Source organism: Parasteatoda tepidariorum, chromosome 8 (genome assembly GCF_982258835.1).
Source record: "Parasteatoda tepidariorum strain Cologne lab strain chromosome 8, Ptep-v5.0, whole genome shotgun sequence".
Lineage (NCBI taxonomy): Eukaryota > Metazoa > Arthropoda > Arachnida > Araneae > Theridiidae > Parasteatoda > Parasteatoda tepidariorum.
Window position 1 is genome coordinate 63044273 of NC_141762.1, and position 249420 is coordinate 63293692.

Consider the following 249420-nt stretch of genomic DNA (forward strand, 5'->3'; position numbering starts at 1 on the left):
AACCAAAATATATGGTTTTTAAACCATTCATTTGGTAATTTTTCCGTTCGCATTGAAACAGTTTATCGAAAATTCTGGTTTTAAAAACTATAGCTCTTATTATCACACATTTGATAAAAGTGCAAAACAAAAAAAACAAAAAAAAATTAGCTGAATTAGTGATTATTATGCCATACTCTGAAGCAGCGATTCCCAATTATTATTTAGGCTATCCTTTACGGAACCCTAAATAATCAGCCTTCTATCGACGAAAACCCGTCATTACGATTAAAAGTTATTAATGTAATTGTGAACGTTATAACCTTAAAAAAAAAAGACTATTTTTAAAATATTTTAGTAGAGGAATGAAGATTTTTCATCGTTTTACCATTGACAATCTTAAGTAAGGCTTGATATCCGACACTAAAATTTGCAGTCCTTGTGAATTATAATTTATTAAAAATATCTATTTCGTAATAAATATAATTATCTTTTTTAATTTCAATGGCATTTATTTGTTAGTTTAAGATTTGTATATAAAAAAAATAGTACTGTTTTTTTCCCTTTTCTATTGTATATTTGTTAATGACGTAAGGTTTTTTTCTTGTATTTTAAAAAAATTATTGCGTATAATTTAGACATAATGTATCTTTACTTTTACTAATTCTGGTTACTTTTTTTAAAAAAAATATAAAATCTAGATTTAGTAGGATTTTGCTTTGCATAAAAAAACACCATTTACTTTGCTATTAATTTGTTTAAACAACATCAAAATTTATATTATAATGTTTAAATATTGGAAAAAAAGTATTATGTATTCAGCATTAATAATTATTTTTTTAGAACTCTATAACCATAAATTGAAGTTTAACTTGAAATTTCTGAGGGAAACTCTAATACCATTCATTAATTCATACTTTGTTTTTTAAAATAAAATTATTTTAGTAATTTTTTATTTATTAAGAATGCTGCCTTAAAAGTATAGTATATAATATGCAATAAATGTAAAATTATTACGATTGCCGAACTTTCTATTTCAAATTAACATTTGAAACTTAACATTTTCAGCATAGCACACTCGAATAGATTCCGTGAGTAAGTGTTTATTTATGTTTTGTTTTTATTTTCTATTTCGTTTTTCTTGTTTCTTTAAAATCTTGATTTACTATTACTGTATCTGTTGATTCCTATTATAACATTTTGTCTGTGATTATTTTTTTTTCTATCCTCCGTGCCTGTAAAAATTGAAGAAAGACATAAAGCAGGTGTATCTGAGGGGATTTAATCTTAGACTATGTCAAAGTAGAATCAAGTTAACGTGTCTTATATACTAGTTAATAGGTATTCAATATTTACAGTAGTAGTTAAGCCACATATCCACCAATTCTGAGAACGATAAAAATTTTATGTTGATTGTTAAAGCGAAATTTCTTTTATAAAGTAAATGTGTGATATTTTTGAAGGGATTTTTATCATAGATTTCGTGCAAACATGGGTTTCATGCTACCGAAAAATTATTTCGCAACGCTCTTCCGATTATCAGGTAAGTTAAAAATTCATAGGTAAAAGCATAAATCTGTTTTTTTCTCATTTAAATAATAGTTACATTTTTATCATATTATTATAAAAAATGCTTAGAAATGAGTGTTATTGCAAAATTCCAAGTTAATAAATATGGCCTATAAACTGCCCATAAATAATTTGTAGAAATGATTAATAGCAAAAACTGTCTAATCATTATCAATTTCAAGACACTTGATATTGATAAACAGAAGCTAAAATAAGTTTAGAGAAATTAAAGCCTAGAAAAGTGCAGCATTAATTGCTAAGACCAATAATCAGTGTTATTTGTTTGTTTTAATTATTCATTTATTTGTGCTTAAATTAAATATGATTATGTTTAAATTTCCAAAATTAAATTGTTAATTAATAATTAAATTATGTTAAATATGTTTTGTTTATGTGCCTATTTCAAAATAACATATATATTGTGTCACAACACTTTGTCTGCAAGTTTGATTAATTTTATGAGCATAATAAAATGCCTTCAGTGCAAATTTCTAGAAAGGACTTAATGTGTTTCTATTTGAGCTTTTGAATAAACTTCTTTAAGTTTGAATAACAGTATGATAACAAATTACTTAAATTCATCAAAATAAAATACGTAATAGGAATTATTAAAAAAATGATGGAAAACTAATGGAACAAAGTAAAGGTGTCTGAGTTTCTTTTAATTTCTCTGATTTTTTATTTTTATTTACTTATTCTTTTTTAGTAACAATGTCAATTGCTGTGTTAATGAACACTGCAAATTATGTTGGGGAAGGATTACTTTTGAATTTTATAGATTTTTTATGATCAATTTGAAAACCGAAAAACTAAAAAAAGTAAGCAAACATTAAATATGGAGTTCATCGAGAATTCTTTTAAGGAGTAAATATGAAGTGAGCATTTAAAGCGTGTTAAACTTCTATTGAAAATATTTTTTGGATGATTTTTATATTGATGTACTCACTCGCCGAAATTACTGTCAAATTTTGGCATTTTCAGGGCCTGCGAGAATATTTCTTATTGACTTTTTACTGGCACTTGGCTAACTGAAAGACAGCGATCTCTTAGTGGGAGATTTCTGGATCGTTAGAGCAAATTTAATTGCCAAGTGATTAGAGCTAATTTAATTGGTGATTTCCAGAAATCGGCTAGGCGAAACTATAATTCCTCAATTAAACCTGTTAACCAATCCCCTTGCAACCCAATATGTATTTTTTTATTTTAATTTTAATCCAAGTTAAACTACTGAGCAATTTCTTTTGGTGCCTTGGCAATTTCAGTTGGCATGAACGGGTTCCAATATGGAAATATCCCTTTTTTCAATGTTATTCGTTTCAGGGGTCTTAAAAAAATTATTTTTCTGAAATCTCTTTAGTAATATATTAGCAGCCTATTATACACAATACCAGTAATAACTATTTCCACCATCAATTAAGCATCACTGGTGTCAATTCCATTTGTTAGGCAATATTGTTATGGCTGCCCAAAATAAACAAGTACAGATATTTCTATAACCCATTGGCAAAATGGGTGTTTTTTGGGGTTTGATGGCGTGCGCAACTTATTTGGACGTTATCACACTATTCAACTGCATTGAAGACTAGGCCACCAGAATAAATAGTTTTTGTCTAGTTTATAGTTAATCTGGTTTTTGTATACCAAGGTTCAAGAGTAATAGTAAGCACTGTTAATGCGTCGTCATTGCCTGAGTTGCTATGGTGACTACTGCTGTTTTTATTTTTATTTTCACTAGCTGGTATTTTTAATGTAAATACATAATAATAACTTAAAGTATTTTTATATTATTTTATTATTGACTTATAATTACTGGCTTGGCGGTGATTTCAATATAAATATGAATACTAAAGAAGGAAAAGTATTTTGTGACATCGTGAAACACGTTCATATAGGCAGGATTTGAAAACCAATACGACGACAAACATCAATTGAGACAGTTTTTGGAACCCATGATTTGAAATGTTGTGGCGTTTCAATCTAGAAAGAAAAAGCATTTGACCAATGGGTAAGCAGTGATCGTAATAACGCAATTACAACTTTGACCTTTTTTTATTTATTGTTTAACTTTTTCTTTTTGTAGTTGTTTTGTAAAATTTAATACTAAGCAACTTTCATTTCTAATGTAATTTGTTTTTTCAATTTAAATTACACTTATGTTTGTGAAAATAGCAGCATCATGTAAGGAATTGTAATTAATTACTGAAATTTCGTAACATACTGATAGTAGTACAAATAAATATGCACAATAGTGGTACATTCATAATTGCTTTGTAATTATAATAATTAGCATGTCTTAGCTCTATTTACACTTCATATAAGTTTGATTATTTCCTCATAGCGAAAAAAAAATTCCAAGCATGAGTGTGCACGAAATTTAGATTATATAGAATTCTGGAAAAGTATATAATTAATAAACAATTCGTATTAAATTAAAACTTATTTTGCACTATTTTATTGACTGAAAGTGCTTAAATTTGCTATGTTTTTGTACGCAAATGAAGAGCTTTTTTATTTTCTTCTTATCATTAAGAATAAAAGAAATCTAAAAATTTTAAGATGTAACTTCTTTATTAATGCAACAAAGGGAAGCAAAATGACTAAATTCTGCTTATCATATAACTCTTCGGTAAGAAATATCCATCGCTATATTAAATGGAGAAGTTAAAAAATTAGAAATTAAATATATCTCTGAAGAGCGGTTTCTATTTTTCCAGCTTTTTCTATTTGTTACTATTTTTATTTGTATTAAAAATTTTCTTTTGCTAAATAAATTCCTTCAGGGCGACCATTACTGAAAAAAACAGTAGGCATCAGGTCAATCGCAAATGCATGCCTTTTGTCCGATACTCACAAAATGCTTCAGAAGACTTCTCGAGAATTTGCTGAAAAAGAACTGCAGCCTGTAGCAGCTATGATTGATGAGAAAAAGATATTTCCTAAAGATCAAGTAATTAGAATCTTAGATTAATTTGTTTCCCCTTGTATCATTCATTCCCTTTTGATATATGCATTAATCGAGACAAAATGATCTTTATAATGTTTTATAATTTTGCATTTTATAAAATTTTGTGTTATGTAGATATCTTCACATATCATTAACTCAAATTCAACTCAATCAACTCAATTCACTCAAATCAACTAAATATTGCAATATATACCTGAAACATATCATCATTACCGTCTTAAAATAATTTTTAAATGCAAAAAGTATAAAATTTAAAAATATTCACTTTAAGTATTTGTAATTACAAGAAAAATTTATACTATCAAAAGCATTAGAACTAAAAAAACACTTTTATCAATTTTGTTTTGCTTTAGAGTTAATGTTATGTATAGTTAATGCTGTGTATAGATGATTTTAGTTTATAGAATTGCATTATATAGATCTTAGGAATACAATTATTTTGAGTTTAAATATAATTTTTATTTTGCTTTGAATTCTAATTTTTCTCAAGAAGTTTGTAGTGTTGCGGTATAATTAGAATCCCTTTATTCATTTATTGTATATCTAAATTTATATTTGAATACCCAATACAAAAATTTTAAAATGCAATGTCTATTCTATATTTACGCAGGATGTTCTGTAATAATATTTTTGTCTTTAATGGTCTTTAACATATGTTTTTAAAATTCTGTTTTAAAAAAAATTGAAGCAAACACATGCTCATAAGTGACTCAAAATTAATAATAAAGTGAAAGAAAAAAATACTTCGACTAAAAAGTTCCGTGACCAACTTTTCCAGATGATTTTAATCCTTTCTTCACTTGATACCAATAGTTGAGGATCAAAAATTTTAAATTATTCTTTCGTTCTTAATCTTCTTTTAATATGTGGCTACAAATGTGTACAGTTTTTTACTTCACTTTTTATGAGGTTACCAAAAATATGTGCTAAAACTGTAGCCTGAAATATTTTTTTGTTATTTTTTGTAGTGTAATTAGGAACAAATTAGAGCAGCAACTTTTCACTTCTGAAGCAATTTGGAGCAACAACTTAAACCTGTGAAGCTTTAAGAACTATAATTTTAAACTATTTGAAGCTAGAATTAGAAATCAACTTTTTTAATGTGACATAGGTGTATGCTATATGAATAAAGCAAAATCAACTTATAATTATCAGTTGTCCGATATTTTTACCAAAATATATTAATTATTTCGAATAAATCATGAACAGTCTTTTAGAAAATGCCTAATTTACAGATTTAGCACAATTTAAAAAATAATAAATAATCAATTATTGCACAGTTAGGATATAACATGATTGAAATAGGTTTAGAGCAATTTCCGACAAATTTGTCTGATTTTGAAAGCAAATATGGAGCAGGAATTTCATCATTCAATATAATAACATGAAGTACTTAAATCATATTATTCAATTGAACAGTCCTAAATAAATAAATTCAAAATAATAATTTGAATTTAAATTAAATAAATTTGAAATACAACCTTTTTCTGAAACCTTTTTTTTCCACCTTGAAGTAAATATCTAAACTATTCTGTGTCTGTGTTAAAGATTTATGATTCCGTATGGCATGATATTTTATATGCATGGCATGATAAATATATATATATATATATATATATATATATATATATATATATATATATATATATATATATATATATATATATATATATATATATAGTTCAAAATGAAGAATAAAACAAAGAAAAATTATAGACATATGAAAAAAAGGGGTGGGAAATAATAAGTAAAAAAATAACAAACAACATATTATTTAAAATAAAAAAAAAAAAAAAATATGAAATTTTAATTAAAAAACCGGAAAAAAAATATATAATCTTTTCTTCAGCCCACACGATTATATCCGCAAAAAGGGATGGTTTCTAATATTGTATCAATAAAGCCAAAGCAAAATATATTAATACAATAGTGTGAGGAGCACTCAAAAAATTTTTTTGTAAAAATAACTACAAATAAAATAGATCACAAAAATTAAAAATAAATAAAAATAACATGTAAAAACAGATAATAAAATAAATAAAAAGAAAAAACATTAAAAAGGGAGGACTATAAAGCGAGTAGCAAAATCAGAACAACTTACATGGACGGATAGTTTTCAAGAATGATTTAAAAATGTTTTCGCAGAAAGATTGCCAGATTACAAAATATGAAAACAAAAGCGCAAATTGAGTGTAACAAGAGGGTTTTAAAGTGTCGTTCTTACTGCACTGCTGAAGTGATTTGTTATTCTGAATTTTGATTTGTTAGTTAGCAAGGATGGGCCCGAAATGGATGTGCGCAAGGTAATATTATACTGGATAATTTTAAATATTGATCATAAATAGTTTTAGAAGATAGATGCTTATTTAAGAAAAATATAAAATAGAAAAGAGAAACATAAATTGCCTGTTTTGCAAATAATTTTAGCCGCGGATTTGCACGATATGGATTAGCACATACAAGAATTATTTAAATTATCAAAGAAAAAAATTTTAATAGATAATTTTAACACGGATTTGCCCGAAATGGATTTGCACATGGAAAATTGTATAAATTAATAAAGAAGTTTTTAGCAAACAATTTTATCCACGGATTTGCCCGAAATGGATTTGCACATGGAAAAACTGTATAGATTAACAAAGGAAATTATTTAGTAAAGGAATTTTTAGTAAATAATTCTAACCACGGATTTGCCTGAAATGGATTTGCACATAGAAAAATTATATAAATTAACAAAGAAATTATTTAGTAAATAATTTTGGCAATGGATTTACCTGAAATGGATTTACACATGGGAAAATCATAAAAATTAACAAAAACAATGTTTAGTAAATATATCCACCAAAATATACGATTAATTCAATGATTTTATATAAAATTTTATTACATTAGTTGGGTATCCATTGTTTTTTATCAGATTTTGAAAGAGTTTATCGATTTGTTTTTTGGATAAATAAATATTACTACATATACTTTTAATTCTGTTCATTTCATTAAAAGTGGTATTTAAATAGATGCTCCCAGAAACATTAGAATTTCAAGTAACTAGTTTATTAATATTAAAATTAAAATCATTTCTTTTATCGTATAAATCAACAAAGCAGATATTTTCAACTTTCATAATACCCAAATCCAAAAAATTTAAATTAATATTATCATCATGATTACGAGTAAGATTAATTCCTCAGGGTATATATCACTCAATAAAACAGTAAAATCTTGGAAATTAAAGATAATTAAGTCATCAATATATCTAAAAACAAATTTAATACTAAGAGTATAATTTTTTTCATAATAATGCAAAAATAAGTTAGCTAAGAGAGATGAATAATTAGATCCCTGTGGTTTTCCATTAATTTGAAGAAAAATATCCCTTCCATTGTAAAGATAATTACTAAAAAGACAAAAATTAATCAGAATTTCCCAATAATCAAAATCGCAACAAAGGATATTTTTAAAATCATGGTAATAATTCAAAAGGACATCTTTTAGTTTAGAAAGGGGAATGCTATTGAAAAGATCCTGGAAATCAAAAGTCGCAATAGAATTAATTTTATTATGTTTAATGAAATCTAAAATCGGTTGATTATTAGTGATAATCCAAGAGAAACCTTCTTTAGTAATATAGTTAATAATCTTATTTAAGTAGTTAGAGAAAATGGTGCCAGGTTTAGTTAAATAAGTATTAGACCCACATGTGATAGTTCTAAATTTTACTGCAATTTTATGAAATTTAGGACTGATAATTAAGTAAGGAAATTGTATATTGCTAATTTTAATTTTTAATCTCTTGTAAAAAGCTATATAAACTGTATAATAAACTGTTGTTTGTTATTTTTTTAGTTATTGTTTCCCACCCCCCCCCCCTTTTTTTTCATATGTCTATAATTTTTCTTTGTTTCATTCTTCATTTTGAACTTATCTAATGAGTGCTGTTTACTTGCAGCGCAATAAATGCAGCGCAATAAGCGCAATAAATGAAACTTGTTGTTTTTCTTAACTTTCTTAGTGTTTTCTTGTATTTATTTATTTATTATATATATATATATATATATATATATATATATATATATATATATATATATATATATATATATATATATATATATATATATATATATATATATATAATATTACCATACATTACATTATGACCACCCTCCATCTATAACAATGGGCTCGCCCAGGTTTTCACGGTTTCTCGCCCAGGAACAATGTTTTCATGGGGCACATTAGGACCCATAATCCTCATAGAACAATCCCTGACGTCTGTAAGTTAGTTGCAGACCTGGTTCACCCATTCATGGCAACAGTTTTTCCTGCGGGGTATGGTGTTTACCAGCAAGATAATGCACCACGTCATAAGGGTCGAATCATCATGGTTCGAGGAAACTGACTTTCCAGTGACTTTCAAGTCATGTCTTGGCCCCCACATTCACCTGACCTTAATCCAATAGAGAATTTGTGGTCCTTCTTGGAAAACCAAATTCCTGCTTCCACGCTAACCCCCCCCCGCAATGTGAGGGAATTGCAGGACCAGTTGGTGAGTGCTTGGTACCAGTTACTTCAGGCTACCTATCAGCACCTTGAGGAATCAATGCCACTGCGGGTGCTAGCAGCTTTGAGGGCTAAGGGTGGACCTTTATGTTATTAGCAGGGTGGTCATAATGTGTAATGGCTTTTCGGTGTATGTATATATATATATATATATATATATATATATATATATATATATATATATATATATATATATATATATATATATATATATATATATATATATATATATATATATATATATATATATATATATATATATATATATATATATATATACAGTCCAGTCACATTAATGTGACCACTACCTACTTTCGACGTCAACGTGAAATAACCAATCACAGAAGGTAGGTGGCAGCACATTACACTGGATTGTATATACAGGATGTCTTAAGGCATCTGAAAGCATTTCAATCGTTGGCGTAATGCAGAAACGTAGCGATTTATCCGACGTCCAAAAGGGCATGATTATTGGCTTTCTGGTCAAGGGTGGAAGCATTTCGAAAACGGCTGAATTTGTGAACTGTTCGCGTACCGCCGTGGAAAAAGTATACCGTGCATGGCAAAATGGCACTATACAAAACAAGCGGCGTGGCACACGTAGTGCTCCACGGGCCATAGATGACAGAGGCGAACGAAGGCTACGGAGATGCGTTCAGGCGAATAGACGTGCAACTGTTGAGCAACTGACCACCCAGATGAATCAAGGGGCTACCAAGAGTGTATCCTCAACCACTGTTCAGCTATCGTTGCTGCGCATGGGCCTCCGCAGCAGACGCGTGGTTAATGCACCTATGCTGACTGCTGTTCATCGGCGACGAAGGCTGGAATTTGCAAGCCAGAACCGCAACTGGACGCCCACAGAGTGGCAACAGGTGGTTTTTTCCGATGAATCACGTTTCATGCTCCATCGCACAGATGGACGTTGGCGTATACGGCGTAAAACGTCTGAAAGCAAACATCCTGCAACAATTGCCGGAAGGCTGCAGGCTGAAGGAGGGAGCATTATGGTTTGGGGAATGTTTTCCTGGCATTCACTGGGTGCATTCATCATTGTGGCAGGCACGATGGATCAGCTCAAGTACGCATCTGTTCTTGCGGACCATGTCCACCTCTACATGCGAATGATTTTTCCTCAGAATGATGGCCTCTACCAGCAGGACAATGCGACGTGTCATACAGCTCGCAGTGTATGTGCGTGGTTCGAAGAGCACCAGGATGAATTTACCGTACTCCCCTGGCCAGCAAACTCACCGGATTTAAACCCAATCGAGAATCTGTGGGACCACCTCGATCGAGTTGTTCGCGCCATGGATCCTCAACCGCGTAATCTAGCGAAGCTGGCCACGGCACTGGAGTCGGCATGGCTCAACATCCCAGTGAACACCTTCAGAAACCTAATTGACTCTCTTCCTGCACGTCTCGCAGCGGTTCGCTCAGCCAAAAGTGGTTATTCTGGATTTTGACAGGTGGTCACATTAATGTGACTGGATTGTGTATATATATATATATATATATATATATATATATATATATAAAATTTTATGAAAAAGTAGTCAACCTGCTTTTTCCCTTCTTCTTTCATGCATTCATTAAAACATATTTTTCTCTTTAAAGATAAAAATGTTAGGAGAACTTGGAATGCTTGCTGTATATACGCCTGAAAAATATGGAGGTGCAGGTTTAGATTATTTAGCCTATGCAATAGCTGTGGAAGAAGTATCTAGAGGCTGTGCATCTTGTGGTGGGATCATGAGTGCCCATAATGTAAGTAGTATTCACATTTATTGTGGTTTTAAGTATTATTTTGAAAAATTGTTGAATTTGGTTTTAGTATGCACTAAGAAGTCTTCCATGAAGGCCAGTTCGTCCCCATGCTTGATCCTGAAGTTCATTTGTTTTCTTGGTTCGGTTCAGTATTCCATGGCTGCGGAGTAGAACAATGATATTCGTAAACTCAGAATTGGGCCGGCTGTTCAACACCAGTTATAAAATAAAATAGAACCAGTTTTTTAAATTAAATATTCAATGCACCGAAAGTATATAGTTTGGTATAGATTGTCCATATAAAAATAAGGAAAAAAAATAGGGAAATATGGAGGTGCTGGTTTAGATTTTAGCTTATGCAATAGCTATGAAAAAAGTATCTAGAGGCTATGCATCTTGTGGTGTGATCCTGAGTGGCGTCATTAGTGTAAATTTTCACATTTATTGTGGTTTTAAATATTGTCTTGCAATATTTTTGAATTTGGTTTTAATTTGCACCAAAAAGTCATCCACAAAGTATAGTTTGTTGATTCAGAAGTTCCCTTGTCTTCTGGGTTAGGTTCAACTTTCCAAGGTTGCGGAGTAGAACAGAATTGGGTTGGGTGTTCCACACCAGTTATAAAATAAAATGGTATTTCCGAATGAAATATTCATTGTGACAAAAATATATAGTTAAGTATAGTCTGTCTATATAAAGCTTCTGGCAGCCAAGTCTAAAGCCATTTGCTGCTATGGAAACAAGAAATAGCTAATTTGAAAGAGAGGGGAAACTACATTGAATTTTATTTCTTATTTTCGTCTTCCCTTTCGCGACGGGAATGCACGAAAGTGCACTTACCGCTGAGGCAGCCAGTCTCACCCGCGTTTGGGCCAGAGGGTTTTTTGCTGTTAAGCCTAATTCCATGAAATTACCGAAATATCAACGCGTTGTTTAATATTGTTCTGTAGAGTATTTAAATGACATATGCTTTATATATATTTCTATGGATACTTTATTTACTTAATTATTTCTTGCACAAATATATATTTTACACATTTTCCTTTCCTTATGTACTTATCATTTAATAACATTTAACATTACATATCTGAAAACTAAATATATGACTTAAAGTTCATCTTTCTTATGAAAAATTCTAAAACAGGGGTCTACAAGACCTTACTATTCACTAAAAACTAAACCGAAAATCGAAAGCAGCGAGAAAAAAAACCCTCCCCTGCTTACTGTAAACAAATACCACGTGCGAATTTAAAGAGCCGTCATAAGACATTCCTTTCCCCACCATTCCTTCCCCCTAAAAACCACGCGAATGTACTCTCATCTTGAGTAGAAGATCAAATCTACATGTATCTGAAACCATATGGAGATACAACGCCATCTTGTGGAAGAAATTAAGTTTTTTAAAACGTTCCGAAACGCTGGCACAAATGAGTGACGGCCAGGAAGTGAGCGCGTTTCTTGCTGGCACTTATATGTGACAGTCGGCGCGAAAGGGTTAAGAGTGGTGACCACTCAAAACGCAATCTATGGGATATTTAAGGGTGATATTTCAGCTATTTCATTTACTATAGCATTATTTGTTATAAGTATGCAAAGTTGTTCTTTATTTCTTTAAGTTTTTCCATCTATTAAAACTAGTATACTTAGTCTAATATAGATCATTCAACAGCGCAGTGATTGCGTCTTTCCTCTTAATATATTGTGCATAATATGTATGGGGAAAACACAGGGAATTTTCTTTTCCAGATTTGAGTGCTAACCCTGAAATAAGACTTATATGTTACTGTGTAGGAATCCATTAGAATTGTAATGGCAAAATTCATTTAGAAATAGCCAACTATTATCAGATGTAATCTTTTGTTTAAAATTTGTGTACTTTTATTGTGTTGTATTATATTTTTCTAATTCATTTTATTTAGTCCTTGTATCTTGGTGGTCTTCTGAAATTTGGAACTGAAGATCAAATAAAAAAATATGCTACACCCTTTACAAATGGAGACAGAGTTGACTGCTTTGCTTTAAGTGAACCAGGTAAACATATGTTTATATGTTTGAGATCCTAAAAGGAATTTTCATTTTCCAAGCATTGATTAATGTAATCTGTGAACCTATATGAAAAGAGACTACCCTGTAGTGTATAGTGTATGTAGTGTTCTTAAAAGTGAATATTAAACTGTTTGCATCCATTTATAGCGCAGAAATAAAATTCAATTTTAAACTGAAAAAGTAAATTCTGTCTATCCTAATGTATAAGTCAATTTCTTATTTTGTTTTATAAAATAGCAAATTTTTAGTATCACGGGCGTATAAAAGATGATGGCGGGGGAAAAAATGAAAATTTCGATTTTGTTGAAACTTTTTTTAAATTTGGGAATTTAATTCTTTTAATAGAATGAAGGAATAGTTTTTGTGAAACTCAGTAGATTAAGCAGAATCCATTGCAGAATAAAATCTGTGTAACGACGCTGCAAATTGCTAATAAATCCGTCATTTTACATTTTTAAATTTGTTGTTTTATGGTACGTTTTGAAAGGTTTTATTATGTTATATTTTTGAAATACTCTTGAATAAATTCTTATTCTTAATTTCTTTTTCCGAATGTAAGTTAAAGTATTGCTTCTAAAAAAGAACCTTTGCACGTAACGAAGATATGATGAGAGAAAATACAAAATCAATTGTTTATAACATATTCAAAATACTTTTTAACGTGCTAAACTGATACAGAATTATTTATATAAACTTCATTGTTTATAAGAAGTAGATATTTCATGATCAAAAAATCTCCAAGTTCATTACTGGTGTATAAAGTCGACCCCTTGGTTTTCATGAAATTTTGTTTTCTGAAAAATCAACTTATATGCTAGGATCTACAGTATTTCTGTTATTATTACTAATAATTTTAAATTTTCAAACCATATTAATCAGTGGTATTAAAAAATTGATATTAAACTTATAAGTTTTATAGGTAATGGTAGTGATGCAGGTGCTGCATCAACAACAGCTAGATTGGATGGAGATTCTTGGATTTTGAATGGAACTAAAGCCTGGATAACAAATGGTTATGAGGCTGAAGCAGCTCTAGTTAGTATCTTTTTTGCCATAGGCTTATCATCGGAAATTAATATTTTTTTCATTGATAATATTCAGATAATACAAGAAGAACATGACATATAAAATCATAAGTTGTAAGAAACTTCTAGGGTAGCCAGGACACATTATCAGATTAAAATTGCAAAGAAACCTATGTCTGAAAATGCGTCTTTTGTAGATATTATGAACTATTTCTTCATGTTCTTGTATCTAGATCATAATAGGAAAGTGACGACTATGACGACCATATAGGGCATGGGTTTCTATGTAATTGTAATTCTGAGGATGTACCCTGTCTTCCCTAGAAGTTTTTCTTAATATTTATGTGTCCCTTTTTATCTATACCGTTTTTAAACTTGTAAATTTTGACAAGAAATGGACTAAAAATTGCCGTCTTTTAAAAAAATTTAGCCTCAGGGCAAAACTAATTTCAGATTTAAAATTCCTTTGTCCCAACTAGGCAATACCAAATATTTGCATAAATGCAACAAAAAATTTATTTGTCCCCCCTCCCCGTGTTATTTGTGAACATAAAAAAATACTAAAAGCTTATTTCTTTTTAATGACACTAATTTAATCCACATTTATATCAATTTGCTTTGTTTTAAAGTCAATTAGTAAATTTTAGTAATAAGTTTCAAACTCTACTTCTTATTATGCTATTATTCATAATAAAATTTATGCATGAAATAATTATTTCGCAAAACTTGTTAATTTTTAAGAAGGTTAAAAAAACTTTTTACGTTACATGTTTTTTTCTAGTTTAAGTGTCTTATTTATATTTCTCTCTTTTTAAAAATTTATTATTCTTAATGGCATCTGACAAAGATGGTGCAAGTTTTAATAATATGCAATAAATTGTAGCTATCGAAATTCAATTTGTATTAGCAGTATTCAGTTTACTACATTTTTGATGTAATAAAATATTGTTATATTACATCTTTTTTTTCTATTTCTTGAATGTATTAAAACTAATATTTTTTACTTTAGGAATCTGTTTAGCACTAATATATATATCTTCATATATTTTTGCATTAATACCTGACACTCAGGTTGGAGGTCACGGGAAGTTGCTGTGACCTCCCAAGCATTTGCACTATTCGACAAATTTTCTTTGGCCATTTGGTATATTTGCGAAAAATCATTTTCTCTTATTTTATTAGGTAAACACAAATCTAGCTATGCAAACCGCATTTTACTTTGTTTAAATTTCTTATTTATTTGGAATGATTTAATTGTAAATCTCCGAGGATTGGGGAGCAGTAAAAAGCAGAAGCAGTAGCCTTTAATGCAATTAAAATAAAATATTTTTAAAAAAAATATATTAGGAGATAAAAAAAGTTCCCTTCTGATGGCAAAAGAAATTATTTAGAACTTAGCCACAATGGAAATTACATTAAATTGGTAAGATAATTTTACAAAATCTCTTTTATACTAAGCGAAAAAAAGTAAAATCTTATTCAAACTGCTAATTATCAATAAAAATTTTAAAATTATCATTTTTATTTCATCTGTTTATATGCTGGTTTTATTTCATTTATTGAATTATTATGCATATTAAATGAAAAATTAGGCATAAAGTGGCGTTTGCTATATTAGTATCTATTTTATTATTGTTCACTTTTTAAATTTAACAAATAATTAGATATCCTGGTTCGTACATCGCTGCGCCTTTGTCCAAAAGGTTGTGAGTTCAGTTCTCGCTGGCAGGAGACTCCCTTCTTAGTAAATGGTGACTAGTGTACACTAACTCTGTCATGGTCAGAAAGTCCTCCAGGTTCCCGTAACAAATTAATACCCCTGTTGGTACTGGATTAGAGATTGATCGTGCTCTGGCTTAGGTCAAATTTACGACCTGTGGATGGATGGCGTATGAATGCGTTTTGAATTTTAAGCCAAAAATGGCGTCACTGAAAAACAAGAAGAAGCTCACCCCTCTGTCTTTAAACAGGCTTGTCAGTATTGGGAAGTGTCATAAAACAACAACAAATAAATATATTTCAAATAAGTTCAGCAAACTTTTTATTTATAATAATTTTTTTTTTTTTATTTTTAGCTACTGCAACTATATTTTCATTTTAAACCAAGATTCTCAAAACATTTCTATTGGGTATTCTTGAGATTTGATTACTAAATTATTTGTTATTCGATTCGTGGAATAACGTAAAATAATGTTTGCAATTTAGATGAAAATAAATGTCTTTCCTTTTTTTCTTCTACATTTCTTTATCAAATTGTTCATTATTTATTGAATAGAATTAAAGTAAAACATTTCTGAAACAGCGCTGTTTCAGAAATCAAGGGAGTCCTTTATGTGCCACAAAGTCGTAATTGCTGACTTTGGCAATGTGGTCAGCATTGCGCACAGAAATTGTCAGCAGCCTTTACTTCCCGGACAAACTTACCAAGCGATCTGAAGCTGAGGAAGGCTTCAAGCCATCACTGAGAATCGTACCCTAGTTCTTGACTACAGTTTAATACTTTACCCATTGGCCACTCGCAGCTAATCAACTATAGAATAATTAAGTATAAAATCAATAAATCAGTAATTTATTGATGAAAGAAATTAACATATTGAGAAAATATTAGCAACAGAAGAATTTTCTTATCGAATTTCATGCAACAGAAGAATTTTTTATTGAATCTCATGCAACAGAAGAATTTTTTATTGAATTTCATACAACAGAAGAGTTTTTTCTTGAAGCGATTATACACTTATAAATGATTCCGTCAAATTCGAAATTTCTTTCGTCAAAGCGGGAATTTCCCCTCCTCCTTCTTTATGAAACATTTAACTTTACTGCGCCTTTGCTGACACCAGTTACACACCCTAAGGTGTGTTTAAGATGTGCTGCGTATGTATTTAATAGAATTGGTAAGAGGATAGAAAATGATATTCTTTACATTCGCATACGAGGCGCATCCAGAAAGTAAGTTTCCTTGTTTTTTTTTTTAAAAAAATAGAACTCATACTTTCAGGAACATGCTTATTGGCAACAAGTACAGCAATGTTTCAGCCATTTTTCAACATAGCCACCACCAGAATTGAGACACTTGTCGTATCGTGGGATCAACTTTTGTATCCCTCTGTCGTAGAACTCTGCTGTCTGTAAATGGAACCAGCGTGTGACAGACGTCTTCAGCTCTTCGTCGTTGCCAAAACGCTCACCAGAGGACAGGAAATTTTTGAGGTGCAAGAAAACATGAAAATTGCTGGGAGCAAGATCAGCGCTGTAAGGTGGATGATCAAACAACTCCGAGCCAAAATTTGTCAAAACAGCTGCTGTGCGTCGAGCCGTATGTGGACGAGCATTGTCATGGAGGAGCACAACACCTGCAGTAAGCATTCCTCACCTCTTGTTTTGAATGGCACGTCGCAATTTCCACAGTGTTTCACAGTAACGCTCAGTGTTTACTGTTTCACCACGTGGCTCCATTCATTGGCGGCATAGTTCTACGACAGAGGGATACAAAAGTTGATCCCGTGATACGACAAGTGTGGTGGTGGCTATGTTGAAAAATACCTGAAACATTGCTGTACTTGTTGCAAATAAATATGTTCCTGAAAGTATGAGTTCTTTTTTTAAAAAAAATAGGGAAACTTACTTTCTGGATGAACCTCGTACAATTTAAAAAAGTTTATTGTTCTAAAATTTATTGTAAATGTATTGCTGTGTCCAGTGGTCGGAAGAAACATGCTACAAAGAGAAATTAGTGTAGTCACACTTTTTTGGTAGTTTGTAATAGTGTACTACATTTTAAGAAAAGTAGTGTAGTGAATAGTGGAATTAAAAACAAAAGTTTCTGTAGCTATTCCTGACAACTACTTTTTACGTTTGTTTAGTAAAGAAACAATTTTTACGTTTGTTTAGTAAAGAAACAACAAATCTTCATATGTCCAACAGGGGACACTATAAAAAGGCCTTTACAGCTGAAGCGTTAAAAAGAATTATGCATTCGGAATAATAAATAAGGTTATGCAATCAAAAATCTACACTCTGAAATTTAAAATTTTAATTAATTAATATTTAGTAATCGTGATTGTTAGTTATGCATAGATATTGTACTATATATTTTAAATGATTTACAGTTGGCATTAGTTTAAATAGAATTTTAGAGTAGCTGGTGGTATAATGACAGGTTTTTTATTTCATTTCGTTAAGTTAAATCATGCAGTTGGGTGTCTTAAATTTTAATGCAGAAATGTAGTTCGAAATATACTGTAATGATTTATTTTTAATGCTATTTAAAATTCAAATTATAATTCTAAAATTTAGCTATTCATAATCTGAGAGTCTGGAATTATCTTTTAAGAAAATCTGATTTAAAGCAATTTATTTATTTTTTTAACAGAATCTTAAAATTATGAATCTTGTTAAATCTAGAAAGGGAATCTAATTATTATAAAACAGAAATGTTCAAGAATTTCGGACTGTTGTATTTTAGAGTTTTGACATTTATCTCACATGTTACATTTCACGTTACATTTTAAATTTCAGGTGCATGTTTAATGTACTTTGCATGTCAAATTTCAGGCAATCTTAATCTTAAAAAAAAAATTTTTGATTTCAGGTTTGAATCATCTTAGACCTTTAAAACAGAAACAACTCATCTCTTTCTCGCAGCCTTTTAATATCTCTGGCACCATTAAATATGTGCACTAAAGTTACTATTTTATTGTTCACAGGTGCTTGCTACTACTGATAAAGCTCTGAAGCACAAAGGAATAAGTTGTTTCATTGTTCCTAAACCAATCAATGGTCTCACATTAGGCAAAAATGAAAACAAATTGGGAATTAATGGAACATCAATTTGTAACATAATTTTTGAAGAATGCAAAATTCCGAAAGAAAACCTCTTAGGCAAGCTAGGAGAGGGATTTAAAATTGCAATGGTAATTTCTTCTAGCTTATCATAGTTGAATTTTCAGTTTAATACAAACATAAAATTGTGTTTATTAATACAACAAAATTATTTCAGATCCTCCTTGATGCTGGAAGAATCGGTGTAGCTGGGCAAGCATTGGGAATTGCGCAGGTGAGTGTAATAATAAACAAAAAAAAATTCTTTCTTTTTTTTTAAATTGTCTTACCCTTTCGAAGCAATGTAGAACAAAACTTATATTCATAATTTATTTGCAAAGAAAAAGCTTCTTAATTTCCAAATGCATAAATATATATATATATATATATATATATTATAATTATCCAGCGCACCTTGCGCACGTCCATTTCGGGCCCATCCTTGGTAACTAACAAATCAATGCACAGCATAACAAATCACTTCAATGCAGTAAGAACGGCACTTTCAATTTCTCTAGTTACACTCAATTTGCGCTTTTGTTTTCATATTTTGTAATCTTGTTGCGAAAATATTTTTAAATCATTCTTGAAAAATTTCCCGTTCATGTAAGTACATCTGATTTCGCTACTCGCTTTAGAGATTTTGCTTTATACTGTTTTTTCTTTTTATTTTATTTTATGTTTTTACGTGTTACTTATTTTGTTCTATTTTATTTGTAATTTTTGCAAAAAAAATTTTTTGAGTGCTCCTCACACTATTGTATTAATATATTTTGCTTTGGCTATATTGATAAAATATCAGAAAGCACTCTTTTTTGCGGATATAATCGTGTGGGCTGATGAAAAGATTATATCTTTTATTTTCCGGTTTTTTTAAAAAAATTTCATCCTTTTTTGTTTTTTTATTTCTTTTAATCAGTTGTTAGTTATTTTTTTTCTCATTATTATCCCCCCCCCCCCTTTTTTTTTCATATGTTTATAATTTTCCTTTGTTTTATCTTCATTCTGATATATATATATATATATATATATATATATATATATATATATATATATATATATATATATATATATAAGCTTTGAATTTATCAAGTAAAATACAAAATTAACTTAGGAAGAATGTGTATTAAAAGTGCTAAACTAGTATTTAATAATGTTTTCTCTACAAAATTGATTAATTAGTTTAGAACTCAATGTATAGATTTTAATATACTTGCTTTACTGACATATATTATAAATCAGATTTAACAGATTAAATAGTTTTTCTCTCTGAAATTAATCAATTGAGCTATAACTCAATGTATTACTTTTTAACTACTTGAGATACATTATAAATCCGAGTTAAAAATTTAAACAATCTTTCTCTGTAAAATCGGTTAACTGTTCTAGTGTATTTATTTTAATTTATTTAATTATTTTATTGACACATAGTATCATTTTTCTCAATTTTTCTTTCTTAATTTTTTTTACTGTATGTATAAATAATTTTTCTGTTTTAGAAGATTCTTATATTCCCCGATCCGAATGCTAGATAAATTGATAAAATGCATGCGTCGTAATATGTTTCTTTAAGAAAAAAAAATCATGAAAGTATCAAAAGTATTAACTGAGCAATGAAAGACATCCAGATTTTTTTTGTGAAAAAAAAAAAATTAATAAATAAATAAAAATTCGTAGCATTATTTTCCAAAAATGATCAAAACACTATATATATTTCTGATGCAATTACTGTAAGCGATTTAATAAAGGTCAAAAATATAGAATACATTTTATTTTAACTAAATAAAAAAAAGGAAGGACAAATATACCACTATGATTTATTATTTCTTTTACTACAAATCTGAGTTCGTAACAAAATTCCTACTCACAGTCATGCCAGATTTGATTTTATTTGTAAAGGGGAAAATCATAAGTATTTCTTCCACCTCCAAAATACGAGAAATGCATCGTTTGAAAATAATTCTGCAGAAAAGAAAAAAAAACTTACAAAAAATTGTGCAGGGAATAAAACCAAATTTTTTTGTTTCTCAAAAGAAAAATTCTTTCTGCAGGAATTATGTTATGTTCTCCACTGGGATATTAACAAATAAAAACAATTAGACTTTCATTCATTCATTTTGTTCATTATGTATTTAAAGTGCCTTTTTTTTTTACTTTCTGACTGCTGATTTACTTTAATAGTCTCTATTTCATATTGTTCATATACTTTAGGCTGCTCTTGATTGTTCTATTCTTTACGCTTCAAATAGATTAGTATTTGGAGACCCGTTGCTTAGCAAACAAGCAATACAGGTAATAGTATTTATTGTTTGAATTAAATTTTATTTTTAATGTTACAAACCTTCCGTGCCACATGTCTTTGGTTAAGTCCTCGGGCCGGGCAGAGTTGACTCAGCCTTTCATCCCTTCAGTGGGTCGATAAATGAGTACCAACCATGCTTGGGAGCTAAACACTGGGGGTTCCGCGTTCGGTTGACCACCTGACCGGAACATCTGCTCCTGCACCCCAGAGGCCAAGGTCAAGCAAATTGAGATGGTCACAGTAGGCCTTGGCCCACTATGGGCTGTCGTGCCGCTGAGTTTAGTTTAGTTTTTTTTACTTAATAAACAAGCAATACAGGTAATAGTTTCTACTGTTTGAATTAAATTATATTTTTAAAGATGTTGCGATTTACATGAGAATTATTATTTAATGCAAAAAAAAATATTATTATACGAGTGCGCCGAAATAAAACGAATCACTCTAAATACTTTTTAATCTAATGATTAGATCTTCACGTTCTAGGACTTAAACTTAATGATTCAAGATGGTGACCTAACATCAAACATATGCTAATGAATTTGTCAGGCACATCAAACTTATATTTTTAGGGGAGAAATCAGCATTTTGCCGAATGAAATTCCTGATTTGGCAGTGTCATAAATAGGCATTTTATTCATTTGTTTCAATGAAAAATAATTTTGTTGCTAATATTTTCAGTATATGCTATGTTCCACCACATATTTAAAGGTTTTATATATTTTTTTTCTAGTAAATGATCCGCATTTAGTCAGTGAGTAAACCACTAAACTGTTGTGAAGAACTGGGATTCGATATCCAGTGGCGGCTTGAAGCTCTTCAGATTGATAGATACCAGCTTGTCTAAGAAGTAAAGGCGGTTTGCGCACAATGTTGACTTCATTGCCTCAATCAGACTGTTGGGGACGAAATTAAGGAGCCTTAACCTCCATGAACTCCTTGACAAAAATGAGCTATTGATTTCCTTTTAGTTTTAGTCAATAAGTAAAGAATAATTTAATACAGAAATATAAAAAAAGACAAATAAATTAATTCTATCAAGAGGAAGATTTTTCATTGTCCAACAAATCGAACGACAAAGAATTTGGTAATCTGCCAACCTTTTCGAATACTGAATCAAATGATAGCCTGTTGTCACACACGTCACATGAGCACCAGAGTTGAAGGCAAACAAGGAATTAAAAAACTCTCGATATTGGTTTATAAAAATATTAACATCGAGTCTGCATATATTAAAACATTCCCAATTATTTTTTCCTTAAAATTGTTCTGTATGAGAGGCTGAAAAAAATACTGATTTTTTTATTAAACTTGTGGATTATACAAAAAATAATCAGGCACATAAAAATGTCAGGGACTTATTACTCAGTTACAAACATAAAAGTACGTGGCTGCAAAAAAAAAAAAAATCCGAATTACCCTGCTAATTGTCGGTGAGATTTTAAATCTGGCACAGCTCAATATGGGTGTTGACAAAAATGGATACTTCTAAATGCGCTTTTTCAGTTTTTCAACCAAACTTTAAATGGCTAAAGGAGGAATTATATGCCTATTTTTCCTTATTTATTTATACACTAAGCATTATCATTTAAGGTGCTAAGTAATGACTTCGGATTCGAGGTGGCTAAGTAGTACCGTCTTTACGCAGGGACACACCCGGGCGGGCCCCAGGCACTCAGGGGACCCTTGAGAATCTTACTTTTTATAAATTGTATTAAAATGAATTAAGACTAAACAAAATTACCTTATATATTTTTTGAAATAAATATATTATATTGTATAAAGTGTGTATTTTGTTTTTCTTTCTACGAGTAGTGATTGATTACCTTGCAAACAACAATAATTTGAATAGTTTATCACCAGGGAAACTTAAAAAGGCAACCGAAATCTATTTTTCTACGTTCCAATGAAATTTTTATGTTAATTCAGTTTTTTTGGGACTACTAAAAGCAAATTTAAATACATTTAAATCAAGATGTATTTAAATTTGTTCAAATTATTGCATATGTTAAAAATGGTTTATTTTATATGTGAAGTTTTTTATATGTTATAAGGGCCCAAAACATTTCTTGCCCTGGGGCTCTGCATGCTGTTAAGACGGCCCTGTGGCTAGGTATCTTACAGATGTAATTTTTCAGGCGATATCTTTGGATTTAGAACTCTAACGAGTTTTAAAAGCGAGTTTTAAAATTCATAATTCTGCAATATTATTATACCACTATAAACTTAGAACAGCCATGTCTATCTTGTAAAAACTTTTTATTTTTAAAGTCTTGTTTTTTAAAAAAAAAACTCATATAATAAAAAGTGAATTACGCAAATAGACGAACGATGTCACATTACTGATTTGCATTATCTTTAAAAAAGAACAAAACTCATTGAAAAACTAAGTTTAAAGATTTTCGTAAACACACATTTTAAACGAGCATTTTCATGAATATGCAGGTTCAGACTTGTCCAATATCATAAGCACGCATATCGAGCTGTAGCCAGATTATGCCGAACAGTCAAGCAAATTTCTCCAGAAAGCGAAAATCTTCGGGAGATCCTGAGTACAGATGATACTTTAAGTTACAAAATTAGGCACAAAAATGTACTTTTTCTAAATAAACATGTTTTTTTTTTCAATGGATTCAGAATAGAAGCCGCAATCTGAGAAATACAGTCCCTATGGTTTGAACACTTTAATGTTAATTTTACTTTTTGCGTATTTTGTCATATCTGGAGAAATTTTTAAGCGAATTTAAACATTTTTGCACACAATTATTAAATTTGTTTATCCAAAGATAATTTTAAGAAAAAAATAAATTTTAGTAAGCATTTATTATTTTTAATTCTTTTATTAAATAATGGTCGAAAAAAAAGTTGAATTGTAAAGAAAAACCACTTTTTATATCGCATAAGTATGTAATTTTACATGGCAAGATACATAATTACTTGTACTCGAATAATACTTGAGAAATCAAATTTTGAAAAAGTCTAATATTTAAAATTCGATTTTTCAGAAACTATTCAACAGATTTCGCTCAAATTTCATATTTTGCCATACAAAATTACGCATTTTAAAATGATGTAAAAAAATGTATCCTTTATAATTCAAATTTTTTTTGATGATTAATTATTTAAAAAATTATGAATATTTAAAAAAAAAAATTTTTTTGCATGAAATTATCTTTGTAAAAACAAATTTTATAATTGTGTGCAAATTTTTTTTTCGATTTCCTTAAAAATTGCTCGAGGTAGGGCAAAATACACAAAAAGTAAAATTTACATTTATAGGGTTCAAACTTCACATTACTTTCCTGACCAAACGATAGGGACTGTATTTCCCTTTGATTGCGGCTACCCCTTTATATTTTGAGGATTAGAAATCCGAATCCGTTGAAAAAAAGGTATGCTAATTCAGAGAAAATACGTTTTTGTGTCTGATTTCATAACTTAAAATATTGCCTGCACTGATTAAGTAGCATATTTGAGATAATTCCCTCGAACCATTAAAAATGAGTCGCATGTAAAGATCTGATCATTAGATCAAAAATAAAATTATTCAGGTTGGTTCTTTTTTGTGCGCACTGTTCAAATATTTTTAATATCATTTGAATATTTGCTGTTCTCTATTTTAAGATGAAATTAGCTGATATGGAAACAAGATTAGAAGCTGCTCGTTTGCTAACATGGAAAGCTGCCATGTTGAAAGATGCTGGACAAAAATTCACAAAGGCATGAAATTAAATAATTTTTATTGAATTATCCCGTATTACTTATACACCAAAACCTACGATGCGGAAATTGAATTCTAAATCGATGTGAAACATATAATTTTCAACCAAATATGTACTGTTTTAAAGTAAAAGTTTAATTTAAAATACAGATACAGATTTAATGGGAGTAAGGATTTTTTTTTGGTTTTAAAATTTAAGAATCAAATTTAATTTAAAACAGAATGTGTCCCGCAGTGGACTGATCGTTAAGACACGGTTCCCAGCAGATCACAAGAAGTCAAGCCTCACTGGCTGCGGTCAGTGTGCGGGCGGGTGACCACTTGGATTAGTCTGCGTAGGGACCGAGGGTGTGCGGTATTGGTCCTCGTTAAACTGTTCTACCGTAAAGTGCTCGACTTCACGTGCAGGTCGTCGGGCTACCGAAGCGGGAGTGCCATCCCCTCTGCAGAGGATCAAAATTGTGATGGCATGTCTTCGGATCATCCTCAGGGATGTTTCCCAGACAGTCGCCAATAGCCTATTGTACAGTTCTGGTGCGACGTAAATTAACTACAACTACTTAAAACAGAATGTATTAAAAAATAATTCTTAATTTAATGTTCAAAGTAAAGGAGAATGCCATAAAGGTTTGCTTCCAACTGAGACTACACAATTTTAAATCTCGATAGCAATTGGTTTAGTCATATACTGCTATAGGTGCATAAACTTCTATCGAAAAATATCAACAGCGTATAACGAATCACTACATATAAACATCGCAATTCTGTAATTTAGTGTAAGGATAAGTTTTGTAAAAGTTGTCAATCTGGTAGAAACTTTATTAGCAACCAAATATATATTCTGGAATTCATATTGATAATTGATAATTTTTTTAATTCATTTTTCTTTTAGGATCTTTCTGTTTGGGCTCTTTTTTTATGGTATTTATTCAATAAAGGTGTAAAAATGTTAATTTAAAAAATATGAGAACAAAATTTAAATATACATTCAAATTTGGTTAATGGAAATCTTAACTTATTGAAATCCCGTGTGAAACAAGAAAATATTTTACCACATGTTTGTTAAATTCATCTTTTAAAATAGATTTATACTCGAAGTTCTGTTCAAATTTAACGAATTTTGTTTCAAAAGCTTGTTAACTTAAACTTTTAAATATTTAATCATTAACATCATAATAGATTTCGAAATTCGTAAGTTGTGTAAAATTTAATACAAAGTATAATATGCTTCCTTAAAGAAATGTGAAATAAAAAATTGTAAAAGAATTAATGAGATAGAAATTAAAGTGACTAATTTAATCAACTTTTTCAAAGCCTTTTATATATATATATTTTACATAATGAAATGACTAGTTAATTCATTGAAGTCAAAATATATGTTAGAAAAACTGTGTTAATTTAGGAAAGGGATGAAAGTTTTTGCTGTTAGAAATATCATAGCTGTTTTTCCTATTTTTTTATAGAAATAATTTATTTTGTATGAGATTTCATGCCCAAAAATTATGTTCATCATACAATTTTCGATGATTTTCATTGAACATACTTCACTTGATTCAATATTATGTTATACTTTTTTACTATTTGTTACATTAAATGCAGAATATTGATGACTCGGTTTGAATCTCCGGAAAATTTACTTATTGAGTATATTCTTTTGACTCAATAATGTTCAGCATTTATTTTGTTTTATCAATAGAAACATTTATAAGTGAAATATTATATTACAGGAAACTTCCACAGAAAACTTTCTGCTTTTGGGACTTTTGTAACTTTCCTAAATACTGATTTTGATTCAGTAGTGTTCAGTATTTGTATCGTATTTACCAGTACTAAATGTAACATTCATAAAAAGCTGTCTATCTGTCATACTACCTTTGAAACAGCAACATTTACTACTTTCTTATGATCCAGTAGTGTTAATTTATTTATTTTAATTGTTAAAGAAATATTATTTTTCAGGAAGCTGCAATGGCTAAACTTACAGCTTCTGAGACTGCAACATTTGTGTCACATCAGGTAATATGTTCAAGACATATATATATATATATATATATATATATATATATATATATATATATATATATATATATATATATATGATATTTTCAAGTACCTAGTTTTATGCAAAAGACTTGGAGTAAATTTATTTCGGAATTATGCTGTATTTTGTACAAAATACAAATGTGCTAATTCACTTTTTTTTAAGCTGTTGAATAGCTGTGAAGAGTTGCTCTAAAGTTAAATTCCTGTTTTTTTAAAAATGACCTTATTCTAAGAGTTGTTTTTTTTGCAATGCATGCAATAAAAATACTAATAACGATCAAAATACCAAAGTGTGATTTTTTTTTTCTTCTGAAAAATGTCTTGCTTATTTATTTATTTTTTGGCCCTTAATGCAGCTTGGTTTTATAGACTATATTAATGCAGTTGACCTAAACGAAAAATACAGTATTCATAATTTGCAAATTAAACTTTAATGGAGTAAATTTAGTACAATGTAATTTATCCCTTTCTTATTAAAAGTAGAAAGTATTATTCCAAACTTTTAAAGAATTTCATCAAAATATATTGCTCACTTTCCTCAGTCCTATTGTATTCTAAAGCAGAGGAATAAGAATTACTCTTATAATTAAACAAACTTAGTTAATTTAAACAAAAATGAAACTTGTGCAGTTCAGTAGTGTTATCAGATTTTTAGCATATCTCATTTCAATGCATTAAGTTATTTAGTTTATGTAAGAGTATATACAGTTCTGTTATATTGCAACATAGCACCTTTGTCGCACAGATGCAAATACTTTTATCAATTTGTTCTTGATAATCAGCCAAATAATACAATTACTCATAAAAAAAAATTCCAAACAAATTAATTGCAGTTGTTTTAAGAGCATTTGTTTATTTTAGGCTATTCAAATATTAGGTGGTATGGGCTGTGTAACTGACATGCCTGCTGAAAGGCATTACAGAGATGCAAGACTAACAGAAATTTATGAAGGTACAAGTGAAATTCAAAGGATTGTTATTGCAGGGAATCTTACTAAAGAATATGGGCTCAACTAATACTTTCCAAATCATAGAAATGTATTAATTGAAATTAATATTGTTCTAGATGTGCCTAAATTTTTATTGTTTTAAATGAAACTGATATACCCAAATGTCTTAAATATACTTTGCCTTTATAGATTTGACTAAAGCTCTGATCAATTTATACACTATTTTTATAACAATAAAATATGTTTTTTGCACAATAGTTTCTATTTTATATTTATTAGGATAAACAAAATATTTACAAATTATAATATATTAATAAAATATTTATAATCATAACACTTCAGAATTTGTAGTTGCATCACTGTCAACTTCCACTTCTATGGAGACTATATGATGTCCAGGAACCATGGCCAAACCAAGCACACGAGGTTCTTCAACTGTACTATCATCACCTAATATAAAATTATATGAATATAAGTTCTTAATAAATAAAATTAGATTAAGACAAATTGATTATTTTAAGTCAATCTTATTGGCAGTTGGTTAAATGTAATTCATTATAAGAGCATCAGCTTTGCCCAATCAAAGGATCTGATTTATTTAAGTTCAGTAATGAGATAAGATAATACAGATTTTACATGACAACATGTATGAGTTTTTTTTTTAACTCTCCAAATGTTAAGCCCATAGACAAATATATGTACAAGAAAAAAATCTTGCAACATAGAACTTGCAGCGTTGAATAACATGGAAGCCACTTGTTGCAAGGAATCCCACCAGTTGATAGTTTAAAACAGAAGTAGTATTTAAAAAAATGATAAAATAATTTGATTATGTTTTATGGGAAGACACCACAGACAGGGTTCATATAGGTTTCTAAAATTATTAAAACTGTTTTAAAGATAATTTAAAAGCAATAATGTTAGGGTTTGAAGATATATTGAACTATGGATAGACAGGTTTCAACAATCCTTATTTATAAGGTAATAAATCGTGAAAATGTTTTTAAACTCCCTAGAAAGTGCCTCAGAAACACCTTAGTCCAAAAAATTGATAATATTTGAGTAAAAATTGTTTTTTTATATATATCTATAACAAGATAAACCTTGACAAGAAAGCACTGCCATTACCAATTAATGATTTTAAAAAAGCGAATTATCAATTATTATTGAATTTTGATGATCCCAGCTAATTGGGGTCATGTTCAATTACTAAAGACTCTGATAATGCAGATGTTTATTTCATAAATGAAATGCATTCGGAAAAAAAATAATTTCTGTTTAGCTAATGTCGCACGTGTTATTGTTTAGAAAAATGCTGTTTTTTTAATTTTTATTTTGCATTTGATTTTCACAGTTTTCAATGCAAAATTTTATTTACACTATGCAATGAATTTAATTTTGCTCAGTTGTTAGAATATAGCAAATTCATTTAAAAGTTTTAATTCTCTTATGCAAAGGCAATAGTGCTATATCACAATTGATCATTTGTCTATCATTTGTCTTATTTGATTTAAAATTAGTGGCAATTCCAGAATTTTAAAAATTTGATACGTTGGACTAAGGAATCAAACTCAAATTGTTCAAAGCATTTAAGATATCTATTCTAAATGTTTTGTTATTTCAATAATTTTAGGACTCTTGAATAAGTTAAAAAAAAAAAATCCTATTATGAAATTTTAAAAGAATGAATAGAAATTAGCAGCTTGAAAAAATTGTCAAATTTATTTGAAATTTTTCTTAAAATTGTGAACTGAAATCCTGTTCACAATTTTCATTAAAAAAAACATAAATTTCAATTTTTTTACAAAAATATTAAATTTTTAGTTTGGTTCTTAGAATATTAAATAAAAAATTTTAATAAGCAATTAAATTTTTAAACAACTAACAAAGAAACATTAGACTTAGGTTGGGCTGCTCCGAAGAGCAGGGCACATCAACAAGATGTCTATTGTACTCAAACCCTAAATCATGATTAGGGGAAAAGGTTTATACCAAAAACAAAGTTCAGGAAACGCCTGACAGAAATTTCAAAGAAAGCTAAGTTCAGCCTTTTACCCCACAAAGTTACTGCACAAAAATTACTACAAAGTATGTGTTATTGTATGGGTCTCATACCTTAAAAGCAGGGTTGGGTTTTTGACGTCAAAAAGTGGTTTTTGACATGACAAGGGTATAATACTGGTTTAAACCGTCAAAAACCCGTCAAAAATGTCAAAAACTGAAGTTTGCCAAGAAAATATATAAACTTCAAAACTACCAACAGTTGCCATGCATTATATTGAAATTTAATTATACTATAGGTAATCAGCAGGTTTTAAAATATTTTTTAATTGGTAAAATAACAGATTTAAAATCTCAGAAATTTATATTCAAATGCATGTGCAGAAAAATTTTGCACAAAAATTGTTTAAATATTTATATTTAAAAAAATTTTTTTTTTCTTTTTGATACTTAAGAAAATTAAAAGTTTATTACTATGCATTTTTGACATATAAGGAACATATAACTAATATTTATAAGGAACTTTCAAGTTATGTTGTATAAATACAAACTTGATATAAAATACAAGTGTATAAAAATTTTTTTTAAATGTTATACCGAATATCTTTATTATCCAGTATGTTAATTTGAATTTAAAAGTAGTTATATTTATGAATAATGATAAATATAATTCATATTGTCTATTATATTTATTTATAATTATTACACTTATCATTTTAAAGCAATTTTTATCTCTTAATTTTTTTTTCTCCACTTATATTAAGAATACAAATAATGCATATCTTGAAAGCAAGAAGTAATTATTCAACAGCTGAATATTTAGATATTCAACAAAACTATATCGTATTCAGCAAAATGAAATTCACAAGTATTTGGATAAACTAAATTTTCAGCATAGTAAATGAATAGGCTGAATATACTGTAAATCGACACTAACTACTCTGTGTATTTAACAGAAAGCACTTAAATTTGTATTGTCTTATGTTAAAAAGATTATTAAGAAGATTTAAAAGAATATTAAAAAGATTTTTCTTTAAAAGAAGATGCCTAATTTACAAAACTGCTAATGTTTATCTTTAAAAATGTCTTAATTTTTAGTATAATCTATACTATACACTAAATTTGGTTATAAATAAATTTCTTGATAATATCACTGCAGATTTTCAATAACACATGAAAATGAATACATAATATTACAAAAGATGTGAGTTTTAATAACACATGAAAATGAATACATAATATTACAAAAGATGTGAGTTTTCAAAAGTACAAGATTTTGGTTACTATTCAAAATATAAGTGTTTCTTCAAAATTTTAAATTTATTTTTTCTAGAACATATTTAGAATCACTATCCTTTAAAAAATATGTAAATTTTATGTATTAATTAAATTTCACATATGAATATAGGTTTTTGACATTTTCGACATTTTTGACAGTGAGGTTTTTGACGTGACGGTTTAAACCATGGTTTAAACTGTCAAAAACTGTCACATGTCAAAAACCTGCCAACCCTGCTTAAAAGATAATACACATATTCCAAAACTAATTTTTAACAATACTGAATTAATATGGAAAATAAAATGCTACTATAAATTTCCAAAATATGAGTTAGAATATGACGACTAAACTAAATGTGTCAAACCAATAAACAATGAGAGAAAAAAATTTAAAATAAAACATTTTTTTTTAAAATATAAATCATTGATATGAATTTAAAATTATAGATTACACTATCATTGTATTTTCAGTACACAAATTATATTGGTAAATATTTAACACACAAAAATCTTATTGCAATCTCTATTGATGCACTGAAGAACCGGATGAGTAATAAATTCGAAATTTATGAAGTATATGGAACCGGCCAGGTAAAAGATACAGGGTACTTGCACCATGTATAATTTTAAGAACCCCTGCAACTCTATCTAAAATATTGCTTACTTTCTGCTGGTAAACATTCAAATTTATGAAGTATATGGAACCGGCCAGGTAAAATATACAGGGTACTTGCACCATGCATAATTTAACGCCTTAACTGCCGAGTAAAATTAATGTGATTCACTCTCCAGTGCCACTGTTTTTCGCTCAAGTGCACTTTGTTACACGGTGTTTTGAGTGGGAAAAATGATGCACGCTTTGCAATTTAAAAACAGTTTAATTTTAAGAGAAAAAGGAAAGAAAGAAAATAAAAAATTTAAATTAAATAATAAAATTACAATATAAAAGATGTTAAAACTTAGCTGTTGTATGATAAATCCTGAAACATGGTTGGTCACATAAACCAACATCACTTTCATCGCACTGATAGCGGGATTCACGAAGAATTTTTTTTCTTGAACAAACAGCACATTTTCGCGATGCATTTTTCTTTGAAAATGTTGATGGAAAGAATAAAAAGCAACAAATACATACAGGAAACAAAAGCGAAAAAAGAATAATCCTGACCTTACTCAAATAAATACACACAAGCGATTAATACGATATCACTTTTCCATAACATCCTTTTCCCATACCCCCTCCTCCGAAATTAGTAATACATTCACAAATCAAACACTTTCAAGGCCATTTTACTGCAGTCTGAAGTAGGGGGTGTAGTTCTATTTTATAGCAGCGCAATGCAAAGCATCGTACTTCGGGAAAGCGTATATATACCCCTGCGGCAGTTAACGCATCGTCTGGCCGAAACGTGTATATACGCCCGCGGCAGTTAAGGGGTTAAGAACCCCTGCAACTCTATCTAAAATATTGCTTACTTTCTGATGGTAAACATTCGAATTGATGAAGTATATGAAACCGGCCAGGTAAAAGATGATACAGGGTGCTTGCATCATGCATAAGTTTAAGAATCCCTGCAACTCTATCTAAAAGATTGCTTACTTTCTGATGGTAAACATTCGAATTGATGAAGTATATGAAACCGGCCAGGTAAAAGATGCAGGGTACTTGCACCATGCTTAATTTTAAGAATCCCTGCAACTCTATCTAAAAGATTGCTTACTTTCTGATGGTAAACATTCGAATTGATGAAGTATATGAAACCGGCCAGGTAAAAGATACAGGGTACTTGCACCATGTTTAATTTTAAGAATCCCTGCAACTCTATCTAAAATATTGCTTACTTTCTGCAGGTAAGCATTCAGCACAAGAACCAAGAATCACATTGCGATCTCTGTCAGTGCACAAGAATATTCCATAAAGAATTCTTCCATCTGTCATTTCAATCCGCATATTTTTATTCAACCAACTTCTTAAACGCTGTCGTAGTGGCGAAATATCCTTTAGCTGTGAGAAAAGACATTTTGCAGTTATTGAGTTTTAATGAAATATTTTAATAAAATAAAACACATGTTTAACACAGCATGGGTGATTGTGAGCCCAACTAAAAAAATCCTGAAAATTTCTTGAGTAAAATCATTAATGATGCATTTCAAAAAATTATTGTCCTTATGAATTTAATATCATTGATATTTTCACAACATGAAATTCTAAATAAATTATATGTAGCATAAATTAAATTAATAATTACCGTATATTCCGGCGCATAACGTGCCTCGGCGTATAACGAGCACCCGTAATTTCAAATAACTTTTTTTAAATTTTAAGATATACTCTTCGTATAACGCGCAGGAAAATTTCGATTGTACATGTGCAATATCTCAGCTAGTATCTATAGAAAACCAGAAAGCCTTTTAGTGTGGGACATGTTTTGGTCCCACCTTAGAGATAACTGTTGAAAGAATGTAACACCGATATGGCAGCTACTCCGGGCGGATTGACACCATTTTTTCAGCTATTGGACGTCTGCTTAAACAAACCATTTGAAGCCAATTTAAAAAAACAGTGGAACACTTGGATGTTGGAGGGCGAGAAAATCTTTACGAAAGGAGGACATATGCGCCATGCAAGTTTGGAAACATTGTGCGAATGGATATTAAAAGCATGGGATGAAATTAAGCCTGAGATGGTTAGAAAATCATTCAAAAAATGCAGCATTTCAAATAATCTGGACGGATCAGAAGATGACTGTTTATTTATGGATGAGGGCAACACAAATGATGAAGACGAAACAGATTGTGATGACGTGCCTGAAGAAATAACGGAAGACGAATATAATGAACTATTTATGTAATAACGAAAATCAATAAAGTGTATAGTTTAAGGTAGGTTATTTCTTTAAAATAAAAGTATTTTTCTATATTTAAATTTTTTTAATTCATAATTTTTATATTCGGCATATACTGCGCACCCGTACATTCCAATGTTATTTTTTGTATTAAAAGTGCGCGTTATACGCCGGAATATATGGTATGTATAAGTTCACTTTTATCTCTAATCACATTTATTATTCTACCAGAAAAAAATATTTACAAATGAAAGAAATGCCAAGTATATATTCCAGTTTTAATGTTTTTAAATAAAATAAACAAGAATTTTCATACATAAATGCGATCGATGATTTCTTGAAACTTCTGCACCTTTGGATTTCCGGATCACAGATAGAGAAAAATTCGGATTTTTCTGGAGCATAATCATCTCTGAACGCAAGAAAGACAAAAACTTTGATAGAATTCTCATTATTATCTGATTTATTTAATGTTGCTTTATTTATTGAAGTTTAATTCAATAGATATATAAGTTAATACAGGGCCGTCTTTAAACTATTTGAGGCCCTGGGCACATTAGGATCATGGGGCCCCTATGACCTTGAGAAAACACTATTTAGTTACAATAGATAAAGAAAGACAAACAAGGTTCTAAATTTATTTTTATTTAGTTACTAGCTATAAAAAAATAGGAAATATAAAAAATAATCTACAAAAGTAACTCGCTTAACTTAAAATCCTTAGATTAATTCTATGTTGATTGCAAAGGTACCCTTCTAGATTTAAGATGAGCAAAATCGTTAATCACTTCTTCAAAATCTATGGTATTGAGAATATCACATTCTATGGACATCAGCGACAAACTATTTAATCTCTCTTGAAGCATTGTACTTCTTAATTCATTTTTTATTCGTTTCAATTTGGAGAAGGAGCGTTCTCCGCTGCAGTTAGTTACCATCATGCTTAAAAATATTCTCAATGCAATTTCTACGTTAGGAAATGTGTCTTCAATTTTGTTTTGCTTTAATAGATTATATACTTCCTGTACACTGTTAGATGCTTCATTTTCACTCTGAACATTTATTAAGTATTCTTTTAAATGTTGACATTCTATTTCTAACTCTTTTTCATTTACATCTTCGTGATAGATTTGAGAAAATTCTTTGCATCCTTGTCGTATCTCTTCGGAATTCAGAGTTTTTAAGTGAAAAAATAAACTAAAACGTTGACTGACGATCTCATATGAACTTTGTCGCTGTTTTAGATGAACACTCAAGGTATCGATTATTGGGAGAAAGGTTTCTACGTTGAATCGCTCTTTTCCATTCAATTGGACTGATGGCGCAGAGCCATCAAAAAAACTCTGCCGTGAGCTTCTATGTCTTGTTCTTTGAGATAGATCCTTGTAGTCAGATTCTGGGTTATTTTCTTTGGCAGATGATTCGAAGTTATCAAATTTATCCCTGAGGTTAGTAATAAAATCATAAAGTGAAGTCAACAAATTGGTTGCAACGTCCAGTGTTATTGTTTCTTTCTGAAGATAATTACTTGTTTTGTCTATTCTTTCCAATATAGTGCTCCAGATTTCCGTCAGTATAATAAATTCTAGATTTCCCATTTTTCTAGACAGACTAAGGGCTTCGTCTCTTGTTTCTCGTGCCTGTTCAGTATCGTTTGCGATGGTGATTAAAGCTTCTAATATTCTTTTATAACCCCCATGCAAAGCACTTACTGCATCAGCTCGGGCTGACCATCTGGTTTGTGAAAGACTCTTAACAACTTTTTTTGAACCTAAATGTTCTGTTAACATATTCCATCTGTGGGTAGAGCCCGAAAAAAAGTTGTACACTTTCTGAACTATTTCAAAAAACTGTGATGCCTCCGGTACACACCCAGCAGCATGGACACCTACCAAGTTTAGTGAATGTCCTGCACATGGTATAAAGGTGGCAAATTCACATTTTTCCTTGATTCTTGTTTGTAGACCACTATACTTTCCCGACATATTTGAAGCATTGTCGTAGCTTTGTCCTCTGCAATCTTTTATGGGAATATCATGTATCTCTAAAAAATTTAAGATGGTCTCCGCTAAATACTTAGATTTATGTTCTTTAATAGGTATAAATTTCAAAAACCTTTCAACAGGAACACAGTCTTTTACGTATCGAATGATGAAAGTTAGCTGGTCAATATGAGACAGATCGGGCGTACTGTCAACGCTTATGGAAAAATATTTTGCTGATTCATTTATAATTTTTTTTAGAACCTGTTTTCCCATTACTTCAATAAACTCATTACAGATATTTGCTGATAAATAAGAAATGTTACCCTTTCCAGGATTCCCAAATTTTTTTAAGTGATCTGCAAGAAATGGATCAAATTCACTCAATAATTCCACACAACCCAAATAATTTCCATTGTTTGGAGATCCTAGGATTTCATTGTCGCCGCGAAATGGAAGCCCTCTCGATGCCAAAAAATTTTACAACAGCTACAATCCGTTTAAGTACGTTTCTCCAGTAATCCACTTCCTTTTGATGTTGAGATAATAAGTCTATATCTACTCTACCAACCGCTTTACTTCGTGCCAGATAAGTCATCATAGATTGCTTATGCGCTGGGCTATTTTCATGTGTTAAAATTATGTGATTAATATGCTTCCAATCATTACATCCATTCCGAGAGCAAAGATTAACATCAGTTCGGTTAAATAAGCAGCATGAAAAACAAAATACAGAGCATTTGGAAGGCGAATACAGCAACCATTTTCTTTCAACGCTTTCATTGTTCTTTAATTTGCGAATAAATAATGCTTTGTTGAAATATCTCGTTACTAATTTATTACCATCTTTGTATGTTCTGGATGCCTCGGAAACGTCAGAATCTTTATTTTGAAAATATACTGGTCCCTTACGAATTAAAATTTCGCGATTTATTTCAACAAACTTTTCGTGAAAATAATCGGCGGGATCGTGCGATATTAATTCTTCTGTGTTGGAAAACTGCTGTTCAATTGACACAGTTGGAGTTGTCGGTTTTAGTGAAGTCACTGAAGTCGTTGCACTTTCGTCGTAGGAATAGTCGCTTTCTGATTCAATCTCTTTTTCAAAATTGGAACATGAAGGTTTAGAAATTCCCGCAATTTGTAATTGAGCTGAGTCATCATGTGGAACATTTATGAGTTGATTGCTACTTACAGAAGTTTCTCCAGTAGTAGTAGTAAAATATGATGTTAATTTTGGTAACTTTTCAATTACTTCTTTCTCATGTAGAGCTTTTTTCCTTTTTTCAGATCCACTAGGATATGACCGTTTCGACATTTTATATTATAATTCACTATTTAATTAATTTTATAACGAAAATATTCGCTAACACAAAACAGACAAAACGACGATTTAATCAAACAATACTATTTTTTTTATCAGAGCTCGAGCACAGTCAGTAACAAACTAACAACTACAAACAAAACAAACTCCACAACATCGCAGACAAATACTTGAAGGGAATTCCCGTTCGTCAAGTCAAACGACGATCGGGAATCGGGAATTCCCCTTTTTTGTCTTTGGTATTACGAATGACGTTCGAATAGGTTTCTTTAAGACATAAACCACACCGCATCAAATAATTCTTTTTTTAATTTAATAATTTTTTTTAAAATTGTATTCTTATACTTACATATAGGTATTTAAATTAACCTAAACATACTAATATCAGAAAAACTCATTTTTGAGAGAGAGTGGAGTATTATACCCTGTTTATTTATTAGTTTGATCTTTCTTTTTGACAAATGTCAAATCTGAAATCGATATAACTTTGCAACGACGAACAATATCTTCTTATTTTAATAATATTAAAAATTGATAATAATCATAAGAATAGACACACAACATAAAAGTACCTGTTAAGGACTCAAGCATTTTCCGAAAGTCTTAAGTGGTTTTTATTGCTTCGAGGTAAAATTTAAATAGAAAAACTGAAAACAATGGTTTCTTACCTACCCAATGTTTTTATGTCTAGTGCAATAAAATTGATTGACGAATGAATTTATTTATTTTGAATAGTTTAAAACATACATACAGCCACATATTTAGCCAACACATTTTTTACACCAATAGATATTTTCTGTTTCCCATCACTGACCCATCTGTCAAAAAGTTCAAGCTATGTTGTACAAGGTATAGCTATCCGCATGCGGCAAACTAAAGCTAATATAATAAGCGTAGGTATTGTAGTAAGTCATTATCATCAGATTTTTCAAAATTAATGTTTTTCGGTAATAATGTATCGGTTATCATTTGGTAATCTGGCAGGAACTAGGGGGCCCCATTCGATCGCGGGGCCCTGGGCACGTGCCCATAGTGCCCAGTGGGGAAGAGGGGCCTGAGTTAATACATTACATATAATAAAAAATTATCAAAAGTTAAATTCTAAACCTATAGAAAGATCATGGCAAAGTATATTTATGGTTACTATGAAAACACGATCCTAAACAATCACAGTGAAACTCGTGACAGAAAAATAAAATTTCATATGCACATGAAATAAGAAAAATTTAGAAGAATGAGAAATTTAACTAAATAAGATATTTCCACTTCAATCTTAACTTTTACCTTGCATGAAGTATCACTTGCATCTTTTTTCTCATCATTTGCATTTTCAATTCGAACAGCCATATGCAATTATTCAAATTAACTCTTATTTAAAATAGGAATTTTTCTTTCTAAATTGAATAAATAGGGGAAAATGATTAATTATTGAACTCAATCATTATGATTTGTTTATATTTTGTCGAAAGAAAAATATCGTAAATTGAACGTTTTCAGTAAATTTTTTCTGCTTCGTTTAAAGATTGCTTAATTAAATAGTTGAAGGATAGTGCATAAGTGCTCCATCTTATTAAAAATTTTAATTCAGAAAACGAAAAATTTGTCACGCTTTTACTTTATTATGAAATTTCGTTTAACTATCGACATAAAATTTTTATCGTCTTTTTTTTTTGTTTTTTTTGAGAATTGGTGGATGCACCTGCGTTATGTCTTTCTTCATTTTTTCACATCAGATTTCATAATGAAATAAAATTTCATGTGTTAATAACTTAAAAAGTGAATTTTCATTTCATAATAATTTTTTTAGAGTGAGCAATAATAATATTTTTAATTATTTTCTCAAATGAATGACACTTTATTACAGTTTTCTTAAATCCTTCAATACAGAAAGAATCTTGAGGAAATCTAAGAATAGATAATATATTTATCATAATTTGTAGTTTTCATTTAATTCTTTAAAAAATTGTTCTTTAGCGTCATACATCAACATTTTGGTAACGTTTTATGAGTAGTTGTCATTGATACTACTCTACAAATCCTACGATACTACGAAACCAAAAGTGGACCAGTCCGAGCTTTTTCGTGCTTATTAATGGCGGATATTGATGTACTGATCCGAGCGTTAGTTGACTTGATTTGTAAATAAGAAACTCTGAAAATGACAACAATTTACAGCTTCATTGATTTTTATCAGAATTTCTTCTAATCAGGTATCATTTTTTGTTGTCATTAATTACCTTAAACTCCCCAAAGCTTTCAGTCTAAGCTATCTAATGTACGTGAATATGGAAAATTAGATGAAAACATACAATGAATTGTCCCAATTTTCTAAGTTATTGATTTTTAAAGGCAAAACCTAATTAAAATCTTTTGGATATATTTCTTTATAAATTTTAAACAGCAGTTTCGAATAGATATCAAAAGAATTGATATTGCGGAAATTAATTGTTTCCGATTTATTTTAACTTACAGTTTTGCCCCTTTTAGATTATGTCATGTTATGTTTGAAAATATTTATCCCCGTTAATTTGACTTCATTATTATGAAGAAAAAAATTATTTTGTCTACATTTTCTAATTTAAAATAATGAAATTTTGTAATAATTAGTTTCATCACTATTGAACCGATATCCGATACTTACATTTCCCAATCAATAATAAAGACTTCTTTTTGATTATTTATCTTAAAAATATTTATAAACTTATTCAAATTAACTTCTACCCGTGTTCATAACATCTGAAAGTGAAATGTTATACGTATTTACCGAATAATTATGTGCCCAACTACACTTAAACTTCTAGTTGTAAAGAATTTTTAATAAAGCTCTAATTTTATTTGAATGTGCAAACATATCAACTGTAAAAAATTCCTGAAAAATGTCATACGTCTTGGAGCTTCTTTTAGTTCATTTTATTTGTTTAATATTAGATTAATGTCAATGATTTTAGTATATAATTAATGGTTATAGGTAGTGGTTTTAATGTCTTGAATTATTGCTTTTAATCTGGTTTTGAAAAATTGAACATATTCTCCTTAAACTGTGATCCTTAAGTTATTTTACTTCTTTATTGTATCTGATAACAAAAAAAAAGTAATTTTGATAATGATACTTCTGAGTAAATTATAGCAAATAATAGTAACAGTTTAATTTGCTAGCAAGTTTCCATTCGATGCAAGTTTTACATTCTATACTCCAAAATGTCTTAGAACATTTTTTGGCAAAAACAAAACTTTTTTTGATTAATTGAAATTTCAAAGGAGTTTCCAAATAACCATGAACTCTATTGAAACATAGAAAACAAATTTCTTTTTGCAGGTTAACAGGGAAAATAATTTACTTTTCCGCCATTTATTCCATATAAATTTCAAAGAAAAAATAGATTATTAATGTCAATGATTTTAGTATAATATAATCAATGTTCATAGGTAGTAATTTTATTTATTTTATCTTGAATTATTGCTTGTATTTCAAGATTGAACAGTTCCTCCTTAAACTGTGATCCTTGAATTTATTTTGCTTCTTAATTACGTCTGGTAGCAAAAAAAAAATCTTTATGATGATATAATAATAGCTTTAGATATTATAATATGTAATAATATATGGCAAATAATAATAGCTACTAGCAAGTACTATAATCTACTAGCAAGTACTATAATTTTAAGTTTTACATTTTATACTATGTATTCCAAATTGCCTTAAAAGAATATTTTTTGGCCAAACCATAAATATTTTGTTTTGTTGAAATTTTGAAGGAGTTTTCAAATAACCAAGAACTCTTATTTATTCATATATCCTTGTCATTGAAACAAATTTCTTTTTACAGTTTAACTGGGAAAATAATTTACTTATCTGAAATTTGTTTCTTATTAATTTCAAAGTTAAAAAAAAAGGTGGTATCGAAGAAATGGACTATGTTATTATAAGGCAAAGGAATTAGATTTTAATATTTTTTGAAAAGAATCAGAAAGAAGTTCAATTATCCCAAGTGCCTTTTTTTGTTTTACAAATTAAGAAAATTAATGTTACAAATAGAAAATAATAATATATGATGTAATTGCAAATTAAATATATTATTTATAAATAATATAATAAGGAATGAGATATAAATGATGATAGATTAAATTAACTATGTGATTTGTAGTAGTATCTATACATTTCTTATATGATTTCTAAATTTAATTGTATCAGTCTACAAATTTTTAATAATTCTATATGAAATAGAGTTTTAATATTCATTTACGTAAAATATAAGAGGACTTTATTTATTTTAATTTCTTCAGAAATTCATTTAGTTTTTAATTATTTAATTACTAGTGATATATTAAGTAGTATTTTAATTTTATACTATTTTATTTTGATTGTAATTATAAATTTTTCTAAAATTTTTTTTAATATTTTGTATTAATATGTTATTTGTTATAATTTGTTTAAATATTTATGCTACTTTTTGATAGAGTTTTCCATTTCTTCCACTGGGGTAGGAAGAAACCAGTTTCTTTTTAGACCGATTTTTCTGTGTCTTGTTTCACACTTTTTTTCTGTTATGGAAGAAACTTGCCATCCATGAATGCAATTCCTGCAATTATGCTTTTTCTGCTTTAAATTGCTTAACTCAGCCTCTTAAGTTCTATTTGTTCAAAAGGATCATGGCACAAATATCTTCTATTAAGTTTTAATTTGACTCCTGTTCATAGAAGCTTGCTTCAAAATAAACATTTTTTTCAAAACAAAAATGTGCAGTATGTTCCAACCTGCTTGAATAGGTACATTAAAAAAAGTATACATAACTGTTTTAAAAGAATTTTTATTGCAAAAGAGATAGTTTTATATTTAGTAAGATTGTATATCAATCAATAAATTATTTTAGTTTTATTATGTGAATTAACTGATAATTACATTTTCAGGTAGAATAAAGTTTTTTGAGTTTTAAATTAAATTACCTGAAAAAAGCTCATATTGTTACTTCTAACTTCAAAAAAACCAATGAAAATTGCCTATCTGGAATTAGCAGAACATATTACACCAATTATATTGCTGTTTTAAATTTTTGCTCTTAAAATTAGCAGCTTAATTATATATTTTGATGCATTTCATACTGATGATTAAATTTATTACGAAAACCATTTTGAAAATTGATGTACTGAGAACTGATTTTTCTTTCAGGTCTTCCGCAGTTTCATTATGAAGAGGTTTTTTTGACAGGGCAATGAACAAGTTGATAAAATGTCCAGCGGCTTATTGTTTTTCAAGGTTAGGAAAAAAATAGATATTCATGCTGAAACTACAATTCATCTCACGAAAAGGACTAACATGCTGCTTTTATACTTTATTACTTCTTCTGAGCACCTTTTCCCTCATAGCGAAAGTATAACTTTCAGACTTCACCAAAATGAAAGTTAGTACTGTTAGCTGTTGCCCATGTTCATGGCCTTACTTTTTAACTTTATCTTACATATCTGGAAGGGAGAATAATAACATGGAAGAAACTGTAAAGCCGGCCTCTTTATCTCTAAAACCACATAACCAATCACTATGCCCTTCTCAAGCTCCACCTGTTTCAATAAACACCCCATCCGACTCCACAGATTCCTCTGTCAAATCACCGAATATGAGCACAGACAGTGGCTTTGAAGGAGAAAATAATAGACCTTCACTTCTTCAAACCTCGTTACCCTCACCAAATAAAGAACTAATTTTAAATTCTTGGAGAAGTAAAATGTATACTGATGGGACCACAACTCTGAACTTTGATGGATCTGAATCTACGAGCCCTAAATCTCCCAAAAAGTCTACTGATGATTCAGATTTCAATGAGTCTCCGTTTGACAAAAAGTCAGTCCCAAGTGTGGGAGATGTTCATTCGGAGAGTGAAACTGAGTCTGGACCTGAGCATGCTTGTACTTTTTTCTCTACTGATTCTTCATGGGTAAAAGAAAGCAAAAAACCTCGTGACGATAAGAAATTAGACAGTTTCAAAGGTCAAATCTCTGCCTTTAGTATTTGTTTGTCCAGAAACAGTAACAGCCTTGATGAAGAATGCAGTGATAAAAATAGTCGAAGTCACGTTGAATTTGGTGAATGTTTGACTTGTCATAAAATGCATTATATCCGTTGTAGAGATTGTGTGGACTGTGCACATTGTACTCAGGATATCAAATGGAATGGAACATTGTCATCTATTCGTGAATGCAAAGATCATGTTATTTATGCTGAAGGAGAGGTTAATAGTGAAGATGATTATGATATTCATTGTAAACCAGATACAGAAACGGATACATCTGATGAAAAAATATTTGATGGTACTTACAGTGACGAAACACTAAGTGCATATTATGTTCCTTCAAATGTTTCGGTGGCAGCCGAAGAATATCATCTTTCTGTGAGGTTACCAGATGAGAAAAAATCGCCAATTTGTGAGGATGAAGAATCTTCCTCCGAAGATCAAAGAGACAGTCCTTGTTTGTGTCATATTGGTATGTGCAAATCTGAACGATGTCATAGTGAGAGATCTAAATACACTACAGTATTAAAACCAAAAGCTGTAAGACCACCTATTAATCCTGTTCGAGATTACCATAGTAGTATTGAATCTTTGCATAGTCAGCATGTTGTTGCAGTAATTGGACAACATCATGACAGATTATCTGCTTTTCACGAACGTCCGTCTAGTAGTCTTTCTCAAAATGAGGGAATGCATTATTTTTTTAGCAGATCTCTAGATATGCCGCCATCTGAACCATTATCTAGGCATGCAACTTCTCAATTATCTGTTGTAACAGCATCTAATTTTCCTACTTCAAATTCTTGTCTTTTTAGTGAGAGATCTGGCCATAGATCAAGTTTGTCAGATGTAAATACTTTAACGCGCAGGGATAGGAGTCTCAAAAAGCGTGGTGCTGAATCGGAAGATATACAGGTACGCTGTAAGTCTTCTGAAAGCAAATCTTCTCATCAGACTAGCTCTACCCCTGAAACAGAAAGCCCAAAGACTATAGCTAAACGCTTTAGTATGCCTTGGGAGATATTCAGCAAAAGTGAGGCATCTCGTTGTAGTCATTACGATCCTAACAGTGAGCCTATTCACATGACTTTGGAAGAAGTGCATACATCTTTGCAGACTTTAAATCCTCACGAGAAACGAGCTATCTACGCTCGTTCTTCTAAGAGTGTTCAGTCCAGTGAGAGCAGTAAGTCATCAGGATTTTTCTCCTCTTATCTTCGGCAGAAAAAAGGCAAAAAGGAGTCTCAAACCAAAGTGGGTAGTGACCATAAATACCAAAGAAAAAGTTTTCCAGTTTTCATTAAAAGTGCATTTAACAACTTTTTTGGACTGAAAAAGAGTCCTGTACCTATTTCCAAATCTGATGAGGAATTACCTGCCGCTTCAAATTGCACAAGCAATAAAAAATCTAGTCCTAATACTAGCCCTTTTACTAACCGTGCCCTACCTCCACTGCCTGTCAGAATGCCAATGTGGGATGGTTCTGATGAAGATGGCCAGTGGACATTAAATGAATCACAATCTATTTATGATAGAGAATCGCCCGACGACTTTTTTAGAAGAAAAATGGATTATGCTGCAAGCATTGAAAGAGTCAAGGATGTAAGTATGAAAGGTTTAAAAATTAACATTATGGAGTGTTTTAACACTTTAATCACAAAAGTTTCATAGAAATAGCAACATATATAAAATTCAAGAGATTATAAATAGTTTTTGTATTTTTATAAAGAGCATGAGAATTGGAGCATTTGTAATTTTTTTCCCCTGATGCTAAAACTCATTAGGTGATTTAACTTCAAAATTTACTTGGTTGTTGATGGAAAAGTAATTTAAGTTTTCGTTCCATAATTCTTCATTTTAGTTCAAATAATATTTAATAGTAAATTCTTAATTTTAGTTCAAATAATATTTAACGGTAAATTCTTAATTTTAGTTCAAATAATATTTAATGGATAATTCTGAATTTTAGTTCAAGTAATATTTAAATGATAATTCTTAATTTTAGTTCAAATAATATTTAATGGTTAATTTTTAATTTTAGTTCAAATAATATTTAATGGTTAATTTTAGTTCAAATAATATTTAATGGTTAATTCTTAATTTTAGTTCAAATAATATAATAAATGTTACTTTTAATAAGGGCAAGGGATGAATAGTTTTGTTTTGATCTTGGCATAGGTTGGTATGATGCCTTCATTCCTCCATTGCACCCGCATCATAAAAGTGATTGCAGTTGTTGCCATAGCAATAGACAGCTACAGACAGGGTGCGTAACGTTTTTAACCCCTTAACTGCCGCTGGCGTATATATACGTCTCGGCCATACGATGCGTTAACTGCCGCAGGCGTATATATACACTTTCCCGAAGTACGATGCTTTGCATTACGCTGCTATAAATAGAGCTATACCCCCGACTTGAGCATGCAGTAAAATGACTCTGAAAGTGTTCGCCAATGGAAGTGTTTGCAATGAAGTGTTTTAGTGTGGTCCCAAATCATTCCTATTCATTTTAATGTAAAAATATATTGTTTTTACGATGCACAGAATCGGTTATACGTCGGTTTTTAGATTTTGTTCACGTTTATTTAATTTTTTATTTTTTCTTGTGTATTTTAAAAAAGGGCGGAATTTGCCAACATGAATGCTTGGATGACGACCGTAATTTTTACTAGATGACTGCAAAAACTAGACAATGTTATGAAGAGGCAATAACGAAAAATTTTGCTATTCATCGACCAATGTCCAGCGCACCCATATATACTAATTATTTTGGAAAATGAAAAAGCTCTCTTTCTTCCTGCAAATTGCACAATTGAGCTTCAGCCATTAGATTTGGCCGTCATTAGAAATCTAAAATTGCATCATAGAAAGCAGTAAGTTCACCTCGCTATTCAAAGCATTGTAGAGACTAATAGCAAGAGAATATAATTAAAGGTAACATACATTCAAATTGCTCACTGCAATTTTTCTTCTTCGGTTATTTGTTTTGCTTTGTCTTATTTAGAAATTTATGTAAATCAACACATTAAACATTAAAATTAACTGAAAACAGAGTTGGTTTAAGTTTTAGAAGTAAAAATCGATTATACGACGTTTTTCGGTGGTCCCTTCGGCGTCGTATAAACAAAGCTCCACTATATTACCAATTTCAGAGGATTGGAAGGGGGAATGATAAAAGGATGTGCTGGAAAAGTTATATCATAATATTTATTGCTTGTGTGTTTCTTTTTTAGTAAGGTCGGGTTTATTCTTCTTTCGCTTTCGTTTCCCGTATATATTCGTCAAGAATCCCGCTATCAGTACAATAAATACGATGTTGGTTTATGTGTCCAACCATGTTTCAGGATTTATCATACAACAGCTAAGTTTCAACACCTTTTAGATAGTATTTTTATTCTTTAACTTAAGTTTTGTATTTTCTTTTTTTCCTTCCTCTCTTGTGAAAGTAAACTGTTTTTTAATTGCAACTGTTTTTAATTAATAAATAGAGCTACACCCCCGACTTGAGCATGCAGTAAAATGACCTTGAAAGTGTTCGCCAATGGAAGTGTTTGCAATGAATGTATGTATTACCAATTTCAGAGGAGGGGAAGGGGGAATGATGAAGGGATGTGCTGGAAAAGTTATATCATAATATTTATTGCTTGTGTGTTTCTATTTGAGTAAGGTCGGGTTTATTCTTCTTTAACTTTCGTTTCCCGTGTATATTCGTCAAGAATCCCTCTATCAGTACAATGAATGCGATGCTGGTTTATGTGTCCAACCATGTTTCACGATTTATCATACAACAGCTAAGTTTCAACACCTTTTAGATAGTATTTTTATTCTTTAACTTAAGTTTTGTATTTTCTTTTTTTCCTTTTTCTTCTCTTGTGAAAGTAAACTGTTTTTAAATTGCAAAGCATGCATCTTTTCCCCCCACCAAAACACCGCATAACAAAGCGCACTTGAACGAAAAACGGTGGCACTGGGAAGTGAATCACGTAAATTTTACTCGGCAGGTAAAGGGTTAAAAAGTGCTTAAAGGTGCTTATTTTTGATTTTCGTTTTTTAAAAGCCCTTAAGGGTGCTTTTCATTGGATGTTTTCAAAATGTGCTTGATATTCCCTCTTTCAAAATGAGATTTTTTCTTTATCATGTTGATTTTCACTTCAAATTATACAAAAAGACACAGTTCACATTGTTCTATTCAACGTTTTCACAATTCACTAAATCCCTATCTATTTCGGCGTATTGTCAGTCTGTAGCATATGAAAATGCCATTCGTTTTGCATGAGTCATAATTTCATGTTTTTGACAATTGTCAAAAACAATGCCAAAATGTTTTTTTTTTTTTTTTTTGACATGACTGTTAAAGAAGATAAAACCGTCAATTGTCAAAAACTTTTCAACCCTGCCAAATTATGATATATTTTTTTAAAGTGCTTAAAAATGTTTTTTGAGTGCTTGAAAGGTGCTTTTTTTTAATAATTTGACTACGCACCCTGTACAGACTAAAAGTCTGTAACAGTTCTCTTCAAAGCTGCTATGTTATACAGTAATGACATGGAGGCTTTCAGTAATATACAGTGGTGGCCAAAAGTGTGGACACTTTTTGAAGGTTTCATGTTTTTCAACTTCGTGTGCTTGTAGAATATATTACTTTTCACTTAAATATAAACGTTTATAAGTCAAATTGAAGGTAATTTAATGTAGAATTTAATAATAAATACAGTATTACAATATCTGTATTACAAAAAAAGTTATGCAAATATAAGTAAGATCTATCTTAGATTTGCATTTTTTAAAGTGATACTTACACAATCAATACTTAGTAGGATAACCCTTATTTTTTAAGACAGCTTCACAGCGTCTTTTCATCGAGTGAACGAGTGTTTGGAGTTCATCTTTCGTAGACACATGGTGCCAAGAATCAATTATAGCTTCACTTAGTTGTCTTTTATTGGATGGACGTTTTTTTCGTACAAGAATTTTCAAACGTCGCCACAAATTTTCAATTGGATTGAGATCAGGGCTGTTTCCTGGCCATGGTAATATATCTATGCCTTTATTTTGAAAGCATGCTTTGCATACTTTTGCTGTGTGGCATGGAGCTGAATCCTGCTGAAAAATAAATGGTGCGCTGTTGGGGAAGAGATCTCTGATGGAAGGTATCAATTTTGGTTTCAGGACAGTTTCGATGTATTTTTTGGCACTCAGGATGCCAAATCAGGCCGAAAAAAATGCACCAGTGCTACTACCGATAGAAAAATTAAATGGATATGCCTTCAAGATAGAAAAATGTCATCAGAAGCCATTAGATGTGAAATGAATGCAGCTGGTATTGCAGTAAGTTCAAGAACAATAAGAAGAAGGTTATCAGGATTTGGACTACAAGCTAGAATTCAAAGAAAAAAACCATATTTAAATCAAAAGCAATGCGAAAAACGAGTTAAGTTGGCAAAAGAACACATTAAATGGTCAAAAAATCAATGGAAGCAAGTAATCTGGAGTGATGAGAGTAAAATATCGCTCTTTGGAAGAAATGGTAGAAAATACGTGAGACGTAGAGTAGGTGAAGCGCTTCATCCTGATTGCATTGAAGCAACTGCAAAAAATCCAACAATTGTCATGATTTGGGCATGTATGTCTGCAGATGGTGTGGGCCGAATTCAAGTGATTGATGGCATCCTAATGCCAAAAAAATACATCAAAACTGCCCTGAAACCAAAATTGATACCTTCAATCAGGGGTCTCTTCTCCAACAACTCACCATTTATTTTCTAGCAGGATTCAGCTCCATGCCACACAGCAAAAGTATGCAAAGCATAGTTTCAAAATAAAGGCATAGATATATTACCACGGCCAGGAAACAGCCCTGATCTCAATCCAATTGAAAATTTGTGGCGACGTTTGAAAATTCTTGTACGAAAAAAACGTCTATCCAATAAAAGACAACTTATTGAAGCTATAATTGATTCTTGGCACTATGTGATTACGAAAGATGAACTCCAAACACTCGTTCACCTGATGAAAAGACGCTGTGAAGCTATCTTAAGAGATAAGGGTTATCCTACTAAGTATTGATTGTGTAACTATCACTTTAAAAAAATGCAAATCTAAGATAGATCTGACTATTTGTTGCATAACTTTTTTTGTGATACAGATATTGTAATACTGTATTTATTATTAAATTCTACATTAAATTACCTTCAATTTGATATATAAACGTTTGTATTTAAGTAAAAATTAATATATTCTACAAGCACACAAAGTTGAAAAACATGAAACTTTCAAAAAGTGTCCACACTTTTGGCCACCACTGTATAGTAAATCTTGTTTTTAATTTAATATTTTAATTATCAGTATAATACACTTAATACTTAAAATTATTCTTAAATATAGAATTAAGTTTTATTTTAGGTTGTCAACAGGAAAGTAATTAAGATTATATTTAGATTGATAACATTCATAAATGTTATCTTCAATTAATCATTGATTAACTGTGCACAATATATCTATAAATGTTTTTTTTTTCAGTGTGGTTGGTACTGGGGACCTATTAGTGGTGAAACTGCTGAAAAGTTACTTGCTGGTGAACCAGATGGATCATTTGTAGTCCGAGACAGTTCAGATGAACACTATATTTTCAGTTTAACTTTTAAATTAAATGGATTAGTGAGACATGTACGAATAGAGCATGACCATGGTAAATATTTTAATGATTGCATGTTAAATCAAATTTGAACTTAATTTATCTCTCTGAATATTTAAATATTACTTGTAATTTAACATTTTAAAGTTTCATAGAATCTGGTGATATACTAATTGCACGTTTTGACTTAAACTCCTCCAATATATTTCACAAAATTGGAACATTTAACTTTTTATATAAATTTGTATGATAAATAATTTATACCCCTTTAAAGACACCTCTATTTCTAATTTTTATAAAAGGCAGAGTAAAATAAATGCTTCAAGAACTATTTCTTGTTTCAAGACTTTCAACTTGGCCTTTAAAATTTTGTTCCAATTTGTATAGATTAACTTTAAAAAATAAATACCTAGCAAATTTTGAAAGCTTTGTTGCCACAGTCTTATTTACAAATTAGCTGTATATTGCAATTTTCTAGATAGCTAACTTCCATTAATATTTCTTATTGACTATTTTGCCTTCGTCTTATTTAAAATGTTCAAAACCACAATATTTTATATTAATCTTCAAATGTGCTCCAAATTATATTATTTAACATTGACTTAGTTTACAATCTAAACAATTTAATTCATTAGTGATTGAATTTTTTGTATTTAATTTTTTTCAGCAGAAATGTTAATGGGTAGTTTGCTGTTATTTTGTTTGGAGTTAGAAGGCTTGTATTTATGCTGGATTAACCCACTGGCGGTTTAGCAAATGGGCAAAATGTTTTTCCCCAATACACCACTTTTCTATCTAATAACGTGGGAAATCCGGTTTTGCTGTGCGGAGAAGACTGCAGGTTAAAATACGACTTTTTACGTGCAGAAACGTCAATGGGTTAAATTGTTTTACTAAAAATAAATAAATAAATAAGAAATCAATATTAATAATTGAAAGTGTACATTTGTGGAAGGTTTTCAGTAATATTTTTGAAAAATTTGAGATTTCTCAGAAAAGTTATTATTCTATTCTTATTTAATTACAATATTAGTTTATTTTTTCAAGTCTTTTAATTTCACTGAGTTCAGTAGATAGAGGTAAAGTTCAATCTTAGCGAATCATCAGAGAAAATAAAATGTTCCAATTACTTTTAGCAACAAATTACCAATGAGTAGCCTCTATTTTGGCAGAAAATTAAAATGTCACAAGTGTGATTTTTGTTGATTTTTATTTTCTTGATTAAGTCTAGAACATAATTCTAAAGTTGTGTTAAACTGTGTTATATAAACATAAAAATAAAGTATACAGTACTTTCTGCTTTTAATGTAATGCATTCAGCTGCATTTTTTTTTATTTTGTTAAATTTTATTTATTTTTCTGTTTTGTTTTTAGTTGTAATCTTCGAAGCATTGTGACTGGTTTAATTTGTTTTAGATTTAAAATCACTTTTTTTTGTCTACATAAATCGTAGACTATATATATATATATTTTTTTGCATAAATTTTGCAAAAAGGAACATTTAAGGAACAAAAATGATAGGAAAAGAAAAGTAACACTCCTTTTTTTTGTATTATTTAATTATTATAAACTATGTTATATTGTTTTGAAAATATAGCTATATATAAAAAACTACACTTTTTTTGCATACAATATATTTTATTATAATCAAAAACTTCATTAATATAATCTTAACTATAATATCATCTTTACATACTCATTTAATTACAAAGATCATTTAATTGCATTTATAACAGGAACTTCTTTGTGATCGCACTTTCTTCAATATATATTAAATAAAGTTTATTATTCATTAAATTAAACATTAATTTACTTTTTTTTTTCATTGTAATATTTTAAAAATTTTCGGAACCATATATTCTCAAAATTATTGAAATTCTCTTTAGTTACTAACATTACATTAAAAATGTCAAAGTTAAATAATTCCTAATTTTATTTTAATAAGTATTTTATTGCCAGATTGCAAGTGTAATATAAAAAAATTACTTTCCTTTTTTCAAGAATTATTTAAAATTACTTCCCAATGAAGGTGTTAGTTCAAATTTAATATATTTTTTTTCTTGTAATTTTTTTATTGACAGTGTGCTTATGGGTATGCACCTGAACATACAATTAACACAAAATTTAAAACCTAATTTTCATCATAAATTTGCAAAAAGGACACCTTACAGTTAAAAAAAATTTTTGATATGATTTAAATGATACAATGCAAATTATCTCTAGTAAGGAGCCACAGAACAAAAAGTACACACTTTAATCTTCTTCAAATAAATAAATAAACTGTACATCTCCTGTACAAATGTAACAATAAATTTATTCATTAAAAACTTTATTTAATTTCTATTTTGAACTAAAAGTATTTAAAAATAATATTAATTAGTTGTTAAACTTTTTATAAAATTTTTTTTATAAAAAAAAGTTTCTAACTTATTTAAACTGTATATTTAGGACAGTATAATTAAAAAAGTACTTTTATTGAATTTTATAGCAAGGAGCAGGAAACATCAGAAAAAATGTTTGATTTAACCAAGTTGAGTTTAAGTGATTCAACTCAATACTTGTTTCTTATAGGAGTATTCTTAAATTTATTTCTTGAACATGATTATTGGTATAATTATTGTGTGTTATAAATGTTATTTATATGATATTTTGCTCAATGAGAATATAATTAACATGTTGAATGCCATGATACATGGCTTGTAAATAAAGCCATGTAGCGTGTTACATGGCTTGCCCATCTGGCCAAAATGATTTTCTCAGTATGTATTGCATTAATTTCTTCAAACCATTTTCGTAATGATAATATAAAAAATAAAAAGTATTAAAAATTTATTTGAATTATGTGGAGGGTATCCGCGTACCTGGAAAGTCATGAATTTCAGTATTGAACAAAATTTGTCATGATTTTAACTATTTTTTTAAGAAAATCATTGAAAGTCATGGATTTAGGTCTCTGAAAAATCTAATTTTTAAAATGGAATTTAAAAATATCCGCCCCCCCCCCCCCCATTTCATGGTGTTCCGAATATCTGAATTTGTAATAAAATCTCCACTCACCATCATATTTTATTAAAATATAAATTGTTTTTATCATGTTCTTTAAAAGTTATGGTGTTCTTTCAAAAAAAGAAGCGAATTATCTTCTAAACTATCTATCTAGAGCGAATTATCTTTTAAACTTCTGTGATTTCAGAATTTTTGTTATTATTTATTTTCTATTTTATCAATTTAAAATTCTAGCTGAATCAAACCAGTCATTGGCGAATTTTTTTTATTCGGAAATGGGATCAGAAAAATCAGGAATATTTCTTTCCTTTGGGATGAACAAGAAAAGTATCTAGAATATAACTCTTCTGTAAAAATTCTTTTGCTTTTGCATTTTTTTCCACTATTTTATTGCTCCAACTCTTTCTTTACTCTGTTTTTTTAAATTTAAAATCTTTAAAAATGACGATGCAGAGTATAACAGTTTTGGTTATACCTATCATTTCATTGAATGTTATAATGCGTTTTTTAAATTTATTGTTGTGTTTTTGTCGGAGAAAATAGTAACTTTGTAAAGTCATGAAAATTTCTAGAAATTAGTCATGAATTTGAAAATCTAAAATGTAGCAGATACCCTGTATGTGTTTCTAATAATCTTGGCTTCGCTGGTCACCGCTGACCCCCATGGCGCTACGAACAAACTTAGTGCCGGTCACCGCTGACCCCCATAGCATTCAACGTGTTAAATTTACAAAATGAAAAATTTAATCTTTATTAGAAAAATTATCAAATGAAAGCGAATTCAAATTTTGTAATTCTAAGGTGATGTAATTAGAAAGCTTTACAAATGTGATTTATTAATTGTGCTTGTATTATAGGTAACTTTAGCTTTGGCTGTCTGCAGAAATTTCGTAGCAACACCATTGTAGACTTCATTGACAGTGCTGTGGCTCATTCTCGAAGTGGTCGTTATCTCTTTTTCTTACATCGAAGACCTATATTAGGACCTATGAGGGTTCAGCTCTTACATCCAGTTTCTCGCTTTAAGCAAGTTCAATCATTACAGCACATGTGTAGGTAAGTAATAGCTGTTCAATACAGTGAGAGGTTTAGAAATTGTTTATTTGACTATTTTTGCTTAATATTGTTTTGTAATTTCATAACATGTTATTTATTATTATTTTCGTATGTTATTTATATTTTTAGTAAAAATTTGAAATTTAAAAACAAAGAAAAAAAGATATTTCTTTTACCTTTTTGCTGGCGATCCAGAAATATTTACATTGTTGTTACTTGAATTTGTGATTTTTATGCTCATATATTTCTTTTGGTACTATTTATTTTTCATCTTAAAGCAAAGAGGAAAAGTGGAACATGAAATGAAATATCTGTACTTTTATATCTTAATTTTTGCCATTAAAAATAGTTTAAATGATTTAATGTTGTAGATAGAATTTAAACTGGGGTTTTAAATTAAACAAATTATTTTTAATGAGAGTGTGTGTAACTGGTTTAGATGTTTTTTAGTGTTATTTGTAAATGTATTTAGTTCAGTTTGTAGAAATTCTTAACTTTGTAGAGGAGACCCAATTTTGAATTTTTTTTTTATTTCTAATGGCAAAAGAAAATGACAAACTCTTACAAAAACAGTGAACAAAAAAGGTGAACGACAAGTAAGAGAAAAAAGTCACTATTTCATTAACAGATGTTGGGCACTCCAATAGCGCTTCACCTCAGAGTCCCCATCGCAGAGCTGGGCATCTCAATAGATGGTTCCTGTCCATAAGTTCATTATTCGAGCATAACGGGCAATTTGGGTCAGCGAAAATGCCGATACGGCAGAGGTGGTTTGCCAGACAATTGTGGCCACCGCAAGTCTGAATTCTGCAACAGCTTTATTGCGGGGCTTATCTGCAATACCCTGTTCTAAGCTGTTCCTCCAACTTCTTGAAGAGATAGGAGAAGTGAGAAACGCTTTCCAGTTTTTTCTCATAAAATGTTTGATATAGAGTTTTGTCGAATGAAAGGATTTAAGAGTGCTTGGCTGTTGAATTATTTTAGCGCCTTTCATAGCCAGCATATCGGCTTGTTCATTGCCGTAGATATCGCAATGTTCTGGGATCCATTGGAGTGTTATTTATCGCCCTTCTATCCTCAAACTCTCCAGGAGAACCTGGCAATCCTGGATAGTCCTAGAGATAGGTATTTCACCAGATCTAATAGCTTGAGTGGCAGCTTTGGAGTCAGACAGTATAACTATCCTATTGTTAGATCTGGGGGCAATTTGTTCCAGTGCCACATAAATAGCATTTTGAAAAATAAGTGGGGGAAAAAAAATTTCTCTTCAAGTTTGGTAATCTATAAAAATTTAATGGGTATTGAAGCCCTAATAAGCATCTTTCCAACTTCTAGTTACAGGCATATAATGGTAATTTTGAAAAATTTGTCACTCTTCTTAATTTCAAATTGGGAAACAAAAGGTAAAACTCTTTCCTAGCCTCCATTTTTTCAATACTTCTATTTAAAAAAAGAAAAATGCATGTAACAACCTTGACTCATCTCAAATGAGATTCATTTGGCAATTTGTCAAAAATTAGTCCAGTTACTGTGAAAAAGGTTTGACCTATTTAGAATTATTTTGCAAAAATAAAACTCAACAGATCTTACAAATTATGATAAACTCTAGCCCTCGTCGGAAGAATATTTATATAAGTGTATAACAATATTCTGGTCATGATGATCGATTAAAATAATTTGTGCAATTCCGTAGAATTCTACAGGGACTGATAATTAAATTCTAATCTTGATAATTAAATTTCAGAAATGTGAGACAATTTCTAAGAGATTTTAAAGTCTAGCATGAAAAGCTAAGCTAGTCACATACTTTGTATTTTTGAAAATTTTCGAGTGCAGTAAAACAGTACGTTGTAGCCAAATACTTCTAAAAAGAAAATGCATGAAGATTCTACCAAATTGTGGATAGTAAAATTTGTATACAATAATTGTGGATAATAAATTGTGAATTATAACCTATTTACAGCTTTGTTAGAATTAATACAACGTTGGAAATGTCTGACATAATGTACCATAATTTGCATATAATATACCATTCCATAATAAATCTATATTAAAGTTTCCATTCCTTCATATGCTTTTTTTTTTTTTTTTTTTTTGAAAATTGAAATTGCATCAGTCAATATTAAACATATTGACTATGCCACTTTTTTTTTCATTCCCCTATACATTTTCTAAATTTCCTTTTTTATTGTATATTTGCATTTTGATGTTGTGTATGCATTATAGTATCAAAAAGCAATTTAAAGTATGATATCGATTTTCGGCAATCTCTGTCAATTTTTAAAAAAATGTGTAAATGAAAATAATCATTGACATGGAGCTACCATTGGAAACTAAAACTATTAATATGAAGAAATAGCTTCTAAGGTGACTATTTTCACCAAAATATAAACAAAAAGTTATTTTGTTATCAGTTGTAAAAAATGGCTACTAAAAATAATTTGCGAATTTGTTTTTTGTTGATTTGTTGGATGCTGATAAAAAATAGCTGTTCTTTTTTGTAAAACAAAGGTCACAGGTGCATAAATAGAAGGAGATTGGTGGAACATCAAATAACAAATATGACTGTGATGTGAAAATAAATAGATAAAAAAAAAAAAAAATTCAACTAGTTAAATATTGACCAAAAAATTTCAACAACTCTTGGCAAAAAAATAAATATTCAGATAAGGCAAGCCAGTGTCTGAAGAAAATTAAGCTCATAAATTCTAATATGCTCAGTTTTTCCGTTTATAATTCTTGACAAAATTCTAATTCAACATTTCATTATTTTTGCATTGGTAAATTAAACAGAGTTTGTAAAATATTTGTATTATATTTGTGAATTTTCTGCGTTGAGTTAGGTATTTTTATTTTTTATATATTTTAAGTTATTACAATTGGAAAACTGTTTATGTAGCGCAGCATATAACATGTCATGCAAATTTTTTTCTTTGCATACATTTCCTATTTGTTTATCATCTATATAACTTGACATCTATGCTTCTTTAACAGATTGAGTCTATTTAAAATTAAATTATTGTTGTATATAATTTATTAAATGTAAATATCTCAACAAAAAAATAGTTTATTTTGTGGATTTTTTTATATTGTTTAAGTATAAAGATTGTAAAAGTATGTTAGAGAAAGGAAACTATTTAGGATATTATTTTTCATATATAAAGCAAATGAGGCGACTATTATTGGAATCTCATCCCAGCACTGTTGCAACCATAGAGTTAAATCCATTAATTGTAACACTCTCTTGTAAGAAATCTTTAGTGGACAAAAACATTTTTAATTGCATTCATATATAAGAGGACAATTTTAGTAATATGACATATTAAAATTTTTCAAAACTAAAAAGATGTAATATTTTATGCATATTTTAACAGAAATAGATGCATAAGTTTTATTTATGGCATGTTTGTTGTAACAGTATCTGACATTAAATAAAGCTTTCACTGAATTAAACTTCCCTAAGATAATCCAAAATTTAGTACAGTAAGATTAAGCCTTAAAATTAATGCAATATTTAGAATGCAAATTTATTATTATCCATCATTTAATCTTTTGAACTACCGTATTATGTAATATATAAATTAAAAAAATAGTGCATTTTGCTTTATGTGGATCTTTATTTTTTTTTTTTAAGAAAAAAGCTTTAAAATAAGTGTAATAATAACCTGGAAAAGGCTAGAAAAATTCTAAAGAACTAACAAACAAAAATTAAACGTGTAATTTAATTTTTATTTCAAAAAATTTTAAAATTCCTGAGGAACAAGTGAAATTTTTCATAATTCAATTTTTTATTTTTTATTTACAGGAAAAAAATATGTTTTACTTTTTTGTTCAATTTTTTCTGTTCATTGAAATCCTTCTTTGTAACCAGAGAATACTTTCTTACTGTTTTATAAGAAAAACGCATTTAGCCATTTTTTCCTGTAATTTGCAAATAGTCAGTAAAAGGAATATTGCTGAGTGTTAGTAATTGTATGTGCTGAAAATAAAAATAAAAAATATATAAGAAAAGCACTACATAACTTGTGAAACTGGAAAGGAATAAGCAAAAATTGAATAGATATTTTTTTAAAAATTTATTTCTGTCCATTCAAATCCTTTGTAGTGTCCAGGAAATATTTCTTAATTTACTGTTTAATAAGAAAAACACCTTTACTCCCCCTTTAATTTGTATATATTCTGTAAAATTAATTTTAATTACATTATGTATTGAAAAATACTATTTAATTACAAAGGAATAGGGATGCAGAAATATATATATACAGAGTGTGTAGCGTTTTTAAAAAGTGCTTAAAGGTGCTTATTTTTTAAAAGCTCTTAAAGGTGCTTTTTTCATTGGATGTTTTTAAAAAGTGCTATATTTTCCCTCTTTCAAAATAATATTTTTCCTTTACTATATTGATTTTCACTTTAAATTATGCTAAAATACACAGTTCACATTATTCTATTCAGCGGTTTCAGAATTAATTCAACCCCAATCTATTTCAGCGTATTGTCAGTCCGCAGCATATGAAAACGCCATTCGTTTTACAAGATTTGAAATTTCATGATTTTTTGACAATTTTCAAAAACAATGCTGAAGGTTCTTTGACATGACAGTTAAAACAAGATAAAACAGTCAATTGTGGAAAACATTCCAACCCTGCGTAATTGTATTTTTTTAAAGTGCTTAAAAATATTTTTTTAGTGCTTGAAAAGGGCTTAAAAGGTTCTTATTTTTTGTTGAATAATTTGGCTAGACGCTCTGATATATGAATTATCAAAAATAGAATGGATTCCTCTTCAAGGCTTATGGAATTTTCTGCCAAATGTTGGAACTTAGTGTGTGTCAAGTCTAATTGAGAACTGGTTCAATCTATGGTTAGCCCTGTTTATTTTAAAATATGATCTATTTATGAAGTTAAACATTTTTTTTTTTTTGTTTTAGATTCAAATTTATTTATTTAGAACTTTGCATTTAAATGCTTAAAATTCAATTTTGTCACACAATATGACACAATTCTATTTCTATTTGTTTTGGGATTTTTAAAAATTAGTATTTAATTTGCTTTATGCCCAGTTTAAATTTTTGATTGTAGCAAGTAATAATAGTAAATAAAATATAAAGAATTAAATAAGCAGGAGCGTTTTCACTTTCTTCTATTTGTTTACATTAGAGGCTTTAACTTATAATTAAAATTATTTTAAATGAAATAGATTTTTGAAGTATTATTTGTCTTTAAAACAGTAAACTGTTAAGATTATATCAATTCTATTTCAGTATTTAGTTTGTTTTTTTTATTATTATTATTAAATATTGCTAAAATTGCTTGTCTCACATCTAAAGAATTTTATACTTTTTGAAGCAATTAAAAGTAGTTCTTTAGTGTAAAGTAAATTTTCTATTACATAGGTTCTTAGTTCGGATGTTATCACATAAATTCTAAATTAAGTAAATGATTACAGAACTTTTGATGCAGAAATTATTGCCTTTAACAATATTTTAATTTCACGCATCCTTCTTCATGTGTTTGGAACTTTTAATTAATTCAGATTATAATCTTCCTTTAAAAATACATGAAATTTAATTAAAATTCTCAATATTTGTACATGATTTAAAGTATTGCTGCAAACTTTACATAATTAGACTAATTTGAATTTAAAAGCATTCAGTATGTTTGTATTTTTATCTTGTTTTATTATTTTTTAATTTTAGTTTAATTTTTAATTATTATAAATTATATTTTGAAAGAATAATATTTTGAATTATAATATAAGTTATGTTTTGAATTCAGAATTGTGCAAGTAATTGAAAAATTGAATGTAGTACCAAAATGTTTTGAATTCAGAATCATTGTAGCTTCTCATATTCTAATTCTGTATTTATTTATTAACATTTGTGTTACTTAAACCTTGATAATTTTCACCTATCTCAAATTATATAAGTTATTATTAGATGAAAATAGAGAATATCTAAGTAATAATTGTTCTTTCTAAATTGAAAAGAAAATAAACAAACATGGTGTATGTTAACATTTATTATTTTACATCAGTTATAATAATTCTTCTGTTATCAGTAACTTATAAATTATTTTTCAACAGCAATTAAATTATGATGTAAGCATATGATTCCAAAAAATTTTGTTACCTATACAACGCAACTTATAATTCTATTTATTTTTGAAAATTAAACATAAATGAGGGTAGAATTTTATATGATGAAAATCTTAAATACAATTTTAACTTTAATTCTTTTCTCATTAGTCCTTTGAAAGAAATGCTTTCAAAGCTAACTTGATGTATTTTTGCAAAGTTTACAACAGAGAAATGAAAAGGGGGAAAAAAACTTATCTATTCAAGTATTTGAATTAATTTTTTTTTCTTTGTTGAAAGAATTAAGAATAAGCATAGTTTTTAATTTTTGACAAACATTTTAGTTTTTTTCTGAATTGAAAAGACATTCTGGAATGGACTGGTTTTGCTATCTTTCACAAGTTAAACGGTTTCTCTTAATTTTGATAGCTGAAATAAAATCTTATTTTGTGGCTGAGTAGTATTTATTAAGAAGGGGAAAAAATAGCTAAGAAATGTAGGTAAGGAGTCATAGATTTGTTGAGCAGAATTTAATCAAGAGAATAAAAAACAAGCAGAAAGTAAATTAATAACTTTTAGAAAGCAAACATTGAATTGATAAATTTGAATTCAAATGCATAAGATGTAAGAAAGAGATATCAGAATTTTTATGTAATTGAAATATGTTGTAAACTTGATCTCTACTTGTTTTTGAGTGCTAATGATTTTTTTTTTTAATATTTTAATTTCCTAAAAATGTAATAATATACTGTCTTTAATCGAACTATGTTAATACTTCATTTTTTAATGTAAACTTTATAAGCTTTGAACATTAAAGTTACAAGTTATTTAAAGTTAAAAATGACTAAATATTGTATTAATCATAAATTTGTATAAGAGATTTTACCAAAGAATGCATGTTATTGTATACCAAAAAATGAAATTAAACAAGCAATGTTACTTTTTATTAATCTCTTAATTTAATGTTGACATTATTTTTGTGCATTCATTATATAGTGATAATCAATCTAATGTCTTACGCTCATATACCAGGGGTCATTATATTGAGCACTGATTCTATTATCTGTATATATATTTTTAAAATTTACATTACCAGCCTTGTCAAATTGCAGGTCTATTGTGTCGGTGGATCAAATATAAATAACTATTTTAATAGCAGCAGACTATTTTCTTTGTCATGACAATAATAGACTTATCTAGAGTCTAAGTAATTCTTTAACGGTGTTAGTAGCTTGAATCATGAGTGAGCCTAATGTTCATAATGCAGTTGCACAACACATAATAATTAAACAGGAGAAAATATCAAACCTTTTAAAATTTTGCGGACATTACAGTTCGGCAATGATACCTTGTCAAGGGCTTAAGTATGCAAACTTGTGATGAATCTTAAATGTGTCCCTACACCCCTGAAACAAAGCATTCCAATATAGAATGGCGTAGGAAAAATGAATCTGCTCAATTCAAAGCAAAAATCTCTGTTTATGGAGTACTCACTAGTGTTTGTAGATCATCTTCATGTATGATGAACAATCGACGCAGATTATTATTATGAACTTATATAGAAAGTCAAAGCAGCCTATTAATCCAAGAGACATGGCATGCCGATCTGTGAAGTTATCTTGCAACAGAAGTACACAACGCCTCATAAAGCCTCAGTAATACATCAAAAGTTACTCGCATTACTCTGGGAAACATTTGAACATCCTCCATATGGACTTGGGAACACTTAAAGAAGCCTTGGGTCAAGAGATTTTCATCCAATGTAAAAGATAGATGATGTGTGCAGTTGGTTCACTACATGACATACTTCTTTCTATTCCACCGGAATTAAAAAAAACTTTTGAAAACGTAGGCAGGCCTGATTGTGCTCCGGAAAAAATCCGGATTTCCGGATTTTTCGCTAACAGTGATCCGGAAGTTTCCGGAGATTGAAGGTCCAGACGTTTCAAAAAATCATTGATCACAGAAGTTTCTGGAAATCAAATTTTCAAAAGTGGAACTTAAAAACACAGTTTATTTTGTTTGTAAGGGAGAGCCAGATGCATTTTTTATCAGTAAATAGTTATAATCATAAACTCAAGAAAGTAAGACATTTGTAAATTTTTATTACTTCTCCTAAAAAAACCTAGTTTAAATTTTTTTCTTAATTTTTCAATTTAATATTTTTTTTTTTTTAAACTCGGGGAAATTTTCCGGAATTTTGACTTGGGCTCACAATCACCCCTGTGTAGGGAAAGAAGTGTAAAAATTCAGAAAATATGTAGGAAAATAACTGTTTATATTTTTTTGTTAGTAATATTTTAATATTTAGTTATTAAAGAAGTCTCATTTATATTTGATCCATCTTTGTATGTTGCTGTAATATTGTTTTATTTCCAACAAATTTTAAAATCTTTCTAATATTGAAAATTTGTTTGCATCTTTCAGGTTTATTATTTTGAAGACTCTGCGAAGGGATCTAATAGACCACCTGCCTCTGCCACGCAGACTTAAAGACTACCTCAACACCCCACATTATTACTCAGAGGAGTTAGCCACGCAGTCGCTTCTCACTAAAAGATGTACCGACAGCCGTTCTTTGAGCAGCCGATCTAGTCACTCCGGTACAACCAGGGCAGAAAGTGTCTCATCAAATACTCAGTCCAATCCTGGATGATGTTTGCAGCTTTTAGGGAACGATCCTTATTCTACATATGTTTGGCTCGATGTGTTATCATTACCCACAGTTTCCAATCAGTGAAACATAAAAAAAAAAAATTATATATATGACTTTAACCAAGAGTCAAGATCTTTTTTAAAAAGTTAATTTATTATTAAAACACATAGTGATTAGTATATATTAAAGGAATGAATGGGACGTCTGTTTGGATTATCATTATTTGCTTAATTGTGTGATTGTGTAATACGTGGATATACATATTTTTGTATGTATGCCACCAGTAAATGTTACATGTTCATACATGCACAAGCATTAGAAGTGTACTGAAAGGTAAAACATTCCAGGAAAAAAAATAGAAAGAAGCTTGAGGCTTTGTTTGAAAAAATGTGCTGTTTATTTATTGCCAGATTCTTTTTACAGATTAAAAAAAGTGACAGTTGAAGATATTTTTTATGAAAAGATATTGATTGTAATTTTATTTTCATGTTTTTAAAATTTTTTAGCTGCTGAAAAAAAAAAAATAGTAAATGAATACTGCAAAAAGTTTCATTTTAGATTCGATGTACAGTTGACTTGTATTATATACATGTTGTTGTCATTCTCAACTTTAACCCTCTTAGCGTTTACCTCTGAATTTTTTGACATCTGTTTTTCTGTAGAACCAGCTGAAGGACACTTTCATTCAATTTTGCCCAATTCTTTATTTTCAAATTTTTAAGTTTTATGTAATGTTTTTTTTCACTAGTAACTTCTTAGTTGCATACCAGCTTCTCTCTATAATTTCCTTCTCTAACACATAGGAGGAAATTTTTATGCAGTTTTACCTAAGGGCTTTGTGTTCAGATTCTTATTAGTTTGTTTAGCTTTTCTTCTTGCTGCTTTATTGTAATACAAACTGTTCCTTTCTTCTCATATTATTCTATGAGAAAATAGTACTTAGAGGAAAATTTTTTTTAGAAAGTTTTCCAAATTCTTAACGTGTAGAGGGTTAAGGCAGTGTTTGTTTGTAATATTTCACTTTTTAAGAAGTATAAAAATTAATGGGGAGTTGTGAAAATAGATAAAATTTGGCCTAATTTTATTCTGTAAGATAGACAGATAGGGATTTGAAGTTACAAAAAAAGTGACATATTACTAACTTATATCAAGTTAAGTTTAATTTTTCCTACCTTGGACATAGAAGAACATAAGCTGAAATCGCTCTCTGGATTGAGATAATGTTGGAATTTTAAAACGAGTGTTGCATGTCTAAAAATGTTAAAAAGACAACTTGATAAATAGTCTGTTAGTTAATGTTTTGATAATGATGCACACCAGAAATGTATACATTTGTACCTAGATGCTGTTATATTGCATTTCATTAAACTGAACTTCACTTTTCATCTTTTTGTATAAACGTGGAATTGTCATAGATATTAATATTTGAAATAACTGACTTTTTCTTATTTTTATAGCTTAAACGAAATGTTATGACATTTTCTCTTGAAATTTACTTTCTACGATATTTTGTGAACATTATCTTCTTTGAAAGTTACTGGAATTCAATATTAGATTTATATGAATTGTTGTTCTTGAAGAACTTTGTCAATATAAATAGAGTGTGTGAATACATTTTTGTTGGTTAGCATGAATTTTTTTTTGTGTCTGCATTAACTGTAAATTTTGTACTTCATATATCTTAAATCAAAAAAAATTTTCTGTAATTAGTTTGAGAATGGTATATAATTTATTATATTTTTTGGTAAGCATCATGAATAGAGTTCGAAGTAAATTTATAAACTATGTATTTTTTAAATTCTGAAACTGACATTTCTATGGGATTTAATTATATTTGATCTTATTTTAGCTCCATAGCTTTGTAACTTTTAACCAAACCTTTGAAGACAAGGGAATTTCTTTCATTTCTGGTGAGTGTGAGTTCTGGACAATAGACAAGTTGGCTTCTAATGCAATGAATTCTGGTTAATAGATCTTTCTTTTTGACATTAATTGGCAATTAATGGTAAAAATTTGATGTAAACTAATTAAGGTACTGTGGAGATACTATTAAAAATTTTGATTGTTATGGATTAATTAAGATAATGTGGATTGAAGCTTTATAAACTTGAGACAGATAAAAATACTGCATGGTAAAAAGGTTCTTTTTTTGCAAGTAAAGATTTTTTTAAAATTGAATTGACTATTTAGTTTAATAATTTAATAGTTTAGTTTTACAATTAGAATGGTCAATTGTTTTAAATTCTAGAATGGAAATAATTAATTTTGATTAAATATTCAGCCTTATAGATTTAAGTAATTTTTTTTTTATTATAATTTAATATTTGTTAAGAACTGTACATATTTATGATATATTTGTCAAAAGGTAATTATTGTGGGCAATTATGTTTCTGTCAGCATAAAGAACTACTCCACTTACCCATTTAATGCATAGTTTACCTTTCTACAGTTTAATAAATTTCTTTCAACTCTTTACTAATTGAAAAATTTCATTTATGAAAACTGTCTCTATAAGTTTTGTTAGCATTAAGGATATGCAGACTAAACTGTTTATAAATTGAATAATTATAGCATCTCGCATATTGAATTTTTTATTTTATTTATTTACTTTTTGAGGTTGTATCAGTAACTTAAGACAGACAGCATAGGCTGTATATAAATTTGAAAGATTATTTCATTAATGATTAAAACTTTAAGAACCTTATTTATTGTTGTAGAGTCAGCATTAAGAAAAACTAACTATAATCAAATTATTGAATTAAAAAAATTACCTTATTACATTTTAGGAAATTTTCTTTTGCCCTATTATTTGTTGGTTGAAAATATTAAGTTGAATTTTGGTTCCTTCTACATTGAGAAAAACAAGGAAACTAATCTGGCTTCAAATAAAAAGATTATTTTATCCCAATTGAATATTATAGAAACTTTTGAGGGCTGATACTTAATAGGTAAAAAAAGCAATAATTCTAGTTGTGCCAAGAAGAACTGTGATCATGTCAATATGAGTAATGGCAACTTGATCATATCAAAATAATAAATAAATAATATAGTAACTGTAGTTGCATCAATAAAATCCATAATATCTTTTAACTCTTTAAAAAAGAAAGAAAATTAGAGTAAAATCAGGAAGAATCTTTGTTTATAGTTGCGGCAGCATTGGGCGATTAAAAAAAAGATCATTTCTCTAGTACTTTGGAAACTAGTGAAGTACTTTTTGTATTCAACTCCTATAGAAATGTCAGTATTCTGTCCTAAATTATATTCAAAAGCTATGCTTTTTTTTTAATTGTAGACAAATTTAAAATGCTATTAAGCATAAAAAATATTAGCTTTTAGATTATAGAATTGTAAAGATATCTAAATCAATGCAATATCTTTGAGTACTGGTTTACTTAAGAATTTATTGTTTTAAAATTCTTTATTTTTAAGTGTGTGTGGCTGGCCCCACAAAAGCATTTAATGTTTTATTTTAAATCTAAATAATACTTAAAATATACAGGGTGACCAGAGAATAATTTAAGTTCAACTGCTTTTTCTATAATTATTGTTGTACTGTAGTACTGTCACGTTCAAAATTTAAAAATCGTGAAAACGATTAACTTATTTATATTTTATATTGAAGTTTTTGTCTGAAATTTTGTAATAAAAAATTAATATAGCTTGTGGGACAGGATATTTGGCCGATTAGGAGAAAAATAGTATTGTTAATTTAATTTTTGAGCTTCATTTTTTTCATTTCAGTATCCTCTAGATTCTACTTTGTTCCCCACTTTTCTCAGTTTTCCTATTTATTACATACTTATTGAAATTTTGTTGCTTGTTATGCATTGAAATGTATTTTATGATAATTATTTTGATTTTTATGTACTTTTAAAATTTTTTGAAGCTTTTTAAAAGCTTTGAATATATTGGAACTCAGAAAAGTTGAAATTTAACAACAATTAAATAACATACCTTTCAATGAATAAAATTATTCAAAATATTGATTAGTGACTCGTTATGTAGGGAAACTGTGTTCAAATATTTTTTTCCTTCTCAGTTAAGATGATTTTATTGCTGTTTATTTGAAGGAATTAATTTAAATTTATTTTAAGGAATTTATTTAAAGAATTTTCTTATAAAATTAAATAATTATTTATTTTTTAATTTCAAATTTCCAATATTTTTCTTTCTACTAGTTGAATTTATTTAACGTAGCAAATTGCGCTTTTTTTTTCTTTTTTTTAAATTTTTTTTATAAAGGGCTTTCAATTGTATATATTAAAAATGCTTGTTAATTAGCGACTAATTTGTATTATACTATATTGCCAACAAAAATTTTAAACACATTTTTTTAATTTAGTAGGGCAATAATCAATATGTTCTAATCAATATGTTTGATAGTTAATACTCTTAAGTTTTTCTAAAGGCTCTGTCACATATTTCATAGTACTATAACCAAATTTGCTCCATTAGAGTTTCCAATATTGTATTATAGTCACCCTGTCTATTTTATTCATTTGAAAACAATGACAAAAAATTTTAAAAAAAAAATTAAAAAAAGCTGAAACAAACAATTTTATTTTTAAACTTTTATAGTACTATTGCTATTTCAATTAAGTAAAAAATTTGTTTTGTTTGAGTTGAATGTTTGTTATGCAATAGTTATGTGATTTTTGAAGAATTGTTGATTTTGTTAATCAAAATTTACACGTGTATAAATAAATGAAAATAAAATGTTGTGATGCTTGCATTGGAAAAAGAGGAAGAAACCTTTCAAGTACACTCGTAGGTATCCTCATCTTCTAAAGCACAACTCTCTTTCCCAGTGTAATGCAAGACTTTAAAAAAGCATTTATAAAACGTTAAACTGACTCCCTGTGAACACATGTGATAAAATCACCTATTATGATGTTTGTTTAGTTCTTTTTTACATAATAAAGTCAAAGTATATGTTGCTTTCATTTATTGGCCTCTTTCTTATGATGATTACATTTAAATATCCATGGAGTTAACCCTTTGGCGCTAATGGGTCACCAATGTTCCTTTTAAAAAAAAATCTTAGATTATCAGAATTAAATTTGCACTAAAATCTTAAATACAAAGAAAAGAAAGTTTTAAATTCTTTCAAAAATTTATTAAAATTTATTTTGTAATTTAAAGAAATTTCAATGAGGAATAACTGTTTCTCTTAGTTCTAAATAACTGCTAGTTTGAAAAATTATTGTTTAGAAAATTTTCCTTTAACACAGACAGAAAACGCGTAGTTTCAAGCTGTATTTCATAATCATAAATTATTAAAATGTTAAATATATTTTGACCTGCGTTAATGAAAAATATGTTAAATAAAAATTCTGCATCAAAGGGTTAAAAATGGACAGAATAAATCTAGAAACAATAGTTAACAATAACTTAGAAAAAAAATTTAACTTGGAAACAATAGATGATTACATTTTAATATCCATAGAGTTAACCCTTTGATGCAGATGGGTCACCAATGCTCTTTTTATATATATTTTTTCTTCTGGCCCTCTTATCACAAGCAAACATTTGTTTCGGTATTTTTAATTATAAAAAACAGTCTGATAATTTCTGGAGGAAAAAAAATTTTTTAGATTATAGGATTAAATTTGTACTAAAAAAGTAAATTCCAAGGAAATATTTTTTTTATTTTCTTTCATATTCGAAAATTTATCAATAATTGATTTTATTCTACATTCGTATACCTTTCAAAAGAAATTTCAATGATGAATAACTTTCTCTTTGATCTAAGCTGCAAATTTGAAAAATAGTTTGGAAATTAATCATGTATGGAAAATTTACCTTTAACACAGGAAAAAATAATAAAAATAAGTGCTGTAGTTTCATGCAGTATTTCGTAATCATAATTTTTTAAAATGCTGAATATATTTCTTGCTTATTTTGACCTAAATTAATGAAAAATATGTTTAATACAAATTCTGCGTCGAAGGGTTAAAAGTTGAGCAGAATAAATCATTCATCATGATAAAAAATGATATGCATGAACTGATTTTTATCTTTCGAATAGTTGATTCAAATCAGTAAACTAATTTATGGAAATCTGGATCAGTGCTAAAACGTTAATTCAAATAAACGTTACAAGTTAGTGATTCAAGTCATTTAATTGATTCAATAATCAATTTTAGTTTATACATGATGATTAATAATTTCCTCTGAATAAAACTAATTCCAATCAAATCTGTAAATGAGTTCATGCTTTGAATTGGTGATTCAGTAATCAATCCTAGTTTTAACATCGTGATTAATAATTTTCCTTGGAGTTCTTCAGGTTGTTGTAAAAATAATTTTAATAGATACTAAAGAAACACTGGAGAAGTCTGCGTTCATTTTAAGGTCAAAACCCCACGCCGAAAGGAAGTTTCGTAGTAGGTTTCTCTTATATAACATTCGTCCCGCAGTGGACTGATCGTTAAGACACGGTTCCCAGCAGATCACCGAAGTCAAGCGTCAGTGTGCGGGTGGGTGACCACTTGGATCAGTCTGCGTAGGGACCGAGGGTGTGCGGTATTGGTCCTTGTTAAACTGTGCTACCGTAAAGTGCTCGACTTCGCGCGCAGGTCGTCGGGCTACCGAAGCGGGGGTGCCATCCCCTCCGCAGAGGATCAAAATTGTGATGGCATGTCTTCGGATCATCCTCCGAGATGCTTCCCAGACCGTCGCCCATTGTGCAGCTCTAGTGCGACGTAAAATTAACAACAACAACTTATATAACATTCAATCTAGCTGTATTTCAGAGTATTTGTTGCCAACAACCTTAACTATTTTGCAAACAATAACCAACCATACATTTTGTTTTAATGGCACACGATCTATAATTGAAATAAAATTGATAGAAAAAAAAAAACGTTAATGTCTTATTTGGGTAAGGCTTGATATATAATAGGATTGATTATACGCCATGAATCAAATGACACTATATTTGAATTTTTTTTTAAACCATACTTATATAAAGTATTGCATGGTGTAGATTTACTTTATCTAAACAATTTTTATTTGACTAACTTTAAAACAACTGAGATCGGGAAGAACTACTAAGAAATATTTATTCGCGTATGCATGAGTTATTCGAAACCATATTTTACGAATTTGTTCTTTTAACCAACTTTTTATGACTTTCTCGTCAGCGAATATTTATTTTGAGAAATTCTAGGAAAGCATCAAATTTTTAAATTTTTTTTTTAAGTATATAATACTTTTCTATTTCCTATAAGAAATAAAGTACATCGAAAATATGTTTCCTTCCATTCAAATAACATCAATGTTTCGTGAGAATAAATTTGCATTTAAAGATATGATCGTGCAAATTGATAAATTAGCTATTATTCGTAATGGTTAGTTTAAATATTAGTAATACGTAATTCTTATTAACGGTGGTTATATTTACTGGGCATTCTCATCTCGTTCATTGACGGATCTGTGAAGCCAATCAGAATCGAGAAATATTTGCGTTTGAACTTTGTCTCTTAAATAAACTCGTTAAAAATAGTTGCCAAAAATAGCTACGAACTACTGTTTTTTTTTATCACAGTACAAATTACACTACTTTTTTTAAGGAAAAAAAATGACACACTACGAAAAAATGCATCGAAAATTGTCGAACTACTATTAATAGCAGTTTCGCTACTCATGGCTTGACCACTGATTACAGTCTCTTCGTAAAAAAATGCAAATGCTTTAGTGAAACTAACTGCTGAAAAGGCATGTTTACAGAACAGATCACAGTGTAAATAATTACGATTTGTTATGATAATTACAGATAAAATAGTTACAATCAAATTATATATTTTGGTAGGTTTATTTACTGTTCAATAAAAAAAACGAGGCTCTTAATATAAATAGGTTTTACACACACAAACATTATATAATAACGCATAATAAGAAAAAATATACACATAATTGCATACAAAACACTAGACTTAATAGCGACAATAATGCATTCTTTAATGAGAAATAAATTAGAGGAAGTTGATATTTTAGTTTAAGTATATCTAGAAATAATTCATTTGCTAACAGTTAAAAAAAAAGGCAAAAAGTAAAGAAATAGACTAGAATACATTCTGCTATATTTAATAAAATAAAAAAAATTACGAAAAATTCTCTCCGCAACTTGAACAAATTAAAGATAAAGCAAAAAATTAAGCATGTTTGAATTATAAATTTTTAGACGTTCAGCTCGCAATAATTAAATAAACGGACCATCCTGATACCTTTTGATCAATTGATCAGATCTTCACTTTCTTCTCATCTTAATGGTTCAAGGGGTGACTTAAAATAAAATAATTAATAGGTGCATGGACGATATTTTAAGTTACGAAATCACATACTAAGGCGTACTTTCTCTGAACTTTCTGTTTATATATGCCATTTTTTCGACCGATTTGGATTTCTGAACTCCAAAATATAGGGGGTAGTCGCAAATAATTCGAGAGCTTTTCAAGGAAATTGAAAAAAAAATTTTTTCACAGTTATAAAGGTCGTTTATAATTGTGTAAATTGTTAAAAAATAACTTTTAGCAAATATTTATTATTTTATTTCTTAATATTCCTAAAAAAATTTGAATTGTAAGGTAAAAATTTTTAAATCATTTTAAAAGAAAGTATTTTAACATGGGAAAATACAATATTTCAGCAAAATTGATCGAACAGTTAATGAGAAATCAAATTTTAAATATCCGACTTTTTAAAAATCAATTTCTCAGGAATTCGAACTGTATGAATTTAGACCAACTTGCCGAACAGTTTTTTTTAATAAATTTTTTTTTTAATTAATCAAAATTAATAAGATTTAAAAACTTTTTTTAAGGAAAAAGAGAAATATAAATCATTGAAATATTTGAAGAGAAGGTGGCTTTTTGCATCGTTATGAAAATACATTATAAGAATGCGTATGCTTCATAACTAAACAGGCTCTAATTTTTCAATACATTAGATGCTTACTGTTTTTTTTTTATATTCTTAAAATAAAGATAATTATTTAATGAAAAAATATTATTGTGATTGTCACTTTATTGATAACTTTTTTTCGAGTTACCTAAACTGTTGTAATGGTTGGTTATAAACTACATATTATAACCTTAATATTATTTCGTTACCATTTTAATTTGATTATAAGAAATAAATATTATGCATAAATAGAGGACGCTTTATGAACACTTTTAAAAACAGTATAATAATTTTTTAACAAGCAATATGAAATGGAGTGACATAAATATAATGTATGTGATATATAGTGTAAAAGACTTACAAAATTAAAAAAAAATATAGTATTTATTTAATCTATTTTCTTTTATAAAAGAAGGAAGAAAATGGCAATCTGAAATAAAAGAAAAGATATAGGAGAAATATGTACAAAATTTTGTACCCGAGAAATATGGAAGCGTTTTCCATAACTCGAAGACAGTGTGATAAATAGTAAATAAATATGTTTTAAAAATTCAAAACAAACATGTCTTTAAAAATTACGGAATTCTTTTTTTTTTTCAATTTGTAAGTAGAAGGATTATTGAAATTTGCACTTAAAGCACTAAAATATAATAAAAATTGCGAGTGAATAATACTTCTGTGACTTGAAGTACAAAAAAAACTATCAACAACTGAGGATATGTTCCGTAATCTAACCATTCAAAGGAAAGAAAAAAAGTCGAACTTTTACAAGTGGTTAAATTCAAAATTTATCTGTTAATGAATAAAAAGAAAAACAGTATTAGGAAGTTGGCAGCTATTTGCTGACGAAACATTTAATATGCACATTGACTTTTTGGTATTAATAATTATATATTGTATAATTAAATACTCGTTAATGCATTATTATTAAAATTAATATGTAATTAAAAACAACATATGTTAAAATTTCAAGTGTTATTGGGGACATAGTTTTTTAAATTTCCCGAAAATTAATAGCTATAAGTAAATAATTTTGTGCATATTAGGTAAGTAACATTCATTACGCTCAGCAAATAGTTGCCAACTACCTAAAAAAAAAAATTCTTTTTATTAGTTATATACATATCTTTTATTACATTAATAGATTATTTTGAGTTTAACCACTTCTAAAAGTTCGATTTTTTTCTTTCCTTTAAATGGTTGTCATCGTCAGTTACTGGCATTTTTTTCTTTCTTTTTTTTTTTTTTTTGTACTTTAAGTCACAGAAGTATTATTCACTCACAACTTTTATTATATTTGAATGCTTTATGTATAAATTTCAATAATCCTTCTACTTACAAATTGAAAAAAAAAAAGATTTTTTTCTAATTTTTAAAGACATGTTTGTTTTGAATTCTTAAATTATGTTCATTTAATATTTATCAAACTGTTTTTGAGTTATGGAACTCGCTTCCATATTTCTCGGGCACAAAATTTTTTAAATCTTTCTCCTATATCTTTCATTTGATTTCACATTACCATTTTTCTTTCTTTAAAAAATAAGTAAATAAATAAACTAAATAAATAAAAAAAAATTTAATTTTATAAGTCTTTTACAATATATATCACTTACATTATATTTATGTCACTCCATAAACATATTGCTTGTAAAAAATTATTATACTGTTTTTTAAAGGGTTCATAAAGTGTCCTCTACTTATATATAATATTTATTTCTTACGAGTATAATCAAACTAAAATGGTAACAAAATAATACTAAGGTTACAATATGTAGTTTATAACCAATCATTACAACAGTTTAGTAACTCGAAAAAAAAGTTATCAATAAAGTGACAATCACAATAATATTTTTTCATTAAATAATTATCTTTATTTTAAGAATATGGAAAAAAACAATAAGCATCTAATGTATTGAAAAATTAGAGCCTGTTTAGTTATGAAGCATACGAATTCTTATAATGTATGTTTATAAAGATGCAAAAAGACACCTTCTCAAATATTTCAATGATTTATATTTCTCTTTTTCCTTAGAAACAACTTTAAAATCTAATTAATTTTGATTGGTTTTAAAAAGTTTTTTTTTTTAATTAGAACAAAACCTGTTCTGCAGGTTGGTCTAAATTCATATAGTTCAAATATGGAGTTCGAATTCCTGAGAAATCAAATTTTAAAAAAGTCGAATATTTAAAATTTAATTTCTCATTAACTGTACGATCAATTTTGCTGAAATATTGTATTTTCTCATGTTAAATGACCTTCTTTTAAAACGATGTAAAAAATTTTTACTTTTAAATTAATTTTTTTTCCGACTATTATTAAATAAAATAATAAATATTTACTGAAAGTTATTTTTTAACAATTTACACAATTATAAACGACCTTTATAACTGTGCGTGAAAAAAATTTCAATTTGTTTGAAAAGCTCTCGAAATACTTTTCAGATTGCGACTACCGTCGCAAAAATGGATTGTATAAAAATTCGTCGAAAAAATGGATTGTATAAACAGAAAGTTCAGAGAAAATACGTTTTAGTATCTGATTTCGTAATTTAAAATATCGTCCCGGCACCTATTAATTTTCACATTTTAAGTCACCCCCTTGAACTATTGAGATGAGAAGAAAGTGAAGATCTGATCATTAGATTAAAAGTTATCAGGGTGGTCCGTTTATTTATTTTTTTGTGCACTGAACGCCTAAAAATGCATAATTCAAATATGATTAATTTTTTGTTTTATCTTTAATTTGTTCCAATGTTATGCGAAGAGAATTTTTCATAATTTTTTTTTTTTTTATTAAATATACCAGAATGTATTCTGGTCTATTTCTTTACTTTTCGCCTTTTTTTATACTGTTAGCAGATTAATTATTTCTAGATATTCTTAAACTGAAACGTCAACTTCCCCTAATTTATTTCTCATTAAAGAATGTATTATTATCGCTATTAAGTCTAGTGTTTTCTAATTATGTGTATATTTTTTCTTATTATCTGTTATTATATATTGTTTGTAAAACTTAATTATATTAAGAACATTGGTATTTTCTATTGAACAGTAAATAAACTAACCAAAATATATCATTTGATTTTAGCTATATAATTTGTAATTATCATAACAAATCGTAATTATTTACGCTGTGATCTTTAACGAAGTTATTATATCGCAATGATTTTATTGTTTTGATGTTAGCAAAGCGTGATTATTTTAAAATAATCAACTTCCTTCAGTTTTAAATTTGAAAATGTTGGGTAAACATCCGGATATGTTATAGTTCTTCTTTAACTCAGTGCTACATTTGTTTCGTGTGCGTATTTTTGTTACCAAATTATAATTGTGAAACTTTAAAATATAAGCGTGCTTAATTAAACAACTTGTTAGCATTTTTATTTACAATTGACAAAATGCAATAGAATCTTCTATAAATATAATAAAACAGGTCTTTTTATTTCTAACCAATGATGATTTCGAATACACGTGAATGCATCACAATTAAAAAGAGATAATTTTATTGTTATATTTTATATTTATTTATTGATCAATCTAATTAAAAAAAATACGAAGCAATCTTTTTTCAATATTGCCAAAAGAGTTAAGTACTTCAAACAATGCTTTTATTTCGTATTGCATAAAAAAAAAAGAAAGAGAATATTAATATTTTAGGAAGGGCGCCCGTAAGAGATTTGCCATAGATGCTTCTTTCTATATATACGCATTTGGTGATCACCATATTATTATTAACGCCAATGATAATTAATTAATTTTGTGATTAGGTACTGCTTGGAACAAAAAAAAAAATAGGTATCACAGTACTGTGTTAATATGTTTTTCACGGTCCATCGAAGGGGATAAGTATTAGAAAAAATTGCTTGTGGCTATCATGAGGTGGTTTTGAGCAACAGCAATGATACTGATTACAGTTAACGTTTATTATAATGAGATAAACTTCTAAAAAAATCTTATGCTTAATTTAATAACGTAAAGTCATCGGCAAGGGTAATGAATTAAAAAAATGGCAACATTTTATCATTAACTGTGTCAGTATATGTCTTTAAGTTTTGTGCGTGATTTCGTAGCTTCGATTAAAGCTGTGCAGTCTGTTGTTCAAATGTTCGAATCGAGTAACTCCGACTTCGGACTTTCCCGAGAACTTGATTCCGAATCCGATCTATACTCACTAAAATTTTATTTATCTAATTCCAGGACAGTATTAATTGTTACGGTATCATTTTTTTCTTCTTTTTTGTAGATTTATATGTAAGAAGATTTGTATGTAAGATTTTATAAGATTTACATAAGTTTTTTTTTCCAGTTATGTGCAATAAAAATTTCCTGATCTCATATCGAGTTTCTTAAGATGAAAAAGTATGAAATTAAATAGTTCTAAAAATTTTAAGAAGCAACTTTTCTCTGGTTTTACTCAAAAAAATTGAAAAATAAATGAAATAAATTATCGATTAACATTAATATCAAATAACTTCCGACTTTTCATCTGCTTTCTTAAAAAAATTTTAAGAAATTCTTACTACTCATTTTAAAATAAAATTCATACAAAATGAATAATATCTGGAAAATTAACTGAGAGTATATAAATTCGATTTTTATAAGTTACTCTCAATAATTTATTATTTACTTTTTCAAGCAAAATCACAGAAATTTTTTTTATCATACTTTTTTAAACTAATTAATTGATTATTTGTCATTTAGAGTTTGTCTTTAAGTGCCTTATTTAGAGCAAAAAAAATTTTTTGAAGTGTTTTTTTTTTTTTGAACGAATCTTTAAAATATGGTTTAGCGAAATCATTTTCTAAGTCACAATTTTAAATTGATATATTTATTTGAGTTTTTTTAAAATAATAAACAAGTCGTATCAAGACTGTTTTTAGTTTGTTCTTATTTTGAAAATTTGTTATTTAAAATTTCATTTGAAGTACGATATTAATTAAGTTTAAATAATTTTTTTTGAAAGATTCTACAAACGTTAATTTTTCAGACTCATTTTCTAATTCTCAATTTTAGTTTTTAGAAATTTATTTAGAAATTTTTCAAAATAAAATGAGGCATATCACAGCAAAACACTTTTAGAATGTTTATTATTTTATTTTTACACATTGTTACGAATTGCTTTATTTGATGCAAAAAGTAATTCTTTAAAATTGAAATAGAAAATTTTCTTTTGATAAAATTATTTTAAAAATGTTTTTTTTATTTTTTTTTAGGAATCATTTCGTAACTTTAAGTTTTAATTTTCATACTCGGAGAAAAAATTTCTGTCAAACCATACAGTATGGTAATGATGACATTTCTGGTAAAAATAATTAATCCTTAATTCTGGATAATAAAACCAAAATATACGGTATTTAAAGCATTCATTTGGTAATTTTTCCTTTCACATGGTTGCGGTTTACCGGAAATTTTGGTTTTCGAAATTATAGTTTTTATTACCACACAGTAATAAAAACTGAGAAGTAAATTTTACTGAATAAAAAGGTTTTATGCCATGTTTTAAGGTATCATGATAAAAATTCCCAAGTGCTATTACAGATTATAAAGCCACACTTTATTATTAATTTTACTAAACTAATTACCAAAGAGCTTCGGTAAAAATTACCTATCTTTTTGGTGTTCCCATAGATCCAGAAAATCGGTGAATTTTACTACATTCTGGTGGCTTTGACTATATTGTTTTCTCAGTGTATATGTTTTCAACAATCCTTTTAAAGTAAAATAACACATATCAAATTCTATATATAAATTTTTAGGGAACAAATACTACAACAATAGATTTTATGTTTTGAAAAACTTGAAAATTAACTTAAACTTGTTGAAAATAAAAAACATAGTTTTTCTATACATTAAGACCATCAGACAAAACAGCCTTTAACCACAGACTGAGGTCGATTTTTTCAAGTGACAGTGAGTGTATATTTAAATCGACCTGGAAATACTTTCCACTTGACCCTTACTAATACAGCAGTACAAAGAATTATCTGTTGGTGCCTAACACGGTATCTTAGAGATCATTGTTCTCAATTTGACAGCTCTCAGCAATTTATGTCAGTCGTTACTTAAAGAAGTTCCGGAGACGATTGGTAGAAGTAAGGAAATCCGGCTGGTAAGGCTCAATGACCAAAAATATTATTGGTCATAAATATGAACAGGGCACGCTGCAATGCAATGCTGCAATACTTACTCATCCGGCAGCCCAAAATAATAGCAATACCCAAAAAAGAAAGGCAAAAAACGATAAAAAAAAAATTCTTCAGAATACATTTTTGGAAAATAAATAGATATACCTATAAAAGTAGATTTTGGCAGAGTTGATTTATGATTTTTGTTGAAAAATGGATTATTATATATCTTTCACAAGTACAAAATTTTTTTAAATAAAAAGATTTTCTTGAAAATAAATATGTGTTCTAAGAAACTCTTACAATGCAAATTTTTTGAAGAAAAAAAAATTAAAAGACGTTTTTGGACGTAGCAGTTTTTGATGGTTATTATACACTGAAATAAAAGGTATTGTCAAAACTACGGGTATATATGATAAAATTTAACGTGTTTCTGGTTCTATGGGAACACCAAAAACTGCTTTGGTAATGATCTTAGTAAGATTAACAATAGGATATGGTTTCATAATGTGTGAAAAATTTGGTAAATGCGGTAAAATTTGGTAATTTTAACGTGATATCTTAGAGCATGGCATAAAAGCCATTTATTTGGATAAATTTACTTTTCAGTTTTATATTTTTCATACAAAAAATGCGGTAATAAGAACTATAATTTGGAAAACTCGAATTCCCGCTAAACTGTTATATGAACACAAAAATTACCAATTGAATGTAATTTCATTTACCAAATTTTTCTTTCTCTTTATAAATTAGAAAATTTATTACTATACAGTACGGTAATTTTACCAGAATTCTATTCTTCGTGTAGAATAATCAGTTTCGTAATTACAAAATTTTTGAAATTAAAGGATTTATTTATTTAATTTTATCAAAAACTATACGTTCCAAAAAAGCTTTTAAAATCTATATTTTTTTAAAGAAAAAACTTAAAGAAGCTTTTTAACGAGTCAGTTTTTGCTAATTGTTAAAGAAAAATGGTTTATTATGAATATTTCAATTATACACTTTTTTTTAAAAAATAAAAAGATTTATTTATTTATTTTTCTAAAAAAAAAACGTGCTGAGTTAACTCTTAGAAATATTCATTTAAAAAAAATTAAAGGAAGCTTCTACAGACATTAGTTGCTAACTATTATTATTGAATCATACATTTTTATACATACTTCACAAATACACAATTTTTAAAATGAAAAAAAAGTGTTTTTTTTTTTTTTTTGCTTTTTTTCCTTTTTTCTTTTTTTTTTTTAAGTATGTATTAAGGCATCTGATATACTCTGATATACTCTTGAGACTCAGTTTTTGGTAATCATTCTTAAAGAACAGATAATTATTCAACCATTTTTGAAATACAATATAATAGACAAATAATAAATAATTGTTCTAAAATTTTTTAAAACCGAATTTTTTTTTTTTAAGAAACATACATTTTTTTAAATGTTCGGATATCTAAAATAAAGTTCCTTTTCGTGATTTTTTCAAACAAAAGTTGTAATTAAAAAATTTTTAAAATAATAAATCTAACCGTGTGACATGGTATAACAAATCTATACGTGAGATAAAACGCAACAAAGCATTTTTTTTAATTTTTTATTCTTTTTTTGGGCATTAGGTTCGCTGCGCACATGGTCAACCGACAGAAAGGATCGAAAATTCATTCCTACTTAATGTTATTTTAACTTTTAACATTTTTACTTAAAACCCTTCAAATAAACATTCTATTTAAAACGCTTTTGCATTGTAAATTTGCAGAAAAATAACTTTTAAAAGTCATTGTTATTTATAATTCTAAACAATGAGCAAAGTTTTTTCTTCTTTTTTTTTAAAGATATAAGACACGCGATAATTATAAAGTTAAACTATGCTCTATGCCAAATGTTTCTATGTTAAACAATTCTGGTGTTAAAAATTTAATTGAAATCAGTTGAATAATTAATCGAGAAATAAATACTTAAAAATACTTTTATTGAATATAAAATTATTATTCATTGGGAATTGGGTACTTGCACTTCAAGAAGACGAAAACCTCCCACACCCACCCATGTGACCTATGACGTCAGGGACAGCTAATCTTTATCATCAAAATGCCTTATTAAAGTTGAGCTAAGTTTCTCTATATAATTAGAATTTTAATTAACGATAAGTTAATTAAATATAGAGACGTATCACAAATTAAATTAATTAAAAAATAATTCTTTCTCGTCAACTTCTTTTACTTACTTTGCTAGATTTGTTTATTTATTTTATTGTAACCGTGATATGTTTTTTTGTTTTGTGTACCTGGCAACTGCAATGCATAATTAGTTACCGTAAACCGGGGCGAGTCTAACCATTTTTTCAGTTTGTCAACTTTCAAGTGGTCAAACTTTTGTAAATATTAAAGAAAAAAGGCTTTTAATAGGTGTTTCGGAATCTCTATTTATCCATCTTTAAAGCTGTGAAATCGATTTTAGAAAATATTAACAGTTACGCTGTTACTGTATATTTTTATAGAACTGCTGACAAATCTCTCGTATGGGGCGAGTCTACCCATTCTACTAAAATGAATGTTAACATTGTAAATAATCAAACTTTTCTATTAAATTGTTATTTTAGTTACTATATAGGATATTTATGAAGTAAAATTCATAACTTTATTATATATTCCATTTTTTTATTCATAAAATAACACAAATAGAATATTTGATCGATTATCACATTTTGATCGCAGTTTTGTTTTTATAATCATTAACATTATAAAATAACATTTTTTTCTGATTATTGTTGATAAAAATAAATTAAAATTAATATAAATTTACAATTAAATAATTAATAAATAATAATAATTAAAGATTATTAACAAAATCGAAATTCTAACATTGGGAATCATGAAAAATCCTTTTCCCATTCTTTTGGGAGGTAATAATAATTTATAAATAATAATTTATTTAACTTGCATTTAATAAAAAAAGTTAATTTTGTAATATAAAAATTGAAAAAATAGGAAAATAAACATATTTTATATTTACATTTACATTTAACCTATACATTTTCTTATTAATGATAAATTTAACAATGCGGAATTAAAATAATATACTCAAATTCATTTAAAATGACTTAATTTTAATATAAACAAAGTTCTAAATTATCTTATTATGCTTTATTAAAACTAAATACGAATGGGTAGACTCGCCCCGCGAATTCTGGCTTTTTGTTTACAACAGCAAAACTTACATTCTTTTTGCTTTTTTTCATATAAAATTAATGTAATATTAGTCTTAGATAAGTTTATCACTTAACCAAAGTGAAAATAGTAATAATAATAATATACTTACGGAGCACCAACTAAAAGTTTGCTGATTTTCAATACAAATCTCTCAAAAGACGTTTGAACAGGTCGGTTAAAAAGACACCAAATAAATAAAAACGGATCAAACTACTACAGTGCCATCTTCCTTAGAGTCTGAACTAAGTCCTCCGTCGGTAAAATTTTTTTTTATTTGCAATTTAAAATAGTGAAAATTAAATAAAACTAAAATGGGTAGACTCGCCCCTGGATGGGTAGACTCGCCCCGGTTTACGGTAGCTTATGTTTCTCATAGCTTCGTGCCTGTTTTTCAGTTAAGCTCTGCGTAAATATATAGTGAAAGAATCGAAATATTTGAGAAAGAATTATTGTGAAAGAATATAGAATGTGTCACTTACGGGAATTGATACATATGACTCGTTTAAACAACATAACATATGACTCGTTTAAACAACCAATCAGGATCGAGATACCCATACTACGTCACTTGCAAGTATCCCATTAAATAACCGATGTTTTCAACTCAATTTTAAATACGAACTGAAAGACGGGCGAATCAGATTTAACGTTCACTCAAAGAATCCAATTCAGATAAATTAAATGTAATGTCTTAAATTTGTATAATTTAAACAATCTTTTCACTTTAATTCTGATTTTTATAATGGACATGAAATTAATGTTTGAATTTCAAAGACAAACAAAGTGAATTCGATGTTTTTTGTTTTTCCCTAACATGAATTAAAATACAACTTAAATTAAGTTGATGAATTTCTTTCACAATTTACCTTTTTTTAAATATTTTTATTTTCATATACTTATAGGTTTTAATCACGATCTTCATAACAAACCTTCTACATACGTATATTAAAAAAGGTATTTTATGAATACTCAGTACTATATCAATCGACATTTTATCCCGAAAATTTGCTGCAACTTTAATTAATAAGGTGTTAAATTGCACCATGTTTTCGGCTAAGTTGAACCGTATTGTATCGTGTAATCACTTTTAACACGGTTTATTATACACAATAATACATGATTTGAAATGCGTGTTCAACTTAGGCACCATATTAAAGTTACAAAAAAGTTTTGAGTGATAATGTGGCTAAAAGCGCACCGAAATTTGTAACAATGTAGAGTTAATATATACTTTCAAGAAATAAATCTTATACTGTATGAATTTTTTAAATAAGCGAGTAAGAATGAAATTAAACATACTAAAATTTGAGATAATGCACACACCTAAAATTTAAGATAGCTACTAAATTAGTTTTAAAGCGTCCTAATTAAATATTCAAGCCACCTATAATTTTTGATAAATTTTGGAAACCAAATTTTTAAAATTCGTATGCAGTCCCAGTTCTAAATAAAAACGCTAAGAATTATGCAACGTGTTCAACTGAATTATCATAATAATATCAATAGGGCATTACCTACATACGCTTCCAGTCTTAAATATTTTTTCTCCAAGAATTCATGAACTATAAATGACTTTCATTTTTTTTTTTTTTTTTTTTTTTTGTTCTTATCATATTTAACCGCAGTGGAAAATTTCACGGAGTTATTTTATCAAACAATTGTGCTATTAATCACGAATTCGATGCCTAGAACAAAAATTGACCGAAAAATCACGGCACTTGGACTATTGACCCAATGTACGCGACCTCCGCTCAGATCATTCGTGACTTGCGATCTTGAAATTTAAGAAGGCGCCCGAGAAGAATGGGGTTTTTTTTTCTGACACTTCCCAAAAACTCGAGTGATTCCATTGTTCCTGGACAAATCTTGTGGAACACCCAGTGAGAACAAGAAGACAATCTAAGGAACGTGATGATGATTTGTTTGTTTTTCCTGAACATCGATTTGAAGCGTAGTAGTCTTGGGCATGTTTTAATGACAATAATCTGGTATTACATCCGATATAGAAGAAGTTTTTGTTTAAATAAAAATAATGGAAATCAAAAAAGATCAATCAACATTTTTTGCAGAAAAATTTCTTTTTGCCATATAGTTACATTTGAATTTTCGAGATCGATGAATGTTTACGGAATAGACGGATGAATCGCACGTGGAAGATTTATTAAATGCAAGGCAGCTAAGAATAATGAATTTTTTTCTGAAACTTCCATAAAATAGAAGCATGGCCCCTTGAAGAATGTTCTTTTCCTGACAATTCCAAAAACTAAAGCATGTTTTTTTTCCTGACATTTTCGAAAATTGAAGCATGGCGCTCTAGAAGGATGGCTTTTTCCTGACACTTCCAAAAACTGAAGCATGCTTTTTTTCTGACATTTTCAAAAATTGAAGCATTTCACTCAAAAAGGATGGCTTTTTCTGGCACTTTCAAAAACTGAAGAATGGCCCCTAGAGTTGTCTCTTCTGACTCTTTAAAAACTGAAGACTAGCAACCTAAGAAAAGGTTTTTTTTCTGACACTTTCAAAAATTGAAGCTTGGCACTCTATAAGAATGGCTTTTTTCTGACATTTCTAAAAATTGGATAATGGCCCTTAGGGTGTTTTTTGTTTCTGACACTTTCAAAAATTGAAGTATGGAAACCTAGAAGATTAGGTTTCTATTTTCTTGATACTTTCAAAAATTGAAGCATGGCACTCAAGAATAATCGGCTTTCTTTCTGACACTTCCAAAAACTAGAGTAATTCGTTGGTGAAGCAGAAATTTTACTTAACTAATGACAGCCATAGAAAATTGCCATTTAGTCAATTAATTGTCATTCTAGCTAAAACGGAAGAATTTAGGCAGTTGTCTTATTGTTAAAAACATGGGTGATTCATGTTGCACAAAGTTGATCCTTATTTTTCAACTTCTAAAATTTTAAATGCTTGTCTCTTAATTTGGTTCTATTTATTTTAAAACCATTTATATAAAAGTTTGGAGTTCAAAAATCTATTTTAACCTGTGCGAACTTTAAAAAAATGAGGACATAAAACACAGCGTAATTTTTTGGCATTTTCGTTTGGTAAAGATGCATTTCTGTTTCTTGGTTTGCGGCTATTTTTAACTAGGTAAAAGCTACAACGAGTCTAAGTCATTTTAGGAAAAAACGAAAATCCCACAAGTCTTCGCAATGCTACGTAAAAAATTAATTCGGGTAAATTTATTTCGGAGGATTCTCTAAGAAATCCAAAAAAAGAAAAATGTACTGATTTGAAGCAGAAAGAAAATCAGAAAATCATTAATCCCAATTAATGAAGAAATGGTTAAAAGTAGTAATTTAATAACAAAAAACGTATCTGACAACAAACTCAGCTTGTAATGGTCTGGAAAATAATGAAACACTTGTATTGTATTCGGACGCAAAGCTTTAATGGAAATTTGAGTATTCCAGCTACTCAGAAAGTCTTTCCAACTTTGATTGCAGGTAATTCTCTTTGATGATACAATGTATAATATAAATTCTGCTTGTAGAGAGGTCATTAAATTTTGAATCGTCATCTGTCACAGAGCTCGTAATGAGATTTAATATCTATAGTTAACAGAAAAAATGTCTGAACTTTGACGAAAAAAACTTAACTGCTAGATAGGCAATAAATTCTGCTTATAGTAGTTAGGAAACGATTGAAACCTAAACTGTGATCATATACACACAGTTTCAATAGAAAACTGAATGCTTTAGCTAGTGGGAAAGTAGTCAACATTTCGATTGCAAGATATCACCCTCACAGACACGAAGGTGAGTTAATGAAAGAAAAAGAAGGAAAAAGAAGAAAGAAAATGCACATATAACACAGTACAATGCTACAAATGATTAAAAGGAATTCTCTTTCCGATTTTAGAAAGTTTCCTAGTTACATGTTCGGTTTATCATTTAGAATTATTCAAATTTCATTTAGAGTATTCAACAATAGCGGCATGACTTCAATAGAATCTTTTTAATTGGTTGCTACCTCAAATCTAGGATGACCAGCATCCCGACAAAACTTAAATACTGGGTGTAAAGTGATTCTAAACATACTGGAAAACTTTCCAATTTTACGTTCTGAGTACAGATACCTAGATAAAGATTCTCTAACAATTTTTCTTTTAAATAATTTGAAAGGTAATGCTGTGAGTTTTCTAAATGTTCTTTTAGAAACTTTACTACCAGTTTCTCTTTTTAGTTTAGTTGGGACGCCGAACAGCTTACTCAAATCTTCAAATTGAAAAAATATAATTATTATTTTTTCCCCTCCTCATTTTGCGCGGCAAAATGAAGGATGGTCGCACTGTCTAGCGTTTTGAAAAACAAAACTATATAGGCGTTATCATTTCCCAAGCCATGAAAAAAAAAGAAAGAAAAAAAAAGATTTGGGAGGAATAAGTAATGATTGGTGCTATTCTTTGTATTATGAGTTTTTTTTCTTCTTCTATTATTTTCTTTCTTTTTAGAAGATAGTTTTGACTGTAATAAAATACGCCTTCATACTTATTCTCCCCAGGGGAGCAGAATTCAAATTAACATGAACACAAGTCGTAACATCTGCATAAAAGATAACCATGAGACTGTTGCCACAATTTTAGGATAATAATTTGCGCCGCTTGCGTTATAAACCTCGGCATAAAAAAAATAATCTGACTTCTTTTTCATCTCGCTGAATGGCCTTACATCCAAAGAGATCCGAGAAAGGCAATAAAACTCAAATTGCATAACATGGCAAGCGATTCATCAAAATTTAGAAGGGTGAGCGCAATTTTATGATTGTTCTGGCTCACCTATCTAATGATAGCACCTCAATTAGTCAATGGTGAGCTTTTATGGGCGAACATTCTGGGGGAATGAAAACAGAGGGTGGCTTAGGGAAATGGAAAATTTTAAAGAAACGTAATTTTAACAACTTCACAGAGAAAAAACTTCTTTTTTTAACTGAAGAAAGTACATGCATACAGTATTTCATTTATGTTTTCATAACAAAATGTTGCTGTTCACTTCTTAGCAATAGCATTGAAAAGATGTGATACTATAGGACAGGGGTGGCCAAGCTCCTACATAGTCGAGCCATTTTTCAAAATTTGAAATTTTTCGTGAGTCGCATTTAAATACATATTTAAAAGGTATGCAAAAAAGGTATTAAATTTTTTTCTTACATAAATTATATTTATTGAAAACATATAAATAAAAGTACAAAATATGTGTATCGAATTTAAAATTAAACATACTCATTTTACTTCTCCTGAGAATTCTTTAAAATTTGGTGAATAATCGGTGACAATACTTCTCGGTGATTCTTTGAGATGATGGTTAGTTAATACTGATCGGTGTTTGGATTTCTCGAATTTTAAAGTGGAATAAAATGATTCACATAAGTACGTTGTTCCGAATATTAAAATAATTCGACAAGCAGCTTTTTTTAATTCAGGATATTTCGATTCTGGTACAAATTTCCCAAATTCGGTATTCGAAGCCAACTTAAATTTTAATTGTAGAGCTTGATCTTCTTGTATCTCTATTAATTCTAATTCTCCAGATGCTTTTTGTGTCATAATTATATTGGAAATTGAAAACTCACCTTGAATCGAACAACGTTGCACTTAGTCATTCATATTTGTTCTCAGTAATTTAAAAGACAGTTTGAAACACATACGAAACGATAATAATATTTTAAAATATAATAGCGCAATAATGAAAAGAGAACTCGGGTACATTTATCGAGAGCCACAAATAATCCTTCAAAGAGCCGCATGTGGCTCGCGAGCAGTAGGTTGGCCACCCCTGCTATAGGACAACGGTTTCCAAAAGGTGTTCCTCGGAATCTTGAAGTTCGGCGGAAAGATCACAGGGTTCCAAAAATAATACTTTTTTTCAAAACCAGTAATGATTTTTGAATTCCGTTATGATATTTGCGTCCAATCACTATTTATTCAATATTTTGTTGTTTTTTATTAAATTATTCAATATTAGTGAAAAATATAGAATATACTGACTATAATTGTAACACGTATTGAACTATGATTGTAACAGCTTTTTCCATCACAATTTTCAATTAAAAAAAAAAAACTAATTTCAACATTAAAGAAATTTGTTTCTCTGGCGACCATTCTCGATTTTAATGACAGTTCTTTTTGTTTTCATTTGAGGGAAAACCATAATTTAGTTAATTTCTTTCATTTTTCAGCTCATGCATGCCCTGAAAACGAATGCAGAATTAGAGGCTCCAGACATAACACCCAATTTTAAGACCATTGCTTAAACGATGAAAACATTAATTAAATTATTCACTTTATTTCAAAAGGATTAGCAATGTTTCTTCTTTCAATATGTTTACGACTGCAAATGAATTTTGATTAAATAGGGGTTCGGCCAAAAGAAAGTTGATCAATAAGGGTTCTGTAAATTGGGAACTACTGCAATAGGATATCAGAATTTGAACACTGATATCTAACTGATGTCACCATAAAAAAGTAAACATGTGTGGCATTTTGGTATGACAATTGATGGCGATTACTACGATTTTACGAAAGCTGCTTTAGTAAAATAATAGGTTTTCTTGTGGGTAAATGCTAATAAGATAGTGTTATACAAAGGGTTTCATAACGATTCAATTCACATATTTCTTCTCAAAAAAGTTCACAATAAGCCAGTAAGAAAAACGCTATTGAAATCTTATAAAGCACTACTGAGGAAGGTAGGGTTCAAAACATAAAAAGCTGATTATCAGGGGAATAAGAGAGTAATTGAGCATCTTACTAAAACACAGCTGCTTCATTAGTCAATCAAGCTGATTTTTATGTGTCGTATTCCGCCTTCTTCACTAATGATTTGATTGATATTTTATAATAGTTTTCTCTTTTAATCATGTAAATACTAATTTGCAACCACTAGTGTATTATGTCTTCATTTTTTACAAGGGTTACTGAAAATATACTTTACAAAAGGTGATTATGAACGGTTTGTACATTTGTGGAAAGAATTGTAATTTCAACGCGCACACATGATTAAGATAGACTTTTTTTCAATAATAATGTTTTTGTAATGTTTAATCGAGTAAATGATTGATAACAATTTACCCCACTTCGCAATTTTTTTTTTTGTTAGTTTTTGTTTTCTGTCTATTCAACTTTATTATTTACAATATTTCTGGGAAGTATAAAAAATACTATTACCAACACAGATTAAGAATATTACATCTGGAAATTGGAAAAAAATCTGAAAAAATATAACTAGAAAATTGTGGGGTTCATAATGAACCATTTCAAGTTATTTTCGATCAAAAAATATTCTATTAAATAATTATCATCATATACCAAAGGAAAATATCAGTTTCCTAATATTTTGGAAAAAGAAAAATGGTGACAGTAATGAACCCCACTTCTCTCTTGGTGTTAACATGGTTTTTCGAAGCTCTTTCACCAAGGAAAATAAAAAAGTCACAACTTAGTTGTTTTACACTGGTAGTAAAGCTCTAATTTCGAACTATTTAGACCTTTTTGCCGTGAAGAATTATCTAAGCTTAAGAACGGACAAACTACTTAAATATTTAAAAAGCTACCAATTTGTTTTTTAATAAATCGCCAATTTGGCTACATTTTTCGACCTTGACGAAAATTATCAAAATCACTGCCTTATTCTCAAATTTTGCAAATTTTCGTGGCCTCAGATTGAAGGTTTTAATTATTAAAAAATTAGACCACACATGTTTTTCATTTTTATTAAACTGGGGCTTTTCGCCATATTGACGTTTTGCTCCATTTTCAGAGTAAGCATAGAGAGGGCTTGTTATAAATAGGCTAAACTAGATCCAACAGTTATGACTAACTGTAGCAAACTCACAGCATTTATGAAAGTAGCATATATTATTCGCAAAATGAGAAAAGAGGTAAAGGGTCCATTCAAAGTCGAGCAATAATTCTAAGACTCTAACGAATGTATTTTTCATATTTCTTTTTAATGATCTGATTTAACTTTCGTTAAAGGTAAACTTCAACAACAAATATTTTTTGTAAATGATAAATAATTTACGAAACGTTTTCGAGTTTTTTTCATTTTTAGAATGAAGGAATGTTTTGCATAGTTTAAAAGTAGAGAATAGAATTTAAAAAGATCTTGTTATATCATTAAAAAATACTGAATAAAATTTGATTTAAAATGAACATTAATACACGTTGTTTTCAGCATCAATCATTTAATATTAATATCCCTGTACACGAAGGGATATTAACTTATTAAATATTCGTAATAACTTACTTTTGAGATATTAAAACACCCATAAAATGTTTTGAAACAATAAAATGTCATTATAATAAATGATAATGTGTCTAAACCGGAATGCATTCTGGTAATCTTCTTCGCAATATCTCCAATGAATATTAAATAAAAGATGTTCATTAACACTTGCTTTCAAGAAAAACTCTCGATAATAAATATCGAATTCGCTACAGCTTTCACAAGTAATTAGGAAGAAGATCCCAAACTGTTCCATAAAGATAATTATCAAACCTTCCAAACAAGCTCTAAAACATAAATAAAGAAAGCCCTAATGAATTATTAATAAACCAATTAAAAATCGAATCACATCACTTTTTTAACCCATTCAGGTGATATTGAAAACAAAAGGATGAAAATGTTCTCTTATCATAGAAGGTGAACTCATTAAAAACTCTGGCCGATGACGGAAGTTCGAGTTTAGGGAAAATGCAACAAACAAACAAAAACGCAAACTATAATCTAGAAGAGAGTTGGGTTGAGTTAAAGGGCCGCTGGTTCTTTTTGCGGATAAGAATAAAGACAATACAACCGCTACTCAGTCACGCGAGTTCTATTTCGTGAAGTGTACGGTTTTAGTCATGCTTATCCTAGAACTTGCTTGTTATCAAAAAAGTTCAATCTGTGGGAGAAAACGTAAGCCACATACCTCTTGGACATATATTGGCATCCGAAATTCTTTCATTTTTCATCTCCAGGCGATGATTTAAATAGCCGCCAGAAAACGCTTTTACTTACTTTGTTTTTTCTTCACTTCTTTTTTATTTTTAGCCTCGCATTATCGTCTGCTTATTTTTTACGACCATTTAAAGCTTTATTGCTCTTAATTATCAAATATGTGATCTTTATAATCAGATTATTAAAGGTTTGGAATGTCAATACACTAATTTCAATTTCAAATGGTTATTATTCAGTCTTTTATTATCGTTTGAATTTTTTATAATTTATAGTTGTAGAATAGTTAAGTACATAATAACATGCCTGTTAATTCAAAAACTTTGAATGCAATCTAAAATATTTTTTTTTAGTAAATGGTAAAATAATTATGTTATTAACTTAATTATCTTTAAGTATGGCTAACATTATTGAAAGTTCATTCTAGAGTTTAGTGAAATACTAATTTAAAAGTAATAAATTTTTATAATTGTCATTAATTCCTGAGACTTCGTAGATTTCACAAACACATTTCGTAATTGCAGTACATTTTTAGAAGAGATATAAAATATCTAATGAAATATTTCATGGAAAAATTCCTTGAGCAATAACGTTATCGTAACTCTGATGTTTTACTAATATTATGTATATATATCGTAATGACTGACTCAAAATTTTCATTGGAGAAAATTTGTGTTTTAGGTTTTATTCAAATACATAACAAATAAATATAAATTGATAAACTAATTAAATTTCAAACATAAAGAAACGTTTCAATTGTTATTTAAAATGAAAAACAAGAAACAATTTAAAAAATTAAATAGTGGTCAGATTTATTTCTACAAGTTTAAAAGTTCTTTTATGCAGACGCTTAACTAGAGATTCTACCATATTTCTTAAAATATCAGGAATAATTTTTTAAAAACTGTTTCGAAATTTTCTTACAGTTTTTTTTAATCCGAACAAATATAATTATTGATTATTTGATGTATTTTATTTCAAGTAAACTGGCACAGTTGCAGAAGTTAGAGAGTTTAATATGAAATACCGTCAGTCAATGAGAAATTATAAATATGCGAATCAGGAGATTAAAGAATTATTAACAATCGAATTAGAAATAGTTCTTTTAGGGGAGCAAATATTTTGAACAATTTGAATTCGAGATTCATGCGTTTATTTTTACAATGGGAATAGTTTTTAAATTTAAAAAGAACATATTTTTTATAATGTTAAGGGCAAATAAAAATATTCACATATAAGGGCCAAATTCATAAAATGTTTGTAATGAAGCCATCCAATTTTCTTCTTCGCAAATTTTTTTCTAAATCTTGAAAACTTCCCCAATATTTTTTTTCAAGCTTGAGGATTTGTAAAAATTAAATCTGATTATTAGTAGAAATAATTTTTTTTCATAAAGCCTTGGAACTTAATGAAAATGATGGTTTTTAAAGGCAAAACAGACGCAGAAAATTTTAATACAACTCATTATAATGGAGCCAGATGCCTACTTTATTTTTTTATTGGATAAAGACACAAATTTAAAAAAAAATTCCCTTATTTTCAAAAACATCCATTATATTATCAAATAGTTTAATGCAAAAGAATTTTGTAATAATGTGAAAAATAAAATTTCTTTTCACGATGGTAAAATAGGAGTATATACATTATTTGTTAGATATTGATATATACTTTTGACTTTTTTTATTGGGTCACCCTTTTTCACATTAGTTTGTTGAAATCATAAAATTTTAGAACATAAATTTTTGCCTTTCAATTTATGTTTGACCAAATTCTGAGAAATAGTACTAAAAATATGGCAATTTTAATCGAAGCTGGAATAAAGCATTCAATTAACCTTAAAAAATAACTTAAATCACTTTTCATTAAATTTTTCTCTAAGTCATTAATATTTGTCATTAAATTGAGAAAAAATTTTAAAAAATGAATCGAAACACATTTTGTAATCGAAAAAAAAAAAGAATTACTTTACCTAATTTTAATATACCTTTTATCAAAAATATAAATGTAAATTTTTGATAGCTAGTTTTAACATATTTTTAACAGAACATATGAACGAGAAGTTTGTGTCTATATTTATATTTACTTGATATGGGAAATATAAAGTCAAAGTTTAAAAATTAATCTTAACAAATTTATGTAAAATATGAGTACGAAGCTTGAAAGTAAATTTTAGCATATTGCTTATAGAAACTATGAACATTAAATTTCACACATTGTAAAATTAGGGAGGAATGATATACAATAATGTTCATTCTGTTATGTATATACTGCTAAAAATTACTCGGTAAAAATGGTTAAAAAGCAATTTATTTAATTGTTATTTTACCATATTTAACCAAAACATTCAAATAACCATACAAAAGACAATATTCAAACCGTCAAGAGTGAGATAAAACGTTTATTGATTGTTTTTTAATCAGTCTTAATTGTTCTAATACAACTAGAATTCTATCGCACTAACTTGGCCACCCACCTAATGAAGCCATTTAGTTCCTTGCAGCTTGGTACACATTATAGCTGATAGGGCTAGTCTTTCTTATAATCGATGATTCATCATGATTTTCAGGGTCCTGCACTCCCCAATTTGTAACCAGGGACTGTGAGAATACAATACTCTCATTCACGATTAGATGACAGCTACCACAGAAATATGTCGGTTTAAGTTTCATTTTAGAACCTATGCCAGTTGTAAATGGTTACAAAACTGTATAGTTCTGTATTCACGTTTTTTTAACCGTACTAGTAGTAAACGGTTTCAAAACCGTAAATCTAAAAGAATGCTCCTAACCATAAATTTTATGGTTAATCGAATGGACTAACTGCTGTTGATTATTTCTCTGTAATTTCCAAAACGAAAATTCCACCAGTGTATATTTAATTATGTGAATATTCAAGTATCGATTTAGAGTGGTACTAAAGCAACGCTTTAGCAATAAACTGCTATGCATGGTATTAGACGTATGATCTGTTAGTTTTAAAAGCCATTAAAGCGTAATGATTTATGCCTACTCATTTAAAACATAAACCATAGAGATTAGACATCCTCAATTATCTGATTTTGAAAAGGAAAGCTGGTTAACAGCTGATTACGATACTCTCATTCACGAATAGATGACAGCTACCACTGAACTAAAATGTCCGTATAAGTTTCATTTTAGAAAATATGCCAGTTGTAAATGGTTACAAAACTGCATTCACGGTTTTTTAACGGTACTAGTTGTAAACGGCTTCACAACCGTAAATCTAAAAGAATGCTCCTAACCATAAATTTTATGGTTAATCGAATGGACTAACTGCTGTTGATTATTTCTCTGTAATTTCCAAAACGAAAATTCCACCAGTGTATATTTAATTATGTGAATATTCAAGTATCGATTTAGAGTGGTACTAAAGCAACGCTTTAGCAATAAACTGCTATGCATGGTATTAGACGTATGATCTGTTAGTTTTAAAAGCCATTAAAGCGTAATGATTTATGCCTACTCATTTAAAACATAAACCATAGAGATTAGACATCCTCAATTATCTGATTTTTAAAAGGAAAGCTGGTTAACAGCTGATTACGATACTCTCATTCACGAATAGATGACAGCTACCACTGAACTAAAATGTCCGTATAAGTTTCATTTTAGAAAATATGCCAGTTGTAAATGGTTACAAAACTGCATTCACGGTTTTTTAACGGTACTAGTTGTAAACGGCTTCACAACCGTAAATCTAAAAGAATGCTCCTAACCATAAATTTTATGATTAATCGAATGGACCAACTGCTGTCGATTATTTTTACTGTAATTTCCAAAATGAAAATTTTAACTGTGTATATTTAATTACGTGAAGTATCGATTTAGAGTGGTACTAAAGCAACGCTTTAGCAATAAACCACAATGCATGGTATTAGATGTATGATCTTTTGGTTCTAAAAGCCATTAAAGCATAATGATTTATGCCTACTCATTTAAAACATAAATCATAGAGATTAGACATCCTTAACTATCTGATTTTGAAAAGGAAAGCTGGCATCAATTAAAGTAAGTTGCGTGAGGTGGAGAGACAAAGAAGATGGTTTAGAAAACGAAATCAAATTTATTGGAGCACTAAAACTGTTTACGAGATGTTTTAGTTAATAAAAACGCATCTGACTCCCTTTTCTTTTCTCATCGATAAAAGTATTTGCGAACGGAATTTCATTTTAAATTTCCACTAAAAGTTTTAATTTGGTTTGAGAAGTAGCTATTATTTTATGAAAAATTTCGGATGAAATTATCTGTCAGCTAAAGTTTTCTTTTTTTTAAAGAAAAACGAGGCATCGAGAAAACGAAAATTAAACAAATTATAATCAAGTTCAAGATGGCGAGGAAAGAAACATTTTAAATACACTGTGAAAAATTCGGAATCAAATTACGGAAACAAGTGCCGGCGATCAAGCACTCGGTACTTCTTGCCATAAAATCCAATTTTACCGGAACATGTTATGGAACAAAAATTCTGACAGACTGTAATTTGTATAGCAATTTTAGAATTACCGCAAAATTACTGAAATACTCTAATTAAATAAGTATTACCGTAAAAATTACAGTATAATACTTTATGGTAAAAAATGGATTTTGCGGATGATGCATCCAAAGTGTCGGTACTTTATACAGTAATTTGATCCGTAATTTTCTTACGGTGTACCTTTTGGACAGAACGTTACATATCCTTCAATATAGACTGGGATAACCTGGTTGGTAGGGCACTGGGCCCATGTCCAAAAGTTCGCGGGTTCGATCGCCGCTGACCGAAGACTCCCTGAGCAGTAAATGGTGACTGATGCGCGTTAAATCTGTCGAGTCTCAAAGTCCACCATGTTCCAATAACAAATCAATACCTCTGGGGGTACTAATCCAGAAGTTTCCATGTCTTCTGGATTGGTACAAAATTACAAGACTACGGAGTTCAACATTTTTTGTCGTAAACCCGAAATTGGGTTGGCTGTTCAACGAAGGATATAAAAAATAAAATATCCTTCAATATATATATGTATTTAAAATCCTTATTAAAAAATGAATACAAAACAGTACGTACATACTAAGGAATTTGTTAAAACTTTTAAACTTTCTAAGAGCCTGGACCGATTTTTAAGAGCCCGCTTTTCTAAAATATGATTTTTATGTCTAAAATGTAAAATAAGTTAAATTTTGACTGAAATGAAATTTTAGTTATAATATTTTAGGAGATGGGGTGACAAGGATTTGTATACCTCTGCAGAAAACATAAAGTGTACGCATATATAGTTTACTCAAACTATATTTAACTCTGTTTTAACTACAATTTGTGTCTTCAAATAGTTTTTGGTATTTTGTACAACTGCTTATCTCAACTGTGATTTCTTAAATCTCACTCATAATTTTTCGTTCTTTACTAGCTTAAGTATTAGTTCTAGATGTTCATTTTTTTTGTCTTCATTTTCATCATTAAAAAAGAATTTGAAAAGATATATTAAGGGATTAAGGACTATACAATATACATTAAAATAAGACAGTTATCAGCAACGAGATACCAAAGCAGCATTAAGATATACAACAATAAGTAAACAACAAGCAAATTCGAATTTCGTATCCGGCTTTCACCTACCACAGTGCTGACATAAAATATCCTTAGTGGTAGACCGATCTTGGGTTAGCGTCTCCATGCCGTCAGGCTAACCGTTAGAGGTTTTCGTGTTTTTTTCTCCACATGTTACGCAAATGCGGGTTAGTTCCATTAATAAGTCCTCCACTAAAGTAAATTTCTTCCAATACTCGATCCAGGAGTTTGCTCGTCTTCTGGATTGGGTTCAAAATTACAAGGCTATGGAGTTGAACATTAGTAGACGTAAACCCCAAAAAAATTGGGTCGTCTGTTTAACGACGTTATAAAATGAAAAGTAAACAACAAAAAGCTGCAGTGGCTCAAGGAACAGAGTGCAAATAAACACATTGTGGACAGTATACAACAAGATAAAACCGTCTATAGCGTTCCTGTGGAAAAACTGAGCGTTCCTAACGCGAAAAAGATATAATAAGCATATAATGCGCTACGTTCTTAAAATTCACTATCTATTTAGAACAAATATTAATTTTTCTGCTATTGTACTGAACATTATTATTCAAAAGATATAGATTATGTAATACTTGTATTAGGAAAAATAAATCAATTACATCATATAAATCAAATATACGACAATAATTAATTCCCACTTTGTACCGTTTTTAAGGTAGAAATGCTACCTCGTCAGTTTTACTCCTCAAATGGCTTTAACAAAGGGGCTTTTACAAAGTCTACACAGCTATTCCACTAACTAAAAACCACTTTTAAAACTAAAGCCGTTTGAAGGTTAAAAAGTGGATTTGAACTTTAATGAACACCATGTATATGATGTTCACTAACAATTAGAGGTATGATTTTTTAACAACATATTTCAAAAAATCGTCAACTCCTACGTCTGTCTTTACTATTCTGTAATCTTAAATAAGTATTCTCATGTTAGCTAAACTACTAATATTCTTTGAGTATTCTACAATAGCTAAATTGATTAGATGAATTATATGAAAAATTTGTAGTGGCCGATAAGCAATAGTTTAAGAATTCAGTTCTCTCAGGCTAGCCGTGGGAAGTTTGCGAGTTTTCTGTTCTTTATGTAATGTAAATGATACTTAAGTTTATTCAGAAGATCTTTAACAAAAACGAGTTTTATAATAATGACTAAAAAGAAGAATTTAATAAAATGTAAAAAAGTTGAAAACGTCATTTTGCAAGTAGAAGGAAATTTTTTTATCTTTGTCCAGCCTAAAATGAAAATTGTAGGGCTCATCACTATTATAATTAACTTCGATTCATTTATTTTTTAAACTGATGCAATTGAAGCTTTTATTGTAATCCAGCTCACTAGTTAGTGTTGAAAGTAGTAAAACTTTTAGTTCTCGATAAATTCTGTTCATCGCGATCAGCGAGCGATTGAAGCATGCATTGTGATTAGAGAGAGAGAGAGAGAGTGAGTTCAAATTTAGAATAGTCGGAAAGTGGTCTGAAATTGCATTGCTGCAATAAGTCATAGTTGACGCGTACTGCTATCAGACACAGACCTCAATTGAGAATTTGAGAACATTAGTTTGTCGGAAAGTTGTCTGAATTTAAATTGATGATTCAACTAAAATAATTTCTGGTTGTAGCTGCCAAGAAGCATTTAAAATTAGCTTGGGTGCACAAAGATCCAGTAGACTTTTGAACGATCTTGCCAGAGCTTGAAATTTCGTTGCAGGATTCTGCCTCTACAAATACAAAAACAACTTAATATATAGTTTGTCTAAAGTAAAAACTCCCCTAACCATTCATCTGGGACAGGTTTTGTCTCGGATCGGCGAGAGAAAGGTAATCTTTTACTCCGGTCTATTGTGTTAGCCATAGACTGAATAGAAGCTCCCTGAAATGCGCTATTCTTGTTTCTATAGCAGCAGACGGTCTCAGATTTTGTGGCGGGGCGTTGTTTTTATCGTAGACAAGCTATACCTGGTAGTAAAAGGCAGTAAACAAAAAGTTTTGCAAACATTAAACATTATTGTTTTCAAACCTTTAACTACAAATTTTGAAGTAATATGAGTACTAAATACTTTTATACCCAAAACAAAAATCAAGTAATACCCTACATTATGAAAAACATATCCCTTTTAACACTGGAAAATTAAAATTAAGAACTACTTAAAGATTTACTTTTTGAGTCTGAAGATTCAATTATATAATTTTACTAAGATAGTGACTCGATAATGCTGAGCTTTAACGCATCTAATAATTATAAATTAATATTCGGAACACTTCGGAATATTTTATTTAAATTCCTCAATTTTTACATATTATTAAATTTCCATTTTAATAATATGTAAATTATCCAAAAATATTTTGATATTTCTAGCGTGTAAGATTAAAACACATAGTATTATATCGTATAAGATTGAAAAATTAGTTAATGAAGGAACTAGGCTTAAGATTGGGTAACTAAACTTTTTGGCGAAAATGGGAGGTCTGTTTATTTCCAACACTCTAGTTATTAGCAAAAAATTATTTCGATATTTTTTAATTATAAAAAAAACAGTCGAATAAATAAAAAAAATCTGGTAGATGATCGGAATTATATTTGCACTTATATATAAAATCCAGAAAAAAAGAAGAAAAAAGGAAGAAAAAAAAGAATGTAGTTTGAAAAATACTTTCTATTCATATTTAGAAAATTGAACTTAGGTCCAATTATTAGCAAAAAAATTATTTTGATGTTTTTTAATTATAAAAAAACAGTCTAATATATAAAAAAAAAACTGTTAGATTATCGGAATTATATTTGCACTAATATATAAAATCCAGGAAAAAAAAAAGAAAGAAAGTAGTTTGAAGAAATATTTTCAATTCATATTTAAAAAATTGAACTTAGATCTAATTATTAGCAAAAAAATTATTTTGATATTTTTTAATTATAAAAAAACAGTCTAATAAGTAAAAAAAGATCTGTTAGATTATCGGAATTATATTTGCACTAATATATAAAATCCACAAAAAAAAGAAGAAAAAGAGTAGTTTGAAAAAATATTTTCGATTCATATTTAAACAATTATTGATATTTGATTTTTTAAATTAAAGAAACTTCAATGATAAATAATAGTTTTTCTTAGATCTAAGTAACTACAAATAAGTGTAAAGTTGAAAAATTATAGTTTTGAAGTGAGATGTGTTTGAAAGATTTTACCTTTTACGCAGAAGAAAGACACCGGTGTTTCATGTTATATTTCATAACCATAATATATTAAAATGCTAAAAAAAAATTTTTCTCATTCTGACCTAAATTAATATGAAATAATGAAAAACACACGAAAAATATCTTTAATGAAAATTCTGAGTCAAAGGTTTAAGGATTAATGAATTAATTAAATACAACAAAAATACTCTTTCTTTGTTTAGATTTTTATTTTATTTTTAAGAGATTATTAAAGATTTCTTTTTAAGGAATTAAAGTTTAACTTATTATAGGAATTGTATATAATAAATATCGATGCTTCGATAATATTTTGTAAAGAAATCTTATAAAAACATTTCTCTTTAATGCTGAGATTTAATCTTCTATAACTTGAGAATTTGATCAGTTGTTTTTCGCACGTAAAGTAGTAATTATTTCATTTTGCTGATAGTGACTAGATAATAAATATTCGTGATTTCATCATATATTCTATTAATTATAAAAGAACATTCAGAATACCTATTAACATTTTCTTAAAATGTATCATTTTTCTACTCGTTACTGTCGTGAAGCTTATCCAGAAATATTAAAAGTGAAGGAAAAAAAAATAGTAGCTGACATAAAAACAAAATTTCATTATATATTGGGTTAATAAATATTATCTGGAAATAACCAGTAAAATCACTATAACAATAGTGCTTTATTTTTAATTTTTTTAGTTATTCTGAAATAAGTATTCAAATGAAATTTATTTAAAAATAAATAAACATCGGAAGTTCAAAATAATATTTAAATTCTGAGAAAATGAATTTGAGAATTCAATCAACTGCTTCTCAGATCTGAAGACTCAATTTTATTTTGCAGATTTTATCTGTGCCATAATCAAAATAAATATTAATTATTAATGAATATTCGGAATACTTATTAACCTTCCAACTCTATAATGGCATGCAGGTATTCAAGGAATATTACTTCCAAGAATAAAAAAAAGTGCAGCCAAAAGCACAAGATTTGATTAGATAGATTGAGTTGATAAAAATTCTTTGATAGAACTGATAGAATTAATCATAGTTATCAACCCGACTAGCTAAGGCAAGTATCAAAATGATTATAAGAAGAGTGAGTTGAATAAGTACCAGTACCTAGTTGCAAATATATATATATATTTTTTCGACGTTTCGGGTAGTAATTGCGGATTGGCCTTTGAAAAATAAATGGTTATACATAATTCTAAATCCCTCGTAAAGATAACTTTTGGCGAAAATAATATTAAAAAGAAAAGTCTAATGATACACAGAATTATTTTTTTTTAAGAGCTAAACTATGAGAATTCAATTGTTCCCTCATTTGGACTCCTTAAATCCGTTTCCAATCTGTCTATCTGTGTTTCAAATTTATTGTATTTTTCAGATATCTAATAAGTCAATTTAAAAATGATGTAAATCATTATTTTTTGTATTATGTATTCTAAGAACTCAGTAAAAAAACACGATGGATGGAATTAAAGTTTTTAGTTAAGAAAGACGAAAATAAATTTTTAAAAAATATTATATCAAGCATTTTGGGGAAAATGCAAAAGATGTTTAAGTTTTGATCAGATGCTGTTTTCCCTGCCTCATTTTTATCTAAATTTGTTTTAATGAAAACAAATCGAAAAAATTTCCGAAAATAATTCCATATCGCGGGACTAATTTTATACGCGTATAATTATAATTATTTTTCATTTCCTTTATTATAGAAACTAAAAAACTTTATTCTAGTTTTTCTTTTAATAAATTTCCATTGTTTACGTCCATCGTCTTTCTTCTTCTTTATAAATTTCTATTGTATGAAACAACTAATCATTAAACTTAAAATAATTTATTAAATTTTGCAATTTCTACGTGCAACAGAAAAAAAAGAAAGAAAAGTTGCAAGTATTGTATTGCAATAGAGACAAACCATAACCGCTTACTGCTTCTAAATTTTATTTAAAGCTAGATGTTGACTTGAAATTGTTTATTCCCCAGTCATTTTAAAATTTTATATATTTATGCATATATATATATATAGTATATATATTGCATATATATATATATATATATATATATATGCATATATATATATATATATATATATATATATATATATATATATATATATATATATATATATACACACACCCACACATACTGCCCTACACTAATGGAAGAGACACTTTCAATTTTCGACATTGTTGTTGAATTTTGAAGAGTATAACTATAAACATGTAACTTATATGGATTACTTTGGTTGGCAATAACTCCATAAAATTTCTCAAACATAACTTAAATATTTATGGAGATATGGACATTTTTATGGAAAAGCTAATTTTTTTGTCTAATGGTTTTTTGCTATAACTATAAAAACGTATTCAATAACATTAAAGAAATTTCGAGTAATTTTCAATTATTTATAGCATAATAATTATAAAATGTGAAGAAAAAAAATAGTTGTAAACTGCGCAAGATATGAGAATGTAAAATAATTACTTTATGCTGGGCATGCGCGAAAAAAAAATTAAAATATTTTTATTTTTCATAACTTTTAATGAAAATTAAAATATTTTTATTTTTCATAACTTTTAATGAATCATATTTTGCAACTAATGTAAAAAGTCAAGTTTAAATAACCTATTATAGTAATTGTGGCACATTTTAAAAAAAAAGCTCGAAATGATAAGGGGTTTTCACTTGTGAAATTTCAAATCATTAGACGAAATTTAATGACAAATTAATATAATAGTCAATTATCGTACATACACCAAAAGAGATGGTATAAGGAAAGGAAACGTGTGAAAGAAAGCATACTTTTATGAGGGATGATCCCTCATAATGCCGGTGTCATTTTTAATAATTATGTTATTAAATTTTTAATTTCATTTTTGATTATAATACCAGTGTACAAAACTCCTTATCATTCAGAACTGTCTGTAAAGTACAATTTTATTTTCGAAAATTGCTTGAAAGTAGTTAAATTTTCAAGACATCCAAATTTGATTTTTTTTCCTCAGTTACAAAATACAATTCACTTCAAAATTATGAGTTTTCTTATGAGTTTCTCCCATGCATTATATGAGAGAACGAAAATGCTGATATCTTGCGCAACTTTTTAAGATATTTTTTTCAAGTTTTAAAATAACAATGTTGCTATTAATTAAAACATTTTCGAAAAATTTAGTTCAATTTTACTTAATATTTTTAAGGTAATAGCAGAAAAAAAGGTAAGAAAAAGAGTATTGTTTTTTTTTTCTCTTAAAAATGCTATGTCTTCATAAATATTCAAGACAAGTTTAAGAAATTATATGCAACCAAAGTAATCGATGAAAGTTACCAGCTTATTGTTATACTTCCTTACGTAAAAGTTCACAATTCAAAAACACTTGTTTTCGTTAGTAATTAATTGCCCTGTTTTTCAAACCTCTGAAAGATTTTAAGCTTTCTTGATAAGTAATGGGTAGAAGTCGCATGAACTAAACAACTTAAAACTTAAAAATTACGTCAAAGTATCTCTTGAGAAATTCAAAAAAGTGTCAAAAGCTGAACCACAACAGTGTTACACATAGTATATATGCTTAATTGTTTTAAAAATGGTAGTGGTCAAATAGAAATTAAGTTTATAAATGCAACAGAAATAATTCTGTTTTTACATGGTATTTTTACTTAATGTGTTCTATTTAATTTGTTGTAAATTTTTTGAGTGATCCGCACACTATTGTATTGATATATTTTGCTTTGGCTATATTGATACAATATTAGAAAGCACTCCTTTTTGCTGATATAATCGTGTGAGCTGGTGAAATGAATATATCTTTTTATTTTCTGGATTTTATTAATGCTTTTCCTTTTCTTTTCCGGATTTTTTCCCGAATTTTTAGCATTATTATTTTTCATTTTACCTTTTTTCATTGTTCGGTAATTTTTTCCATGTTTTCTCTACATTTTGATCTTATTTTATTAGTTTTATTTACTTGCAGCTCATGCGCAGTAAATAAAACTTTTTGTTTTTCGTAATTTTCCTCGTTTTTTTTTCGCTATGTCCTTTTTATATTTATTTATTATGCTATATATACAATATTGGTATATGTATTTTTAAGGCATTTTTTATTTTTGCTCCATGTCGAAAAGTTTGTTTTTTGCTTTCCCTTAACTCAAACTCATTTTCAATTGGATATTTATTATTTAGCGATATAGACGCATTATAAGGAGTAATTTTTTATCTTAGGCTAATTATTCTTTATTTAAAAATATCGCATTTATTATCGTAAATTAATGTGTCCTGATGAAAATCTTTACGCTTTCCCATTAAAGAATTTTCTATTTTATTTCATTTTATTCTTCTTCTTTGTGTTATATATATATATATATATATATATATATATATATATATATATATATATATATATATATATATATATATATATATATATATATATATATATATATATATATATATATATATATATATATATATAGCACACCAGTGTCTCAAAGGGTTAATCATTTAATGTTCCCAAAATGGTAATCTTATTATTTAAATAATGAAAAAGATCATTTTATGGAGAAATCATTTTAAGGGAAAAAGTGAGCTCATTTTGTTGTTGCAGATAAATTATACTTTTAGAAAAAAAATTACATTATTTTAATGAGCTCAGAGCTTGACAGCGTCTAATGAATACTGTACATAAGAAGACTGATGAGTCGTATTTTAATGAGTTAAATCAATGAGCAGCGGGATACAGAAATGATCTGCGTCTTTCACTTGAAAAGCTGTTTCTCAATAAGACAGATCGGTTGGGAAGTTCTAGAAACTATGCAACTAAAATTTAGTTCGTTTAAAAAAACATATTATTTTTCAGTATGTGTTAAGAACAAATCTGTCAAACCAAATCCGTTTGTTGGAATCGAAAATGCATAAAAATATCGAATTATAATTGGAATAAAAAGTTCTCTATTTGCCCAGTTGAGTAGAGGAACAAAGGTTGGAGGTTTACACTAAGTTGGATTAAGTTTAATTGGGCCTGGGGATGACGGGTAACTTGCGACCCATCCCCTATCAATACTGAATTAGAAAAAAATTTACCTAAATTCTGAAATATTGAAAATTTTTATGCCATTCTATTCAAGTTAAGTTTATTTCACAAAAACTCGAAATGAAAAAGCCTTTTGAAATTTTTATTTTTTTACAAAAGTAATTACATTAAAATACTATTCAGTCAGCTTAAGCACCCTGTTTTATCAATGCTAAGAGATTCTTAGAGCCATTAAACGTGAAAATTATAAAAATCGAAGGAGTATAAAATTAGAATTTTCCATTTTTACTAAATGAGTAATATTTTTTTGGTGTTTACCACCAAACAATCCCAATTGTTGTAAAAATTCTTAAAGAAAATGAGTTTAAAAACCAAGCACTTCTGGCTTGAAACCAAAAGAAGATTATAAATTAAGTTAAGGGATTGGGGACAGTGGTGTGAGATGTAAAAGGAAATAACATGACCAAATTTAATACATTTTTTTTTATTTTCCAAATTTTACACTTAAAAAACGTAATTTATTTTTAATGATTTTGAAAACAGATTGCAAAACATTACGCTTGCAAAAATTTCATAAATGTTTAGAAAATTGCAAAAACCGATTTTATTTTTATAAACCTATGAGGAGCCTTAAAAAGTTTGGGGGCTTTTTAAATTTCGGCGTACAGCTTCCGCAGCCCTCTTCTTAAGGCGGCTTTGGGCTTACGGAATTTCGTGCAGAAGACTATTAAAAAAAAAAAAAAAAAAAAAAAAACTAGAAACTCAAAATGAATCTTAGCAACTTCAGTCGCTCTTAAATCTCCAATAGTAGATACGTTTGTATATAAAATGAACTTCTTGTAGTGTAAATTAGCATTAAATAATTAGTATTTATCTAATTGTTTAGTAAAATAAATCGTAAGAAACTAGTTTCAAACATTAGTATTAAACAATTGGTACAAAATAAAATTCAAATTTCATTTTAATTTTGATTTGACAACTCTGCCAAACAGACAGTCACGATTGTTGTAAAATATTTTTTACAATTATGTTTAAATAAGGATGCTCTTTTTTTTTAAAAAAAAAATATATATACATATACCGTAAACCGGGGCGAGTCTACCCATTTTTTCAGTTTGTCAACTTTCAAGTGGTCAAACTTTTGTAAATATTAAAGAAAAAAGGCTTTTAATAGGTGTTTCGGAATCGCTATTTATCCCTCTTTAAAGCTGTGAAATCGATTTTAGAAAATATGAACAGTTACGCTGTTACTGTATATTTTTATAGAACTGCTGACAAATCTCTCGTATGGGGCGAGTCTACCCATTCTACTAAAATGAATGTTAACATTGTAAATAATCAAATTTTACTATTAAATTGTTATTTTAGTTACTATATAGGATATTTATGAAGTAAAATTCATAACTTTATTATATATTCCATTTTTTTATTCATAAAATAACACAAATTGAGTATTTGATCGATTATCACATTTTGATCACAGTTTTGTTTTTATAATCATTAACATTATAAAATAAAAAAAAATTCTGATTATTGTTGATAAAAATAAATTAAAATTAATATAAATTTACAATTAAATAATTAATAAATAATAATAATTAAAGATTATTAACAAAATCGAAATTCAAACATTGGGAATCATGAAAAATCCTTTTCCCATTCTTTTGGGAGGTAATAATAATTTATAAATAATAATTTATTTAACTTGCATTAAATAAAAAAAGTTAATTTTGTAATATAAAAATTGAAAAAATAGGTAAAATAAACATATTTTATATTTACATTTATATTTAACCTATAAATTTTCGTATTAATGATAAATTTATCAATGCAGAATTAAAATAATATACTCAAATTCATTTAAAATGACTTAATTTTAATATAAACAAAGTTCTAAATTATATTATTATGCTTTATTAAAACTAAATACGAATGGGTAGACTCGCCCCGCGAATTCTGGCTTTTTGTTTACAACAGCAAAACTTGCATTCTTTTTGTTTTTTTTTCATATAAAATTAATGTAATCTTAGTCTTAGATAAGTTTATCACTTAACCAAAGTGAAAATAGTAATAATAATAATATACTTACGGAGCACCAACTAAAAGTTTGCTGATTTTCAATACAAATCTCTCAAAAGACGTTTGAACAGGTCGGTTAAAAAGACACCAAATAAATAAAAACGGATCAAACTACTACAGCGCCATCTTCCTTAGAGTCTGAACTAAGTCCTCCGTCGGTAAAAATTTTTTTATTTGCAATTTAAAATAGTGAAAATTAAATAAAACTAAAATGGGTAGACTCGCCCCTGGATGGGTAGACTCGCCCCGGTTTACGGTATATATATTCTTGTTTTTGCATTATAGAGATGAAATTCTTCCTTTATAAAAAATAGAACGTTAATTAGAAAGTATGAACAAAAATAAATCTCTAAATCAATGTTAGTCATCTCACCATTTCTTTATTTTTTTTTTAAATTATTTTTTTCTCATTTATTAGTTATTTCCTTAATTTGCTTTATGATGTCGCAATATCGCCATGATTTCTAATTCAAGGGCATGGAGATACCACAGACCATTCACACAAAAACAATTCCTCCTCCCCAAAACAATTCGTTCGAATTCTTGCTTTACACACACACAGCACTCATCGATGTTGACCCCAGATGACGTCACCTTACCTGACCCCCAACATGTCCACCCTCCCTCATTCACCTGCAAGCATGGCGGAAAAAAAAAGAAAAAAAGAAAAAAAACCAGTTACCTGTTGCGATTCGAAGACGGAAAGTGAAGTTACCTTTTGGAAGACCTGAGACTTCACAGAAAGAATCCGAACAGGTAAGAAGGCGAAACGTTGCCGCGAGGCCGATATTTAAAGAGCATGGTGTTTTCCCGCGTTTTGGTTTCGAATTTATAAAAAATAAACCTTATTTTCGTTCGAACACCTGTTGGATTGTCTGTTTGGTGGGGACCCATAGTGCCATTTATGTTTGTGTGAGGAAGTATTATCATAACAGGTATGAAAAAATTATGTTATTATAATTTTTTTGATATTCTTACAGCCACTTGTATGCGTTAACTTTGCTTTGAACATATATATATATATCAATGATTTAAATATTTAAATCCTTTTAAACCAATATCATTTGTTGCTGTAAATCGATATCTTTGGTATAATTTTCTTAATGCAGCATTTATTAATAAATTTAACATAATATTTATGAATATGTCACATATTTTTATTTATTCTTAACTCATGACAAATAAAGTGTTTCTATAGTATTTCATATACATATTACTAGAAAGTGGACTTTAATATTTTTCAGACAAAGCGAACATAAATATTAATAAAAGTATTATTAAAAATAGAAAAAGGGAATCAATTTGATATTGATTTGAAAGTATCATTGTTAAAAAAAAATGTTCTGGAACATAAATTTGACACGCTTAAATGCTTTATTTAAAGGTTTCATTTCAAATAATTTATTGAATACAATATTGCTAAAAATGGTTGTTTATTTATTCGTTATTTTTTATTAATTAATCCATTCATATTTACATAAGGGCAAGAAATTTTGTTGAATATAATCTGAAAAACCCCACGTGCCAAAATAACAACTAATAATTGATTTTAAAAAGAATTAGTCATACATAATTATTTTTTTAAAAAGAATATCAGACGTATTTATGAAAGATAACTGCTTTTGTTTATTTTAAGAAAATGTGTTAAATGTATTTTTAATAATGTATTTTTTGAAAAGGAAAGTTTATTTTTTAGTAAATATCATCAATGTCATATTTATCAAAAATATAAACTTATTTTATTTAATAAAAATCAAGTTTTTTAAGAAATTATTTGAATTTGCGATTTTTATTAGCATTTTTTAAAAAGCATTAATAATGTTTATATTAGCATTTATAATTTTTTGTAATGTGTGTAGTATTATAAAGTCTTGAATCGTCTTATAATTAATACTACAAAAGAAAATAATTTTCAAAACTACATATTATAATGGCTGTACTTCAACTTTGGTAACATATTGATTTTATGCTATTGAACTACGCTATTTAAAGCTTTTTTATACGCTATTTTTACTTTTATTAATAATTATATGTGTATGTAGAACTATAATGAATATGAAAAACACGTATCTTCTTTTTCGTTTTGAATAAAATGTATGTACAAAATACTTATATTTTCATAAATGAATAAATATGAAAACAGTATTCATTCATTTTATTTCTAAGAATTAAATTCAAAAATTATTCGTTTTATTTAATAAGAATGAATGAGAAACATAAAACTTATTTATTTTATTTAATATCGATAGATAGGAAAATAATATTCTTTCCTTTAATTTACACGAATGAATTTTAAAACTTATTTATTTTTTATAATAGCTATAATTACAAAAGTAATAGTCATTATTTTTATTTAGTGAAAATGAATATGTCGTTAAAATTTATTCATATTATTCAATATGAATGAATAAAAGTGCAATATTATCACATGCTAGTTAATATAAATAAATACAAACACAATATTTAATGATTTTTAAAAAATGAAATAAGCGAACAGTAAACTTTTCTTTATATTTTAAATACCATAAGAATATGAAAGAGTTTAAAAATTGTAAAAAAAGACAGTAGTTTATTTTAAATAGAAAAACATATTTTTTGACCAAAAAAATAATTTATTACTTTTTTTTCAAAATAAAATGTTAAAATACAGAGTTCTTATAAAAAGTGATTTTAAGGAAAAGTAGTTTATGATAATTTTTAATAATATTCAAATTATTTGCTTTAATAATTCATGAAAGAAACATTTATCTTAATTTAAATTATCCTAAAAAAATTATACTTATTCCTGTTGCTTTCAACATGTTGATCATTATATGAAATTTTTTTTACCTACTTCAATTCTACCCACATGTAAATAAATAAATTTAATAACTATTTCAACTCGTTTTTTTCTCTTAATTTTTAAGCTATTTTATTTAATAATAATGTCCGTTTCACTCAAATTAGAAAAATAAATAAAGCGGATTTTCAATGAAAACCGGTTCATTTAACGATTTGATTGAATTACTTTACGTTATAGAACCGGTACTCTATTTATATTTAAAAAATAGCTTTTTAATTCTGAAAAACTGAGTGTTTTTAAAATGCTACTTACAGATTCCATAATAAAAACATAACTTATTATTGAAGTCAGTAAAATTTCTGGCTATTAATATTGCACTAACTAAATAAATAATCCCAAGGAAGTGAAACCGAAAGATATTACTTGATCATAAACGTCTTTCGCTTCAAAAAATTTAAAAATTGGAAGTCTTTTCTTTCTCTCTCTCGGCTACTGCGTTTTTTTTAGTTCTGCTTCTCACCTTTTATTTTCATTGGCAACTTTACGTTTTATATTTCAAATCACTTTTGTTTCTTCTCATTTACGTTTGTTAAAGCTTGAAAACCGGCACATGTTTTTGAGCTCTTAACTGTTATTTTCAATTTGTATATTTTCGAAGCTAATGATAAGTATTTAATCAAGTAATATTGCACTAAGACGTCCGGTGGCTGAGTGGTAGCGCTTCGCACTCCCATGCCACAGGTCCTGGCTTCGATCCTCGGGCCGGGCAAGGTTCACTCAGCCTTTCATCCCTTCAGTGGATCGATAAATGAGTACCAAGCATGCTTGGGAACTAAACACTGGGGGTTCCGCGTTCGGCTGACCACCTAAACCGGAACATCTGCTCCTGCACCCCAGATCCCTAGGTCAAGAAAACTGATATGGGCACAGTAGGCCTTGACCCTCTATGGACTGTCGTGCCACTAAGTTTTAATATTGCACTAACTGTCTTGAACAGCTTTGAAATGAAATCAATAATATTGTTGTTATTTAGTAAGTTAAAATAGAAAACTTGTGTTTATAAATCATTATGAGACTTGCCTGCATATTCCTTGCTTTCATCTAAACACAATATAAATGCAATTTATATTGCATGCAAAATCTTATATAGGCACTATATTTTCCGCATACAAACAATTAATAAGAATTGACTGGCAAATAATTTACAAACATCCAAGGTAAAGTGCAGCTTTAAACTTACTTGAATAGTCTATACACAATATTATTAAAATTATTTCCTTAACTTGAGTGAAGTATAGAAATTATTATCTTTTTAGAGTTGCCAATAATGTAATTAAAATTCTTACCTTAAGCATGCTTGATCCTGTCCATAAAATTTAAAACCCCTATCTAAGTATCCTTGAATTGTCTATTAAATTACTATAAGTAAGATCACAAACATATTTGAAATTTCTATATTGTTAAAAATCTTTATCTTAAACATAATACTCGAATTTTCTTTAGTGTTATCAAAATTATTGTCTTAAGTGAATTGAACTGTCGATAAAATTGTTAAATTTATTGCTTAGTGGTTGAAAGTAATATCGATAAATATTAATAATCAATAAATAAAACCACATTTCAAATGTAAGTACTTTATATCGATTAAATATCTGAAATTATATTTTTATTCACTGTCATTTGCCTGATGATCAAGGTTTATGAATTTTCATGAAATAAATTATTGTTATCCCCGACAATTGGCTTTTAATATCTCATAAATATCCTTTGAAAAGACTGGAATATTCGCGAAAATGTAAGATTATATTAGGAATTTTTTATGACACATTTAAAATTTTTATTGAACATGCAATTCTTTTGTAATAAAACGTTACTAATACAGAAATCGAAAAAGTAATATTCAATAAAAGATTCCAGCATAAAAAATTATTAAAATAGAATAACTTGTACTAAGGGAGAATTTGAAAATATATATTTTTTGTTTTTGATCAGTTTATTCTGATAAGCGATATCTATTTAATTTTTTTGAAACAACAGCAATAATTTTATTTCATTAAAGAGTATAAATATTTCTTAAATTGTATTTTTTATAATTGCATTAACGAGTTCCATCCCCTGTTCGTTTCGATAACTAACCCCAACAAATGCTTCTCAATCACTTTTGTTTCTTCATGAAAAGCAAATTACTAAGTGAATATTAAAAGTTATTCAATTAAAAGATCAGAAAAAAAAAAGTATTTTACCGAAACAGATTTCATTCAACTTGCATAATTTCTGTCTCCTTTGGAATATAATTTAAACCTATTGATGTTGCGCTAGAAGGATTTCAAATTAACTCAATAAGATTGTTTTTTAAAATTGTATTTAACTTTTGCTTACAATCTCAATTTTACATCTAGTTACTCAAACTACTTGGACACTTTTATTAGTTGTTATTAGGAGGAAGGAATGGGAGATTCAAATTTTACCTGAACAAGTAAATTGAACTGAAATCTAGCTTGAAAACTAAATCGATTAAAGTTAGATTGTTGCTAAACAACTTTCTGACCTTTTATTTCGAATACGTCCCTTCATTAAAAAATGGATATTTTCTTTTCAAACTCGTTCTCTTGTTATTCTAAATAGAAAGAGTAATATAATCTAAATTATGTTCATAAACATAAATTATGTTATTGATACATAAATGAAGTTTAATCATTAGCTTTAAAATTTTTGAAATAAATTTCTATCTACGCAGTAAGAAATTTCGGATCTAATTACGGTAAAAACATACTGGCACCTTGAGTGCAGCATCCATGAAAGCAATTTTACAGTAAATTATTTAACTGTAATTAATTTTATAATTTGAGATTAATAAATAATTTGAGATTAATAAATAATTAGTAGATAGTTTTACTGCAATTATTTAAATACTACTGTAAAAAATTATGGTATAATATTTTTCGGATTTTACTGTAAAATTGGTACTGTAAGAATATTACTGTAAAAAATAGGGTATATAATATTTTGGTCCCGTGAAATTAAGAATGATTCGTAACAAAATAGAAATATTTGATTTTTAAGATTGGCTGTTTTTAGTAAATATATCTCCAAAAATTATTGTAAAAATGCAAAGGGGATGCATATGTTTTTGAGTAGCCGTTCCAGTAAACACCAGATGTTCGAGAGCGGCAAAATAGGGAGGAGTTGAAGTACAATTATAGCACTAGAGTAACCGATACAAACAAATTTATCAAATGCTGCATTTTGACACTAATATATGGTTTGTAAAAACAAAGTGCAAGGTATTGTTTTAAATTTTCATTACTGAAAAATATAGTGCTAAAATCTTCATTCTAGGTTGTATTAGTAATTTATAGTATTATTTTCTTTCTCTGGAAGAAGCTTTTCCTTTTTGCGTTTTTAATGTTTTGATTTTTTTTAATTTATTAAGGAATCAATACGCACTAATAGTTATTTAAAAATTAATGATGAATAAGAAACAATTTCTGGTTCTTTTTGTAGACACTACTGGAGTAAAAAAGACCTTATCAGACTGTGCAGACCTAAATCTCTGTACAAACGATTTGGAATTATCATCATTATTTTTTTTTTATCTAAAGTTAGTTTAATTATAAAAAATAATCTTAAAGAAATTAATAATTTATAAAATAGTCATGAAGATAAGCAATTAATTGAAACATCTTTTTTATTATTTTAAACGTTTTATTTATACGCTATATTAATTGAAATATATTTATTAGGCACAATGTGAAAAAAAACGAACCTTCCAAGAAAGTTGTATACTCAAAATTTGATTTCTCAGGAATTTCGTTCAAATTTTGTATTTTGACTCATAAAATTACGTTCTTTAAAATGATATGAAGCATTCCACGAAATTTTAAAATTTTTGACTATTATTAAATAAAATAATAATAAATAATTATAAAAAAAATTTTTTTTCACATGAAATACTTTGGATAAACAAATTTCATGATTTTTTTCCCAAAATTTTTTCATTCGCTCAAATATTTCTGGAGATATGACGAAGTAAGCAAAAAGAAAGATTAACATTAAGGGTTCAAACTTTAGACCCCTCTCCTAACCAAATTAGTGGGATCATATTTCTCATATTGCGACTAATCCTATATTTTAGGGAGTCCGATATCCATATTCGTAGAAAAGAAGTTATATTTATCCAGATTAAGTATATTTTGTGCCTGATTTCGTAACTTAAAATATAAGCACTAATTAATTAGTATATTTTAGGTTACCCCTTTGAATCGTTAAGATTCAGATCCTAGTACAAGAAGATATGATCAATAAATCAAAAGTTAGTCACGTTGGTTCGTTTATTTTCTTCTGAATTGTACATCATGAGGCACACATTTTATTTGTAGGAAGGAGATTCAATGGTATAATTTTGTTAGGATATCATTTCACTCGATTTTCCGAAACACAAATAAGTACTTTTAGTTACTTTTTGGGATTAAATCTTGCGGAAATACAATTTACGTACCAATTCACTACGCCAGTGGTATCCAAATGGCGCTAGAGTAAGAGGGGTTTTATGATTTAGTACTTTTCAAAACCAGTGAAGAGTTTTGAAACCTCGATTATTCTTAGCTCAATCCATTGTTTATGTAATCTTTCGGTTGTTTTTAGGAAATTATGCCAATGAATATATTTCATATATATTATATATATTCATATATATTCACATATGTTACATATATTCATATATATTATATCATATATATTTCAAATATTCTAATTAAATAGAAATGGGATTTTTTAATAGGAAATATATTTCCACTAACAATATAGTGAACAAATTATAAAAAGACTAAGTATTTATAAAATATTGCATTAGTATTTTTTTATCGCGCTTTTCAAATCAAAATAAAATAATTATTTTCCTTAATAAGGAAATACGTTTCCTTAATAATCATTTTCAACTTTCACAGCAGCTCTTTTAAATTTTCATTTCGAAATAAATCATAATTAGACTTATTTTGTTTAGTTTCATCTCATGTATAAACACCAAAAACAAATTCATAACTAGACGGATATAGCACAAGGACAGCAAATTTAATTGTCGGACAAAAACCTAATTTAAGATTATTAATGAGAAAACGATGAAAAATCTTCATCCTCCGAATTAAATATTTCAGAAATAGTCTTTTACAGATTATCACGTTCACAATTATCTTAATACATTTTATTTATAAAGTAGTGGTTCCGCCGATTTTGCACAACAATCAAAATTGCACCAGTAACTAAAATTACATACGAAAGTACTTCAAAAGTAAACGAACCTGCTTTTATTCATCAATTACACTTAGAAATTACTTTCTGCTTTAGTATTTTGTATGCGGGCTTTCTTTTCGGAACTGAGGAATGCTGGTTGATCTATTTCGTGATATAGCACTAAACAATAATTCAGACCAATTTCCAAAGCAAACTCTCGAAGATCAGGAAAAAGAAGAAAAAAAAACTTAATATTAAGATCCAATCCTACTTTTCCAGTTTGAGAGTCTCATTATCTTTAAACCATCCTGAAAAAAAGCATTTTGCATTCATCTGATTCCATCAAGAAGAAAGAAAGAATTTAGTATTCATGTCCGTCACCTTTGAGGCAACAATGAACTTGCGGGTGGAATAAAGCAGGCAGATATTACGCATTCCGAGTGTAATTAAAAGGACACAATACGCACTTGTCCAGATATTCACCTTGTAAATAGTTGCGTGGCCCTCACATCTTGAAAGTGGCAATTACATTTTTTTTGCTTCCAAAAAGTTCCATCTCGAAGTCCTTTTTACGCAAGAGACTTGATGGTGATAACGCCTTTGCCCACCCCTCTGTTTCGTCATATCTTTCAGGGCATCACTTCTACCCCAGCGGGCTAAATTAAAGGGCGAGGCACAATTTCATCAGCGGGTACTTTTGATTTCTGTAACATTATTTCTAGTTATTTTTTATGATGATAGTTGAGTCATTTTTTGGTGTTTCGTGTTGTTATATGATGGCGAGCTCGTGCCATTGATGGAGAAGGGATAATCTATCTGAGATGCTCAAGATTTCTAATTACAGCCTTATTCCAAATTCTCTTTCAATATTTTTTTCCTTCCCGAATCTAAATGAGTTTTACAATGAATTCTGCTAAATATTTCTCTTTTGTGCAGAGTGTTTGGGGTGTAAGTTGTTAACTTGGCATGAAGATAAAGTCTTGAGGTAATTTCTGAACAATATTAATGGACGGTGATAATTTGTGTCAGGCACTTTGGATTCCTTATCATAGTTTTCTTTTAAGTACTTGTAGAAATTTTTTTTTACCAATTTATTTCTCTGAATCATTAAGAGGACGTCATACCACAGGATAAACTTTTAATTCCAAATTCCGTTTCAGGCAAATCTAGAGTAAGCATTAAAGTTTCAAAGGCTAAAAAGACACAAAATAAAAACAGATAATGAGATGATAACTTAGGTTTACGCAATAGGAAAGTTCTTCACCAATAACTTGTTTGCATTTTGATATTTTAAAATTTCTTTGTCAGTAACTAAAACTTAATAGTTTAATTTGGGTTTGTCTGAACTCACTTTTACTTTAAATTTTAAAGTAAATATGGAGATGAAACTGAATTTGTGATGAAAAGTTTAGCGTTCTCTCGATCTGTATTACCTTGGGACACTGACAAACGTAATGGCAGCATTAGTTTTACTTTTTTATTTCTAATTTGATGACATATCTCAGCAAAAGTAAGCATCCAAAGCATTTTAATAATTTTCGGGAGAGAGAAAGAAAATTTCATTGTTTTGAAACGGATTTTCATTTTCAGTATATTTTTTTTCCAAATATGAAATTATTAAACTAATTAACTGAGGTTTATTTGGTTTCAGAAGAAAACATTTGTAAATGATTTAGCTATGAATACAAATGATAGCTCATTTAGTTTTTAACGGCAATTTTTATTTCATTTAGACATTGAGATGAGATATACCTTGGGACATTATAGCATGTTGTACCTTGGAGATGTGCAGCATTGCATAATTTAAAATAATTACCCTTTAAGATTTCGGTTATAATCTTTTACAATCTCTTAAATAAAGGAAACGTTATCTTCCACAAGTACGTGCTTTTTATGTGTTTTAATAATTTTTTCATTTATATTAATTTACGTATGACTTTATAAGTAGTGAAATTGTTCTACGGCATTCATGTTTAAGGCATATATTTTTGTTCAAAAGAACATTTTCTCTTCCTTCTAAAACAATGAGCGTCTGTGTTATATAACTAAATTAAATTTCTTGGTTTAATTTTTTTTTAGTTAAGTTTTAAATTTGTTAATGTAATGCAAAAAAGAAAAATGTTCTCTCTCGTACTTAGAAGAAAATTTTTCACAGTTCATTTTCCCCTTAAAAAATAATGATGCCAGCATTATCAGATTGGGAACATTTCTGAAAGTTAACTTCAACTGCAACTGCGTTTTCCTTAATGACGTTACTACATACTACTTTCGAATGTAATTTCTACTTCATCACTTTTAGGAAACGAACTTTACTGGGGAACTTAATTTGCACTCATATTCAAAATGATTTTAATGTGAATGAAAATTTTGGCGTATTTAAACATGAGGTATTAATAAGATATTTTTAGTCATGCTCAAGTGAGCCAGTTTTCTATTTTAAACCATTTTTTAAGAATTTGTCCTTTTAAACTTTAACCTTTTATGCCTTTCTTGGCAGCGAATATTTAACTTAACAAATCAAAATATTTGAAATTAAGGATTCTCAAATATTTACAGCTTTTTTAAGTTCTTCATGCTTTTTTTCGCTGCAAATTGCAGAGCAAAATAGGCTTCCTTCCTTTAACACTAATGTTTCAATATAACACCAATGTTTTATGAGGATATACTTTTGCATTTGAAGGTGTAGCCAAAATGATAAATTGGCTGTTATTTGTAATGACTAGTTTAGTAATACGCAACTCTTATAAACGCTCGGCGTTTGGAGCTTTCTCATTAAAAGACCCTCAAACGTTTGTATAAATCAGATTCGAAAAATTAGCTGCCTTTGAACTTTTTTTCTTTACTTAACTAAAGTCACAAATAGTTGATAGAAATCACTATAAGCTACCATTTTTTATCACAACTCTCACTACACTACCTTTAAAAAAATAGCACATTACACAACAAACTACGAAAAAAAGTAGCCACTACAATAGTTTCGCTACTTGTAGTACCCTATTTCCGAGCACTGACCAAGTTAAAAAATGAGTCACTTAGGTGTTAAGATTTTCTTTCCGGCATTAAAAAGTCTTTCGCATTTTTATTTACAGCTGAATTCTTTATCTACTTTTGGTGGTTTTTGCACACTGAAAAGTATTTTAAAGGAAAACAAAATTATGAAAGAAACTGAAGCATTCTTAAAGAAAAAGAATTATGATTTCTAATTGAAAATTTCATTTTTCAGTTCTATGTAACTGAACAAAAACTATAATTGAAAAAGTTATAGTGAAATATTAATACAAACAGTTCGATAACTGATTATACAGTTTTGAATTGCTAGACAAAAAGAAGTTCTGAAGATCAATTTTTTATTACTATAGAGTTAAAAATAAAAAATAAAGGAATCATATTAGGAATAAAAAGCAAAACAAAGAACATAACATATATTTAGCGTGACAGAATAATTATGATACAAAAATATTAAAATGATTTACTAATTAATTTCATACGATTTCTTTTTATGCTGCAGTTTCGTCTCTGCAATGTGCAATTTTTTAAAAAATATATCACAGTCTCATTACATCGAAATCTCCCTAAAGCAAATTTTCTCTTTATAACGAAATTTTTAATCAGAATATTAAATAATGTTTAAAATGTTCTCTAAATAGCGAAGTGGTTGTCTCACTACAACGGATTTCTCAGATGTTTATTTTTGGAATTTTTGTTATTTTTGAGAAAAAGTTAGAATTCCTGGGCGCTGGAAGAAAATATATTATTAAGTAAATTAAAAAAATTAAGTAAATTTAAGTAAAATTAAGTAAATTAAAAACGTTTTCTTAAAAAATCGAAGTTCTTTTCAATAATTTTAAATAAACAAGGTTTTTTTTCATGCTTAATTTTCAAAATTCTTTTAATTTTGCGCAGTAAATAAAATAGGTTATTTTCTATACTTTTACAACGACCGAAAAAATCACTATTTTTTTCTTACTTTCCCAAAAAGTGGAAGTTACCATTATTTAAGTAAACACAGCTTTTGCTTAAAATTGCCCTTGTTAAGTTTTTATTTACGTTTTTGTAGTAGAATAGGAAACAAATAAATAAATAAGCGACAATAATGACGAATAGAAGAAGAATTTTTTTTTTCGGAAGAAGGCATGTTGGTCACGTACTGTAATTACCCGGCATTTTATTTCGTATACTTAACCCACCATCCAACTATAACGGCGAGCACTCAAACGGAAAATTTCTTTCAAAATAAAATGAAATTAAACTGATTTAAATAGACGCAAATCATTACTTTTATCGTTACGAGGAGTTAAGACGCTTTGGAACATGATTTCGGGCAGGAGAAAAAAAAATGCCAGACGATTATTTTAACGACCGTAAACTTCAGAATATCATAAGGAACGTCAAATAATAATGAAATGACAAAACATCGTTTTTTAGGCTTAAGGGTTATACTTACTTTAAGACGGTCCTTGAATTTTATCAATCCTTAAACATTAATATTTTATCCTTATTTTGAAAAATAAATTGACTTCATTACGCATAATATTTTGTATGGGATAAAGTATTTCTTTTTTTTTTTCGTAAAGCAAATATTTAAAGGAAAAAAAATTATTATGTTTTTTTCTTTCAGTCCAATAAATTATTTTAATAAGGTATTTTTTGTTTTCAGGAATAAATATCTAATATTTAGGGTTTTTTAAAATAAAGGTATTTTTATAAAATACAAGTATTCATTTATATAAATTAAGGGAAATAAATCAAGGTATCTTTTGAAGTAACATTGTATTGAAGAAAGAACTTCTTTCTAAAATAACTGTTTATATGAAACATTTACTGTTATACTTTTCTTTAGTCTGATAATTTCTTTTAAAAGTATTTTTTGGTATTAAAAATTAAAATAATAATTCCTATAACTTTTAATAGTTTATCTTAAAGGGATTGAGAATAGAACATTAAAAATAAATGAATCAGTAATTTTTAACATATTTAATAAAATAAACTATTTTCTATATTTTTTCAGACATTATACTGGGACGAGGAAGTTTTTGGCTAATGATTAAATTAATATTTCGTATCTGATTTAACGAGATTAAATAGGAGAGAAATATAGTACAAAAAATTAATATGAAAAACACTGTAAAGATATTTTATTCATTAAAGATTAAAGGAACTATTAAAATCATCTAGAAATTTTCTAAGTCTATTTTGAATTAAATATTGCTTAAATATTAGTACGAGACAGTGATAGAAGAATTAGCTCTTTCCTTTTCTAGGTATTTCTGCCTATCATAATGTTTCTGAAAACTTACTATTTATTAACACTAAAAAGAATTTTTTATTTAATTAATGATATATTCAATGGTAGTCTTACTAACTGCTTAAATAAGCGTGGCATTAGAATATATATATATATATATATATATATATATATATATATATATATATATATATATATATATATATATATAGCATAATAAATAAATACAAAAAAAAAAACGAAGAAAATTAAGAAAAACAATAAGCGGATATAATCGTGTGGGCTGATGAAAAGATTATATCGTTTATTTTCCGGATTTTTGAAAAGTATTCTATCCTTTTTTTTTCGGATTTTTTTCTTCGTTTTTTCAGTTTATTGTTTTTTTCCCAGTTTTTTTTAATTTTATTATTATTATTTTTCATTTTCCCCCTTTTTTCATTAGTCTATAATTTTCCTTTGTTTCATCTCCATTTTGAACTTCATTTGTCGGTTTGCAACGATCAATGATGTTGGTTTAACATGATAACAAGAAAACGATTAAATTAAATTTAAATACACATTTTATATTTCAGATGTATATAAAAGACTCAAGACAATTACCTTAATAATATTGAACTTAAGAAGTGTTTAGAAAAAACGTGTAACAAAACCATACACTAAAAAAAATCAATATTTTTATTAACATGTCACGGTATTATGAAAACTATAACAAAATATGGGTTTACAATGATAAATGGTATTATAAGAAAACGATAAACTTTCTATCTAATTTCAATTCTTTTTCTGTTCTGAAATTCACCTTTTTATGTTTCAAAGTTAGAAAAAAAGTCCAAAAAATTACTCTGAATATAACTTAAATAAATTAACTTAATATTTATATGTATAAGTCAACAAAGTATAGTTCTCACTACAGGGCATTTTTATAATATACTATTTCATTGCAAGTCACTACAAGTCACTATTTAAAAAAAAGACGATTGCTGTACTTTCTATTTATCTTTATTTTAAGATTATGGCATGGCTAGGTCTTAAGCAGTTGAGGTTCATTAATGCTCCGCAGGAGTGTGGCAAAAAAAAAAAAAAAAGAAGAGAAAAAAAAAACTTACTCCTTGGAGAACATCCGCTCGGAATTTTTTTTTTAAAAATAAATATCGAAAAAAAGATAGAAAAGGCAAGCTACTTTTTAGGATTAGAATACGCAAATAAATATTACCTTTCATTTAATACAATTTCAACTCATTTGCATTCAAGTAGATCTACCTACTCTTAAATGATCAAGGTAATAGATAACAATTTAATCCGTTGGGTCCATAAACAAACGTTGAGTTGTTCAGCAGATGTTTTTGAAATCCGATTAGGCTTTCTCCGACCAAAAAAGAAAATATCGTTTGTTGACTTTATTTTTAAAATTAATATACGTAAGAGCATTATTTTAATTAACGAGCTCAATTTCGTGGTTATTATTTTTTTTAATAAAAAAAATTCCTTGGTTTTTGATCTAGTGTAAAATTTACTTCTCACATATTTTGATTGGTTCTCATCATTAGTTTCATCTTTTATTTTAAAAATTATTGATGCAATGCTTAGCAGCAAATAAGGAAAATTTATGAAATTTAAGATTGCGCCATTTCGTGAAAGTTCGAATTTTTAGCATTTTATATACCCCTTTTTTAGCATTTTACTGTATTTACAAAAAAGCTTAATTTTTCTTTAAATTTTATTGTATAGTTTGCAAAATGCTATTTTTTAATGTGCAAAAACAAACATAGAAGATAATATAGTATTGAATAAATTTACGAGACTTGAATTTCATAAGTAAATAATAAAAATAATAAGTAAGGATCATTTTTTTAGCTCGTAGACCATTTATGATATCGTATTTTCTTTTAATACTAACATTAAATATCATTTTCAGACTTTGAATAATATATATAATTGCGGGGTTTAGAGAATAATTTAACTGTTAAACACTATTTTATTATAAATTAATTGATCGCCCTTCAATTGATTGATTTCATTGAGATGTGTTTTTAGCATTAAATATCTTATGCTATAATTCGTTAAGCTTTATTTATAATTAAATAACGGTAATTAAAACATTATATTGTATTTTACTGTAATTCGATTACTACAACTAAAATATGATTTTTATTATATTTTACTTATAATCTGCAAATAGCAACAGAAATCTTTACTGATAGTTCTAAGTTCTTATTGTAATCTTCTCATAAAAATAATTTTTATCGCTCTTAGACTACTTATGATATTTATTTTTCGATAATGGAATTAGTTAAATTAGTTAAAATTAATTACAATTCTTTTAATGCGATTGAAAGCTTGCAATTGTGTTAATAATTTTTTCATTATAATTTTCTTATTCAAATTGATTTTTTCTTTTTTTTACGTTTTAATAATAATATTATTTATTAAAATAAAAAACTTACAATTAATATTTTCAATATTTTTAGTAACTTGCTAATTACACTTAAAACATTTTATTTTAAATTATTTTCATCGGCTTCATATCGTAATGTAATAAAATAAATTGGGATGAAATAATCTCAATCCTTAAAAATGACTGAATATAATTTCACCTAGACAATTATATAGTTGGAATATATTATATAGTTTTCTTTTAATTGTTTAAAGGGTTGGCTGGCTTAAGCCACAATTAAAAGCAAATATCTTTTTCTTTTTTTAAAAAAAAACCAAGCTTCATTTTTAGAAAAATTTTATTAGTTAAATTTTTTATTATGTATTTAATTTGAAAAAATAATAATTTTTCTCATGAAAAATTTTCAATTTTTAGCTTTATTGCTAAAATGAATCTGTAATAATTTATATACACTCAAATTTATAATTTTCAAATGTTAGCATTGTATTACTTCAAAAGTTTCTGGATAAAATAAATTAGTGTGAACGTATAAGTTAGGATGTCTTTAAAAATGCATGAAATAAAATAGAGAGTCACAAAATCCATTTCCCGTTAGTTTTTAAAGTTATTTAAAATTTCTAATTATTGAACGAATTGTGTTAAAATGCTAGTGGCTTTTCTTTTTGTTAAAAATTTAACGAAAATCAAAAATAGAAATGAGAAGAAGTTGCTTTTATAAAATTTCATGTTTTATTTTTCAGTTTATCTTTAGAATTTTTATCCTGTCATCAGTGTAAACAAATTTGCACTGTATACATGCATAATGGTTTTGTTCTTTAATATTATCTTTTCAAAATGCATTTTTATATTTAAGAAGAAATCATCTACAAAAAATACTCTAAATTCCTTAACAATATTTTATTTAAAGATACATTGTGCTAATAATCATATTCTTAAACTTAAAACTATATTACGATAAAATAAAATAATAAATGTATTTATTTATTAATGAATCATTAATACTGAAACGTACTTTATAACTTTATACGCTGTCCATTTGTCATTTTTATCATTCTGTTACTTTCAAAAGTTTTAATAAATTGTACTAAATGTCTTGTTCTAAATATTTTACATTAATGTTTCTTTAATTCAGTAGACAAAACAAGGAAAAATTATTTTAAAAATATTTATTAATACTTATGCTGTATATTGTATACTTATACTGTATATTGTACACTGCTAAATAATGATATTAATGTAAATAATTCAGAAGTAAGTCAGTTTCATACTGTAGAAAGGTAAGGGTGAAATCACTCTTTGACCATGTGCTATTGAAATAACATTCAAATGATGAGTGTTTCTTTCCATGTTTAATTAAACATTATAGTTCGAAAATGTTCCATCAAACACTTTTGAGGCTTAATCACGTTCAAGTCTTCAAACATTATTATATTTTTTATAGTTTACAAAAAAAAAAAAAGAAGAATGGTTTAAGGAAAAAAAACCGGTTTATTTATTTAATATGATCTATATTTTAAAAATCCCGTTTCTTCCAATCTTGATCATTTATTAATTTTTATTTCAAAAATTTTTAAATAAAAACTTGAAATACAAGGAGATACATAACTTTTTTTTCTTAAAAAATCTAGAAATACGTTATTTATTCTTTTACAGTAAAATAAATTTTTCTTGGTTCATGTGAAACTGGAGCAATGATAAAACCAATCATAATATATCTGTTTTAATAAAAATTTAAAATCATTCACAAATAGTGTTTTTTTAATATTATACCATATAGTTATAAAAAATTTAATTGCATAATACATGACAGATTTTGCAGAAAATCCTGCTGAGCAATAAGTTATTTATTTTTGGAAACCTGTTACAAAATTTTTTCTAAAACCTTTCAGAATAGTTTATTTCAAAATTAAAATAAACGTAATATGTTTTTTATTCCTGATTTATTCTCATAAAACTTCATTTTTTTCTCAGTTGATTCTTTTTTTTTATACATAATTTGCTTTTTTTTTAATTTCCAAAATCCTATAATAGATAAATTCAACAGAATTAACTTAACAAAAGTGCAATTAACTTTAGCATACAAGCATAAATAAAAACACGAATTAATTTGAAACTGATTAACGTTTATAGATAAACAAGAACGTTGTTATAAATTTAGTTCAATTCTTTTTAAAATAATACAAGCTAAAGAGTTAAATTTATTTGTATAAGAGCTTAATTTAGTCTTAATTTAATATTTGTTTTTTAATGATCAGTAGGCGAAGAATTCTTTTTTGGCGAAATAACGTTTCCAAAAGTTCCTCCGCCAATAAATCACCAAATTGCAGTATAAATAAATCAATAAAATGCATTTAACGTATGCCATCTTATGTAAGAACTATGTTTAGAAAACAGCAATATTTCAAATATTTAAAAAAAAAAAATGAAAGAGAATTTAAAATCAATCATATCTATTCTTCTGTTTAGAAAAAAAGAAAAAGAAATGAAAGAAAGGAAATGTGTTTACAAGGTCAGGTCGGATTTCTCTCATAACTTCCTTTATTAGCAGATGAAAGAAAAAAATGATAATAATACCTCAAAATCCTCAATGAATGCGATACGCGCCATTGAGCTTTAGCATTCTTTAATTCATCCTGAGATTAACAGTAATCATACCTGAGATAGATATTGAGCTGATTAGGTGTATAAACCGTTACCCGTTTCTTCAGGATAAAAAAGGTCAAAGATTTTCTTCAATAAAGTCAGAATCATAGCTGGAAGCTATGCATTAGAAAGATAGAAGAAAAAAAATTCGTTTGCAGGAAAACAACAAAGATTTCGTGCTTCTTGTGGCAACAGATAAAAAAAGCAGACGACTCGTTTTTGTTTATTTGTGTGAGTGTATCGTATGTTTACGCTTCGCATCGTAATCGCAAGGTGAGACAAAACTTTTTCGCGATTAGTGACCTGTGATCAAGTTCGGAGAGTACTTTCGCAGATTTTCGTGATTTTTAGAAACATAACCTTTACATCATAAATATAAAGATTCCAATATATATATTATCGTGAATTGAGTGAACTTACATGCTAATCGGATAGTTCCAAATGGAATAATGGCATGATTTTATGATAACCTTGAAATTTCACAAAGATAATTGGCCATTTTGTTAAAGAAGTATACTTATTTTTTTAAGAAGCTTATTTATTTTGTAAAACAATTTTATTTCTATATTAATCTAAATTAATTTCTGAAATAAGCTTCAAGTTGCACATTTTTCAACAAAGTGTTCTTTACATTAAGACACAGTAAAAAGAAACGGAATAACGCGTGTAATTCTATATCGAACTTCGCTTCGCGATTCTGTAATGAAGTTCGGAAAGTACTTAAGACGAATTTTCCGATTCATGACTTTTCGAAACGAATCCTTTACATCATAAATATGAAGAAGTAACGATTCACGTTTTGTTTTTGAAGATTCATGATTTGAGTGTATTTACTGAGTTGTATGCTCGCTTTATAAGCATAATTACCAAAGATATGTGTGTATTTGTTTAACAAGTTTATTTTGTAAAAAAAATTGGAAAATATATTTCATGATGTTTTGCTTTTATCATTGTGACCTGAAGCCCCAATTAGTGCTTAAACTACATTGAGAAAAAAATATGGTTTAAGCTACCATAATATGGTAAAATTTATTATGTTTCTGGTTCTATAGGAACACCGAAAAGCACGGTACTTTTTACCTCAGTGCTTTGGTAAAATTAACAATCGAATATGGTTTATCATGTTTCTAGCTCTATGAGAACACCAAAAAATCCGGTAATTTTTCACAATGTATCAATAATTTAAATCAAATTCAGTGATTTTAACTATTTGATATAGTGAAAAAAATTAATGGCTTAAATACTTAATGAAAATTTATAATTTCTCATGCTTGTTTGAATTTAGAGTTTAAGAAGTAAAAGTAAAAAAATACAATATTTTTAGAGAAAAAGAATAATTGAATTTAAATAAAATGTAGTGCACAGATGGAGTATTTTGCAATACTTGTAATTATGCAGCATGCTCTGTTTGCATAACCTAATGGTATGAGTTTAAGCATTCTTTGTATGATGCAATCAGTTTTAATTCATGCGATTTGTTTATTCTTTAGCAGAATTGATGCAGTGAGGAAACAAATTGGTCCAATTTGTTATTTTGGTAATTAGCACTAGATATATCATTAATTATATAATTAATATTAATTTAAATTGGTAAAAATTATTAAAAAATCTAAAAACATCTGAGTCCTCCATTGCTTAAATATTACGAATTCAATAATTTAGTTTATAAAAAGCAGCGGTTTCAATTGAAAAAAATTGATTTAAATAAAAAAGTAAAAATATCATGACATTTTTTAAACCCTGTAAGATAATACGAGAAAGCTTATCTTGCAGATGGAATGTTGTACAGCATTATAAAGGCTAACCTTGAAATTTTTCGAAGATAATAATGCATCCTTGGATGTTTTTGATGTTTATTTATTTTCTGATACATCTACAAAAAACAAAGTTAGGACAATGTATTAAGCTATTAGCATTCAAACAATACAGATAATTTCCATAATCACACGAGTTATTTTTTTGTTGTTGTTTTGTTCACTTTGAAAATATGCTTTTAAACAACAGGATTAAATAAGAAAATCTTATAACTTCCACCATTTTAATATTAATATGACAAAATCTGACAAAAAATAATTTTGTGTAGAATTCAAAATGAACTGAGTAAATTTTCATTCTTCAACGCCATGTAGAAAAAATATGAATCTTGTGTTTTATTCCATGCAGAAACTAGAAAATTAAGCAATTATTATAGTCGTTGCGACTGTTTTGAACTTTAATTTGTGAATAAATTTCTATTTGATTTGCGTTGTATTTTCATGGTAAACAAATAAATCACATTGAAAATTTTCCAATTTAGTTGATAAGAAAGGGATAATGCTGCAATTTCATAATTTACAACAAAGACAGGTCTACGCTTATGAATCCAAAACTCACTCTTCTAATCAAGACACGTAGTTTCCTTATCAGCTACACTGATTTATTCTGTTTTATTTTCAATGACTTAGAGAAAATCTAATAATCTTTGAAAAAATAATTAAGATTTAGATACATAATAAAACAATTATTAATATATATATAAAAAGAACATTATATAAGGTTAAAATAAATTTTTAAATTAAAGAAATTTTGTCAACCATATAGTATAACGTATTAGTAAAGGATGCTTTGTTTGAAAAAGAAGCTTAACGCAACCAACTAATCAAATAATTTGACTTCTTTTTTTGATAATAAGTTGTAGGATATTTATTCAACATATTATTTTTTAGAGTGATTTGGTTAACAAAAGATTACTTTTTTACTTTTCATTAAATTCAGTAGTTAGATATAAAGGTTTTGTTTCCAATTTTGTTCTCACTTCAGTTGTTTCTCTATTAGTACTTAATATTTGCTCCCGTCTATGAGGCGAACATTGGTAAGTACAATTTTATATGAATTTAGTACCTCATATTAAACTTATCAATGACATTTATGAGTTGAAATAAAAATAATTTTCATTTATGAAATATTTTTCAGTTCAATTTATAAATAATAATGACCCGTAACTAAACTTTGAATATAATTATTATAACATATCGAATTATTTTCTCATATTATTATAAAAAATGTGATTTCAATATGGTAAGTTCAATGTTTCAGTTTAGAACCTTAATTCTGCCTTTTCATCGCCATTACGATTTTCATTATCTGAAATTAAAATAAAATTAATGATTAGGAATATGAATATAAATATAATAATGATAAGTATTATAATTGATCACTGTATTTTTGTTTCATATTGTAGTTTAAAATTTTTTATGATGAGTCCATGGGGCGAATTTATAAATCTTCCAAGGAGCGTATCTAAGTCTATGTACGCCACTGAGATAAACACTATTTCACTATTTCCTTCGCTTTATTTTAGTTACTTATTTCTTAAAATTTTTTGACAAGTTTTTTTAGGGAAATTTTGATTATTGCCGAACGTGAACAATCTTTTTTTTTTCATATTTTTGAATAAAATAGTGTTTAACATTTGAATACATTCCAAAAACATGACAAAATCTGAGATACATATCTCCACTATAGTATTGCAAATTATAACAAATATATTATATTTATAAATATTAAAATTAATCAAAATGTTGCGTTATTGCCATAGATGATACAGTTATTATTTATGAACCGAAATCGATGTCTATGAATTAATCGACTTATTTTAATTATTTAGCTTTGTTTAGGAAATCAAAAAACCTTCAATTGTTAAAAAAAAAGGAAAGAAAGAAGTACGTTTTAATGTGTGACATTATTGTTTGCTCTTTCAAATTTTTTTTCGACTTTGTATTTTTCCGCATGGAGTTTACACGGAATTAATCTGCATGAGCTAATTTCTATTAAGCCTAAATACATGTATTTTATATGTTTTAATATTCTAAACAACTATAAAATAACAATCAACATCTGTAAACTAGTTATAACAAGATACTGAAATAGTGTTATTCAACGTATCACGTAGTTTACAACAAATTTTTAACTGGGAGATTGAAATCAAAGGAGAATGTGTATATTATAAGCTTGTTCTAATGTTGGGAATATCTCTCATTATAGGGTCAGTGTCTCGGTATCACGAAAAGAACTTAAATCGATTCTTTGATTGGTATTCTCAGTAAACACGATTCATAGAATAAAACAGAGGATATCTCTTTTGATCACTATTCGGCGCCAAGGGCACGGCCAATCCCCAAACCGAAGCTATTACCCATGTAAATATTGCAGTTGGCGTAATTTACTTTCACTGTTATATCTGATGGAAGTACCTATGCACACCAAAACTGACCGAAAGATTTATTTTGTAATGGATTTCCCATCCTGTAGTCCAATTTTTGATAAGTTTATTCAAAATTTGATTTCACAATGCTTGTTTTGAGTTCATTCAACTTGAATTCTCAGGCAGACTTTAATTTGAGTTTGATTAAAATTGAAAGCTGCAAACCAAGTAATAAACTAAGTATTAAACTAAGTATTAAAAGTTTAAATAACTGATTAAAAAGAAGAGTTTGGCAAATTTCAGTTGTCATAAGTTATTTTTGCTTAAAAAAATAATGAATTTGTAATTGGTTCTGAATGTTTATATGAGTACTTCAATTGGAGACAGGAAGTTTGGCACCTATTCGATTCAAGAACCATAAAAAAATACCTCATTATTATTAACACCCATAAATTGGTAATAATACTACTGTTGTTCTGCTAATTGGAGCTTTAGTACATTGTAAAAAATGGCGGATCAAATTACGGTAAAATGTATACCGCAATTTAAGGTGCGATATTTTTTACTGTAAAATCCATTTTTACCAGAAGATGCTATGGATCAAATAATCTGATATAACGTAATTTTTACAGTAACAATTACCACAAAATCACCAAATCATTCTAATTAACTACATATTTCTGTAAAAATTACCGTGTTATATTTTACGGTAAGCTGGATTTTACGAATGTCATCCTATATGTATTTTATACCGTAATTTGATCCGGAACTTATACATTGTAATCGATAGTTAATGAGTAGTGCTTTAACAGTTTTTTATGGTCAACCAAAACGGGTAAATATCAAAAATTCATTGATAAAATTAAATAAAAACGGATAATTTTTTTAAAAATTTTATCAGTTGCTCTTAAACTATTACGGAAAAAAAATTATTAAAATATATCAGTAAATGTCATAGAATTCTCAAGTTTTCTACACAATACCTAGACTTTAAATTATATTTTATGCAAAGTAGGACAAAACCTAAAAATTTTTTTTTCAGCTAAAAACTTTTTAGATTTCTTCTATGATTAGAAATGATCAAAAATAGAGACAAAAGATTTTTTTAATCTATTAATACTAATTGTTAAACCCCTACCAAGACTAGAAAACTTCGACTTAAAGCTTAAAAAACCACAACAGATAAATTTTATATGATGAAATTGTCAAAATTATTATTGATTAGATTTTTCTAAGCTAATTGCATTGAGATGAATAGCTTTTTTTTCTTCTTTACATTGGTCAGTTACTAAAAATGCCATTTTATAATAAATCTATTTGTAATTTTTTTTTACTTCCATAACTTCAAATAACCTTTCGTGTAAAAAAAATCTAGATTTAATAACTAATTTAAAGGAGCTATGAATAGCGTAAGTAGGGTAATTAAGGTAATAATTAATAAGTAAGATAATTAAGGATACGAGTTACTTCACCCATGATTTTGCAAGCTTTCTTTTAAATTATTAATTTTAGAATTAAGACACTTCTATGCTGTTATAGAAATAAATCAGTGCAGGGATGATTCGAGTTTTAAAATATTTTTTTATTTGGAAATAGTAAATAGTTAATAATTTAATTATATATAAAAAAATATATACATTTGGAGAAAAACTAGAATGTGATAAAAAGATAATTCAAATAAAGACCTATAATATGATTTAAAAAATGCACAATTCGTGTCAGCTGAAATAAATGGAAATTAAATTGTAAATTTACAAAATGGCGGTAAAATTTTGTTAAATTTCCGATTCTAATCAAATGATTGTTGTTGCAATAGGGTTATAAAAACTTAACGAACGCAATATCCCAAAACGAAGTATTTCTGCTTTCCCCGTAGTACGCGAGGCTTCTCAAGCAAAAAGCGTAACATGTAATTACCCCAACTTGACTTAACAACTCCCCTACTTTTTTAATTCTTTGCATTTGCATGTTTGCACATGCACACGTTTTCTGTACAAGTGCATGTGCAGTTTCACCGCAATTAGGTATGAGTAAAAGCAAAATTTAACGCGAGACACTAATTTTAACTTTCTTTTTAGTGAAAATCAAATAATCCAAGAAAAAATTCTCCACAAATGATGTCATGCTCGGAAAAGAAGGGAAGTTCTGTTAAAGTATGTGAACTTGTGACTAAGTTTATATAGTGACTAACAGGAAGTGTGGCATTACACATTTTGATTAAAATCGAAGTATTTAAATTCACCAGATTAAATATTTCGATTTTATTACTTTAATTTTTTTTTCATTTTACTTTTATTACGAAATGATAAAAGTGTTGTTTGTTTTTATGGTCGTGTAATTTAATTTACTTTATTTTATATCGAAAACAAATAATGCTGATTAGGATTTAAATCAGTCTTATTTAATACACTGTAAAAAATTGTACATCAAATTACGGTATAACTTTATCAGCACTTGGATGCATCATCCATAAAATCCATTTTTACCGTAAAATATTATACTGTAATTTTTGGAGCAATATATAGTTAATTAGAGTGATTTGTTGTTTTTAAGGCAATTATTACTGTAAGACCCGTAACATGTTCCGGAAAGAATGGATTTTACAGTTAAAAGTCCTTGCTAAGTGTCGGTATTTTTTACCGTAATTTGATCCTGAGTTTTTTATGGTGTAGTTTGAAACTGAAAAGGAATATTCTGGTTTCGTTTACATTAAGAAAATAAAACTCACAAACGATAAACATTTTTAATAAATAAAGATAACTACAAAATAATGAGAATTCTATTTAAATTTCGGAAATACTGCTACTGTTTTTAATTGCTGTTTTGTATTCACTTTTTTATTTAATATTTTTTCATTACTGTATAGTTATTTTATTACTTCTAACAATTCTACTTTATTCAAAATAAATATATACACAATATTCTTATTATTTTCACGATTGCAAATTTCATAGAAACATTTAGTTATGAAGTTTAAAGCTAAATTTGAAATATCATGTATAAATCAGCTCCTTATTTTTTCTAAGCTGCAAGTACTAATTGTTTACGTAATATAGCGAGTCATGTGACAGAGGGGTTAAGGAGAACGGACGATAGTGACATACGATAGTGAGTGGGACGGGGTCAAAAATATTGGGGGAAAAAGTGGGCATCATTTGTGGAAAACTATTTTTTTTATTTCCCTTAGTTGATTTCTCTTTGTTAATCCATCTCGATTTATAAGTTTAAAAGCAAAAATTAAGATCTACAAAACACTAATTCGACCTATTCTGCTTTATGGGAGCGAATGCTGGGCTATAAACAAATTCATGAAAATAAATTGAATGGAAAATATTAAGAAAAATATTTCATGCAGTTCATGAGAATAAGAGCTGGAGATTCTTGTTAACTTTGAAACTTACCAAAATACAATCAACTTTTTACGCCGTGATGGCTCAGGGGATAGTGCATTTGCCTTCCAATTAGATGAACCAGGTTCGAATCACAGCAATGGCTGGGATTCGAACCAGAATCTGGCTAACGAATTCCACATTTGGCTAGCACCGACCACAGTGCTGACATAAAATATCCTCAGTGGTAGATGGATCATGGGTTAGAGTCCCCTTGCCGTCAGGCTAACCGTGGAAGGTGTTCGTAGTTTTCCTTTCCATATAACGCAAATGCTGATTAGTTCCATCAAAAAGTCCTCCACGAAGGCAAATTTCTCCCAATACTTGATCCAGGAGTTCCCTTGTCCTCTGGAGTGGGTTTAAATTTACAAGGCTCCGGAGCTGAACATTAGTAACCGTAAACTCAAAATTTGGTGTTGGTTGCTTAACGACGATTATAAAATGACCATATTTTAAATAAATGAAATAAAATGATAAATAATTGATAAAATAAAATGACCATATTTTGAGTCGCCGTGACTCTGAGAACAGGGCACTCACCTCTCGATGAGGAGACAAAGGTTCGAATCCTAGCTATAGCTGGTTGATATAAATTCTGCCTCCTGCTCTCACTGGCAGCAGTGTTTATGAAAAATATCCTCAGTGGCAGATCATGGCTCAGAATACCTTTGCTGTCGGACTAACCGTAGGAGGTTTTCGTGGTTTTCCTCTCCATGCAACGCAAATTGGGATAGTTTCCCCAAAGAGTCCTTCACGTAAGCTAGTTTGATCCAATGCTGGTTTTAGAAGTTTTCTTGTCTTTTAGATAGGGTTCAAAATTACAAGGTTACGGAGTTGAACATTAGTAGTCGTAAACCCCAAAAATTGGGTGGGCTTTTCAACGATGGTTATAAAATAAAATAAAATCAACCTGGTATTTTTAAAATCCTAAATGCAAGAGACTACGGTGGCTCTGACTTCTATTTTGATCTGATAATATAAACCTAGGAAAAAAGCTCACTTTTACTTATACCATGAAAAACAGAAAACGAGGAAGACCACCGAATAGGTGGCTTGACTCGCTGTAGAAGTCCTAAAAGAGGTATAAAATAAGAGAAGTCCTGTTGCGGATAGGACCGGGTTACAAAAACTACTTGGGACAGTCTTTACCTAAACCTGGATGTATTGCCAAGAAAGAAGATTCCTCTTTGTTTTAAAAATTTTTTAGTTTTCCGTACCAAGTAAGTAATTTTAACTTTGTGGTTGAGTATAACACCCATCACCTCACGCAGTCATATTTTGAATTCCAAAATAACAGGAAGAACTAAATTCTGCGTTTATGTTCAACGAAAAGTTAAATTAATATTTCACACCTTATTATATCTTTCTTTTCCCAATTTAAAACTGTGTTCGGCGGATTTTTTTTAACGTGCTAATTATAAACCAATTTAACTAACACTGGAGGCGTTAGTGCGGAGATGCAAGTTCACAAATATTTCTAAAACAGTTCTTGTCTCACTCTGACAGACAAGATCTGTATATAATATCATTAATCTACATCCTGTGAACATTTCCGACAAGCCACTTCTTTTTCTTAATTTAATTCATGGATACAAGATTCAATTCTTTCTCACTAAAAATACCTATCGACCTTCAATAGCATACAGAAATAACATTCCTTAAATTCGAAGCAAAACGGCGTGCAGAGCAGGAAAAATCACTTATAAGACCGAATGTGTAATCAAACGCAACGAATTGCAACGATGGAGACTTCTACAACTATTGGCACTTCCGCCATTTGCAATTTAGATGTCCAGAACATCTGATTCGAAAGTTCGATATGCCAAGGCGAGCAACGGTCATTACCATCAAAACAGAAAGTGTTCTACCCAATGCTTCGGCTATTGTTTCTGTGAAACCCTTGATTGGTTTCATTATCTTTTCTTCTTTTTTTTATATTAAAAAATATAATAACAGAAAAATGTAGATCACATTATTGAAAAGGATTGGATTCACGTTGTTTTCATAGTTTGTTTTGGTTTTTTGTTTCCCACAATTCCTTAATTGAAGCGGTCATCATTTGCGATGCACACCTAGAGGGCTTTTCTTTTGTTCGTTTTAAAGGATAGTAGTTACGGTTTATGTTAAAGATATTCCAAGTAATAGCTAGATTCTGAAATTCCGAATAATTTTAATTAGTTGGTTAATTGTATTCATGTAGTGATATGTTTTCTTTCTTTTTTTATTTAATTGCATACACAGAAGCAGCAATTTGAAACTATTCCAAGCGTAGATTGTTATAATTTCGATTAAATTGTATAAAAATATTTACTTGAACTCGTTAGTAAAGGCAAAGTGTTTGAATTATTGCTTCCTTATGTTTACTTTACTGAAACTTTTTTTCTGTTCGTATAATTGAGTAATTATACATGCTTTAAATATTTTTGTCTTTATTAAATAATAATACCGCTTTATTTATTATTTCATTCACTATTATGCTTTCAATTCAAAGAACAACTTCATTAAAAAAATTTATCTGAAATATTTTTTCTTGATATATTTTAAACAAATATAACTTAAGAAAGAATGATAGCATGAAAAAGCAAGTTATTTTTATGAGAAATAAGAATAGAAAAAAGTTACGCAATGATATCTAATGAATAAAATATTTTTTTTAATAAACCTTTAAACTAGGGTATAAAAATAGCAACCGGTCAATCTACAGATTATTATTATTACATATGAATTAATTTTAGCAATAATTAAAAATCTCGTCTTACATAAAGTTCGTTTGATAAGTAAAAGTTTCAAGAGAAACTTAATTATATTCCTTGTTTCGATGGAAAACAATTTGTTATTCATATAATCTATTTATAAAATATTTTCAAAGCATGGTTTAAACAAATGCTCAATTTAAGTTTAAGAAAAACTTCTTCAAAAATAGAAATTTTAACTTGTTGTGTTAATTGGTTATGTTAAATCTAGAATGCTTTCGGGTAGTAATTGCTATTGTACGAATACAAATTCTTTAATAATTAACTGCTCTCTTTACTCTCGACAAAATTCAACAGTTAAAGGGATGTAGATTAAGGGGTATTATAAATAAGCTAGGGGACTTTTTTCTTTGTTGCTTGAGAGTTTAGAACGAATCTTAGACATTTTTTCTGTCGCTGATTTCAAATCTGCTATCAGTTTGTCTCTACAAACTACAGTTTTTAATCAATACGTTATATTCCTAGCTAATATTTTTTCTAAGTTTACTAGAGGGAATCCAAAAAATCCCCAATTCTCTGCTACGTAGGAAGTAGCATAAAAAAGGCGATAATACATTTAAGTTCACGATGCGATATGTCATGTTTTTTGCTTCAAGTGTTATTTTCAAAGGAACAGACAAGTGTGCATGTATGTACATAAACCTAAATGTTTTTTATTAACTTGGATATTAAGACAAAAATAAACTAAACTAAAATATCATTTTGAAAAAAAAATCTGTAGCTTTCCGAACAATGTGCAGCTTTCCTTTAAAATTTCCATTACCGAATTAGTTACGATATAGTAATTGCGTAAATATAACAAAATTTTTTTTCCAGGGTAATATTTATTTAATTTTCAAAAATAAATAGTTGTTGGATATTTATTTTACTTTATATTTTTCGAAACAAGTTAAATACAAGGCTGTTAACCAATTAGAACGGCAGAACGTTATTTTATAAATTTGGCTTCTGACAAACAATACAATTCAGGCAAACAAAACAATAAACTTCTTCTGACAATTCAAACAATTCAACAATCTGCATTTTTTTGAAAGCGGTTTAGCATTATACATTTACGCGTTTTAAAGACTCTTAAAATTAACACTATTGAAAGAATTTTCAGCCATCATTTGAAACCGGTCATCATTTCAAACTGTAATAAAAGTTGATACTAAAAATATTAAAATAGTAAAAGGGGAAGTATAAAAACTGCTAACTCAAAAATACTAACAGCATAATTTTATTGCTTTACATGTTTGAGAAACAAATCGATCTAATCACTTAAGTTATCAGACATTCTTATAATCCAATAGTGCGACCACTTTATTTTCTGCCTACCTATTTCTAAAGATATGAACCTCTATCATTTCTTCTATAAAACCTTATTTTGCTTTTAAATTTTTGGAGGATGCAAATAAATGCTAGTAATTTTCATGTATATTTTTATTTCAATCGTATGTTAGCTCCTGCACAATCTCAAACCTTTTTATTCCTTTTTTCACAGAATCAACATGAACATAAACATCTTTTCTCCCTTGGTCTTCAATTAGTGAGACTTGATAATATTTTTAATATTCACTTAAGAAGCGACATTGAACTAACATGAAATTCTTTTTTAGATAACATAATAAGCGTATAAAACACTTTCGCCTTCATTTTATCAATGGGATACCTACAAGTGACGTAGTGTGGGTATCTTAATCCTGATTGGTTGTTGAAACGTGGCATTTGTTTAAGTTAGCAACTGTTCTTTCCATTCTATTTCGAGTGAACGAAGCCCGACAAGTATCAATTCTCTTAAGTGACGCATTCTAAATTCTTTCACAAAGATTCTTTTTCAATTCTTTTACTATATATTTACACAGAGACTTAACACAAAGATAGGCACGAAACCATGTCGAACATAAACAAACTAATTATGCATCGAAGATGCCAGGTACGCAAGACACAAATATAACACGGTTACAATAAAATGCGTAAACAAATTATAAATCTAAGTTAAGTAAAAGAAGTAAACGAGAAAGAATTATATTTCAACTAATTCTGTGTGCGATACGGCTCTATATTTGATTAACTTATCGTTAATTAACATTCTAACTTATGTAAAGAAACTTATCTCAACTTTAACACGCCATTTTGCTGATAAAGATTAGCTGGCGCTGACGTCATAAGTCACGTGTGTGGGTATGGGAGGTCTTCTTCTTGAAGTGCAAGTACCCAATAAGAAAGTCTATTTTTAAAAGTCTATCATTTAGATCTATTTTTTTTAAGTTTGCAATAAATTTAGGCCTAAGATTTCGATTCTGAAATAGATTTTAATATAGTACATGATAGTTTCAAGCGATAATTAATTCTTGATAGTTTTTCTACTGTCCATTTTTAAAAAACGAACTTGTATTTGAACTGACATCAAGGATTTTGCGGTAACATAATAAACTAAAAATTTGCCATTCATCTTTCAGAAGGTTATGAAGGTTATTCTTGCTTTTAAAGTCTTATGAAAACGACAATAATGGGAAATTTTCTCATATGTTTTGTTCCGGGAAGTGCAATTTTTATGCAGGTGTAAAATATGTTCATCATTTTGCGACAATTCAAGCGATAAGTTGGCGTGCTTTTATATCGAAAACGGAATCTTGTTTTCGACAATAAAGTTGACAGCAAAGCTTCATTTTTATTTATGACGATTCAAAAACGGAACTCACTTAAGAATTCATGATTGAAAAGATTTTTAAAAAAAACGTTTTTTCTTTACCAAATAAGAAATAAAATCACGATTGAAGCATGTTTTTCCCCTCTCTCTCTTTTTCTTCAAAAATTTGTTCCGTGTGTGGCAACATGAAAAACATTGCCTCCAGCATAGCAATTTTGAAACCACCGAAGCTTAAAGGCTAAAAATGTGTTAAAACAATTATTTATCTTCTCCAATATCCAAAGAGAGAATTTCGCTAAGATTTAAAAACGAATTTTGCAATAAATTCAGACATTTATTGTTAAAAATTCCATTATTAATTCTTTGAGATAGGAACGTAATGTACACATTTCTTATGTGATAACAATCATTGCGAAAACGATTTAAAACTAAGTGCTGAACTATCGTCAAACAATGTGTCTAAAAACTACAAAATTAATTTTCAGTTCTTGCGAAATATTTTGATAAGCTGTTAATGGCAACGTTAAAGAATCTGGCGTAACAACTTACTGCGCTGCTCTTAGCAGGAGGGCCTCATTTACTTTTATTGAAGAATACTTCTGAAGTTTCCGTGAAAATCTAATTGATTTTTCATGAATTATTTATAATTTCCCCCAAAATACAGACGAAACTCGTGAGCTTTTGAGGACGTTGAACTTTCAATTCGAATTTTGATTAATTCCAATGCATGTTTTCGAAAATAAATTTTTACCATTTGTAAATTACACCTGTTTTTTAATAATAACCAAAAAACAGTATTTTAAAATAATAATTTTCATGGAAAGAAATTGTCTAATATCCCTTAGAAGAAATGAGCACTTCTACTATAAGGGATTTTGAAAGTTTTCTTACTTATAATTAAATTTTTTTCCAAAAGAAATTTTTCATAATTTAACTGTAATATTTTTAATTCTAATACTTTTTTCTACTTTTGTATAACAGCAATCACAATATTTAATTGCAGAATTGGCATTGCATATACTATTCTGACAAATTTTTTTTTATAAGTTGCAAAAGGATTTAAAACACGTAAAATCAGAATGTTGATTGTTGAATGTGTATGTATACCTTATATAAATCCAAGATCCGCACCGAATTTGTGCATATACGTTTAAAAACACGGCAGACCTAACTGTCTACTTTAAAACTCTCTCTGATTCCCGGTTTACGTGCTACATTTCAAAAAAATAATCTTTCTTTCAGTGATTTGAACTTCTAACTCTGGTTATGGTAAATATAATAGTATGAATCTGTACCAGATTATACAACAAATATTAAAAAATAAAGGCTGTATATGAAGTGCCATGAATGTGCAGGATGGCCATATTAGGGTACTTACCCGTTTCGGAGGGTGGTTCAAAATCGATTACCACAGCACCTTATTATCCACCACGGTATAATAAATTTTCTTATTGCCACAATATTTATAATCGCAATACCAGAAGTATTTAATGGCACATTCAATTGAATATTGCGCCATTAATAGTTTAGCGATTTCTTATGGCCTTCAAAATAAATACCGATCTTTAATCATTCACCAAAAATGATTATAAAAATGCATAGTGTCGTAATACAAAAAATACATATAGTGTCGTTACAAATCATTTTACAGAACTACAATGAACTAATTTTAGTTATAGGTACAATTGAAATACAAAGATGTATTAAAATGCTAAATGAAAGGAGAAAAGATTCTTATTCGTGTATATAAACCGTAAAAATTTAACAGATTGTTATTGACGCAAATGATGCTTAATAAATTTTGGTAATAGATACAAATCGCAATGAAAAAATAAGTTTTGTAGTAAAAGTAAACAAAACGAGGAAATGCTTGGTTAAGTAATAATTTAAACTATACATTTAATTATTTTATCTTACAATAAATTGTAAATTTTAATTGTTGTATCTTACTTTATTAAAAAAAGGCTTCAAATTGGCTGTTTAAAAAATTTACTTAAAGGCCTTTTGCAGAATTGTCGGATAAAATAATTGTGTTATTATTTAAGAAGTCTGTTTCCGCACTTACGTTAAACTGTTTTTAATAATTTAAAATATAAAAAAGCCTATTTCAGAAAAAAAGTATTTTTCAGAAAGTTTGTTATTTGTGTAAGTTTTAAAGTCTAATTGACTTTAACTACTGTTTTTAATTTTGCAAGATTACTGCAAAATTAATTTGGTTTATATAATCCTGGTTAATCTGAGAAAAAAAACCCCATTCTTTTGCTCGTCATGGTTTATGAAGCAGTGGTAATTTCCCTCCCGTTGCTTTTAGAAAGAAAAAATAAATAAAAAGAGAAAAGTATGTATATTATGAGTGTTTCCGTTATTGATGATTTTTTCTTCATGCAAAGGTACATTTTCCCACACAAGTAGGCAGGCCGAAGCAAATGAATATAATTTTCAAGACTATTTTTTTCTTTATCTTCAAAATCATATTTTTCGGAATCGCGTAGAAGAACAAAGAACTTAAATTCTTAGGAGTAGATTTGCGAAAAAGCTTCCGTCTTTAGCTCACAATGACAATAGAACTCTCCCGAATCCGTATTTCTTTAAAAGAGTTTTAAAACTGGTATTTTATTTTATAAGGACTTTGATTTTGAATAAAGAATTTTCGAAGCACGTTATTCTAATTTAAAATTGAACTATATTTTACTAGGTGATTCCAATCAAATTATATTTCGGGGTAAATGTACTTTTACAATGGGGGGTTAGTCTAGTGAGAGTAAACCGTAATTTGAGTCTAAGAAATCAGTTTTCCAAAAATGAATCTTGATAAGTTTAAATTCGAGCTTCACAAATAATTTATTTTCACAGCGTTCCAAAGCTTTTTTTTTAGCTTTCATCAAATATATAATTTATCGTCTGACAGAAAGTTTGAGTTCCGGATTACGAAGTCTATATCTTTTGATTATTCGTAAGTAAACACTATGCCTGCAATTGAAATTCACGAAAAACGCATAATTGAATAATTTTCTTTTTCAATTTCATCACGGATATTGGAAATAAAAATATTACTGTGAATGGCTTGATTGTTATGCTGAAATAAAGTAAAAAAAATAAATAAGTATTTTATAAAAATGCTTTGATAAAAGTTTGTACAGTAATTGAGCTTCATTTATTTGCATGGTAATAATCAAAATATATTTTAAATTTCCATGAGCTTTTTATGGGTAGGATAAGTTAATCATTTGATGTTATCTTAATTTAATAAAAATATTTATTTTCATATCAACGTTTACGTCGTTCTTTCCTTAGTTTAAATATGTTAAGTTTGTTCTTATCGATTTTTAAACTGAAAGGGTTTCTAAATGATTAAAATATGTAATGGACTGTTAAATAAATACACGGAACATAAAACTCTAGTAAAATTACCGCATTGCCTGGTAATAATACTTCTGGTAAAAAGAAATATTCTGGTTAATAAAAACATAATAAGCGGTATTTAAAACATTCTTTTCTATATGTTAACAGTTTACCGGAAATTCCTGTCTTCAAAATTACAGTTCTTAATACCACACATTTGACTAAAAAAATACAAAACTAAAAACTAAATTTAACCGAATAAGTTGTTTTTATACCATGCTTTAAGGTATAATGATAAAATTATTAAATTTCACCACTTTTGTCACATTTCATCAAATATTATAAAACCATATTTTATTACCAATTTTACCAAAATCATTACCAAAGGGAATCGTTTAAACTACTGAGCATTTTGGTGTTTTCATAGAGCAAATAGAGAGGACTAACGAAATCCTAATTGCCCTTAAATTGTTTTCGCTAAATCGAGGTTATTCAAAATATTGTTGACTTCAACAAAAAATTACAAATTTCTGCCCTAAATTTAATGTATAATTGCATAAAAATACCCATAATTTGAAATAGTTCACTTCTTTATTTCGAAGTTAAAAATGCAGTTATGCACTATGTGCACAAATGTTGAAGAGTTTACTTAGAAATATTTAACTTTAATATGTTTTTACAGTTTCCCTACAATATAAAACATAAGAAAGAGTAGCAGCTTTAACAATGGGAGCTTTAGCATCGATGGGAGCTTTACATCAATGGGAGCTTTACATCAATGGGAGCTTTAGCATCGATTTGTGCCTTAGAAAATCCCCGTAGAGAAGCCAAAAATTCTATTAACTTCAATTGCACAGATTGACAGTCCATCATCACATGTGACCTAATCATTTAAGTCTATTTTTTCCTTCTCTGACCAACTTGATTGGTCTTACGGACTTCTTGTTCCTCATCGCGTAGTATAACATTTTGTCTATACGTCATTTCTATAATTAATGTAAAATAATTTAAGAGCACCAATACTAGGTTCTTAACTCGTAATACTGGGAAAACCTCCAAGAATAACGAGTGTTTTGACCTTTCCTAACTCAACACCTCCGATTTGGGGGGGGGGGAGGAACTGCTAATACATTAGAATACATTATTTTAAGCACATAAGAAAACATGAAATAAAAATGGCTTGTTGCATTGCTACAACATTATGCAAAATGGCAAAACATTGATTGTTGTATTTTTGCAACATTGTAAAAAAACGGTCATGAAAATTCAACTATTTGAAAATCTCAATTCAATTCAATTTATTCATTTCAATTCAAAAATTTTAACTTGAGTAATATTCCTGAAACCTGAAATTCTAAAATGATTCCGTTTTTTGCCTTTATTTGAATTTAATCATATAATTAAATTGTTACTATACAAGTTAAAGTAAAGGCGAGAAACAAGAAAGGAAGTATTGCAATAGCTTTCTTACTTAAGCATGAAGAAGGTTTGTGATTTGCTTATTTCTGCTGACAAGTGGGAAGGGCAGTCTAAAATTTCCAAAAATTTGCTTACGTATTTTTTGTATGATCCCTTTTTAAAAACAAGGATTTAACAAAAAAGGAAGAAAAAAAGAAACAGATGTTTCATGCGAATAATCCAATTACGATGATGAAGCTGCTTTGATTGTTAGCTTTATAATTATTTCAAGAGTGGCAACCACAGTATTATCTAGAACTACAAAATCTGCCGTATTCTGATTCCTCGTATAAGACTATTACTAAAACAAAAACTGGAAATTTGGCGCTAAGATACGTGGGCGATGAATATAAAGCAGTGTGTCCTGAGGGCATCACATCACCTGACCGCGAGTGTTATTTCGAAGAATGCTTCACCGGATAGATATTTAAACACTCCTTGCGGGTGGCCAGGACTTGAGAAAAGACTTTCAAACTTCGAGACATTATCTAAGAATTGCCTTCATAAACATTTGCAAAGGTGATGCAAGAAAAGGATGTTTATTAACTTCTTCACTTACTTAAGAAAGTTAGGAGTGAGAAATCATAAAAAGGAAAATCCCCTGCGTTTGTCTAGCTGGGAATAAAAACAGCGCAATTGTTCTTTAAACATATGTGTTTTGTAAAAGTTAAGTCTACTAACCAACCAATGAGATGACTAGTTGAAATGATATTGCCACTGATCAAATTGCTCCAGATAATATGATGAGACATCTAAGACTGGAAATTTGACTAAGTTTACAATTTAATATATTTCTTTTTACCACCGTTGAACAGTCTACCCAATTTTGGGTTTGCGACTACCCGTGTTCAACTCCGCACCATTGTAGTTTTGAACCCAATCCTGAAGACAAGAGAACTCCTGCATCAAGAAATGGGCGAAATTTTGTCTTCGTGGAGAACTGTTTGATGGAACTAACCCGCATTTGCGTTACATGGAGAAGGAGATCAAAAAAAAATGTCCGACGGATAGCCTAACGGCAAGGGGAATCTCACCCATGATCCGTCTATCACTGAGGATATTTTACGCTAGCACTATGGTCGGTGCGATCCGGGTGAGAAATTCGAATCGACCAGCTATCACTGGGATTCGGACCCGGTTCACCTAATTGTAAGGCGAACACTCTATCCCCTGAGCCACCACGGCTCAAAGTTTTATATGTCTGTCGTTGAACAACCAACCCAATTTTGGGTTTACGACTACATGTTAACTCCGTAGCCTTGTAATTTTGAATCAATCCAGAAAACAAGGAAACTCCTGGATCAGTGCCACAAAGGTATTGATTTGTTATAGGAACATAGAGGACTTTGCGACTCGACAGATTTAGCGTGCATCTGTCCCCATTTATTACACGGGGAGTCTTCGACCGGCGGATCAAGCCCACGACCTCTATGACATGGGCCCAGTGCTCTACCAACCAGGCTATCCTGGCCTCAAAGTTTTATATAGAAAAACTTCATATAAAAATTGAATCTAGCATATGTAAGAATAGGTCATAGTGGATCCTTTATGAACCATTAATTTTCCATTTATGCCACTGATGTAATTGTTCATGCCGGTATTAAAATGCTATACCAAAGATAAAATTATTTGACAAAAATTTATATCTAGTAGACGTGAAAATGGAGCTCGATTTTAAATTTCTCTGCATTTTAAGTTAAAAGTAAATTAATTTGGGGAATAAGCTCTGAAAAAATATAGAAATCAACTAGAAATATGTTTAAATACTTCTTGTAGGGATTAAATTTTTTTTCTTTATTTAAAAAAGCTTTTTTTTTTTCAGTTACAATTTTGATCAATGCATAGAATTCGTAAACTTTTGTGAACTTGATATAGTAAAATGATGTATATTAAGCTCTTGATCTTCCCAAAAAAGTAAAGAACGAAATCTTAAACAGAATCTGTTAATGTTTGGCTGAGTATATTATATGAAAGTATTGTTAGTTCCACATACTTTTGTAAAATTAAATTTCATTAACCCAATATTTTTATGATAAATAGATAATAATATTGGACCATTAATATATGCATTAATATATAATTAATATATGTGTATATTATTAATTACGATAATGAATATTATCATTAATGTATGCAAATAATTAAATATAATTCTAAAAATCACCCAGAAATCATTACCGATTCTAAAAATCTTTCAGAATTTTAATTAGTCCGTTCAGAAGAAAAACTTGAAAATTGATTTTTGTCAAGCATTGCAACAAAGCAAACTAAAAGGGATTTTTCCTTTCAATTACTTTAAAGATAATATGATGGAGGAGTTAATTTCACAGATTATAATTTTTTTTTTTTACTCGTTAGGAAAAACGGGTATTCAGTTAGTATTACTTAGTAGACAATGGGACACAGTGGACTGATTTTGGTCGCATTATTGTTATGATTATTTTTTATACTGAAAATTATAAAATCAATGAACTGGAAACAAACTTTAATAATACTCATTCATAATTTTTTCACGCATAAATCTAGATTTCAATGGAAAATGGATTTCGAATTAAAAAAAATCATTCTTCACTTAATTGGCTACCACGACTGGCCATTTTAAAAAAATATTTATTCTATCCAAATTTATAATATTGTTTTTATTTTTGATAATTTCAAACACATTTAATAGATATTTAGGACGGAATTCCTTGATGCTACTGACAAGACACTTAAAAAATATTTTAATAAAAATTTCTATAAGCTATAATTTTTGAATAAAGAAACAGTTTTAAACAAACAAATCTTTTATTATTTAATCAATATAAAAATACAAAAAAAAGCGGAAGTGTGTAAAATATTTCTAACCATGTTAAAAGAGTTACGTGCCATATACTCAGCCTTGAATCTGTTTACTATACCTTAATAGCCTATCTGGAAATTATTATCTGTTGTGAATTCTTAAATTCTATACGTTTCTGAAGTTAAAAATTAAAGCATAATTTTTTTCATTTTTTTTAAATTTTCGAGTGTTTTTTCTTTTTTATTTTTCAAAATAGAAATCTAAATATTTCAGCAATTTAAAAAGTCTGTATAGATTTTTTAAAAAAAATCATCTAACTTCCTCAAAGTGAAAAAATTTTGCGCACAAAAGTGTGATTTTTGGGTGAAATTAACTGTTGGTTTGCTACTACAGTATCTGCGAAAGAAAATTTTAGTTGTATATGTTACTGTTAAAGTGATAAATCCTGTTATTGCTAACTGGTCAATATTAATAATAACCGCTTCTTTTGTTCACAGTGAAAAATATCGCGAATTATTCACTTATACCGGTTTAATAATAATCAATGAAGTTTGGTCAATGTGATTAAACGGTTTATGTAGCATTGGGTCATAGGTGTGCCGCTTTGAACATGTGTTACGGTAGCAGTGATAAATATAGTTATTATTAATATTAACCAGTCAAAATTAATAATAACCACTTTTTTTGTTCAAGAGAAAAATATCACAACTTATTCACTTTTACCGTTTATTATTATTAATAATAAATGAAGTATGGCCAATGTGATTAAATGGTTCAACCGGTCAAAATTAATAATAACCGCTTCTTTTGGTCAAAGTGAGAAATAAAAGAGCGAAACAATGACATTGATCAAACTTCATTGGTTATTATTACTAATAACCGGTTAATATGATAAACTCACTTAAATTATTCACTTTAACCGGCTTATTTCGTTTTTATTAATATTGACCGGTTGGTATTAATAATAACCGACTATTCACACTGACCGTAACATATACATAAAGTTTTTATTTTTAAAAACCGAAATTATTAAAAAAAAAATTGCATTAGGAGCATTTATAATTACATGTTATTAAAAAGTCTTTTAAAAACTATTAAAATTAAAATACTTTTTATTAAAATTTGTCAAGATTTTTTTTCGCCAACTCTTTATTATTATTAATTAAAATATACCACTGAAAAATTTAAAAAAAAATTAATTATTAGAATATTCAACTTACAAGTGCTGTTTAGAATGCATATCTAATTGTTAAATTTAAAAACCAAGTTAGCTGGCACAAATTAAAAAAAAAAAATTCCTAAAAAGGATAAGGCAATTTCACCTTCTCACTATGATCTTATTGTACTCATAAAAAGGTTCGATAAATGCTACGATATTCGGGTTTTTGAAGAAATTTAATATCTACAAAAAAGAAGAATTTATGAAAACGATTCTAAGAAAATTGCAATAAAGTTAATTACAGTAATTAATTTATTGCTTAGTTATATGTATAATTTTCCAAAAATATTTTCTTAACAGCAAGTTTACGATTAAAACTTTTCTCTGTTTATTTTTTTCACCGGCATTATTCTACGTATTAAATTCTAATCCGTGCAAAAACTGTTTCAATTATTTGTTTCTATAACAGCTCATTATGAAACTTATAAAACTCTCGTGCTGCGCTGTAAATGAAACTTACCTATCCTAAATCAAATAAATGGATTATTTCTATTGCTTTTATTTTTTTTATTTGATTTCATTAAATCTTCGAAACATTTTATGAACGTGATGTTCGCTTTATCTGCTCAAGAAAGCGAAAAAAAGTGTTTTTATTACTTACATTAATTATTATTGCGTGCCGAAGTTTATAGATCGCTTTAAGGAATCGCGGTGAATTTTTCGTCCGACAAAACACAAAAAAGAAGATTTGTTTTTCAAAATAGTTATAATGTTTGATATTTTTCTTGGTTAAAACTGAAAACATACATTATTAAAAAAGTATTCTCGCAAGATTATATATATTTATTCACTTAGATTAAATAAATTTTTTATTCGAAGTATATCTACTTGTATTACTTTATACTGTTAATTATACGGTTAACTTGGTTCACTTTTACACCAATACTTGAATTATTTACTTTATAAAAATAAAAATAAACGTTGTAGTAAAAATAATTACGGTTTATTACCTTGAAGTAAGCTCATTAACGTATTGAAACAGCTATCAACATAAAATAATAAAGAATAATACTTTATTTCATAAAAAACTTTAAAACCTTAAAAAATTATCATTAATTCTCAGAAATTTAGATTTCTTACCCTACCGGTCTCGGGTACCCGATCGATTTTTAAATTATTTGTGCAAAACAATATGGTTCTCTATTGGACAAATATTTTACATGTTATAGTTTTAAGAAAATTTATTGGTTGGAAATTGCCGGGTACTCGGAACATCTCTAATAAAGATCGAGTATTTTCTGGTCAATTCTTTAAATTTCCGACCTATAAATATAAAATCAGAGGGAAAGTAATGTAATATCCACTCCCTAGTTGCAGCGGATAATTAGGATGGTTTATATACTATATTTTGTCGTTGATATGTCGGTAATGTTTCTTTTATCCTGTAAATTACTCTCATTTCATTATTAAAATAAATTAAGTAGTCATTTTTTTCTTATTTTAGATCCTATGTTAGAACCACAAATGTAGCGGATTTTGCGGTTTGCCTTGATTACGGATTACACAGAAAAGCAACAGAATTTCATTCTTTTACCTGGAAAAAATCTGAAGCAATTAGCGAAAAATGCGAGGTAAGATTCATTTATTAAGAGTAATTTTTTTTTAAAAGTATTCAGTGCTAAGCTTATTATTTATTCACTATTTTTTATTGAAATTATTGTAAAAATTGAACAATTTCTTTATATTTTGAAGTGTTATAACTTGAAACACAACGTGTGCAGCTTTCAGCTTTAGACAGAGATGGAACACCGGTGTCCCTTTTATATTTTTTATATTGACCCTTAAGCATTATTTTTTTCATAATTGACCTAAATTGATACAAAATAAATAAAAATGTATGTAAAGTTGGTTAATAAATATTCTGCGTGAAAGGGTTAAGCATAATAAATGGAAAAACTATTTTAATAGGTAATGGCAGACGATTTTGTTGTTTTTGGAAAGGACTCCATGATTAACTCTTCTATAAGTCTGATACGTTAAAATTGGAATCGCAGACGATTGGATAGAAAAATTTTTCCAACGTTGCCACTCAAAACTGTGAAAATCAGCCACTATATTAAATATTAAATACTGTTTTTCAACTCGTCATGTAAGAGCTTTGTTATACGAAACATCGTTTTGCAGCTCGCTGGAAATCCATTTCAGGATTCATTGTGTAAATCTCAAATAAATCATTTGTAAACAAAACCTTATAAAAAATATACGCTTAAAACCACAGTAAAAAACATAATAATATTTCTCCAAGCTTATCTCTAACGGCTTTTACACTGTCTAGAAAAAAGAAGAAGAAAAAAGACGAACTTCTTCTTTATTTTGAAAGAAAAAACCTAATTTTATGTGCTTTAGATATTAACTTCCGTAACTTGTTATTCATCACTATGAAATACCTCACATTTTTTATCCGCTTCTTCTTAGTTAGAACGGTACATACAAACCCCGTAATTATACTTCATTCTCTGGCTTTTAAAACTTCAGAGAGTTTCAGGGTTGAGTTGGCCCCTGTCACAACAATTGAAAGTGAGCAAAAAAACTCATTTTAACCCACTCTATCCTCGACATAACAAGCCAGAACTTTTTTTCTTCTTCTCGTAGTTATGTAATTTGTTATTTTCACCCTTTTTTACCCAAATGTTTTTGACTCACTGATTGAATTTATGTAACCCGCATTCCCATGAACTGGTAACCCATGAGCCTATCTTACGAGTTCACGAAAATTACTGTGATTTCCAATTTTATTCTTTTTCTTCTTCTTTCTATTCGCATACGAATTGTTTGTGAGAAAACAGGAAGAGGAATGATTCGAAGCCCTCCCGTGACTGTTCACCATAAAGTTCTATTAGTGTCCTTTGATTACTGTACATGGAGATACAGACCGATGGTTGTAAACGCGCTTGGTTACCATTCTTTCAAAGGAAATTTTCGTTCGTTTTGATTATCCCGATGCAGAAAAGAATTTTTTTTTTTTTAGAATCCGTGATAAAAAGGGATAAATAATTAATATTGACGCGTCCCTTATAAAGAACGCGAAGATCTTTTTAATATTGCGCTTTAAAAATGCGGTAATTTTTGAAAATGATGCTGACAGGTGATTTCTTTTCTCGCTTTGATTGCAATTCTTTAATAAATTTAGCCTAGATTTTTAACTGAGTTACCGAATATTCAGCATCACAATAATTATTGAAGTTCATTAAAATTATGTTAGTATAGAAGCTGGGCATTCTTTCAAACGAAGTCTTTCTTTCATAAAACCTTGGCCGTTACAGGATACAGATCTTCACAGTTAACAGAATTCGACAAACCAAAGAGGATTTGCTTTTCTTGTAAGATTCGGAAATCTCTTTGATTGTACTTCTGAATTACATTTTTAAGGTGTCTTTGAATGCAGTATACTCAGGGATATTTAGGGCTAAAGGGATAAGAAGACATTTCATTGCTTAAAGGGGAAAATAAAAATGTTTTTTTTAAATTTTGAAGCGTTTTTATTGCAAATGTTATGCATTTCATAATTATTTGGGCAACACTGGAATTCATGTTCATTTATTCATTGTTAGAATTAACAGGCAAACGAAGAAACACAATTACACAAGATTACACAAGTGAAAGTTAATTCGATTGTAAATAACACAAAGGAATGATAGTTTTATCAATATAGGATCTATATCTATATTATAGATAATAGAAGTGACGTAGTTGAATAAATGTAAGCTTTATCTATGTTAAATCATGTCACTTAATTCTCATTTTCTTTCTCGAAATATAAAACAAAGTTCAATTTCTTCCTTTATGTAACAAATTGCACGCTTTTCCTTTTTAGCTGAAAAATAAACATGGATTACATAAAACAATAACTTTTGGAAAATTATAAAATGAAATAAACTAGTTAAAACTTTGGTTTTAAAGTAATATTATAGTATTTTATTCATTAAAAATGTGCACAATTTTTTAAAAGGATTTGTGTTTTAAAAAGTGTTAGTTTGCAATATAAATAAATTCAACACCCATTTTCCATTAAAGTTATCAAGTACTTGTTCGAATCTACAAAAAACAATTTTTGCAAAAATGTCACTATAATGGCTTTTCAATAAAAATACGTACTTAATCAAAATTTCTTTTTCACATTTAACAAGACAATTGCGTCTTTGGTAATGAAGAAGTGATGTTTTTCAAGGACATTCTTCATTCTAATTCTTATGAGATCAATTTTGTTCTTTGACTCAGACTATTATGTCCTTTCCAAGAAAACACTCTAATGGAGTTAAAGGAAAAACTTCGCTTCATTACAATATTCTGAAGAAAAAAAAGCTATTGCATCAATTTGAGTTGATGCAATAACTAAAGATAAATGTGCCTCTTTGTAAGATGCTTTTTTTTCATTGCCACTTTTATAAGTGGCATATCTTCAATATTATCTCTTATTTAGAAGTCTATATATACAAAACTAGTTAGAATAATTGAACTGTTTTTTTTTCCAAGTCACATGATGAGATAGATGGGTTTAGTAACCGATTGGTATTTGTCATGATTGATATTTTGAGATGGTCTTTACACTGAAAATATTTACGTTAAAATTAATGGATCGATTTCAAACAAAAGAGTAAAATAGTTCAAATAATTTTTCATTCTGGTTTCTTTGATGACATTTCCAAGAACTAATTTAAACATCACGAATGTTTCTAGGTTATGAAAATTCAATTCTAAAGAAATTAGGCCATTTATGTTTAAATTCACAAATCCATAAAACGAATTACTGATCTTTTTTTATCGTTTTTACTAAATATTTATTTACATCTATTTATGTTTTATGATTTTTTTCATGAAATATAAATACTCATTAAAATACTTTCATGACAAAATAGTACTGTAGGTCTGTGGTTTCTCACAATTACCAACGAAAAAACTTAGGAGTTCCTGCTAAGTTATTTAGTTTTGATTGCACTGATATAAATTACTGAAAATATAATTTAGGGAAAAGAGAAGTAAAGAATCGCAGTAAATGAGCGATAAAGAATACAATTGGAAGAACGTTTAAAATATTTAAGGAAAAGATAACATATTTCGCGTTAAAATACTCGTCCAGCAAATAAATTATTCTTTTCCTGAAAAATAACTTGTAAAAATGCAAAGGAACTGTGGAATTAATTATTCAAAATAATAGAATTTGCATTTAATTTTTAATTTAATATTATTACTTTAGCCTTTCAAAACGTTGATATCCGGTTGAAAACTGAAGTTACAAATTAAAGCATAACCTTTTACAGCAAGCAGTACTTTTCCTTAACGTGGTGAATAGCACTTGGCGACGTATTCAATTTGATAATTGTTCTTTTTTGATAATTTAGAACCTAATTACTTTAAAATATGCGAAATATCATAACAATTACTTGGAATTGGTGACAATTCCAATGTTAAGATAGTAGTTTTTCATAATTATTCCGAAACAGACAATGATAAACTTTATTTATGAATTTCGAACTTAACCATACTATATATAAATCAATCAACTCAATTAACAAATAGCGCTTCATGTAACTTCCTTGTTAGTCATTCCCCATTAACTATGTATCATATAAAAGTAAAAATTATAGGAATTATTAATCAATTGTTTTTCGTAGTGAAGTGAAAAAAAAAGAAACGTATGTCTTCATCAACGCATTTAAAGACAAGCTGGACATCATTATAATAGGTTAAGAGATTGGTTCAAGGATACTTAGACGCGAGGAGGGGGTGGGGCAGATAATGAATTCAAGCATTTTTGCAACATGAAATGCAGGTGGTACGTCACGTGACTTCGGCTTTCATTCATCCGTAAAAAAATTACAAAATGTCTCAACTCCACCCACATATATAATTTCACCCCGACCTTGTGGCAACTCTCTTTACAATGGAGTAAAAAAATAATCAAATAAAAAAAATCAAATAACGTATTCTTAGCTCGTACTCTTGTCTCGATTCAAACCTTGAATCACGGTGGACATCATCCTGTTGCTATTGAGAAGCTACTAAAACATGTCCCGTCAATTGACTACAGGGATATAACATGGTTTTACGGTTTGTGTCTTTATGAAGAGTACGCTTGTTCATTCTGTTAATGCTCGCATAAAAGAGCATGAATGATTTCAGCACGTTTTAAAAATTTTGTGTTTATGATAAGTAAAACAAGCGATGTATTCATTTACTTAATTAATATTTAAGATCTAAAATAATAAAATAAAGAGCTTGTGTGTCTGTTCTTATAGCTCCAAGACCGACACTAGATAAAAGGGGCAATTTTTGCCCCCTTTAGCAATTTACCTTAAAAAATTGTCAAAAAATTTAAATTAGATCGTACATGAGGGACGCTTAAAAAATTTAGTTTTCTCATTGATTAATCCATTAATATAAATAAAACTGTGGACGATTTTAATAGTGGCATCAGTGATGTTTACTTGCTTATTGCTCTCATTAATCAAAAAAGGAGTTTATTGCTCATTCCAAGATTTTTAATTATTTTTTATTCGTTATGTCAGATAAATTCAAATGTTCAACCTGAGAGAGGTAGCTTAGGTGGACTATGTCTCCGAATTAGTATTTGAGTAATATGAAACCACGTGTTGATGTCTTTTCATATAATTATACATTTAAAACATATTCCTATAAAACTAATTTGAAATTAATGGTGTTTGAAATTGGAAAAAGAAAATAAGTTAAGTACTGAAAAGCAAAATTAATGGAGAAATAGTACTGAATTGCTCAGGAGAAAGATAAAAGAAAACTGTAACACTATTATTGACGCCAATGATGCTTGATTAATTTGGGTGAGAGATACTGATTGGAATCAAAATATAAGCTACGTACTAAAGAAAAATATTGGTGGAGAAATAATACTAATTCATTTACGATGAGCGTAGTAAATCGCCTAACTATTATTGATGCCCATCATGCTTACTTAATTTTGGTAATAGTTACTAACTGAAATAAAAATTTAAAAAATTATGCATTAAAAAGCATAATTAATGAAGAAATAACTGAAATAAGAAATAAATAAATTATGTACTAAATAGCAAAATTATAGATAAATTGTACTAATTCGTTCAGAAGATAAGTAAAATATAGCCATACTACTGTTGAAGCTAATGATGCTTAATTAATTTAGGTAATATTACCTATTACCAAATAAAAATTAAGCTATGTGTACGGAAAAGCAAATTTAATGGTGAAATGGTACTATTTCGTTCAGGAGGTACATAAAATTTCGCCATACTATTATTGACGCCAATGGTGCTTTACTAACTTTGGTATTATGGTAATTGGTGAAATTTTAATAAATACCAAATATACTAATGTAGGTGAAATTAGTATATTTGGTACCTATTAAAACTGCATTAATATTGTAAAGCTGTGACATAGATAATGTGGAAAGAGGTCTTGTACATTCTTTCGAAAGGGATGAGTACCAGAGTTAATTAACCAGAATTAACCTTAATTTTAGTAAATTTTTACCATCATGGAGTCGGCTTCGAGCAATAGCACCATTCCAAACGATATTAAATAAAGTTAATCATAATTCTGATGGGATTAATTACTAAAAACGGCCTTTGCTTAATGTAATAACGTCACCGGCAAGGACTAAATAATAATATATAAATAAAAATTAAAATTATTTTATCCTTATTAATTGTATTGGTATACGTCTTTCTGTTTTGTGTATAATTTCGTAGTACTATCTAGTACTGATTTACTGATAGTTTAATTTTTTCCACCCTGTACGGAGAAACAGTGTTTAGCTAGTACTTTATAAGATGATAAAAAGACATCAATTTAAAAAAATTATGATGTTAATTAGATTTATTTTTAAACAAGCAATTATACTTACAGTATCCTGTTGCAATTGTGAAGCTACTAAAACATTCCCCATCAATTGATTAAAGAGATGGAACTTGGATTTACATTTTGTATTTCATGAAGTAACCGCTTGTGCATTCGCTTATAATAGGATTAAATGTTTGAAAATGTAAAAAGTTTTATTCGGGTCAATTTAATTTCAATTATCTGTAATAATTTCATTTGAGTAAAAACTGAGTTTCGAAATTAGATTTTAAATTTATTTTTGAGAAAAAATATTCGATTTTTTTGTTTTTACATTTGAAGCGTGTTTTCAATTTACAATGGTTTTGGCTGCTGTAATAGTACGGACCAGTAACTTCAAGACAGGGCGGGGCGTTTTCCTGTCCCAGTCCGGCTCCGACAATGTATCAGCTGCTGAATTGTATATGTCAGATTGATCCCTTTTTTATACGTTTTTTATTCTTTGTAATGAAATTTAACAGAGAAACAGATCTATTTATAAATTTTTTTTCGAAGGAGTTGTAACAAAGGAGCAGATAAACTATCAAATTTTCGCTTGTTTGCTGAAATGCATTAGAAGAACAGATTGATTTATCAAGTTTTTCTCTTATTTTGAACCACACCCAGGAACGAATTTACTATCATGTTTTCCTTTTTAGATTAATTGTAAACAAATAATAGATCTTTTAGCATTGCTCTTATTAGGTAAATGAATTTGCAACAGTAGTCAAAAGCACTTTTCAGATCAATTTTTATTTCACTTATAATTGAGCTTTTAAAATATCTTCTTTTTGGCAATTCTGTCGGATTGAAGCTTATTTATATTCTGTTTCAGATCTCTAAAAGTTACTTTTACAAGCTACTGTTGGATTCAAAACATCTGTCATGCAAAATATTAGCTTTTCTTTGTGTTTCACAACCTAAACTGATGACCCCAAAACATACTCATTCATTGATTTTTTTTGAAGAGTAGGTTTTGATGATTATTACTTCATCTGTCATCGAAATTGTGCCAAGTCAACGCTGATCAACACAAAATGCCACATTTTAAATGAAAGAGATATTCGTTACCACCCAGTGAAAGTTGAAAACGCCCGAAATCGCCTCCAGGGTGCCATTGTCTCAAAAGGCACTCTTCGCCTCCAGAAGATCTTTTTTTTTTTTTTACCTCACGTTCTCATTTCCGGCTTCAGGTAAATTAGACAGGAGGTGAAAGGAGTGTGAAACATTTATTAATAGGGTAGCTTCTTCTTTTGTCGCCAGAAATGGCGATTCGCAATGCTAATAGTCCGTGGTGTCTATTCCATTGGTTTGGTCCGCACCACTTGCCAACTAACCTCGTGAAAGAGCCAAGTTAGAGAAACATTTAGTTTATTTTCACTTTCTTTGAATGTTTTTTCTCGGGAAAGAAAATTAGTAGAGATTATCACCTTCTCGATGAGCAAGAACCAGGAAATCAACTTAGAACACTCGCTGTGCTTCATGGTCTTCCTGCTTAATTTTACACTCGTGTTTGCTTTAAGATGCTGTACCAGGAACTCTGTTAATACCGGATATTCTGAATTCTTTGTAAATAAAAAAAAAACAACGTCAAAGATTACATTATATATTTAAAACTAAAGATTGTGTATGGGAAATATTTCGTTGATTAAATGTTGTGTGCGGATAAAAGTCTATGTCTTACATGTTAATGGCAAGTAAATTATATAGTAAGAATATTTTCGCTTTTTTTTTTTTTTTTTAACAATTTTAAAAAGTAACTACGGTAAATTCTTATCACTACTTATAAACTGAGATGTTTGACTTCAAAATAAGCTCAATCCATTATTTTTTCTTCTTAATATAGTGCATTGTTTGTACAAATGCAAAAACAATGTCAAAGACTGAAATATAAAAGTAAACCAAAAATTTTGTTGACTAAATGCTGTCTGTGTGTAAAAATCATCTTCTCAAACGTTATTATGAACACAAAAATTATATTTTAGGAAGAAAAAAAATTTCACTTAAAAAAGTAACTATGCTGAATTTTTACCACTTTTAAAGAATTGAGATGTTTGATTTCACAATGAGCTCAATCCAATATTTTTTTTTACTTTTAAGAGATAAAAATAAAAACGCCTTTCATTCAGTTATATGTGTATGAATCTTTAAGGAATTGAGGAACAGTTTAAAAATAGCCAAAAATATTTCATTTTCAAGTAAGTTAAACATAAAACTAAGCATTCTGAATTGGTTTTTATACAAGAAATAGGAGTGTTTCATTAATTGTAATGCCATATAATTCAAGAGTAAACACTATCGATAACACTGCCGGTAAATTGGGGTAAAAGTTTTCCGAATCAACTCCATTCATTAATTTTCTTTTAATTTACAAAACATAGAAATAAAAACGTCTTTTATTCAGGTATTTGATTATGGATCCTTAAGAAATTGAAGGTCCGGTTTAAAATAGCCTAAAATGTTTTAGTTTTCAAGTAAATAAGTTAACATAAAGGAAAGACGTTCTGAACTTAGCTAGTTTTAATACGCGAAGTCGGAGAGTTTCATTAATTTAAGTGGTATATAATTCAAGAGTAATCATTATCGATAACTCAATTAGTTAACTGCGTGCTCTATTAATTTGAAGCTCAATCTATTTACAAAACTTTTATGAAAGATTTAAAAAGATTATAAAAGATATATATATCGTCGTTGCCGGAAGAATCCAGAATAAAAGGAGACATGTTTATTAAGGTCATATTCGGTATTTTTAATTTTACATTTAACAATGAAAAACCATAAAAGCTTTAAATTTAATATAGAATATAATTAATTCTATTATTAAACCACATTATTATTAAGACTATTGTATTTGTTTATTATTCATGAGATAATTTGTTTGATGAATTTCCAACTGTCCATTTGAATCAGATATTCTATATCTCTGATGGACCCTCTTCCGATGTTGATTGTTTAAATTTCAGTTGCTCATTAGAATCAGATATTCCATATCTTTGATGTACCTACCGTTTCACCCTGTCGACTTATAACATCGTTGGATTGTGGAAGAATAAAAACAGGGGAAAGAGGGCACAAAATTTATTTAATAATTATTGGACGGAGAACATATGAGCCGCTCAGAGGCCAATGCGGTTAAGTCCATTTTTTGATATTTTCTGATTTTTGGAAATTTTGATGAAATAAATAATAATCTTCTTAGTTATTAAAGGATTTACTCGTTGGTTACTTTTTTCTAGGTTAGACAGCCCTTTTTTTAATAGTTTCTGAATATATTGTATAATAATTTCAGAAGCCATTGTGAATAAGTCCACCTTTTATCAATATTTTTTTACATAAACTTTGAAATAAAAATTTAATTCTTCATCTTCTTTCGATATTTGTTGGTAACACTGAAAAACAAGAAATTCATAGTAACTCAGGGTTGCCAGACGTAGTATTTTTAATTCTACGGTAGTATTTTTTCACCAAAAAAAGGGGGTATGGTATTTTTCGAAGTATTTTTTTAAAATGTGGTACTTTTTTATTTATTTTATTTTCATTTCCTAAAACAAAGAAAAGTGCCACTCTAGTTTTGAAGTAAAAAACAATTTTTGAAATAATCCAACAGTTTATTTTCTATTAGTCACTGTATCTAGTGATGATTGAGAAAAATAAAAGTTCGTTTATACTAGTAGACATAAATTTCTTATCTTTTTCAGCTGCCAAAAGGTATAAGTCCTAAAATTTTTAAGATGCTGTCATTATTTCAATAAATACTTACGTTTTTATTTACACATCCTGTACATATCTTGTTTTTTTTGCAGAGTTTACACCTCGAAAAAAGACTTTATACACTTTTCTAATTAAATTATTAAACCAAGAATTTTAAAAACTAATGCATCAAAAAACATTAATTTTCTCAATTGTTGTGTTTTGGACTTAACCGCATTGGCTTCTGAGCGACTCATGTATCAAAGTGATACAAAACCGCTGTGCTCCCACCATAAAAGTTAGGGAAAATCTTGCAAAGTAAATCCGTAAAATGTTTCGTTTTAGGGAATAAGGGAAAACTTAATAATTATAATTGGTCTGTTAAATGGGTTCAGGGAAAAATTTTTCCCATGAAAATTAGTCAAAGGAATAATCGCCAAAATGGTAATTAATGCATACTTGAAGTAAAAATGGATTAAAAGATATGATGCGAATTTTAAAGTGTGAGAAAGAGCGTTTCGTTTTGAATTATAAATTAATAAAAGGATTTACGGAAAAGGAATAATATAAACAGATATAGTTAAAGCTATTTATGTTTTATATATATATATATATATATATAGCTAATTTTAATACAAACTAGGTAAGTTTTATCAATTTTAACCCCTTGGGGACGGGTGATTCAGAAAAGCATTCTTACAAAATCAGAATCAAGTTGTAATTAAATAAAAAAAGGTAACTTAAATGTAGTCGTTGCTAATTTGACAGACTTACTTTGCTTTTACTTTAATTATTGTTAGTTTAATCATACATATAATGAATGTTAATTCAAAGTATAACTAAATAGTTTTATTTTGAACAAAGTAATGGTGAATTAAATAAATCAAATAATTATAACTCCGCTCACAAATAAACTGCTAAATAAATACTTTGATTACCAGTATTATCTTTTTACCCTGATTGATACGGTTTTATGCTGGCACGTATTTGTGACAATCGGCGCGAAAGGGTTAACAGAAAAAACACCACTGAAGTATAAACTGAAGCGCTGATTTTTTAAATTAGTTCAATATCTATAAGACTATAAACAATATCTATTATCTAGGCGTTTGAGTTTGTAAAAAGATTAAGGTTTGTATTTGTTTCTAATCTATTAAAACAGTTTTAGCTTGTATATAAATTTAAAATTTATTTGGATAAAGTTGATTTTATTACAGACTAGCTGGGTATTGTTATTTCTCGTAGTAACCCGATTACCAATTACTACTTTTTTCTGTTTCACTTCCGTTCCTTTAAGCAAAAATAATTCACTAAAAGACTTTTCTTAGTTATTTTATTTATTTATTTATTTTTGTTTTTGCTTTATCAAACATTATTTATTCATTGCGTTAAAAACAATCAATAGCACGTTAGATTTAGAAAACTCTTTATATTAATATTTTGTACGACTATTTTTTAGATCAGTAAGAATATAAGCTTTAATGTTCACCAATTCAAAAACTACACGTTTACAGGGTAAAACAGTTATATTTACTGTATTTCTCGGTTGTTTCTCAATGGAAATAAATAAATGGGCTTGCCGAGCGACAGCGAAAAAAGGGCTCTGTCTTTGCTTTCATTTGGTAGAAGATCTGTTACCTCAGCTCATGCAGGATTATTACAAGGGTTATTTAACTCTACTGTTGCTGTGGTTCTACAGTTAGGGCGTATCGATTTATCACCTGATGTATACAATGACCGAGAAATATTAATCAACTTGTCATTTTTTATATTTTGATAAATGAAAATGTATTTCCGACAAGCTCAACACAAACAAGTCAAGCAAAAAAATAATAATAATTTATTCTCATTTTTGTGATTCTTAAGCTTACGGTGTAACTTAAGTAAATCAATAATTCTAGTCTAGGGTAAAATAAAAATTATTGTTTTATTCGTACTATGTGTGGGTTGGTATTGGTTTATTAAACATATCTTTCTGATCTAGTGTAAAGCTATGATGCGATTAAAAGTTTAAAATCTTTTCCACATTTTTAAGGAATTTACTTTTATTTTGTTATCATTACCCTCGTAGTATAGCTACTTATTTTACTTGAATTATTATTCATTTATTTATTTTTTTGGTTTTGTCACCAATGGTTTGGCATGAAAAGACAAAAACTGAGTAAAAAATTTACGTTTAAAATTTTATTCATTTTCCTGTTGAAAAATCGCACAGTAATAAACTAATACTAAGATTTCGTTTTCGGTATGACTAGTTTAAGAAATTTTGCTATACCTTAGAATAAGAATATAGGAATACGAACGTAACTATAAGAATGTAAGAATAAGAATGTAAGAATAAAATATAAGAATAAGAATGTAAGAATAAATAATAAGAATAAGAAAGCAAGAATAAAATATAAGAATAAGAATAAAAATATAAAAATAAGAATAAAAATATAATAATAAGAATAACAATATAAAAATAAGAATAAAAATATAAAAATAGGAATAAAAATATAAAAATAGGAATAAAAATATAAAAATAAGAATAAAAATATAAAAATAAGAATTTTAGAATAAGAATACGAGAACAAGAATTTAAGAATAAAAATAAAAGAGTATGAATATAAGATGTAGATAATAATGTAAGAGTATTGCTATTTTGCTATATAAATTCATACGCATACCCTTTTTGAGTACAGATATAGAACAGTCACTATATTGAAAACATGTGGCTACAGTCACTGTATTCGAAATATATGTCCACGTATACCCTTTCTAAGAACACTTGGAGAATAGTCACTGTATTAGAAACAAGTGGTCATGCATACCCTTTGTAAAGACATGTTTTAAATAATTAATGTATTTAAATTATACATTTTTTTTGAAGTATAATATTTTAATACATTTTTATATAATACGAAACTTGTTGATACGTAACTTAGTCTTGACTGCTAGCGTATTTCAGAAATGTTTCTGAAATTTTTAAAATCTATCATTATATTATACAAAAACTTACTGGTAAATAATTTGAACACACTACTGCTCTTGTACTTGAGAAAAAGTAGTGAAATATTTGCTGTGTGTAATATAGCTCATGCATTTGATGACACGAGATTCAAACTTAGCGCTTTCATTTTCGATTATGCAGATATTTTTTAAAAATAATAAAATTTGCAAATTATATATTTTTAAGATAAATTTTCATTTTGAAGTTTTTGTTCAAGGAGTCAAATTTTCTTTTCAAATTATGACAGTATTTTTAATGTTGATACTATTTCAAACTTAAAAATGAATTTCAAAGGACATTTTTACAATTAATACATTTCTTCAATTATTATTTTTAAATTTTGTGCATTTCTTAAATAATATTTGCTGCCAAAAGTTTTTAAAGGTATTTTAAAATGCTTTTAAAATACCCTTACATGTTTCAACAACAAACATTTTTTTAAAGGGATAATAAACACGGATATAAAGCAATTACTTATTCGTTCACCATAATAAAACAAATATTTTCAAGACAATCTGATTTATTTTAACAAACAATATCATTTTAAACGCTTTTTTTAATAAATCCACAAAACAGACATCTCTTAAAAATTCACTGATGTCGAGGTTACAATTTTGAATTAACCAAAGTTTGTTTAGGAAATTCAATGTTACCCCAATGGAACAATTTTATTTACTTTTCACCGAAACTGTAAACAACAATTGCTTTAATCTCGAAGTCAATAGTTTATTTCTTTATAAAAGCTTTATATTTGATGGAGTTTTTTTTCTTTTTATAAAATTGCAACTTGTTTATTTGTTCCTAAAGTATGAAGTAGGATTAAATTGAAGATGAAATTCCAAATTATGGATAATTGAACGAAAGAAATTATCTGTATTATGAAGAAAGACTACTTTGAATTGGTATTAACAGCACTATTATTCTAACTTATGAAAATATAATCCAAAATTAATGCGTGATTTGGAAGATATGTTTTGAAATTTTTTTTAACCCGCTGGGGACGTATAAAAAATAGACATCAAAAGAAATTCCATCTTAATTTCCAAAAATGGAGTGCACAGGGAACAAGAAACGAATAATAATATGTTATATCATCCAAAAAATTCGTCGAGATGTTTTTTTGATAAATTTTTTTAAAGATTGTTTGACGTTTACGCTATAACCCTGTAACATGACTGGAATATTTAATTGTATTTATTGATAGAAACAGATGGTGTAAAGCGTTACAGTGTACAGGCTATCTCTTAGTTGTTGCCCGAAATCGCTTTTTAGATTCGTATTCCAGAGAGCATTCGACCTTGACTTTCAATTCGAACTGTTTTTACGTCCACCCATGCAAAAGCAATCATGGGTTGAAAGACCACAAAATTTATGAGTTCGTTTTCCAGTGCGAAGATAAAGTTTTAAAAGACAGGTTGGAATTTTGCTGAATTGCTTTTTGCCATTTCGTATGTCCTAACTGATTATGACTCTTTTTAAAGTGACAACCATTTTTTTTTCTCATTCTTAAAAACTTTTGATAGTGGTGCGTTGACATAAATCACGACCAGTTATTGTTGTCTTCAAGTTGAAATGGTCAATAGGGTAAACGATTTGTTAGAAGCACTTGAAAAAATATAGTCCTTTCTATATTCTAAAATGGAATAATTTGAAAGAACTGTATGAACGTATTTTAAAGGTTTCTCAAATAAAAAACTATTTTATCATATTGAAACGCTATAATATATTGAAATAATATATATATATATATATATATATATATATATATTAAAATAATATATATTTGAAAAAATATGAATATTTAAATGAGAAAAATCGAAACGCCTTACTGAAACTTCACAAATCATGTGAACATTGGCAGTAGATTTTAAATTAACTCATTCTATTTTATTTTTGGGTGACGTTAAAATACTATCTATGTATCAGTTAATTTCTCGAAGGAATAATAATTACATGGCAATTATTTAGTTTAATGGAAAAAATTCAAAGATTATTTTAACTTTTTCATTAATCATGCGTATTTTACTAGGAATTAAAAATGAATTATGATCTAACTAATAAGCGTTAGTTAGATCATAAGCCCACATAATCGTAATAAAAGTAACCTTTCATTATTAGTTTTGCAGATTATCTCATATTTTCCGATATCAAACAATATCTGATTTATTAAGGCATGCGATTTTAAAATTTAAAACATTTTAATTATTACACACACAAAGGAGGAGAGAAATAAAATGTATTTTTTTACCCCAAAGCTAATTTTTACTTATTTTTTCGAAATTTAATTGAAAAGGAATGTTTATTTTAAAATTCACATATTTTAATGATAATACATTTCTTTAAGAAGTGATAAATATTCCTTAGTTTATCATGCCATTTTGTTCATTCTGATCAGACTGAAAAATCACATGATATGATCATTAATAGGCAAACAAGATCCAGATTAAATTAGGCATTAAATAACAACATTAAATTAATAAAAGTTATTGTTGTATTTATCTATGAAAATAGTAAAATTATTCATAATAAAATAAAATTATAATTCAGACATTCCTTTTTCAATGGCATTTACTAATAATATTTATTTATCAAACATTCTTAATAATATTTTTTGTTACTTTTGATTTCAACATTTTGATTCCTATTCAAAATCAATAACTATAGTTTGAAGTAATCGCATGATATTACCTGATTCTGCTACAATTTATCATAAAAATATTTCAGTACTGTTGTACAATAATAAACGATAAATAAGTTATATTTACTTTTTAATTAGTTATATTTACATTTTAATAAGTTATACTTATATTTTAATAAGTTATATTCACTTTTTTAATATATTTATGGAAATTGCGTGTAGCGAACTATGCTGTTAAATAATAATAAAAGCAAATTAAGTATTTAAATTTCTAAAGTAATACCACTAATTATTTTTTCGCACTTCTGTTAAATAATCACTTAGGTAAAAAAAAAAAAATACTTGTAGTCAGCAAAATTTTAATAACAGATTTAAAAAACAGGATATTGGATTAGGTTACAATTATAATCGAACAAAATTATTAGGTATAAATTTTACGGCAAATTATTTGGAAATTAAATCTGCGGAATACATGTGTTAATGCAGTAGAAATCTCGAGATCTTTTAACTGAATAATTTTTGATTTTGATGAAACAATTTGATTACAGAAAAGAAACAAAAATGATACACTGTTAGAAATTTCTCGGAAAAAATGGCTTGATAACAATTTATTTAAGCGTTATTTTACCATACTCAAACAAAACAATCAAATAACTATTGATGTAACTGTACGATGGTATTCAAACTGTTAATTGTGAGAAAATCCGTTTGTTAACTGCTTTCACATAATACTGTTTAATAACCAGAATTTTATCACACCAACTAGGCCAACCTGAAGAAGCCACTTAGTTCCTTGCATATGCGCAGATATTATAGCCAAGAGAACTAGTCTGTAAATCTCATGACCGACTAAGCTAGTGTTCCAGTCCCAGAGTTGACACTTTAATATTTTTTCCATTCCATTCAAAATATGAAGAGTTTCCAGTGTTCCCCAATTTGTGACCCTGGCCTATTAGAATTACGATACTCTCATTCATTCATAGATTTCAGCACCATAATGCTTCTAAACTATCCCCAATTTGCGGTTAAATTTTTTTCATAGTTTTGGAACCATGCTACTTGTAAATGGTTAAAAAGCAGTATAGTTTTGCATTCATTATTTTTTAACAATTCTTGTAGAAAATGTTCTTTACCATATACTTTGCGGTTAATTGAATGGACAGATTTCTGTCAGTTATTTTACTGTAATTTTAAACTTAAAATTCTTACAGTGTAGCGAAACCACTGGTGGGAGTTTGTCAGTGAAATAAGCAGAAGTCATAACCCCGTTAAGTTTCACATGAATGCTTAATTTTTTATTTAATAAATTTAAAGACTCAAAAATTAAAATTCACTCCTATATTGCAATTAAAGTTTTTGAGACTAATTTATTTATTAAAAAAAAATAAACCAGTTTCCAAAACTTTGCATTAAGCATGATTTTAATACCTTTGAAGTTTTTAAACTGCAAAATTTCTTATTGTAGTTTTTAGCAACAGAATATTTTTTTCAATAATTAAATTACATTAATGAATTTTAAAAAGTGAGGACTGTTTTTGATCAATGGAAAAACCTGATCTGAAGAAAATATTGAATAAAGTCTGAACATATAACTTATATAATCTGCTATAAGAACGAATGATGAGTTTTGCATTCTCAGATTGGCAAATGCAGTGATAAACCATACTTTTTTCCAAGTTGACAGCTTTTACCAAAATAATCGTTAATACTGTTTCCAGATATGTAGATTACCTGTTTTCAAAATTCACAATATACCGAAAGCAGCACAATATACCGAAATATGCTATTAAATTGTGGTGTTTTTTAAAAATCAAAAACATTCTTCTGATTAATTTAAAAATGTGTCTTATCATTTTATTAACTTAAGTCTTTTAAGTATTAAAATATGTGGTCACGTATATGGTTTTCAGCGCGTTCTAAATAAATTCGAACTAACGCTAAAACTAACAAGACGTTAAAAGAATACAACGAAAATGCTTAGCAATTATATTTAAAAAAAATCCTGATCTGTAAGTTATTTGATTTGATTTGTAAGTGATTAGACCCAGAATAAGACATGAAAATAAGTTTCTCGAAACGTTGCAATAAAAACAATTTCCGCATCACTAATTAATATTTTCTTCTAATAAGCATTTTTATTAGCCTGTCATTATATATTCTATTTCCTTCTAGAACAACATATGAACTGAACCATATGAGAGTAAATAAAAAATACCCAGACCACTACAGCAAACATAAATATCATGCTTGGATTCTTTACTGATATTCCTTCTCGCACACGAAAAATATGTATAAAACTCTAAAACCATCTAATTAAACATCAAAGAAGCTTTTAAATTACACTTAAAACTACATTTACATTATCATAAAAATCAAACGATTAAAACTTCGTGTAAAAAAAAAATCGTTTGCATGTAGCTATTTCTTAAAATTGTCACGTGCAAAATGTATGGTCGTTTTAATTTTCACGAATGAGATGCTTCACTACATCAAAACTGCATGTTTTCATTCGTATTTTTGGAAGTTCTGAATTTTATCACTTTTTTTTATCACTGGAACCGCTTTAAAATTTGTATGCATTGCAATCAATCAGTGGTATAACAAAAAAACTTTGTAAATGTACTGCTATATAGTGTTGCCATTCTATTTTGCAATTATTTAAAAAACAATAAAGCAAGTTTAGATATTTTTAAAACATGTCTGTGTAATGATTTCCGTTCTTTGCAAGGTAACGAGAGTTCGTGTTATTAGCTTTAAGGAAAAGAAGTTGTTTTATAACAAAGGCTTTTATACCTTTACGTAAATTAAATAAATAAATAAGAATTTCTGTTTGAATTAAAATTCCTCATCAAAGTAATTTAGTTAGTCTTTAGAAAGTTTGTTTATTTTCTAAATGCTTATTAAGTTTAGTTTTCAACTTAAATTCTTGCATTTACTTATTTTATAGTTTCATTTTTACAAAATAGATTAAACAAAAAAAAAAATAGATTTATCAATTGAAAGATAAAATACGAAAGAGCTACTATATCAACAAGTTAAAATAAGTGTTAATAGTATTATAAGTGTTAATAGTTAAAATAAGTTATTCCCTTTTATAAACATTTTCAAAAGGATTAAAGAATTTTATAGCAAAAGTATAGTTAATATTCAATTTCTTCCGTTAAAATTTTTTTGTGAACGGCTAATTTTAGTTTAACTTTTTTTTAGAAATATCTTTACAACTTTTTATTTCAACTCCCAATACGTAAGGAAAAAAATTTAAAAAACACACAATTGACTCTTTTTTGGCTCATCGCCGTTTTTCCTATTTCTAAGATCTATCAGTCATACCAACGATTTTTAATTTTGACAGATATCTAAAATACATAACTATTATTATTCTTTGCGATCTAAAGCTCTAAGTCAACTAAATGAACAATCCCAAGAAAATGAAGCAGTAAGATATTACTTCATTGACTTCAAAAATATGCTACTACGAAATCAGAGGTCATTGGTTCGAATCCTGAAGGCAGTCAACGAACACCTCTCACGCATTTCTCCCACCCCATTTGAGGCAATATACTTTGCTCGAAAATTAGTATATGCTGTTTTATTCTTGATTTCAAAGGACTTTTAAATTCGACTATATTATTTGCTTTCGAGCAATTTTAATACAATTTCTCTCAATTTTGAGAAACAATTTTTACAGTGCACATATTTATACATATAGGCTACTTTGCTATCCCAGAACTATCTGAACATGTAAGGTTTATTTTCGATTTTATTTTTCATGCTAAATTGAATGAAACAAAATAGAAATCAATAAGATAAATTGTTAAGAATTAACAAGGTTTTTGTGTACAAAAAGGACAAATACATAAATGACATACGTAATACTTTTCATACATAAAAACTCTTGCAACATTTGAACTATTCGTTCTATTGACTAATGTATAATCTCATTCGATTCAACGTGGAAAGATATACATCGGAAACAACGATTCACTTGTTTAAATAGCTATATCGAATGCATAAATATGTAATGTCAAATTTGTACTTTTTGTACATAAAACGCTTATGACTCCTAACTATTATACTGTTCGCATTGTACTTTGTTTGCAAGTGGCATATCAAAGGAGATTAAAAAAGGAGCACCCAATACTAAGATACCTTAGTTCGTCGCCTTGTCCTCAATTTCCAAGACCGGCAGCACGCCAAACGATTATAAACGTTTTTAATCTCGCCAGAGATCTACAACGCACAACTATTTTCATTCTTTTAACTCTTGTTTTTATCGTCTGCGATTTCTTCCTTTTAATTCTTTAGACTAACAATGACAACCAAGTCACAAGTCAGCCATTTCTTTTTCTTTTGTAAAATTGTTGGAATGATTATGTAAAAAAAGTTAGTTAATGAGTTTCTCCAGTAGTAATCACTCCTCTCACATCCTTAAATCTTAATCAGATGAGAGTTTATATTCCTCTCATTGTGAATATTAATCAAGTACTATTATGGATGGAAAAAGAAAAAGCGTTAAAGACATCTTTTCATTCTGCACTACTACTTTAACTTCTTATTATTGGATTGTGGCTGGATGAAATGTTTCTCTCCTAACTTGTTAATCAAGGGTGATTTTTTTCCTACCAGTTTTTTACATTAAAATTGATTGTGTACTGACATTATAGCAGTTCGTGATATGAATATCTAGTTTCTGAAAATAAATATATATGTTTGGTTTATTTACTTTTGATTGAATAGTGAATAAATATTATCTTGTAAATCTTTTTGTTGTTTTAGAAGACGCTTAAATTATATAACCTAAGCAACTTCGTAACATCCGTCTGATTTTTTGTTTAATGGGGTATTTTGCATACAATTATTTTAACTTCAACTTCGTTTTGCAAAAACAATAAGAACTAAATGATTTCACGCATATGATATCACGTGGATTCACTTTATCCACGTGATTATATATATCAATTTCTAATGTTTCGTAAAGTCTGTTGCCAATAAATCAAGAAAGAGAATTTCAATAGGCCTGAGGAACGAGAAGAGGCATGTGCATGAACTATGCATTTAAACTAACATTTTGATTTCTCTTTTAACGCTATTTGACGGTGCGCAGATGTAAAATCTCCTGAAATTATATGTTGAAACTGAACGAAGCGAGAAAAGTTCTACACCCCTTACTTGAACGCGTAAATGCATAAAATAAACTTTTACGAAATTGAAATGCCATTTTCTCAAAACAGTGCTTTTTTCGAAGAAGACACTATATTTTTATTAGCCTTTTTTATTTTACGAGTTTTTTTATTGACAAGTTAAAACCCGGATTTTAAAAAAAAATAAATAATTTTAATCTTTGAAACTCAGGCCTTTTTTTTGGAAACTACGAAAAATTTAAATTTTTGAAACTATGCTCATCTGTGAGGTTATAACTATTTTCATTAAGTTTTACTCTGTTAATTTTTTTCCTTAATTTTTTAACTTTAAAAGTAAATTTTTGTGAATAAACAATACTTCTTGAAAATATAAAGATATCGGCTTTTCCGTCATTTTTTTTATCATGTTTAAGTTCATGTTCAATTCATTTTACTGATTTCATTCTTACATACACCGAGAAGCCATTACATTATGACCACCCTGCTAATAACATGTAGGGCCACCTTTAGCCCTCAAAACTGCTAGCACCCGCAGTGGAATTGATTCCACAAGGTGCTGATAGGTAGTCTGGGGTATCTGGTACCAAGCGCTCACCAACTGGTCCTGCAATTCCCTCACATTGCGAGGGTGTAGCGTGGCAGCACGAATTTGGTTTTCCAAGTAGGACCACAAATGCTCTATTGGATTAAGGTTAGGTGAATTTGGGGGCCAAGACATGACTTGAAAGTCACGGGAATGTTCCTCGAACCAATCCATGACGGTTCGATCCTTATGACATGATGCATTATCCTGTAGGTAAACACCAAACCCGCAGGAAAAACTGTTGCCATGAATGGGTGAACCTGGTCTGTAACTATGTTCAAGTAGCTTACAGACGTCAGGGGTTGTTCTATGAAGATTATGGATCCTAATGTGCCCCATGATAACATTGTTCCTGGGTGAGAAACCATGAAAACCTGAACGAGACCATTGTTATAGATGGAGGGTGGTCATAATGTAATGGCTCTTCGGTGTAGTTTCCAATTGATTTAAAGACATTCGTATCGTCAAATCAAGCACATAACTAAAAGCTTTATATGATTTATTTTTCTGTCATGGACTGAGATAAATATCAGTTTTGATAAATATCAAAAAAGATTTATTGACCCTAAAAAAACTAATATACAGAATAAACACTTACTCTTATTTATTTTTTCAATTAGTTAAGCGAAAACGATGCATTCTATATGCATTTTATTCAATATAAAATAAGATTTTAGAGCAAGACAAATAGGGAGAAGATATTAAAACATTTAAATTATCCTAATCTCTTTTTAATTTTACTTAATTTTGGTTAAGAATTCGCACTGTAACCTTTTTACCCGTTGAAAAATGTCATTTTATCATTTGTTTATTTTCTTTCAGATCATATCCTTTCAGATCATAACCTTTAAAAAGAAACATCCCGACATTTTACATATTCAAAATAAAGAAATAACTAAAGATAAATTACAGTGAACTTCCACAGTTTGGCCTACGTTTTAAATCCTGTCTTTACCTGTTTATTCAATTTAAATAATTGCCAGTAATTTGTGATATTAGTCATTTATCATTAAACATCTTAGAAAAATTTGAAAGCACTAATTTCATATTTAATGAAAGTCTTATTTGATGTTTCGCATAAAGAGATTTGTAAGGAATCCTGCAACTGCTTGTTAATTCAATTTAAATAGTTTAATATTAACAGCTAATTTGAGATACTAGTAATTTCGCTAAAATTTTTAAGTATTTAATTTCATGCTCATTAAAAGACTATTTTTTTGCATTTCTCATAAAGAGATTTGTTAAGGTTTTGGGTCACTGTCTTCACTTCCTGGACATAAAAACAAAAAATTATTAGCATCAATAAGTAGTTACATGTTTGGCAAAAATTAGTATTATTGTTTACAGTTATAAGCAGGGCGTGCCTCAAATGGAAGTGAAAGGCGTTTGAAGGGAAAACGACCAGGTAGCAAAACTAACACTTTCAACCCCATCCGCCCAAAGAAAAGAGCACGTCTCAGTTACCTCATAAGTGTGACACGGTCACACTTCGCCCACATGTCCCTTGATGCACATCCAAAATGACACCAATGCTTAAGTTTATACTATTTTGCAGGCATGCCTTTACTGAGGACTACTCTTCGCAACCTCTGCCTGCTGCTTGTGACCATAGGAGCACCATTTTGCCATGCAGCATGTGATTGGCCTCCCCAGTATGATGATCTTCAAATCCGATGTGTCTGTGGTACAGGTGGTAACCTTCGACTGACTGTTCAATGTGGTTCTATAGAACTTACCAGGCTAGTGGAAGCCCTCCAGTCCAAACCTCCACTAGATCTGTTAGCTGTGGTCAATGGGTCCATATTGAGCCTGGATGATGGTGTATTCAGTGGTCTTGACGTTCGAGCTATACAGCTGTCCAGTGTCGGTTTAAATAGTGTGTCTCCGATGGCCTTTCAAGGTCTAGAAAGGACCCTAAGTAGTTTGAATTTGGAAATGAATGAATTAACAGACGTGCCAACACAGTCGCTGAAAAGACTGAATAATTTAAAAGAGCTGGATTTATCTCGGAATCGTATCACAGAAGTACCTGATTTGGCTTTCAGTGGATTAACACTCACAACACTTAAATTAGCTGATAATTCTTTGAAAATTAGGTAAGTATTTATTTAAGTTAATTAATTCCTTTGGTGAAAATAAAACAGCGGTGTACCTTTTACATATTTTTTTCAGACGCTTTAATTAAAACAATAAAAATATATTTTAGTGTTTTAATTATAAAAAAACGGTCCAATAGTTGCTAAAGAGTCTGTGAGATTATCGAAAATATCCGATAATCTCACAGATTATTATTATATAATAAAATATAAAATGCAAAAACCCAGTAAGAATTTTTTTTTCATTCACATTCAAAAATTTATAAATGATTGATTTTGTAAATTAAAGAAATTTCAACTATGATTTACTGCTTCTCTTAGATCTAAATGACTGCTAATTTGAAAAAGTATTGTTTGCAAATGAGCCGTGTTTGAAAAATGTTACCATTAAATGCAGACACCGGTATTCCATGTGCTTTGCATTACCATAAATTATTAAAATTCTAAATATAATATTTTCACTTATTTTAACCTAAATTAATACAAAATAATGAGAGAAAAAAGTCTGAAAATATGTTAAATAAAAATTCTGGGTCAGAAGGTTAGTTTGACTCTCCTGCTTAGAATGAATTGTTTAAAAAGAAATTCCTGAAAAAAACCGTTCATTTTAATATAATATATTATGCATATTTGTTAGTGTAAAACACTGTAATTGTTAGCTTTGGAGAAGAAATATTTGTTATTTATCATTATTTATTACTTACACGCGTAAATGTCGTTATTTAGCAAACACTGATATTGAATGTCGATTAAATTGCTTGTGTTGAATATCAATACGTGCATTTACGCTATCTAAAGTCGATATTCGACATGCACTGAGTAAGGGTAACAATTGAGAAATATTAATAGTCTCTTTTTATACAGCATTCCCTATCAGTGCAATATGAATGTCAACATTTACCGGATTAGATGGAAGAGTCGTTATTAATAAAAAAATATTAATACTTTTTTACTCAGTATTCACCATCAGTGCAAGATAAATGACATTTACCTAGATAAGCAGGAAATGGTGTTAGTTAACAATTTTAGCGCATACATCAAAGTAACAATATGGATAGATTGCTTTCGTTGATTACATTTGTATATTTTTGATGTTTTTTCATCTATTTAAACTGGATACTAGCATTCTTTGTAGTACTGTTTCAAAACCTATTGTTTGAAACATCATATTTTGTTGGATTCGGCGTTCTTTAAATACTACATTCGGTTCAATTCTATCTGTATTCATTTGATATAAAATCCAAATACCACAAGATAAAATAATTTAATTTCAAGAACTTCCGTAAGTATTGCTGCTATTGTAAAATCTTCGTTTTTAAATACTTTTGCAAGTCATAGTTATCATTGCCTTTAAATATGTCAATTTCAGTTCATTGACGAAAATGATTGTATGTGCGCTGTTCGGAAGGACATAAGAAAGAAGAAAGAAAAAGCTTCCTTTCGAAACAAAATTCCATATCTTTTTAAGGGATTAAATAAATTTGAAATAAAATGACGTAAAATTGGGATGAAAAAGCAACAATCGAGATTCATGTGCAGAATATTTTGAAACAAGAAAAACTGCGATGTATCTAGCTACTTAGATTTTATTTTACAATAAAACATGGTGGCGTGAGGTAAGGGATATCTCAACCTGTTAAATCCAATTCTAATTTAAGAGGTTTTGGAACAGCAGTAGCCTCCAGCATAGAGAAATATCCATTATTTTGTAATTAATCAGAGGAATCAAGCCAAACTGAGGACAGGGAGTTATAAAGTGTAAAATAATTTGACGAAAGATGAAACTTAAACAACGTTACAAATTTATGGCGAGCCACAAAAAAGAAAAATAGAACTTTTAACTCTGAAAATTGTAACATTTTGATATTGCAAAATTTCTTTCTCTCTTTCACCCTTTTAACCTTAGTTGTCGGCAAACAATAATCAATGAGATGGTGCTATAATCTATTGAAAAATAAATACTTTAGAGGTCAATTATGAACATAAGCAAATTATAGCTTTTAAAACAATTATTATAAAAAATTCTTTAACCTATTATCATTTTTTTACGATATATTCTTTCTCAACCGACGACTTCTCTGTAATTTTGATTCAATCATTGCTTTCAGCAACAACTACAAAAAAGTCAAACACAAAAATGCTAATTAAAAGGGTTCGACATTTTATATAACTGGACAAGGCATAAAAAAATATTAGCTCAAGTGAAATCATAACCTTGAAAAAATTTTGACGTATTTTACTTAATCTACTTCAGTATTTAGAAGAGTTTAACAATTGAACTCAAATCATTTTGTTGCTGTTTTAAACGTTTTTTAAACAATTAATTTCAAATGATTGAATTTCTACATAGTTTTATATGAACTATAAATAAATACAGTATAAATACAATTTAATTTCTAAAATTGCATTTAAGACTCTGACGTGCAATTGAAAAAGCAACGTAAATGCAAATCTTTTGTGATGCACTTACTTTAATTTTTCAATTGTTTGGCAGAATAGACTTTGCCAGGTAATATTAGTTGCCTTAAGCAGAAAAGACACGCCCTTCCATTTAGACTTCAAGAAAATGACAGATATGCTTGCTGTCTGGAAATTAATAAACTTACTTTTGTTAATTTTTAATTTTCTTTTGCGTTTTAAAGTACTTAAAATGCTAATTGAAAATTATAATAATAAGAATTGAAAATTTGAGCTATTGAGGAATGGATAAACGTAAATGATAAAGCTCTGGAAACTATATACGTTTTAAAATTAAATGATGCATTTGAAAATTTTGGGAAAAATTCTGGTTCACACACTTTAGTAGTAGTATTTTTTTAATGACGCACTAACGTTCCACAATGTGCTATTTTATTTTATTTTATTACCGGCTTTGATCAACCCAATTCTGAGTTTACGCACATCAATGTTCAACTCTGTAGCCTAGTATTTTTGAAGTCAATCCAGAAGTCAAGGCGATTCCTGGATCAAGTATAGAAACAAACTAGTCCTCCTGGAGGTTTTTTCAAAGGAACTAACCCGCATTTGCTTTACATAGAGAGGAAAACTACAAAAACCTCCCACGATAACTCCAACGGCAAAGAGATTCAAAACTGTGGTCCGTCTACCACTGAGGACATTTTATGTCAGCAATGTGTTTAGAGCAACGCCAGGAGAAGAATTAATATCTAACAGCTACCTCTGGGGTACGAACCTGTGTCTCCTCATTGGGAAGCGAACGCTCTATCTCCTGAGTCACCGCTGCTCGGTGATGGTCTGGAATACATCCCTGAGAATGATTCGAAGATATACCATCACAGTTTTGATCCTCAGCTGAGGGGATGGCTTTCCCACTTTGATAAGCCCCGAAGAGCTGCATGCGAAGTCGAGCACATCATGGTCGAACAATTTAGCGAGGACCGACATCATACATCCTCGGTCCTTTCGCAAGCTGACCTTTGCGATCTACTGGATACCGTGTCCTTCGTTCAGTCCAAATGTGGAGCCATACTTTTTGATTTGGATTATTTAAAATAAGCAGTGGACAATAGACAATTCCTAACATATTTAATTACTCTTAATCAGAACCCTCTCCATTTCATTTATTTAAAAAAATCCTTTGTTTAAATATTTTTAATATTGTACTCTCTTGCGGAAAAATTACTCTTTTATATAAATTAATTTTAAATACTAAGTAACGTGAACAACGTATTCCCTTAAAGTTGACAACGAAGGAAGAATGTTGTTAATTGCATCAGCTTTACTGGGCAATTAACATTGCTAAGTTAAACTGATAAATGGCCCTTACTTGTGAAATGATACAAAAAGCCAACAAATTAAATTAACATACTATGCAAATAACAATGCTAAGTTAAACTGATAAATGGCTCTTACTTGTGAAATAATACAGAAAACCAATAAATTAAATTAACATACTGTGCAATTATCATTGCTAAGTTAAACTGATAAATGGCTCTTACTTGTGAAATGATACAGAAAACCAATAAATTAAATTAACATACTATGCAATTAAATTATTCTCTTTCTATCATACGTGGTATCGCTTTGTATTTTACTAAAGGGTAAGGGATTGAGTCATGAATTTAATATGCAATGAACTCAAGGGCGTAGCGAGCGAGGGAGGGGGTAGTCTGGCCCTCCTAAGTTGTAGAGGAATACTCTAGTCCAGGGCTGTCCAACTGGCGGGCCGCATGTGGCCGGCCAACACATATTGTGCGGCCCGCCAACTTCTTATTCAGGCTGATCGGTCTCAGTTTTCCCATTAAAATGTAAGCAAATTGTTTTATAATCCTTCTGTTCCATTGTTTTATAATTAATAATTCAACTATTAATTGTTATTGTATAAGAGGTAAGAGGGTATTGTTCAACTTATTCAAACTGCTGCCCGCCAGGTGATCAGTGACCGGAATTCTGGCCCGTGGGCTCTTTGCAGTTGGACAGCCCTGCTCTAGTCGACGGATAAACCAATTGATTTTTTTTTCAGTAAGCTTAAGAGATGTGACCGTGAATTTTTGCCTCAACCCTTAAAAGACTAAAACTTTTACTTACTGGGTCGGGTGATGTATATGGCGGCTAAAATCATTTTATTATGTTTATCACTCGTATCGTTGTCACATTTACAATCAGTTTAATTATAATCTATTATATAAAAACATTACTAATTTATTATAATTGTATGTGTTCTGTGAGAAGTGAACGAGAAATACTTCCTGAACGTTGAGAGTTGGCGACTGCGATAAAACGGTGCGCAGTCCTAAATCTCTTTTTGAATAAGTTGAATTTAAAGAATAACAACATAGAGAATTTCAAATAATCTGTATTAATTCTTATATTTTTAGTAATTAGCTTATATGAAAAATTCTCAGTCTCAAAGTATTTCGGTTTAAATATGGACAGTAAATTTTTATTTTATATTTTATAACCGTTATTTTATGACTTTGAATAGCCAACCCAAGTTTGAGTTTACGACTATTAATGTCCTACTCAGTATCCCTGTAATTTTGAACCCTACTCAAAAGACAAGGGAACTTCTGAAACCAGTATTGGATCAAACTAGCTTACGTGTATGACTTTTTGGTGAATATTACCCGTTTTGCGTTACATGGAGAGGAAAAGCACGAAAACTTCCGACGGTTAGCTCGACAGCAAGGGTATTCTAACCCATTATCACGGTGCGCCTTAACCAATGTTAAATAAAATGCTCTTACACCTAGAAAATTAGAAGAGATTCTGAATTTGCAATGTTAACAGATAATAAAAATCAAAAGATCAAAATAATCTGTGGAGAGATTTTTAAAAAAATCCACTTTGAACATTTTTGCGCACGAAGTATGATATTTTGGAAAATCTAGCGTTGTTTTATATCAATAGAAAGGAAAAAATGATATAATAATGATTTTTCAGTTGTAATTCTATTAAACTTTTATTATTTAAACATTTTACTGCTGATAAAATATGAAAATGTAACATAATTTAATTATATTTACATCAATTTAAACATATGAAGCATTATATCTACAAACAGCGCTCGAAAGGTGTTTAGGATAATCCGAGTGATTTGCAGCAACCTTATTCATTTCCCAGGAAGACTTTGAGAAATCAAAATGTACGGACTCCATCGCCTGCTCCCCAAAAAATGCTAATCCTTCACCGTTTTTGTCACAGAACTATTCAATGTGAAAAAAAAACTGCACGAACCTTTGGTGTAACGCTGACACCTAAGTCCATGTAGCTCTTTTTGAAAGCTTCTATACATGTTTTGTAATTTCGGTCAAGATTATTTCCAAAGCATGCAGAAACCACTTTTTTGAAGTCGTCAAATACTTTAACATACTTCAGTATTTCTAGATTTTTAAACTGGCGCAGAAGTTCTTCTTTATCCAAAAGTGTTTCGCATGCATTTCCCTTAAACCCAGAACATCCTCGTATGATTTCAAGCTGAACGTGACAAGCTTTTGTCCATGTCAGAGATTCATTTTCACACTCTTTCAACATATGCGTGGAAACAGTGTTAACAACACCAAGCATAAGGTGTAATTCTGGAGGTGGAATAATGTCTAGGAATGTTTTGCCTCCAATAGTTGCAATTAGCGGTGGATGAATGCAATTGAAATAATCTTTCGCTTTGATTTTTGAACCTTTTCCTTCAGTCAGCCAACTTGTATAATACGATGAAACATTTTCGAGGGATCTCAATTCGCCACAGCTGCTTGGCTCATCTTTCTTGGCATAACAATAAGTGCACGGGTATGCGCTGCTGTGCGACATTATACCTGCTAAGATATTCGCTAACTTCAAATCGGTTGCAATTGTGCCGTAGAAAGGATTTATATTCAACGTTGAAATGAGTTGATCTACATTCTTATAATTTTCTTGTGCACTCGGAACGACTGCTAGAATGAATAGTCGTTTAACTCCAGAATCCTTAAATTTTCTTGCAGCTATCCCCTTATCGAGCACGCTTACCGCTGCACTCGAAGTCCAACTCATTTGATTGTACAGAGAGACATATTTTTAAAAATCCACCTCCTCCGTCAATACCCATTTTTAAGTGAACATCCAGTACATCTCGTTTATTTTTCACATACTGAACAAAAGCAGGAACATCTTTGCAGTTAACTCCAAGCGCAGGAGCATCCGAGACTTCATCGCCTTTTATACAAACGAAAGGAAATTCCTTAAAATCAAAATAATCGTCGACAGAATGAGCAGTGATATTAAGTTTTGTTTTTTATCCTGGTTCAATTGCTTTTCTACTTCGTGTAGACACACGAATGGAAGCTACCATTTTTAAAATCAGAATGCTTGTGTCGCTAAAGTCGATTTAAGTTTTTATTATTTTTGCTTTTTAAATAGTGGTTCATCGACTATAATTAACAATTAAAAAAACTTCTAATAATTATAAAATTTATTATAAACGGTAATTATGAATATTTAATACAAATATATTATTATTATTATTTTTATAAGTATAAAATGACGCTAACATTTTTGAAATATCGTATATCGTGAGGAAAAATGTTCAAAGTGGATTTTTTTAAAAATCTCTCCACAGATTATTTTAATTCTTCGATTTTTATTATCTAAGAACATTGTAAATTCAGAATCTCTTCTAATTTTCTAGGTGTAAGAGCATTTTATTTAACTTCGGTTAAGGCGCACCGTGTTATCTGTCTACCACTGAGGATATTTTACATAAGCACTGGCGCCGGTGCAAGCGGGGGGCAGAATTTATATCATATATGTTTCATCAACTATACCTAGGATTCGAACCTGGGTCACCTCATCGGGAAGTAAGTGCCCTGGCCACCATGGCTCAAAATATGGTCCTTTTATTTTATCACTGGCATTGTACAGCTGACTCAATTTTGAGTTTACGTCTACAAATGTCCAACTCCATAACCTAGTAGTTTTGAATCAAATCCAGAAGACAAGGGAACTCCTGGATCAAGGAGAAATTTGTCTTTGTGGAGGACTTTTTTGATTGGACTAAATCGTATTTGCGTTACATGAACAGGAGAACCACTAAAACATTCCCCGGTTAGCCGGACGTCAAGGGGCCTTTAACCCATGATCCGTCTACCATTGAGGATATTTTTATGTCAGCATTGCTGTCGATGCGAGACGGATGCGGAATTCGTATCGAACAGCCATCGCTGGGATTCAAACCTGGTTGATCTTAAAAAAAAAATACTGTGATTATAGTTGTTCTGCGGTATTCTTTGCAGTGTTTAAAAATTAGTGCTATATTAAAAAAGAAAAATAGAGTCTACAGTATAGTTTTTCCGCTTTATTATTTTCTTTACTATAAATTGAGATTTTAATCAAATGATTAATTATATTTATTTTTTACAGTTATAATTTCAACTACATTTAATTTAATATCATTCAATATTTAAATCTTTGATGAAACTAAATAATTGTGTCTATCCCAGATGGTGAACCGAGAGGAAGTTGAAGTTATTTTTTTCTCATAGATTTAATTTACAATAACTTAATAACTTTAAAACTCATTGATGTGTAAAAAGGAGATCATAGATTCTACAACAATTTCAAAAGATAATTACATGGAGTTCAGGTCACTAGCGTAGAAGGTATGACTCTGCATTTTAACGACTTGAATATGTTAATGACTCTGGCGTGGAATATAGAATTTGATTGACAGATACAATCTCTTAAATAATTAGCTTGGTAATAAATTCAGAGAAAAAAAAGTTTTTTTTTTATAGTTAAATATTAAATAAATGATACTGAATATTTGAGGTCATGTTTCTTTCCTAGAATAGATCTTAACAAGATAATGTTTAATTTAGTGAAGAGAAATAAATTATTATAAAAAAATTCTTTAAAACTGATTGATTGTTAGAAAGGAAGATAAGTAAATTGGTTGTTCTCATAATTTTGTTTATTTGATGTCCGCCTTAAAAGATATTCTTGAGGGTGATAGTTAACGCATATTTTCTATATTAAATAAGCATATTAAATGTGCTCCAAAAACATAAATTATAAAACATTATATAGGATAAAAGAAACAGTATTTTAAAGAAATTTCTTGAAAGGGAACTGAAATTAGTTTTGATCGTAAGAAAAAATCTGAAGTGCTTTGTCAGGAAAATTTAAGATTAAAATTTTCATTCGAGAAAAAATGGGTATTCAAAATTCGTGACTGCATTTTTAACTAACATTACGTCACATTTAGGAAATCTCTCTCTTTAAAGGTTAGGAATTTTGTGAAAAACATCTGGTTTATTGCCACATATTAGATTTAACTTAAATAGTTTGGAAATAAAACCGAATGTTCAAAAGGATTAAGAGAGAATGAGTTCACAGACATCTCCAGGATATGAACTCGGGAAGAAAACACACTTACCCCTGTATCATCCCATCTTACAGTCAAATTGTTTTAATCAGATCAAGAAAGAATTGGAAAACTCCCAGAATGCAATGAGATGACGTGAGAGTGAAAAAGCAGTTTCATCAAATATTTGAGAGTCCATGTTTTTATCAAGAGCCACCTATCGAAACTTAGAGTCAAAATATACGTCAATATTTGATCGAAGATTGCTGAATCGTCAAAAGTGAAGGTTTAGATCTGATTGTGTCAAGTTGCACAAAAATCATATTTTAAAAATTGACCAACTTACCCCGGTTTTACGGTACATGTTTTTATCCGTCCAAGTTGTGGCGAGCATTTGCGTTACTTTGATATTTTGATGTATATTTAAAAATAAAATTTATATTCAGCTATTCTAATTATGAGGATATTTGTACCGAATCAGGCGTTCATAACTTAATATTCACTCAATTAAATAAATTTGAAAAAAATCTTCCAACTTACAATTTTCATTCATAAAATGAATTCGATATTTTTCCCTATATTTAAGTTAACATTTAAAATCATAATTAAGTGCAATGATGATTTTCAAAAAATAGTTTAATAAACGTTTTACTTAACGCATCGCATCTGATGCAAAATTGCGCCTTAAGTATCAATTTTAGCTTTGAATTCAAAACGCATCATTTACGTTTCTAATCGTGTTGGTCATTTTTCCTCTGCAAGCATTGCTCCACAAAATCTGCATAAGCGAAGGAAATAGAAATAAATTAAAAATATTTACAACGTTCTTCTATGAGGTCGCTCAAAAATAATTTCACTTTTTTTTTATGTTCTTCACTATCACCTTCCATGTCATCTTCCATATAACGTTATATTATTTTAACATATTCTGAAACAATGCGCTACGTTATAGACCATATTTCAAATTTTTTTTTTACTTTAATTCTGTGTTATAAGGAAACTTGAGATCATAACAATAATTATTGTAAGTTTACTAACTTTGTCTAAAAAGATACGAAGAAATGTAAAAACAAATAATGTAAAATTATTTAATCAGTTGAGTTAAAATGTTTTTGTTTTCACAAAAATGTATAATGCCATACTTCTTGTAACCATTTTCTCTACCTTGATGACGAATTTACGAAAACCTTTCTTCCCTTCAAGTGTGGTTCTTGTCACTTAAGCCGGCAATGTAAAGCAAAAATGGATTAGGAGCAATAAAGTCATATTTTCTTGCGTTATTATTGAAAAACACTACTATTTTCAAGAAAGAAAAATATGTCTCTGTGTGTTGTGCTTTTATCAAGTGGAATATTTTGAAAATCTGTTAAAGATTTATCTGACAACGCGCAGTTTTATTTATAAATGTCACATTCGAAAAAAAAATTTTGACTTATATTAGCCTTAAAATTTTTTTTAATGAAAAACAGTATCTAAGTAGATTTTTTACTGTTAATTGTTACTGTTTTTACTGTATTCAGTCTACTTTAGTAAAAACGATTTTCGACCTTTGTTACTCAGAATTTCTATGATTTTTTTTTAAAAAAGAAAAGACTTTAATAACACCATTTTGCACTTATGCTAATTTTTGAATATATGATACTATTTTAAAATATTATTATTTTATTACATAATTTGGCTATTCTAAAAGTTGCCACAAAATATTTACATAAATACTTCCATTGTAAGCACGTCTGTGCAACAACACTTCCTAGAAGAGAGGAAGCCTCCAGCCATACCAGAGTCTACGATAAACGGGAAATCCGATCCCTTAGTAGTCCGAACGTTGAAACATCTTTCGTATTTCTCCCGCTGCTTTGTTTAGTAGTCCAAAGTTTGTGATATTTTTTATTTATTTATCTCACACTGCGCAAGTTTGTGTTCGTTACGTCGGACTACTAAATTGATCCGTTCGAAAGCCTTCTCGCTTCTAGGAGATGTTTGTGTCAGTATATTTATTTCAACTCAGATCAGGGGGCGAAATTCCCATTCACCAGTTCGCCATTTGCGATCAAATTATTAAGGTTGAAGATTAAATTCCATTTTTTTAAATGTTTTATTTTAAAATTAAACTTTATATGCACTTAGATTATTATGCCTCCGTAAGTGTAAGTGATTTGATATCAAGTGAATGAATTTTTATTCTATTTAGAACAAAAAATACTTTATCACCCCCACTTTTTACTTTCAAACCTTTACTTCTAAAAACATTAAAACTTGAAGAACACTTTATTTTAATTTGAAGTTATTAATACTGCAAATTATCGAGATTTTCAAATTTATATTTTTTTATGCCCTAGGTCACCAAAAAGTTCATCTGTTACCATTTTAAGAATTGCTCTTATTTCTCTTGAATGGTAAATAGTGGCGAGTAAAGCTTTTAGTCCGACTAATGTCTTTGAAACTGAAATTTCATGCCCTGACTTAGATGTAAACATGTGAGCCACAGTGGCTCAGGGGATAGAGCGTTCACCTTCCAATAAGGTGAACCTGGTTCGAATCCCAGCTATGGCTGGTCAATACGAATCTGCATCCGGCTTGCACCTCCAGTGTTGACGTGAAATATCCTCCGTGGTAGACGGATCATGCGTTAGAGTCCCTTTGCCGTCAGGCTAACCATGGGAGGTTCTCGAGGTCTTCCTTTCCATGTAGCGCAAATGCAGGTCAGTTCCATCAAAAAGTCCTCCACGAAGGTAAATTTCTCCCAATACTTGATCTAGGAGTTCCCTTGTCTTCTGGATTGGGTTCAATATTACAAGGCTGCGGTTTAAAATATTCGTAGTTGTAAACCCAAAAATTGGATCGGCTTTTCAACAACTGTTATAAAATAAAATATATCGCGATCTGCGACAGAATAATCGCCTAGTCTTGGCAACTTCCAAGCAGTGGCACGCAAGGAACTTAAAAGAAGAAAAAAAATCAGATGAGGTCCAACTTAAAGAGTATATTCGTAGGCTTTTACATATATTTTTTTTTCCTTAAAAAAAACTTACAAGTTTTGAAACTATTTGTTGGCTGTAACTTGTAGTTGGCACAACAGATCACGATACAGAAATGTCCCCTTATTTTCTGATCATGATGCAATGTGTTTTTTTTTCCTGCAGTGACTCAGCTTTCAAAGGATTAGAGGCTTCCCTGCATAACCTGAATTTGAAAGGGACAGGACAAATCCAGATGCCCAACGCAGTCAAACAACTCTCGGAACTCTCCTTCCTGGACATCTCTCAAAACAAGTTCGCTCAGCTTTTACCGGATGAATTCCAGAACCTCAAACAACTGACCGCCTTGACACTCGAAAGAAATATGGTCAGCTACGTTGACCCTCGAGCATTCAATGGCCTCAATGGAACACTCAGTTCACTTTCCTTACTCAACAACAAAATTGAGGAATTTCCAACTTTGGCCATCAGACCACTCGCTCAACTGAGGGTGAGTTTGAGAAAATTGAATCATTAGACGATTCATTCATGATTTTTTAAGCTATATATTTTCTAAATAATTGAGTGATATATTCTTGAATATTTAATGATATTCTTTGAATCATTAAAGTAATAAGAAGGTAAAGTTGTATTTTCTTTCATATTTAACAATTTTAACTTATATTTTGGCATTTAAAGTAAAAGAAGGGTAATTTTAAATTGTATAACTGTCAATCAATAATAGATTTTAGAATAATAAATTATATATTCCTAGATCATTAAATAGTACATTTTGAAGCATTAATTGGTGTCTTTTCAAATCATTTAATGATATATTTTGAGTCATTAAATTGTATAGTTTGAATCATTAAATGGTATATTATGTGAAATAAATTGTACAGTGAAGTATTTCCGTAACAGCACACTGTGGGCTAGATAGGTAATGGAGGTTAAGGCTCCGCATTTTCGTGACCAATGTAATGATAATGATAATGTGATCAGCAATGTGTACAGGCCGCCTTTACTTTTTAAACAAGCTGTCACAACTTAGATCTTAGAACATTATGTGATACATTTTTGTCTCATTATATGATATATCCTTAAATTTTTAAACGATATATTCTTGAACCATTGATACAATGCTAAATCATCAAATGATATATTTTTGATTCGTTAAATTATGTACTCTTAAATTATTAAATAACATGAAATGGTTCAAATTCATTGATTCTAATCACTAATTAAATGTTGTGTATTAATTTTGATTCGAATTACTCATTTAGTTACTTTAATTAAATAATTTATTAGTTTATTTTTTTCACCAATCAATTACTACCTTAAGCACCCAAATATTAGTATTTAATTTTTAAATTCCTATTCATAATAATTTAAAATGTGTTGATGTATATAAGAGAAGCAATTTTCCAATAGGAAGATCTTCATTAACTATTCCATCACAAAGCTACTAAAAATAAAAGATAAAAACACTTGCAACCTTTCTGAATTCCTTCTATTTTTGCACATTTGAAAATTAGTTGTATAAAAGAAGCAGATTTTTCAGTACCTAACTTTTTACTAAATGCTACATTACACTACAAACCAAAAGTATTCCGTGCAGTACTGAATGTAACGTTTCTAAAACATAGCTTCGAAGTATTTCCTTGGTTACAGAAACGTAACTAAGTAACTTCCTTGTTGATTGTCCAAGTAATAACAAAGAGCAGAAACATAATAGAAAACTTTAAATCGTACATTAAAACATGGCAAAAAGCTAACAATTACTAAACTTTACACATGTATGTTTACAAAAAGCTATTTAAAATCATACTGATTACAGATGTGGTCATAAGACCATTCGCAATATTTCTGAATTTCCATTAATACACATTTTATCTGCGTTGACATACTATACAGAAGCTATATATTAATAGATAATTTTCTATAACTAATTTGCCGCATTGCTGATGGAGGTATATAGCTAATGCAAAATCAAGCAGCTATATTTTTAATGTTATATTTCTAGGGATTTCAATGCTTAATGATATGAGTTATTTATTTCGATAACTGCTTTCAATACAAAATAACTTGATTTGTTTTGATTTCTCTTAATTAATTTTTGCTCCTGCTGAAAAGTATTTTTAATGCTGTTTTTACTACTGCAGCTATTAAATAATGATGTTTTTTACCCCCCAAAAAATGAACCGAAGTGTGTTGAAGGAAGTGCGGTAATTTGATGGGCAATTGACCATTAACAGCTTCGTGTTGACAGTTCACATCAAAAGTGTGACGAGGTCTTTAACACCTGTTCGTCATCTACTGTTTTTAGAGGCTGTTTCTTAGGTGGTTAAGAAATCACATTAAAATTCTGTATGTTGCGACTTTTCCTAATGTATGGCACTACACAGATGAGATATTTTAAGGTTGTTGTCGCCAAATGTTTCAGAAAAATTCTTTCTTCATATTTTTCTGGTTGTTGATATTCTGATGCTGTTGCCGTCTAATGTTATAGAATGAGAAAGTGGTTTCTTCATATTTTTCAGGATTATTAGTACATGTATATTAGGTCAGATTATTAATATTTTAAGGTTGTTTGTTGTCCAATGTTAAAGAGTAGAAAAGGCTATAACTCTTGCTCACAGTTTTTAATATTTATCTAGAGTAATCTCTTGGAAAAATATGGTGCTGTTTATCAGCACAATATTTTAGAAGGCTAAATTTAATCGCATATTTTTTCTGATGTTTGGCGAACTGTAAACGCTTGGCGAGCTGGGTAGTGGTAATTTCGCTCCCTGATGTAGAATTCTCAGATACTTTAAAACAACGTTAAACCTAAGTGGAAACGTATGAATTTTATAAGAGTAATTATTTTTTATTTGGTTTTTTCTCCCTTTTTGTTTACACAAAATGCAAAATGCTCCTATACCACAGTTTGTAAGCTAAAATAAGAAAACAAGTTCAAATTTTATTCCAAAACAAGAGTTCAAAATTGAAAACAATTCGAACAATATGTCATGCATAAATATCTTTGCTCAAAAGACTGTGTCCAAAAGAATACAGCACACGCAACTGGGTACTTGCATTTCGAAAAGAAGAATACATGATTAGCCCCAACCATGTGATTTAAATCAGATTTAATTGGATACTTGTAAGCAACGTCACACGTGTGTGTTGAACCTGGTTGGCTTCTAAATCGAAGAATGCTACGTTTTATCCACAATGACATCACTTGCAGATATCCAATTCTAAAAATTTAATAAACTTTATCTATGATATTTAAAGCAAAAGAAATTCCTGCTTTAAAATATGTTTTTTATTAAAATAAGATACATCAAGACAATTTTGAAGTTGCAAATTATTTTACCGCAATAAGAAACAAGTTTTGCTGTGGTTTAAGGCAGATTTTAAGACAGATTTTCACAATGAAAAAAATGAAACTACATTATACTAACAGAAAAATCTGTTCAACGTTGCACTATAATATCGTTACTTTAAGCCGTAATAACAGCACCAATAGGATGCAACAAGGTGTTAAAGTAAACCGTATTCTTTTCAAGTTGAACAGTAGTAGCGAGTAATAAATGTAAAGAAGCACGATAATATGGTACAATTTAACACCATATTGAAATAGCAGCAAATTTGAACCATATTGTGGTTCAATATACTCCAAAATAGCACCATAATATAGCTACCTTGAACTGTAATACGAAGCAAATGGGATACAACACGGTAATAAACTAAACCGTATTTCTGTTCAAATTAAGATGCAGTATAACTAGTAATAGAGTTGTCGAAACACGATAATATGGTTTAATGTAATAACATATTAAGATAACAGCAAATTTGAACAGTATTGTGGTTCAATACACTTCAAAATCTCTAACTATGTAATAGACAAAAACAAAGGTGAACTTAAAACGGAAACGTTTAATGAATTATTGAATTATCTAGGTTTTGATTAATCAGATTTTAAAAGAAATGTTTGATAGTAGGAGCATTTAACGAAAATTTCGCTGACTTTTCGATATTTTGATTTTTATATTAAAAAATCTATCGGATGCTGATTGGTCGTCAGATTTCCGTTGAAAAGTTATTTCGAATTACAGATTTCCTTAAGCAAGTATAACCAATAGAGTAAATGACACTACATCAGTTATAATATTTACGAGATAACGTAGTAACAATCTGTTTTCCAAGATATGAGTTAGAGCCCCTGTCGGTTACAGGTGTTCAATTTCTTTTCTTCTATTTAAATTATGTTTCTTCTATTTAAATTTCATGAAATCAATATTCGCACTAAATAAAATCCATTATTCTTACAATACAATATGCATTTTCAAAAAAGTAATGAGCTTAATTATGAAAGTACCTGAAAATAATGTAGTTCATGTTTGTCCGGCTTCTATTTCAATTATAGTATTTAAAGAATTTATTTACTTTTAAATACAATCGAATGGTTTGTAAGATTACTTACTGAATGTAGCCTTGAATGAATTATTCTTAATTTTATATGTTTTTTACAAAACAATACCATTTTATATTTATTATTAACTGTCAATTTGTTACTATGGAATTGTCCAATGCTATACGAAAAGAAATAATTATTTGCTACTTCATTTAAGTGTCACATGATGCACTCAATCTAACTAATTTTATACGAAAAGAAATAATTGTTTGCTACTTCATTTAAACATTAGCTAATGAATTCAATCTAATCAATTTTTGCTGAAAGAAATAATTGTTTGCTACTTCATTTATACATTACCTAATGCTCTCAATCTGAACAATTTTATGCTAAGATAAATAATTCTTTGCTACCTTGTTTATACACTACCTAATGCACTCAATCTAATTAATCTTATACTAAAAAAAATTGTTTGCTATACTTCATTTATACGTCACATAATGCATTCAATCTAACCAATTTAATACGAAAAGAAATAATTGTTTGCTACTTTATTTACGCATTAAAAAAATAATTGTTTGTTAGTTTATTCATACATCACATAATGACCTCAATCTAACCAATTTTATACGTAAAGAAATAATTGTTTACTACTTTATTTATACACTACCTAATGCATTCAATCTAATTAATTTTATACCTAAAGAAATAACTGTCTGCTATTACACTTATACATTACCTAATACACTCAATCTGAACAATTTTATACTAAAGTAAATAATTCTTTGCTACTTTGTTTATACATTACATAATGCACTTAATATAACCAATCTTATACTAAAAGAAATTGTTTGTTGTACTTCATTTTTACATCACATAATGCATTCAATCTAATCAATTTAATATGAAAAGAAATAATTGTTTGCTACTTCATTTATACATTAAAAAAAATAATTGTTTGGTAGTTTATTTATACATCACATAATGCACTCTAACCAATTTAAAAACTGAAAGAAATAATTGTTTGCTACTTTATTTATACCCTACCCAATGCATTCAATTTAATTAATTTTATACTAAAAGAAATAATTGTTTGCTGCTTTATTTATGCATTACATAATACACTCAATCTGACCAATTTTATACAACAACAAAAAATTGTTTGCTATTTCATTTATAGATTACATTAAGCATTTAATTTAACCAAGTATTCCTAAAATATGCAGGGATACGGGATAAGCAGTAACTTCATTCTTATCTGGCGTATCTCTGACAAAAGTGTAGTCAAGGTTCATGCCAAGCTATTTACTTAACCATTACCTTCTGTGAGAGAAGAGCTGAATACATATACTTTAATGGCTTTACCTTTAGTAAATATTTACTCTCGTAACTTTGCCACACACTTTAGTTGCCCCTATGTCTTAATGGAAAAGTGTAACATTTTTCCATCTTTAATGGGACCTTGAACTATCAAAGTGAATGGTAAGATTGCTAAAGGGTCTCATTACTCTCCCTTTTATTGTTGTGACAGAGATGGTGACTTAGATAAGGTGCAAATTTCTTAGGTGTTTGTTTAAAGTGGTGCAAGTACTCGATTCGCAGAGGGACTTGCACCACTTTGTCTCAAGTACAAATTTTGAGGGTTATTGTGCTTACTACCATTAGGATCTCTATGTGAGGTCAAGGCACTTTATCAGTTCAAGACTATAAATTCTTCGAAGATAAATTGAAGAACTGAAATTTATAAGTTTCAGTTGAGATTGACGTAACAAATTTGATAAAGAAAAAACAAACGATTCTTACAAACTTACAAGAAATCAAAATAGTCTATATGTAAAGAACAAATTATTCCCTTTATATTATTCAAAATTATTCCAAATCGAAAAAATTAATTAATTGCAGTTTTCGAGTATAAAATAAATAAATAATAATAAAATAAATAATAAAAAATATTAATAATACCTATTAATAAATAATAGATATTAATAATGGATATTAATAATAAATATTAATAATAATAGATACAACTAATTAATAAATATAAAATGAATTAATTAAATTCAAAAATATTTATTCTACCGACAATTTCATTTTCTTTCCTTTCATAAACGACATTGAAAAATAGATTTAACATATGGATTATTTTTACATTTACCTACTAAAACCGACTAAAAACTAAATAAACTAAAACCTACTAAGAACGAAACTAAACCAACTTAAATCAATGAAATAGTTAATTAACCAACTATAAGAGTTAATTTCGTATCGAAATCAAAATACTTTTGAAAGAAAGCGTAATACATCAGTCTAGCATCAAAACAATCATGCCATTGTAGAGGAATTTTTGAGTGAACCATGGTTCCGTTTTTATAAATAATAAAAGAGTGACCATGAAATTGAGCTTTTAGTGAACATGAAAACTTTACAAGGCCATTCCATTAGATTTAAAACTATAACTTTTAAGTAGCAACCATTGAGATTTTCCACTTTAGTTACCAAGCTTGAGGGGTAGGAGCCATGTACTGGCGTAGTTGCTCAATGCAGGATGTTCTGTAAGGAACACCCTTAAAATATATTTTTGGAATCCTTAACAGAAAATAAAGTGGATGAGGTCACAAATTATTATTTAAGAAAGAAAGAAACAAAGTTGCTACCAAAATGTATATATCACTAGTGAGAAAAACGACAAACTAAAAAACAACAAAATTTGTTTTATTGCTGGTAAATCTTAAATGTTTCGAACAATTGTCATTCAACTTCTATCTGTTTCCTCGACATTTAAATGGGTTTTGATGCTTTCAGTTATGCCTTTCACAGAAGGATTTGTTATATTTTAATAGCGTTTTCGTATTTTTTTCTTCCTTAAATATTAATTGAGACCCCTAATTATAATATACTCTCTGGTCCTCTTTCTTGACATTATTTTAAAAAAGAATCTTAGCTTCAGTGCCCGTGGTACTACAGCCCGACTTTCTGACTCATTTTAATAATTTAAGTTTAGTTCAAAATTTGGATTTATAACATTTTTATTGAAAAATACTCTTTATTTAGGTTTTAGACATGGGATTCAATAGAATGAAAATGATTCCAGAAGATGCTTTCATTGGAAACCAACTTCTTACACTCCTGGCCTTAGATGGAAATCCATTAAGTACATTGACAGAAACATCATTCACACATCTCAACTCAACTCTACGAGGTCTTAGTGTTGGAGGTAAGGTTAAATAGAAGGATATTATTAAGCATAAATACCATGGATAGAATCGGAAAGGGCAACAACCTAATCCTCAAAATGGTTGGAAAATGTCGTCTAAGTCCATAAATGATGCCACGCTTTTTTATTTTCCAATATTTTTGAACCCTTCGTTTTCTTTGTCACACTTCACCTTACCCTCTTCGCTACCCATTTCCTGACACACGTCACGCTATATTACATCAACTGTATTATACATATTATACCACCTATATACTATAGTATACTATATACCTACCACATACAATAGCACCTCAGAAACTAAACACAGGTGTGGATGGTTGACGGAATGTAAACAAAAACAAGCTTCCTAAAACCGGAAGAAGTTTAGAGAACTTCCGGTGTATCCCTCCGCCTATGTTATGTTTACTAGGTGATGTGTGAACAAGCTTAGTGTTCTAGGAAGTTCTATTATTGTGATACTTGTCATTTATGGATTGCACGTAATTATGTTTTATTATAAAAACACATTTTTATTTGTAATTGGCGTGTTTTTAAAGCAACTGGGCACGTGCAACTCGAGAAGAAGATGATGGCTGATACGCGGAGACGTGACCTATTACCTCAGCGCCAGCTGATCGCTTATAAACAAGATGACATGTTAAAGTCAAGCTAAGTTTCTCCACATAAGTTAGAATGTTAATTGATGTGAAGGTAATTAAATACAATACACCGTATCGCACGTCGAATTTATAAAAATATTATTGTTTCTCTTCTAGGTCTTTTACTTAACTAAGATTTATGATTTATTTATGTATTTTACATAACTATGATATATTTTTGTTTTGTGCACCTGGCAACTTCGATGCATAATTAGTTTATGCTCTACATGACTTCGTGCCTGTCTTTTTGTGAAGTACGAAATATATAGTGAAAGAATTGAAATCTTTTTGAAAGAATATAAAATGTGTTACTTAAGAGAACTAATACTTCACGGGCATGGCCTACTTTATTATGCCCATTTATGCACGTTAGTCATTGTTTTTTGCTTTCGCATACTTTATAATATAAACCTTTATGCTAAGTTTTATTGGTGGAACTGAACAGCATGCATGGGGATATGCCGGCAAAATTACTTAGTAACCACTCTGTATTGTTTCAAGGAAAACAAATGAACGAAGAAAATTTACTTTATGTTACATGGTAAAAGACTTGTTAAGTCTATTTCGATTTGTGTGGTCGTGTATTCAGAGTTCGAAGTGTTTTATTCCATTTCAAAAATAATGAATCCATAAACCACATTTAAGAAACAGACGGCAGGGAGAAAAAAAAAGATTCCATAAATATTTCCATCCAAAGGAGCACACGTAACATGTCACCCTAAGTTATGTGACAAAAGAAAAATTAGAATATTCCACGTCGCTGTGCTCTCTGTAGCGCGGGATTATAAATCAAGCCGGCCTTCCGAATCCTCCAAGACATTGGCTTCTGATTCTTCAGCGTAGAACACCTGTTCAGAATCGACCTTCTCTGTGACACCTGCTTTTTTTTTGTCGTCAGCTCCCTTCTGCTACCCGCACTCTAACTTCAGCCATGCTTATGAAATGGCTCTTTGATTTTTTTTTTCTTTTTTTTTCATACTGTAAAGGTAAGAGAGTTTAACTTCCAACAATAAGCAGGAGCATATGGAACAAAAATTTATGACAAATGCGTGCATTTTATAGATGGTTATTTCTTATACACGATGCCTGAATCTCTCGTAATATACTCATCAATGGAGCAGAGAGAAGGGGAAAGGGGGATTAAGAACTTTTTTTTTCGAGATTTTCCCAAGATTTGGACTTTTTTTTTCTCCTCCAGAATGCTAAAGAAGTGATATTAAATAAATCTTGTGTTTTCTTTCTTTGCTGTTTAACGACATTAAATTGGTGTTTCTTTTCTCCTTTTTTTCCGTTTTATTGTAAATCTAACTTAAGATTTATTTAACATAATAAAATTCTTTGTCGACAGACAACGTCCATGAATAATAGAACAGTTTGTTGCAATTAAAGTTAATAAATTCGAAATATTTTGCAGTTATTTTCTTTGTTTTGAGATAATGCCGAAATTAGCGTGTCATGTTGGAATGAGCTAGCCAAAAAGAAGAAATAGCCTCATGTTTTCATTTGTTGGAAGAAAATGGAAGAAATATATTAAAACGTGATTAGATAGAGGCAGTGCGAGCATGGTTTATCTTATTCTTTTCTCCTTTTTTCAGAAATAAAGCCGCCATTCGAAATTTAGTATTTGCAAGTAGAATAATAAATAAATAAATAAATTTTATTGCTTACAAAATTCATACAAAAAATAGTTGTTAATAACTAGCATTACTATTTAATTTAATGATTAAAAAAATTTAATCTATAGGTGTAGAAATTTGTTCGTCTGCTTAAAAAATGTAATTTTTGATCATTAAATCCAGAATTTGGAGCAAATTTACAGAAAATATCTCAAGAAAGAAAACTACGTCATTTTCAATTTTTTTTTACAATTTTTATTTAATCTCTTCAATGAACAGAATTAATATGGTATTTTAGAAGCAAGTTCTTAAAGTAGCAAAGTAATTTTTATTCTCAATTAAGTATAAATCAGGACATGAACTTTTTTAAATGTACTCTTGCCAAACTAAACTTTTTGCTTACTACTTTCACAAACAATATGAGCAGTTTTTAAGACAGATGTACACTGACTGAGCAAAACTCATGGGATACCCACCTAATATCTGGTCGGGCCCCCTCTGGCCCAGCGGAGTGCAGCGGTACGGCGTGGAAGTGAGTCTGCAAGGCTCTGGAACACGTCCGGAGGTAGTTGGCACCACACATCCTGCAGAGCGGTAGCCGATTTTGGCCTGTTCGTGGGTTGAGGATTCAATGCCCTGAGCCTGACGTCGAGGGCATCCCAGATATGTTCAATGGGGTTCATATCAGGTGGTACAGTCGTGGTGGTTCAGTCGTTGGATCTCACCTGCATGCTCGTCGTACCAGGCACGGACGATATTGGCGCGATGTGGGGCTGCATTGTCATCTTGATACACAGCAATGTTATCAGGGTGTTGAAACATGACAAAAGGGTGGAGATGGTCTCCAAGCAGCTGAAGATACCGCTGACCAGTCAATGTGGCATCCAGGACGACCAGGGGGCCCATTCCATGCCACGAAAATGCACCCCACACCATGACTGATAGGCCACCGGCCTGGACTGTGCCCACTTGGCATGCTGGATGCATCGCTTCGTGCTGTGTGCGCCACTCACGGTGCCTCCCATCAGCATGGAACAGTTGATAACGTGATTCGTCAGACCAGATCACGTTACGCCACTGTTGCAGTGTCCATCCGTGGTAATTGGTGGTAAATGCGCGCCGAATTGTCCGATGACGCTGGGTTAGCAGTGGCACACGTGTGGGGCGACGGCTCTCATACCCGAGAACACGCATGTTCCGACGAATTGCCCACTGGGACACGTCTCTATCACGGCCAGTGTTGAATTCAGCCCTGATTTGTTGCACATTTGCTCTCCTCTCTCGAGTTACCACTCGTCTCAGGTTTCGCCTGTCTCGGTCATTTAGGGCCTGTGAACGCCCGGTATGATGTCTGTTGTGGACTGTGACACCCTCATTCACCCATTCTCGGTAAACTCTCGATACGGTTGACCTTGGAATGCCGAATTCCTGAACCACTTCCGAAATGGAATGTCCCATGCGTCGGGCACCCACAACCATGCTGCGTTGTAAGTCCGTCAACTCACGACGACGTTGCATTTTACCTGATCACTCACACAGTCACTTCAAGCAATGTCTAACACACAACTGAGACCGCCGCGGAGGCCACCAGGTGGCGTTGGTCACAGGTGCTGTCCATCCACAAATCAGAGCCCTGCTATCCCATGAGTTTTGCTCAGTCAGTGTAGTATAATGAATTATTTTAGAGACCAAAACCATAAAAATGGAACTATAACATAAAAATATAGACTGAAAAATGGGAGCATATTTTTGTAAAGTAATAATAATAATAAGTTAAAATAACTCTGCCATAACATATCAATGGTTTTAATATCGTCCATTTATCATGAAACGTTGTTAAAATAAAAAAAAATATATAAACAAAAATTAAAATATCAGAAATGTTTTCATACTCTTACTCTTAATAAGATATAAGTTGTTTACTGTTATCTTTCGACGCGAAGATACCACCCGCCAATTGCAGCTGCAGTGTTAATCCTGTAATTCTGTTTCTTTATGAGTCTAATTCTGTAACTTTTTTCCTAAAAATAAATATTCGGTCACCAATGGCGAGCTGGAGAATGGAAAAACAATGCCATGGGATAAATAAGTGCACTTTTAAAATAAATCGAAGTTTTGATGTTATTGTTATAAAAAAACTTATGTTCTCAAGTTTCGAAACTTTGGTAGCAGCTTAGAGAATATAAGTTTATTACGTATAGGAGTGAAGAGAAAGTTTATTGATAGGGTGGACTCAGCATGCGCAACATGACTTGGCTTATTTATTGATGTTGCTATTAAAAATAACCTATATTGATAGATTTCGAAACTTTAGTAGCAACTTAGAGAATACTTTGTTTACGTATTGGAGTTGAAAAGGGGTTTATTGATAGGGAAAATTTACTATACGAAACATGAATTTGTTTATTTATAGATGTTGTTGTTATTAAAAATAAAATAAAAACTTATATTGACAGATTTCGAAACTTTGGTAGCAACTTAGAGAATACTTTGATAACGTGTTGGAGTTGAGAAAAGAGTTTATTGATAGGGTAAACTTAGCATACGCAACGTGACTTAGTTTATTTATTTAATGTGTTATTACATGTTAAAGTTGGAAGTATAATTTTGAGACAGCCTGTATGATAATAATTTCTTTCTTATATGTCATTGTCGTAAAATAATAATTGCTTCCTCTTCGTTCATTCAGTAGGAGAGCGGGGGGCAATTGTAACAGGGTACGATTGTAACAGAGCAAAAATTTCGAGTGCCGGGTTCTAGATTTGGTTCCTAGGTGGCGCACAAGGTGTAATTAATAAATCTACATGTACACCCCTGATGGCAACCATTTTTATGTACTTTTGAAAGAGTTACATCACAAAAGATATTTTCACGCCACGCAAGTACTTTTTTTGGTATTAGAATATTATGTTGTAACAAAGTAATTTTGTTTAAACAAATAAAAATTAGTAACCGAATATGTAAGTGGACACTTTAATTAACATTTCAATAAAAAAAAGATTAGTTTTGCTAATTAACTAGCATTGTTTTTAACAAATGAAGCTGAAATGGCGTCTTGGGGACAATTGTAACAATAAGTAAAGGGACGATTGTAACAGCTGAAAATAAATAATCTTATGTTTACAAACCATTACTTAACTCTTTAAGAACCACCAATAGTTTCCTATATCATTTATATTATGTTGCATGTGCATTATTTTATTTGTCACCTTTCACAGCATAAATTAAAATTTTTAACCCCTTAAAGTTAAAAGTTTAACCCTTTAGGTTTCTGCTCATTATTATTTTTACTCCTAAAATATCACTACTATTTTGATCAATAAAAAAATATATCACAACTATGATAATATGTATAATTAACTATGTTTTAGTTGAATTTATGAACTGTTACAATTGACCCCGTAAGTGGGGACAATTGTAACAACTGCACGACTGTCAAAAATTGTTAATAACTAATATAATAATATTTAAAATCAGGTATTTATTTTTTTTCTAGTAGAGGATAGTCTACTTTACTCGTCTGTCAATTAATACTAATAATACATTGGATTTTTTGTTAGTTAAAAATAGTTAAGTAAAAAATGTTACAATTGACCCCACTCTCTCCTATATGTTACTCATAAGGTGAGTTAAAAAACCAGTCTGTTTTTTTATTTTCCTGTCAAAATTTCCCGTAACGATATAATGAAATAAGTTATGGATGTTTATAACTTTTAAATTGTATTAACAATTTAAATTTCTTCAGCCATGAAGATTTTTTTTATTCAACCTATTAAAATTATTCCAAAAGAATATAATGTAAGAATAATTTCTCATTCGAATTGAATTTTACGGCAAAAGTAGAACAAAAAATAATAAATAAATGGAATATTCATTTGACCCTTAAATTTTTATTTGTCGTTAAAAGGTTTGCGCCATTTTAAATTTTTTAGAAAGATATCGCTGTTTAAACTTTTGAAGAAAGTTTATTACTCAGAGTTAAACGATAAATGCTTTAGAATGAATTATTATAATTTTGACATCCCTCATAAGGCTATAAAATAGACATGCTTAATAAAATGAGTCTTTTTTTTTTAAGCATCGAACTCATTTTTCGTTTTCTCTCTTCTAACGTAATTATAAAAGTAAGTATAAAATTTAAAAGGTAATTACAAATTGATGCTTATAGAAATACTACCTATAAATAAGCAAATATAATGAGGAGATTTAATTTAACAGAAACTTATAAAAAGAAAATTTAGACGTTTTTGAAAAAAATTGATAGTTTGAATACATATTTAGGTGAAAACAAAATAATACTACTTATAATTTGGTGCTCTTACACTTTGCTTATGCATGTAATGTATGTTAGCTATACGTTAGAACAGAGAGCAAAAAGAAAACATTGTTCTGTAATTATTTTCTTTTTATTTCGCATACAAAGTGAAAAGTAGTTAAAAGGGTTGACTATAAATATGTTAATTATTCAGTGCTAACTATTAATTAAGCTACAAAATCAGTCACACAAACGAACTTTAAGTAAATATACTTATTTTTTAATTTAATTGCAAATTCGCTTAGACTTACAGAAAAGAATATTAAATCGCCTTAAAAATATTTACTGTTAAAGTTTTAACGAACAATTACTCATGTCTTAACACCCTTTAACGAAAATATTAAAATATATTAAACTTTATATCATTGTATAGTGTAAGCATTTCTCACGATGGTTGTATAGTATGTACGATAAATTAACAGTTTGCTTTAATGACAATAAAAGTGAATAATATAAATTGATTTTATTTAAATCTTTCTTTTCTTTTTACTTTCATTTTTTTTCTTTTGCAACGCTGCCAGCAAATAGCACTTATAACACAGCCAATGGAAAATAGCACTTATAACACATTTTGTAAAATAGCACTTATGACACAGCCAATAATAGTCATTGATAAGGAATATAGTAAAATCATCATTATTTTATTTATTTTTCTATAATTCAACTATATTTATAAATGGATACCTGCAAGTGATGTCATCATAAGAAAATCGTACCATTTGTCGATTCAGGAGCCAATCAGGTTCGACAAACGCGTGTGATGTTGCTTACAGGTATCCAATTAAATCTGGTTAGGCATATTATCTCACTTTTTCTCCAGTTTCAACAACCCAATAGAAAAGATAGACCTTAAAATTAAATCTCATTTGAAAGAGATAGAGATACAGAGTTTATTTATTTATTCTTCATATTCGTACGTATGGATAAAATAGGCTATCACAAACCTAAAATAGTACTGTTTCAAATCCACCAGGCACATGTTCTTCGTTTTAATGTCTAATAGATTAAATTAAGAATTTAGTAGCCTGTACAGTACTAGTATAAGACTAACTCTAAACATAATTATTAATTACCTTCATATTGTAGAGTTGACAGAAATAAGTTTTAATGTGAGTTATGCATATAATTTAATTTCAAAACTTAACATATAAATCTACAAACAGAAAAACAAAATTATATCGCATCTGTAAAATAAACTTTCTTTAATCACCAAAAGCATCAAAGTACAGACTCAATTTCGAGCTACAGCAAAAATCAATTCGCGAGAAAGTCTACTCTATTTATCTATTTGTAGTTTCAACAGGTACGGAGCTAGGTGACAATATTTTTTTTTAGAAAATTTCTCATTGTGTGTGTATATAGATAATTTTTATCTGAAATTTTTTTTTGTGGGATCCCCTAAAACCCCTCCGTTCATGAGTTTCAAACCCTACTGAGAAAGCAAGACAGTCTTCAATATTTTGATTTAAGCAATTTAGCATTCGCGGGTAAAACCACAAACATTTCAACATTCAGCATAATATCAATAAAGTAATTTATTTTAACAATATGGTTAATGTGATACGGTTAGGTTAAGGTTAGGTAAGGATTATACAGCCCAGCTACCATCTGATTTGACTAACTGAGAAGTTTTTAAAAAATACCCAGCGAAGGAGCGTTTGCCTTGACTCTTGACTCAGGAGATTTTTTTGTTTTTTGAGTAAGGAGCAAATATGAATGCGTAAAGACTAAGATACTCATCCATTTTATGGATTGAATATGAGCGATCCTGGTGATGAGGTATTTACAACTTTATATATATATTTTTTATTCTATTTTCAGGAAGCACACTAATTTGCGACTGCAAACTTCGATGGATCATCGAATGGGTAAAAAAATATGATCTCCAAGTAACGAGCCGAGAAAGGAATCCCCAATACTGTGGAAGACCATCCACCTTTCGTCGTCGAATCCTGCCGCAGATGTCACCAAGTGAACTAAAATGCGACGAGGAAGCTACACCAAGCACAACAGCTTCCCCAATACCAGCATTTACCCAAACCCAGGCTTCTCAACAACGTCCAACAGCCACACCTACAGGACGAGATCTGAGAGCTCCTAGGACCTCATCCTTGGATCAACTACATCTCAGTGAGGTGATCAGGAGAGGTACAGAATTAACCGTCAAATGGGAAGGTTTCCGAGAAGACAATCTAGTCAGAGCCAGATCTGCAGCTCCGATTCATGCGATGTACAGAGTTTTTGGTGAGCCACATTTCCAATTGGGTACCTCAGCCAATCCCACTTCTGGTTGGGCTCAATTCCAGGTACCTGAAGGCAAACCAGTAGTCATCTGCGTTGTTGACACAGCTCAAGCAGCAACCCTTTCTTCTACTGCTATACCTCGTAATCAGTGTAACGAGGTTACAGCCGAAAAAGTTACTGATTCTCAACTGAATAAAATCATCATCGGCTCTTCTGCAGCTGTATGTGGTATGATCGTTATAGCTGTTATTATATTCGTTTGCTGTTCCAGAAAATCTTCGAAGAAACAGGCTATGCCCCGACCAGCCATGAAATCGGAACATGAATGGGAAACTTCTTCATACTACAGTGGAAGAAGCATACCACGCGCAAGGGCTTATCATGGATCAGTTAATCCATCTTATCTTCATGATAGAACTCCAGATGATGTCCAGTCTTTTCGTTCTTTGCCACCGGCTAGGGCCCATAGAGGTGGACACATGATGGGGAATAGAGATATGCATAGTTCTCAAATAGCTTTATCTCAGTTATCAGGGCATCATTCATTTCTTGGAACATATGGGCAGGAGCCTCATCAGAATGGGTGGGGTGCTCATCATTGGGATAATGTTGATGCATACTCTGAAAGACATGCTCCCTCCAGACTCTCTTATGGGAAGGATAATTTTAGCTAATTATATGAACGATTATTTACTTTATCCTGTGATACATGAAAGACTCTTCTCTGCAAGTAATGCTCTAGATCAGAATTTAGAACTTCTTTATTAACAGGAAAAAATAGTTTGCTCTTTTATCATCAGGAAAAAACTTGATTTATCCTGTGATACAAGGAAGATCCGATTTTGCCCGGAAAATAATCTTCCAGAGCATAGTTTCTAATCTTCTTTATCATCAGGAAAAACTTGATTTATCCTGTGATACAAAGGAAACTTGATTTTGTGCTATTAATTATGCTCCAGAGCATGAATTTGAAGCTTTTTCTTTTTAATTTTAAGAAAAGTTTGCTTACTTTTTATCAGCAGGAAAAAACTTGATTTACCCTGTGATACCAGGAATGCTTGCTTTTGGCCTGTTAATTATGCTCCAGAGCAGGCTCTTAGAACTTCTTTATCACCAGGAAAAGTTTGTCGCTTAATCATCAGGAAACAACTTTTTGTGTATGCCAGTGTCTTCATTTGTAGTTTTACAAAGTGCTTAGGTTGCCCTAAGATGTTTATCCTTATAGTATTGGCAGCTAACATAACCAATTTTGGATGAGAAAACGTTGAACGTTTTAGTACATTCAATTAAAACTGTTCTTAAAAGATGTTCAATTCCAGGATCATTACTTTTTGCATTATGAAAGACGTTAAGCTAACTAAGCTTTAACGTAAATATGTCTGAAATTTCTAAATGACACAGAATGGTGAAAAAGGAAAAACTGACTTCTTATATGTCTTTGATATATTCAAATGTGTGCTATTAGAACAAATTTTATTGTACAGCATATTGACATTTATTACTTATTTCACTAGTTAATCACAGAATATGAAACAGTTTCACTAGTTAAAATTTTTTTTAATTTCACTGATTATACATTTGTGTTCTATGAATGTAATTTCATTTTCAACTCAAGTTCATCAATTAATTGTTCAAAACATAATGGAAACATAATAGAATGATATATAGAAGCAATAATTACTCTTGTAATTATTGTCAGTTGAGAGTAATTACTCTCAATTTCTCTAAACAAAATTGGTACTTGAAATGAACGACAGGTGGCGCAGAACAGAACTCTCTACCTATGGCAACACTTCGCATGCTTTTTCCCCATTAGAGTGGGGATAGTCATAGGAGAAGAAATTACGTTAGTTTCTGTCTTGATTTTAAAATTGATTAACAAATTTTTAAGTTAGAAAATTATATGGAACTCAAAACTGCATTGAACAGAATTCTCAAGGAAAGCACCTTGGAAATAAAAATATTTTTGACAATTAAATGCAAAAAATATTATGGAAGGGGAAAAGATCGTAGTACATTCCCATGCAGCTGAGCTGAGGGTTTTCTCCCCCATTGACGTATTCAAACGTTGCTATCACGGATATAAATAACTAATTATTTGTTTAAGTTAAATTTACTTATCAAGTTTAATGAAGTTAAGTTACTTGTTTCTAAGCGTAGTTTACTAAAAAAATTTCAAAGTGAACCATATTTTACGTTTAATGATCGATTTTTTTCCTATAGATTTAGATATTCTTTTATGCAATCATTTTATCAATAGAATACAGAGGAAGAAGGCTTTAAGCAAAATTTTAGTGAATTTAGAAACAACAGTTTTTGGTAAATATAACAATAGAAAGCTATTTATAAAACACATTCTCCACATTAAAAAACCTTTTACTTTTAATAACTAGAAGAAAAAAAATTCGATTGCAACTGTGAACAAACATTAGGGCAGTACATATATTGTTCTGAAACCCAAAATTTTTATGATATCAACCTTCTGCTAAGTTCTTTAATTATTAAACAAAACTTTTTTACCACTATAAAAGAAAACAATAATTTTAATAACTTATATATAAGCAAAGAATATCATGATTGTTAAGATGATCTCGTTAATTATTAAATATATTGCAGGGAGTTCGTTCCTTTTAAATAGTTAATTTAATAAAAATTCACCGGGTTTCGATGGTCACTTAAATACTATAAATTTTTAAACAATCCAAATACCTAACTCTTTATTAAGTGTTTAAATTATTGAATCGTGAAGTGGTTACGAACATTTAACATGTTAACGTTTTAAAGACTTTTTAAAAAGTTTATACACCCCCATAATAATCTTGAAGGACAACTGCACGCCCTGGTATTGCCAACAAAATATAAACAGAGATGAAGAGATTTTTTTAACAGCATTACAGAAGTTAGCAAGTAAAAAAATTCGAAGAAAGAAATCATTAAACATTTTTTTTAAATTAAAGAAAAAGTCTTCAATTTAAAAATAAATTAAAATACATTATTTCATAGCGATTTGACCATCATTAATTGAAAATTTAATCTAATTCTACATCAGTTAATTACAATATTTCAAATCACGTGAAATGCATAATTTAAGCTATTAATTAAAGGGGCCAATTTTGCGATCATATAATTCATATTAGATGCTTAGAGCCACATTACAAAAAAAGAAAACAAAATATCGGGATTAAATATAAATGTTCAGATTACTTATATTACAAAAAAAATATCTAGATTAAATTGCAGAGAATATCAGACTCCAGAAACAAAATTTTGAAAAAAAAAAATATTTAACAAATATATAATTTATTTTTTTTCTTAAATAAAAATGGTGAGAACATTTTTAATTAAAATTAAAGAGAATTCAAACACTGTTTTCAAAACCATTAAAATCACACCTGTTTGCTATTTTTTTTTTTTTTTTTTTTACCAGAAGCAAGAATTTGGTAAATTAAAAAAAAGCTAGTTTTGCATAAAACTTTAATTTCAGGTCGTCATCTATTTTGTTTAATGCCCTTCACAATCCACAACAAAACTTATACAGATGATAATAGTATATTATGCTGTTTATTCTCCTTCAATATCACTAGATATTTAAAAAAAAAATTACGAGGAGAAATTCCAACATAATTTTTCCGGGAGATTTTCTTGCATAATTAAAATGATAGAAAAATTTGTGACTTTTTATTCCTTGTTTAGTAAAGTTAAATCAAAATAATTTTGACCACATCTACACGAGTATATTTCAAGTAAATATGTATAAGACTTAATTGTCAAGTATAATTTCTGCTTACAAATGTCAAATCAAATTTTGATGTACTACCTCCAGAAATTTTTTTTTCGAAGTGTGTACGTCGGTAGCTGTGGGATTATTTTAATACATATTATTATATATATCTGATTCAAATAATGTATTATTATGAATTATCACATATACAAAGATTCATCTCATTTTGTGACAATCTAAGTCAGTGTTTTGTACTGTTTTATAAAGGCTGACTCAATCTAATTTAATTGTTATGGAAGTTTGTGTAAATATTTGGTTAGAGTAAGGCATTTTTTTGCCTCTTATGTAACATTTGTGTGTTCAAATAAAATATTTACAAGAAGTACATATATATATTTTTTTTAAACTTTGTTAATAAAATACATTTATGATAAATAGTTAAAGAATAGTATTGAGGGTATAGGACAAAATTAGAAAATTTCGTTACTTGCCAGATGCAGCATTTTTAACAGTAACCACTTTTTTAAAAATTAAAAGTTTTAAACGATTTTAGATACATAAAAAAATGACGATGTAAAATTGCTGATTGAGTTTCTTTTTCACATAAAATAACTTAATTCTTTAATTCTCAAAGTGGTTGAGGCAATAAATTCTATTGGTAAGGCTAAATATCTGAACTCTGTATAAATGGAGAAAAAAAAAATATTTTGTTGCATATACTAATACTTTATTTTGCCTAATTCTAGTGAGAGGATTTTATACCTGAAATTAGTTTTGCTCTTAAAGTTAAGAGATTTTTTTTAAAAATAACATTTTTGGTCTACTTTTTGTCGAAATGTACAAGTTTAAAAACGTTATGTAAATGTTGTGACAAACTTTTAAGGGTGTTTGTGCACAGGTTAAAATTGCACAGGCCAGGCGTCCATGCCTGGAAATGTCATCGAAAGCGGCTTGGGGCGCTTTCCTATTATGAGCTCTGTTAAGAAGGCGAAGAAACAGTTCATTACAGATAAGAGCTCCTAGTGTCATAGGGCGACATTTCCGGGCATGTGTTCCTATGCAATTTAAATATTGATGATGTGCCTTAATTCCCTTAGATGTTTGACGCAACATTTATAAAATCCTCCGTTTTATATAACGTTTAAAAAAAATGTTGCTTGAAGAAAGAAACTGATTGCAAATTTGAAATCAGCAATACGAAAGTATCTAAGATCCGTTCAAAACTTTTATGCAACAGAAAGAAAAAAATAATTTCCTCCAGTGTATGGTCCTTAAATTTTAACCATAGAATTTAGCATTTCCACAAGCATTATTAATTAAAATGTAAAGATGTTGGATCAAAAATCAGTCCTTCCTTTGAACCCTTCGATTATTCTAACCAACTTCTTAAAAACCTACATCTTGTATTCTTAGGCAGGGGCTTTTCTGAACACATACAAAAATCCCTAACATCAGGACAAAATATTTTTTAACAGGAAAATCAGGACGACTATGAACCCTGGTTTATGGCAATGGGTTGAAAGACTAATGAAATTAATAAATCAACATGTATCAACTTGATCAGAATAAAGATATTTTCCAACAGATTAGACACTTTTTTAATAAATGAGATTATAATTAAAGTTAACAGTGTCTGAACTTCACTGTAAAACATTTAAACTACAAGCAGTTGACCCGTGATATTGAACTTACAAGCCAATTCTGAATAATATTTCAATAAAAAATAAAATTAGTATTCACCAAATTCTATGCAAGAAAGATTGCTGTTGTTAATTTGTAGCACAGGAACTTGGTGTTCATCTTGTACAAAAATCAAAGTTTAAGAAAGTTATTCGGATTCAATCTAATTAGCAGTTGTTTTAAATTTTTTTACAGAATAAGTTTAGTAAAATTTTAATTAAAAATTATTTTTTTTTAACTCTACCAGTAAGAAAGGAGAGTAAAATGTCTGCTTTGAAATTTGGATCTTCTGAGTATTTATTTACAGGGGCATGCATATGTTGTGGATGAAGTAAGAATGTTCTTATCATGTGTGAAAGTAAGAAACTAATCTTAGTTTGGGAAGTTAACCCTTTCGATCCTAATAGGATAGATACATCCCAAAGAATAAACTTTATTCCATATTGGATAAGCAGAACCAGATTTTGCAGAACAAATAATTCAATGCATTTATATTATTTTCATTATTTATTTCTATGCAATATATAAGCATTGATACAATATTCAAGACAATTGGGACATTGTCCCACGAGAATTCCGGGAAAACTTATCATATACTTATTTTAATGTGTCAGCATTAACATAAACTGCTTTTCATACTTAAATTTCAATGCTGCAAAGGTCGGGGGTCGAAAAGATTAAAACAGGAATCTCAGTTTTAAGCCTAAAAAATCTCCAACAATTTGATCAGGTAAAACTATATCTAACCAATCCTAGTAGACATAAGTCCCAAGTTAGTGGAAAGAATGCAACATTAGAAAACACATAAATAAGTGCCTATAGGTCAAAAACAATATTAAAATTCACTACACTAACATTTTTCAAGGTTAAGGACCATTGCTTGTACATTATGTGTAATGTAGATATTTGCTTTGGAGTTCAAAGAGGGTATTGGTTAGGCCCAGTTTAGCAGACTAAATATAGAAACTAAAAGATGTAATTAACCTAATTGCCACTAGTTCATAGGTTTATCTTTCATTCTTGTTTTAACCTTAACATATACACAGCCAACTCTAAGCAACGAAGATACAATAAATTATGAGGATAATACTGATGCGCAATAGAAAAATTAACATACGCAACAAAAAATTCAGAATTTAGATTTTTATATAGCAATTTTTGTCTAAGCTACATACTGTAACAAATTTTTTTTCAACTCAATTTTATTATTAATTTCCTGAAGTTACATTTGGTAGCATTAGTATGAAAAATAAAACAGTTGCCAAGCTGCTTTTCTCATAATTTATCATGAAGCCCTTACGTTGTTTTTCAGTTACATAGCAAAGTAAAGATGTACTATAAAAATTTATGAATTGTCACAGAAAATTTTAAAATATTGATTCTTTTACAAAAAACACTTTAGAATTTTTTAAATTTATTAATTATAAATATAATAGAAACTTCAAGAATTTTTCTTAAGATCAATTTATTAAGCGATAATTATATACAAATTTAATACATAACATAAAACATACACATAACAAACATTTAGCCTCTGTCAACGTCTTCCAGTCCTGGGTTTATTATTAACTCCATTATTAATTACAGTCAGTGGCGCTCTTGGTTGGTTAGTCGTCCTATTTGCACTTCTAGGCATGAAGGCAGATGTAGTATGGTTACCATTACCTAGAAAGATAACACAACTTTAGATACCTAATCATAAGAAGACAAAACGAAAGTAAAATAGAATAGATAAAAGTAAAATTTCTAATAAGGAAGTTGAACCTTTTAAGTAAGGATTTAAATTAACAATTTGATTAATCAAGGCTAATTTTATTTTGCAATGTTATGATAAAATATAATTATGTATTAAATACAGTATAATATGAAGATTTTTAAGATTCAGTTCTTTTTTTATCATTTAAAATTCTTCTTAAAACACATTGAAACTATTTACGATCATTGACATGCCATTTTAGTACTTTTAAAATTAAATTTTTCTAAATTTAATAACTTCATAAAATTATTTATTAACCTCATTAATTTAATTTTTTAATCATTTTTAATCCTGCGATAATTAAGTCATTTATTTATTTTATCATATTTTATAAAATGTGAATATAAATACTCTTCTTAACAATCAATTTAACGGCTAACTTTTTAATTCACTGCAAGTGTATAAGTCATTAATTTAGTATTGCGACAAATTGAATACCAAAATCTATTTTTAGTTTGATTTTATTTAAAGCTGTTGTATTTCTCTAACCACAAAAATTTTTCGGTTCAAGTGTTATATTAAATTCTAATGGTCTTTTTTAGGCTTAATTTGTAATCAGATTTAAAATTTAACATTAATAATGCGGTGTTGGCGTTATTTTTGTCTGTATTATCTTTTGACAGTTCACCAAATTTTAGATTTCTTCCCATGCTACCAAGCATTCGCTAGCAATCCCGCATTTTAAAACTAACTAGCTTTAAGTTTTCAATACAAGAGAGCTACATTAACAATAAAACCTTTTATAGAAAAAGAAAAAAATATCAGAAAATATCTAAATAAAACAAATAATGACTTATGAGGATAGGTATTTTTTCCGGAATGTTTGTATCAATATTAAAAAATGTTAAATATAAATAATTATATTATGTACACATTTTGAGTCAATAATGGATTTTAAAAGTGTAAATAATAAATCCCTCAACAGATAGATACTGCAAAGCTTTGATATTCTAAGCATTATTTTTGGTTTTCTGATCTACAGGAAAGTAGAGTACAGGATGTAGATTCATATCCAGTTTTGTACAAAGTCATAACGCTTAGAGTGCTAATGGCACCTAGAACAGCTCGCCAAACAATTCAAGTTCTTTTTAAAATAAATACGGTTTGTAATCTGACTAACTACAATGGTATTAACAAACTTATTTCTTTGTTTTCAACGCATTTCTTTATAGATAAAAGACAGACTTCTTGCCATGCTTTCCCCCCCCCCCCCCTGAAATTCAAATTTAATATTTTCTATTAAATGTCATTTTTAAAAATAAACCCCAATCTTTATTTCACAATGAAAGAAAGTGCAATTTTTTTCTTAGTTTCTGAACTTTTTGATGCAGATTGGATACTAATGCCCCTTTCATACATTTTTTTCTGATGCCTAATTGCAAGCAAAAATATATTTCGGTATATTTTAATTAAAACAATAGTTCAATAGTTACTAAAAAAAAACTGTTAGATTATCCGAATTGTATTTGTACCAATATATAAATACCCCCCCCCCCAAAAAAAAAGTTGTTTGAAAATGTTTTTTCATTCACCTCAAAAATGTATGATTAATAGATTTTGTAAATTAATGAAATTTCAATGATGATAATCGGCTCCTCTTAGATCCAATAACAGCAAATAAGCGCAAATTTTAAAAATTGTTTGGAAGTGAGCCCTGTTTGAAAGATTTTACCTTTAATGCAGAAAAAGACAATGGTGTTTCGTGTTGTATTTCATAACCATAAATTATTAAAATGCTAAATATAATATTTTTTACTTATTTTCCTAAACAATGAAAAAAGTATTGAAAAATTTGTTTAATAAAAATTCTGTGTCAAAAGGCTAACTTAAGACTTTATAACAATCAATACTATTAATTATGCTGCGCTATGAGGATTGTTGTTATAGTTGGATTGAATTTATTGTTAATAGTTTAAGAGTTGGAATTGTTGACTATACTTTCAGAAACACTAACACTATGTTTTCAAAGAAACAAAATCAAACACTTTTATTGTACATCAATAAGGAGAAATAAATAAAAAAGATGGATAATCATTACCCCATCATGTAGGTCATAATTCCAAAGATCATAGAAAATAAGAGCTGGTAAAAAGATACATTTCATTTAATGAAAAAAAAAATACTATTTTAAAAAAAGAAAAAATCTTTTATATTTTTCCATAACTAGTTTAAGATAACCACTGTTCCGTTTTAATAATACTGTTAAGAATATTCCATAAAAAAATAACAATAACTTTCAAAAATATACAGAAATAAGATAAAAACATGTGAATAAAAGTAATTGGGCTCAAATTTTTAGTTTATTATAATACTAGAAAATTATTAGCATTTTCAAAATATGTTAAATAAAAATATATGAATCATGCACAGTTGAAATAAAAAGAATGATTCAGTAATGAATATTGTTATTATTAACTCTAAGATTTATTAATTGAAAATTGCACATGTTGTATATCTATTGTACCAGCGAGATCAAACACAATAAGTTTAGTATATAAATACTAGAAAATGACGAAGCTAAAATAAAAGTCAGATACTTTCGTAATTTGAAACAAAAAAAAAAAAAAATTAATCTGATTTTGTTGAATATTTTCAGCTTAATTTTTAACTCAACTAAAATTCTTTCAAAGAGAGAACTGTTACATTTTATAAAACGTTTCATTACTTTATCTAAATTTCAGTATCATGCAACCTTAGTTGTTTTGGTTTCAAGTACTACTAAAAAGCAAACAAGAATGGCAACAATGAATTCTAACAATCTGGTCCTTTGGGATAAAAAACTTTTAACTAAAATTAAGATATATTATAGTTAACAGTTTGCAAAAAACAAAGATTTACTTTTTTAAAAAATAGTCTTGCACGTACACACATAGGGTTAGTATGTACAAACATATAAATCTGTAATTAAAATAGAAATTTCCTTAATTTACTTAATTAATCAAGATTTCCTTAACTAGCTTTGTAAGGAAACTAAGCTGAATTCTTATAATTTATTTTAGAAAATAGCTTAATCTAAAAACTGAACTTTTTTCTAAATTTTACAAAACAATTATTTTAACAATTGATTCATTCTATTAAAATGTAGCTTCAAATACATAAATCTTGGATATAAAAATAAAGTATCACTAATATTTTAAAAAATTTTTTTTACCAATATTATTCTGCAGCCTAAAAAGTGAAATACATTGCAGAACCTCTTATCCGGAAATCAGAAAACCAGATAATCGGAATGAAATTCGGAACCGGAAATTATTTTTCTTCCATTAAAAATTTTTTCTTTCCTGCAAGATTTTGAGCCCATTTTGTTATTTAGAACGTACGGCGTATCGAGTTGACGAAAGAACTGATTTAGAGGACGAATCAAAAGCCGTTTGTAGACAAATCTCACATAAGCACAAATAGCTTATATATGTTATTAATGTTAATAATAACATTAATAACATATATAAGCCTGTATATAATTTTTATTTCATAATTTCTTTCCTTATTTAAACTTAAGTGTATTATTATTTATAATTTTTTATTATTTCTAAATAATTTTTTAGTTTCGTTTTATAAACATTAAAAAAAAAAACGGCAGCTTGTAGCGATTTAGAAAACCGGAAAAATCAGTTATCCGGAATTGCGATGGTCCTGATCGTTCCGGATAATCGGTTCTCTACTGTATTACATTTATTTAACTAAAAACAATATTCATTTTTCTAGATTAATTTAAATAATGAAAGATTGATATGGAAATACAGATATAGCTTTCAGATATGATGCTTTTAAACTAAAATGTTCGCATAAAATTTACAGCAGAAATAAACTTACATTTTCGAAAACACATCCTAAGACAAGAATTAAAGGACCATGGGGAAAAAAATCTCCATTATTAGGTAATGTGAGCAATGGTTGAAAAAACTACAACTGCTTACTAAAAATGTAGTTAAGAACAACAACTTTTTGATTACAAACTACTTTTGAAATATATTCATTATTCTAGCAAAAAAAACTATGCAGGAGAACTTATTTTACACCCAAAATGGTTTCGAATAAAAAGATTTGCAAAATTAGTTTCATTTGGACCTCTTTTTTTAAAAAACTGAACTACCACTAAAAACAGTTGATAATCATTAACAGTTGATAATCATTACAAACTTCTGTTTTAATGTACTGTATCACACTACTTACTACACTTTTTTTTTAAAAAAAGAAAAGTAGCACATCAAACAACAAACTCCGAAAAAAGCAGCTACTACAGTAGTTTTGTCATTGTAGCATGTTACTTTTGAGCAGTGTATCAGACTAAAGTAAAGAGTAAAGTGAAGCTAAAAGAAAATAGATGATAAATTCTAGGTAAATCTCCTTTATGAGATACATACCTGAGGCGGATTTAACAAAAACTGACCACTTACCAGTCAGTGGAACTGTAGGTATTGGAGGAGCTACAGCTCCAGGTGCTGGTGAAAGAGGTATGGGCTGTTGTAAAGGAGGAGATCCCCTTTGCTCACCACCAGGCTGTAAGGAAATTTAATCTATTAGAAAATAAATCTCTAAACAATTAACTTTCCTTCTTCAAAAACATAATAAATACATGATTGAAAATTGCAAGAGTGAGAGATAAAAACTAACTACTTTTATTTCTATTGTTAAAATACCAAATTCATTATCAATTGCTTTAATAAATACATATAAATAATAATAAATAAATAAGTGAAGTATTTTAAAAGATGAGAAATTGGAAGAACTGCAAGTAGATGGATAATAGAAATATAGAGCTGTTTAAAAAAACGATTATAAAAAAAAAAAAAGGCTCAAATTTAAAAATGCCAAAATTCTACAGAGCTGGAAAACTTATCCTAAGATTTCAGCTTAACAATTACGAATTTTTGTAGAAGTAAAGTTGAATAAGATTTACTTATTTTAAAAAAATAATTTGTTAACTGGAAATAATGTTACTAGAAGCATTAAAAAACCACTTCTAAATTTATTCTCAAACATTAAGTTAAAAACAAACTAACTAAAGGATTAAAAGCTAAATTCTAAAAAAATTAACAATAAAATAAAGATTAAAAAAAACAAGCACTTTATGATTCATGATAAGTTTATTTTACTTCTTCATGTTTAAGTGCTATATTTTAACCAAAATGAATGCAATATGCCAGTGAACGCTATATTTTAATCAAAAAATTCAAAGTAATAATTTTTTAAACTAGGCAAATGACTAACTTTTGTTCTTTCTTTATATTCTTAGTTTTGGAACAATCTTAATGGATATCGCCTCTGAAAACATGAACTAGCTTCAATGTACTTCTTTTCTCTAACACAATAAATATTAGTGAGTAAAAGATATAGTATAAGTGATTTTTATGCATGTTTGCAATTTTGAAGAAATTAAAGCTTTTTCTGAACATTTGCGAAAGGAAATGAATCATATTTTTAAAAGAACAATAAATGTATGAAAACTAAACAAAGAAATGAAAACTGAAGTAAAAGAGGGTCTCATGTCATAAGGCAAATTAAGAGATGAATCATCAAGGTTTACAAACACTCAAGGGGAAAAAAAATTCTGACTGAAGTAATTGAATTTTCCAGCTATGATTTTCATGGAAAAAATATGTTTAAAAAAAAAAAAAAAATACAGGGACCAATCTAAATTACTGGCTCTTCACATTCTAGGACTCAATCTTAATGGTTATGGGGGGTTACTTCAAATATCCTAATTAATTAGTGCACACGATATTTTAAGTTATGAAATCGGACGCAACCTACAATTAATTGTCTATTTCGCGATATTTGGAGAACTTAAGCAAATTGAAAACTTTTCGCACATAAAGTTCCTTATTTTTTTATATTTTACTTAATAATCGACAATATTTTGAATGGTAAGGTATAATTTTTTACATAATTTTAAAGAATGCAATTTTAATAGACAAAGTACAAAATTTGCACGAAATCTGAAAAACAGTCTCACAAATCAAATTTTTAAAATACGATATTTTCAAAATTAGATTTTTCAGGAACTATCTGACTTACATTGCAAATTTTTTTTTTTTGCCTTTTAAAATTACAATCTTTAAATTTTATATCTCTAGTTCAAAATTTTTCCAGTGTTAAGGAAAATAATAAAGAGTAATAAATAATAGCTAAAAATTATTTTGTGGCATTATCTTTGTATAAACCAATTTTATGATTGCATCAAAATTTTTCAATTCACTTAAAAAGCTATAGATATGGCAAAATATCCAAAAAGTAATATTAACAAGTTCAAACCTTGGACTAATCTCCTAACTAAACTATTGGGACCACAATTCCCAAATTGCAGCTAACCCCTATAATTTGGGGGTCAAAAATGGAAATCCATTAAAAAAAAGGTATGTTTATCAGAGAAAGTTCAATTTTGTGTCTGATTTCCTAACTTTAAAATATTGTCTACACTTATTAATTAGTAAATTTAAGGTCATTTCTTCAAACCGTTAAGAACTATTGCGGCATGCACTAGCTGTTTAGTTGACCAATAAATGATTAAGAGCTTGGACTATGTCAATTATTCATCTAATTTCCAGAACAGAAAATTTCGATTATGTGAAGAGGCATTTAGATAATTATTTTTAAGATTTAGATGTATTTTTTTTTTTGTAAATTTTTTTCATTGCTAAAGATAGTCAAAATTTTATAACATGTTAAGCGCTTTTGACTGTAAGAGAACTTGTATTGAACTCGATATTTCTAGAGAATTAGAAAATTGGTATTTTGCTAATATTTCCAAACTTAAAGATTTGAGACTCAGGCTTTGTAGTGTGATAAAAAAAAAATACGAAAATTTTTTAGAAAAATCAGGGCATTTTTTGTAAAAGTATTCATGTACCATACTATCTGTTTAAAAAGGAAATGCTAAAACTAAACAGTATAATTTGCTTTACTTAACTGCAACAGCAAATTGTACCACAAAAGAATAATTAATAAAGTATACTATTTTCAATTTTGAAAATTACTTTGTTTCAGAATAGAGAGTTTCAACTATAATTTTATTAATGCTGAGAAACTAATAGTTTCAAATCAATACATGGAAAAATCTTATTTCAGGACTGCATAAAAAAATAACTGGTATCAATAACTTAATATTCTGTCATACCAATATATAATTAAAATTTGTAATCAAGTTCAAGACTTATTTAATCAAACAATTCTAATGCAGGTTTCAAATTCTCAAAATATAATGATTATACTGCTTAACATTTTTGTACAAAAGTGATTTTAATGGACAATCCCTCAATTTGTAATTGAAAAGTTCTATGATATGATTTGCGTGAAGTCATATCTATCAGATAAAAGAATCTATCAAATGAAAAACCAATAATTGCAAAATTACAATACTCCACCCTATAAGATTTTTTATTGTACTTGCTGAAAATAATAAATAAGCAAATGACCCCTGAATTCATAATCTACTTTCCTTTTGATAGAAAGAATTAATTCCCAAAAAGGTTTAAACAATGAATTAAGCGTGTAAGGCTTTATGTATCAGTAGATTGTCCCTAAACTGGACTTTACTTTTTGTCATTTATATTACTATTATTATTAACTAAAATAAAAAGAGTTTGCCATTTTTGATTCTTCAAATTAATTTTTAAAAATCCCCATTTGATTTGTATTCATAGAAAAAAGAATGTTCTAAACTTACAATAATCGAGACAAAATGCAGAATATCACATGATAGATCAAAACTAAAAGAAAATTTTGTTGCACATCTAAACAAATAATTTTTATAAATATATGGGCATTTTTTAATCTCAAAATTTTTTAAGTAAGCTCCGTTGATTTGTCCTCAAATCATAGTTTAGAAATCTGGTCACCTTATGCTTGGGGTAAGATCCTTCAAAAGCTTTATTCTAAAAGTAATCAATCCAGAAATTTACAGAGTAGCTCTCTTCTAATGCCTTTACCCAGAGATTCCACTCATCAGTTAAATTTATAAACAGAATCTTCATTTTAAACATGCCACAATTTATTTGCGAGCTGTCTTATGACAGGTAGTGTAGATTTAATAAATGTTTCACACTCCAGAATGTAAAATCTAAATTTTGAGGGATAACATAGCTGTGTAGGAAAAAATAGGACTGTTTTGGTAATACAGGAAAACATAGGATGTTTTTAAGACTTAAAATATATAGAAAATATAGGATTTGGATTTGATCCCTGTTAGCGTTACACTTGAAAAAGTATATTGCATTTAAATATATACATAATTAGTCAGCAATAAGTAATACTTACAGGTTTCTGTTGGTTATTTTGTTGTTCAGAACTTTCACTCATATTAGGTACTTCAGAAAATGTAAAACAAAATCTGAAAACAAAATATTATTAGAAATATTAAAAATTTTTACTTTGCTTTGAAAATATTTAAATAAAATTTAAGATTTCATAAATGCAGAAACAGAAGACAATCAAATTTGAAATAATATTTAAAAAATCAACATTTTCATTTATACTATAAATCAAGTTTTTTTTTAATAGTTACTAATATTTAAAAAAAAATTAATTTCTTACATTTTAATGCTAATTAGTCAATTCTGTATAAAGTTGAATCTATCTTTATCCTTAACGTCTAGTGATGAATAGCATTTGACTGAATACAACATTTTTTATAACTTATAAATTTTATGAACAAGTTCCTTTAAAAGTTTTAAAATTTTATGCATCTACTTGATCACAAAAAATATTCATGTGATAAAGTTTTCCGTACAGATTTAATATTTTTTAAGAGAGAAATGAGGATAAAAACAGATTAGCAAATTAGGAATAAAACTAGGCAAAATTAAAGAAATTGGTAATTGGCTGACGTAAGAAGAGTACAGTTTTTAGTTTATTTTTGTGTATAATATATTAATTGATTTACAGAGTATGTGAATCATTAATATGAATTAATAATTTTTGCTGTAGAACACTAGCAATGGTAGCTTGCAGAATTATGAGTAAACAATCTTAAGTAAAATGTTCACATAATAAATAATTTTATAAATAGTCTTGAATATAAAAATATATTATTTCATAAATGGTGCAATAATTAACATTTTAAAAACATTTATAAATACCAAATACTTACAAACATATCTTTTGAAAATCTAATGATTATAAACAAAGCTTAATATGCGATTATCAAGCTATAAATTGGCTAGATAATTAATTGTTTCGTGTATTATTTAACATGAAAATAAATTTAGGATAATATAAATATTATAACAAACTATAAAAGTGAGCAGCACAAAGCCTTTTCTCTCTTTTAAATATATTTAAATAAATGTACAAAGATTTCAGTTTGAATTTTTACAAAACTAAATAAATAAAGGATGAGTACCTAAGAGCTTTCTTAAGATTAATTTAAAACTGAATATACATACTTTTGATACATTTTGTTTATCATCATAGTAAAATAAAAATATTTCTATAAATACCTTTCTGAGAATCAGTAATCACTGATCTAGTCTAAACTTTGGCTTATTTTTTTAAAAATTTATTTGAAAAGATTTAAATAAAATGATAATTAACAAATCACATAAAAGTTGGATAATATTTTGGTTGAGAAACTATTGAAAAAAGATATTTTGTTTACTATTTCCCAAATTATTTAAATTGAAGATGCAGTTTGACACTTATATAAAAACTTAAATTTATTTTTGAGTACAAATAGAACAAAAATTTGAAAGTACATTAATTATAACTTTAATGTACGTTTATTAGTAATGTCATTTGTTCTCATTCAATACTCACCAGGTTTAGAACAAATCACTTTATTGAAATCTAACAAGCATTATTAAAAGGGAGGAAAATATTGAAATGAGCACTTACCTCAAAAAATAAATTTTTGAACACAAGTAAAACTAAAAATTATCAAAAGGTTGCAAACTATTTAGATTTATTACAAAAGTTCATTTAGTTGTAATAATAAAGTAATGACTATTGATAGTGGTACACTTACAACATTTTTAGAAAATAGGTTTGGATACTATTAGAAAACTACTTGGTTAAATATTATAGCCAAATGTGACACTATGAAAAATTACACGATAAGTGCAAAGGCAAATATTTAATTAAAATTAAATAAAAATTAAAACAAGTTTTAAGTGCAAACCAAGCTGGATTAAAAATTAGTATATTGCATTAAATTTTAAACTTGATTGGAAACAAAATAAAATTTTTTGTACCTCCAATAAATTTGTAATTAATGCCTGTGGAATTTAGTGTAAATTTTTCCAATAGTTTTCTATTAATAAAAAACCAAGTGAAATTTTATAATCACCCAAGACCATACAATTGCACAGTAAGTAATGAACAATATACACTTGACAATTTAAAAAAAAATTTAACATGAAATAAGTTTTTTTTTGATTGTGAAGTAAATACAATATTTCACGCATTATATACTATTGCTCATTAATTTCAATGCACCCATTGTTTTTTCAATGTACACATAAAGAGGTGTGCTTTCAGTGTTTACTAAGTAATAAACTCTGATGAAAATATTTTTTTACATAACGTTTACACAGCATAATTTGATGTAAATCTTTTCTTCATCAAAATAACCAAATTTCAGATCCAATTTTCCCAAATTGATCAAGTAGTTTAATAGAATTTCTGTCTGGATTAGTGGCTGCAGTTTTAAAAACAACAGCTACACAATTCATAGAGTTTGAATGCTCACGTTTAAAAAACTGATATGCAATAAAATTTCTGAGCAATAGTGTAGATTACAAACACATAATGAAACAATATTTTAACAATGTTCAGGACTTGTAGCATCTTGCCTTACAGTAAAAATCTTCAGATATCCACTTCTTTACCTGATTTACATAAAAGAGTAAATAGAATTTACTGATGCACAAAATAATGAGTAAATAACTCAATTGGAAATAATTGAAAATATACCTTTTCACTGATAATGAAAGGGACTAATGTGGATGCATCAGGCCCCTCCATCAGGACATTTTCCAATCAGGAATATCAGCTATGAGAAGAAAGAGAAAATCAGATGAGCAGGATCAGATAATAAGTTTTGCGCAGCATCAGAACTCCCGGAATGCAATCCAAAAATTAGCGGCAAAAATTTTCAGTATGGGAAAGCTAGAGTTTCATAACGGGTATTTTATACAACGGATGTAGAAATGATATGTTTGGGTTGCTTAATATTATTATTATTTTTTTTAAATTAGTGTAGGTAGTGAGTGTGTGTTTTCATGTAATCTGTAAAGAAATAATTTAAAACAAACACAATTTTTTGGAACACAATTTTTATAAGTTTTCGCATACATATTTTTATTTCAAATTTTTCACAAAAACAGTACAATACAATTATTTTTAAAAACAAGTTACAATTTAGATAAGTTATTTTATATACACTCCCACTTAATTTTTAGCTTCTTATTTGATATTAGAGATGCACTGAATATTCAGCAAAAGCCAGTAATATAGAATAACTAAATATATAAGACTAAATAGTAATAGCCACAAATAGTACTTCTTTGAAATGCCAGTTGATGGAATGGTATTTTGAATTTAGCAACAAATATGCTGAATAATTAATTAGCATAATTAATTATTCAGCATACTCAACATCATAATCAGCATATCAGTTCAACATATCCAAATGATTAATTAACTGTAGTCAAATATCAAATATTCAGCCATAAATAAAAGTAGAAATTTTAGAACAGAATGTTAGCATTCTTACTGATTGACTTGATTATACAAAAAATAATGAACAGAGTTAATCTACTTTGTCATGCTTAATAATTTTGAACAAAGAAAGCAAAAACATGTTACTTTTTGTAATAGCATCTTATAGCAAGTATAGTTATCTGTTAACATTTAAATATTTTTATGTTGCAAATTGAATCTGAATGCTTTAGGCATAATCAAATGAAACTGATGAATTTCACCTTTGGCTCTTTTTTCCCCTCACAGATTTTTGAAAAAGTTACTAATCACTTTGTATTTCCTTCAATTGCAAAAAAAAAAAGTATAATACAAAAAATAATGGAATGCTTCATTTTTCTAACTATGTTAATTTATAACAACAAAATTCCATAGTATTTTTTTTTAAATACATAGTTGAACTGTTATGTTTATTGAAATAACATAGTTAATATTATTTCATAGCGCATTTTAGTACTACATTCTATAATAGAAATATACACCTTTCACTTTTACATTCCTTTTTTTTGTAAATTACAAATAATGGCTAATACAAGCAAACCAAATATGCTTGCTTGACATAACGGAAAAAAGCAAGTCAACTTTTAAATTTAATCTACTATACATATATTTAATTCTTTTACATAATTATCAAAATTGTTATCTTTAATTTAAAATAAGAATTATTTCTAATATAATATCACTAATATTAAACTTTAAAATAAACTTTTTCTTCCAAGAAAAAAGAAATAACTTTACTGTAGACTTTATCAATTCATACAAAATTGGAATAAAAGTAATAGAGATATAGTGATAAATAAAATTTCAGAAGTAAATTTTTTACCTTAGTTTATTTTATTAACTAAGTAAAATAAAGTTTTAATTTTAGAAATGATCAACATTCAAAATAGTAAATGAAAACTAAATATTCAGTGCATTCCTTACTTAACATTAATAGCAACTTTACAACTGTTTCTTAAATAATTATTTTAAAAACCACCATGTTTTGTACATTTATTTTGACCTCAAGTGTTTCTTTTTTATACCTTAGAAACAAATTCCTTATGAGCATTGTAAGCATTTTAAATTTAACTTTTCAACATAATTAATAAACCAAAAAATAAGTACATTTTTATCTAATGCCATTTATTACACACTTGCTATCACAGTTTTCGTATATTTATATTTCGGCCTTACTTTTTTTTAATACTTTTTACACAATATTAGTTTGAAAACAATATCTCAACATCAAATAAAAACATAGTATTCAACAAAATTTAATATAACAAGAACCATGCAATTATTTATTTATTCAAACTTTTTTTTCTTCAAAAAACATCACTGTTTTTAGAAAACTTAGTCTCAACTGATTTATTTTGCACCTTTTACACAGAAATAAAGAATTTGAGACTTAATAATTGAAATTATTAAAATGTTTCAATTGTCTCAACTTTTAATTATTGAATTTTCCTATAGCAGCAATAATTATTTTTTTTTTAAAAAAAAGAGGCTTGAATTTTTAAATCAAAAAACTTGCTTTTTAAAGTAACTTTTTACATCATAATATATAAATTATTATTAAAATTGTTTAAGGAATATAATGTATTAATTTATTTATATCATTGCTGTATAATATTTGAAAATAAAAGCAGTAATGTTTTAGAATTTTAAATTTGTATTTGTTTTAGTCAAACATTTTATGAATTTAACAGTTTAGAAATTTTTTTTACATGATATGATGTAAAAATTATGTGAATTTGAACTTTGGGAAATATTTTTACATCACATAGTATGAAAATTATACAAAGTCTGTTTTTTATAAAATATATTTTTACACCATGTGATATAAAAAATATTTACGCTCAAATCAAATATGCTTAGTTATAGTGTGATTGGGCATTGCATTGCAATATCTTTTGTGTAATCAGGCAAAATTGTGCAATAATTTATTTATTATTTTTTTTAATGAAAAAACAGTTTTGTAGAAACTACTTCATATAAAAAATTAATTTGTGAGATTTCATAAAGAAATCTATAAAACTCGACATGTTCAACATGAAAACCTTCAAAATACTTGTGAACTAAGTTTTGATACATTATAAATACATCCCCATCTATTGTCTTTTGATTACAAATATGATTTCAATAGCCATAGACCTCAGAATAATTGCAATATTAATGGAGACATCTCTTAAGAACCATTAAAAATACGTTTGTAAAATATAGAATTTTATACATTTTCAGAAAAATGAGAAGTAAATATATTAAGGCATTAAATGATATGAATCAAGACAGAGTTTTATAAATATTTCTACATAACGTACATTAAAGACATCAATCTGTAAACAAAATAAATGTAAATTATGTATAATCTAAAAATAAAGTAAATGCAAGTAAATATAACTCACTCTCCAATTTTTTGAATATCACCTCCCTTGCCAGTATATAATGTTAAACAGTTTTTCCACAAAGAGGCATACCTAAATAAAATAGAAATGGCAATATAAAATAACTCTACTTTGGCTTTCAAGAAGAATGCATATCTGATAAATTATGATAGGGCTATTAACATCAACGATTTTTCATTCTTCAAAACTATTTTTAACAAAATGGGATAGATTGAACGGAAAATACCTTTAAAATATTACTAAAACATGTACTATTATAAAAAAGAAATAAGATATCTTCAATTGATCTCATAACGTTCATTTATAATACAACTTTGAAGATATTTTCCCAAACTTATGGATAATTTAAAGACTTTTGTTAACAATCCCATTATCTGCAGCAAGTGGTGACCGTTCTTTGAGCAAATTAAAAACAGTAGTTAAGGTCTACAATGACATTAGAAAGATTTAATCACTTGCAATAATTTCTATCAAAAATAGAGTTTTAAAATGTTTGCGTCGGCTAAAGAACAGAAATTTTTTTGTTGATGTTTATGCTTCCATATTTGTATGTCATAAGAGATATACTCATTAAAAATATTACTTATGATAGATATTTATTCTAGAATACTTGAGGTGAAATTCAGACTTGGAAAAACAGAAAACTTTCTGAGGACACAAAATCTCAATTAAACTTTTTGCATGCATTGATTAACCTTGGTAGCTAATTTAAACCCTTTCATTGCCATCTCACTTTGGTGAAATTCGCTTGAAAATCACAGATTTTTTAAAGAAATGTTTAATTTTTATAGTATGAGCAAAAACACTCTTTAAATAATTGAAAATATACCTGAAATTTGAGCAAGAAAAAAAGTACATAGGGGAAGCATTTATATACACAATGTTATCAACGGTATAAAATATATTCATACGAGTACTTTATTTAAATAGAGTGAACATGAATCTCAATGTGGGTATTTAAATCATGCAAATACAAATTGCGTGAATACGAATTTCGATGTCTAATTTTTAAGTCACTTGAACACTAATCATAATAGTGGCTTTCAAATTGTGTGAATACGAAACACGATAGTTGATATAAAATAAGCTGAATATTTTAACATTAGCACAAAGGTTATAACAATATTTTTCATTAGATAAGATTTATGAAAACATTAAATTTTTTAATTCAATACTGAATAATAAAACCATTCTGTCCAATCAGCGACTTATTTTAATTAAGTAATTGGGCAGTAATTAAGCATATTTTTAGCTCAAAAATAAGTTAAATAAAATATTTTCGATCAACTTTAATACCACTGATTTCATCCGAAAAGAAATGTTGATTTGCTGTAGAAAGCTGAATAATAATTTCTTTAGCAATTTCAGTAATAAACAGTTTGAAGTTATAGAAATCTTTCTTCCATTTTGTACACACTCTCAAAACCATAAATTTAATTCAAAAATTTTTTACTAATAATATACGAAGGATGTTCACACTATATAAGTGATATCAAAACTAAAAGAGTATTGAAATAGCCTTAGCGGATGGAGGCAGCATGTTTCCATTCAGCGCATGTGAAGCCATAACCAATCAGGGATTGTTTTTGATTGCATCACTTACAGAGGCCTTTTAGGGCAATTTAAATGCTTAATAATTAAAGAAAAAAAAAATCAGATATTTAGTTTCAGGACAGAATTTCCAATAAGTTAGGAATGAAAATAAATATAAAAAAATTAAGAGATACTGTAATTGCCCATTAATTTAAAGGCACCGATTTCAGTATAGCTCGTGCTGTGAATACATCTTCCGCCGGTACAGTAAAAGTCTCAATCATGTTCATAACTTGAAATAAAATTTAATAGATAGTCAAATATGGTCTTTTAAAACCATACTAGCTTATAAAAATTTAAAAATAAAAAGTATTTAAAAAAGAATAATTAAAGTTTTAGTAATTTTCAGAAAAATTTTGATGAAAAAATTATAAAACATTTGCCAATTCAAGTGCTAACATGAATATAAGCAACATGCTACACTTAAACCAATTACCAGTTTTAACTTAATAGGTTTATTAGAAGCCGAGAAATCTTGGGCAAAAAAACTAACTATCAAATTACTCAAGGGGAAAAAAACTAAGAACAGATTTAAAGACAAGATTTTGAATAAATAACTTTAAACAAAATTTGAGTTAGCAAACAATTCCAATGTGTGTCCACATTCTGTTTGCAGTGAGTGGGTTCCTTTATTTTTGTTGTAACTTCAGAAGTTTGAGTATTATCTTAATAAATGGAGTCAAATTGCTCAGGATAAAACATAACTTATTTTTTCAAAAGTTCAAAAAATTTAGTTTGGAAAAATCCCTTAGAACCCTTAAACAATGAGAAATTATTTATGAAACAACCATTAAGTATTTTTCATCAAAATATAAAATCCAGAAAATTTTATATGATTTAAAAATTTTTTAGATTTTTTTTAGACATTCAACTAATTGATTTTTTAAACATTTCGTATAATTTTAAGAACTATTATACAAGCATATACCCTAATTCAACCACTTGTTTGACAATCATCAGGTATTATAAAATGTGCAAAGAATTGTCCTGTTTTTCAGTAAAAAAAAAAAAAAAAAGAGGTTGAACATTTTAGGAAGGTAAATAACCTGGGCCTTAAGTATTATCTATGAACAGTGATTACGAAATAATTTTTTAGTATCTTAACAATATAAGAATGATCATTAAGAAAGTATAAATTCAATAAATTTAAAATAGCAGTAACAAAAAATTTAAATTAATAATTTATATAAATATACCAACATAAAGTGAATAAGCCTTTAATTATTTGTAAAACTGGGTTGAGGCACAATCTGCAAATGGGTATAAAAGAAATAAATATTTTACTATGTTCAAGAATTCTCCTTAATTTTTATGTTAACTGTTATTTTAAAAAACAGGATTTACATTTCGATATATCTCAAATCATCACTAATTTAATACACACTTCTTTTATTACATTATGTCAATTACATCAGTTCCTGAAATTCTTGATTGTCTAACTTTAAAAGAAAAATTAGTATATTATGGTGCAAATAGTACCATAGTCATAAAGCAGTATCCCTAGCAACCATTTTACATTGTCCCCAGTTGGGCTCAAAATTTGCTCAATATTGGTCCATATGAACATGTACCGAGGGACCAATATTGAAACCAGATGTCTACGTTTTCATTATCCGGCCCTGTGGCAGAATTTTTTCGGACTTTCTGTGACAAACTTCCCTAGCATTAATAATATATTTTTCTTTAAGGTACTTTTATTTATAACAATTACTAATTTAAAGTAACAGAAATGTTGCGTTTAACAGAAGAAAGTATAGCATAAAAACGTCTAAAAAAATTTCATTGTAAAAGTAATATTTTTTAAAATTCTAATCAGGGTGTAAATGATTTTAATCAAATGATTAAAATCATTGATTAAAATCATGATTTAAATCAAATGATTTTTTTAAAAAAATCACTGATTTTAATAAAAAAAAAAAAAAAACAATTTTGTGTATAATCTTGAACATTTTTTGTATATTTTTCTAAGTTTCAAACATAAACAAGTAAGTAGACTGTTCTATATATTTCTCAGAATTGAATTGAATTGAATGTTGAAGTTTTATGGCACAAGATCCAAAGGAGGATATGCTGCGCCAAACAATTTGTTGAGTTAGATCTAATGGTAAATTGCACACAATAGTTTCATTGTCATAAAATAAAAAATAAAAAAACGTATAAAATTGTTTATCTCAAGACACGTATTTTTAAAAGTTCATAAAATCAATAAAAGCGTAATTCTATAAAATACACAGAAAAGGTAAAACGGTTCATGGGTAGGAAATAAGAGTGAATAAAATCAGATAAAACAGTTATATACAATATAAAATACCAATAGCTCGGAGAAATGCGAAAATGTTAGGATGATGAATATCATCTAACAAATCCTTCATACATAAAATCGTGCTATTAAAAAAGGTAAGACGATGTTGGTTAAAACAAGGACAAATGGTTAAAATGTGATGAACCGTAAGTAAAGTATTGCAAGAGTCGCATTTGGGAGGAGATTCTCCAAACAGATGAAGATGCGTGAGTCGAGTGTGGCCGATTCTGAGACGATTAAGCTTTACATCTGCATTACGTAAACGTAATACAGGTAAGGGGTCTATATATGGTTTGATGTTATGAAGTTTATTTTGAGTTTGAAGGTCCCAATGCTGTTGCCAAAGGGACGAGATAAGCTGTCGAACATGTAGTTTAATGTCTGAGAATGGTACAGATATTGTTAATTCAGTAGTTGCAGATCGTGCTGCAGAATCAGCCAACTCATTCCCTGGGATACCGACGTGACTCGGTATCCAGCAAAATGAAATATTAAATCCCTTCTTGTGAAGAGCGATTAATAAATGATTAATGAAGCATAAGATTGGGTGAGTATCACTGCGAAAATTTTCTAACTGGTTCAAAACGCTCTTACTATCGGAGTATATAAAATACTTTCGTTCGATATATTTCTCAGATCTCACTCATATAATTCAACATTTCTACTTCGTACTGGATTAATTCGGCCAACTGAAGTGCGCTGGAATTCTATGTGTGATTCATTAGAAAGCTACATCAAGAATTGGTCAACTTTCATGCAAGTTTGTGAGGATAATAGGGATGATATCGACACCAATATCAGGTCAAAAGTCATGAATATGGCAATTAAAAGAAATGCAGAAGATATGCTTTTAATGTTAAAACCCATTTCTGTAGCATTAGATAAAATGCAAAAAGATAATTGTAGTTTATCAAATGTTGTCAACATCTGGAAAAATTTAAAGGAAACTCTGAAAGATTCTAATAATAATTGCTGCAAAATTTTTTTTACTAAACAATATGAACAAGCGTTAACACCAGCTCATTTCCTAGCTTACCTCTTGGATCCTAATTCTGAAGTACAATGTTTAACACTAAATGAAAAAGATCAAGCTGTAAACTTTGTTAAAGAAAAGTATGGAGAAACCTCCTTATTAAGTATTTTGCTAAAATTCATTGTACGCTCTCCTCCGTTTAATGGAACTTTGTTTGATAAAGAATCTCTAGAATCTTTAAACATCTTGGAATGGTGGAAATCAATTGCGCTTCTAAAGAACTGTGTAGGTCAAAAAGAGTTTGATGCAATACAGTTGTTATGTACTGCAAAAGGAACAACTGCAGGGATAGAGAGGATGTTTTCCACTTTTGGATTTGTACATACTAAACTACGGAATCAATTGGGTGTAGAAAAGGCAGCTAAATTAGTCCTCATGTTTAAATCTTTAAATAAAATTAAATGATTGTTTAAATAATTTGATATTGTAGATGTAGAATTAATAATTATCACATATTGTTTGATAAACAATTTCTTTCTTGATTTGTAGTTTGAAATCACTTTGTTATTGTTTATTTCTTATTTCACCTTTTGCTTTTAAATTATTATGAAATATTTTGTTGATAATGGTTAGTAATGTTTATTTCCAATGTATACCATAAGTAACAATAGTAATACAATTCAACTTTAAATCTATGGTACACAAAATTGATTATATTCCATAGAATTGAAATTATAAAAAAATCATGATTAAAATTAAAAAAATCCGATTTTTTTGATTTTTTTAAAAAAATTATGATTTTTATACACCCTGATTCTAATATTATAGACACTTTCTCACATTTTGTATTTGGAAAAAAGCCCTAATTATTTCCCCTTCCTAATTTTGTAAATCATTACAAAATTTAAAATTCATAAATAAATTAATTGATAATAAACTAAAATTTCAGTGACGACAACACAATAAAAAAGATACTACTTTTAAGACCCAGTGGAAGAAGAAAGCGGGGAAGGCCGCGGTTGAGATGGGCTGACTCAGTGGAGTCTGATTTTCCTGCAATTAATGAAAAGAATTCAAGATCAAAGATAAATCGGAAGTCGTCATGGAGAAATCTTCAGAGGAAGGCTTTGGCTCACACTGGGTTGTCTGGCCAACTATGATGATGATGAAAATTTGTACAAAAATTAAAAATCGCAAAATCCATGTAGTAATTTCAAAATAAAGATAGACGACAAAATTAAGCAAATAGGACTAAAATCTTTCTGCAAAAACTCTAACATTCTGTGACAATGTTGCCACGTCGTTGCAATTCTGCCACGGGGTTATCAGGGTGCGCAGCCAAATGAGAGAAATGAAATTTTCTATCGCTAATAGAGAAAAAAATTGACAATGTTTAGTTGGTCCCCATAATCATCAGATTTTTTGATTCTATTTATCACAGGGTGGAAAATGAAGTCTGAAGTTGAGACTCTCTTGCAAAATGCAGCAGGGTTGCACATGCGAGTCAAAAATCCTTACCACTGAATCTAGATCAGTATACGCAAGTGCAGAACTACAAGTATTTCATCAAACATACAAAACAAATGGTGTTTTCATACACTACAGATCGGCGGTATGCCGAAATAGATGGGGGTTGAATTAATTGCGAAAACGTTGAATAGGACAATGACTTTTTGCATCATTTGCGGAGAAAATCAACATGGTAAAGAAAAATATCACATTTCGGAAGCGGGAAAATTAAGCACTTTCCAAAAACACCCATGGAAAAAAGAACCTTTAAGGGTTTTTAAAAAACAAAAATTGAAAAAAAAGCACCTTTAAGCACTTTTTAAAAACGCTATGCACTCTGATTATAGGTCGTATATAGGACCAATATTGGCTGACTAATGAATGTAAAATATTGGGTGAATCTGACAGTTCTATATAGGGACGATATTGGTTGTAAAATATCCGAGTGAATCAAACAATTCTTTATAGGGCCAAAATCGGAAAATAATGGCCTTTTGAACCCTTATTGAGACAAGATTTGTGAATATTGGTTCAATAAGGGCCCAAGTCATTTTGCTGCTAGGGATGTAACTTTAACATTACTAAAAATCAATTTTTTCACAAAAATCTAAGAGTTACAATTTGATGTTGTGAGTGCCGGGACAGCCTGGTCGGTAGGGCACTAGGCCCACGCCCAAGCGGGCATGGGTTCGATCCCCATCGGCCAAAGACACCCAGTGTAGTAAATGGTGGCTGATGCACGCTAAATCTGCTAAGTCACAAAGTCCTACATGTTCCCATAACAAATCATACCTCTGGGGGTACTATCCAGGAGTTTCCCTGTCTTCCGGATTGGTTCAAAATTTCAGGGCTACGGAGTTGAACATCAGTAGTTGTAAACCCAAAATTGGGTCAGCTGTTCAAGGAGAGTTATAAAATCTGATATTGTGAGAAATGGTACTTTATATGGTCATTACTTAAAAAACTAGGCAAGTTTACAAAATTATAGGCTTCCTTTTAAATAACATATTCACTAACAAAAATAATGAGACAAAATTATAGAAGTATAATGAGATGATATTCTTACCCTTTACTTAACCTACAGATATCACCTTGCTGTAAATAAAGTCCAGGTTCGTCCCAAACTGATAAATTTATGCTAGCAGACCTATCAGCTATTTTACATGTTCTAACCTCATGTCCTTCTTTTGTCATATTTGGTCGACCTATATAGAAAGAAAGTTATGCTTGATATTAGTTAACTTGCATTATCTCTGCAAAAGCTTTTATCTTTTCAGATATTGCAGTTAGATTTCTTTGCAATCGTAATTGCAAAATATTTAATTAATGCAAATATCTTCTTGACAATGCACAAAACAGCTTTCAAGTAGAAAATGAAAACTTATCAACCGAATACACCGGCATTGTAAATTTGAAAAATTAAAGAAATTAAGTTTAAAAGTAAGTTGTCCAAGTGTATTGACTGAGTTTATGTTGGATTTTTATAACTATTTTCAACTGTCCAGTGACATTTAAGGCCGGGCATGCAATGTCTCAGATGGAACAAAAACAAGCTTTTAGACCTATTTTCCCAGCCTTTCTTAGGCACTTGGTGCCCAATGAAAAAAAAACTATGAATCTCACAGATTGATCTTCATATTACATGGTGACTTTCCATACAAGGTAAAATCCTAAACTTCAAAAGTGTAGTTAATATTACAAGACCTTTTCAGATTGAGGATATCAGAAAATTGTACTCTCTAACCAGTTTTTAGGCATGGCGCAAATCAAAAATAAGATGCTGGTGATTAATTGGTCAAGTTAAAAAAAAAAAAAGTTTTTGTTCTTAAAATCTTACAATACTCATTGCCATTAAAATATTTTTTAAAAAAATTACAGTTAACACATGAAGCTACCTACCCTTGGTATCGAAAAACTTAACACCAAATCTTTATTTGTTGATGTATAAAATAAGCATTATCTTATTTTGCTTGCTATTAGATATTGAGTAGTGTGTGTGTATATATATATCAGATTTTGAAAGATAATATGGCAGCAAACAATCTATTGCTCTCAAAAAAATCTTACAAGGTTGTTCTCTATACATTAGTAGCCTTTCATACCGGTTTTAAAATGCTGCCCATCAAGATGCTTCTTTAGGGAGCCAAATAAATGGAAACTAAAATCAATATGGAAATTGATAAATTATTTTTTAATTAAAAGATTAGTGGTACATTCAAGGATACATAGAGTCAAATTACATCAAACACTTCCTCCATGAAGTATTATGATTCTTATCGGCAGCACTTTTTTTTTTTTTTTGAGTAAGCAACCACACTTTTGTCACCTTCTTACCAGAAATTTAAATAGAAAAAGGTTTCTTGGCAAAAAATGAAGGCTTAAACACTAATTCGGCTTTTTTTTAATGGGCTTGAAAAAACAAACAAGACTAAGTCTCCATAAACATTTTAAAGTTAGAATTGACTTTAAGGTTATTCTCATTACATAAGATTTGTGCATACCATTGCATACAAATAAAATTCATACAGACATGAGGAATTTCACTCATGTAGTTCTTAAACACTTTTATTTGAATCTGAAGAAGCCTTCACAGTGAGAATGGCCTTTTACAAAAGGTAGGTAATTTAAGGGGCATTCAAATATTATGTACTAAGTAAATATATTAAGAGTGATTTTGCACTCTTCTCTCCCCAACCTGACTGGGGAAAAACATAACCACTAAATGCGTAAAAATTCAGATTTTTGTCAGTAAAGGGAATTGACTGCCATACAAAAAACGTCTTAACTATCACTTCTTCCATTAGAGACTTTCATAATATTGTAATGTCACTTTCCACCTTAATACAATATGCTATCAGAAATAAAATTTATTAACAAATAATAATAATTAAAATAATCAACATTCAAAATTCAGACACTTTTCACTGTAAAACAATCTCATTAAAAATTAAGTCTAATTGCTCAGAATTTTATCTCTGATAATTTTTGATAAAAGTCTGAAATGTGTCTCCTTAAAAAAACACTAATTTAAAAAGTAAATAAATAAAATAAAATTAACATATAGAAGTTTAGTAACAGTACAATTGCAAAAAAGATGACAAATTTACAAGAAATAGCAGGAAAAAGAGAGCAAAACACAAATGAATAAAAAAAAAAAATTTAACAGACACACAAGAAACAAAAACAGACTTGAGACTTGTACACATAAAATCTTAAGTCATAATAATTTGATCAATATTTAAAAAACATGAAACACAGTTATGAAAAAAAAAAAAAAGTTGCAAGAATAAAGTTTTCAAAAATGAAGTCTCAAAAATGTCAATTTAAAAACTTCCTTAAAAATTTTGTTGTAAAGTTATCATATGGGTAACCTCATGTCAAATCAAAAAAAAAAATTTTTTTTTTTTAGGTGAACAATTTTTATTTTAATCATTTTCGTAATGTTTATTAAATTTGCTGAGATGAAAAATACCGAAATCCAGACTTTAAATTTGCTTCCAAGTTATGCAATTTTGAAAATCGGTAATTGTTTTTGCAGTTAAATTTTTCAACAGTTAGAAGTTGAGAATTAATGAACGCAAAAAGCAAATTTTTCAATTTTTTTCAATAAATTTTGTTTTAATGGAGTTTCAAAATATATAACATTAGTATAAACTTTTCTTAAAATATAATAATTTTTACAAAGCTTAAAATTGAAATTGGATATTTCACAGCAAAAAAAATATATATTTATTTATATTAAATTTTATATTAAATTAAATTTTATATTAAAATATATATTAAATTTTAGGATGGTATTCCAATGAGATCATAGAGGAAAAATAATTTCCAGTTTAACACATCATGCAGTAAAAACACAATATGCTATATCAAGAGCAATTTTGGTGGAAAAGTGGCATATTTATGTTGCCTCATGATTTCTGTCAATGTTTAACAAGAAAATTTTCTTTTTATGAATGCATTGGAACCCTACTTAAAAATTTGGCACATAAAAAAATTTAAATTTTTTTTTCTTTCAAAAAATTAAAATTGAAATTTTTGCTCATTTTTCTGTAAAATTTTTTTTCTTCATAACTTAGCAATGTTATAATTTAAAAAATTTCATTAAAAACTGTAAAAAATGGCAAAATTTAGCTCTCTAGATCAGCAGTTCCCAAATAGTGTTCTGAGGGAGCCCGCAGGTTCCACGAAGAGGTCACAAGGGTTTCGAGAGTTAGACCAACATTATCAGTTGAAAAACCATGAAATAAAATTTGTAACTAATTTCTTCCATTAGTTATTTAATATTGATCAGATAATTATTATTAACATTTATTTTTGTCCTTTTTAATTTCTATTTAAACTAAAGCTGCATTTCTGCTCGCTTATTTTCATCTTTCATACATTGAAACCAAATTATGAACTAAATTAGATGGCCTTCTAGACCTTTCAACTGCTGACAAAAAACCCTATTTTAAGACTAGTATTGTTAAAACTACATGGTGAAAAAATTTCTTTCATTAAATATTTTTATTATATTTGAAATTAATAAAAATTATAACTTATTAGATATTCTCAAAATAAATAACGGCAGGGGTCTGTCTAGGTTTTTCTGAAAGGTACCTATTTTGTGAAAATTTAGACATAATTTGTGAAAAGTTAAAAATTATATTAAAATATCAGCACAAAAACATGGTAAAAATATAGATTTAATGTTTCTTAACGGATACAAAAACAAAATTTTAAGGAAAAGTATTTTGTGAAGCTACCGTTTTTCCTAAAGTTGAATTTGTGAAACTACCGTTTTAAATAAAATTGAATTTGTGAAGGTACCGCTAAACGGTAGCAAATTCGGCCTGGACAGACCCCTGAATGGTCATCAGTATATTAATATTTTTAACAATTGCTAATGAAATTTCTTCTAAGATTCGGGGTTCCACTATAAGAAGGTTGACCATTTTTCGGTTTGGTTGCCGCAAAAAATTGAAATCGCTGCTCTAGGTCATTGAGTTCTCAAGTTATAGCTATTTAAAAATTTAAAAAACATAAAAAATTTGGGAATTTTCAAAACTTTAACGAAAGAAATCTATCTTTAAGAAATTTAAATCTATCTTTATAAACATCTTAAGCATAACTTCTTAAAGAAATGGGTTAAAAAAAAAATTTGAAACTTGATATTTTTCATCCATTCTGTGAGACATACAAGGACCTGACATTTTGAAATTAGTTGATTTGGTGTGGAATCCATCGTGCAATATGAAATTTGAGTGAATTACAAGTGATTATCAAATTTTTTTAAAATTTTTCTTTGTAGATTTACATTACTGTAATATTAAGTAAAAATAGTGAGATTCATTGAAAAATTGCTTTGTTTAAAATGGGCCATTTGCATTTAGCACTTCTTTATATTCATTCACCCTACATATCAGTGTTAGTAAAAAAGTTTTCTTTCGAAAGGGGGGGAAAAACGAGAAACCAGTTTTTTTAATATTTATAAAGACTGTCACATATTTTAAGCCCCAAATCTAAAATTATTAACTGGAAACATTTTTCAAATTATATAAATTACTTAGAATTTATAAATAATTTATTAATTATCATTTATAATTAATAAAATTATTATTTATAACTAATTAAATTATTATTTATAATTAATTAATTTATTAAATATTATTTATTAATTAATTCTTATTATTCATAATTAACTTATAATAAATTTTAAGGTTTTCAATAAATTTAAAAATATCCACCTTCCTTTCCTAAATTAAAATAAGCTAAATATGATAAAAAAGAATTATAACAAAATATTTTAAATATGCTTACAAATCACATTAAAATCCACTTAAGTTGCAAATAAACACTTAACATCTAAAGCGGAGTTCGGAAATTATCAGTGATCCAAGATCACAAAATTTTTACTTGGATCACAATAAGATAATTAAATTATCAGGAATACCCTGGACTAACAAGTAATGTTATATGCTGTTTTGATTTTCAATTTCTTGTTTTTGACAGTTTTTACCTCACTACGGCATATTTCAACATGACTAAGACAATACACGTTCTCAGTACACCTTTGTATTCAAATTATTTTTTTCCTCCAACTTTCTTGAAAAGAAAAAAAAATTGGTAAAAAAGCATAACGATTAACTAACTTAAACAAAACAAAGTAATAAATTTTTTCTTTAGAATAATGAAGCTGGATTGACCAACAGCAGTTTGATAATAAAATAAGTTATTTGCATATTACCTACTGAAAATGATATTTGCCTCTTGATTTTTTTAATTATTTTAAGCGGCACAATTATGTATACACATAATTTAATACTTTGTTACATAATTAATATGTTGCTTTTCTCCCTGTCTTTAAAAAAAAATTTTTTTTTTCCAATGCATGTAAAAAATTTGAAATAATTCTAATATTTTTATACTAATAATTTATACTATACTAATAAATCTTTTCTTTACTAATAAATTTTTATACTTATAAATCCTATCTTTAAAAATTTAAAGCAAAACAAAACCTTATTTCATGGTAAAAAATTTGAAGAATAAAAAAGTATGACACAGAATTACTAATATTGTTTCATCCAAATCAGAAAAATCTAATTATACCTACAAAGGAAAAAAAAAAAAAAAAAATCTCATGTACTACAATTTTTTTATTTGCTTAGTTAAACAGAACTTTTCAAGTCAACATAACTTTCATGACAGAAAATTTTCAGAAATTAAACATGCATCTCAGTACCTTGCTTTACCTAAATTATTTTACATTTTTAATAATATGCTCACTAACATAAAGAGCATTTTATAAAATATTAAAAAAAAGTATATAAATGATCTTCGGATATATTTTATTAAAATCTTTTTTATTCACATAGAATGTCATTTTGAAAGTATCATAATAACAAATAAAATTAAAATGCATATGTAAAATACAAAACAAATTTGTTTCTACGAATAACAGAAAAAATCTAAAATTAAACTGAAAAATTCAGTATAAAACTCTGAAAAAGCACATTCCTATTTATGCTCTTGATTATATTATGTTACACATTTCTTTAACAAAAAAAAAAAAAAAATCTCTAATTTTAACTAGTTTAGCAATTGTATGAACTAATTTAATAAACTATTAGAACATGAATTTTGGGACGCTCTATTTCATTTGAAGTATTTTTAGAGACATAATTAACAACTAGGCAATGTAGCATATAACATTATAATTTTCTTAATACCACACAATCAGAAATCTTAAAGATAAATATTAAAGAAGCAAAAAATAAGTTAAAAATTAAATACCTATTAATTAAAAAATTCCAATTACATAAATAAAATTTTTTATAAAAATAAAGATGGAATGACTAAATACAGAACACAAAAGAGAGTTTTGTTTTAACTTTTTTGAAAATTCAAGACCTAAGATTTAGTGGCTTAAAAATAATAAAATTCTAACACATTTTATTCACATAGATAAAAAGTAATTTTTTAAAAATAATCTCCATAAAAAGAATTTTTTTTTTTTTAAAGATAGAAAGTTAGTTCAAATTTTTTTAAAAATAAAATTGAGTAAAGAATTATTGTTTAAAAATACTAAATTTTTAAAATATTAAAAAAAAATTAAAAAAAAAAAAAAAAAAAAACTAGAAAATAAAATTTTACAGTTTCCAATTTTTTTTTCTTTCTTAAAGAACTGTTTTTCAGGTGTTAAAACATTGTTATTTAAATTTAATAAAAAGTTAAGCAAAGTCAGAATGACAAATGACCAAATTGCGAAAAAAAAAATTAACAATATTTGTTTTGCTTTTTGAAATTTAAGATAACTACAGATCCAAAAAATAATTAAGTTAAAAACAAAAATATTTTATCGTAAAACTAGTGCTGACAGAAATTTTTAAAGAAAATTGAGAAAAAAATGGATAAAAAAAAAACTAATACAATTAGCTATAAACAAAATAAGTAACAAATTATCAAAATATATATATGACCTACAACTTATGAATAATGAAGTTGGATAGACTAATAAGCAGTTTAGTAATAAATTAAGATTATCTGTATTACTAAAAATATTTGCTTCTTGATTTTTTTTTATTCTTTATCAAACAGCAAAATTTAATATCAGCATTATGTATTTGAATTATTTAATACTTTCTTTTATAATAAATATGTTGTTTTTTTTCCACATATTTATTTTAAAAAATTCTTCCACTACACCTAAACACAAAAATTTGAAAGAAATTTATGCTAATAAATATTATTGAAAATTTTATGGTAATAAATATTAATCTTTAAAAAATTATACAAAAACAAAACCTTATTACACAATAAATTTTTTTTTAAAAAAAGTGGGGGGGGGACACAGAATCACTCATTTCGTTTTATCCAAATCAGGAAAATCTAAACATAAAACATTTCAGAAGAATAATTTTTTTAAAAACACTTGTTCATACAATATATTTTTTAAATAAAAATTCCTATTAGTATTTTTATCAGAAAAATATACTTATTTTTTACATAAAAATACAAAAAAGATTTTTTTCAATGAGTAGGATTAATTAAATATGAAAATAAAAAATATTTTATATCAAACACATTTATTTTCTAACCCAAAATTTTTAAAAGAAAGAAAAATAAATAAATACAATGAAAGTTTTGCAGACATTGTTTTTATAAACATCAAAATTTTATTCTTTGTTTCAAATTAATAACTTAAAATTGATAATAAATAAATTAGAAAATATTTCATTAAAATTTAACCAGATTAATGATAAATTAAAATGAATTGCTTTTCCTAAACAAAGGGACGGATAGCCCCCCCCCCATCTAAAACATGAAAATTAAGTCTTTCTATAGAAACAGGAAAACTCCATGAAAAAAAATAACAAAAGGCACTCTTGTAAAGTAAGCTTGCCAATGTACCTGACGTCACTCCCAACTAAACGGATTAAAAATTTAACCTCTTCTAACTTAATTAGATTTTAATAAAAATTAGGAAGAGACCCGCATCTTTCCAGAGACAGAGGGGTCATCATATAATTGCGATTTTTAACAGTCCCCTTGAATCACTTCAAGTTTCAGGGATCATCCACTCATTGCGATACGAGTTTGCGCACGGTGTTTCCGTTTGGGGAGTAGTCCCCGCAAAAAGTTCGCAATAATTGGAATAAGCAAGCGCAATTCGAGTCTTGAAATAGTTTGAAGTTGTAATCTAAAACAAGAAGTTTAAAAATTAATTATATTTATTTTAATTTTTTTCAGAGAGACAATTTTTCAGAACAAAAGAACCCCGATTTTTTTCACGCATGTGAAAAGTTTGTGACTTTAGAGTGGACGGGTGATTTTTAGTTTGGCAGCTAAAAAAGATTGTGGTTAGCATAGATTGTGATTATTTAATTAAGTTTCTGCTCTAAAACAAAGAAAAAAAAATTTTTTTGGCGAATCCCAGTTAATGTAAATTTTTAATAATTTAAAATTTTATTTCTCGACGAACTAAATTTAAAAAAGTTTCGATTTTTTAAAAACAAAAAGCAGATTTCAAAAATGAATTTTATAATTTTTTTTTTTAACAATTAAAAACAAAGGAAGTTTATGTCCACAGTACGAACCTATTTCAAGAACAATAAAAACTACATTTAAACTTTTCATTCCTGGTTTTATATCTCGTATACAAACAGTATTATCCATAATTTCACTAGAAAGGGAAAGCGGACTTCTAAATAGGCAGTTCAAGACTGTGGGTAACGCGGAGGACGAAACTCTACAAGGTAAAAGCAGCATACGTGAACCAGCAATTATTAAACCTTTCAAACAAGCACATCAACCGCGATTCTCCAAGACACAACCTATCCCATCGACGGTAAATCGTATACTGAAATGAAAGTAGCAGTCAGTGGTCGTCAGTCAGTAGCAGAAATCAGACTTTCATTTAAGTGTTGCCAAATTATGTCATAATAAGGAAAAATACTGAATTTTCAGGATGCCTTTTAAATCTCATTTAAATCACGCTAAACATCCTTAAAGAGAGTGTCAAATTCATATAATAACGAAATACAGAGGAGTAACTTTTCATATTATTTTGATTCTCATACCCTATTCTCACTGTAAGAAAATAAACAAGATGAATGCCTTGACAAATCAAAATTTAGATTTTATACCCTATTCTCACTGTAAGAAAATAAACAAGATGAATGCCTTGACAAATCAAAATTTAGATTTTGCTTATTCAGTTAGTTTACAAGTTGAAAAGTAACAACCAATCAAAAGTGTTTCAAACTTGAGACCCATTCTCACTGATCAGTTATTCGAATTTAGCAAAATAAAATTTGCTTTTTGATTAGACAGCTTTGATGACGTGTTATAAGGAGGTGAGTGAAAGATGTGAAGTTGTTGCGTTGGTAAAGGTTGGAAGATAGTAAATTGGAGGAAAATATTTTATTTTTCTCCAAAAACCATATCTGTTATTACAAATAACTTATAACGCATAATAATTCAATAATAATTTTAGAATAAATATTGCAATTTAAAAAATGATTTAAAAAAGCAAATATAAAATATATACCTTTAAAAGAAAAAATATATATATAATTTTTTGTGAAATTTGCTATATTTTCCTAAATTAGACAAATTTAATTTAACAAATGTTCTCATAACTTTCCTCAAATCGTCATTACCGTCACGGAGTGTATTCCTTGGCCATGATCCTGAGTAGCAAAATAACTTATAAAGTAAATGAGGTCAAGATGGTAGGCAGGTACTTTATTTACGACGCACTAGAGCGTCGTCATCATAGCGTCATAAGTCATCACGTCAGGATATTTATTTTTTGAACAATAGGCTAGTGGTGACGATCTGGGAAACATCCCTGAGGATGATTCGAAGACCTGCCGTCACAATTTTGATCCTCTGCAGAGGGGATGGCTCCCCAGCTTTGGTAGCCCGACGACCTGCGCTCGAAGTCGAGCATTTTACGGTTGAACAATTTAACGAGGACAGATACAGCACACCTTTTAGCTCAACGCTGGATAATCAAAGTGGTCACCCACTTACTGACCACAGTCAGTATTGCTTGACTTCGGCGTTCAATTGGGAACCGTGTCTTTACGATCAGTCCACTGCAGGACCTGCTGCTAAGACGTAAAATCCCATTTATGTGCATTTTTCCACTTTTCAGACGCAATAACGAATTTGTAAGTCAATAAAATCTGAACTAAGCTACTTCAAACACCGAATCTAAAATACCATGTAATTAAATGGACAGTATTACGTGTTATGTTTTGAACACGGTGGACCTCAATTTCTGTTCAGCAAATCTTTCTTTTTTTTAATTCTTGTTTCATTTTCCATTGGCAGAGAACTTGACATAAAGGGGAAAAAAGACATGAACAAAAAAAAAAAAAAAAACAAAAAAAAAAAAAAAAAGTCATTGTCTCATTCGACCTCGAGCCTCCCAATAACGCTCGACCAAGGAACTCAAGCGAAGCTCTCTGCAGTGCGAAATGTGTTGAAAATCCATGATGACGTGATCCCCACAGAAATAACAAAAGGGGTTCAGGAGGACACCAATGGAAAATCGATGTCCAATGAGACAGTCATGTTGGTACAAAGTCTGAAATGTATATTTATGTTCAGCAAATCATCTTCACACAATTAGTAGTCAAATCAAAAACAGGCAATGGAACGTGGAAGGAATGTTCAGAAATCAATTTTCATCAATTTCATTGCTCTTTTGAATGAAGAACAAGTTTAACAATTATTTAGCGTTTGTAAAAGACGAAAAAGACACTTAAAATTGAAATAATAAGGAAATTTTTAATTGTTTTTTGCACCCAACAAAATCGGAAAAATTATTCTAAAATAAAAAAAAAATCAATAGTTAATGAATGCAATTATTTAAGCGTAAGGGATCATTATATTCCATATAGTGCGCACTACAAGTTACCGTCGAGGAAGAATGGAAAATATTGGTGGAAAAATGGTTTTAAATTTTCTGAACCTGATTGGCGGAAAAAATTCACAAGTGCGTGAACTGCATACACTGAGAATGGCCCATAATATATACTTGCAAATATCTCACCTTAATTTGGTGACCACCAAAGACGAAAACCATTCTGGTTCTCATTCTCATGCGAAAAAATCACCAACTCCGTATTTTCTTGGCTCTTTCAATGGTGATTTTCTTATTACCCCAAAAATTTCTATCCCAGAAGTCAAAAATCTAGCTTTTGTACTGTTCTAATTAATCAAAAACGAGTGTCGCTAAAAGTTTATCTCTAACTCTTTAATAATAATTTATCTTTGGTTCTTTACGTCACTTAATCATAGATGAAATTGACGTAGACTTCAATGCAACATCAGGGACAATTTTTCATGAAATCGCGTTAAAGGATGTCTAAAGCATTTCTTATAAACCTAAATTAGAGAACCTAAAAGCTCTAGCCTAAATTACTATTGCTCTGAGACATGACCTCTAGCATAAATTTAGCAAAGTCAATCTTATACTTTAATCTCTATATTTAAAAAGAAAAAAAAAAGCAACTTTCATCGATCACGATTCTTATTGGCGATCGAAATGGGCTGCAGGTGGCGTAGAGCAGAACTCTTTCCTATGGCAACACTTCACATGCTTTCCCCATTAGCGTGTGGAAAGTCATAGAGGAAGGAAGTACGTTAGTTTCTCTCTTGATTTTCATATAGATTAAAATCTTTCAACGTGAAACACTATATGAAACTGAAAACTGCATTAAACATAGTTCTAAAGAAAAGTATCATGGAAATTTTAAAAAATATTTTGATTAAATAAAAAGGAAAAATATTAAGAAAAGGGAAAATATCGTAGTACATTCCTATACAACTGAAAAGAGGAGGAGAGGGAAGGGAGAAGGGCTAAAGGCATGAAACCGGTCTCTCCCCAGATGGCGTATTCGAGTGTTGCGATCGCGAATTCTCCCCACTTTGAAACTATTGGATGAAACTATCTAAAAATTTTATTTAGTTTTTGGAGAATTAACATTCTAATATGAAAATGTCATTAGTTACTTAAAGCCAAAGTTGACGTTTTTTGCTAGAGTCACTAATTTCCATTGGCGAAGACTATCAGCACAAAAATTTTGTGTTTTTCGCATTTACATATTCATAGGCAGGCAGCATATAGCGAGGGGGAGAAGAAAACACCAAAACCTATTTTAAATTTAATAAAAAAATTAATGATTTTAGATAGTTTATTAATAATTTAACGAAATAATTCTACATTTATCACTTTTTGGTGTAAAGGCTATATTTTGAATTTTATTTTGAATTTGAATTTGATGAAGTTTTTAAAATTATTTTGACCATTACTTTAGATTTTGATGTTGAAATCGACGAGTAGTTTTGTTTTTGAATGAACGAGGTTATTAGTAATCTAGTTTAATTTATGCATAAGATAATTTTTTTAATTGCAATTGTTTTGAAAAAATAATTGCATAAAATTTTTTATGACCTGTTTTTTTTTGTAACTGTCGAAAGATTTCATTATCGGATTTTCGTTCGGATTTATTTTCAGTATAAATTTTTAGGTAAAATGTGATACAATACTTATGTTTAATAAAATTATAATTTTTAAACAATAAGTTCCATTTCATACGGTATATCCCTTTTACATTACTGATTAATTTTAAATGCAACCTACCAAATTTAGGCATGTTTCAATGGAATGTAATCTAAACTATTTTATTTGATTATGTCATAATTTTTTTAAGACCTACTACAGAAATTGATATACTGTATTGCAATAAATGCATAAACCTGTGTTTTTTCTTTACGTCGCGTTAGAGCTGCTTAATGAGTTATTGGCAACGGTCTGGGAAACATCTCTGAGATTGGTTTGGAGTCAACAAACATACGTCTTATCCCGTTTTTATAGGAAGGACACATTGACACACCATCCATTCATCCGAAGATCGTAATTTTGACCTTAACCAGAGCACGATCAATTTCCGATCCAATACCCCAGAGGTATTGATTTGTTATTAGAACTGAATGCATAAAAATATTAATAAGTGGTACATTATTGCACATAGTAAAAATGCTATTCGTTTGGAATTAAAGGAATTTCATATCAAGAAATTACACTGTTAAATAATAAATAAAGTACATTATGAGGGATCTGATTTTGTCATAACCTTATGGGTAATAGTTAAGAACGAAATAAGTCTGTAAAACTTTGTTCACTTTTTGGCCACTGTGGGTAAAGCGATCATATTAATTACAAGCCTAGATTAATTTTATTCATACAACTCTTCAAATAAAAATATATTTTGTGACGGTCAGAATTGCTCCAGATTTCGTAATATTTTTCAATCGCAATTTCTTGTTTAAAAATTATAATGTAATATAATTCCTATACAAGCCAATTTCCTAACATTTACTTAAAGAAATAATTGTTAGTATATATTAGAAAAATAAAGGAATAAAAAGTTAAAAAAATGAAAATTTTTTTTATTACAATTAATTGTTTAAAAATACACTTAGAGACTGAGAAAAATCGAACTTTACATTTTCATTCCTTGAAATAAAACAGTAGGGTGCGCAAAAAAAAAAGTGGAAAAAAAAGAATAAAAGAGAAACAAATAACGGATTACCCTGAATAAATATTCATGTTCTAGGACTGAATCTTAATTGTTAGAGAGGCGACCACAAAGGCTAATTAATTAGTGCAGACGAGAGTTTAAGCTATGAAATCAGACAATAGAAAAATAAAAAAATATAAATAAAGATCCTTTTTTTCCAACGGCTTCGAATTTCTGACCCCCAAAATATGGGGAATCTGGAAGAAAACGATCCCAGTAGCTTGATCAGAACAGAGGTTCAAAGTTTATAATGTCATAGTGAACCTTTTAATGTTAATCTTACTGTTTGCATATTTCGGAACTTTTTAAGCGAATTGAAAAAAAAAAAATTAAAAATTCGATTATCCAAAGATAATTCCATGCAAAAAATAACGATTTTTATTACTTAAATTTTTTTTTTACTACTATAAAATTTTTTCTTTTTACTTTATTTAATGATAGTCAAAATAATTTTGAATTGTAGGATATACAAATTTTCTACACTCTTTTAAAGTATGGGAGTAAAGAAAAATACAAAACTTGAACGATATCGGTCAAATAGTTCCTGAAAAATTAAATTTTTAAAACATGACTTTTTTAAAATTCGTTTCCTCAGGAACTGTTTGACCGAATTATGTTCAAATTTTTCATTTTGCCATGAAAATTATATTCTTAAAAATGATGTAAAAATTTTTATACTTTACGATTCAAACATTTTTGATTATTTCTAAATAAAGTAATAAAATATAGTAAATATTTACTTAAAGCTATTTTTCGCATGGAATTATTTGTAGGAATTTTTTTTTCAATTCACTTAAAAAGTTTTCGAGATCTAGCAAAATACGCTGAAAGTAAAATTATGAATTTTCTGACCTAATTATTGGGATCAAATTTCCCAGATTGAAGGTCAGAAATCCGTATCCATCTAGAAAAAAAAAGTATGTTTATTCTGAGGAAGTACTTGTTTTGTATCTGATCATTAAAATTAATAGAATAGTTATTCAAAAATTTCTTTCACGCTACGCCTATGTTAATGGTTCAATAAATGATAAATAATGGTTTGGTAAATAATATTAACACTTTGTTGAATTTTTTTGATGTGAAGAAAGAGTTAATATAAGTAAAATTAATTTTTTTTCCCAACTGTGATCATAAAACTAGAGGCATTCGAGCTTTTTTTTAAAAATTTCGAAATATTTCGTGATTTTTAAGTTTCAATATTTATGCTTTTTTGTTTCCAATAGACTCAAAAATATTAACAAACAATTTGTATTTGTTTCGTTCTTTGGAAGTAAACCCTTCTTAACATTGTGTTTTCATTTAAAGGAAGAAAAAAAAGTCTGGAATCGCAATGTTAATATTTATACGAAATAATATGAAGAGATTTTTTTAAAAAATATTTTTCAGGTTTTTTCCATTTCGGAGAGAATCTTTTTCTTTCGCTAATCGTGAATGGAACATGTGTGCTTAACGCTAAACAAATCCTAGTTCTATTGTAAGTTTTGATTTCGTAAATGCTTTTATTAATTTAGATGGAATTTCTTTTTCAGTTGGTTATATTATTTCAATTTTCATTTCTTTCTGATTAAATTCATTTATTTGAGAGTATTTATTGCCGGGAGAATATAAAGAGCAAATTTAATTTAAAAAGAGTAAAATTAAATTAAATGCATTGGATTTTGGGGGTAGATATTACTTTTTATTTATCTATTTATGTCTTGCACACATGCATTTTTAAATTTTTTTTCTTCGAATGTTTAACAAGGTGGGAGTCTGATTTCATTAATGAGGAAGATTCTTTACTGAGAAGTAATAAAAGAGGGATGGGGGTAAATAATATTTAAAAAAAGACTAAAAAAAGGAGCTATACGATGATAGTGGCATAAAACTTTTAAAGTTTAATTTTTAATTGACCGCATGCAAAATAATTTACGGATTATAAGGGATACGTCAAGTATACCCATTTAGTTTTATGTTAGTTTAAACACAAGTTCCTTTTAAACTAATTAAATATGTAGTTTGTGTACAGTAAGCAAAAAAAAAAAAAAAAAAAAAAAAAAAAAAAAAAAAAAAAACGACCCATCCTAAATAACTTCTGATCTAATAATCTGATCTTCACGTTCTATCGCTCAATCTTTATGGTTCGAAAAGGTGACCTCAAATATGCTGATTAATTAGTGCAGAAGATATTTTGAATTACGAACTCGGACTCAAAAACGTACTTTTTCTGAATGAACATATGCTTTACCCCCAAGTTTCGGACCCCCAAAATATAGGGGGGAGCAGCATTCTGGGAAATATGGTCCCCATCATTTGGTTAGGAGAGCGGTCCAAAGTTTGGACCCCTTAACGTTAATTTAACTTTTTGCGTATTTCATCGTATCTCGAGATTTTTTAAGCGAATTGAAAATTTCTGCTTATAATTATAAAATTCATTTATTCAAAAATATTTCTTTGTAAGAAAATAACTTTGAGTAAATATTTATTATTTTTTATTATTTTATTTAATAATAGTCGAAACAAAATTTGAATGGTAAGGTATAGAATGTTTTGCATCAGCTTAAAGAACGTAACTTTACAAGGCAAAATACAAAATTTGAGAGAAATCGGCCGAATAGCTTCTTGGTAATCGAAATTTTTTCAAAAATGATGTTTTTAAAATTTAATCGATCGATTTTACTCAAATTTTGCATTTTGTTAGGCAAAATTCATTTTTTGAAATGATTTAGAAAACTGTATACCTTACAATAATTTTTTTTTTACTATTATTAATAAAATAATAAAAAATAATAAATATTTACTAAAAATTATTCTTTGCATTGATTCATTTATCCATGAAATTCGTTTCAGATAAACGAATTTTATGATTGTTTGCAACAATTTCTCCATTTGCTTAAAAAGTTCTGCAGATATGGCGACACAAAAAATACAATTAACATTATGGGTTCAAACTTTGGACCAAGTTTCTGATCTAGTTTTTGGGACCATATTTCTCAGATTGAGGCTACCCCCAGCTGAATCCGTCGAAAAAAAGGTATGTTTATTCAGAAAAATACGTTTTTATGTCTGATTTCGTAACTCAAAATATCGTCTGCACTAATTAATTAGCGTATTTGAGGTTACTTCCTCAAACCTTTAAGATTGAGTCCTAGAACGTGATTATGTCCGATCATTGGATTAAAAAGTATTCAGGATAGTCCATATTTTAATTTTGCGCATTGCACGAGGTGATTTTCAAATGACGTTTTTTATGTTCCGATGATCCCTGTGCAAACTCAACAATCCACACTTCCATAAATCTTTCGGTAAATATAAAAAAAAAAAAAAAAAAAAAAAAAAAAAAAAAAAAAAAAAACAGCTTCGCATAATTGCATAAAAACCTTAGATTGTTCTCCTAAATCTTTCTATCTTAATGCGTGGAAATTCAATCTTTAGGTCACAAGTTTGGACAGAAAAACCCCATGATCTAAAATTATATGTATGCAGGGTTATTCATAATTCCCTCGAAGGATAAAAAGAAGACGAATATGAAAAAAAGAAGCATATGAAATTATTCCGAAACTATTCAAGTTTTACTTACATACATTACAAGTGTTCTATGTGTGAACCCTTGATCACACGGCATACATCAATGCGATAGTCCAGTTCCTGTCCGGACGGAATTATGAATAACCCTGTATATAAAAAGCAGATATTTTTGAAAGTTTTGTTTTACGCAGAGTAACTTAAGATAATTGTTATTTTCCCCAAAAATATTTTCTAATTTGAACTAATTTACTCTTAATTGGATATCTAATTGACAAATTGTCTCGTAACCCTTATCAAGTAAGTTCATCTTGAAAAACAATGATTTTAGAAATTTAGTGACTAGGTTGTAATAATGAAATAATAATTTTAGCAGAAATTATTAAATAATTTTACTATGGTATTGTTTTTAAATAATATTAAGTATTTTCAGTACATTTTGTCCCATGCTTTGGTTGGTAAACGTATGAAAATAAAAAAAAAAAAATAAAAAACAATCTTTCTGCAACGCAATTTCTGTAACTTAGTTTAATTTTTCGAATTAGCTTTTGGGTTATTATACTTTTTTTGTTTTTTAAATGTTTCCAGATTTTTCTGATGTAAATAAGATAAAAGCAAATCACGGCAAAATTGTGACTTTTTTGCAAAATCGCTTTCGTTAAAGTTCATATATGTAATTCCGAGATAAACAAAATGTTTTTTCCCGCTTTGAAATACTTTTTTTTATATTAAAATATACAATTTTTTAACTTATTCCGAAAAGTTCCTTTTTAAAGATAATTGTTAGTTGGACACATTAAATGTAATAGTATAAACAAGTAGTAATTTTTTTACTACTTTATATTGTTTGAAGAATATTAATAAAGCAAAATACGCTAAAAAAGTGAAAGTAAGAATGTGGAAAACTTTCGACAGCTCTCCTGAATAAACTATTAGGACTGTATTTTATTGGTTGCTACCCCTATTTTGAAGAGCAAAAATCTTATCAAGAAGGAAAAAATAATGTGTTTAGAAAAGAAGGCACATTGAGTTCAATTTTGTAACTTAAGATGTCGTCTGCACTAAAAATATCGTCACTTATCTGACCTTAAAATATCGTCTGCAGCTACATTGCACTTAAGCGATTAATGTTGCGTGTCGGTACAAGAAAATCCTAATGGTAGATAAAAATGTATCCAGGTGTTCTTTTTTATTTTTTATTTTGAACTGTACCTTAAAGAAATTTTACATAACTTATTTCGGCTTACATTTAAATGCTCTTAAAAAAAAAAATTGCTATGTTGAAGGAATGAAATGACAACATTTGAGAAAAATTCTTTAATGAACAAGAATAAACATCACTGAGATATACATGATATGAAATGAATACTGATATAGCTTTTGGCTCATATATATGGTGAAGTTTATTTTTATTGTAGACACTGAAATCAGCACATTTTGCTCTATTGGCACAATTAATACAGTATGTAGCTCTTGTACTAGTTTTTCGATACATGTACAAGTACAGTTTTATGTTTTAATAATATAAGAAGGTATTGCATTTTTAGCAAAATATAATTCATTATAAGCATAAAGTCATAACTAAGAATGTCTTGATCTCTATGTACACAAATCGTTGAATTTTTAACTGCTTTTAATCTTTCAAAAATAGAATAAGTATAGCAATTATCAGAAGAGTACTACTCATCGATAAATCGCTTAAACGCGATTTTAACGCTTAACATTTTGTATTAATTTACAACAAAATAAGTATATATATATAAATATATATATAAAATATATATATAATGTATACATAAAAGAGACACCAGTGTCCCATTTGCGTCAAAGGGTTCAGGGCTCTTTGCTATGGATTGTCGAAACAAAAGCCCATATTCTAAATTTCAGAATTCAGTTAAATTAACTGATAAATTCTCCTTACTTTTAATATTAATTTAAAGATTTATAAATTCATTTACTTCTTTATATAGTCTTGTACTTGAAGTATGTTGTACGCGTAGGATAAGAAAAATGAAACAAATTAAGCACTGATGCAAACATAAAAATGGATAGTTTTTTAGTTTGGTTATATTAATTGATGCATTACCCTTACTTTCAATATAGATTTAAGGTAAGTTAAATTCACCATATTTTTTTTTATAAGACTTTGTACGTATTTGCATGTTGTACGAGTAGATCAAGAGATAAAAAGGGATTAAGTACTGACGTAGACCTAAGAAATTGGAACCAAATTTGAAATGGAATTGAATTAATGGGACTGAACTCTGCATTTTAGCGTTTGGTTATATTAATTGATGTACTTTCAATATGGATTTAAGGATACTTAAATTCACTTTGCATGCTCTTGTACATATTTGTATATTGTACGTGTAGGACAAGAAAAACAAAACACATTAAGTACTGATGTAAACATGTGAAATTAGAATCAAATTTGAAATAGAATTGGAATAATGCGGTCAAACTCTGCATGCTCGAGTTTGGTTATATTAATTGATGTATTCCCCTTACTTTCAACACAGATGAAATGATATTTAAATTCCTCTTACTTTTTTCTCTAATCTTGTACGTATTTGTATGTTGTACGCGTAGAACAAAAAAACAAAACAAATTAAGTACTGATGTAGACATGAAAAATTAGAATCAAATTTAAAATAGAATCAAATTAATGCTGCCAAACTCTGCATTTTAAAGTTGGGTTATATTTTTTGATATATTCCCCTTATTTTTGTTATAGATTTAAAGATGTTAAATTCCTCTTACTTTCTTATACGATCTAGTAGTTTTATGACAAGAAAAAAAAGACAAATTAAGTACTATAGAGATAAGAAACATGAATCATATTTACATCAATGGAATTGAATTAAAAATCATTTCTCGTTTTTTGAGTCACGAACAAAAATGTTTTGAGATCAAAGTAAAGATTGAAAATAAAGAAAAATGACTAGAAAAGAGATACAGCTATTTTCTAGAGAAATGAAGCATCTCTAAATAGCTCTTGATAGATCTAAATAGCTCTAGATAGAGCTATTTTAGAGATCTAAATAGATCTCTAAAATGGCTCTAACTTACTCAAATAAATAAAACTGAAATGGGAACCAGTTTCTTAACACATTGCATTATTAATATACAATGAAAGATTATTTTACTTGTTTAATTTTGCATATTTAATGAGTTAGCTTTTTATAATTTTATTAACTTACAATAATACATTAAATTCATTTGTTATTTTAATAAATCAAAATTTTTTTATTGTTCAAATATTGCTGCTTTCTTAATTGGATATTAAAATATGCATACAATATAAAAACTCCTTTTGAATTTGCATTTTTAGGCATTTTATTTAGCGGGAGATAATTGTACCATCCATGTGCATTTTGGTTGCATTTTAACTGAGGAATGCATATATATTGCTAATTATTATACTATAAGTATTTTTTAAAAAAATAAATTATACAATTTTTCGTACTGCTTTCAACCCAAATGTAATTTTTTTTTCATAAAAAATTACGAAGGTATAGTAATAAATGCATGGAGTACATCTTAATTTTAATACAAAAACATTTTGAAGGTACGCACAAAAATGCAATGAATTTTTAAATTTAATGCTTTTTATTACTTGATATTATAAACTCTAACTAATAAATAATTATTACAGCTCAGAGCTGAACCAATCATTTCGAGGTCTTAATATGAGTGATGATAAACTAAAACTAGATTAAAGATATCCTTAGCACAAATACGGAAAGTTACCTTTTAAAATTTCTGATGATATCTTTAAATCGTAATTTATCTTTAACATTTCATTAACATTCGTAAATCATCTTTAACATTTTTGATGATATCTTTAACACAAAAATTTGCTTGAACTCAACAAAACATATAATTTTTTTAAACATGTAATTTTTAAACATATGATTTAATAAAATAATAATTTTCCTAATTTTTATTTCAAAGAAATATATGAAATTGAAGGAATGAAATTTTCTTTTTTAATATTAAAGGCAGTAAGCAATATACACGATTGCATAATATTTTTTATTAAATGAAAAAAAAGAAGAATGTAGTGTATTTATGAAATAAATGAATAAAACTTGTGTATTTTTTAAATGAAGGTGTTTACTTTAAAGAAAAATATTAAGGAGCATTCTAGAAATTTAGAAAACATTTTTCTCTTCTCATTTTTACATGTTTTTAAATAAAACATTTTTTTAAGTGCGATAGAGATTCGCATATCTCATTTATGAAATGGAAATTAGATTTATTTAAACCAGATACAAAATATGTGTAATTTAATCTTAAACCACTTTTTTCTTTCGAATTTTTTTTAAAATTCTTACAAAAGATTAGCTTATATAAAAGTTAATAAATTGGCATAAAATTTCAATAGTTATTCTTTAAAATAGTAATTCTACCTAAGTAAACCCTTTCTTAGATTTCCTATTTCGTCAAAACAAAAGTTTAAAATAAATTGAAAAATAACTTTTGTAATGTGTGCAGTAAGTATTTGAGAAAGATTTCGTTCAGCTTTCTTCCAATCCGATTAAAAAGAAAATGATTCCTTAATAACTAGTCAAGGTTATTAATTCAATATAAAATAAAATTTATTTCTTCACTAAATATGTCTAACCATTGACTAATATATGTTAGACAGCTCATCGTGGAGTACTGTTGGCTGAAGTTTAGCATTACGTAAATCTGAGCGAAACGCATGACGAAACATTGTTGATTATATGTATGCTAAAGCTACATTGAAATTTGAAGCTAATTATCGGTTGTTAATATTGGCACGATTCGGCTGTAGACGCCATTTAATTATTTATAATACCTATTATTGTTAAGCTTTGTTCGAGATAATATTTTTCAATG

At 28.5% G+C, this 249420-nt stretch overlaps 5 protein-coding genes across 8 annotated transcripts; 3 read left to right on the forward strand and 2 right to left on the reverse strand.

Moving 5' to 3' along the window:
- Nucleotides 1-1274: 1274 nt before the first annotated feature.
- Nucleotides 1275-27951, forward strand: LOC107437408 (short-chain specific acyl-CoA dehydrogenase, mitochondrial-like). 2 transcript variants are annotated; one of them, XM_087168995.1, is made up of 11 exons: nt 1275-1522; nt 4329-4495; nt 10688-10837; nt 12755-12866; nt 13801-13916; nt 18613-18819; nt 18906-18962; nt 20939-21019; nt 24651-24746; nt 26707-26763; nt 27652-27951. In XM_087168995.1, the coding sequence occupies exons 1-11, from the start codon at nt 1471-1473 to the stop codon at nt 27805-27807; spliced, it is 1251 nt and encodes a 416-aa protein (XP_087025121.1). In that variant the 5' UTR covers nt 1275-1470; the 3' UTR covers nt 27808-27951. The 2 variants fall into 2 exon arrangements, with proteins under 2 accessions (XP_087025121.1, XP_042911916.2); XM_043055982.3 differs by lacking the exon at nt 24651-24746.
- A 47-nt stretch (nt 27952-27998) lies between these two features.
- LOC110282097 (LSMD1 domain-containing protein Sbat) lies at nt 27999-38754 on the reverse strand. Its single transcript, XM_087168996.1, has 3 exons — nt 38456-38754; nt 32862-33024; nt 27999-28190 (listed from the first exon to the last, which is right to left on the reverse strand). The coding sequence occupies exons 1-3, from the start codon at nt 38516-38518 to the stop codon at nt 28069-28071; spliced, it is 348 nt and encodes a 115-aa protein (XP_087025122.1). The 5' UTR covers nt 38519-38754; the 3' UTR covers nt 27999-28068.
- Nucleotides 38755-38873: 119 nt separating this feature from the next.
- LOC107442882 (uncharacterized) lies at nt 38874-67540 on the forward strand. The gene is made up of 5 exons (XM_087168993.1): nt 38874-39381; nt 42336-44775; nt 49693-49861; nt 53671-53869; nt 62369-67540. The coding sequence occupies exons 2-5, from the start codon at nt 42562-42564 to the stop codon at nt 62595-62597; spliced, it is 2811 nt and encodes a 936-aa protein (XP_087025119.1). The 5' UTR covers nt 38874-39381; nt 42336-42561; the 3' UTR covers nt 62598-67540.
- Nucleotides 67541-106327: 38787 nt separating this feature from the next.
- LOC107442886 (uncharacterized) lies at nt 106328-202026 on the forward strand. Of its 2 annotated transcripts, XM_043042784.3 has the most exons (7): nt 106365-106586; nt 130207-130281; nt 147148-147274; nt 170127-170667; nt 182608-182932; nt 189875-190037; nt 198431-202026. In XM_043042784.3, the coding sequence occupies exons 3-7, from the start codon at nt 147268-147270 to the stop codon at nt 199525-199527; spliced, it is 2133 nt and encodes a 710-aa protein (XP_042898718.1). In that variant the 5' UTR covers nt 106365-106586; nt 130207-130281; nt 147148-147267; the 3' UTR covers nt 199528-202026. The 2 variants fall into 2 exon arrangements, with proteins under 2 accessions (XP_015912047.2, XP_042898718.1); XM_016056561.5 differs by lacking the exon at nt 130207-130281 and having other exon boundaries at nt 106328-106586.
- A 3676-nt stretch (nt 202027-205702) lies between these two features.
- LOC107442887 (SOSS complex subunit B2) lies at nt 205703-236332 on the reverse strand. 2 transcript variants are annotated; one of them, XM_043042785.3, is made up of 6 exons: nt 236050-236332; nt 227535-227673; nt 220092-220163; nt 214267-214339; nt 210375-210510; nt 205703-205919 (listed from the first exon to the last, which is right to left on the reverse strand). In XM_043042785.3, the coding sequence occupies exons 1-6, from the start codon at nt 236219-236221 to the stop codon at nt 205792-205794; spliced, it is 720 nt and encodes a 239-aa protein (XP_042898719.1). In that variant the 5' UTR covers nt 236222-236332; the 3' UTR covers nt 205703-205791. The 2 variants fall into 2 exon arrangements, with proteins under 2 accessions (XP_042898719.1, XP_015912049.1); XM_016056563.5 differs by having other exon boundaries at nt 210408-210510; nt 236050-236329.
- Between the last annotated feature and the right edge of the window lie 13088 nt (nt 236333-249420).

Coding starts and splice junctions, on each gene's coding strand:
- LOC107442882 (XM_087168993.1), top strand. CDS start 42,562: ATGAAAGTTAGTACTGTTAGCTGTTGCCCATGTTCATGGCCTTACTTT. Junction 49,862..53,670: donor ACGAATAGAGCATGACCATG/GTAAATATTTTA, acceptor CTTGTATTATAG/GTAACTTTAGCTTTGGCTGT. Junction 53,870..62,368: donor TCATTACAGCACATGTGTAG/GTAAGTAATAGC, acceptor TGCATCTTTCAG/GTTTATTATTTTGAAGACTC.
- LOC107442887 (XM_043042785.3), bottom strand. CDS start 236,221: ATGCTGCTTTTACCTTGTAGAGTTTCGTCCTCCGCGTTACCCACAGTC. Junction 220,164..227,534: donor ATCTGTAGGTTAAGTAAAGG/GTAAGAATATCA, acceptor TATTTTATTTAG/GTATGCCTCTTTGTGGAAAA. Junction 210,511..214,266: donor AAAATAACCAACAGAAACCT/GTAAGTATTACT, acceptor ATTTCCTTACAG/CCTGGTGGTGAGCAAAGGGG.
- LOC107437408 (XM_087168995.1), top strand. CDS start 1,471: ATGGGTTTCATGCTACCGAAAAATTATTTCGCAACGCTCTTCCGATTA. Junction 1,523..4,328: donor AACGCTCTTCCGATTATCAG/GTAAGTTAAAAA, acceptor AAATTCCTTCAG/GGCGACCATTACTGAAAAAA. Junction 13,917..18,612: donor ATGAGGCTGAAGCAGCTCTA/GTTAGTATCTTT, acceptor TATTGTTCACAG/GTGCTTGCTACTACTGATAA.
- LOC107442886 (XM_016056561.5), top strand. Junction 182,933..189,874: donor GACCACTCGCTCAACTGAGG/GTGAGTTTGAGA, acceptor CTCTTTATTTAG/GTTTTAGACATGGGATTCAA. Junction 190,038..198,430: donor ACGAGGTCTTAGTGTTGGAG/GTAAGGTTAAAT, acceptor TTCTATTTTCAG/GAAGCACACTAATTTGCGAC.
- LOC110282097 (XM_087168996.1), bottom strand. CDS start 38,518: ATGGCTGTTCGAATTGAAAATGCAAATGATGAGAAAAAAGATGCAAGT. Junction 33,025..38,455: donor CAAGTGATACTTCATGCAAG/GTAAAAGTTAAG, acceptor CTTTTCTCACAG/CTAAAGGATATTTCGCCACT. Junction 28,191..32,861: donor TGAATGCTTACCTGCAGAAA/GTAAGCAATATT, acceptor ATTTTATATTAG/GTGATGATAGTACAGTTGAA.